The sequence below is a fragment of the Eleutherodactylus coqui genome, chromosome 10, assembly GCF_035609145.1.
Source record: "Eleutherodactylus coqui strain aEleCoq1 chromosome 10, aEleCoq1.hap1, whole genome shotgun sequence".
Classification (NCBI taxonomy): Eukaryota; Metazoa; Chordata; class Amphibia; order Anura; family Eleutherodactylidae; genus Eleutherodactylus; species Eleutherodactylus coqui.
In genome coordinates this window covers 6,479,290-6,767,348 of record NC_089846.1, presented here as the reverse complement: position 1 = coordinate 6,767,348, position 288,059 = coordinate 6,479,290, and the positions used below count along the sequence as shown (strand labels likewise).

Genomic DNA, 288,059 nt, shown 5'->3' with positions numbered 1-288,059 from the left:
CGGAACCATGGAGACGAGGATGCTAGCAACGGAGCAGGTAAGTGTATAACTTCTGTATGGCTCATATTTAATGCACGATGTACATTACAAAGTGCATTAATATGGCCATACGGAAGTGTATAACCCCACTTGGTTTCGCGAGACCACCCCTTTAAAGTTAACCTCTCAAGCACCACAGCTGTGCAACACACACACTGGAAAAGACAAGACAGGCCTGCACAGTGCATTTACATAAGACAAACATGTGAAATGGACGGCAAGCAGGAAGAGGCCTGCACTCTCTGAGCGGTCTCTAAGATGTGGCTGAGGAGCCGTGTCACGGTGGCGATGAGTGCAGCGCGCTCTGAGTAATCTTGTGCACCGTTTAAGGAATACAATAGGATCTGGATGGCTAATGGAATTAGGTGATCGTGACGCCAGTGCCTAGATTAAGAGCGTTTGGTAGCGAAATAAGACTAATGCACATATGTACATAAAGGACAGGCATACTATTTACTTTCAGGCTTGTGTGCATTATTCTTACGCTCCAGAAATTGCATATATACTCTTTTAGCTAGAAAGGACATCAGGTTTGGAAAAACAAACACTCACTCTTGGCATCAGGGTAATTTTTTGGCTGCTGCACACAGGATTTGTTGAATGTTTACATAGCAGATCTCTAATTACCGCAGGACAGAAGAGAAGGAGGAAGCTGGGTTTTGACATGGCTGTCAGCTTCCTCTTTGTTCATCTTGGCTCTTCTCTCTCCTAGTGACGTCTACACTGCCCTACTCCATACTGTCTACTGCTAGTGACTTCTACACTGCCCTACTCCATACTGTCTACTGCTAGTGACTTCTACACTGCCCTACTCCATACTGTCTCTACTGCCCTTCACTTCCATCTTCTAACACTGTTACCAATTTCTAAGTGCGCAATACAAAATAAACCGGAACCACCACCTTTGCTCCTCACTCAGGGACTCTGTCACAGCTTAACTGGTTTACAACGATGCTTAAAACCTTAACTCTTTAGTTTCCTGACTCCCTCTTCTTAAATGAATTCGAGCCTAGCTACACTTTGTTAAATGAGCTGGTAGTTAGAACAGTTGCTCTTAACTTGCAGGTAAAGTACTTTTATCCTGTAGTGCCAGTCCACGTCACTACACATGTATTACATTTAAGAAGGGGACCTGGATGATGTGCTGGGCCATTACAGAAGACCCTGCCTATAAAGCAGGGCTGGCATCCTGATAAGAACAATCCTGCGGTTTTCCTCTAGGCGCTGACTGACTGACAGGACAATACCGGGGAATAAGGAGACAAAGTAAGAACAAACTGACAAGGATAAACAGAGAAGCAGACTAAGGAGGATGACAGACAGCAGGATACATAAACGGAGGAACAATAAAATACAGAACACAGAAAATAGCAAATAACTGCAGGAGCAGCAGCTAAACATGAAGCTATGGAGCAGAGCTCACAACAACACTGAAGCACTGCATAGAAGGCCCAGGTAAGCTATATAGGGCGGTGATTGGAAACGGTGCATCAGCTGAGCAGGAGACCCAGAAGCAATTAACCATAGCAGTGCTGGAAGAGAATAAGCATAAGCTCAGGGAACAGGGATAGCAGGACGATGCTCGCACCTGCCAGACGCAGAGGACTTAGTCTGAACAGTGCACCTCAATGGCGGTAAAACGCTGCATGAAACATGCAGTGTTTTACACATAAGACCGTGTGAATGAGGGCTGACTGCAGTACCAGGCACAGACATGGACAGGAGTTTCACTGTTTCAGAGTAAAAACATACCCTTTTTTCAAATCACCGAAACCCCCACAGGGACCTTTCACATGGGATAGAATAGACCGCACGACGCACAAAAAGCAATGGCAAACTCTACACCAGAATCTGAAGGCTACCTGTGGATTTTGATGTGCAATGTAAAAAGGCTTAAAACCTGCCTGCAATTCGCATCACAATCCGCGGTTAGACCTGCAGATTTTGGTGTGGGATTACGCAGCTGTGGATTTGGCTGCGTCCTGCGGTGTAATTCCATCCAGTGTGAAAGGTCCCGTAAGGGTCTGTTCACACAGAGCCGAATTGGCCATGTAAAACCTGCAGCATTTCACAGGATCCGCAGTTTGGACGTGAGTTCAGGAAATCTCATCCACAAACTGCGGTAGAAATCCAGAGCGCGAAACGTGTGAACTGGGATGCAAATTTGCACCCAAATGTACAGCGGATTTATCGTTAGTAGAGGCTCCGCAATGTGTGGGCGTACCTTAAAGGAGATGTCTCGAGGAAGCAGTGATTTTTTTTTTTTGCCCAGTCCCCCTAATTAAACATACATTACTAATTACCCCTGTAAATTACTTTCCTAGCTGGTTTCTACTTACCGTTCCAGCGTTTCAGCAACTTATAAAAGTTTCCCCAAGATGGCCGCCGGCTCTTTCCCCGTCGCTCGCTGCAGCCCGACGTGCGCGCTCCCGAGACGCTGCCAGCTGTGTCTCCATGGCAACCGGACGCCAAGCAGCCGCCGACCGGACGCCCCGCAGCCGCCGACCAGTCACCCACCGCCAGGCAGAAGGTAACCGGCGCAGCCCCCCCCCCCAGCGACAGCCCCCCCGGCCTAGCGCTAGTTCCCCCATCACAGCGGCAGCCCCCCCCGGCGCAGCGACAGCCCCCCCCCCGGCGCAGCGCTAGTTCCCCCGGCGCAGCGCTAGTTCCCCCGGCGCCAGCCCGGCGCAGCGGCAGCCCCCCCCCCCGACCCATCACTTACCTGGGACGCTTCTCGGGGCTGCTGGGCTGGGCTGGGCTTCTCCGCTGGGCAGCTCCAGTTTCTGCACCTTCCTCTAACAGAGGAAGGTACAGAATGGCCGCTCCAGCGCGCTCCCGAGCAGTGACAGCTCGTCTGCGCATGCGCAGAAGAGCTGTAGCGGGGAGCACACTGAAGCGGCTTGTGCTGAATGGAGAAGACCGGACTGCGCAAGCGTGTCTAAAAAAGCAAGCTGCCGGCGAATTTAGACGGAACCATGGAGACGAGGACGCCAGCAACGGAGCAGGTAAGTGAATAACTTCTGTATGGCTCATATTTAATGCACGATGTACATTACAAAGTGCATTAATATGGCCATACGGAAGTGTATAACCCCACTTTGTTTCGCGAGACCACCCCTTTAATGTGTCCACAGTATGGCAGTCTCGGGTGATCATTGTCTCCCCCATAGAAAGACTAGCGGGCCCATTCAGTGGTCTGTAAACTGTTGTACTACAACTCCCCACAGTGTCACAACACAGAACAACTACCTTAGCCTAAACTCTCCTTTCATGGGTTGGCGGCATTTACAACTGATGCATTATGGGTAGAGTGGGCATGTTTACAGGTGGGCACCAGACTGTCAGGTAAATCAGGTACTCACTGTGGATCGCAGAAAATGGCCATATGAGAACGCAACACAGTATCTCTCACACTGTACCTGAAAGAACAGCAAGAATTAAAACAAGAAATGGAAGAACACCCCTCCCCCAGCCTAACAGGGCTGATAACATAGAGCAGTAGCTCACACTCATCTGTCTTAGGGCATGTTCATACAACAGATTCCGCTGTGGAATTTTCTGCATGAAATCCTGGAATGTTAGAGTTGGAAGGGACCTCCAGGGTCATCGGGTCCGACCCCCTGCTCAGTGCAGGATCCCTAAATCATCCCAGATAGAAGTCTGTCCAACCTTTGTTTGAACACTTCCATTGAAAGAGAACTCCCCACCTCCCGTGACAACCTGTTCCACTCATTGATCCCCCTCACTGTCTAATATCTAATCTGTGTCTCCTCCCTTTCAGTTTCATCCCATTGCTTCTGGTCTTTCCTTGTGAAGATGAGAATAGGGCTGATCCCTCTGCACTGTGACAGCCCTTCAGATATCTGTAGACTGCTATTAAGTCTCCTCTCAGCCTTTGTTTTTGCAAGCTAAACATTCCCAGATCCTTTAACCGTTCCTCATGGGAAATGATTTGCAAATTGCAACCCATGCTTGTGGCGCTTCTCTGAACTTGCTCCAGTTTGTCAATGTCTTTTTGGACTTGTGGTGCCCAGAAGTAGACACAATATTCTAGATGAGGTCTGAGTAAGGAAGAGTAGAGGGGGATAATAACCTCATGTGATCTAGACTCTATGCTTCACTTAATACATCCCAGAATTGTGTTTGCCTTTTTGGATGCTGCATCACACTGTTGACTCATGTTCAGCCTGTCATCTATTAGTATAGCCAAGTCTTTTTCACATGTGCTGCTGCTTAGCCCAATTCCTCCCATTCTGTATGTGCTCTTTTCTTTTTCTTGCCCAGATGTAGGACTTTGCAGTTCCCCTTGTTAAAAACCATTTTGTTAGTCACTGCCCGCTGTGCAAGCTTTTCTAGATCTTTTTGAATACTCAATACTCTCTCTTTCTTCTCTAGTGTTAGCTATACCTCCTAGCTTTGTGTTGTCTGCAAATAGGATCAGTTTCCCCTCAATTCCCTCCTTTAGATCATTTATATAAATGTTGAACAACACTGGGCCTAGGACAGAGCTTTGTGGTTTCCCACTTGATACATTCTTCCAATTGGATGTGCAGCCATTTATGACCACTCTTTGAATACTATCACTTAGTCAGTTGTGAATCCAGCTAAGTTTCCTTGTTAATACCATATTGCAGTTTTTTTCCCCAATAAGGATGGTGTGAGATATGTTGTCAAATGCTTTACTAAAGTCAAGATATACTAGATCTACTGCATTTGCCTGATCAGCCTAGTCAGTTATTTTGTCAAGAAGGTAATTAGATTAATCTGGCATAATGTGTTTGTTACGAACCCATGCTGGCGCTTGTTAATTACTCTATTCCAATCCAAGTACTTGCATATATGCTGTTTAATAATTTGTTTAAAGATTTTCCCTGGTATAAAAGTCAGGCTCACAGGCCTGTAGTTCCCTGGATCCACCTTCTTCCCTTTTTTGAATATGGGGACAACATTTGCCCTTGTCTAATCTTCTGGGACTTCTCCTGTTCTCCAGGAATTTTCAAAGATTCCGGCGAGTGGTCAAGCAGTTACCTCTGCTGCTTCCTTTAGTATTCTAGGATGTTATTCATCTGAACCTGGAGACTTGAATTCATTTAAGTTAGCTATGTGAGGGAAACTATATCTTGGATAATTTAGTTTTTTATTTCAGTCTCATTCCAGCTATGTCAGCAAGCAGAATGTTCTGCAGAGTAAATTCCTCCCACAACGTTAATTTAAATTTTGTTTGCCATCAGCTGAGAAAGACAGAGCGTCTCCAAAGAAAAGCAACGGGAGATTACCATCAATACAATGGAACTAGCAGAGTGGGGAGTCTACAGAATGTGATCATTTTTTACACTTTAAAGGAAAACTGGTTTGAACCAAATGAATGATGTAATTGTTTTTGGCTTTGTAACACCTCTTTCTGTTTCTACTTGAAAGCTACCTATTTGGTCTATAAAATCTGTGTGAAGATACAATAAATCAGAGGATCTCTTGGGTTAAACATCCCATTGTGTTGTGCAAGATGATTTTCTCAGAGCTTGTACCAACCATACCTACTATGGCACCCACAGTATATATAGGAGAGTGATTGCGAACAGCCATGTGTTCCCTCAGTCCACCTGTACATCCTCGGCAAACAATCGTGTTGATGCTGCACATTTCTGCAATGGGAACCGCTAACAAATCTAGCACTGAAATAGGGAAAATCCACATGTGGAATTCCGACACAATTCCTCGTGAAGTAGTGACATTTCCCTTCTCGACTATGATCCACTGTGGAAACACATCAGAATTCCACACGTCGATTTTTGCCTATTTAAGGACTAAATTTACTTGCAGATCTGCGACAAAACCACAGCAGAAATGTATGGCATAGGTACAGATTTGTGCCAAGGTTTTCAGACAGATTCTACATGGGAAATTCCACAGCAGAACCCGTCATGTGAACGGCCTTCCAGTTTGGCCTGAAGTCCCTGATAATAGAGCAATAATTTGTGTCTTTACCTGTCCTACAGTGGTGTCCCAGGCTACTATGGTTGATAACAGGGAGTGATAGACTGTGTTCACTTGTCTTACAGTTTGGCTCTCTCTGGCCTGAAGTGGCTAGTAACAGGGAGAAATAGTTTATGTATTCACCTGTCTAACAGTCAGCCATGGGCCAGTCTGAGATGGTTGATAACATAGAGCAATAGACTGTATAGTAGAATTAAAGCAACACTCCAAGCAGGACAGATCCTGTGTTATGCCTAATGTTGATCTTAGGGGGCGGAGCATGGCAAGGGCATTTATCATCTTTTGTATCCCTGGATCATGCTCCGCCCCCTCAGTGTGTCCATTTTGCCTGGAGTGTGACTTTAAGTAAATAACGCTACAGTCCCGCTATCGCCCCGTAAACTCACCCGCAGAGGAACAGCAGAAGCAGCACCACCACAAAGAGGAGGGGATAGAAGCACTTCTTCCGGCAGCATCTTAAATCTGGAAGGAAACAAAAATACCGATGTGGATGATGGGAGTTGTGGGTGAGAAGTGCTGCTCATCACGGAGTCCCATTATTGTCAGTGCTGCCATCTGTCATGGGATTCGGTCGACTTACCAAACAACTGCTAACTTCTTTTTGAAAGGTCAGTTTTACTGTCTAATGTGACAATTATACTGCAGTGTAAAGCATGGAGGAGAGACAGAGCCACCTGAGACTCTGCTGAGAGAGAAGGCGGAGTTCACTGTTCCAGATTCCCATGGACAATAAAGTTAAGATGAAGCACCAAAAGAGGGACCCACACTTGTCTTGAGTTGTGGCCCCAACAGGCCCCCAGCCCAGCTATATACAGCAACCGTGCAATCTCCACTGTGTTGCTTCCAGACCTGCCATAGAAGTGGATGTGACTTATGGAAACTGTGTAACCCCGCAGCGCTCTGCTGTTTCTGTCCGCCCAGCTACCTGGTAGACAGCGGTGTACCAATCACAGTTATGTTTAGCCAAAGTGGGAAAACCTTTTTAACCCCTTCCCACACCAGGACATAGATGTGCATCCTGGCAGGGAAGGTCCAAAGGTTCAAGTCCCCTGGCCTACAGGGACATAAAAAAAATCTAAAAGAAATAGAAAAAAAATTGTAAAAAAGAAAATAAACTTTTTTTTAATGCACTTTCCCATCTTTTGTTTAAAAAAAATTATTAAAAAAAAGGATAAAAACCATGTTTGGTATTACTGCATCTGTAATGACCTGTACAATAAATTGATCGCACTTTTTCTCCTGCATGGCATATGCTATAAAAAAATGTAAAAGGAGCCAAAATGCTTTTTATGTTCATTTCGCCTCCCCCCAAAAAATTCAATAAAAGTGGTTAAAAAGCCACATGAGAAAACAAATTAAAGGGACAGCGCTTAGGAATAGTGGTGAAAAAAGACATATTTGTGACAAGTAGAATTCGGGAGGACTCAATGGGCATTTTGAACCTAGCGTACCCAAACATTGTCTCCATTTTAACAATAACGCTGTTTTAAAGGCTACCCCTCTGGAGAAGGTAACATCCGGCCACTTCTCTCAACTCAGGCTAACTTCAGACGGGTGAGTGCGATCTCACGGTCCGATATTGCGCTCACCAACATGCGATTTCCCCGCGGATGTGAGGAGGTGTTTTATCTCAAAACCGACTGGCATCACTTCAGGGAAGCAGCGATCCTCCGCCGTGGCTGATGATCACCGAGTGGCTCCAATTGTTTTCACAGGGGAAGCCTTGTATCGCATCGCGTGCTCCTAGCAGGGAGTGCACTGCCGCCGCCGGCCCCATTGGGCGATGCGAAGGCGGTAAAACATCACTCATGTGTATGACGGCATTAGAAAGAATGGGGTTCATTTTCATGTGAGATTTGTGCAACTCGCAATCCACAAATCTCACACAATTTTCTCGCTCGTTTGAAGATGGCCTTAAAGGGGTTGTCTCATGAAACCAAGTGGGTCTATACACTTCTGTATGGCCATATTAATGCACTTTGTAATATACATTGTGCATTAATTATGAGCCATACAGAAGTTATTCACTTACCTGCTCCTCGTAGCTCCGCCCCGTCACGTGTGCCGATTCCAGCCAATCAGGAGGCTGGAATCGGCAATGGACCGCACAGAGCCCACGGTGCACCATGGGAGAAGACCCGCGGTGCATCGTGGGTGAAGATCCCGGTGGCCATCTTGGTAAGGTAAGTAAGAAGTCGCCGCAGAGCGGGGATTCGGGTAAGTACTAAACCTTTTTTTTTTTCTTTTAACCCATCCCTTGGGTTTGTCTCGCGCCGAACGGGGGGGGGGGGGGGGGGGCAGGGTGGTATTGAATAAAAAAAAAACCCGTTTCGGTGTGAGACAACCCCTTTAAAGAGAAATAGATGTGTGGGGTTTTCTGTTAAATTCCCGAATGGTCTTAATGAGGAAAATGTGAAGCTTTTATTTGTAGTTGTATTGTATCATATTTTTAGATTCTATTTATAAACACCCCCCACCATATTTTATAGTATATCTACCATTTTTTGGGTTTATATACACACATTCTGTATATTTTCATCACTTTTCCTTGTGTCTTATTGTTTCTATGCTTTGATTTTAAAACATTCAGTATATCCATAGGGTTAATATGCGTCTACGACACTGAGGAGGTTTACCTCCCCTCCCCTTTTATCTTTTCTATTTGATATAAGTTCACCTTTATTACCCCATTTTCAGAGACAAGGGGGTTCCTCGCCTGCAGATCGACGACCTCTCTTGGACCGGAATGGACTTGACATGTTCAAAAATGGCTCCAGACTCAAGGATTTCTTTAAATCTAGTGCCTGCCAGCATTTATTTTCACAGCACCACAGCAAACTTGTACGGCATACACAAAATACAAAGTTCGTAAATGTCCAGGGTTCACAAACCCCCAGGGTCCCAAACTGGTCCACACCGGACCTCAGGCTCTAAGTCCCTGACGTGGCTTCACACTGTATCCACTGGTCCAAACTGGACCCCAGCTTAGTAGGTCTTCCAGCTCCACTGAGCTCTAATTTCCTCCCCTGAGTCTGGCAGGAACTGCCTTTTACTTAGTTTCTGCCACACCCCTTAGGTGATTTTTCCAATCTCTAGTACCAGAATGCCTATCGCCCTCTGCTGGCCATTCTATATATTGCACTCATGCAACATATGTTGCAGTTTTTCTTTTTTGCCATAATTGATGTACTCAAGCAGTTACCCCTGACTATTGCGCCTCCTATTTTAGATTTTATTTTTTTATCTTTCTAGCAAACACTTAATAATTAAAGGTCTACTTTACCATTCTCATTCTGTCATTTGTTCGCTCACTGTTCAATAAAGTTTGCTATATGTGGCTCTCCTGCTCCCCTCGGGATGGATTGCGAGCTCCCCCTCCTGTCTATTACCACTGCAGGTGATGCGCCTCCCACGGGGAATGGAACACACACATCATACATATCCGTGAAATGCAGAGCTCGTAGCCGAGTCGGCTCAGTATTTAAACCCATCATTTGGTAGGTATATTTATGCCTGCGAAAGGCGTGATATTGCCCCAAAATGTGTTGCAACCTCCTCCACATTCCACCTTGTATGCTGCATATTGTGTCTCCTTTGAAATACATTTCCTATTGGTACACCTTCCTCTGGATCAACCAGGTGGGGTGGAAATAGGCTGAACTAGGTGGACATGGTCTTCTTTCAGCCTAATGTACTATGTTGCTATGTTACCTCTTTTCCAAGGCTGGGTGGTCCATTTAAGTGGGCCATGAGGACACGAGACCCCCTCTGAAGTAAGTGTCTGACCCTTTCAATTTCTCGCTGCTCTCTTGTGAGCCTGGGAGTTTTTACTTTCATTTGTTTCAAAATAGCCATTATGTACCCAAAATGGTAGCAATAAAAACAACAGCTTGTCATGTAAAAAACAAGTCCTCACAGAGCTCCACCCATGGAAAAATACTAAAGTTATGGGACTTTGAATGCAGCGATGCAAAAATATATATGGAAGAAAAATGGTAATTGTAAAAACCTAAAAAAAAGGATAATTTTAAAATTGTGTTAATCATGCCAACCTGCAGAAAAATGTCATTTATGTTGCATGATTAAGGCCACACTATATCCACAGTGAACGCCCTGTGTATGATCGTGGAAGCGAATTGAGTATGGTTGTGTATGTGTTTGGTTTTCTAAGCGGATGTATATTTAAGGACAATGTATCATCTGCATGGATGAACATAGGCAGGGAATGACATCAGGAAGCTGCCCTTCTACCACCCAGGCAACATTCTCTTGTGCTGTGGTGGTGAGAGTGTAGCAGCCCAGAGTTAAAGGGGTTGTCTCGCGAAATCAAGTGGGGTTATACACTTCTGTATGGCCATATTAATGCACTTTGTAATGTACATTGTGCATTAATTATGAGCCATACAGAAGTTATTCACTTACCTGCTCCGTTGCTAGCGCCCTCGTCTCCATGGTTCCGTCTAAATTCGCTGGCAGCTTGCTTTTTTAGACGCGCTTGCGCAGTCCGGTCTTCTCCTTTCAGCACGAGCCGCTTCAGTGTGTTCGCCGCTACAGCTCTTCTGCGCATGCGCAGACAAGCTGTCACTGCTCGGGAGCGCGCTGGAGCGGCCATTCTGTACCATCCTCTGTTAGAGGAAGGTGCAGAGCTGCCGAGCTGTCCGGAGAAGCCGCCCAGCTGTCCCGCCGTCCAGCTGTCCCGCCGTCCTGGTAAGTGATGGGCCGGGGGGGCTGCCGCTGCGATGGGGGGGCTGTCGCTGTGCCAGGGGGGGACTGTCGCTGCGATGGGGGGGCTGCCGCTGTGCCGGGGGGACTGTCGCTGTGCCGGGGGGGACTGTCGCTGCGATGGGGGGGGCCGCCGCTGTGTCGGGGGGGGGGGGGCTGTCGCTGCGCCGGGGGGGGGGGGGGGGGGACGGACGGTGGCGCTGCGATGGGGGGGCTGTCGCTGCGATGGGGGCTGTCACTGCGATGGGGGGGCTGTCGCTGTGCCGGGGGGGACTGTCGCTGTGATGGGGGGGCTGCCGCTGTGCCCGGGGGGGGGGGGGGGCTGCGCCGGTTACCTGCTGCCTGGCGGTGGGTGACTGGTCGGCCGTGTTCACTCCAGGGGTCCGGTTGGCGGCTGCAGGGCGTCTGGTTGTCATGGAGACACAGCTGGTAGCGTCTCGGGAGCGCCCACGTCGGGCTGCAGCAAGCGAAGGGAAAAGAGCCGATGGCCATCTTGGGAAAATTTTTATAAGTTGCTGAAACGCTGGAACGGTAAGTACAGACCAGCTAGAAACGTCATTTACAGGGGGGCTTAGTAATGTGTGCTTAATTAGGGGGACTGGGCAAAAAAAAAAAATCCACTCCTGCATTGAGACATCTCCTTTAACACGGCCCCTTCATAAGTATCAATGTTGCATGAATTTGATGTGTAGTGAGCCTCGTGTGGGGCAGAGTGTAAGCTCTCGCCTACAACCTGAAGGTTGCAAGTTCGATCCCCGCTTGAGTCAGGTAGCTGGCTCAAGGTTGACTCAGCCTTTCATCCTTCCGAGGTCGGTAAAATGAGAACCCAGCTTGGTGGGGGGTAATAAGTAATAATTACCTGAAAGCGCTGCGGAATAAGTTGGCGCTATACAAATACCAAGATTTATTATTTATTTATGTGTATTGCACCTCTGCAGCACCGAATGAGTTAACATCTGGGTTATGTATCTTGTTGTATGTCACGTGACCATGTTTCATATGTGTGTTTGCAAGGTGAATGCAAGACAGCCTGTTAGTGGATCTTCTTGCAAAAGCAGTTGGCAAGTTGAGTCTGTCTAGAGACCTTGTCCTACGAGGAGCCCCAGGATGGAAGATGCTGAGCGATCGCCTTGCATGCCCTGGGCCCAATTTACCCAGGCCTCCCTGCTACTATTATGGAAGACAGAGAGTGAGAGGAGCCACCATGCAGCACTGAGTGCCCTTTTCCAAATGTGAGTGTTGCCAATAGAGAGTTGGAGAGAGAGATAGAGAGAATGCGGCCGGGAACAGAACCCCACAGATAACTAGGACTGTGGACTTGTCTGTCATCCTGTGAATCCTCCCTGTCTCACCACCTTTGTATTTTCACTGTTACCTTGATGGGGTCTGTAAAATTTGGACTGTTAACTGTTATTGCAAGCAAACGAGCACTACCGACTGTTCCCGGTTTTGCTCTGAAACTTTATCCCTGCGTGTGGACTCTTTATCAACAACTTCTGGGTTCACAGCAGAGGATGGAGTGGTGGTGCCACGAGTGACAAGAACTTTAGGTAAACCGTGCACTGGTTTTCATATGTGAAACTCTCCCAGCAGTAACTTGGTTGGGTCCCGTGCTAACCCCAGGGGAGGAGATGGTAGAGCTCCATGACAGGCCTCAATCTACCCCCTATCTCCTTGGCTGTGAGCCCGCTCCTTGGATGCTGCAAGAGCTGTTCTGAGAGCCTTAAGATGTGATACTGTTCTCTTGGCTCGGCTGGTTTATACTACTTATTCTTGTGGAGGAAGAGCCCGGAAGAACAAGCGGAGGTTGCATCCCAGACTTCGTCCTGCAATGTCTGCCAACAAATTCCTGCTTTATTTATACCATTTGTTATCTGGTCACCTAGTAACTTGCGAATATAATAGCAGCAACTAAGGAGCGGGCCCCAGCCTAGGAGACAGTGGGGATTAGATAGAAGCCTTGTCATGGTGGCGCTACTGTCTTCCACCTGGAGGTTAGCCAGGGACACGTCTTGTGTTGTAGCCCATGCAGACCAAGAGCATAGTCAGAAGAGAGCCAGGAATCAGTAACAGGTGGTCTCAGTTCGCAGTACAAGGGTAATGTTGTGAGGAGGAAGCCAGGAGTGGATAACAGGTGGTCTCAGTTCACAGTTAAAGAGAATCAGGTTAGGAAGAGGAGCTAGACTATTGGCAGGGAGCTCAATCATTCACTGCAGCAGTGGCTGGGCCAGACTTTTATAGTTTGTCTAATCTGAGGTCAGGGTCAGGACAGGGAATTAGATCAGGAGTACAAGATCATGGCTAAGCTCATGGCTAGCTGTCCAAACAGCTGGATAGCTCAGCAGGGAGAGCTGACTTGGTGACAGGTTCCTCGTAAAGGATTTGGGTACCGGTAGCATGAACCTCATGACAGGTTTCATGAGTTTTGAAAAATTCATTTTTGGGACAAACAGCATTCGAATGGCTTAACATTTTATGGTTTTGTGCTGGATTTTATCTTATTTTAATAAAGGAACAACATTTTTATTCTAATATGTGCACATTTTTCTAAAAAGGTTGCCCCACTATCAGTTTTATGCCCTTTTTCCTTTACCCATCACTTTGCTGGCCAACCATTATCGGTTGAAGGTACTGATTTGGCGGCATCTGGAATTTTGTTGCACCGCCTTCTATCATAGCAGATAGAACCACCCCTTGAAAGAACTGAAAAGGAAAAGCAAAAACACCCTGCTGTTTTTTTCCTTCATTGGATCCTCACTGGAGTAGCTCCACTTCCCTTTCTTTTTAGCACTTTCGTTCCCACGGTTGTGGCCACGCCAATGTAGAAGGAATGCATCCCAAATTAGATAGTCGGCAACTCCACTATTTTTGAGGCATGCTTAAAAACGGTGGAAAATTGGAAGCAGCAAGAAATTGATACCTCTAAGTGCGCTGCCAAAGAAATTCAGAGACTGCCATCACAAGGCAAGCCAATCTACCCAGGGAGTGAAAAGCAACTCAACTGCCTTTTCCAAAAATATATGCCTTGGTATGCCGCAGCCCAAAGTGAATGCCAGACCTCGCAATGACAACTTCCTCAACCAGTCAACAACGCTGTGCCACCAATCCTGAAACACCCTGTATGCACAAACTACTCAAGTAGTCCAACATCATGGCATGTAAGAATCATTCGATAATGGCCAAAAATGCACCTCTTCAGGGAGGCATACCATATCTACTAAACCAAACCCCTCGGTACCCTGCCTGATAACATGCTCCCTGACCTACTGACTGCAGTTCCTGCTAGCTGTAGTCAACCACCCCCTGCAGTCATGGCAATTCAGCCACTATACAGCCTGACCATTGTCTGTGTGTATAGCATCCCTTCCTCTCCACCCCGCCATACCGCGCTCATCTCCAGCCCCTTTATCTTCTGTATCACCCCACTATTTGTAGTATGTACGCTCGTTGGAGCCGGACCCTCACCCCTACCGTCTCCATCAATTGATTATTTCATGTAACCGTGGTTTTGTTTTCATTTCCTTTGTATTGTAAGTGCTGCAGAATAAGTTGGCGCCGTAGAAATAAAGATTATTAGTAAAATGTTATGTCTTTGTTGGAATTTTTCACATGACAAAAACATAGAGGTTTTAACAGGGGGGGGGGGGGGGGGGGGAGTGTAGACTTTTTATATCCACTCTACACTCTTTGTCAAAAAACAATCCAGCCCTTAGAAGAAGTTGTCATTTTTCTGCAAAACCCGGCACGCGGTTCCATCTCAGTAAGATCTGTAGATGATGAGAGTTGGTGTGATTAGATGGACGGTCTTGTCACCGGAGACCCTAAAAGTGGTTCTTCCCCCCCCCCCCCCCTGGCCTATAAAAGGCTCTCGGAATCTCCTTGTGTGTAGTGACTTCTTCTGCTTGTTGACCACTAGACACCTCTACGACGCAGAGAAGAGATTCCAACCCGTTACCAGAAGAATCTGCCGTTTGTGCACCCGTTCAGATGTCCCGGATCCTTCGCATATATGTCAAGTCTGGAATGCCGTCGGGCGGAGGGAGACAGTTTAGCTCTGCTAAACTGCCTCCCTCTTTCCGCCCCCTTACCTGCTCTTAGCAAGGGAAGAGGGCGGGAGCTAGTGTGTTAAGCTCTTGTCGGCTGCAAGCAATGGCAACAAGCTCCTACCCTGTCCTTCCCCCTCCCATTGCAAACAGCTGGCAAGGGGCGGAGAGGAAAAGGGAAGGGGGTAGGAGTTTATCAGACGCGCGGCTAAACTCCCTCCCACCTCTCTTCTCCAGCAGCTACTATTCAATAGGAGCTGGCGGTGGTGTAAAAGCGCCCGGACGAAATGTGCACTGCATGCGCTACCTTGGCCGGCCGGGCGCTTTTATGCTGTGGGAATACGCCCATCTAAGCTGATGCATTGTAAACCAATGCATCAGATGGGCAGCGTGTATTGTCCGGCTGTGAAAGCGCGGCCGATAAACTCTCGTGTGAATAAAGCCTTAACTATAGTAAATTTTGTGAGCCATTTGGGGTCCCTCCAGCTAAGGCACCCCTTTTTTCTTACAACTTCAAAAGTGCTGAGAAGATAACATTTTACATTTATGCGCAAACATGGGGGGCTGAAAAATGGTACAGTTTTATTAGAGATGAGCGAGCACCAAAATGCTCGGGTGCTCGTTCCTCGAGTCGAGCTTTCCGCTATGCTCGAGGGTTCGTTTCTAGTAATGAACCCCATTGAAGTCAATGGCTGACTCGAGCATTTTTGTATATGACCCATGCTCCGCTAAGGTTTTCATTTGTGAAAATCTAGAAAACCCAAGAAAGTGATGGAAACGACACAGAAACGGATAGGGCAAGCGAGGGGCAACATGCTGGGCTGCATCTCAGGTTCCCAGATCCCACTATTAAGCCACAATAGCGGCAAGAGTGCCCCCCCCTAACAATTTTTACTTCGGACAAACCCTCATTAGTAAGGCACACCTTAGCTAAGCACCACACTACCTCCAACTAAGCACGAGCACTGCCTGCGGGACACACTGCTGCCTCTTCTCCTGGGTAACATGCTGCCTAACCCCCCCGCATGACCCTGCGTCCGCAGCGCACACCAAAGTGTCCCTGCGCAGCCTTCAGCTGCCCTCATGCCACACGCTGGCTGCATAGCCACACCACCCTCATGTCTATTTAGAAGTGCGTCTGCCATGAGGAGGAACCGGAGGCACACACTGCAGAGGGTTGGGAGGGCCAGGCAGCTACCCTCTTGAAAAGGGGCGGGGCGATAGCCCATAATGGGGTAGAGATGAGAAATTGACGTTCGATCTTCATTCCAATAAAGTGCCAACCTCCGTCAGGAGCTGCAAACGTGGGCATGAGTTACATAGCTATGGGGAATCCATGTGCCCACACAGTATTCATTCTGTCTAGGTGTCGGATAGCTCAATCGACACCGCAAGGGGAAAGCCATCTGCACTCTGCCCCCTACCCAAGTCAGTCAGTGTCTTTGTGCCAGACAGGTCAAACACCGCGATGGGAAACATGGCAGACTTACACTGCACTGACGATATAGGCCTCAGGCCACAGCTTCAGCAATCGCAGGCATGAAGCGGACTTCGATGCTAGTACACCTCTGAAGGTCTCATTAAATCACTTACGTTTTCTTTCACCGCTCCAAAGACTGGATTAGCCAGGAAAAAGTTCCACAGGCCCAACCTGGCGCCGTTGTAGTTCCCTCAGGACATAGGCCTTGGCCAACAGCTTCAGCAATCGTAGGCAGGAAGCGGACTTCGATGCTAGTACACCTGTGAAGGTCTCATTAATGCAGTTACGCTCCTCTCCTTTGGCCTAAACGAGTTTCTCAGATAACTGTGGTAACACGAGAGAAAATACATGATGCGCAATGCTGACCCCCTGACCCTAAGCAGGAGGAGGAGGTGGCCTCACAAGGCCAAGAAACCATGACCAGGACCCGCTGTAGCCTGTGCTGAAAGGATGTGAGGCGGCCCTTGGCCAGGCTTGGTCCCAGCACACACCTTGCGTGGCCCAAGGTGCTGCGAGTGACATAGCAATGGGGAATCTATGTGTCCACAGACTACTTATTCTGTTTGGGTGTCGGATAACTCATCGACAACGCAAGGGATAAACCATCTGCACTCTGCACCCTACCCGAGTCTGTCAGTCTTTTGAGGACAGACAGGTAAAACACCTCTATGGGAAGTCTGTGTGCATCCACAGCATGGGTGGGCCCAAGGAACTTAAAGACAGTACACATAAAGAAATCAGAGTGCCCAAACATGGCAGACTTTCACTGTACCCAGGACATAGGCCTCTGCACAAACCCTCAGCAATCGCGGGCCTAGAGCAGACTCCAATGCTAGCGTAGCTGTGAACAGCTCATTAGCGCTGTATCGCTCCTCTTGTTTGTCCCAATGCAGTGCCCCGGATAGCTGTGGTAACGTGAGAGAAAATACATGTTGGCTTCGGCCCACACTCCATGCCCTAGTCAGTCTGCTTTTTTTTTTTAAAAAAAGTGCCAGGCAGGTACAACTCCGCTATGGGAAGTCTATGTGCACCCACAGCATTGGTGGGTCCCAGGAATCCAGAGAAGGTACATAAAGAAATCCCATTGCAGTGCCCTGGATAGCTGTGGTAACGTGAGAGAAAATACATGTTGGCCTTGGCCCACAATCCATGCCCTAGTCTGTCAGTGTTTTTTTGGGGGCCAGATAGGTAGAACACAGCGATGGGAAGACTTAGTGCACCCATAGTATGCACAGACCCCTGTAATATTCCTGTAGCAAAGGTATAAGCTGACCCCAGTAACAGTTATGTTGCAGAAGTCTAGGGAGACCCCAGTAACATTTCTGTAGTAACAGTATAGGCAGACCCCAGTAACATTTGTGTAGCAGCAGTATAGGCAGACCCCTATAACATTTGTGTAGCAGCAGTATAGGCAGACCCCAGTACCATTTGTGTAGCAGTATAGGCAGACCCCTATAACATTTGTGTAGCAGCAGTATAGGCATGTGAGGGTATATATATATAGCCATATGTTTTTTATGCTTTATACCTATATGCAAGTTCTATTCAATTCCAAATGAGAAAAAAAACTTATATGTCGCCTTACATCAGATATGCCAAGAGGCCTTGCCAGGCGAAGACAAAATGTATCTTTAAACACAGCAAAGAATAATCGGACGAAGGACACGTACTTGGCTGTTTTCCCAGAAGCGCAATATCAAGATGTTCAAATGTACATAACTTTCACTGTCCCAGGCCGGAAATCCGGACTTCCCATATATGGAGAATGCATGCTTGGCCGCTTTCTTAGAATTGAGTGGGTGATTCTTTGCACTGGAGTTAATTGAATATGTGATTTTCTGTACATAAGCCAGAGGCGCCATATCAAGATAACGGCTGTTTTCACTGTCTCAGGCCGGAAATCCGGACTTCCCATATATGGTTATGAGCCCATCACCCCTTGCTGGTGATGGGACAAAGGGTATAAGATCTCATGTAATCTGTAATAAAGCACGGCAGCAGAGCCATGTCCCGTGTGAGAAACTATACCAGACCTCCGTGTGTGTGGTGTCTCTTCTTACCACCGGCAGCGGGGTGGGCCTGATTGGTGCTGTACTTAGAATTACCCTGACAGGCAGACCCCTGTAACATTTGTGTAGCAGCAGTATAGGCAGACCCCTGTAACATTTGTGTAGCAGCAGTGTAGACAGACCCCTGTAACATTTCTGCAGCTGAAGTATAGGCAGACCCCGGTAACATTTCTGCAGCTGAAGTATAGACAGACCCTTGTAACATTAATGCAGTTACTCTCCTCTCCTTTGGCCCAAACAAGTTTCTCAGATAACTGTGGTAACACAAGAGAAAAATGCATGATGCGCAATGCTGATCACCTGACCCCAAGCAGGAGGAGGAGGTGGCCTTACAAGGCCCAGAAACCATGACCAGGACCCGCTGTAGCCTGTGTTGAAAGAGACCTAAGGTGCCGTGACTGACATAGCAATGGGAAGTCCATGTGTCCACACAGTATTCATTCTGTCTAGGTGTCGGATAGCTTTATCCACACCGCAAGGGGAAAGCCATCTGCACTATGCACCCTACCCAAGTCAGTCAGTGACTTTGTGCCGGACAGGTAATGCACCGCTATGGGAAGTCTTTGTGCACCCACAGCGTAGGCGAGCCGAAGGAACCCAAAGACAGTAACAAACATGAAGAAATAACAGTGCCCAAACATGCCAGACTTTCACTGTGCCGATTACATAGGCCTCTGCACACACCCTCAGCAATCGTGGGCATAGAGCAGACTCCGATGCTAGTACACCTGTGAAGGTCTCATTAATGCAGTTACTCTCCTCTTCTTTGGCCCCAACCAGTGTCTCAGATAACTGTGGTAACACGGGAGAAAATACATGATGCCCAGTGCTGATCCCCAAGCCCAAGACACCATGACCAGGACCCGCTATAGTCTGTGTGGGAAGCACATTAGCGGGCCCAGGGTCAGGCTCGGTTCCAAGCCTCCACCTTTGTGACCCAAGGTGCCTTGAGTTACATAGCAACGGGAAATCCATGTGTCGCAACATAGATAGCTCAACACTGGAAGGGGCAGTCTTTGAGTTCCTTGGCCTAGCCTATGCTGTAAGTGCACAAAGATGGTATTACACAGGAAGAAATCGGAGTGCCCAACCATGGGAGAGTTTCGCCCCGCCAAGCAACTTGGCCTTGGCCAGCAATTCTGGCCTAGTCAGTCACTGTATTATTTGTGCCACATAGGTAAAACACAGCAATGGGAAGACTTAGTGCACCCATAGTATAGGCAGACCGCTGTAACATTCCTGTAGCAAAGGTATAAACAGACCCCAGGAACATTTCTGTAGCAGCAGTATAGGCAGACCCCTGTAATATTTTTGTGGCTGCAGTATGGGCAGACCCCAGTACCATTTCTGTAGTGGAAGTATAGGCAAACCCCAGGAACATTCCTCTAGCAGCAGTATACACAGATCCCTGTAACATTTCTCTAGCAGCAGTATACGCAGACCCCTGTAACATTTCTGTAGCAGCATCAGCAAACCCCTGTAACATTTATGTAGCAGAAGCATATGCAGACCCCAGTACCATTTTTGTAGCAGCAGTATAGGCTGTGAGGAAGGAGGAGCTGCAGCCAGAGGATTCAGTTTCAGCAGTGGACGGCGCAGAATTCTGGGTGGTCGATACATTGCTGGATGCATTTTCTGCCATCCACAACAGGACCTGCTCACACTGCTCTGTTTGCAATAAAGTGGACCCATAAATTGTGATATGAAGCTGGGGACCCCAGAAACTTGCCTCTCTCCTAATCCCGCAGCAGCCGGCTAGGATACACCTGGACCAGGAACTCGGCCTGTGCCCACACGCTCACTTGGAACTCCGCATCCTCGCCCGCGTCCACATCCTCGACCCCTACCCCTCAGCATGGTGGGTTACGAATAGAGCAGACACAGACCACTGTAAATAATTATGCAATTATATGCGTACACTTTCACACAGAGAGCGGAATCGTAACGCTAACTCCAGGCAGAAAAAAATGGAAGGAAGGCCGCAAACAGGCCTAGCAATGCAATAGTGATGCACCAAAACTCCCACCAGGCACCCAGTAAAATGCAGACGGTCAGAGGTAGCCCAACGAAGGCGCTTTTTGGTTTTTTTTTTAAAAAGAAGACAGGCTATATACTGTGTATATCACTTTCCCTCTATAAGTACCTGTGTTGGCCGTACGCTGAGCGTCAAATTCACTGCAGACACAGGCTGGTGTAAATAATCTTGGAATTATGTGCGTAGACTTTCTTGCTGAGAGCAGTCTAGTAAGGCAAACTCCAGGCAGAAAAAATTGTCAGGAAGGCCGCAAACAGGCCTAAGTGCGATAGTGATGGACTACAACTCCCATCAGACAACCTGTAAAATGCACACGGTCACAGGTAGCCCTAAGACGGACCGTTGGGGTTCTTGTACACAGGATCCTACACTACCACTTTCCCTATCTCAGCAACGCTGTCCCTATACTATGTAGTACAGCCTGAGAACGCTATAGCTGTAATGGGGCTGCACGCCCAATATAAAAAAAAAAAAATTTGCAAAACTGCTCCCAGCAGCCACAACAGTAATGCACACGGTCAGATGTGGCCCTAAGAAGGACCGTTGAGGCTCTTGTACACAAGATCCTACACTAACACTTTCCCTATAGCAGCACCTGATCTCTCCCAGTGTGTGTCTGTGGTGAGCCGCGGGCGGCCCCACTTTAAATACTCGGGGGTCACTTGATCTCGCCAGCCACTCACAGCAGGGGGGTGGTATAGGGCTGGAACGTCACAGGAGGAAGTTGTAATGCCTTCCCTGCATTTCTATTGGCCAGAAAATGGCGCAAAACTTTCAGGGAAGGAAAAGGAATTGACTTGAACACCGCGTGGTGCTCGCCTCTAGTAACGAGCATCTCGAGTACCCTAATACTCGAACGAGCATCTAGTTCGGACGAGTACGCTCGCTCATCTCTAATTTATATGCCAGTTTTTGGTGTAAAACGTTTGATAAATCTGCTTATTATTTATTTACACGGCAATTTCTGTCACATCGGTCTGAAATTTTTCTGATGTGACGGATCAGTTTTTTAAATTAGAAAACAGTAATAAAAAAAATAAAAAGCGATCAAAAAGTCATATGAACTTCAAAATACCAACATCAATAGAAAACTGCAGGATGTCCGATAAAAACAATCCCTCACATAACTTTGTTGAGGAAAGATAAAAAAAAGTTATGGTGGTCAGAAGACGGCGGCAGAAAAGAATTTTATTTTTTCCCAAAGATATGTAATTTTTTTGAAGTAGCACAACAACAAAAAAAAAAAAAACACTATACATCTGGTACTGTCACAATCGTACCAACCCACAGGATACAGTTAGCATGTTATTTTTACCGCAGTTTGTATTAACGATGGTGGAATTATGTGTCATGGACGGGGGTCTGGGTACGGGAAGTCCCTGGGAAACTGCCTGCAACCCCTGACCCTACCTACTTGCCCCCCTGGGCTATACCCCAGGGCGACAACTGGGCGACGGTCCCTATGCTCACTAGGGAAGCAGGGCAAGGGTGTCAGACTACAAACAGATGCAGAGACAAGCAAACAGAGGCAAGTCAGGCAATCCGGGTCGGCAACCGGAACGTTCGCGGTACAAGGGGGTCAGGCGAAGGCAGGATCAAGCAATTAGTCAAACAGGGTGGTCAGGCAAATCCCAAACCGCAAGTGCAGCAGAAGACCTAACTAACACTGGCAAATGCTGGAAGGAAACAGAGGCATTTAAATGCTGTCAGAGCCCCCGCCCAGCAGCGGATTGGGGCAGGAAGCCTGACAGCAGCAGAATACAGTCACCGAGGCGCTGGTGAACCCGCCCCAGCCTTGCAGGACAGGTGGAGATCAAGGATGTGCACCTGGTTGCCATGGCGACAGGAGTGCGGCGCATTGCGGCACCCGCCACGTCCTTAGCAACCCAACGGTGAGCAGGATTACGGCGGCCAGGGGAGGTTACCAGAACCTGGGCTCCCCTGCTCCGCACAGCTGCAGCCTGGGTGATAGTGCCAGCGGTGTGGGCACGGACGCCCTGCGAGCCGCTGCTCCTGACATTAGGTTTATTTCCATTTCAGTCTACTTTTTAAATGTAACTTTTTATGGTTCATTTAAAAAAAATACAAATTGTCCCACAAAGAGCCCTCAGCCATTACGTCAATGGGTACATAAAATGAGATTGTGAAAGTGGTAAGGGAAAAAAATGGTCGTGTCCCTCTGGGGTCAAACGGACAGCTTGTTGGGAACCCTGGGCGGGCGTAAGACAAAACCTGAATGAAGTCTTAGAAGGATGAGAAAGAAAGGTGCAGATAGAAAAACTCTAAGGGCTCGTCTACACGGCGTGGAATTCATGCAGCTGTTAGCTGCGCTAAAAAAAAAAATCACAACTATGGCTACTGAAAATCATATGAATGGATGATTCCACACCAAACAGGAGAGACTGAAAATATGGGCCACTGGAGAGAGATGTGAAGGGAAGCCCCGTGGATTCTCTTCATCTCCACAGGGCTTCCCTTCATCGCGGAGATGAAGGGAACTCTGGGGAGATGATGGGGAGGCCAAGGGGAGATGAAGGGAACCCCTTGGGGAGATGAAGGGAACCCCTTGGGGAGATGAGGGGAATCCCGGGGCTTCCCTTCACCTCTCTCTGCAGCAGCCCATATTTTCAGTCTCTCCTGTTTGGGTGGAATCTGTGCTTAGCGGCACGGCAGAACTCCCTCCCTCTCCCTTTTTTTCCAGCAGCCATAGGAATCTATAGAAACTCCCACGTTTTGCGCACCAAAGATAGGTCAACACCTATGTTATTGCGCCGCAGGGCATTTCAGTCGCTCATCTCCTATCTTTTTTGGTTCAATTTTTTTTTCTAAAATTCCTTCATCTGAACGTTTCCATTGGTTCTAGTCGCATTTGTTTTGCACGTGTAAGTCAACTGCACAAATTCCTTTGTGTGAATGAGCCCTAAGGGCTTAACCACACGGGCATACGCAGGAGTACGTTCACTTCTATGGAACGCAGTTGCGCATGAAGCAGGGTTTCTTTTTTTAACTATTCAAACTCCACATTATTATGCAGGAATATAACATAATCTCTGAGCGCCTGCAGACGGGCGGGTCGGATCCGGCTACGAGGATTCTCACCGCGGGACCCGAGCGCCTGCAGAGAGCGGCACGTACTCACCCGCGCCTCCGGCTGTTTGATGTGCCAGCTTGCCGGGCAGCCGGCGCATGCATAGACCGGAGCCAGTGGCCGGGCAGTGACGGTGATAGAGCATGCCGCGATTTGTTTGCCGCGTGAGATTTCGCGCGGCTGTCTGCATAGGATTGCGTTTGTTAACGCAATCCTATGGCAGCTTTCAGTGGCGGAAATTCCACGGGAAATCCCGCCACGGAATTTTCGCTCGTGTGCAGGAGGTCTCTCTCGGTCTCTCTCTCTCGTATCTCCAGTGCCAGATACGACGCGTTACACTGGGGGCGGCGTCTCCGGTGCCGGATACGACGCGTTACACTGGGGGCGGCGTCTCCGGTGCCGGATACGACGCGTTACACTGGGGGCGGCGTCTCCGGTGCCGGATACGACGCGTTACACTGGGGGCGGCGTCTCCGGTGCCGGATACGACGCGTTACACTGGGGGCGGCGTCTCCGGTGCCAGATACGACGCGTTACACTGGGGGCGGCGTCTCCAGTGCCAGATACGACGCGTTACACTGGGGGCGGCGTCTCCAGTGCCAGATACGACGCGTTACACTGGGGGCGGCGTCTCCAGTGCCAGATACGACGCGTTACACTGGGGGCGGCATCTCCAGTGCCAGATACGACGCGTTACACTGGGGGCGGCATCTCCAGTGCCAGATACGACGCGTTACACCGGGGGCGGCGTCTCCAGTGCCAGATACGACGCGTTACACTGGGGGCGGCATCTCCAGTGCCAGATACGACGCGTTACACTGGGGGCGGCATCTCCAGTGCCAGATACGACGCGTTACACTGGGGGCGGCATCTCCAGTGCCAGATACGACGCGTTACACTGGGGGCGGCGTCTCCAGTGCCAGATACGACGCGTTACACTGGGGGCGGTATCTCCAGTCAGCAAGCTCCGGATTCTGATCTACGGGAATTGGACGCTGCCTTGTTTGCCTGTAACTACAATAAAAGTGAGTTTCCCTGTTTTCCCCTCCCCCGACTTCTGGAGCTCCTCCCATTAGGAATCACCTGTACTATATAGCATACTGCACCACCCTTCAGGAGCAGGAACCACAACCCCCATCATCCATAAACCTTGTTTGTAGCATGACCGGGTGGGAGCACAACTACAAGGCTGCCCCTCACAGACAGGCATCACAAACTACTATTACCATCATGCACCATTTCATACTTACAGCTCTAGCATAGCGGATGGAAGTCAGAGTACATTAGTCACCGTGAACGCAACTGACCCCCCCCCCCCCCCCCCCGAATCCCACCGGCTACAATTAATACTAACTTTGTCTCCTAAAACATACCGTAATCGCTTCCTAAAATACCGGCCTGATAAAGGAGTCGATCCGACATGAAAACACGTCGCTAATAATTAATAAAGCTTCTATCTCTCCATTGTTATCTCTGTGTCAGGACTGAATTAACCCCCTGACAGTGGAGGTCAAGGAGCACAGAGCAGAGGGGCCACCATTATTTGGGAGGGTGTCAGGTACACAGTCTACCATTATTTAGGAGAGGCGCAGAGTTCACAGTGTTAGGGCTTCTACGCACTAGCGGTTTTTTTAACGCTACGATATTGCTGCATTTTTTTCCGATGGGACTTTCTAAAGTTAAAAATCGCATCACACAAAAATCGCAAGTTTGTGCTTTTGCGATTTTAAAATTAGAAAGTCCCATTAAAAAAACGCAGCAATATCGCAGCATTAAAAAAAAACGCTAGTGGGTAGATCCCTTAGGCCTCATATGCACGGCTATATTATTATTTAAAATCCGCAGCGTTTCTCCCGCACGCGGATCCGCGCCCCATAGGGATGCATTGGACACCTTCAGGTAGTTAAATACCTGCGGATGTCATTTTTCCCTTCAGGCGCGGATCCGCGTGCGGGAAAAAAACGGACATGCTCCATTTTAGTGCGGGTCTCCTGCAGGCTTCTATTAAAGCCTATGGAAGCCGTCCGGATCCGCGGAACACCCACGGAATTAAAACTCACCTGTCCGGATCTTCCCTCCGTCGCGGCTGGATGTTCTTTCTTCGGCCTGGTGGATGTGTCCGGCGCATGCGCGCGGCACGCTGCCGGCGTGCCGAGCACATCCGCCCGCCCGAAGAAAGAAGATCCAGCCGCCACGGAGGGGAGACCCGCAGCGTCCGGACAGGTGAGTTTATTCTTATTTGTAGCCTCATGTCCGCGGGGCAGGAGGGACCCACTATGGATTCTCCATGAAGAACCTGCAGCGGGCCTGATGTTCCCCGTGGACATGAGGCCTTAGGGTGAATTTACACAGGCGACAGCGAGTCACACCCAACATTCTTGGATGAGAGTCACATCGCACACGGACTCCCAGGAGACATCTGCATGTTGTACGGTCTTGTGAGACTCGCACAGTTCTCGCGCCGCTGTGAATGCCCCCCTCGCAGTCACGGTACGGGGGTATCCAGTCCCAGCCTACAATAGGGCGTATTCAGGCAGTGTCTAGGGCAGCGGGGCTGTGAATACGGCGCTGGTCCTTGTCTCGCGGCGGCGCCGATCACCTCTTTCTGCTCGGGGCTATAGTCACTGGGTCAGACTTTTGGCATACAGAAATCTGCCATCACGAAGGTCGTTTACTTTAACCCCTTCCTGCCCAAGGATGTGCATATAAGTGCTGGGAGGGAAGGGGTTACTGCAAAATGACGCCTATTTACATGATATGGCTGGTGCCGACTGTAATAACTGAAGGCTTTTTGGGCACTTTTTTCTCCTTCTTGTTTATAATAAAGTGTAACCCCCACGGTTGGGATCGCCGCAGCCACAACAACCCGGACAATAAAGTGAACACACACGGCAAACACTATGAAAAACAGCAAAGACGGAGCCGAAGTGCCTTTTTTTTTCCATTTCGCTCCCAAAAAGTGGAATAAAAGTGCAAAAGAAAAAAGCAGTAAGTGACGCAAAATATATCGAGAAACTCCAGCTCGTCGCACAAACAACAACCCACCCCGAGCGCCGTCCGTGGAGAAGAACAACCGGCCCGGGGCTTCTGAAAAGTAGTCATGAAAATCCAAAAAAAAATCTGTCAAAATAGTTTACGTCATTAATGGATTAATTTTCATCACAATCGGCCATTTTGGGCGACTTTCCGCCCTGCTGTGCGATCACCTGAATGATTGTTTGGATTTCCATGGACTTTGGTTGCACCCAGGAAGCTGAAGCTGCCCGTACGCGTCAGAGCGGCGGCGAGACGAAGAAATGAAAGTAAACGCAGAGCGCCGCAGACTTTCTAAGCAAAACAACAATTTAGAGGGATTTGGTTCTTTGTGTCATACAATTTGGCAAATGCTTTAAAAAGCTCTAGAGATGAGCGAACGCACTCGGTTAGGGTGATTTCGCAATCGAGCATCACTTTTTTCAAGTAACTGACTACTCGGGCGAAAAGATTCGGGGGGCGCCGGGGGTGAGCGGGGGGTAGCAGTGGGGAACAGGGGGGGAGCTCTCTCTCTTCAGTTACTTGAAAAAAAGCGGTGCTCGATTGCGAAATCGCCCTAAACGAGTACGTTCGCTCATCTCTAAACTCTTTCCACTGCATGTGGCGCACACTGAATATATGCCGTGTGAGGGAGCCATAGGAGCAAAAGTATCCAGCGAGGAGATCTATATCTCCAGACAATGGGGTTAGCAGAGCTGAGTCCGAAGGATGTAGCAGAGCTGAGTCCGCGTTGGCCGCACACGCTGATAACTCTCTGCTATGTAGTGGTTTCCCCCGCAGTCCCAGCTAACATCATAGATCCCGATATCACCATGCGGTGCGCTCAGTGACAAACCCAGCTCTGCTACATCTGGAAAGCGGTTACAATTGTAGAGGGTTCTAGATGGACTTACATGTCTCCTTCTGCATGTCGCAGCGCTGCGAGGCTCTGGGATCTGCGGGCGGAGGTGAATGAACCGGTTTGAGAAGATGATCCCAGAGGCATCAGGTGTGGCCTTGGCTCCTTCTCCTATTTCACATGAAGTGTAACACTCCACCCGCTGAGTGTTGAGGAAGGCTGCGTTCATACGGACGAGATGCGCAAAACTCGCACTGAGGGCTCCTTCACCGTGCGATCGCGATGTCTGAGCGTCGGCGCTGCTTTTTCTTTCCCAGCGTCCGCAGAATCCTGCCTATTGTTTCCAATGAGTGAGAATATAGTTACAGGTACAGGTGAGTGCAAGGCCATTTTTTATTTTGTCTACTGAACATACATGCAGTTTTCACGTGTGCATGGCACACGTTTCCTGCACTGATATCATGCCCGCCAGTGTGAATGTACCTTAAGGCCTCATGTCCACGGGGAAAATCAGGCCCACCACAGATTCTCCATGGAGAATCCATAGCAGGTCCCTCCTGCCCCGCGGACATGAGGGCTGAAAATAAGAATTACTCACCTGCTCCGGACGACGCGGATCTTCCCTTCTTCGCAGCCGGATCTTCTCTCCGTCGCGGCCGGATCTTCTTTCTTCGGCCCGGCGGAAGTGCTCTGCACGCTGCGCGCATGCGCCGGGCACATCCACCAGGCCGAAGAAAGAAGATCCGGCCGCGACGGAGAGAAGGTCCGGCTGCGAAGAAGGGAGGACCCGTACCGTCCGGAGCAGGTGAGTTTAATTCAGGTGCAGGTCTCCCGCGGATCCGGACGGCTTCAATAGAAGCCTGCGGGAGCCATCCCCGTGGGAGACCCGCACGAAAATGGAGCATGTCTGTTTTTTTCCTGCACGCGGGACCCGCGCCTGACGGGAAAAATGACATCCGCAGGTATTTAACTACGTGCGGGTGTCTAATGCATCCCTATGGGGCGCGGATCTGCGTGCTGGAAAAACGCTCCGGATTTTAATTCCTAATTTGCCCGTGGACATGAGGCTTTACTTACATCTGAGACTACAATGGCCCCAGTAGTAAGAGTGAACCCCATAGTGATACCCAAAAGTAATAGTGAACCCCAGTAGTATTAGTGACCCCAGTATTAGCCCCAGTTGTAATAGTGACCCCGTTAGTGTAATAGTGAGCATGCTGGGGTTCCCAGTTCCAATAGTCAGCCTGTTCATCCCTCAGTCCCAATAGTGAGCCCCTTCGTAGCCCTAGTAGTAATAGTGAAGCCAATAATTTTTTACCCCCCCCCCCCATAGTGACCTCAGTTGTAATAGTGACCGCCTTAATGACCTCAGTAGAAACAATGATGCCCATTGTGGCCCCAGTAGTAATAGTGACCCCATCAGTGGCCCTAATAGTAATTGTGTTCCCCATAGTGGACCCAGTAGTAACAGCAACCCCGTTAGTAGCCCCAGTAGTAATAGTTACTTTTAAAGTGGACTTCTAGCCGCCCAGCAAGCCTTTACCTTACTTTAATTCCGGTGTAATAGGCCAACTTTTTCCCCTGTCCGGAATATACGGGGTTAAAAGGGCCTAGGTTAGATTGAACCTCAAGTATATTACGGCCTAGACCAGTGATGGCGAACCTTTTAGAGACCGAGCGCCCAAACTGCAACCCAAAACCCACATATTTATGGCAAAGTGCCAACACGTCAGGGGGTGGGGCTTATCGCAATGTATGATTTTACCCCCGTCGTTGTAAAAAGGACAGGGCCGCTTCAAAATGGACAGGGTGCAGATTTTGACTGCTTTTGGGATGCAGAAATACTGTAGAATGTCCTCAGCGGAAACTACTGCAGCATTTCCGCATCCAAAAGCAGTCAAAATCTGCACGCTGTCTTTTTTGAAAAAGCCCCGCCCATTTCTGCCACATGTAAACATACCCCCGTGATAATAGTGACCCCTCCAGCGGCCCCAGCGATAATAATGACCCCCACAGCAGCCCCCAGTATGACCGTGACCCCCCACAGCTCGCTCACAGAACGGCCAGCAGGGCAATTGTGGCGGCTGCAGGAGATTTCTCTCCTCACTCTCCCCCGCCCCTCTCCATTACTTAACATAGCGGCCCTTCAGTACTGAACGTCTGCTATTTACACTGAGCGATCAGAATTTTATGCAGCCTAAATGGTGAGCGATGAGCTGATCGCTGATCGCTCGGTGAGAACGGCCGCTGTGTTAAGTGAATGCAGAGCGGCGGGGAGAGCGAGGAGTGAGATCTCCTGCAGGCGCCCTGCTGTGAGCCAGCGATACTACCCCCTGTGCGACGCGAGCGAGTATGTGCGCGGATGAGTGTCGGGCATCGTTTGTCCAGCATTCTTCCTGTCTAAACGGACCTCTAGAAGACTCCACAGAAGACTGAATTCACAATGAGCGCAGCTTCAGACGGACGTATCTGCGTGCACAATACAGGAGGATAGATTGATGTCAATTTGCGTGCATTTCGGTCGCGAGCAAAAAAATAAGTCCTGTTCTATTTTTCTGCGTATTTACGTACCAAAAACGTCTACTGTTGGTGGGCAAATGCAGGCGCAATATAATGTGCTGCGCAAAACTGCAGTAAAAAGAACATATCATTAGGCTAAATAGGCTTTTACATCTGAGGAGTGTCGCACGCGCATGTGAACAGGCCCTGCGCAACAAGTCGTCCCAATGTAAAAGGGCCCTTAAAGGGATTGTCCAAACGGTGAGCAGACAGGGCCCTCTCTCCCTTTTTACCAGTTTGTAACTTATCTAGTTAAAGTGTATTGTCCTCCATATGTAATAGGGCTGGCTGGCGTTACATCGCCCCTAGGTTCCGCTATTATGCCTAGTAGGGCTGGAGGAAGTCCATGTCCCACTGTTTGAGACATGAAAAGCCAGGAGGGCAATGTAATCTCTGGCAAGTAGTTGCTGGAGATGGGTTCTTTAAAAGTTTTTGGGCCTGGATTTTCGGAATGGATGGCAGGTTGGTAGTGGGGCCATCCATTCCACTTCCTCCACTCCGGGTTATGGGCAAGGTTAAGCAGCACAGGTGCTGAAGGTGGGCCAGGAAGTATGGTATATAAATAGCAGTGTGCACTGACACAGGGGGAGTCTGGATAGCTGCTGGACCTAGGCAGCCTGATCTACCTGCTGGAGGTAAAAGCTCCGCTGTGTGATGCACCTGCTGAACGTGACCTGTACAGGCAGGGACTGCCTATTATCCTAATGCTGGACTATTGTTGTCTTGCCTGAAGCCAAGGCTGGATTTGCCATTGATTTGTTGGACTGAAATAAACGCAGGTCACGCCTGTACTTGGAATTTAAATACGTGTCTCCATCTCTGACTGCCGAACACCCCGCACTCTGCTGAGCTGTCTTCCCACTACATATATATATATATATATATATTATACTACACGCACGATTCCTTTTGCTTTCATTTTTCGCTTTGCTGACAAAAAAATGTTCGCCGCAGCACAACACATTAGCGCTGTAAACGAGGTTGTTTGAGGTTATATTTGCGCACGTCGGCGCATGGTACCGTACTTTTGCGCATGCAGGGCTAGTTCTCATGCACGTTCAACACAGCCTCTCCATGGATTAGAAGGCTATTAGCCTAGTGAGGTCCAGATGGGTTCTTTTTCCTGCGGTTTTGCGGTTTCACGCATCCTTTTGTGTATTTGCGCACATCCTATAGACGTCTATGGGGCCTTTGGTGTGCAAATGTGAACAAAAATCGAGCATGCTGCAGTCCAATGGGTTCTATTCTTCGTGAATTGGGTGTGCAGATCTTGTGCCTGCAAATACACGCACAAACACACAAGTGTAACTGGAACAAACAATATTCTTAATTTTCCTGACAAAGCTGAACCCCCAATAAAATGTTGAAACCTTAATGTATATCACTCCACACCACTGTCCTCATGGGGGTATAATCTGGCCTGAGGGGGTATGAATTGGCCTAGGCCATAATATACCTGGGGGTATATAGCCTAGGCCCTTTTAACCCCGGGTATATTCCGGACTGGGGTATACTCTGGCCTGTTACACCGATCCAGCGGCTGTAATCAGTGTGAGCTCTGATCTCTCCCCTTGCGTCTGTTCAGGAATGCAGAAGGCGGGGAGAGGTCAGGGGTCGCACTGATTACAGCTGTGGAGCTGCTGCCTGCTTGGGAGGCACGTTAATGTGTAATTCACACATCCGTTTTTGCACACAAAGACACGATCCATGTAAAGCAAATAGCAGAAAGCGTTATTCTCGTCTGATTTTCAGGTGAGACCCGCCCATTCAAGTCAATGGGGGCGCATAAACCCCTGCAAAAAAACAGGACAGCATGTGTATGTCGCTGATATTTCACGAATCAGTTGCTAAGAGCTTAAGGATAAAATGAATTGGACCTGTTTCAGTGGAGACGTGAAAAATATACAACATCCAGAAATAAAATGGACATAAGGAACTAAAAAAAAAGATCTGACAGCAGAGGTTGAAATATATAAACCCATCTCAAATAGATTGGCCAGCCTCGGAAAACGCAAACCACCCAGGGGGATTTCAGCAAAGGACTCCCAATGACCCTTTATGAATGATGGGGGAACCCAAGGGGAAAACAAACGTACAACCACAAAAGTGTCTTAACGTGGCTTGGACTGACTTTGTATCAGCAGTCCGTTTCCTCATCGTGGCCTGTATACTACGGCCCTGATGTGCCCGTCGAGCCGTGACAATACCTCCCCTCTGAGGAGGGTTCTCGGGACCTTCAGAACGTAGCTTAGTAGGATTCAGCCTGTGGAAACTCTTAATAAGACGGCCAGCATTAACATTCCCGTCTGGAACCCAAATCTTCTCTGCAGGACCGTACCCGCGCCAATGTGCGAAATATTGTAATAAATTCCTAACACAATGTGAATCAATTATCTGGCTAACCTCCAACTGAAGAGGAGAAGATCCCCCACTCACAGGATTAACATGCTTCTTAAAGGGGTTGTCCCGTGCCGAAACGGGTTTTTTTTTTTTTCAATAGGCCCCCTGTTCGGCGCGAGACAAACCCAATGCATGTGTTAAAAAAAACAAACGTTTAGTACTTACCCGAATCCCCGCGCTGCGGCGACTTCTTCCTTACCTTAGCAAGATGGCCGCCGGGATCTTCACCCACGATGCACCGCGGGTCTTCTCCCATGGTGCACCGTGGGCTCTGTGCGGTCCATTGCCGATTCCAGCCTCCTGATTGGCTGGAATCGGCACACGTGACGGGGCGGAGCTACGAGGACCAGCTCTCCGGCACGAGCGGCCCCATTCACCAGGGAGAAGACCGGACTGCACAAGTGCGTCTAATCGGGCGATTAGATGCTGAAATTAGACGGCACCATGGAGACGGGGACGCCAGCAACGGAACAGGTAAGTGAATAACTTCTGTATGGCTCATAATTAATGCACGATGTATATTACAAAGTGCATTAATATGGCCATACAGAAGTGTATAACCCCACTTGCTGCCGGGGGACAACCCCTTTAAGTAAAGATTCGTGAAAGACATCAGCAATCTTACAAGGAACCGGGGATTGTTTTGCAAAGTTGAAAGGCAACAAGTTCGGATCCGGCTTTAAAGAAGGACAGATGGGTTGATGCAACTCAACTTTATTAATAAGATAATATTTGAAGAAAACTATAAAATAAGTGTAGGTTAAACTAAGTTACATAAAATCGGTGATATGGCATACACTTTTACAATATTTCTTAGGCAAAGGTTAGGTACTAGAGATGAGCGAGCACCAAAATGCTCGGGTGCTCGTTGCTCGAGTCGAACTTTCCACGATGCTCGAGAGCTCATTTCGAGTAACGAACCCCATTGAAGTCAATGGGCGACTCGAGCATTTTTGTATGGGACTGATGCTCCGCATAGGTCATGACTTGTGAAACTCTGGAAAACCTCAGAAAGTCATGGAAACACCACAAAACTGGATAGGGAAGGGCAGGGGCAGCATGCAGGGCTGCATCTGAGGCTCCCAGGTCCGACTATTAAGCCGAAATGGGGGCAAGAGTCTGGCGTCACCCCCCTAACAATTTTTACTTCGGACAAACCCTCATATGCAAGGCACACACGCTGGCACACCTTAGCTAAGCACCACACTACCTGCAACCAAGGAGAATCACTGCCTGCGGGTGACACCGCTGCCTCTTCTCCTGGGTTACATGCTGGCATTGCTGATCAACCCCCCCGCACGATCCTACGTCCACAGCGCACACAAACGTTTCCCTGCACAGCGTTCAGCTGCCCTCATGCCACACGCTCGCTTCATAACCACACCACCCTCATGTCTATTTATAAGCGCGTACTGGATGAGGAGGAACCAGAGGCACACACGTCAGATGGTTGGCAGGGCAAGGCAGCAACCCTCTTTGAAAGTGTGGGCGATAGCCTATAATACTGTTGAGAATTGATGATAAATTGACATTTGATCATCATTCCAATCCCGTGCCACATCCATTACAAACTTGTCAGGAGCCGCAAACGTGGGCATAAAGGGGACTCAGGTGCCAGCACTTCTACACATCTCCACAATGCAGCAATATTCTGTGTGGGAAGCACATGAGCGGGTCCAGGGTCAGGCTCGGTCCCAGCCTCCACCTTGTGTGACCCAAGGTGCCGTGAGTTACATAGCAATGGGAAATCCATGTGTAGCCACACAATTCATTCTGTGTAGGTGTCAGATAGCTCAACACTGCAATGGGAAGTCTTTGAGTTCCTTGGGCTTGCCTATGCTGTTGGTGCACAAAGATTGTATTACGCATGAAGAAATCAGAGCGCCCAAACATGGCAGAGTTTCCCCCCGACAAGGACCTCGGCCCACACTTCTATCCTAGTCAGTTAGTGTATTTGTGTCAGACAGGTAAAACATCGCAATGGGAAGTCTTTGTGCACTCACAGCATAGGCGAGCCAAAGGAACCCAAGGAAAGTATTAAACATGTAGCAATTACAGTGCCCAAACATGGCAGACTTTCACTCCGCCGAGGACCTCGGCCTCTGCCCACACCCTTAGCAATTGTGGGCATAAAGCGGACTCCGATGCTAGTACAGCTGTGAACCTCTCATTTAATTAGTTGCGATTGCTTTCACCGCTTCAAAGACTGGATTAACCAGGAAGAAGTTCCACAGGCCCAACCTGGCGCAGTTGCATTTCCCCCAGGACATAGGCCTCTGCCCACACCCTCAGCAATCGTGGGCATAAAGCGGACTCCGATGCTAGTACAGCTGTGAACGTCTCATTAATGCAGTAACGCTCCTCTTGTTTGGCCCAAACCAGTGTCTCAGATAACTGTGGTAACAACGAGAGAAAATACTGAAATCTCTGAAAGCTGCGTGGTTAGCCCTGATCCCAGCTTCATCAGCACTGCACCCAGCACCTACTCACTATCTACGTTAGAACCAACGACAGAGGAAGAAGTCTCCAGGCTCCTTTCCACTGCCCGCCCTACCACCTGCGCCAGCGACCCTCTCCCCTCTCACCTCCTCCGCTCCCTTTCCCCAGCTCTCATTACTCACCTTACCACAATCTGCAACCTCTCCCTAACCTCTGGCACTTTTCCCTCCTCATTCAAACACTCCATTATATCCCCTCTGCTTAAAAAACCAACCCTGGACCCGACTAATGCTGCTAACTACCGACCCGTCTCAAACCTCCCCTTTATCTCCAAATTACTGGAACGCCTGGTCTACTCCCGGCTTACTCGCTTTCTCTCTGACAACTCACTCCTCGACCCCCTCCAGTCTGGTTTCCGCTCTCTACACTCGACCGAAACTGCCCTTACAAAAGTAACAAATGACCTGATGACTGCAAAGTCGAGAGGATATTACTCTCTACTAATCTTCCTTGACCTGTCTGCTGCATTTGACACGGTCGACCATAATCTCCTTCTCACTATGCTCCACTCTATTGGTCTAAAGGATACTGCTCTCTCCTGGTTCTCCTCCTACCTCTCTGACCGCTCTTTCAGTGTTTCCTTTGCTGGTTCTATCTCTGCTCCACTTCCTCTCGCTGTCGGGGTACCCCAGGGCTCGGTCCTTGGTCCCCTTCTTTTCTCTATCTATACAGCCCCAATTGGACAAACCATCCACAGATTTGGCCTCCAATACCATCTCTATGCTGACGACACCCAACTATACACCTCCTCTCGTGAAATCTCTGGACCATTCCGCCAAAATATCACCGACTGTCTGTCTGCTGTCTCTAACACTATGTCCTCCCTTTTTCTCAAACTAAACCTCTCTAAAACTGACCTCCTTGTCTTTCCACCTTCTAACCGACCTCCCCTCAACATCTCCATTCCAGTGTCTGGCACCATCATAACCCCCCGACGGCATGCCCGATGCCTTGGCGTCACACTGGACTCTGACCTCTCCTTTGCCCCCCATATCCAATCTCTGGCCCAAACATGCCACATGCACCTCAGAAATATTGCTAAAATACGTCCGTTCCTAACCACGGACACGCTAAAGACGCTCGTGGTTGCGCTCATCCACTCCCGGCTTGACTACTGCAACTCGCTACTCATTGGCCTCCCCCGCACTAGACTCGCTCCGCTCCAATCCATACTAAATGCAGCAGCTAGACTCATTTTTCTATCCAGTCGTTATTCAGACGCCTCTGCATTATGCCAGTCGCTGCATTGGCTGCCCATCCACTGCAGAACTAAATTTAAACTCCTCTACCTCACTCACAAAGCTCTGCATGGCGCTGCGCCACCATACATCGCCTCCCTCCTGTCCGTACACCACCCAGCCCGCTCACTCCGATCGGCTAACACCCTCAGACTAAACACCCCTGTAATACGAACCTCTCATGCTCGCCTACAGGACTTCACTAGAGCAGCACCCATCCTCTGGAATGCTCTACCCCAAGGCATCCGGACAATTCCCGATGCACGAAATTTCAGACGTGCCTTAAAAACGCACCTCTTCAGGGAAGCATACCAAATCTCCTGACCTAGTCCCCTGCCCCTCACTATGGTGCTCCACCCTGTTTGCCTTCTGATAAATGATCTGTACATAATATTTCCTATTGCCTGTGTTCCCCACCCCCTGCACCTCCTGTACCACCCTCAACCCATTTGTGTCTAACCCAATGTACCTTATATTGTAATTGTTGTATTGTTTTGCATTTATCCATGCCTGAAAGCGCTGCGGAATAAGTTGGCGCTATACAAATAAAGATTATTATTATTATTATTATTAAAATACATGTTGCCCAGTGCTGATCCCCTGACCCCAAGCAGGAGGAGGAGGTGGCATTACAAAGCCAATAAACCATGACCAGGACTCACTGTAGCCTGTGTGGGAAGTATGCGAGCGGCCCCTTGGTAAGGCTCGGTCCCAGCCTCCACCTTGTGTGACCCAAGGTGTCACGAGTTACATAGCAATGGGCAATCCATGTGTCTACACACTATTCATTCTGTATAGGTGTCGGATACTTCAATCAACACAGCAAGGGGAAAGCCATCTGCACTATGCACCCTACCCAAGTCAGTCAGTGTATTTGTGCCAGACAGGTAAAACACCGCTATGGGAAGTCTTTGTGCACCCACAGCGTAGGCTAGCCAAAGGAACCCAAGGAAAGTAGCAAACCTGAAAAACTTACAGTGGCCGAACATGGCAGACTTTCACTCCACCGAGGACCTCGGCCTCTGCACAAACCCTCAGCAATTGTGGGCATAGAGCATACGTCGATGCTAGTACAGCTGTGAACGTCTCATTAATGAAGTAACGCTCCTCTTGTTTGGCCCAAACCAGTGTCTCAGATAACTGTGGTAACACGAGAGAAAATACATGTTACCAGTGCTGATCCCCTGACCCCAAGCAGGAGGAGGAGGTGGCATTACAAGGCCAAGAAACCATGACCAGGACCCGCTTTAGTCTGTGTGGGAGTATGTGAGTGGGCCCTGGGTCAGACTCGGTCCCAGCCTCCACCTTGTGTGACCCAAGGTGCCCTGAGTTACATAGCACAGATAGCTCAACACTGCAAGGGGGAAGTCTTTGAGTTCCTTGGGCTCGTCTATGCTGTCAGTGCACAAAGATGGTATTACACAGTAAGAAATCAGAGTGCCCAACCATGGGAGAGTTTCACCCCGCCAAGGACCTTGGCCTCGGCGCACATTTCTGCACTAGTCAGTCAGTGTATTTGTGCCAGATAGGTAAATCACCGCGATGGGAAGTCTTAGTGCACCCATAATATAGACAGATCCCTTTAACATTCCTGTAGCAAAGGTATAAACAGACCCCAGTAACATTTCTGCAGCAGAAGTATAGGCAGACCCCTGTGACATTTCTGTAGTAAAAGTACAGGCAGACCCCTATAACATTCCTGTAGCCTGCGCTGGACATGCTGCCTGATCTCCGCACATCCCCTGTTACTTGGCCCTCGGAACTGCGTCTTCTGCTACTAGCGCTATAACAGCGGAACTTTAGCATCACTTTTTCCCCCCAGGGCCCTGTGGTATTGCATCTCTCTAGTACCCCTTTCCTCTTCGGGAATGAGAGTGGAAAGGTTCTCCTTATACCGTGGGTCGAGTAGGGTGTACACCCAGTAATCCGTAGTGGCCAGAATGAGTCTAACGCGAGGGTCACGAAAAAGACAGCCTAACATGAAGTCAGCCATGTGTGCCCGGGTACCAGTACGCAACACATCGCTGTCCTCACAAGGAAGATGACTTTCAGGATCCTCCTCCTCTTCAGCCCATACACGCTGAACAGATGAGAGGCAAGCAGCATGGGTAGCCTCTACAGTGTGCCCAGCTGTCTCTTCCTCCTCCTCCTCCTCCTCCAAAACGCGTTGAGATATAGACATGAGGGTGGTCTGGCTATCAAGCGACATACTGGCATCCCCCGTCTCCTGTTCCAACCGCAAAGCGTCAGCCTTTATGCTTTGCAGCGAACTTCTCAGCAGGCAAAGTAGCGAGATGGTAACGCTAATGATTGCAGCATCGCCGCTCACCATCTGTGCAGACTCCTCAAAGTTTCCGAGGACCTGGCTGATATCTTCCATCCATGCTCATTCCTCAGTAAAGAATTGGGGAGGCTGACTACCACTACGCCGCCCATGTTGCAGCTGGTATCCCACTATTGCTCTACGCTGCTTGTACAGCCTGGCCAACATGTGCAGCGTAGACTTCCAGCGTGTGGGCACATCGCACAGCAGTCGGTGCTCTGGCAGCTGAAACCGATGTTGCAGGGTCCTCAGGGTGGCAGCGTCTGTGGTGGACTTGCAGAAATGTGTGCAGACGCGGTGCACCTTGCCGAGCAGGTCAGACAAGTGTGGGGTAGTTCCTCAGATACATGGTACACCAATGTTTCAGGGGTTCGCCTCTACTTTTACTACAGAAATGTTACAGAGGTCTGCCTATACCTCTGCTACAGAAATGTTACTGGGGTCTGCCTATACCTCTGCTACAGAAATGTTACAGGGTTCTGCCTCTACTTTTACTACAGAAATGTTACAGGGGTCTTCCTACACTTCTGCTACAGGAATGTTACTGGGGTCTGCCTATACTTCTGCTACAGGAATGTTACAGGGGTTTACTTATACTGTGGATGCACAAAGACTTCCCATCGCAATGTTTTACCTGTCTGGCACAAATACACTGACTGACTTGGGTAGGGTGCAGAGTGCAGGTGGCTTTCCTCTTGCGGTGTCGATTAAGGTATCCAACACCTACACAGAATGAATAGTGTGTGGACACATGGATTTCCCATTGCTATGTAACTTGTGGCACCTTGGGTCACACAAGGTGGAGGCTGGGACCGAGCCTGACCCAGGGCCCACTCACATACTTCCCACACAGACTATAGCGGGTCCTGGTCATGGTTTCTTGGCATTGTAATGCCACCTCCTCCTCCTGCTTGGGGTCATGGGATCAGCACTGGGCAACATGTATTTTCTCTCGTGTTACCACAGTTATCCGCGGCACTAGTTTGGGCCAAACAAAAGGAGCGTTACTGCATTAATGAGACGTTCACAGCTGTACTAGCATCGGAGTCCGCTTTATGCCCACTATTGCTGAGGGTTTGGGCAGAGGCCGAGCTCCTGGGGGAAATGCAACTGCGCCAGCTTGGGCCCGTGGAACTTGTTCCTGGTTAATCCAGTCTTTGTAGTGGTGAAAGCAACCGCAACTAATTAAATGAGATGTTCACAGCTGTACTAGCATCGAAGTCCGCTTTATGCCCACCATTGCTGAGGGTGTGGGCCGAGGTCCTTAGCGGGGTGAAACTTTGCCATGTTTGGGCGCTGTGATTTCTTTATGCGTAATACCATCTTTAAGTTCCAGGGGCTAGCCTATGCTGTGGGTGCACAAAGACTTCCCATTGCGGTGTTTTTCCTGTCTGACACAAACGCACTGGCTGACTTGGGGAGAAATATAGGCCGAGACGCTTAGCAGGGTGAAAGTCTGCTATGTTTGGGCACTGTAATTGCTTCATGTTTAATACTTTCCTTGGGTTACTTTGGCTCGCCTATGCTGTGAGTGCACAAAGACTTCCCATAGTGGTGTTTTACCTATCTGACACAAATACACTGACTGACTAGGGTAGAAATGTGGACCGAGGTCCTTAGCAGGGTGAAACTGCCATGTTTGGGTGCTGTGATTTCTTTATGCGTAATACCATCTTTGTGTACCGACAGCATAGGCAAGCCCAAGGAACTCAAAGACTTCCCATTGTGGTGTTGAGCTATCTGACACCTACACAGAATGAATTGTGTGGGGACACATGGATTTCCCATAGCTATGCAACTTGCGGCACCTTGGGTCACACAAGATGGAGGCTGGGACCGAGCCTGACCCTGGGCCCGCTCACGTGCTTCCCACACAGAGTATTGTTGCATTGTGGAGATGTGTAGAAGTGCTGGCACCTGAGTCCCCTTTATGCCCACGTTTGCAGCTCCTAACAATTTTGCGACGGAGGTGGCACGGGATTGGAATGATGATCGAACGTCAATTTATCATCAATTCTCTACAGCATTGTGGGCTATCGCCCACACTTTCAAAGAGGGTCGCTGCCTGGCCCTGCCAACCCTCTGCAGTGTGTGTCTACGGTTCTTCCTCATCCAGTACGCGCTTATAAATAGACATGAGGGTGGTGTGGCTATGAAGCAAGCGTGTGGCATGAAGGCAGCTGAACGCTGCGCTGGGAAACTTTTGTGTGCGCTGTGGCACGCAGGATCGTGCGGGGGGTTGGACAGCAATGCCAGCATGTAACCCAGAAGAAGAGGCAGCTGTGTGACCCGCAGGCAGTGCTTGTGCTTAGTTGCAGGTAGTGTGGTGCTTAGCTAAGGTGTGCCTTGCTAATGAGGGTTTGTCCGAAGTAAAAATTGTTAGGGGGGGGGGGAAGGGAAGACTCTTGCCCCCATTTTGGCTTATTGTGGGACCTGGGAGCCTCAGATGCAGCCATGCATGCTGCCCCTGCCCTTCCCTATCCAGTTTTGTGGTGTTTCCATGACTTTCTGAGGTTTTCCAGAGTTTCACAAGTCATGACCTATGCGGAGCATTGGTCCCATACAAAAATGCTCGAGTCGCCCATTGACTTCAATGGGGTTCGTTACTCGAAACGAGCTCTTGAGCATCGTGGAAAGTTCGACTCGAGCAACGAGCACCCGAGCATTTTGGTGCTCGCTCATCTCTAATAATGAGACAAACAGCATGTTAAACAAAAGATTATAACAATCATTATTAATCTTTCCACATTGAAGGATATGGAGTTCAATCAAATACTTTTTTCCTGATTTTTTTTTTTCCCCAGGGTCATATTGCAGCATCCTAGGAGTTGGCCCCAGCCTAGGAGACAGCGGGGTATAGATGTAGGCCTCGTTACGGTGGCGCTGCTGTCTCCCACCTGGAGGGTAACCGGAGACATGTCCAAGGGGCTGAGAGCAGGCTATTAAAGGGGGTTAACCTTGTGCGGTTTACCTTGGTTATTCGTCACGGGTGACACCACCGTTCCATCCTCCTTGGTGACTTCTCAATGTCAGAATAAAAAGTCAACACGCAGGGTTAAAGGCAGAACCGGGACTGGCCAGTAAAGCCGTTTACTTGAACACAACTTGAAATACAATCCAACACAGTCCACAATTGACATCCGCTGTCAATACGCTTAGTGCAGAGGAACACGTGGTGTGACGGGGAGGAAAAATGGGAGGACAGAGGGACTTGCACAGGCCAAGTTATCTGTGGATCTCTGTTCCCGGACACCGGCTCACGGACACTCACCGACTCTCTACTGGTACACACTAACGGAGTAGAGGAACGCACCCAGCACTGCACAGTGGGCACTCGCACTTCTTGCAGACTTCTGCTCTCGCTTAATCTTCCAGGAGTCAAAGAATAAGGGTTCCAAACCCCTCGTTCTCTATTCTTTCACTCTCTTCCATGTTCACCCCACACAGACTGAAGGTGTCTGTGTGCAGACCGACTCTTCTCAGGACCGTCCCAAAGACCATCAGACAAGAAAAAGACCCACTCATGCACCTTGCATCCACACATATAAAACAAGGTCACATGACATACAAAGAGATACTTTTCCAGACATAACCCAGACAGTAACCCATTCAGTGCTGCAGCTATGCAATACACATCATATTCACTCACATGAAACACATTGACAATACACAAAAGCACAAGACTTCATAGACCAACCAGAAACATCCAGAAGCTTCTACCCATTAACGTCTGTACACTACAATATAACCTCCTTTTCTTATACATTCCCCACATCTACTCTGTACGGGTCCCATCTATTTTCTCCCGTAGGACTCCATCTTTCAATAAAACTAGGAACATCTCTTTCCTGCTTACTCTGTCTTGATTCGCCCGAGTTCTTCTATTAGGATTGGAGTTTTGATCTTCTTATGACTCCCCATTTTTCTGTTTCTCTGGTAGAAGATTGCTTGGGACCCCATCCTCCTAAGGGCGCCTCACACTGGCGATAAATCGCATGATGCAAGAATTCTGAAATGATTCTCAATGGTTTCCTTCACATTTTTTTATGTTTTCCCTCATGCGATTGTTGGAATACCGTTATACATATATAGATCAGATGCAGTACTACAATCTGAGATCATTGTTTAGTTTTCCTGATGTGTATTTAGTCTGTAAGCCACTGACCTTCTTCAATAAAGCTTTTTTTGATGAGGAGATGGTTCGTGGCAAGGTTAGTGTGTCTGGAGAAACAACCTTTAGACCCCTTATCTTATCCCATTGTAGGGCTAACTTCAGCATGTGGATGATGGGTTGGATTGGCCGCTCAGCACTTTGTACTTGATGGGAGGGGGAGGACTCTTTAATTGTATATAAGCAGGAATGACCATAAAGCAGTAGACAATTCCCTTTTTGCATATCTGGCATTCGTTAGCTGTGTATATGTGTATTGTCTCTGTATATATATATATCTATATATATATGCACGAAATAAAAGGCCTTACGCTTCAACTTGTGTCTGATCAAGACTCTAATTGGTAACTGCAAATAGCGATGTTGCAATAAAAAAACATCATGGCATGTTCTATCTTTCTGCGTCTTTTATTCTTTATCTCCCATGTTTACACATGGAGCCTCCTCTTATCGCATTGCAAAGCAGGAATTTGCGATTTTAATGTGATGTGATGCGTTTTTAACATTAGAAAGTCCGATTGACTTTCGTGCAAAAAAATCGTAGCAAAATCGCGCAAAAAAATAGAGGAAATTGCAAGTGGCAGCGATGTTTTTTGCAAGAAAAAGCAGCTCTGACGCTCAAATCGCGGAAAAAAATTGCGCTTTTTTTCCCTACAATTTTCATGCGGCGATATCGCGGTCGCCAGTGAAAGAGCCCTAAGTCTCCCAATTGTCTGACGGCCTCCCTGATGGCTCCCGTTTCCTGCACAGTCTGATTTACTGATAAAGCCATAATAACAGACTTGTACGCTGGCACGGCACATTTAATGATTCTTTTCCTCACTCCCAATGGAAAGGACAAATGTATCATTTCATCTGCATGTCTCACAAAGTGATTGCAGAAGGGCCGCGGACTTCAATGGGAGCCGTCAGTGCGGAACCCGCGCAAAAATTAAGCATGAGGGGATTTTTCCTCCGCTTGTGGAAACCGCGATTGGTCTCTGCAAGTGTGCAGGAAGAATTGATTTCCCACAGCATGCTATTTGCTGCATGCTGTGGATTCCGCAGCAAATATCCGACTGTGGGCAGAAGCACTAAGGGTGATAAACCTTTTCGCGTCCTGTGCATCAAAGTTAACCCCTGACGCTCCCTGATCATACAGGCGTGCCATCCAAGCTAATAAACTTTCAATCTACTGATAAGAACAGTTATTTCTTGTTGAGGAAACCTTCTATTATTTCCCTGCTCACCGGCCCTTGTGGACTTCTCACTGTTTTGCTCCTCATGACTGGATCTGCTGGATCCATTTCTCTATGCTCATTAAACTGTCCATCTTCCTCAGTGGAGTCCAAGAAATGCTCAGATTCATCCGAGGAAGAGTCCAAAATATCTCCATCCCACTTATCTGGATCCCAATTTACTCTCACCAGAGGCGTAACTTGAAGCTCCTGGGCCCCAACTATACATACCGTAGTACTGGGCTCCTTATATGGAGAAGAGGGGCCTTATGGGCCCCCTAAGGCTCTTGGGCCCGGGTGCAACCGCATCCCCTGCATCCTCTATAGTTACGCCCCTGACTCCCGCCTTGGCCGCTAAAGTATGAATCTTTTCTTCTTTCTCTATTTACTCTCCCTCTCTGGTTATGGTACTTATATTATGCGGCCCTAACGACTGCCTTTTCTGCTACTGTGCTGTATGGATCTGCTTAAAGGGGTTGTCACTAAAAAAGAAAAATGCTATTCTTATCTATTCCTCCCCATCAGTCTACTTACCAGATCTTCACCCCCCTTATCTTCTCCTCTCTCCTGCAGTCCGGGGGCTCACTTCACCTCCACTTGCCTGATTCTGCTCCTTCCTGTGAGGTTCCGTACATTAGGTTGGCAGTCTGCCAATGTACTTTACATCACAGCTCACAGGCCAGCAGGGGGACTGCCTATCTTCTTCAGAGATTGCTCATGCGAGCTGTCTCTGAAATAGATTACAATTCCTTCCTAGGCAGTGAAGCTACAGCACAGGGATGTGACCTTCACTGACCCAGCCGGAAGGAGTTTGTGATAAAGCAGCCTTCATAACAAGCTGGGCCCAGCCTGCAGTGAGCTGGGGCACTGGAAAAGCTCAACCAGGAGAAGATGCGATAAGGAGACAGACAGGAAAGGAATAGGTACGTTTAGATAGCTTTTTTTTTAATGACAAAACCCCTTTAACCTATAATTAACCTGTTGTGACATTGTGCGATATTCAGTGCACTCCTCGCCTTACACAACTGCTTTTCTAATTCTTGCAGTAACATGACCCGGGGTATGTTAGAGCCACATTCGAGTCACCCCTCCCAACCCTTATGGAGACCTCCTCAATAACACACGGAGACCTTTATATCTTTGGATATTTTGGCCACAGCAGCCAGTATCTCTCTCTGTAATATATATATATAATTTGTGGGAGAGTCAGCTCAGGTAGAGTACAGGATTGTTATGTGAGCGGCAGTCAGAGACCCAGACACCAGGTATAGCCCGAACACCGGCTTGGCCTGCGTTTATTAAGAAGTTCAAAAGTAAAGAAAACGCAGCCTTAGCTTTAGACACAAACACAATCCGGCTTCTCCAGCACTGACTAAACAGTCTATCCCTGACTGAACGGCTATGGTTAGCTGCAGCCGCACCAACAGAGGACCATTGCCCAAAGTCCAGTTATTTCCTTTTGTCCGGAATAAAACCTCCCCTGAGGCCGCAGCCCCCGGTGTACTTAGCTGCAGGCGGCCCTGAACACGTTTTACCAAAACATCTCCAACTACTACCTTTGCTGGAGATCACATTATAATCCCTGGTTTTCCCCTCACGTAGTGAGACACGAACTCCCTTCACCTAATGGGCGTAATATCTGAAGCCAGGTGAAATATAGCAACCGTCCAGAAGTAACCCCTTCAGTGTCTCACAATATATATCTCTTTATCTATATGGAAAGGAGGTCCTTGAGGCCACCAAAAAACAAGGTCTGGTGCTTGCAACATAAAAACCGAACCTTGCCTCCAACTGTAACCTGGGTGGAAGGCTAGAAAGTCAAAATTGATCCAGGCCACCCGGGAACCCTTCCCTGGCCTTACCACAGCACCAGACCCAACAATCAAGAAATAAAAAGGGGGGTAAGGGGAAGTCTTAAAGGTGAGGCCGTACTCCCTAAAACTCCCTCCCCTTAACTACAATACCCCCGCCTCCAAAGACCCCCCCACCCAACACAGTCAGCACGACTTGCTCCCTAAGTCTGCACAGCCCCCCACACCAAAAGCGCTCTTTGTATGGCTTCCTGCAGCGTCAATGTCCAAATATCAGTACCAACCACATTTGAATGAAACCCATCCGCTAACCAATTACCCCCAACGTCCCCCTCCAAATCACGATGCATGCTCTGCCGCCCAAAAAACAAAAGAATTTCCCAGGATCCGCACCAATGCTGGAACATTATCTGTTTTAGGAAACAAACAAAAATCCCCCCAGCGACTCCACTATTCTTAAACTCCCCCAATTTATATAATTTTATTGACTCAATTCCAACCCCTGAACCACCCCTCCAGCCTATTATATATATATAACCTAAAACGGCTAGATTCCCATTTCCCAATCCTCTGAACTACAGCCGGGCTTACACCCCATGCAGCAGCCTCCGTTACCGCTCCAATTCTAAATGAATGCGAAGAGTAGCCTGCATTCTGCAATCCCCCTAATTCCAAAACTATCCCAAGGACCACCAAAAATTGAAATTTTGATTAAAAAAAGGTCCATCTAAATGCTGTAATTATGGGCCATCACTGATCATGATCCCGGCCCTGTATACCTCAAAACAATGCACCGGACACATCGTTGACCCCTTTACTCTTCCTAAAATGATGCGCTTCCCTCTTCCACACTGCTCCGTTTTTGACCGCCTCACCCAGATTTCCAGATGATTATTGTCAACCATCAACACATCCAATCCCCATCAGCCACCCCTCAATTTTTTATGTGAGGATACCAACTCACTAACACGGAATGCCCCAAAAAATGCCAAAGAGAATGCCAGTCTAAACAACCTCACCTCATAACTCGAAGTACACGCATTTACCAATTCATTACCCAATTGACATCATGTAACCCCCGCATTTTGAAAGCAAAAGCTAAAGCCGACATTACCCTGTTAACTTAAGCATCAGACCCCCCCCAATGGACTCTTTCCCAAGTAACCACAACACCGCCCCGGTCCTGTCATCCTCGGACTGTACATCACCAATGTTTTCTACTAACTGCTCCCATTCCCGTGGCGCTGCCTCATAAGCCTTCCAAGTGCCTTCTGGCCGCGACGCCTGAATCAACTGCCCTGCCACACGTTTACCGAACGCCAAAGCTGAGATGGGGCATTGTGTAATGGAAATATTTTATGGCTATTTTGTAGCTATTAATACTTGATTATATATATATGTATGTGTGTGTGTGTGTATATATATGAACAGGCTTTAATATATCAACCAGGCCCCGCATTCTAAGGAACTAACTAACCCCAGACCTGTTCTACAGGTTTATCATGTGTGAGTAAGAGAATGTTTGTTGTAACCACAAGTGATCCCAATCAGTCTTTGTAGGAGACCGCTACATACATATCTATTGTCTAGGAGGTAGGCCTGGTCTGACTAGATCTTATCACTCTATAGCAGTCCTTTCTGCCACACGCCTGCTGTTCGCTAGTATCACCCGCTCCTCTGCACTGCAGCTCAATGGGAGAGCTTCCTCCCGTGTCAGAAGTATAGGCGGGCAGTTCAAATCCAGCGCTCCCCCTCCCCCGCAGCATGTTCTATTTTGGCCGAACGCACACAGTGGATTTGCATTGCGGAGTCCACAATTGGCGTCCACCTCCGGACTCCACAGCACATACCGCCCCATAGCATGCTGGGAAATACGTGGTCTCACTTCCATGAGCAGAAATTGATTGCGATTTTCTGCTCGCAGAAGATAAATGGCAGCATGCAGCAATTCTGTGCGGGCCACGCACGGACGGCTTCCGGTGAAGTCAATGGAAGCAGTTTGTCCTGCACCCATTTTGCAGTCATGATTGCAGAATGGCCGCAGGACCCGTGTCAGCGCGGCATAATCTGTACTGCGCATGCGTGCTGAGTGACACATCCGCAGTACAGATTATGAAGAATCCAGACAGGTACGCGGGGGTCACTGGCCAGGCTCAGGGTTGGATTCCGCTGCGGGATCTGACCCAGCTGTGTGCAGGCGTCTCAAAGGTCACATTTAACCCCTTAATGACGCAGCCCCTTTTTTTCTCATTTTCGTTTTTTCCTCCCCCCTTTAAAAAAATCGTAACTCCTTCATTTATCCATCGCCGTCGCTGTAGGAGGGCTTGTTGGTTTTTGTGGGCCGAGTTGTATTTTTTAATGGTGCTATTTATTGTATCATATAATGCACTGAAAAACTTTAAAAAAATTCTAAGTGGAGTAAAATGAAAAAAAAAATCTATATTCCGCCATCTTTCGGTGTGTTTTGATTCTACGGCGCACAAATGACCTGCTAACTTTATGGATCAGTACAATTACTACAATACCAAACTTATAGTTTATTTTTTCTGTACTACTTTTATTTTTTTTCAAAGACATCTAATTTTTTTAAATTATTTTCTGCCGCCATCTTCTGTGCGCAATAACTTTGTAATTTTTCCATCAACATAGTTGTACGCGGCTCATTTTTTGCGGGATGTCGTTTCTTATTGCATTTTTTCTGGGAGACAGGGTGACTGAAAAAGTGCATTTCTGGCGTTCTTTATTTTTTTTTCGGACGACCTTCACCGTGCGGGGTAAATATTGTGCTACTTTAATAGATCAGACTTTTACGGACGCAGCGATACCAAATATGTATTTTTGTTTTATGATTTAGATTTTTTTTTTATTGTAGATATGGCAAAAGGCGGGTGATTTAAACTTTTCTGATTATTTTTTTTTACAATTAATAAAACTTTATTGATCTTATTTGAACTTTTTTTTTAGTCCCCCTGGGGGACCACAACTAGCGATGCTTTGATCGCTCCTGCAGTATGATGTAATGCCGTAGCATTACATCATACTGCGATCTGACAGGCAGCCTATCAAGCCATCTCACACGGGAGGTGGGCGTACGGGACCCCCAAACATCGTTTGCGGGATTTTAAAAGTTGCTGCCGATTGCAGCTATTGCCCGTGGGTGTCAGCTGTAGTAAACAGCTTTCACCCACGCTGTATGAAGAGAGGTCGCCCCGCGATCTCTCTTCATGCATACCCCGCACCTGCATGACCTAAATGTGCGTTATATAACGGGAAGGGGTTAATAAGCAAACTGTAAACATATCGGTGGGGTTCACACGGAGGGGTATTCTGCAACATTTACAGTATTGGCAAAGCGGACAAGATAAATCTCGTCCACAAGCTGCGGCAATAACCCGGACGAAAACATGTGCGAAACCGACTTGTGGTGCGGAATGTAATCCGCGAGCTGTCAATGTTATCGCTGTCTTTGTTGCAAAGTTCACCCCTCTCAATGACGGCTCACACCCACTTGGGTTTTTTTTAAACGCAATTGTCAGTGGGACTTTCTAATCCAGAGTAGGCCATTTAGGGTGAAAACAGATGGCCGTATGCGCACCTCCTCTCACCAGCACGGGGCGCAGTTGCGCCTGAATGAGGGCAATTCTTCCCCTTTGCTGGTCATTCACACTCCGCACCAGAGCGCAGGAGTTGGAAAAAAACTGTGCGAAAATAGGCATTGCCCGATCTTCCCCGCACGATCTATTTACTACAGAGCAGGGCTAATCTTTTCTCAGCCATAGTATTAAAGGGCAAGTAAAGAACTAGTTAAAACAAAACCACTGAAATCCATTGACTTCAGTGCTTTTTTTTTTTGTCCCGTTATACGGCCGTGATTATTACAGCAGCATAAGGGGGGGAAACCACGATCGCCTAAAAACTACCCCTAAGGGTTAAAACAGACGGCCATATGTGCAATTATGCCCGCCACTACAGAGCATAGTTGCGCATGAACCGTTTTTTTTAATCAGGCCATTCAAACTCCTCTGAACCCGCCCTTCGGGTTACATTGCCGTGTTGGCACTTTGCAATAAATAAGTCGGTGTTGGGTTGCAAATTGGGCACTCGGTCTCTAAAAGGTTCGCCAGCACTGCTCTATAGAAACGGGTCAATTTTAGAGTTTGATAACATCGTTATAGCAAGTTATAGGGTATAAAATAGGACACAAATCATAGTAGATCAGAAGCATCTTGTACCTGTAAGGTGAAGACGATCTCTTACAGTGCTGGTCCATGAAACCTGTCTGCTTTTCACTGCGGCTTCTCCAGTGAAAAGATGAACTCCAGGCAGAAGTGTTTAAGGCAGGCTCCTACTAACGGATGCAGTTTGTATGTTGAGGGGGAGAGCGGGGAGGAACGGAGGGGAGATCTCTCTCTCCCTCTCTCCCCCCTGCTTCCCCCTGCTGACTGCCGCAACTCACCACTCCCCCGCGCCGGCACCCGAACCTTTTCTCTCGAGCGGGCAGGTACTCGCTAAGGGCAATGCTCACTCATCTCTATAGCCTGTATCATGCCGAAATTATAACAATGAAACTTCACCTTTTTGTTTTGAAACCGCCCCCCCCCCAAACCGTCACCGCCACCACTATTGGAAACAGCTCCAAATACGCTACATTTTTTAATTAAACCGGCATCCTTCCACTTGTCCTGCCATGCAGCAGCGCACCACTGTCCCTGGCAAAAAGCACCAAATCTCGCACTACCCGCCGCATCTGTTAACCATTTGCAATCAAAATTATCCACCCCTTCAGGTATGAACACTGACTTCCCCTAACCATCCAAAAACGCCAGCCACACATCTAAATCAGCCTTCAATTCTTTAGTGAACCTTATAAAATGATGTGCAGCTCTCATCCCGGCCGTAGCCCGCGCTAGCTTATGACAAAAAAAATCCGACCCACAGGCATAATCCGACATGCAAAGTTCAGTTTGCCTAGCAAAGACTAAAGGTTCTGTAGGGAAATTTTATTTTCCGGACAGTATCAATCATGATACTAAAAAGCTCAAACAAGTAACTGGCCCCTCTGTTTTTTCAGGAGCCAATGGCACACCAAAACGATTGGCCACCCATTGCACCTTAGTTAACAGCGCACAGCAAATGTCTGAAGAAGCCGGGCCCAAGCACAAAAATCATGCAAGTAGTGAATAACTGATTGCACTCCCGCTACATCACAGATCACCCATTCAAGGAATGAACTAAATGCCTCAAAATAAGCTCACAAAATTGAACAAGCTATTGGTAAACAACAATCAACAAAAAACGCCCCATCCCAAAAACAACCCAACAATCGAATAATTGTCAGGATGTGCTGATGGGATCTGTAGTTCTAAGCTTCCTAGCAGCACAGCTACAGGTGGTGGAGGGTTAATTGAGCGGGCTGGGTGTCGTACTTCCTGCTAGCCAATCTCCTGGATCTGTGCTCACATATAAACCCAGCTCCTGGTCAGTGTGGCTGGGTCCCAAGGTGAGCAGTCATGTTACTTCTGTGTTCTGTAACTTGTTATCAGTCATGTTCAGCTTGTCCCCATTCTGATCTGTGTTTGCAAGTTGGTCTATTGTGTCTCTCTGCTTCCAGTGTGTCAGTTGGTGGATCCCTAAGAGTCCGTTCTGGTAGAGTCCGTGCCCTGGTTGTCTGTTCTGTTGCAAGCTTGCTGTGTCATCTGTGACCTGCTGGTTCATGTCCGTTTGTACGTTTATTTCCTGTCAGTTTTCTGTCAGCTTTCTGTGTGACCTGTGCTCTGTCCTGTTCCTTATGCAAGCTTGCTGTGCGATCTGTGGCTTGCTGGTTCATGTCCGTTTGTATGTTTAAATTCTGTCAGCTTGCTGTATGACCTGCGATCTGTGTCCTGTCGCAGTGTTCTGTGTGAACTCTGTCCGGTTCTGCTGGACTCCTGGTTAGTGTAGGGACTAGCGGTATAGCCAGGAGCCGTGAAGTGACCTGCTAGCTTCCACGTCTTGTACAAAATGTCAACTAATACCTGGTATTTATATTCAGCTTATCTGTTACTAGTCGTTGCATTTTGCATGCGGTGTATTCTGACTCTGTGTATCCTGTTGTTCTGTCTTTGTCATGTGTCATGTGAATGCGTCCTGTTCTGGTGCGTGGCTCCTAGGATCAGCTAGGGCCCAGATCCGAAGACCGCTGGGCCGCCCTTTATTGGGGAGAATTCCCCGCTTAGGTAGGGCCATGCCATCCTCCCGTGTAGCACAGGGTCAGTTGCCTGAAATCCGTGTGAAACCCTGTGTATTTCGTCCCTTTTTGGTCACGATCATGTGGGCTCTGTGCTAGTTTGCCCACATGATCATATCAATAATGTTGGGATGAACCAGAAATAAATGAAAACCCGATTCAATATCGGTTTTCGCCAACAATCCCCCAACACCATATTTTCGTACTCACTGCACCGTGTTGGTGAACGATGTATAAACCACAGAACAAAGTTCTGGATCTATCCCATCGTTTACCGATGCCCCTTTTCGGTATGACAAATGGTGAATTAGCCAAAATTTATTTTGCTTCTTTTGGGCACTACTCTCAACGGGGAAACCACTAAATAATCCCAAGGCAGGACATCAAAAGGTAGTGCCATGCGACCCAACCTAACCTCCTCATGCAATTTCTCCCTAACTATCTCCTCTTGTTGAACTGCTTATTTCAAATTCCAAGTAGAAAAAGGAACCTCATCTGCCGGGGCTGGAATCTTTAAAACCTCCTTAAAACCCCTAAACAATAATTGCGCCTTCACCCTATGATGGTACCTATTTAGATAAGGGACCATCTCTAGATGTTTCACAGGCGTCAACCCTTTTTCCACTACTTCCGCCCCCTTTTCCTTTTTCTATTTTAAAACAGCGGGAAGACCCATGCGATGTACCATCGCACGCCGCGCAGGCGTGTTTAAACCTGCATGTAGTTCTAAATTTTCACTTTCCTTGGTTAAACAACCAGCAGACCTCCGGCTTTTTAACTGTAGTCTGTCTGGACTGCTGTTTCCTGCTACTGCTATTCGAGCCGGCTGAGATGGCAACCCCTTGCAAGGAATGCCTGTACCGAGCCAGGGCCATCACCTTCAACCATAGGCTAATGTCCTTATGGTCACACCTAATATTAGGCCTAACTGCTTTCCGTTGCCTAAATTGTTCGTCATACTGGAGCCACGTCTGACCCCATATGTTTGATACTCTTCCTCAATCGCATCAAAGTAGCCGAACAAATCTGAACAATTTTCAAGCACCCGTTCCCCAATAACACTAGCCAATATCGCAAAAGCCTGCAACCAGTTATTAACATTTTAAGGAATTAAGCACCACCGCTTCTTCTCTTCCTCCTCTTTATTGTAATCTGTCCTTTTTTCCTTATCTAGGTTGAATTTTTCCAACGGAAGCAGGGAAAAAATCTCCACGTATTCATCTTTCCATATCTTCTCTTTCACTTCTTTTTATAAATGAGCCCCCAGCGGCCCTTTAAAGCACACGTAGACCTCCCCTTTCACCTTGTCATCTAACCTAATTGCGTCTCCATCTTTTTCGGCTTGCATCGCCACTCCAACAATACTTGTCCCCTGCTGACCGCCCAATACACATGCCCTGTCTTGTACATTCTCTGACCTACCAGGTGTCACCCAAGCATCCACTGGTGACGACTACACTACCCCCATTCCGCATTCGCAGCGAGGTAACAAATTGTGCACATTCCCTAACAATGCATATAAATCCCTTTCATCCTGTCTGACCATATCCTGCCCCAGGAGACCTACTCCTGTAGAATTACTATCTGCCCCCCAGAACTATTAACAAAATTATTACTGGACACATGAAACATGGAGTTATACTCACTGGACTGCATGGGAGCTGTGAGTCCATCAGCTGAGACTACCGGATCCAGATGACACCCGCTGTTCATAGTTGTTGTCTCTGTCCCTGATCCTGGGCGCTTGAATGTAGATCCTACTCTCCCTCACGGGCCAAGGCCAACTTGCCGCTCGTCCCACTGCGGCACAACTGGCACCGATCACAGGCGACCCTCCTCATAGGTATTCACTGCCTCCAATCCAACATCCCTTCGCATACAGGTGCACCCAGCCGGGCTCACCGTTGCCGCAAATGGATCAGGTAGACCGGTCACCTCCCTGATGGGAACATCATCAGAAGAGCTGTCCATTGCTCTGCAATATCTCGACCTCCTGTAGGTGGCACTGTTTCCCTCCTCCATGTGCTGACAGGCCCATTCTCTGGCGAGCACATCACCAGAGAACACGGTCATGATGTCATCAGCATCAGCATTGTTAGGTGTGGCAGGCCCCGCCCCCGAGGAGAACGTGTCCTTCTAACCACTGTGCAACCCGGCTGACATGATGGATTACTCCTGGGTGGCCTAGCTCCGCGTCTTCTAATGTTTAGAACAAGGTGGCTGCTCAGAGGGACTCCTAATCAGGCGCTGGGTCTTGGGCACCTCCAAGCGAGCGGGAGGCAAGCAACGCACTTGCTCTCCACTGCCTGCAGCCGTGACCGGAGTACTTCACAGCGCTCCAGCCACCCAGGGGGATGAGTCTCCACAGCAGCACAGAGCTTCCTGAAGATCTCATCTATGGAGACCATAGTAAGCAAAACTCTTTTCCTATTCACACCTCCAACCTGAGACACTGTTCCTGCTCCAGAAGCTGTCTCTTTCACGAATTGCTTACTCCTATACTTTCTCCTGACTCTTCTCTGACTGTACTCATCAAATTATTTTTCTAAGATGGTACTCCCGCCTAAAACCCCCCTCATTTATAGCTTTTTATCCCACCTAATTACCATATCCCTAGTCCTCCAATCCCTAACTATCCCCCTCCAGACACCCCCCCTCCTTTCAGCAACCTCTGGATCACCGTTCTGATCCTATACTTTCGCTCTTTCTCTTTTCGTTGTTTACGAAAAACTGCTAACAAAACCCAACCACGTCTGCACACATTCATAAAATCTTTTTCTTTCCTCAATTTCACTTTTTGCAAATATGCCACCACATTCACCGCTTCAGCATCTTTCAAACACTTTCCCCATGATTCACTTAAACCCACGCATTGTTACCTCTCAGTGGCCAAAGTATTATAGGCAGCCTGATCCCAACCTGGAATCTCAACAGATGCGTTCCAAACCTCCTTTTTCTTAAAAAAAAAAAATAGACATGCTTTATGCAATATCACACTATTTTCTGGATTATTGGATGAAGTTCTTATCTTATTCCAGATTATTGGAATCTCGCTAAACATCAACCTCTGAACCCTCTGCGTATCCAATTCACAGCACCAAATTATGTTTTGTCAAGTTGAAAGGCAAAAAGTTCGGGTATGGCTTTAAAGATAGACAAAGGGGTTGATGCAACCCAAGTTTATTAATAAGATGATAATTGAACAAAATTATAAAATAGGTGTAAATTAAACTAAGTTAAATGAAATAGGTGATAGGGCATACACTTTTACAATATTTTAGGCAAAGGTTAAGTATGGATATAACCAAGGGATATACATGAACACTCACATAACACATGAATATACTTACATCACATAAACATCATTTGTGTTACGTCCGCTCTGCACACTAAAGCGCACTTTGGTCACGTCACTAGGAATGTGTCTTATTGGCTCAAATCCACTGCATAACCATATATGTGATGTCTGCAGTTCCGCCTGAGGCAGTGTTAGTCATATACGTAGTTAAACAGTTTTTATCTAGATACTGGGAAAATAGCCAAGCACGCGGCCTTCGTATCCGGTTCTGTATCATCTCTGAATTTCTGGACACATCTCTCACAGCCTTGCAAAGCCTTGGCATCTCTGATATTATTTTTAAGGCTACATATTAAGTTTTTGTACTATAGCATGGAATTAGTATGTATAGAAAAATAGAATTAGTATACATATAAAAAGAAAGACACATAACGATATATATATATGTATTTTCTACCTACAAATGTATATATTTCCCTTTCACAAGTCTCCTCAATCCAGGAGAATAGAGGGTCAACCACTGTGCTGACATAGGGAACAGTGTCAGGCATCACCCATCTGACACACACATAGCACATCAGATGACTGGAGGCCGCACCTGCCAGGGGTGGGGAGAAACCTGTGGGCCGCCTGCACCTGTGTGGTCACCGTACCACACACTACACAATGCATGTACCCCAGAACACAAGGAGGGGAGGGATAGCAGGTGTCCAGACCATCTTCAGGGAAGGAGAGAGGGACATTACAGACAAGCAAGCACCACACCAGCTTTGAGTGGGATTAACAGTTAAGAACTAAACTGACCAGCAATCTCTCCCAAGAGTTTGCTGGTTTTTATCTGCAGCAGACAAGGGGGATTGGCTGGTGGAGAATACCACACCCAGCCAGCTCAATTACCCCCTACCTGTGAAGGTGTGCACATAACCTTAACGATTTGTCTGGGAGCATCAACTGCAGGAAGAAGCAGCAAAAGACAGAGAACCAATCTCGTCTGTAGGAGCCTTCTGTAACATCATCTGTCTGGACAACAGCTGGAGAAGGGGACAGCGGAAGACAGAGAAAAACACTGTGAGAGAGCATCCTCTACTCATGGGTCCACGGCTTCTGTCCTCCATGCATTGTCTCCAATCTTTTATACACTATAAAACAGCCCAGTCTACTATGCTCTAAGCTTGCATATTTGCAAAGAATAAAAGTTTGTTTACCTGAAGTTATGACACATTCAAAGTGGCGACATTTAGAGTGTAATAAAGTCTGGTCAAACAAGACCTTACTTCAGACAATGGTTATGTTAGCACAGGACTAGGCAGGCTCAACAGGTCTTTTACTGAGAGGTTTATAGTCCATACAATGATACACTCATGGAATATCAAATGATACAATCATCATAGCTTATATTAATGGCTACTAAGACACAAGATGTGGGACTGCAAATAGCCACTTTTATACATTTTTACCACATGGTTCTCTAACCTGAAAGTGGCACATTTAATTATCTCTTTGATTTTGTATGGAACAAAGAAGCGCGGACCCAGTTTAAAAGATGGCAGTTTAAGCTTAAAGGGGTTGTCCCGCGCCGAAACGGGTTTTTTAAAAATTTTTTTGCATAGGCCCCCCGTTCAGCGCAGGACAAACCCAAGGGATGTGTTGAAATTTAAAAAAAAAAGTTTTACTTACCCGAATCCCCTCTCTGCAACTTCTTCCTTCTTTTCCTCCAAGATGGCCATCGGGATCTTCACCCACGATGCACCGCGGGTCTTCTCTCATGGTGCATCGTGGGCTCTGTGCGGTCCATTGCCGATTCCAGCCTCCTGATTGGCTGGAATCGGCACACGTGACGGGGGGAGCTACGCGATGACGCGTAGAAGGGGGCGGAGCCAGAACGCTGCTCGTGCCCGGACCGACCAGAAGGGAGAAGACCCTTCTCCACAAGCGCGTCTAATCGGGCGATTAGACGCTGAAATTAGACGGCACCATGGAGACGGGGACGCCAGCGCAGGGAAGGTGAGTATATAACTTCTGTATGGCTCATATTTAATGCACGATGTATATTACAAAGTGCATTAATATGGCCATACAGAAGTGTATAACTTAACTTGTCATCGCGGGACAACCCCTTTAATGTTCCTAGTAGACAACCAAATCAAATCTCCAACTCAGAAATTAATACCCTCCAAATGATTTCTGTCTGCCACCCTCTTGTAATCTCTCACTGACTTCCTAAGATTTTTCTGAACCTCCTCCCAAACCGTCTCAATATGGGATGAAATTCATTGTCAACAGGTATGTCAGAGAGATATTTGGAAAATGATATCAATTAATGCAGAAAAAAAGAGAGGTGCCAAATGACTCCAGAGACCTGTTGTTCAGTGCAAACTCCACGAAAGGCCAATACCATGACCAGTCTGCCTGAAAGTTATGGCTTTTGATAAACGGAGAAGAAAATCCGCCAAAAATTGTTGCGTCCTTAAGCCCAAAATAGGCCATGTCATGAAGGGGTTAAATATACAAAACAATTTCTCTGCTCCTGAGCAGTGAAAGGACTTCTTTCACAGTGGTGACTTGAATTAAAAAATATAATTTTTATTTTGAACTTTTTTAAAAATGCACATATAGGGGCACAACACATAAAACAACAAAAACAAAAAAGTAAGTAAGGGGCATGGTAAATACCATCCAACCACACCGTCACTAAAGATGGGCATCCAATTGTGCTGTGTGTGTGGGTGTTTGTGTGATCTGGTCACCGGCGACCACGAAGTTTTTTTGTCCTGCTTAAAGCCGGTAATGTATGAGGCAGGGGTATATTGGTACTTGGGGTTTGTAAGATTATCCCCAGTTGTTTTGGTCTTTTTTATTTATAAAGCCCACACACCGTAGATGGATGCAATTTTTAGTGATTTGAACGTTCGTTTCTTCACAACTGCGACGGAGAATACTGGGTCATATTGGCAATATAGGGAGGAAAGAGATCACCTCCGTAGCAACCCATGTGTGGTAACACCATAATGGAAATGCTGAATGCTTGGCTTTCCAAGGGATTGAAGCAATTAGATCGGATGGTAGAGGCGGCAACCCTGACAGCCTGCTACTTCGTAAAGAGGCCAATTGGATTTTCCGGTGCGGAACCACACAACCAGTTGGCCTAAATGAAATTCTGTCATTTAATTGCTTCATTTAACAGATAACCTTCTAGCACCTTTTCTGTTTTTGGGCCTAAAAACTATAATTCTGAATCAACCTCCATCCATGGTCGTCATGCGACACTATAAATAAGACCACAAGTGATGGTCCATCATTCACCCTTACCAAATCTTACGGTTTTACCATATTATCCGCCGCTATCTTTATGTTTTGGATCAAGATCGTATTATACTTACCTTAAATTTCTGGGTCACAAATATAAAACTAACTAAATGAATCCTGTAATATCTATTACTGTATTATCAAAGAGGACCTATTAAATACAAACAACACCCAACACGGGGTCTTTTCCCATGGAGCATCTGCAATAAAAAGAAAAAACCTTGTTGACAAACATCTTTATTTACACACTTCAAACTCTGGATAATATAGTGAATATTGTGAAGTCCATCACTCGCCCTGAACATACTGATCCTATTATCCCTCACGGACCCATCCGACTATTCTTGGTCTTTTCGGGGTATCCATCACGGATCAGATGCATTCTTTGCATCTCACCGTGAGCGCCCGTAGGTGGCCACACCCCCCCATCGATAACGCTATGACAGCACGCCAATTAGAGTCCTGAGAAACGGCCCCACACTAGGCCGCTTGTCCCGATGATGCGGCACGCGTGGTGACGTCACTACGCGTTACATCGTGACGTCACATCACCAGGACATGAGGTCTCGCTGCTATGAGACGCAGATGCGTCCCACGAGACGCCGCGCGTCATGACGTCCCCCCACGTCTCTGCAGCGCTGTGCGTCGGGGGGCGGTATGTAGGACGCGATCCACGGCCCACCTGAGTGCACGGACCTATACGAGCGCCGTGACTGATAACAGACCCAGTCCGGCCCTGTGTCCGCTACACTGCGCAATACACATGCCTGATGTTACGGAGGGAGGTTGGATCCAGCGTCGCTCAGGTTGTCATGGCACCACGACACACGTCACGGGAGTACACACCCCCTGACGTTAAGCCGGACTCGGATTGGCCAGCAAATACCGAGGAGGCGGGGACAAAATAACGGGCCCCCTCTGATCTTTCCTATAGACCACATCAGTAGAGGCATAGCCCGCGCCGATCGTCACACTGGGGGCTCCTTTCCACTGGCGAGATAGTTGTGCGTTTTCAGTGCGATGCGAGAGTGCGGGCTCTCGGGGGAAGGTCCTGCACGTGTGGTTCTGTGACAGCCTTTCCATTGGCGATGTTTGGGGGCAGGCTGCGATGCGAGGATTTAAAATCGCAGCAGGGGGATTGTTTCAGCGTTTTGCGTTTTTCTCTCGCACACACAGCGTAATGGCAGGGCGGATGTCGCGTCGCATCGCAGCGCAATCGCAAACTTGCGGTTTTGCGGCGATGCGATCTTGGCATTGCGATTTTCTCGCAGCGATTATCGCCGTCGCCAGTGGAGAGGAGCCCTGAGGGACGATCGTTTCCACAACATCAGAGGACCCACACTCCAGTAACCATTGAGGACTCCCGATCCAGTGCTGGGTTTACATGGAGTCTAATAATAACAAATGAGCCCTTCCCATCCACATGATGTGTACACAAGGGGGCGTAGTCTATCTTGATAGGTGGACAAATTGATCACACCCTCTTGAAGGAGGGCACTGCACTATATAAGGCAAGCACCTTGCATCCAGAGCTCATTCCCTAGCCTACCATCTGGGCTATGGACACCAACTTTTGTTATTTTCATCTTGTATCCATCCTTTTCTTCTGTCAATTCTGACACTCTGGGAAAAGAAACTCGGGTGGGTTCTGTTAGATAAGCTCCTACACGTAACAGGCTAGTAAACCACTAGTCTGTTTATGTGATAGCTAAAGAAGCAGCAGATTGGTGAACGGGGTGTTCTCTATAGAGAAGCAGGGGGCTAGTGCTTCTCTCCTTTTCCTCACCTGGGGATATGTGTCCTGAATAAGCACAGGCACAAAAACCCTTGCGATACCGGCTTAGCGTCCCAGTATGCATATTGCATAGGACGAACCGGCTATCCAATCTCTGGACAGAGACGGATTGCTCCAATACTACTTTACTCACAGCATAATACTGCATCCCTATGGTATGTTTCTGTGAGTAGTAGCAGCTTGAACATTCCCGTATCAGTCCTGAACACCCCACGCCAGACATTCGCATTCAAGGCTGATTTGGGTCATTAGGATACGCTATCTCTGGCAAATCTCAAATTATTGCTTTTGTCAATAAGAGAAATTTGAGTATCGAACTTTCTACCCAGGCTAGACCCGATCCTTTGAGAAACCTGCTGCATGAACAGGCCCTCCAAAAATTAAGATATTCGTTTCTTTATCAATTGGTCTATTGGTGACCTCATGATATCATCTATACTGTCTCTACTCAATCCCGATTTATAATGCTCCTGATGATCCACGAGAATTGAAGTGGTGAAACGCGTCGAGCAATTAAATACGAGAATCAGCATACTAAAAAGGGAAATTCGAATACGCTTGGGTCAAGTATTTACACTATGACCCTTATCTATAGAGGCGAGGCCGTCCTATACTAACCGGGAGACTCTCTCTGGAGGTTGGCATCATACATATCTAGCAACCTCGGGAGATGATCCCTACGGCCAAGGCCAATTCCGACTATCCATTTAGGAATTGGTCAGGTACCTCTACCCTCCTTTGAAAAAAAAAAAAAGGGGGGGGAGCAAAAAAGAATTGTGAAGAAACGAACGTTCAAATCACTAAAAATTGCATCCATCTACGGTGTGTGGGCTTTATAAATAAAAAAGACCAAAACAACTGGGGATAATCTTACAAACCCCAAGTACCAATATACCCCTGCCTCATACATTACCGGCTTTAAGCAGGACAAAAAAACTTCGTGGTCGCCGGTGACCAGATCACACAAACACCCACACACACAGCACAATTGGATGCCCATCTTTAGTGACGGTGTGGTTGGATGGTATTTACCATGCCCCTTACTTACTTTTTTTGTTTTTGTTGTTTTATGTGTTGTGCCCCTATATGTGCATTTTTTAAAAAGTTCAAAATAAAAATTATATTTTTTAATTCAAGTCACCACTGTGAAAGGGCTACTCAAGTTAAATTTGGAGACTTTTTGCTCTGCCTACTCTGTGAAATATTGTGAGCAGTGAAAGGAGGCCCAGCAAGCTTTTCCAATGGGGTCGCCTTCAAACTTGTAAAGTCCTTATTGTGTGCATTCACAAAGTGATGGGAAGCCCTGTCTCATGAGGCCTTTGGCTATGTTGGTGCAGTGTTTGTTAGGGTGTGTGCGTAACGTATTAGTAGTGCGACTTATATACTCAGGCCTGCAGTCTAACAAATAAATGACCTAACTGGTACTGCAATTAAGTAAAGAGCTGATCTTAGGACACCTTTTGCTGGAGGGTATTTGGATTTCTTTTCTACCATGTGCAATCCTAGCACAGCACTTACACCTGGGCAGGCCGCATGTAAAAGCTTCTTGCATTGAAGTGCTGTTCTTGTTGTTACTGGCGACATTTTTAGTGCTTCTACGTTTATGGGGACAAGACGGGGCTATGAGATACAGTTATGATTCTGCGGAAGGAGATAGGCGGCTTATCACGCACGACCTTCCGTAGGAAAGCGTCCTCTCTGAGCATACTCCAATGTTTACTGAGGGTTTTGCGAATTTCTGGGTGCTGCACATTACATTTCGTAATGAATCTTGATTGGCCTTTCATCTCATCTTTTTTCTTTTTGCTTCATAGTACCTATATCTTCTCTCCTTAGGGCCTTATTGTAGGCGGATTCTATTCGGCAGGCCAGATACCAAAATTCTTTAAATCTGCTCTTGAGCGTTGATGATTGGGAGACAAAATCCTCTATTTTGGTACAATTTCTCCGTATTCGGACAAACTGTCCATAAGGAACGTTATTCTTCCACATTTTTGCATGACAGCTTGTATATTTTAAATAACTGTTCGTGTCGGTCCGTTTAAAAAAGGTTTTTGTATTTATTATGTTATTTTCAATAAAGACTTCAATATCTAAAAAAACTGCACTGGTTTAACTTCCTGTAAATTCCAGCCCCCAGCTATTGGAGTTTAGCCCCTTCATAAATACCATAAGACCTCTGTCCTCCTCTTCCCATATAAAAAAAAGTCATCAATAAAACGGCGGTAAAATTTGATATGTTTCCTTAATTTCTTCCTCAAAGGCCCCCATGAATAGATTAGCATAAATGGGCACAAATTGAGTGCCCATGGCAGTACCCTTCTTTTGTAAAAAATATATTGGTTTTATAAGTAAAATAATTATTATTTAAAATGAATCTAATTGCTTGCAGAATAAATTCTTTTTGGTGTTTCGGCATCAATGGGTTATGGGTCAGGAAAAGGTCCACGGCTGCTATCCCTTTTTCATGCGGTATGTTTGAGTACAACACTGTCACATCCAAGGTGCATAAAATATAATTCTGTTGCCAGTTGACCATTTTCAGGGCTTCCAAAGAATCCCCCGTATCCTTGGTATAGGCTGGTAGAGTGGTTACAATCCTCTGTAGTTGGTGGTCCACATATTCCAATAGCGCACATGTGATGGAATTAACGCCAGCTATAATCAGGCGGCCTGGGGGGTTGGTCTTGTTTTTGTGGATTTTGGGTAAAAAATAAAAGAACGGTGTATCGGCTTGTTTAATAAATATAGAATTCTTCTCGTCTTTTGTGAGGAATTCTTCTCAAGGGCATCATCGATTAAACTTTGTAATTCTGATGTAATTTTCTCTAAAGGGTTGCACTCTAGTTTAGTATAGTATTCCGTGTCACTGAGGATTCCGTTCGCGTCAGCCCCATAGTAGCTCATATCCATTTTTGCATCTGGTGGATTTTTGGATGTAGAATCCAAATTCACCTTTAGAACTGTTGCCCTCAGCTAATGCTTCTAGCTCTTTCCTTTTCAAGATATAATTAGAAATACTGAAGACTACTTTTGATTCTTCCTCCTCTGTATTTCCTTCCTGTATTTCCTTCCTGGTTGAGAAGTTTCCTTTCATTTTTTTAAAGCAATTTTTTCCCCTCCCTCTTCTCCCACTTCTCCTACTTCTCCTTTTGACAACCTCCTCAGATTGTTCTGCGGGGTTTTGGATAGATTGTAGAATTTAGTGATCTTCGTCCTCGGAACCGGAATGGGTCTGGTGACTTTAGGCTGGGTTCACACGGGGCGGATTCCCGGCGGAAATCTCGCCGTTTGGTCGTGCTGCTTCAAAACCCGCGGCATTTGAACATGCTGCGGCTGGCGAATCCGCGTCACAGTGCCGGCTTTGGCACGGCAGATTTACTGTCCCGTGTGGACGAGATTTCTGAGAAATCTCGTCCACAGGGCTGGCTAATCCCGGGATTAGCGGCTGCAAGCGGATTTGCCGAGGTGAGATTCTGGACGGAATTTCCACGGCTAATCCGCCCTGTGTGAACCCAGCCTAAGAGGTAAAGCTCCGTGTTGCTCTTGGACTCGCTTGTAATTGGAATCATTGACGTGATCTTGTTGGAAGGCTTGACAACTTTTTTTGTGCTTCTTGCGTTATTGCTATTCCTTCTATGAGCGTGTCTGAACTCAATCTTCTTTGTAGTGCATCTGATGAATGTCCTGGAGTCTGTAACTCTTGGATTGTCTTTGATTAGGGTGTGCTTAAGGAGCGTTGTTCTTCCATTTCTACAGGAACCACTGGGTCTTTGGCCAGTATACTTTCCGTCAATAGATCCAGGTCCCTGATGTTCTCTATTGATGCACTGATATGGTCTGTTAATGGGTTTCGAGGAGAGGCTGGTCCTTAAACTCCAAAAGGAGGGGGGGGGGGTGGATCTTGTTGAGGCCCAAGTAGGTTTTCTTCCAGTGTTCGAGGAGAACTAAAATTAGGATCTAATTTCCTAGAGGGAATAGATTGGGGGGGGGGGGGCACAGTTTGTGTCCTTATTACTCGATAATAAGCTAGAGCTAATGTGAGAATTTGTGTTTGGAAGATCAACCCTGATCCTTGTGGGAGGGGGAGTTGTCGTGGCTATACTGTCCACGTCTCTAATCTGCTTATGAGAGGTCACATGTGTCATGTCATCATTACCCCTTCTAGTGTACTGAAAGTAAGGTGGTCTCTTGAATGGAGGTGCATAGAATTCTCTTTGATTATTTCTATGTGGAGGTACATAAATATCTCTTAGATTTTTTCTTAGTGTACCTTGGTCTGAAATTCCTATTTCAGAAAAAAACTATCTCTCGCCATCTGGTCGGTGCAACACAGAAGCGTAGGAGAAGGCTGACTTAAGGGCCTGAAAGGTGGATTCTGCTTCCTGAGGCCATTGTTTGGCATCTGCTCCCTTTCGTGTGAGAACGGAAATAGGAGCCGCCAGGAAGGAAAAATGTGGAATAAATTGTCTGTAATAATCTGCGAAACCTAAGAATCGTTGGAACGCGCAGAGCCCTGAAGGGTGGGGCCAATTCAACATGGCCGAGACCTCAAGGTCAATCTCCAAACCCTGTTTGGAGACAAAATATCCCAAAAAGGGAAGCTGCAGAGCCATGGGCACCTGCCTCTGATGCGATTGTGTATCTGTGGAGAATATCAATACGTCATCCAAATACACCATGACGCATACATGGTCGCAGAAAATGTTGTTGACAAAGTCCTGGAAGACAGCTGGGGCATTGACTAGCCCAAATGGTATTACCAAATATTTATAGTGGCAGTCTCGAGTATTGAAGGCCGTCTTCCACTCGTCCTCTGGTGAATGCGAATCAGATTGTATGCACCCCTCAAGTCGATTTTAGTGAAAATCCGAGCGAACCACAGATAATTGAACAGCTCAGAAATAAATGGCAGTGGGTATTTGTTTTTCACCGTGATAGAATTGAGCCCTTGGTAGTCAATGCAGGGACACAACGAACCATCCTTCTTTACAAAGAAAAACCCAACCCCAGCCGGGGAGGAGGACTTTCGAATGAACCCTTTGGCCAATATATCTTTCACATACTCGGCCATGGCCTGCGTCTCTGGAAGAAACCAAAGTACTAGGAAGATTTAATTGAGGAGAGGAATGATCCTCACCTAGACCAGCCTCTCCCACTGATCCTAGGTGGAGGAGTTTCACAATTTGTGGGGGCATTCACACACTAACTGGCTGGAAGACCCGCAATATAAACATAGCCACCTCTCTAGTCTCCGCTCACGCTCCCTCCTAGACAACCTTAGCCAATCCACTTGTATGGATTCCGAATCACTAGGCTGAAAGACCGGAGGTGATGCTAAGAGGGCCCCTTGGGATCAGGGAGCAGGACACATAGAACTCTTTTGCTGCTTAACCTCCCTATCTCTCTCCTGAAAACGTAGATCTATCCTCGTGGCTAATGAGATAAGAGCATCTAGAGAAGTGGGAACCTTGCATCCTGCCAACTCATCCTTGATCCGCCCATTCAGTCCCTCCCAGAATGTGGTGGCTAAAGCCTCGTTATTCCACCTGAACTCAGGTGAAACCCATAAACATTTCTTAAAGATACAGCTCGCTGTTGCTTAATTTGTGACAGAGCTTGGAGGCAGCCCTGTGAAAAAAATTGGTGTCTGTTAAAGGGGTTGTCCCGCGCCGAAACGGGTTTTTTTTTTTTTCAACCCACCCCCCCGTTCGGCGCGAGACAACCCCGATGCAGGGGTTAAAAAAGAACACCGCACAGCGCTTACCTGAATCCCCGCGCTCCGGTGACTTCTTACTTACCGATTGAAGATGGCCGCCGGCATCTTCTCCCTCCGTGGACCGCAGCTCTTCTGTGCGGTCCATTGCCGATTCCAGCCTCCTGATTGGCTGGAATCGGCACGTGACGGGGCGGAGCTACACGGAGCTACACGGAGCCCCATTGAGAAGAGAAGAAGACCCGGACTGCGCAAGCGCGTCTAATTTGGCCATTAGACGGCGAAAATTAGACGGCAACCATGGAGACGAGGACGCCAGCAACGGAACAGGTAAGTGAATAACTTTTGATAACTTCTGTATGGCTCATAATTAATGCACAATGTACATTACAAAGTGCATTAATATGGCCATACAGAAGTGTATAGACCCACTTGCTGCCGCGGGACAACCCCTTTAATTTATCAATACTTTTGAAACGTTGAAAAATTGTAAAAAACTTTTAAACAGAGCCTTTTGGGCCGCAGAAAAATTGGCAGTTCAGCGAGATGACATGCTGTCTTAGGAGGAGGAGGAGGAGTAATATGCGAGAGTGATTGACAAAGCTAATTCCCCCTTTTTTCTGGTGATAGAGGATGTATTTTTCTCCTGTTGCAGCGAAAAGAATCATTAGGTCCTGCAGCTTCCGGGTGTGTATCGAGGAAGATCGCGGGGCAATCCCGCTCCACACAACTCAGGTGTCGGCTGTTTCTTACAGCTAGCACCCACCCACTACAGCTCAGATAAGCAGCGCCACGCATCGGAACTGTTAACCCTTTAAATGCCACTGACCGATGTTTGGAGGTCCCGTACGACCCCCCTCCATGATGAGATCGTGGGTTTCTGTGCGGTTGTCATGGCAGCGGGGGGGCCTGTCAGATCGCTGTATTATGTAATGCTATGGCATTACATCATTCTGCAGGAGTGATCACAGCACAGCAAGTTACTGTCCCCTATAGGGACTAGAAAAAAAGTAAAAATAATTTTAAAAAGTTTTACTATTAATTAAAACAAAAAAAAAAAAGAGTAATACAAGTCTGGACTGACAGGGAGGCTCCCCCACACTGCTCCCCGCCGCTGAGCGTGCTCTGCAGACACCAAGACCGACGGACCCCAAGCGCTCCTCCTACATACCACCCTGCTCTAAGTGCCACTCCTACTCCTCTCCGCCGGGGTGGGGGGTTCCCTAGTGTTACCGGAAGCCTCTGCTACATCTGAGGGTCCTACCAGTGGAACCGCTGATTGCCGGAGCTGAGAAAGAGGCCCCTCCACACTGCTCCCTGCCGTTGAACGTGTCCTTGAGGACATCGGGGACCGCGGTGAGTAAAAAAATCGCCCCTTCCCCGCCAGAGACAGTGACACTGACGCCCAGGAATTACCACTGTGGGGCTGCTGTCCGGGGTGAAGAAGCTACCTGCACACAAGGCGCCCGCCATCTTAAGTGGGAGCACTATTAAGCGGGCTCTCCCCTGCAGCTGCAGTGAAGAGCAGTGAGAGTAGAGGGTGAAGTACAGCTGAAGAGGCAAGGGGTTCTTGTCACCCCAGCAAGTCTAAATCCACAGCTCTTCTCTCCAAGCACAGGCAGTCCTATCTACTTTACTGTGGATTAACCTCTTAACGACCAGCCCATAGTGTTTTTACGTCCTCCCGAAGTGGGCTTTATTCTCTGAGGACGTAAAAACATGCTTCCTGCAGAGAATAATGCCCCTCGGGCTGTGGACGTGACAGCTCCATGCTGTCGGTGTCCGCAGGTAGCTGACAGCATGGAGCTGTCATCCCGGGCTGTGCGGACACCCCCCCCTGGCATTGCGATCGGCGCTATGCAATGGATAGCGCCGATCGCAAAAAAAGTAAATAAAAGTACACAAAAGTTAAAGATTCAGCTGCTCTGATGGATCGGATCCATCGGAGCAGCTGAAATTACTCACCCAGGTCCGGCACGCTGCTCCCCGCTCTCCTGCCGCTCCGGGGCCCGAAGCCGGTCTTCTGCGCATGCGCGCCAGGCGGCATTACGTCAGCCGCATGTGCAAAAGGCCCGGCGGCGCGGGAGATTTAAAATCTCCTTGCTCCTGTAGGTAGCCGGGAGGCAGGAGATGTCAGCGGGGACTGCGGTGAGCGGTCCCCGATACCGCGATCGTCGTTATCCAATGGATAGCGCGATCGCGAAAAAGTTAAAAAAAAGTTTTAAAAAAGTCAGTTTCACCTCCCCTCATGGATCGGATCCATGAGGGGAGGTGAAAATACTCACCCCCAGTCCTCAGCGGTGTCCCGGGACCCGAATCCCCGTCTGCGCATGCGCGCCCGATGTGCACAGACGGGCTCGAGCACTGGGAAATTTAAAATCTCTCTGCTCCTAGCTGCCATGTGTAGCTAGGAGCAGAGAGATTATACCAGGGACATGATCACTGTCATCCAATGGATGACAGTGATCATGTAAAGTGAAAAAAAAGTGTAAAAAAGTAAAAAAAAAAAAAAAAGTAAAAAAAAGTTTTTAAAAGTTTAAAAAGCGTAAGTTTCATCTCCCCTGATGGATCATATCCGTGAGGGAGGATGAAAGTACGTACCTAAGGCTCCCAGATTTATCCGTGGACCTTACCACAGCTTCTGCACACGCGCGCGTCGCCAAAATGGCGGGCGCATGCGCAAAAGCTGTGGATTGCCAGGATAATTTAAATTCTCCCTGCTCCTGGCTACAAAACGTAGCCAAGAGCATGGAGATTTAATGGGGGTCCGCGGTGAGCGGTTCCTGGTCACGTGTTCGCCATTATCCAATAATGGCGATCACGTAAAAGTAAAAAAAAAAATTTGAAGTTTCATCTCCCCTCACTGATGCGATCAGTGAGAGGAGATGAAACTTTTTACCGGAGGCCTGCGTATTTGAACCCCGACGCGATCTTCCTCCGTGGACCTTCCCGAATTCTGCACATGCGATTGCCGGCAAAAAGCCGGACACATGCGCAGCAGTCGGGGAGCCCAGGAAATTTAAAATCTCCTTGCTCCCAGTGACCAACGGTCACAGAGAGCCCGGAGCAGTGACGGGTGGCCTCGTTGAACGGTCCCCGGTCACGTGATAAAAAGGTAGCGATCTACCTTAGGCCAGTCTCACATGACCGGATAGGAATTACGGATTCTGCATGCGTCTGATCCACGGTATTACGCAGATCAATCGCATTGGATTACACAATTCCGCTCACATTAGCGGGTCGGAATTGCGTAATCCACTCGCAGAAAAGAGAACGCAGCAGGTTCTATTTTACTGCGGATATTTGCAACGTAGAGCCCATTGTGCTCCATGGTCGTGGATATACCCGCAGCCCATACGCAACTACCTTGTATACGGGCTGCAGGTACCCGTGTCATCGCTGAGCGACGGTGCGGGAAATACAAACAAAAAAAAAGGTGTACTGTGCATGACCGCCTGTGTGAGTAGGCAGTTATGCGCAGTACATTACGCAGCCGTACGCAGGGTCACAGCCGGGCTCACAGATGGGATCCGCTGTGGGCCTCCGCAAGCGGATTCCGCCTGCACCCGCGTGAGCCCGGCGTTATTCAGACCGCTACCTGTGATACGTATTTTACAAGAAGCCCCAGGAACGCTCGCCTTCCTGCAGTTCCAGGAGCACCTTGTTGAGCGCCTTCTGTGTGAGACCGCCGCACCTCATCAAGCTTACGGAGACTCACGGAACGCCACTTTTTACACCCCATACCCACCACTGAGGTCACGAAATACCCCCAAAAAGCATGAGAGGAGGGGGGGGGGATACCCGGTTTTATTGCCCCATGGGCCCATTCCAACCAGCCTCCGTAATTACCCCTGTCTTCGGAAATACTACACAGTTCACATTTTTACTTTTATCTAAGATTTGCGAACGCCAAAAAGGGCGTGGAGGGGGGGGGGGAATTTTTAGGGAGTCACTCTTTATTCTGTACAAATAAGCAATGGGGCCTGGAATTTATTCAGTTGTGCCCTAAAATCCAACAGGTGTTCCGTCCTTTATAGGCCTTGCCATGCGTCCTGTAAGTAGATTAGGGCCACAATGGGTATGTTTCTGAACTCGGGACAAACGGGGGTATCCATTTTGGGGTGAACGTCTTCATTCCTATGTACAATGTAAAAAAAAAATGTTTTTAAATTGAAAAAATTGCCAAAAAATTTGAAAATCTTAACTTTTTCCTTCTGCTTTGCTTAGATTCATTCAAATACTGTGGGGTCAAAATACGCAGTACACCCCTAGATGAATTCGTTAAGGGGTCTAGTTTTCAAAATGGGGTTCTTTATAGTTTTGGCCGCTCAATGGCTCTATAAGTGGGCAATGGACCCTGAAATTTATTCAGTGGTACCCTGAAATCCAACGGGTATTCCTTTCATTGTAGGCCTAGCCATGGGTCTATTAGGGCCACAATGGGTATGTTTCTGAACACGGGACAAACAGGGGTATCCATTTTGGGGTGAAAGCCTTCATTTATATGTGTGCTGTACAAGAAAAACTGTTTTTAAATTGACACAATAGCCCAAAAAATGAAAATCCTATTTTTTTCCTTTTGCTTTGCTTGAATTTATTCAAAAACTGTGGGGTCAAAATATGCAGTACATCCCTAGATAAATTCGTTAAGGGGTCTAGTTTTCAAAATGTGGTCATTTGTGGGGGTTTTCTATGGTTTTGGGTGCTCAAGAACTCGACAAGTGGGCAATGGGGCCTAAAAGACACTGACTACTCCTTTCATTTTGGGCCCCGTTGTGGACTCAGATATAACAATAGGGCCACAATGGGTATATTTCTGAACACGGGAGAAATAGGGGTATCCATTTTGGGGTGTAAATCCTGATTTTCATGTAAACTATAGGAAAAAAATATGTCTTTAAAATGACAGATTTGCAAAAATATGAAATTTTACTTTTTCTCCTCTAAATTGAATTAATTCCTGAAAAAAAACTGTGGGGTCAAAATACTCATGACACCCCTCAGTGAATACACTAAGGGGTGTAGTTTTTAAAATGAGGTCATTTGGGGGGGGGGGGTATCTATTATTCTGACACTCATGAGCCTTTCCAATCTTGGCTTGGTATAGGAAAACAAAGTGTTCCTCAAAATGCTAAAAAGTAATGTTAAATTTGTACGTCTCCTAAATGGTTAAAAAAACCCGAAAGTTTTTCCAATGTGCGCCCAAAATAAAGTAAACGGGTGGAAATATAAATCTTAGCAAAAATTTCTATATTATGTTTGCACATATTTAAGATATTGCAGTTGGAAATGTGAAAAAATGACGATTTTTTCAAAATTTTCCCAATTTTGGCGCTTTTAATAAATAAACACAATTTCTATCGGTCTATTTTTTCCGCCTAAATGAAGCACAACATGTGGCGAAAAAACAATTTCAAAATCGCTTGGATATGCAAAACCTTTCTGGTGTTTTTCCATGTTAAAGTGACATGTCAGATTTGCAAAATTTGGCCTGGTCATTAAGGCGCAAACAGGCTTGGTCACTAAGGGGTTAAACAACCTAGAGCCTACATTTTGTTGATTACATAACAGGGCTGCTTCCCTGGAATTACATAACATTTCAGTTCCCTGATTCTAATTGACTCTGCCGCCACCTAATGGCTACATTTACAATTCAGCAGTAAAGCTTCAACTGTAGCTCATAATTTCAGTAATTACAGTTAACAAATTGTCCTGTTCGAGACATGGTCAACAATCGCCAGTCCACCACCTGTTAGACCGCTATCTCCTTTTGTCCTACTGTGATCTATTAATCAATTTGCTGAGAAGTAAAGTTAAGAGCCCACTACTATCAAGTGAATAAGTCTATGATGTACCCTCTTGACTCACTTTAACTGACCATCCACTATAGGACACCAACTATAGATTCATATCCACCACATACACCGGTGGCCTGGGCTCTGCTGCCCTCCGAAACTGCTACAGACAACATTTGTCCGCATGGGTGACCACATGGCCCCAATGTAGCTAATCTTGCATCAGGTCCCTGGTAGAGAATAATAACCTTAGGAGACCCCTACTTCTCCCCCACCTCTCCTATCTACTTGCTTCCTCTGACGTTTCACCGAAATTATGCGTCCCACTCATACGAAACAAGGTGAAGAGCAATCAATCCCAGACAATGGCCAAATAATCTTCAAGACTGATGTCATCCCTGGCTGCTTTAGATGAGTCCTCTCGTTCATCAAGAGAAGGCACCTCAACCACACAGATTTCCACACCTACGGGCCCCACCAACCTAGATGCTATCACAACCTCTAGATCCGATTCTCTTCTGCCCCAAATACAACTTATACTAAAAAAGAGCTCTCACAAGTCTCACATGACATCTAAGCTTACTAAAGAGATTTGAGACCGCATGGCAGCATTGGAAGACTGCATGGACAGTGCAACAACGGTCCTCGAGTCCCATGAAAAGGAAGTAAAGCAGCTGCACGAGGAAATTTTGATTCTCCATGACAAACTGGAAGACACTGAAAACAGAGTCCGTAGGGATAACCTATGAATTTGTGGCCTCCCCAAATCCATCCAAGACCTCCAGTCTACCACAATGGTCCTGTTCCGGAACTTTGCCCCAACATCCCTATAGAGAGGCTGGAGATGGACAGAGTCCACAGGGCACTGTGGGCCCGCAAGCCAGGAGGCCCCCCAAGGGATATAGTTCTTAAAATGCACTTTTATCGCACCAAAGAACAACTTCTGCGAGCAGCTCGTTGTACTTCAAAATTAATTTTTCAAGGACATGAATACCAAATTTTTTCCCGATCTAGCCCCTTCAATACTTGCATAAAGAAGAGCCCTCAAGCCTTATTTGGAGATTCTACAGCAGAAGAGAATACAATATAGGTGGGGGTTTCCATTCCGACTGACATTCACCTTCCATGACAGATCTCACGCTATATTATCCACTGAAGTAGCGCGAAGTTGCTTCGAAAATCTGCAATATCAGCAATCTGCCCAGGTGACAGACTGTCCAACTAATTCACAGCCCTAAGATCGCCCAGGAGAATCAACGGGAACGACAAAGCCATGAATTTAACCACAAAACGGCCCTTACTCAGGATGCACTATTCATTATCCCTAACAACTCCCCTCCTGAAACTTTTTTGTGAAAATTAAAGCTGTCTCGGGCTTCCTGACAAGCTTTCTTGAAAACACAAGAAATACCTAATCTTCCTTTTTCTACAGAGACTTTTAGCAGGACTTGGACATTAAACATGTATGAAGTCCTTCCACTAGTCCCATTTAACGCCACACTAGTTATGGTAAATGCCATCCTTTCTTTAGTACGGGACGGTCGCCTCTACTTGGGACACATTGACTTCTGTGAAAATAATCCAATATCACAAGTCTCTGCTACAGTTGTCTCCCTTTATTCTCTGGATCCGGCCTGTCAAGTGTTCGACATCAAGAAGATGAACGTTCCCTATTTTCGGTGGCAAGCCCACCAATCGGTTGATGCAGAACGTTGGATGTTGTCTGAGCGATGACTAACACATGTTAATTACTTGTTTCTCCCCTTCCCCCATTCTTTTTTTTCCTCTCTTTTTCTTCTTTCCTTTCTTTCTCTCTTCCCATTTTGACCTTCCCCTACTAGTCTCCCCTTTCCCTTTTCCCATGCCCCACCCCCCACCCCCAAGAGGCAGGGTGTCCTCATTTCAATTCTCGTTTCTTCGCAGTGTGCCGTTACTGTTGGCAGTTGCTGCTATGGCTACTACTGCAGCTTCTATTCTATGCTATTTCATTATGGTGGCCATTCTCTCCACTCCCCTCCAATCCTCCATCTCCATCCCTTCCTCCCTCTCTCTCGAGGCTGTGGCCTCAGAATATTCTCCATTTTTTATAATTCCTTAACCCCTTAATGATGCGGCCCCTTTTTCTTATTCCATTTTCGTTTTTTCCTCCCCCCTTCAAAAAAAATTTGTAACTCTTTTATTTATCCACCAACATCGCTGTATGAGGGCTTGTTTTTTGCGGGATGAGTTGTATTTTTCAATGGTGCTATTTATCGAACCATATAATTTACTGAAAAGTTTTAAAAAATTCTAAGTGGAGTAAAATGAAAAAAAAACCCATTTCGCCATTTTTCAGTGAGTCTTGTTTCTATGGCGCACAAACGGCGACAAAAGCAACATGATAACTTTATTCTATGCGTCAGTACGATTACTGCGATACCAAACTTGTATAGGTTTTTTTTTTACTGTACTACTCTTTTTTTTTCAGACATTTAATTTTTTAAAATTATTTTCTGCGGTCATTTTGTGCGCGCAATAACTTTTTTATTTTTCCGTCGACATAGTAGAACAAGGGCTCATTTTTTGCGGGATGTCCTGTAGTTTCTGATAGTACCAATTTGGAGTACATATGACTTTTTGATCGCTTTTTATTGCGTTTTTTCTGGGAGACAGGGTAACTAAAAAAGTGCATTTCTGGCGTTCTTTATTTTCTTTTTCGGACAACGTTTACTGTGCAGAAAAAATAATGCATTACTTTGATAGATCAGACTTTTATGGACGCGGCGATACCAAATACATATTTTTATTCCATGATTTAGATTTTTTAATAATAGATATGGCAAAAGGGGGGTGATTTAAACTTTTATACGTTTTTTTTTTTTACAATTAAAAAAACTTTATTAATTTTTTTTAAACTTTACTTTAAAGTTCCCCTGGGGGACCACAACAAGCGATGCTTTCATCGCTCCTGCAGTATGATGTAATGCAGAGATTGATACTAAGCCTTATGTTATTGTGTGCATATACAGTTCACCACACCAGAATGCTCACATATTACAAGCAGCTATTACCTTTGCGCACCAATATTCCCTGGCGGAGGTTATATGCATGGGAGACTTTAAACAGGTCATGGACCCCGACATGGATAGGTTCCATATAAATTTACGTCACATTGGGACAAGTCACTCCTCTTTACGACAATTCATTGATGGAGTGGGATGGATTGGTTTATGGCGTTCTTACCATCCCGATATTCGTGAATACACGCGTCACTTTCCAGGACAAGGGTCCCTGTCCCGTATTGATTATATCTTCAGCACCTCTAAGCTTGCTATCTATATATCCTCAATTACCCACTGCCTCCGTGGTATCTCCGACCACACCCCTATATTACTGCTTATACAATTCCCAGGGAGGGCAATACTTCCAACCTGGAAGCCTCACCCCTTCTGGCTTAGATTAATTGACTCCAATGATTGTATACCTGTTCAGATATCTCACTTTAAGCTTATCTTAGAGGATGTCTCAGATCCACTATTTCCTTTATTAAAAGGCTTACCTCCCAAGCAGACCTCCTATTAGAATCCCAGGGGACAGAGACAGAGTAGCTCTATATTTCCAACCCCACTGAGGCTAACAAAATAAATTGGTTGGGCCTGGCTTGCCTCCACAAACACCAAACTCTGTTCTCAAAATCAAAGATTCACATGGCCTAGATATTACGGAAGCATAAGCTATTACCACCCATTTTAGGGAGTACTACGCCAATCTGTATAGCTCCTCAAGTGGAAAAACGCTCTCTGATACTCTCGCTTATCTAGAGGATATTACATTTCCAACCCCGTCTATAGATGAAGTAGCTTTCTTAGATGCACCCATTAAACTGGAAGAGATCCAACAGGCCATCTCGGATATGGCATTAAATGAGTCCCCCGGGCCAGGCGGACTTCCGAAAGAAGTCCATCAAAAATACAGGGAGCAACTCTCTCCTTTGCTACATGACACATTGCAACGGGCTCTCCAGGAAGGCTCTTACCTCTTCCTTATGCAATTCTGCTATAATTGTCCTCCTAAAACCTTTCCTTATAAGAATCCCAGCACTTCTATTAAAAATTAACTTTTATTCATCTTATATGTAAAACCTAAATCTGTTTGTATTGTATATAAATCCACATTTCTGGTCCAATTTGAGTGAAATTTTGCATGAGCGTTCTTCAGCACCGGGCAACGAATACTGGTGGAATTAAGAATAGAAAACTCTGAGTGTGGCCTAGCCATCAGCGGGAAATGTCACGGCTGCAGGAACCCCAATATGGGAAGAGCTTTACGACGATTCCCTGCTAGCCTGGGTACCCTACGGGACCCGAAAATCCCAGCGCAAGCTTCACCCAACCAAGAGAAGCAGTTGGAGACCATCCGCGACCGAATCAGGGTCAGAGAGCGTTTGTGGCCTGCCTGTTCTGGAGTATCCCCGGGCTGGAGTTCAGGACGTGGAGGAGGAGGTCCCACTGCCGTTGGCTCCAGAGGATGCCTGTGGGGAGAAGGGAGTGCAGGGGATGCCGCTGCTGAGAGAGGCGCTGAAGCCATGGAAGGAGCGGTGAGAGGGTCTCAGAAGCGCCAGCCGGCACCGGAAGCCTGGAGGCAGCGAAACGTGGCGGCATTAGTGTCTGGAGACAGAGGCACCTCTTCTCCCCACCAGAAGGGGCAATAATAGAAAGGCCTGGGGAGCCCCTGGATAAGGGAAAGGTGCCAGGTAGAGGCAGGACGTGGGCAGGCCTGGAAGTCCCCAGCAAAGAGAGACCTATGGAAGTGGGGGAGACAAAGTCTGCTGCTGGCCAGCAGTGAGTGTGACAGACTGCAGTGGGGGGGGGGGGTGTATGTGAAAGCACATGGCTGAAAAACCTCTACATACGTGACCGGCATCACAGGTCTGCTGGAAATGGAGAAGTCTGCTGAAGTTTATACTGTTGCAGGACTTCTATTGTCTTCCCTGGGACTCTACTGCTACCTACTGTCAAGACAGAGAATGGCAGCTGTTCGGCTCTACTGCTAACAAGCTACGCACTTCTAAGGAGCTTGAGCAGATCAGAATGCATTGGAGAATGTATCCCTAAAGTCTACTCCATCCGGATGACTGTGATCGGATATGCTATAATATTCAATTCATCACATACTAGCACCCTTTGACGTACTCTCAGATTGTAACGTAACTATGGCTAAGAACAAAGACAAAACACTGAAGATCTCTCAGACTCCTTCTAGGGCTACTCTGCTGGAAACTTTTGCTTCTTAATCTCAGACAGACCCTCCCATCCCAACCTGAGGTCCCTACCTCGGGCTCTCAAAAGGAAATGGCCTTGGAAGCCGATCACATGATAAATGACCATTCCGCTCTGCTCGATTAGATGAAGGAAATCCGAATTATCAGCAGTAGTGAAAGAATTTTCAGAGTTGATCTGGGACTTGGGTCAGAGAAAAGACGAGTTGTTGACACTATGGAGGCGGACCGAAGCCATGCGGCAGAGTTGGAAGCTAAAATCAAGCTTTCAGAGACCAAATACGAGGACTTGGAGAACAGGTTTTGGCCCTCCAAAATTTTTATAAGAAGCCTATCGGAGTCAATTAAAGCTCTTAAAGTAACAGCAATTAATCTATTTTCAGCCCTATCGTAGCATATTGGCCAAACATCTCTGCGGACAGACCAGATCCATAGAGCACTGGCCCGCCCGCCAAACCCGGACCTTCCAAGAGACATAGTCTTAAAATTGCATTATAACGAGGTCTGACACCAGCTTCTGTCAGCTGATAGGAATCTTTCGACGCTACCAGGACTATCTCCCTTGGTCCAGCTGTTTGCGGATATAGTCCTGACTACTTTGGCTAAACGGAGAGCCTTCCGGCTTATTATGCAGGCTCTGGGTTCAGCCAATATTAGGTATAAGTGGGGCTTCCCCTCTACCCTACATTTCCAACATCTCGGAAGGTCACACTCAGTTAGATCACTGGACGAGGCCTATGGAGCTGTCAAGAGGGCTCACATCTTATTGGAGAGGCCCCAGGTTGCAGGGCCTGCACGCCCTTGTCCTAGACGCAATCAGAACCTGCCATGTTCTCCGTGGAATCCGACTAGATCCTTGACTCAGGACTCTAGAGTAGAACAATCCAGTCCATCATAAAGGACGGTAAGTTATGGCTATTTTCTTGATCGGTCAAAGAATCTTGAGCAAATGGGGGGATGGGGTGAGGGATTGTCGGTCCACACTATTCTCAGTTAACATTTTGAGGTTGAATTATAAGGGTTATAAAGGTGGTGTGAGTCCTGTAGACGAATCTATGGGGACGTGCCACAATAATGTTTGTGAGTGTTGGTATGTGATAGCCTATCTGATAAAGGTGCTAGTCTGGTTGTAGTTAGATAGCTGCTTGAAGGTGAAGGATAGTCGGCTTTCTAATAAAGAAGACCGCTACCAATCTTGACCACAAAAGTCTTAGGACCTTTTCTGTATTGGTTTCTGTTTTGGGTGCGATGTCTCCCTGCTTTAAACCTCCTGTCCACGGGCGATTGTTCGTTGCGTTATCCGCAGTGATAATCCGCACCCCGGTAATGCATGAAACGCTTTCCATAGGATAACAATGGAAAACGCAGCCTGATGTACATGAGCGGAAATCCATTGCGATTTTCCGCTTGCATAATAAAAATCACAGCATGTCGCAATTTGGTGCGAATTTCCACGATCAACCTTCCATTCAAAGTCAAAAGCTGCAATAAACCGCAGTGACTTTAAATGTTCTCCCGCGGCGGAAATCTGCTTGCGTTAAAACACACCGCCGGTGAACAGGCGGCCTTACGTGGAGGGGAGCTGCAGCATTTATTAATTATCTCTTTTCTATGGTTACAGGTCATCCGTCTCACAACAGGTCTGGAAAGGCAACTACAGGGAAGACGGGAGGTTTGGGCTGGAAGGGCTAAAGTGCGCTTGAGTCTAGACATCCCATGGTGTGCTTAATTTCCCATAATGTAAGGGGGTTCAACTCCACAAGCAAATGGAAAAGGGCTTTCCTGACGTACTTAAAACATAAGCTGGATGTGGTTTGCATTCAGGAGACCCATTTTTCTCACAATTCTGTCCCCAGATATTTCCATCAGCATTACTTTAGATACTTTATGGCTACAGCCCCCCAAAAACATAGAGGTGTCCTCACTCTGTTACATAATTCATTCCCCTTCCAGGTCGAGCCGACAGAAAGCGATGAAGAAGGGAGATTCTGTATTCTTTTGGGTAAATTACACAATCAATCATTGGCCATAATTAATATGCATGCTCCCTCTGTTAGAAGGAAACTTACCAGCAGCACTGTCGGGTCTCGGCAGCATGTCAGTCCAGCTGCAGGGGTCCAGGCACGACGTTCTTCCTTCCGGGTCCGGCGCCGGTTCCCTTAGGGCGGCAGCGCGGCTCTCTGAGCCTTTTCTGTTGTGAGTGGGTGGGTCTTCTTCCTCCACCCACCAGCTTGTCATTGGCTCCGCCCCCTTGCTAGGGATAAAAGGCAGCAGCTGGCTAGGTTCATTGCCAGTGTTTGTTTGTACCTAGTGAGGTTATCTAGGTCTCTCTGGTCCTCTTACCCTTGCTTCAAACCCTGCTTTTATCCTTGCTCCATCCCTTGCTGTAGGTTTTTTCCAGCCTCAAGTTTCTCTCTGTTTTTGTGCTGCTTCCCCCTTTAGGATCTGGGTTCCCTAGACAGTATAGGGACCGTTGCCCAGTTGTCCCCCTGGGTTTAGCCAGGGCGAGGCAAGTAGGTAGGGTCAGAGGGGTGGGTGGTTTTTAGGGACTCCCAGCCTTCTTCTGTACCCACCTAACACCCTCGGAGAATCCCTTGTCCACTATACAGTTGATTGCTAAAAAACTCCTCGCATATGCACAGTATAAAGTGTTATGGGCAACAGATTTTAATTTCCTCTTAACCCCAACCCTGGATAGGTCAAGCAATAAGCCAGATAGATTCTTGGCTTCACAATGCAAAGATTGGGAGAATTGTCCCTATTGACATTAGCAGGTAGCTGGGGAGAGATTCATGGAAATTAGAGGGAATGCACCATTTTTTCACCAGTAAGCCAAACTTACTCCAGATTACATTACATATTGATGTCCTCCTCCCTCCTACCCCACCTAACAACTACAAGACATTACCCATGTGTCTGGTTGGACCACAACCATGTCCTTTCGGGGATTCAATGTGACGAGGCTCCCAGACCTGTAGTTACATGGCGGCTCAACCAAACCCTTATCCGGGACCCTAACATTTCAGGGCAGGTTTCTGATCTCTTTGGTCTTAATACTAACCCAGAGACACAGCCTCAATGGGTATGGCTATCTCATATGGGACATCCAGGGCAGCTTACACGCTTCTCAAAAGAAAAGTCTCAAGCCTTTCAGGCTTCGAAAAGAAGGTTGTTCCTGTTAGAAACCTATAATCAAAGCCTTCCCTTGAGGGCGACAAACAAGGAAATCAGAGATATTAAGCTGAAGCTCAATGCTCTATTGTCTGAAAAGTTTGTTTTTTGCCACATATTGTACTTCATTCAGTTGCTAAAAATAGACTGATAGAATTTGTGTATATTTATTATTATTTAAATGCCAAAATTGGGAAAATTTAGAAAAAAATTATTTTTCACATTTTCAACTGTAATATCTCAAATATGTGCAAACATACTGTAGATATTTTTGATAAGATAACCATGTGCCGTTGTACACTTAGTAGTATCTTCTAGGTTAGGTATCTTCACTATAATTCTTGACTTTTAGAAGTTTGGAAGTGGACCTCAACTGACAACATGGAGGGGTGACCTGCAACGTATGCTATAGGTTTACAGACCAACCAGAGGAAAAGCCAAATTTCACCTGCAAGCTTATATTTCTACTGGAGGAAAAAAAGTGCAAAGTCTTCAGGAGAGAATCGCTACATTGAAATGTATTAGGAAGGTGACAGAGTAGAAGAAAATCTTCAAAATGTTGAAGGAAAAGAAATGTCCAGTGTACCTGCAGAAGCCGAGGAATGGAAGCATGTGGGCCAAAGAAGAAGGAGGATCAGGAGTCAGCCAGCACCCATACTGCTTGGGAACCGGTACCAGGTTCTCACGCAGGGGGGCTGGTACTGGTACCTGAGCAGAAGGAGAAAGAGTTACAGCAAGAAATGACTCTAACCACAAAGAACAGAGCAGAGGAGAAAGAAACATGTCCCCTCCCCTCCTCTGTTTTGTTCTAAGATGATCTGGAGGACATGGTTTAGGGCATTTTGTATGGGGGGGGGGAGGCGCTCATAGCCTGGCGCTGTTTTAGGGGGTCACTCTGGTGCTATTTATTGGGGGCGGCTTCTGTCTGGTGCTGTGTATGGGAGTGCAGGCTGTCTGACATGGTCTGTACGGTCACGGGTGCCATTTATTGGGGCGTTCTCTGTCTGACACTGTGTATGCTCTCGGTCTGGCATGTTGCATGCGGGAGAAGCACTATCTGTGTATGGTGGAACGCACTCTTTATGGGGCCGCTCTTTGTCTGATGCTGTTTATAAGGCCACTTTGCCTAGTACTGTGTATGATTCGGGTCACTCTATCTGGTGCCTTTGGCGGGTGCTCTCTGTCTAGCACCATGTATGGGGTCACTCATTCTAGTACCGTTTATGTAGTGGGTGCTTTGTATAGAGACCACTCCTTGGCACTGCGCTCTGTCTAGCAATGTGTATGGGGGGCGATCTCTGGTGCTGTGTGGGCACTTTTTATCTGGTACTATGTATTGGTCCACAATGTCTGGCACTGAACTCAAAACTCTGGACACTCTAGTTTAACTGATGTAATAATGCAAACATTGACTTCCACTGCATGAAAGTATTAATTGTGAAGGGGGTAGAATTTTTTGATGGAGACATTTCTGATGGTCACTTTGAACTCCACCACATTGTATTCAGCTTAGGTCTTTCAAATGGAAAGGGGTCATGTGATATATCAATCTTGGCTAGAATTTGTTTAGAAACATACTGAAAGTGTCAGTTTTGACCTATCATTTCTTGTTTAGGAGTTAAGTGAGCGCAAATTTGGTAAATTGTGTCTGACATCCAGGGCCTTTTTTCCTTGATGGATCACTTAGCGGTGAGAAGTCCCTCGATATGTTCCAGCATACCATATTCCCATTTGTGCTCAATGAGAAGAGTGAGTTCCCACACTACTTTCCACACAATGGCGCACCTCCGCACTTTGCAGGGGTTGTACACAGATGGCTGGATGTTCAATTCCCTAGGCACTGGATTGGACATACAGGTCCAGTAGAATGGCCATTAAGGTCACTGGACCTAACACCTTTGTTTTTTTTTCTTTGGGGCCATTTAAAGTCCCTTGTGTATACGGAAAAAAATGTGCATTATGATTCACCTGAAATAGCAAATCCTACAGTGCTGTGAAGAAATATCACCGGCACAAAGACTGGATAAAATGTTCAACCACATGCATCCAGCAAAATGGTGGACACATCCAACACGTCGTGTAATACACTTGGTGAAATTTTGCCCTCCCTTATCACCTAAACAAGTAAAGATTGGGTACAATTCTACCCAAGATTGATATCACATGACTCTCTTCCCATTTGAAAAACCTGAGCTTAATTCAATATGACGGAGTTCAAAATGGTCACCGAAAATGCCTCCTCCACCAAAAAATGCAGCCTCTTTCCCAATTAACACTTTCACACTTTGGAAGTTAACTTTCTTATTATTACACAAGCTAAATGGGTGTGTCCAGACATTTGCCTCACCCTATATATATCTATATTTTGTTTGTACAAATATTGTGAAGTTTTGGCTTCCTTCACCTGGTCGTACACACCTGCCGCCATTTTACCTTCTGTCCCTCCTACTGGAGCATATGACTGGTATCCTACCTTCCCTGGTTTTATTCGTAGGCTTAGTCCCAAGAAAGGAGCATTCTGAGTGGTAGGAACCCAACTTTCCCAGGTTGAGATTTACCACCTGGTATTAGTGTTAGGACCCATCTGAGCTGGACGCTGGTCACCTGGACGTTGGTAGATGGGCCAATGTAATTTGATCGAATTATATACCAAGAGCCTTGCATTATTTAATGTGGTTAGAGTATTGATTATAGGTATGTATATCTCTGATAGTAAATTTATTTTGCATGCTGTTGCCATTTTTGGTTTCTACTCTGTATACCTACATGATTAGAAATCTAAAACCTAGCATCTTTGTGACATTTGTCCATTATAATTTCTCAGTTTTTTTTGTGTATGGATAACCCTATTGGTGATTTTGCTCTTTTATTGTCTATATGGGGAGTGCAGCAGGGTGTTTGTGCATTTTAAGGCAGCTTAAAAAAATGGGAGACAGTTGACATAAATAAAGATTATTATGAAAAACCTAAATATAATCATCCTTTTACCCCCAAGCAGCATTTTTAAAAATCTCTACTTTCAGAGTTTTAGAGACCATCCCAAATACCCATCAGCTATGACACTTCTGTCTTGTTTTTGTAAAGTCGTACAAAGCTCATCTGTTCCGAACGGCATTGTAATTTTTTGGAACGATAACAGATCTTCTTCTCTTAAGGACTTCTGGAACCCCCATATTATTGTCCCAAAGATACTCAGGAGACAAAACTTTAGTTGGCTTGTGATAAAGGAAATATTTGTTTAAGTAGCTCTTGTCATGCCAGATGGCCTCAATATTGTTCCCCTTATCAGTCATCATCTCACTGTGGCAAAAACTAGTCAACATGTAGACTTCTTCTACAGTGCCACCAAAATATCCCCCCGCGTAATAAAAGTCGCCTTCGTCAGGAGGAATGTAGGCGGCAGATGCTTTCCTGCGTTCATATGTGAAGCGCTCACGGGGGGCTCTAAAGTAACGAGGATGTAAGGTACCAAAAACATCACTAAGGATCTCCACCCCGACCTCATCAGTGAATTTTATGTCCACATCAACGCACACCAAGTAGTCCACTTCGTTGATAAATCTTTTTGAGGAATGATCTCGGATCATCTCCATGCGTCTCATAGACACTTCCTGCCATCTTTTGTAGCTGGGGACCTCTAAGACCACCAGTTGTCTGCCATCCGCAAGGCTGATATTTGGCATTTCCTTGACGCGGTCTGTGAACACATAGTAGTTGACCTTATGTCCCACCATAAAGAACTTTTCAGCAGTTTCGATAAATGTCTTCATAAAGACTGTGTACCTGAAATAGTAAATGATGGCAGTCAGTACTTTTTTATAAGTAGTTTTTTCACAATTGACATTAATATCCTAACCATGTCTCCGGACACCTTCTATCAGGGATAAATCGGGAAGGCTCTCATATACATTTGATGGTCTGCTGGTCTGGCCGTTGGTGTGTTCATCTACCTTTAATCTAATGCAGGGGAACCCTAACCATGAGGCAACCTGAGCCTGTCACCTCAGATGGCATTAGAGGAGCGGCGTTAGAGTAGCCACTTGGCTGATAAGGCACCGGCCCAGCAGTAAGCTAAGTCTAAGCCCAGTGCTGGTATTTTTTTATAACAATAATTTTTATTGAGTTTTCAATTATACATACAAAGGCACAGCAGTATGGAAAGATTTCCAGTCCTAATACAAAAATGTAGCTACGAGCCTTGTATCTTCTCAAAAGGAGTATATAACAAAATAATAGCAATCAATTGTTATCTTAGTTCACACCGGTGTCTATTTTTTAATGGTCATATCAATCTGGCCAGTAAAAAATAATTGTCAGCGCCAACCAGCCAGGTAGAAACTTGACATCAAACATTTAACTCGCGCCATCTGCAGCTGTAGTGCAGTGCCCACCGCTGCTGTAATCAATCTCCAACCCCTGACTTGCTCACAGTGCAGATGGTGTAAAGTTGCTGCTGGCTGGAGGTCCACTAAGGGCTATATTACTACAGAAGGAGAGGGGGGGGGGGACTATTGGGGTCACTATTACAACTGGAGGAACTATCAGGAACACTATTACTACTGGAGCCACTATGGGGGTCACTATTAATACTGGGACCACTATTACTAATAGGGCCATTATGAGAGTCACGAATACTACTTTGGGAGCTATGGGTGTCCCTACTATTACTACTGGGGCAACTTTTTTTTTTTTGTTGAGGGAGGGATGTGTGTTTACCATTTCACACTTTGCCTCAGGCAGCAGAAAAGCTTGCAACACCCCTGATGTAACATGTGCTGACAACTTTGTTCTCTTGCCTTATCAAGGCCTACACCCTCCAATAATAATGAGATGACTCTGCAGATTATGTCTATACAGCAAAGCTGGCAATTGAGCTACAGGAAACAAAGTGCTAGCCTATTGTTACAGCTTTAATGTGAAAACCATTTTTCAAGATTTTTTGTCATTTCTGATTATGCATACCTAGAGATGAGCGAACGTACTCGGATAAGCACTACTCGTCCGAGTAATGTGCTTTATCCGAGTACCTCTCTGCTCGTCCTGAAAGATTCGGGACGCGCTGCGGAGCGGGGAGCTGCAGGGGAGAGCGGGGAGGAACGGAGGGGAGATCTTTCTCTCCTTCTTTCCCGGCCGCTCTGCCCCGCTCCCCGCTGCGACTCACCTGTCAGCAGCGGAGCGCCCCAAATCTTTCAGGACGAGCGGAGAGATACTCAGATAAAGCACATTACTCGGACGAGTAGTGCTTATCCGAGTACGTTCGCTCATCTCTATTCATACCCCTCCTAGCTCTCAGATTACCAGTCAGAAATCTTTGCTATCTCTTCTGATATAGCAATGGTATAAAACATGGCTGAGGTTGAAACCCATGGATGGCTTGAATTAGGGCTTTCTCGTGCCAGCAATGAACATGTGCATATGTAGGCGAGTTGTGTCGTCCATTTTTTATAAGCAATGGGAAGAGTAACCAAGTTCCCCATCTCTGAAAGGTATGAGGTGACATGAACCAACTCTAGGAGGTGAGGTCTCACTTAGCTTTTTCCTGTGTTACAATATGCCATGCAATGTTGGACTGGGGTGTCTAGGGTCCACCAGCAGGGTTATCCTCATCTCAGACAATTCAAGCTAAGATGTCTATATGGGGTGGCCAGAGATATGGAAACAACAAAGCTGGCCGCCGCATTCAGTTGGATATTTCGATCTCTGACAGAATTGTATGAGATGAGAATAACCTCTTAATTAACTAGAAGTAATCTCATTGCATATCTAAGGCACTAGAACCAAGCTTGTTACACACATACAGCACCAGAACCAAGATAGTTGCATATCTAAAGCACCAGAACCAATCTCCAGAGGGGCCCCTCTCATTACCATCTATCAGAGAAGTTTCACTGTGAAGTTCACAGCAGCCTGGTCTCTTTCTCCTCCTCCCCTGTTCTGCTGTCCAGGACCTCCTGTCATGTGACTATGATGTCTCAGAAGGTCCTAAACCAAGTTTACTAGTTGTCGTTTTACCAAAATTGGCACAAAATGCAGCAAAACTACAATATGCAAGAGTATCCCAAAGCCCACCAGGAGATTCACCGACTCCCCGCTGGGACAGTTTGAGCCTGATGCTATGTCATTTTTTTTTTACTTACTTTTTGATAGCAAACACAGTGAGGCCGATGCGAACGTGTCTCTGGTGAAATTGTGCATTCAATATGTCGATATTGTAGCTGCCATTCCACACAATTGGTGCAAGCCAAGGCGTCATCATCAGGACATCAGTTCTCCTAGGAAAAAGAAAAGTAACTGGGCATTTTGTGGCTTACACGTAAAAAAGGGCTGATGTGGAAACTGTCAGCAAGAAAGCTGATGGATGCAGTTTCTTAAAGGGACTTTGGCAGCTCTTATGAGTCCCAAAAAATAAAATTATGGGTCTAATAGGAACTGGAATGCTAAGTCTGTGGTTGTTATTGTTATACTCACCATCTCCCCGCTGTCTGCCTGCAAAAACACTGCTTGTTATATACAGTGGACTATTTCTGCATGCACTCACAATGACGAAGACTAGATAGTTAATATGATCATTTGTAATCATGGCCGGCCTTAGGTTAGATGGCACCCTATGCAAAAGATTTTTGACACCCCCACCTGTCATAAGAAAAATGTTGTGTGTATATAATTGCACCAATGAGCAATCTGCTTGTGTTATTCTGCTTATGTAAACAACAATTCAGTATCATAGCCAAACCGGAACAGCTCAGTAGATGAATACAGTCCCAGTACCAAGCTCAGTGAATAAGTACAGTATCAGAACTAAGCGCAGTTAATATAACCAAGCTCATAAGAAATACAGTGCCAGAACTGATGGCATGCTCTGCCCCACACCAATTCCTAACCCACTGGCACCGCTTGTCATGTCTCATCTACCTGACTCTATTCTTTGACATGTATAAGATGTACTGTATCTGCAAGTGTTTGCCTTCTTTAGTTTGACCCTTCTGGTTCTCTGTACCCCCTTTGTTGTATAACCCCTACCTTTCCTCCTGCTAGGGAGTTTCTTGTCTATAGCCCACGTGTTAGTCTCTACTCTGTGCTTTGGCTCATCATCATTCTTTTTACCTACTGCTGAATGTGCATTCTACAAGATACCTGAATAAACCCAGCGATTTATCAATTTTAATCCTTTGTAACGGCTCTGCACTTCCTCCTGTGTTAGGTATGCAATATTTAGTGGAGCTTTCATTTTATTCCCCTGCATCTCATGTGGCATTTCTTTATCATTTATGAATACACTTGAAAAGAAACTATTTAGTACGTTTGCCTTCCACCCATCGTCTTCTATGACTTCTCCTACATTATTCGTTAAAGGGACAGTGCTCTCAGTGTAAATCCTTTTGCTGTTAATATAATTGAAGAAGAATAGTCTACGGTTATTTTTGCTCTCTTTGGCAATCAGTCTTTCTACCTCCTCCTTAGCAATTTTGATCTTTTCTTTACATATTTTGTTTTTTCCCCTGTATGATTTTAGCCCTTCTTCGCTGCCTTCTTGTTTTAGTAGTTTAAACGCTTTCTTTTTTTCGTTCATTGCCCCCCTTACCGTGTTGTCGAGCCACATTGGTTTCCTTCTACTTGTAGTTTTTTTAATTTTTAAAGACTATGAACTGCTCACATGAGGTAATTAGAATGTTTTTAAACTTTTCCCATATGTCCCCTGTGCTGATATTTTTGAGGATGTTGTCCCATTTGATGTTACCGATAGTTCTGAGCTGATCAAATTTTGCTTTACTAAAGTTTAGTTTGTTTGTCGCTCCCTGATAAGGCTTTCTATTGAATGACAGCTGGAAGTTGATTATATTGTGGTCACTGTTCCCCCAGTGTCCCTCAACCTGCACCCCCATTATTCAGTCCGGTTTGTTAGTTAAAAATAAGTCCAGAATGGCCCTCTCTCTAGTTGGCTCCTGCACAAGTTGGGTAGGGTAATTATTTTTAATTGTTCTCAAGAACCTAACACCCCTGTGAGATTTTCAGGTTTCATTTTCCCATATTATATCCAGATAATTAAAGTCCCCCATGATAATTACTTCATTGCAGTTTGACACCTCTTCTAACTCCTTTAAAAATAAGATTTCAGTTTCTTCTGTTGCTTTTAATTGCCTACAGAAAACCCCTATCAGTATTTTGTTATTTTTTTTCTCCCTGTATTTCCACACACAGAGATTCCACATGTTCATCTCCTATTCCTATATCCTCACGTTGCCTCGGCATTAAGTAGGATTTAACGTTCAGACATACCCCTCCCCCTTTCTGTTTCCCATGGTCTCTTCTGAAGAGGTTGTAATCTTGTAAATTCGCCGCCCAATCGCACTTATCATCAAGCCATGTTTCCGTTATTCCAACTATGTTGTAATTTTCATCAGTCATTCTCACTTCAAGCTCACCCACTTTACTGATCAGACTTCTTGCATTCGTTACCATACATTTTACACGGTTGTTTTTGTTCTTTATATTCATTTTGCTACTAATGGTGCTATTGGCTGTTCTGTCAGTTCTAACTGTACTAACCCTTGACCCCCATTCCCATTACGTGGCCCAAGGTCACTGTCTACACTGTCTACCCCCCTGTTTCTCTTTTTGCCCTGCCCCCCAGTTTTGCTACTAGTAGTACTATTGGCTGTTCTGTCAGTTCTAACTGTACTAACCCTACACCCTGCTCGACCCCCATTCCCATTACATGGCCCCAGGTCACTATCTACACTGTCTACCCCCCTGTTTCTCTTTTTGCCCTCCCTCTAGTCCTTAGTTTAAGCACTCCTCCAGCCTTCTGCCCCCAGCGCAGCTGCACCCTCCCCATTAAGATGCAGCCTATCCCTATGGTAGAGCCTGTAGCCGACAGCAAAGTCAGCCAGTTCTCCAGGAATCTGAACCTCTCCTTCTTACACCAACTCTAGAGCCACTTGTTTACCTCCCTAAGATCCTGCTGCCTTTCTTATGTGGCTCGTGGTACAGGTAGTATTTCTGAGAAAACTACCCTGGAGGTAGCTTGGATCCTCTGTCCCTGAAATCATTTTCAGGGGCCCTCTATTGACCACTAATTTGTTTATTGGTGCCAATCTGCACCATGACCACTGGATCCTCACCAGCCCCTCCCATGGTGATGCTCAGCCGCAAACACAAGAGGGTCACAGGAGCCTCCACAACACTGTCACACTTCCGTGGGGTGCCTGTATAACATCTCATATCCAAGCTAGAGTTGGTACAACAGGATACTAGAGCCTCCATGCCCCCCGTATCACATCTTGTATCCTAGCTAGAGGCAGTACAACAAGGTACTAGAGCCTCCTTGCCCGCCATATAACATCTTGTATCCAAGCTAGAGGAGGTACAACAGGGTACTAAAACCTTCTCTGAATTTTAGTTTTCCCCAATAAACTTTCACTTTGATATTGCAACTACTTATATATCATCATTACATTTACACAAATAAAGTTTCATCCGATTCCAACAACTCCTTGTTTAGGGTTGCCATTTGTCATAAAAAATACCAGCTACGGTAAAACGGATTGTGGTTAGGGGTGTGGCTTATCAAAGTGTATGTTTTTACCTCAGTTATTCCAGTGGCTGCAATAGTAAAAATGCCCCCAGCAGTGGCCCCAACAGTAACAGCTCTCAGAATCACAGACTCTCAAGTGCTCTCAATTGTGGCCCCAATAATATCAGCATCCTCAGTAGTGGCCCTAATAGTAATAGTGCCTTCAAAAGTGTCCTCAGTAGTAATAGTGGCCCCAGTAGTAATAGTACCAACAGTAGTGACCCCTGTAGTAATAGTATCTCAGTAGTAGCACCAATAATAATAAGGTTCCCAGTAGTGGCCCCAGTAGTAATAATGCCCCTCGTAGAAGTCCCAGTAGTAATAGTGCTCTCAGTAGAGGAACCAGTAGTAATAGTGCCCCTCAGAGGTCCTGGTGTGAGGGTATATATATATTGCCATATGTGTTTTTCATGCTTTTATACCTGTATGCAAGTTTTATTCAATTCCAAATGAGAAAAAACTTTAATACTTCGCCTTACATCAGATATCCCAAGGCTGAGAGAGATGTTCTAAGAAATTCAGAGAAGATACGGAACCAGACACAAGGCCGCATGTACTTGGCCGATTTCCCAGAAGCGCTGGAACAAGATATCAAGATGTTCAAATGTACATGACTGTTATATGATTTTCACTGTCTCAGTCCGCAAATCCGGACTGCCCATATATGGTTATGAGCCCATCACCCCCTAGTGGTGAGAGGGCAGAGGGTATAAGATCTCATGTAATCTGTAATAAAGTGCGCAGTTTTTTCTCCCGTGTGAGGAGCTAGACCAGACTCCTGTGTGTGGTGTCTCTTCTTACGGCCGGCAACGGGGCAAGTGGGGTGGGCCCGATTGGTGTTGCACTTAGAATTTTTAACCCTCATACTGGTAGTAACCATGCCCTCAGTAGTGGCCCCAGTTGTAATAGTGCCCAGAGTAGAGGAACCTGTAGTAACAGTTCCCCCAGTAGAGGCCCCAGTAGTAATAAGGCACCCAGTAGTAATAGTGCCCCTAGTAGAGGTACCAGTAGTAATAGTGTTCCTCGTAGAGGTCCCGATAATAGTAAGGCCCCCAGTAGTGACCCCAGTATTAATAGTGCCTCCAATATATAGGGCCCCCTCTTTGTATAGTAACCTGCAGTTGTCACCACATAAACTGTATAATATAGTTATGTTCACTTTAATAATATAGCCAAAATATATTTGATAATTGGTGAACTAACAAGCCCCCCAGAACCAGAGTGTACACTATGACTCTGTACCTGTCTAACCACTGCGCTATATGCTCCTGGGAAGACCCAGAGTCAATATATATACCACCCACCCAGTTCTGGAGAGTTAGTTGGTGGAGGAGAGGTGCAGCTGGGATTGCAGCCAGCTGGTTGAGGGACAACTATGTGAAAGAAAATTAGTTTGGTCCATAGATCTTGGTTCATCCTGATGATGCCTTTAAGGCTGGGGTCACACTAGGCGGATTCCCGTGGGAAATCCCGCGGTTTGACCGCAGCAAAAACTGCAAGATTTCCGCCGGGAGAACCGCCCAGAAAAACCCGCTGCAGCTTTGAAGCGGCCCGGCCGCTCGCTCTTCCGCTGCGGCCGGCGCTCCCATAGAGGAGAGCGTGGCCACAGCGGAAAGGAAAAAAAAATAGACATGCTGCATTCGGCAAAGCCGCGGCTGCGGTCGCCGCAGCCGCGTTTTTTTGCCTGGTTTACCGCAGCGGATTGGCCGTCTCGTGTAGACGAGATTTCTGGGAAATCTCATCCACATGGCTGGCTAATCCCGGGATTAGCGGTGGAATTTCCGCGGCAAATCCGCCCTGTGTGAACCCAGCCTAAGGCCTTCAGAAAGAACATGATGCCCTGGTCATGAACCATGTACGGACTTCAGAAGTCACGTACTATCCCAACCTGTGGAAACAATCATTTGCCAAATTATCTTAGAAATGTTATCAGGATGTTGCAAGAATTGCTGAGTGTGTAGGGGTTATCCTGTAATTGTGCTTGTTACACGACATCTGCAAATTCCAATGTGTTTACGCCAAATAGGATATTTTGAGCCTGAGAAAATCATATTTCAGCCAACAATGCATATAATCTTATATCTTGCATATATGTCATTTGTATAATCCTTCCCACATCTATATGATGGTTACACCTTTCCTTCCTCTTAATAAAACTACGGTGTTGGGTGGCTGGATCTCAGAACCCCATTACCATTAACTGGATTCAGATCTCTTGACTGGTTTTGGTTAACGGCTAAGTCACTTGTGACTCTTACTTACTGATTTTACCTGATTTAGGTGTACTTCTTTAAAAAAAAAAATCTTTAACAGTTTGGAGGCACCAGCGAGATGCTATTCCTTTACACTTTTTACTGAACAGAGAGCAGCGGCCTTCTTCTCTCGGACAATGCACTACCCCGGGGCAAGAGATTTCTCTTGACTTCTCCCTAGAGGTGGTTGCCTGCGGTGTCAGTGTAAGGTGTACAGCGTCAGCATTTCTAAACTTGCTCCCTATCAGGTAAAATTATTTTTCTGTTTGTTTGTCTTACTATAAGCAGCGCAGCAATGGCTCTGCTACATATCATTTCCTGCCTTGTATTCATGCTTTAACTTTTCCCTTCCCTACTGCTTCCTCGCCTTCCTGTGTCGTTATTCAGCTCTGCTACATCGTGTATTGCAACTTTATTGTTTTATATTAATGTTGTGCAGTATTACAGTATGATTAATGATACCCAACATCCCTGTGAGACATCTCAAAAGTGGGTGGATGCTTATTCCCCAGAAGACTGCTTTCTTCTTTTCTGCACAATTGATGAGCTTGAATGTAAAAATAATTTTGATGCTTCAGAGGGAGATACTGGTATTGAAGCGTAAATTTTCACTTGTTGTTGTGTTATTACGCTGTACACACTTCCCTTACCCAGTGTTTCACTATGACTCTATGGTTTTTGGCTACCGATAGGGTGTAGATATACGTAACTGGGCTGTGGGATAGCCACTCACTGACAATTGCGGGACACAAGGTTTTTTTCATAGCTAGATACCTGAAGACGGGACTGGCTCTCCCTGCCGGATTGCTATGGGGGTGATTCTTACCAAACTCAATGCAATGTCAAAGTATAAACAAATAACTGTTCATTTGGTGAGAACCACATTTGGGGAAGGCTGCTGTGAAGAATACTGATACCATACTGCGGAAGGCCAAATTGCCAAAAGCTGGCAGTTTTGACCTTAATGCCTGGCACCATTTTTTAGCGATTACAGGATAATTTCATCCAGCTTCCTAAAAGTAGGACCTAAGAATATGTCCTAGTGTGTGTCAGTATGGAGTGCCAGAGGTGATTGAGAATGACAGAGGTATACACTTTATTTACTTCTGAAGTATGTCAAGAGGTGATAAAGGTCTTGGGAATAGAGCAGGCATTCCATACTCCATGCCACTCAGAGAATAGTGGTAAGGTGGATGGGTTAAATGGATGTACGTAGTGATATTAACAAGGGGGGTAGAGAATGCTATGTGACACGCCCATGGGAGTTTTGTTGTTAACACTAGTAGAATATTAGTATGTTACACTGCGGAAAGGTAAAGTAAAACCAGATGTTTTAATAATGTGCAATGAAGTACGTTATGTAAAAGCAGAATGTAAGAGCGCTGTCTGATGGATCTTTTACCTTTAGGTATATGAGTATGAAATATGATGGATTATGACTAGATTTAATTTTCTGCTGTGAATGATTTGTTATTTGTGTGTCTGTACTGCGATTGTGGGTACATAGCTGATAGTCTGTTGGCTCTGTGCCAAGTACGTAGCAAATATTTCATCATGCAAGCTCCTCCTTAACTGTCTTTAGTTATGTATTGTAATATGTTTTAATTTGATAATATATGGTGGTTATTCACTGTATAACCTTTTATGTTCATAAATGTATGTTTTCATTCTCTTACTACTCTAAAAGGAATTTTACTTGTGTGCTGATTGTACTCATATAGGCGAAAGTAACATCCAAACATCAGTGTTGCAATGTGAGCTTTAGGTGAATGCTTTGTGGTTCGCGTCTATATAAATCAGTAATGTGGGGTTTTTCACTGGTCATGTAATTTTAACATTTTCATGAGAACGGTTTGTTACAGACTGGAGTGTTTATACTGTAACTTTAACTGAATAGAACCGAAGCTCCTTTAATTGCTTGGCATACGTGGAACCATTTTATCATGACTATGTTCTTATGTTTTCAGTGGGTGTACAGTATTGCTAGAAATACTATATAATTACTTGTGTGAGTTTATGTTTAAGGGTTACAAGTGCAAGTTCCTCTCCAAAATCTGCTGGTCTATATTTGGTTGCCTGGATTAAACTGGCTACTGTAATGTGTGGAACACTAGCCAGGGGTAATGACAGAGTGCCAAAGGATCGCGACCTGCGGCCAGGTGTCATTTTGATAAACAGATTTTACATAGCAAATACTGAAGACAAAGTTCGCTACTTTTTACAGTTGCTATGGGACCCATGACCGATCAGAGAATATCCATGATGTGATGGGATCAGGAAAAACTGATCAGGGAAAGTTTATGATGGGATCTGGTATGGGTGGTATATGAGGCAAAAATACATGAGAGCAGGTATGGAGATGAAGGGAATTTGCACCTGGACAGGAATGTCAAATAGAAATTCATAGCTATATGATGTGTACTTAAGTGAGTAAGTATGCAGCTGTTTAACATTTTGGAATACTCAGAAAACTAACCTCTGCTCCTCCATAGCCTGCAGATGCAGACATCGTGGACAGGATGAAGGGGTCTATTAAAACGGAAAAACTAGTAATATAAAAGATACATATATAATGTATAAATGCAATTTAAGATCAGTGAAAAATCCTACTGAGCTGAATCACAAGGGTTGTTATACATTCACATCCGTCCACAGCCAAAGAGGGGCATTATGGCTGTAGGGGGGGGGGGTTGCATGAAGGGAAATTGCCCATCATGCAGAATCCAGACATAGGAGCAGATGTTTGGCTATAGTACTCCCTCCCTAGCCAGCCGATCTATAATATGTAAACAGGACATATGTTCTAGTTTAATTGAGCCTAATAAGGAGTGGGAGTTAACAGATTTTGCTTGCTATAACATACAAAACCTTTACAAAATCAATTAGTGGAGATTCCGCTGATGATACTTGTATCCAGCTGTTGGTTTCTAAGAACTGTCCTGTAAATCCAATGAGTACGAATGTGTGAAGTCCTATTAATGCAAGTATAATGAGGTATTGAGGTATGCTCTGATCATCCTTATTTTTGCATTTGAGGTTTAACGGTCTAAACAACTTGCTAAACTCAAAGGGGTGGAGCTGGATGATGTGGAGAGAGGGAGTGTGCATTGGGTCCCTCCCCCAAAAAGGAGGGTGTGAGGGAAGAACTCTGAAAAGGCTAGACTGACAAAGTATGAAAGTTGCTAATTATAAATGTACAGACGATAATGATAAATCTTAAGATTGTGTTGTAAACTTATTTAACTTAATTTGTAATGTTTGAATAATTTTAAGGAATTATTACTGTTTGTTCAAAAGACTGATTCATGAGTTGTATGTATAAAGTATATGGACGTTGTTCAGGCTGTCATAGAAATAGATATTTATTAAAAAGATTTGTTTGCTGCAGCAGAAAGCTAATCGGGTCACTCTGGGCAGAGATTGATAAAGCTGACATATAGAAACTTGTTTCATCCATTTTTATGGACGGATGAAGAAGAGTACCACAAGACCCAGGACTGCGATTTTGTTTTGTTTTAATTTCTTATGGACTGAACTATTTGCGATCAAGGTTATTTTGGACTGAATGAATTCATGAACTGAGTTATATCTGGCAGGAGATTGGAACTTTGCAAGTGTGATTTTAATTTTTATCTTCTCTAAGTGCAAGCTGTGTCTCTCCATAGCTGTGACTATTCAACGGAGCCTGAAGAACTGACAAGTGTTCATAACAGTGCCCAACTGCCAGCTGGTGACAAGTCAAAGGAGGGCTAAGCATTATAGCTCCTCCCTGGAGAACTGAGGCGACCAATGGTGTGCAAAGGGCATCTGGAAGAGTGGAATCTACAAGGAACAAGGGGCTCTATAGTCACCTGTGAATACCTTACATCCATGGATATGAAGAATAGAGGACATTGACTGACACCAGACAAACCAGTGAAAGTAGTAAGGACACTAGAATTGCTCTGCTTCCCTGCATCAGAGACCCTGTATATTTGGGATGTAAAGAAAAACAACAGAAGGAAGACCTCCACCTATGACTGTTTTGTTGTTTATTTTTATTTATATATTTTTTTTTCTCGAGCCCAGATTTGACAGGATTGGTTTTGTGTTGCTAGCAAATGAAATGCTAGGGCAGTTATGGCGAACCATTCAGAGCCCGAGTGCCCAAACTGCAACCCAAAACCCACTTATTTATCGCTATGTGCCAACACGTCAGGGGGCGGGGCTTATCACGATTTATGATTTTACCCCCGTCGTTCTAAAAAGGACAGGGCCGCTTCAAAATAGACAGTGTGCAGATTCTGACTGCTTTTTGGATTCTGAAATATTGCAGAACGTCCTCAGCGGGAATTTATGTGGAAATTTCTGCAGCATTTCCGCATCCAAAAAGTAGTCAAAATCTGCACCCGGTCTATTTTGAAACAGCTCTGCCCATTTCCACCACATGTAAACATACACCAGCGGTAATAGTGACCCCCACCCCACAGCAGCCCCAGCGATAATAGTGACCCCCACCCCACAGCGGCCCCAGAGATAATAGTGACCCCACCCTACAGCGGCCCCAGCGGTAATAGTGACCCCCACACCACAGCGGCCCCAGCGATAATAGTGACCCCCACCCCACAGCGGCCCCAGCGATAATAGTGACCCCACCCTACAGCGGCCCCAGAGATAATAGTGACCCACCCCACAGTGGCCCACAGTGCATTAGGGACACCCCACAGCGGCCCCAGCGGTAATTGTGTCCCCCACCCCACAGTGGCCCCAGCGGTAATAGTAACCCCCACACCCCACAGTGGCCCCCAGTGCATTAGGGACACCCCCAGCGGCCCCCAATGCAGTAGTGACACCCCCCAGCGGCCCTCCAGTGCAGTAGTGACACCCCCAGCAGCCCCCTAGTGCAGAAGTGACACCCCCAGCAGCCCCCTAGTGCAGTAGTGACACCACACAGCAGCCCCCTAGTGCAGTAGTGACACCACACAGCGGCCCCCCAGTGCAGAAGTGACACCCCCCAGCAGCCCCCTAGTGCAGTAGTGACACCACACAGCGGCCCCCCAGTGCAGTAGTGACACCCCACAGCGGCCCCCTAGTGCAGTAGTGACACCCCACAGTGCCCCTCCCAAGACCCACATACTTACCCCCTCCTCCTCCTCCTCCTCCTCCTCCTCCTGGAAGCTCAGCTCCTCTTCTGCTCAGCGATGCTCCTGGCATGCATATTAACTTTTTCTTACCCACTTCTGCCTCAATAGGTAATTCCCAGCAACCTGACTGGTTGTTTGGTGAATCAGCCAACCCAAGCAACCAATCAGGTTGCTGGGAATTGCTGATTGCGGCAGAAGTGGGGAAGAAAGAGTTAATATGCTCCCGGCACACACTCTGACTTAAGTCTGCTGCTGGACGCCTCCCCCCTCCCGGCGGAACCAAGTAGTAGGAGACGTCGGGGCAGGGGGGAGAGGGATTCCAGCTGCATGCTGAAGTCAGTGTGTGCCGGGATCAGCGCGGCTAGCAGTGCTGTTTATGAATGCCGGCAGGGGAGCGCGGCCCCTGCTGGTATTCACAAGTGGTGAGCGGCCGATGGGGCGCGTGCCAGTAGGGAGGGCTCTGCGTGCCATCTCTGGCACGTGTGCCATAGGTTCGCCACCACTGTGCTAGGGTGTAATAAATGTGATATTAAATTATCTGATTGTTTATGCAATGTATCGTTGTTATGAAAAACATGCAACATTTGAGAGAAACATTTAGGCCGCCTGCAGACGGGCGGGTCGGATCCGGCGTCGAGAATTCTCGCCGCGGGACCCGACCCGAGTGCCTGCAGGGAGGAGCGCGTACTCACCCGCGCCCGGCGGCCCCTGCTCTTTCATGTGCCGGCTGCCGGGCAGCCGGCGCATGCGCAGACCGCAGCCAGCGGCCGGGTCAGTGACGTTTCTGTGTGAGGCTCTGCGAGCCCCGCACAGAAATAGGACATGCCGCGGTTTGTTTGCCGCACGATATTTCGCGCGGCCAAACCGCGGCCGTCTGCATAGGAGTGCGTATTGTAATGCACTCCTATGCAGGCTTTCAGTGGCGGAAATCCCGCGGATAATCCCGCCGCGGGATTTCCGCCTGTGTGCAGGCGGCCTTAGACGTTATTAATCATTTAATAACAAAACTATAAAATGTCAAAAGGTATATTCAAACTTTTAGTTGGAAGATGATTTTATGTTTTATAATCACATTCTTGATCCCATTATGTCAGGGATTGGGTTCAGACACCTTGTTACCTGTGTCATCTCACAAGGACCTACATATCAGTTCGAAAAGGCAATGGTAAGTTTGGTAAACAGCATTGGGTAACATCAGTATGTCATCACGCTATTGTTAGTTTGTGCAAGGATTGTGCCATTTACACCTGGTCGTCCTGATGCAGAATGAGAATCCTAAAAAGGTGAGCTATTTGACCTCTGATTATGTGTGTTTCACTGGCTTAACTAGAAATAGCTGTTGCAAATGTTAGTTGTCAAAGTGTGCACTTATGCGCGATTGTGGCCTAATCTCTTATTGCCAATTTCCTCTTGTAGACTGAACGTGCATCCTGCCGCCGCTACTGGGTCCATCCCCTGCTGTCGGAGAGGGGGACAAAGGGGCACATTGCCAGTCTTTTCCAGGATTTGAAAAAGTAAGCCTACTATTGCACGTAAGGACGTTTGACGCTGCACAGAGAATTGTTATTTTCTCTCTCTCTCTCGCTGTCCTGGAGCTGGTGCGCTGGGACATCACATATCAAGGCACCAAGATGCGGAAAGCGATCACTGCAGAAGAAAGGTTGCTAATCACCCTTCGGTATGTAACTTTTTTTTTTTTATCACTTTTCGCTGATTTAGATTAAGCCCACCTGCAGACTGGCGGAAATTCCGTGGCGGTATTTGCTGCAGGATTTCCACCACTGTAAGCTGCCATAGGATAGCGCCACCAAATGCAATTCAATGCAGATGGCCGTGATTTGGCCACGCTAAATTTAGCTTGCGAAAGTAATTTCGGCATGCTATTTTTGTGTGCGTGGCCCGCGCTGCTCTCTGCAAGGCCTCGGGTCAGGTGCCGCTGCCAGGATTCTCGCACCCTGATCCGACCAGGCCGTCTGCAGGTGGCCTGACGACCTGCTCGGATGCGGGTGCGAGAATTCTCGCAGTGGGACAGAATCCGAGCCCCTGCAGAGTGCTCCGCAGACTCACCAACTTTGGCAGTTCCGGCTTGTTCATGTGCATCGGGTGAGTCCGTGGAGCACTCTGCAGGTGCTTGGGTCAGCTCCCGCTGCGAGAAATGGCTGTCGAATTAGAACATCCCGTTGCTTGTTAGCTAAGCGTCATTTTGCGCTGACAAAGCGCGGACGTCTGCATAGGACTGCGTATTGTACTGCAATCCTATGCAAGCTCCCATGGGTGGAAATTCAGCGGGGAATCCCATCGCGGAATTTCCACACATCTAAGAGGAGGTGCAAAGTTGCTTATTATCCGCATGTATGTGGGTGTGAGTATTCTCGTTGCATCCATGGATAAAGAAGCACAGGTTAACCCTTTCCAATCCAATGTCGGGTCTGCCCCAACATCATCATTTCCCTCCACAGCTCCGATGTCGGGACAGACCCGACACTTCCGTGCAGGAGTGCATCTGCACCCGATCATCTGACACATCGGGTGCATATGCACTCCTGCACTGATCCTCATCAAGGACCCCCGAGGAGAAGGCAGAAATGGTTTTTAACCCTTCCTGCCTTCTCCTTTACACATTACGAAGCGCTCAATTTGCGCTATGTAATGCATGATGATTCCGGCTGGTTGCTCATGGATTGTCAAGGGGTTTTTGGAAATAGCTGAAATCTTCCAAATCTTCCAAATCCCTGATGGAACGGGCAAGTTTACAGTAAAGATCACTGGCAGCTGCCACTAGGGGGAGCTCGCTGCAGAGGTATTTATGGGACTTCCAGTAGGAGCTGTATACATATGTAGGGAGCTCCCCCTAGTGGTGACCACAGGCAGATGTTTTTCATAATTGAATGCTATGATAGCGTGATGGAAGTCACCCTTCTTTATGGGGGCGCTCTGCTGCTACTGTTAATGTTCTTAGGTTTAGACTTTTTACCTTTCGAGCGAAACATCCTTCATGAGGTCCAGCTGGAAGGCATCTTCAGAGGATCTTGTACTAGTCCTGTGCGTGGAAAAGAGAGCATTAACCCCTCAGTGACATGGTCTATTTTGGACCTAAGGATATGCTTATTTTTTGGGGGGGATTTTCATCTGTAGTTTAACCTTTTTACTTTTACGTTGAGATGCCTCCCTAGAAGCTGAGAGCCAGCGCCCTGTGTGACCGCATGGGTTGTACGTAGCTAAGGCCGGCTAAGCCTAGTCTTACCTTTAAAGACAGAGTACTCAAAACTTCACATGCCTCCTGAGTTACAGTTTTTTGAGCATTTTGAGCTCATAGCTGCTTCACCTGGTACCATGTTTTCCCAAAACTAGGACCTACCCTGAAAATAAGCATTAGCTACATATCATTTAAAAAAATGCAATACTTACCTAGCAGGTGTCGTCCGGGTCCCTCAGCCTGGCCCTAGGAGCTCCGGCGCTCTTGCTTCAGTCCTCAGCAACCAACAGAACATTGCTTCCTGGTAATGGAGTTTGTAAACCCCGCCTCCAGGAAGTAAAAAATAATAATATGTAGAGTGTATTGAGAAGAATTCATAGGTTAATGGTGAAGTGTACCGCATGCAAATAAATTTGACTGTGAATGAAAGGTGAACTGGTAATTGTGAATAAGGGTATGGGCATCAGTTCGGATGTCAGTGTCTGCTTATGTCTGCTGCTATCTCAGGGGCAAATCCCCATTTATGTCTACAAGAGTAGCACTTTAGAGGTCATCTGGAAGCGTTAGTAATGTTCCCATTGTCCAGTGTGCACCAGGTGAAGGTCATACCACTTCCACCCATATTTTCCTTAATCAGACACCTTTTTCTATTTGGATGTTAGCCACAGTGTTTCTATTTTGTACAGACTTTGGGGAGAAGGATAATGTATGGGCCCCATAGTGAATGCTAATGTATCCTGGGTTCCGCTTGGCTCAGCAGTAATAAAAAGAAAAAGTACTGACCAGTCCTTTTTTTGCAATGCACTGCTGTTCTTATTAGTGGCTGTCATAGGTCGGGAGATCCTGTAAGATGGGTTATATGCTCTGTTATAATCAAAAGTGAAGAAGCGTTTTAGTTCTGCTGTAACCTTTTCAGTCCAGATAAGTGATTTATTTTGTGGAATTCGATGATCGCTTTATTCAAATGAGTAAAAGCTTTCTTTATTGGTACGTCAGAAGCCAATAATGGGTTAGTACGCTAAAGAATTCCTGTCCCAAACATTTTCCCCTCTGTTTTCGGAGGATGCCGGGGATGGCTTTCTTTATATAGGGGTAGCGGTAGTGGGTAGCGGTAGTGGCCCAGAGTTAGAGTGTCTTTCTGTATGTGTTTGTTCTTCTGTAAGTGTTATAGTCATGTCTTTACATATATACTGATGTCTCTGCTGTGTGTCAAGTGTGCCTATGTGTACTGTCTCTTTAAGGCTGTCTGTCCATGGGCGCCGTCGCCCAGGAGCAGGCGAATTGTCGGCCGCGAGCAGAGAATCGCAACGATTCTCCTCTCGTGGACAGGGGGGCGGTGCTTTCCATAGCAACGCTATGGAAAGCGTGCATTGCATTCCACCCAGTCAAATTATCGCCGCGGGGAATGCAATTCAATAACGCCCGTGGACAGGCAGCCTAATTGAATGTGAATAACGTGAGGAGTGAGCCATACTTAGGGGAGGAGTAAGAAGAGTGGTTGTAGTCGGGAGAAGAGAGAGAAAGGGTGCATGTCGTGGAGAAGAGAGGTGTGAATGTCTCGAGAGGGAGAATGTGGAGGTGTTCAGGAGAAAGGAGGAGGCAGAGAAACTCTGAAGTTCACCTGAGCAGTGTCTCGGACCCATCCCTGTGGCTATGGGATGCCTCTCCTCCGAGGAGAATGGGGATCAGACTCTGTTCTTTTGGAGTAGGCAGTGGTGAGTGCACGGAACCACCATTCATCTACCTCAATTTGGAGCACTAACAAAGACTGTGTAGGGAGGAGAGTGGGAGTGATTGACATGAAGAGAAATGCAATGGAGAAAGAGTGGTTGCGGTATGTACCTGTCAAGTACCGGGAGTACCCCCATAGTCGTCTGACAGATAACTGGGACTGCAGATGCTCAAAGGTTAAATACGGGTACAGTGACTTTCGGATACAAACTGAGGGAAAAATCCTTGGAGAAAGTTTATTTTCTTTTGCATTGTAATTGCCTAAGACTGTTTAATTGAAACCAAAGTAAAAGAAAACCGAGTGCCTCCGGTTAAAGTTAACTTTTGTTATTTACTCTGACTATTACAAAGGAGGTACTGGCGTCACGAAGACAAAACTAAGTAATAACATTCTCCCACGCTGTTGCTATTTCCCGGGGCCTGCGTGAGGCTGGGCCAACTATGCTTTGGAGCTGTTGGGAGAGGATGGTAGAGCCACCAGTGACATATCTTGTAAGTTTACCCTGCCATCTTCCCCGGCCAAAGGGCTGACCCTGCCCGCTACAGTTGTAAATGTACGCCCATTCTTGGGAACTGCTTCCCAGCCAAGGACTACCTCTACACCCTGGGGCAGGAAGGGGTTAAAGTTGAGGCTGGACAAGTAAATAGGGCTGATTGTAGTACCAGGCAGAAAATCTAAAAACTGCGAAAAAAATCCAGAGCGTAAAATGTGTGAATTATGATGCAAATTTGCACCCAGATTTTCCATTAGTAGAGGCTCCGCAGCGCGTGGGAGAACCTTAATGTGTCCACAATATGGCAGTCTCGGGTGATCATTGTCTCCCCCATAGAAAGACTGCCGGACCCCACTCAGTGGTCTGTAAACTGTGGCTGTCTGGCTCATGTGATACAACAACTCCCAGCATGCCCGGACAACAGCCTCACAACCCAGAACTGCTACCTTAGCTTAACCCTCCCTTACATGGGGTGACGGCATTTACAACTGATGTATGATGGGTAGAGTGGGCATGTTTACAGGTGGGCGCCAGACTGTCAGGTAAATCAAGTACTCACTGCGAACTGCAGAAAATGGCCATATGAGAACACAACGCAGTTCTTCTCACACCGTACCTGAAAGAACAGCAAGAATTAGGAATTGGAAGAACACACCTCCCCCAGCCTAATAGGGCTGATAACAGAGAGCAATAGAACATATTCATCTGTTTTAGAGTATGTTCACACAGAGGATTCGGCTGCGGTATTTCTGCATGGAGTCCACCTGTACATCCTCGGCACAAAGCCGTAATGATGTCACACATTTCTGCTGAAATGTTTTACATATTCCGCAGCAGAACCCGCCATGTGAACGTACCTTTCTAGTTTGCCTCTCTTTGACCTGAAGTGGTTGATAACAGGGAGCAATAGTTTTTATAATTACCCGTCCTACAGTCTAGTGTCTCAGGCTGATATGATGGATAACAGAGAGCAGTAGACTGTATTCCTAGTTAATATGGCTGATAAGAGAGAGCAATAGACTATATAGTAGAACTAAAGGAACACTCCAAGCAGGACAGATCCTGTGTTATACCTAATGTTGGTCTGAGGGGGCGGAGCATGGCACAGGCGTTTGTGGTCTTTTGTATCCCTGGATCATGCTCCGCCCCCTCAGTGTGTCCATTTTGCCTGGAGTGTCCCTTTAAGGATATAACGCTACAGTTCCGCTATCGGTGATCCGTCGCCCCGTAAACTCACCAGCAGAAGGACAGCAGAAACAGCGCCACCACACAGAGGAGGAGGTAGAAGCACTTCCTCCGGCTGCATCTTTCATCTGGAAGGAAACAAAAAGACCAATGTGGATGATGGGAGTTGTGGGTGAGAAGTGCTGCTCATCACGGAGTCCCATTGACATCAGTGCCGCCATCTGTCATGGGATTCGGTCATCTTACAGAACAACCGCTAACTTCTATATGGAAGGTCACAGTTTTACTGTCTAATATGACAATTACGCTGCAGTGTAAAGCATGGAGGAGACACAGAGCCACCTGTAACTCTGCTGAGAAGGTGGAGTTCAGACTGTCCGAGACTCCCATGGACAATAAAGCTAAGAAGGAGCCCCAGAGGAGGAACCCATACGCTCCATTGCCATATACAGCTGGGCTGGGGGCCAGTGGGGGCCACAACTCAAGACAAGTGTGGGTCCTTAAATGGAGAAAATTGGCTTCTGCCTCACTGTTTTTTCTTTTTTGCCTTCCTCTGGATCAACATTAGGGGGCAACAGACTGAACGGAATAGTCATATATCTTTTTTGGGCCTAACATACTGTAGTGTCCAGACCAACATCCCGGTCCCCTCCATAATTGTCATACATGTATTGTCTCATGTTGATGCACTGTGCAAAGCTGTCATGTCTATTTTCTGTATGTGTGTTGCACAGCTGCAGCGTCTGAAGGGTTAACTCCCATAAAATCATTGCCTGTCAGCTCTGCTGCTGAATGTATCTATCCTACCATGCAGGGGCGTACCTACAGGCTTGTGGGCACGGGTGCAAGAGTTCAGTTTGGGCCCCCCCCCCCCCCCCCCTCCACAGCTGCACACCCATCACAGTAAGGCCTAGTGCCCACGGCCGTGATGGGCTCCGCAAGCGGAATACCGCAGCGGAGCCCGTCACGGCGCCCCCCCCCCCCCCCAGAGACCCCATACTTACCTCCAGATCCGCTGCCTGACGTCCCGCATGATGCTCCGAAATGCATGCGCAGTAGGCGATAGGCGTAATACGCGGTGGAAATCCACCTGTGGGAATTAGCTTTAATAATAGGGGAAAAGCTTAGAGATATAAAACTTATTTTATTTTCATTAAGAGTGACATGATGCTGGAGAGGTCCGTTTACTTGCAACAACGGGGGTGCTGTTAACCCCTTCCCTGCCGCGATCTATGTAGAGTAGCCCTGCAATGCCTTATCACAGCGATCATCAGTGGCATGGTGTAAGTCCCCCAGAGGGACACAAATAGTGTGAAAAAAGATAATAAAAATTAACAAAAAAGAAAAATGTAAAAAAAAGTTTTAAAAACCCCCCACTTTTTTGTGCTTTTTCTCATATAAGCATAAGGCCTCCTTCCCACGAGCGTGACGGGCTCCGCAGCGTAATATTCCGCTGCGAAGCCCGTCACGGCGCCCCCCAGAGCCCCTATACTTACCTGCGGGAGATAGCGTGAAATCGCTTCCCCGCCCACCGCCGCGCGTCACCGCCCACCGCCCTCGCGTCACCAGCCGTGTCACGTGCACGGCCGGCCGTGTCACGTGACGCGGCCGGACCGCGTCATTTGGCGTCATATGACGCTCGGCGGTGGGCGGGAAAGCGTTTTTTCACGCTATCTCCCGCTGGTTACAGCGGGAGATAGCGTGAATGGACGGCTTCCATTGACTGCAATGGAAGCCGTCAGTGCGTACAGCCCGTCCTCACCCGCAGAAAATAGAGCATGCTGCGGGTGAGGACGGGAGAAATCGCGGTGCGTAATTCCGCGGTGGAATTACGCATCGTGAGCATTGTGCTATTAGGTTCAATAGAACCTAATAGCTGCGGGCAACGCAGCGGATTTTCGCCGCGAATTACGCGGCGGAAATCCGTTCGTGGGAAGGAGGCCTAAGAAAGGTAAAAAAAAATTTGAAATCCCACATATTTGGTATTGTCACGTCCGTAACGACATGTACATAAAGTGGCACATGCTTTTGACTCTGCATGGAAAAAAGCGTTAAAAAAAATAACCGCTAAAAAACTAAGGCAAAATGCCAATTTTTTTAGCGTTTTGCCTCCCTAAAAACCCAATAAAAGTGATCAAAAAAGCCGTATGTACCCCAAGATGGTATCAATAAAAGCTACAGCCCTTACAGAGCTCTGTCCATGTAAAAATAAAAAAGTTACAGGACTTTGAATGCAGCGATTTAGAAAAAGAAAGATTAAAAAAAGGGGTTTTATTGCAGAAAAGAGAAAAGAAACTAAAAAAAAAATGTAAGCATTTTGATCTCGTTGTAATCGTACCGACCCGCAGAAAAAATGGATCGTGTCATTTATGCTGCATGATTAACGCTGTAAAAAAAACAAACTAAATCTATGGCAGAATTGATGCGCTTTCTCTCCCTGTTATCATAAAAAAAAATAATAAAGGTTTTACAATGTACCCAAAAATGGCACCATCAAAAAAAACAGTTCGCCACACAAAAAACAAGCCCTCATACGGCCGCGACGACAGAAAAGTAAAAAAGTTATGACTTTTGAAAAATGGAGATGAAAATCCGCCAAAAACGGTTGTGTCCTTAAGTCCAAAATAGGCAAATAGGCCGTGTTCTTAAGGGGTTAAGGGACCTTATTTTGATGCATGCACCATTTTATAGCTCTACATCAGAAGCGTATGCACCCCAAAACTATACCATTAAAAAATACAACTTGTCCTGCAAAAAACAAGCCCTCAAACGGCCGACAACGGAAAAATGTAAGAGTCATGGTTTTTGGATTACGACGATGAAAAAAAAAACTGAAAAATGAGTTGGTCAGTAAGATGCAAAGAGGCATTGGTACTAAGGGGTTAAATTGACTGGCTGCAGCTTCCCCTGACTATAAATGTTGATAGTGGTGGGTTTCTGAAGGTGGAACAGAAATGTTCAGCTGATCAGTGGGTCCGTTTCAATTTAAAGAGGGGTTCAGGACAAATGGGATACTTCAAATTGGTTTTGTAAACTAGACGTCCCACTTAGTGAATGCATGGACTTGATATGAACCTCCATGGATGTCCCAGACAAGCAGATCATTTGGTTCAAAAAAGAAGCAGTGAACCAAGTGGAAAATTTTATGTTACTGGAGGGAAGGCTGATGAGAAAACAAACACACGCCCATCAATTAAAATGACACCCTTCCCCAATATTTCCACTTCCTTCCGGCACAACCCAACCCTGAAACCAACACACGAAAAATGGATTCTTTCGCTGGGAGGGTAAGCCTTGGTTCACACACAGCAGAGTCCTCGCGAAAATCTCGCGGTTTGGCCGCAGCGAAAAACTGTGAGATTTCTGCCTGGGAGAAGCGCTGCTTTAAAACCCGCGGCACTTAGCCGCGGGTTTTGAAGCGGCCTGGTTGCTCGCTCTTCCGCTGCGGACAGCGCTCCCATAGTGGAGAGCGTGGCAGCAGCAGAAGAAGAAAAGAAACAAACATGCTGCAGCTAGCGAATTCACGCCGCAGCGCCGGCTTCTGGCAGATTCGCCGCCCCATGTGGACGAGATTTCTCAGAAATCTTGTCCACATGGCTGGCCAATCCCAGGATTAGCGGCCGCAGGTGGATTTGCTGCAGGGAAACTCTGGACGGAATTTCTGCGGCAAATACGCCCCGTGTGAACCCAGCCTAATGGTTGCAGCATTTATTCAAGCATAATAAACTGTGTCCACCTTCTCCAGTCCCAAATTCATATATAATTGTATGACTTTGTGTATTTTATATACAAATATATTTTATAATATAAAAAAAAGAGAATTGTACAAAGTTGGCCCCCTTTCCTTCCCCACTAGCCCACTCTGTCTAATAGCAGCATTCAGAACTTTAACCCATGCTGCCCCTCAGTCAAAGAGCACTCTCCACTAAGCAGATGATCCACCTAACCATTACATAGCTCTAGTATTTAGGTATTAGAAGCTCTCGGGACCTGCTGACTCTGCAGGGTAGATTGCACATCTACACTGTGGCCTAATAGCAGCACATTATGCACACGGTAAGGCTGCTCTTCTGGGACGGCACACATACCTGAATCAATTGCAGTTCCTGACCTCTGTCACTTCTCAGCAGCAGGGCACATAAGCAGCCGGAGACGGACGTGCACTGTGTCAGCAGGGGGATGACAACATCATCCTGCTACACAGTGCTGTACCATGCATCCCCCAGGGCCCCCCCCTTGCCCCTCCCCGGCTTCCTCTCTGGCTCATGCTGTCGGCTGGAGCGCACGGCTGACAGCGCGACATGATTGCACATTGGTAATGGTGGAGGGCGGCCTCTGGGCCCCCTTAAGCTCAAGAGGCCGGGTTGCCATTGCGACCCCAGCATCCCCAGATGCTCCGCCTATGCTACCATGTCATGTGGTACAAGTGAGGTGATAAATGTGAGTGCCTGAGAGTGGGAGTGGTGGTTAATGATCTTCCATCTGCCCATGCTGTTGAGGACCACAGTGATGCAGGGAGGCACCTTTAGCTTCTCTGCATTGAAAATGGAGAAGAAGGAGAGGCTCCCTATAGGGGAGCTGATAATCTTCCCCGATCTGCTGGAGAAACCGCAGGGGCGCAGGGAGACACCTCTGGTTTCCTTGTGTCTAATATGGAGAAGGAGAGACCCCCCTACTGCATGTGAAGTGCATGAGAGAACAAGTGAATCACTAAAAATCCCCCAGAGAGCGCACACCCCCAACATCCTAGTTTCACTAAACCAGATACTTGTTCACACTACAGTGATCATTTTTCCTGTGTGGCCGTCCGCCATTAGGATCACCACACAGAGGTACGTGATTGTGACCCCCACTTGGATGTTGTGCAGGGTGCATCTAGGCTAAGCCTTTTCTTGCCTTTCAGAAAGTATGTGTATAGACCTCTACTTTTGCCTCCTCCGGAGTATATATAATGTCCAGGACCGGTGACATATGGATAACATGGACTATAGGGCCATATTGTTCCTGAGTATTTTTGCCTCCCAACCTCTGAGCTTCTGTCTGTAACTGCTGCTGTGAATCTACCTGTAATTACCTGTATATTAAAGTTCATCTAAGTAAAGTTTATCGGGTCTCAACCGCTCCTGAGGTCCCGAGGTGCGATACACAAGTCTGAGTGATTATTACTCCGTTGTATAGAATAACAGTGTGGGAACGGTGGCGTCACGACGTGATGTATGTAAATACTTCTACAAGCATTTCCCCTCGTGTTACCATTCGGCTACACCGTGACAAGGACTATTCCTCCAGCCATACCCAAGACCAGTGGTTCATTTCCCCCGTGACAGTGTTATAACTTCTGGTGTCCCATATATATTTATACTATCTGTGTTTCTGCATCCTCCCCCTCCCCCTGCACGTTGCAATACTAGGATACTATATACAGGGTTCGATTCATCTGTCACTTTAGGGCCCTTTTACACAGAAAGGGAGGCTGGAACCGAAGCCCGCAGGGCGATAGGAGAAGGCGGACATGACAGGGTTAACGGGGAGGGAAGGGGTTAAATTTTTTAAAAAAATAACAAAGCATGATGGGAAAAGGGGTGGGGAGGAATTCTGGGGGAAAGAGCGCGAAATTAGGGGGGGGGGGGGAGCCAGTCCGGGAGCTAAAGAAGAGGAAGAAGGACCTGGAGACGAGCGCTGAAGAGTGAAGACGGAAGAAATCGGGAAAAAAGCATACGAGCGCTAGTAGGAGTAAGAAGAACAGTGGGAGAAGAGCAGAGGAAGAAGACCGGAGGGAGCAGGCGTGAAGGAGAAGACCAGAAGAGATCCGGAGGAAGAGCCCGAAGAGGACGATACCTGCAGAAGATGGAGGCGCTGATGGAAAGGATCCGGGCGGCGGCCGAGGAGCGAGGCATCGGGTGGCTGGAGAGGCTGGCGAGGAATGGAGAGGAGACAGCAGCGGTTGGTCCGGGGAGGGAGCAGAGGCCGCGTCGGGCGCGTGCACCAGAGAGGCTTAGCCCCAAGCACGCACCGGTGTGCAGGCGCCGCACAGGGAGCCCAGCAATGGCACCTCCAGTCAGGTCTTCCCCTGCTACAACAAGCGAGGGGGGGCGGGCTGGGAGGAATCCTGTCCGGTGGCGCGGCGTGGCATGCAGCTCCAGGTCCGGTGCCGAGAGGGGGGCGGGGCCTTCAGCGGCACTGACAACATCGGGAGCAGAGAGAGGGGGGGGCTGCTCCAGCACAGAAGGGGACCAAGAGGAGCGCCCCTACCGCAGTATGTCCAGTGGAGCGTCGGCTGGTGTGAACAGCAGGCCCGGAGCTGCAGGTGGGGAGCAGTGTGGGCAGTGAAGGGGAGCTGGGCGAGAAGCCAGGGAGGAGAATGAGGAACGGCAGGAGGAGTGGAGGGGGGGACAGCGAGAGGCTGGTCGAGGAGGCGTCACTAACGAAGTTTTCTTGAGTTCCAGCGTGGCGGCTGTGCGCACAGCAGAGAAGCGGCAGTCCGTGGACGATTCGGCGGCATCAAGAGGAGCATGGACGGATCCAAGGACGGGTCGACGGGAAGTTGGATTGGCGGCTGGTGGGCCCACAGCACCTATGCAGCCCGGTGAGTCACCAATAACACCACATGCTTTTAATATTGTTAGCCGGTCTGTGCCCGCTGGGGGAAATGTAGGGGTAGGAGGTTTTAGCGGCGGTCTGTCGGGGGCGCGAAGGGGTGAGAGTGATGTGAGGGCACTAGTAGGTTGTATGTTGGAATTTTTGAGGAGGCAGGAAATGGGTCCTGCTTCGATGCCTGTTTCGGCGTATAACACGCCGGTGAGTGCGTCGTCCGGCCGCAAGGACTCAGTGTCTAGAGGCTCCGCCGGGGGAACTGGGGGAGAACAGGCAAGGGGATTAGTGGGTGTTGGGACAGGTCCGTCGCCAATAGCGGCGTGGACCAGCTCGCTGCCAGCTTCATCCAGCAGGGTTAGTACTCTGTGTGGTAGCTCGGCAGGGTTAGAGGACGTAGCACCGGGGGTGACAGTAGCGGTGCAAACGGAAAAGGAGGGGGATGCGGTAAGGTTGGACGACAGGGCAAAAGCCGAAGTATACGTTTGCTTTGAGGGGCCCCTGGGTGCCCACCTTAAAAAGGAGGTTAGGGAGAAAATATGGAGGGATGAATATGTTAAGATATTCTCCCTTCTGCCTTTGGAAAAGTTTAACTTAGATAAAGGCAAGAAATCGGAGTTTAAGAAAGAGGAGGAGGAAAAGCGCAGGTGGCGTCTGATTCCTCAGACGTTTACCAACTGGCTACAGGCGTTTGCCATATTAGCAAGTGTAATTGGGGAGAGGGCGCCGGAAAATTGCTCCGGTCTGTTTTGTTACCTAGATTCGATAGGCGAGGCGTATCGCGTATACGGGGGCCAAACCTGGCACCGGTATGACCAGCAATTTAGGCAGCGGAAAGCGATAAGGCCTTCGATCAGATGGGATCAGAAGGACATAGGCTTATGGTTAAGGGTTATGGCGCCAGTGCGTTTTGGCAGTCTTTTCATGGGGGAGCCGGGCCATTGGGCCCGGCCTCTACCACTCATGGAGGAAGCCAAAGTGGACAGTCAGGGAGCAATAAGTTGTGTTTGTGTTGGCAATTCAATGAGGGCCAATGCAAATTTGGGCTGGGATGCAGATTAAAGCACATCTGCTCTCATTGCAGTGCAGGATCTCATGGAGCATCCAAATGCTTCAAAAAAGGGAAAGAAAAAGCCCAAGGTGGGGTTGGAAAAAGCGATGACACCAGTGAGTCTGGCAGGGATGGTCCCGTTCCTAAATAGGTACCATGACCGGGAGAAAGCCAAGCTGTGAATGGAAGGATTTCGGGATGGTTTTCACATACCGCTCCGTTGCATAGGGTTCCTTTCTCGACTAAGAATTTGCTTTCGGCAGTAAGGAATCCAAAAGTTGTATCAGAAAAGCTGGCAAAAGAAATTAGTTTGGGCAGAATGGCAGGCCCTTTTCAGGAGCCTCCATTACCAGAATTTGTGGTGTCTCCGTTGGAGTTAGTCCCAAAAAGAGAACCGAACAAGTTTCGGTTAATTCTCATCTTTCTTACCCAAAAGGGTTGTCAATAAACGACGGGATAGACCCTGAACTTTGTTCGGTGGTCTATACCTCGTTTGACGCGGCTGTACGTTGGGTTGAAGGTATGGAAAGGGGGCATTGCTAGCGAAAGCTGACATTAAGTCAGCATTTCGCCTATTGCCAGTGGCGCCAGATAGCGTTCGACTCTTAGGTTGCTTTTGGGAGGGGAAATATTTCGCTGATAGGTGTCTGCCTATGGGATGTTCTATCTCATGCGCATATTTTGAAGCCTTCAGCACATTTTTGGAATGGGTAGTGAGGGACACTGCAGGCGTGCAGTCAGTCATTCACTACCTTGATGATTTTCTGTGTATTGGACCAGGGGAGTCGCCGTTGTGCGCGACTTTGCTGGGAACTCTACAGTGGGTCATACATCAGTTAGGGGTGCCGTTGGCCCCTGATAAGACAGAGGGACCCACGACTCGTCTTCAATTTTTGGGGATCACCATTGACACTGAGGCAATGGTGTGTCAGCTACCAGAAGACAAGTTGCAGGAGCCCGGGGTTTGCAAAAATAACCTTGAAGGGGCTCCAGTCATTATTGGGCAAGCTAAACTTTGCTTGCAGGATAATGCCTATGGGGCGAATTTTTTGTCGTAGAATGGCGTCCGCTACAGCGGGGTTGCAAGCCCCACATCACTTCATAAGGCTGGGGAAAAACATCAAAGGGGACTTGGCAGTTTGGTCCACATTTTTGGAAAAATATAATGGAAGGTCCATTATTATGTCAGAGGTGAGTGAGAACGCCGACTGTGAGCTCTTCACTGATGCGGCGGGGAGCGTGGGTTTCGGTGCATATTGCCAAGGGCAATGGTGCACTGGGGTATGGCCTGAGAGCTGGAAGGTGGAGGGTTTGACAAAAAATTTGGTGCTCCTAGAATTATTCCCAATAGTAGTGGCCATTACGCTTTGGGGATCTCCGCTTCAAAATAGGATGGTGAGATTCCATTGCGACAATATGGGGGTGCACGTACCGGGGGTAAATAACTCAATTGCAGATGCTCTCTCTCGGTTTCAGTGGGAGCAATTCAGGACGTTGGCCCCGGAAGCAGAAGAGCAGGGGAGGACGTGCCCGCCTCAACTTTGGAATGTGGTAAGAGAGCAGTGGGGCACCTGATTGAGAGGTCACTGGCTCAGGGTACTAGGGCCGCGTATATGGCGGCATGGCAGGAATGGGACGTGTGGTTGGGTCAGTTTAGGTCAGTGGAGTCAAAGGAGGATAAGGTGGGGGCATTACTTAGTTGGTTGGGGAAGGCTGAGCAGGAAGACGTTTCGATGTCACGTTTCAGCCGTTTTATGGCAGGAATAGCATTTAGTTGCAAACTAAGGGGGTTGGGGGACATAACAAAAAATTTTCTAGTTAAGCAAGCGGTCAAGGGATTTAAGAGGGGGAGGGTAAAGGTTGGTTCTCATAGACCGATATCATTCGAGTTATTAGAAGAAATGGGTAGGGTGCTTGAGCAAATTTGCAGGAAGGATTTTGAGAAGTTATTATTCAGGTTGGCTTTCTCGTTAGCCTTTTTGGGGGCGTTAAGGGTGGGGGAGTTAGTCTCGTCTAGTAAGCAAGTTGGGGAGGTCTACAGGTAGAAGATGTTAGGGGGTTAGGGGACAGTTAGAGATGATTATTCGCCGATCAAAAACGGATCAGGCAGGTCGGGGACAAATTGTCAAGTTGGGTCGGGTGCAAGGGGCAGTGATGTGCCTGGTGTCTGCGTGGGAAAACTATAGCAGGGCAGCGAGGGGGAGAGTAGGCCCACTACTCCAGCACGAGAACGGTCAGTTCTTGTCTCGCTTTCAGTTTGCAGCGGTCTTTAAGAAGGTGCTGTCAAAGCTGGGATTGGATTGCTCGCAATTTGGCACGCACTCGTTTAGAGTGGGGGCTGCTATGAAGGCGACGGTTCGAGGGTTACCGGGTGAGTCAGTTAGAAAAATAGGCAGGTGGCAGTCAGGGCGGTACAAATTGTATGTGCGCCCGCAGTTACTTTAGGGTTACATGAGAGGGTAAAAGGAGTTGTTCATTATTGTTTTATTTTATTGCAGGTCAATAGAGATGAGCGAGCATACTCGTCCGAGCTTGATGCTCTTTCGAGTATTAGGGTGCTCGAGATGCTCGTTATTCGAGACGAGCACCATGCGGTACTCGTCTCGATTAAACGAGCACTGACCATTGAATTCAATGGAGCCGACAATACAGCCGGCTCCATTGAAAGCAATGGGCTGCCGGCGAGTGCGGGATGAATTTTCGGGAAGGGCTTAAAAATATAAGCCCTTCCCTGAAATTCATCCAGAAATGTGTAAAAAGTAAAAAATATACTCACCTTGTCCCGGCAGACGGAGTTCAGCCGCGGCTGGCCGGCAGTTCTCCTGAACTGCTGTGAGTAGTATTCAGCAGCCGGGGATTTAAAATCCCCGCCTGCTGAATGAGCTTCCTCTGATTGGTCACAGCCTCACCAATCAGAGGCAGCTCTCACTCACCCATTCATGAATTCAATCGGCTAACATCGTTCTTCTCTGCCACAGCTGTTACAGCTGTGGCAGAGGAGAACGATCGTTATACTGACAGTGCGGGGGGGGGGGGGGGGAGGTCTCACTCTTGCCACTATTGTGGCTTAATAGTGAGACCTCGGAGCCCAAAATGCAGCCCTGCATGTTGCTCCTCTCCTGCCCCATCCATTTCTGTGTTTTTTACATGACTTTGGTGATTTGCTAAGATTTTCACAAATGAAAACCTTAGCGGAGCACCAGTCATATACAAAAATGCTCGAGTCGTCCATTGACTTCAATGGGGTTTGTTACTCGAAACGAACTCTCGAGCATCGCGGAAAGTTTGACTCGAGTAACGAGCACTCGAGCATTTTGGTGCTCGCTCATCTCTACAGGTCAACAATCGGCGTTAGTTTGGATTATGGAGCACTCTTACGTTTATTGGAGTGCAGAAAGAGCTAGTATTAGGCGGGATGGGAGGCAGTTGAGGTTCCCAAGGGACGAGGCAGTTTTAAGATGGATGGGTGTTAGGGGGTTGCCGTGGTGTAAAATTCTGCAAGAATTTGAGAGGATGGTTAGTTTGTAGAGATGAGCGAACGTACTCGTCCGAGCTTGATATTCGTGCGAATATTAGAGTGTTCGGGATGCTCGTTACACGTAACGAGTACAGAAAGGGAAAAAGGGGGTCAGCACTAACCATGGGAAATATATCCCAATAGAAATGTATAGGTGCACGTTAAACCATGGCTGCAACACACAGTAGAAGCAGAATCCAAGATTGGCAACAGCACGCAAAATAAATTTACTATCAGAGGTATATATACCTATAATCTAACCACATTAAATAATGCAAGGTTCTTAGTATGTAATTTGATCAAACTACATTGGCCCATCCACCAACGTCCAGGTGACCAAGCTCTCAGATGGGTCCTAACTCTAATACCAGGTGGTTTATCTCAACCTGGGAAAGCTGAGTTCCTACCTCTCAGAATGCTCCTCTCTTGGAACTAAGCCTACAAATAGTGCACACCTGCCGCCCATTCACCTCCTGCCCCTCCTATTGAAACATCTATAAGGTATCCTACCCTCCCTGGTTTTATTTGTAGGCTTAGTTCCAAGAGAGGAGCATTCTGAGAGGTAGGAACTCACGTAACGAGTACCACGCGGTGTTCTGGTTACTTTCAGTTTCCTCTCTGAGACGTTAGCGCGCTTTTCTGGCCAATTGAAAGACAGGGAAGGCATTACAACTTCCCCCTGTGACGTTCAAGCCCTATACCACCCCCCTGCTGTGAGTGGCTGGGGCGATCAGATATCACCCGAGTATAAAAGTCGGCCCCTCCTGCGGCTCGCCTCAGATGCCGTGTGAGTTAGTGAGGGAAAGTGCTGTTCTATTGGAGTTGCTGTAGGGAGAGTGTTTGTAGTGAGTGTAGGCTTCAAGAACCCCAACGGTCCTTCTTAGGGCCACATCTACGTGTGTGCAGGCTGCTGTTAGCAGTGGAAAATTTTTTATTTTTTTTCTCAAAATCGGCAGTGCAGAGCATTGCACCCGGTATTAGGGACAGAAGTGGTGCTTAGGCAGGGAGAGTGTTAGGAGTGAGTGTAGCCTTCAAGAACCTCAACGGTCCTTTCTAGGGCCAAATTTAAGCGTGTGCAGTACTGTGCTGGCTGCTGTTAGCAGTGTTGCATATTTTTTTTTCTTCTAAAAATCGTCTGTGCAGAGCATTGCACCCTCCATTGATACTACAGGGACAGAATTGTGTAGGCAGGGCCACAACACAGTTATTGTTCATTGAATATCCGCAGTGGGGCCTTCCCTTTGCAAAAAAGCGAAAAAATTATATTTGGCCAGCCTGTGTGAGTCCTAAGGTCTCCGTGTACGTGTGTGCTGCGTGGAGAACGTACAAAAATCAGACGCAACCAGCTACGGTTTACTGCAGGCTTGCGCCATTGTCTTTCCTGACTGGCAAATACCTGCTCTGCCAGAGTTAATAACTCTGCTACACTAAAGTTGTGTGACACTTTTTCAGGGCCACACCACAGTTATTAAACGTATTGTTCATTGAATATACGCAGTGGGGCCTTCCCTTTGCAAAAAAGCGAAAAAATTATATTTGGCCTGCCTGTGTCAGTCCTAAGGTCTCCGTGTACGTGTGTGCTGCGTGGAGAACGTACAAAAATCAAACGCAACCAGCTACGATTTACTGCAGGCTTGCGCCATTGTCTTTCCTGACTGGCAAATACCTGCTCTGCCAGAGTTAATAACTCTGCTACACTAAAGTTGTGTGACACTTTTTCAGGGCCACACCACAGTTATTAAACGTATTGTTCATTGAATATACGCAGTGGGGCCTTCCCTTTGCAAAAAAGTGAAAAAATTATATTTGGCCTGCAGGCTTGCGCCAATTTATTTCCTGCCTGGGAAATCAAATCACTGGTAATACAGCATGCTGAGGGGTAGGGGTAGGCCTAGAGGACGTGGACGCGGCCGAGGACACGGAGGGCCAAGTGAGGGTGTGGGCACAGGCCGAGCTCCTGATCCAGGTGTGTCGCAGCCGACTGCTGCGCGATTAGGAGAGAGGCACATTTCTGGCGTCCCCACATTCATCGCCCAATTAATGGGTCCACGCGGGAGACGGTTATTAGAAAATGAGCAGTGTGAGCAGGTCCTGTCCTGGATGGCAGAAAGTGCTTCGAGCAAGCTATCATCCACCCAGAGTTCTGCGCCGTCCAGTGCTGCAAATCCGAATCCTCTGTCTACTGCTCCTCCTTCCTCCCAGCCTCCTCACTCCACTACAATGACACATGCTCAGGAGCGGGAACACTTCCAGGAACTTTTCTCGGGCCCCTGCTCAGATTGGGCAGCAGTGGTTCCTCTACCACCAGAGGAGTTTATCGTCACTGATGCCCAACTATTGGAAAGTTCCCGGGGTCCGGGGGATGAGGCTGGGGACTTCAGGCAACTGTCTCAAGACCTTTCAGTGGGTGACGAGGACGATGACGATGAGACACAGTTGTCTATCGGTGAGGTAGTAGTAAGGGCAGTAAGTCCGAGGGAGCAGCGCACAGAGGATTCGGAGGAAGAGCAGCAGGACGATGAGGTGACTGACCCCACCTGGTGTGCAACGCCTACACAGGACAGGTCTACAGAGGGGGAGGCATGGGCAGCAGCAGGGCAGGTTGCAAGAGGCAGTGCGGTGGCCAGGGGTAGAGGCAGGGCCAGACCGAATAATCCACCAAGTGTTTCCCAAAGCGCCCCCTCGCGCCATGCCACCCTGCAGAGGCCGAGGTGCTCTAAGGTCTGGCAGTTTTTCACAGAGACGCCTGACGACCGACGAACAGTGGTGTGCAACCTTTGTCGCGCCAAGATCAGCCGGGGAGCCACCACCAACAGCCTGACCACCACCAGCATGCGCAGACATATGATGGCCAAGCACCCCACAAGCCACTGAGATACAACCCCCCTCTCAGGACACAGGCACGACCGTCTCATGGCCTGCACCCACACCCTCACCTCCGCTGTCCTCGGCCCAATCCAGCAATGTCTCGCACCGCACCGTCCAGCCGTCGCTAGCGCAAGTCTTTGAGCGGAAGCGCAAGTACGCCGCCACGCACCCGCACGCTCAATCGTTAACCGTCCACATAGCCAAATTTATCAGCCTTGAGATGCCGCCGTATAGGGTTGTGGAAACGGAGTCCTTCAAAGCTATGATGGCGGCGGCGGCCCCGCGCTACTCAGTTCCCAGTCGCCACTACTTTTCCCGATGTGCCGTCCCAGCCCTGCACGACCACGTCTCCCGCAACATTGTACGCGCCCTCACCAATGCGGTTAGTGGCAAGGTCCACTTAACTACGGACACGTGGACAAGCACAGGCGGGCAGGGCCACTACATCTCCCTGACGGCACATTGGGTGAATTTAGTGGAGGCTGGGACAGAGTCAGAGCCTGGGACCGCTCACGTCCTACCCACCCCCAGAATTGCGGGCCCCAGCTCGGTGGTGGTATGTTCGGCGGTGTATGCTTCTTCCACTAAAGCACCCTCCTCCTCCTCCTCCTCCTCAACCTCTGTCTCGCAATCTAGATGTGTCAGCAGCAGCAGGACGTCGCCAGCAGTCGGTGTCGCGCGGCGTGGCAGCACAGCGGTGGGCAAGCGTCAGCAGGCCGTGCTGAAACTACTCAGCTTAGGAGATAGGAGGCACACGGCCCACGAACTGCTGCAGGGTCTGACAGAGCAGACCGACCGTTGGCTTGCGCCGCTGAGCCTCCAACCGGGCATGGTCGTGTGTGACAACGGCCGTAACCTGGTGGCGGCTCTGCAGCTCGGCAGCCTCACGCACGTGCCATGCCTGGCCCACGTCTTTAATTTGGTGGTTCAGCGCTTTCTGAAAAGCTACCCACGCTTGTCAGACCTGCTCGGAAAGGTGCGCCGGCTCTGCGCACATTTCCGCAAGTCCCACACGAACACTGCCACCCTGCGCACCCTGCAACATCGGTTTAATCTGCCAGTGCACCAACTGCTGTGCAACGTGCCCACACGGTGGAACTCTACGCTCCACATGTTGGCTAGGCTCTATGAGCAGCGTAGAGCTATAGTGGAATACCAACTCCAACTTGGGCGGCGCAGTGGGAGTCAGCCTCCTCAATTCTTTTCAGAAGAGTGGGCCTGGTTGGCAGACATCTGCCAGGTCCTTCGAAACTTTGAGCAGTCTACCCAGGTGGTGAGCGGCGATGCTGCAATCATTAGCGTCACCATTCCTCTGCTATGCATCTTGAGAACTTCCCTGCAAACCATAAAGGCAGCCGCTTTGCGCTCGGAAACAGAGCCGGGGGAAGACAGTATGTCGCTGGATAGTCAGAGCACCCTCATGTCTATATCTCAGCGCGTTCAGGAGGAGGAGGAGGAGCATGAGGAGGATGAGGAGGAGGGGGGGGAAGAGACAGCTTGGCCCACTGCTGACAGTACCCATGCTGCTTGCCTGTCATCATTTCAGCGTGTATGGCCTGAGGAGGAGGAGGAGGAGGATCCTGAAAGTGATCTTTCTAGTGCGGACAGCCATGTGTTGCGTACAGGTACCCTGGCACACATGGCTGACTTCATGTTAGGATGCCTTTCTCGTGACCCTCGCATTCAACGCATTCTGGCCACTACGGATTACTGGGTGTACACACTGCTCGACCCACGCTATAAGGAGAACCTTCCCACTCTCATTCCCGAAGAGGAAAGGGGTTAGAGAGTGTTGCTATACCACAGGACCCTGGCGGACAAGCTGATGGTAAAATTCCCATCCGACAGCGGTAGTGGCAGAAGGCGCAGTTCCGAGGGCCAGGTAGCAGGGGAGGTGCGTAGATCGAGCAGCATGTACAGCCCAGGCAGTTCAACAGTCTTTAAGGGCCTGGCCAGCTTTATGGCTCCCCAGCAAGACTGTGTCACCGCTCCCCAGTCAAGGCTGAGTCGGCGGGAGCACTGTAAAAGGATGGTGAGGGAGTACGTAGCCGATCGCACGACCATCCTCGGTGACGCCTCTGCCCCCTACAACTACTGGGTGTCGAAGCTGGACACGTGGCCTGAACTCGCGCTGTATGCCCTGGAGGTGCTTGCTTGTCCTGCGGCTAGCGTCTTGTCGGAGAGGGTGTTTAGTGCGGCTGGGGGAATCATCACAGATAAGCGTACCCGCCTGTCAACCGACAGTGCCGACAGGCTAACACTCATCAAGATGAACAAAGCCTGGATTTCCCCAGACTTCTCTTCTCCACCAGCGGACAGCAGCGATACGTAAGCCATACGTAGGCTGCACCCGCGGATGGAAGCATCGTTCTCTCTCACCATCCAAAACGGGGACATTTCTGCTTCATCAATCTGTGTCTAATATTCCTCCTCCTCCTCCTGCTCCTCCTCCTGAAACCTCACGTAATCACGCTGAACGGGCAATTTTTCTTAGGGCCATAAGGCTCACTCATAATTTTTCTAAACAATTTTTATATGTTTCAATGCTCTTAAAAGCGTTGGAACTTTAACTTGAACCAATTTTTCGTTAAACTGGGCTGCCTCCAGGCCTAGTTACCACTTAAGCCACATTAACCAAAGCGATTAATGGGTTTCACCTGCCCTCTTGGTTGGCCATGGCCAATTTTTTTGATGTACATTAGTACTGTTGATTCAGCAATTTTTGTGGGCCCTTGCCTACAGTGTAATCAAATGAATTTTTAGCCCACCTGCATTACAGCTGACGTTACATCCGCTGTGTTGGGCAATGCAATGGGATATTTTTGTGTACCGCCGGTGGGTTCCAGGGAGCCACCCATGCTGTAGGTGCACACGGAGTTTAACCTACATGTGTCCACTTGTAAAGAACCCGTCTGACTGGGGCATGCAGTGTGGGCCGAAGCCCACCTGCATTAAGCACGACATTACTACCTCAGCTGTGTTGGGCAATGCAATGGGATATTTTTGTGTATCGCCGGTGGGTTCCAGGGAGCCACCCATGCTGTCGGTCGACAGGGACTTCTAAATAGGGAGTTGTACCTGCCTGTGTCTATGAATTAAAAAGCCCGGTCTGACTGGGGCATGCAGACACCTTGACAGAATGAATAGTGTGTGGCACATAGGTTCCCCATTGCTATGCCCACGTGTGCAGCTCCTGATGGCGGTGGCACAGGATTCTATTTCTCATTGCTTCTGTACAGCATTGTGGGCTATCGCCCCGCCCCTTTTAAAGAGGGTCGCTGCCTAGCCGTGCCAACCTCTGCAGTGTGTGCCTGCGGTTCCTCCTCATGGCAGACGCACTTCTAAATAGACATGAGGGTGGTGTGGCATGAGGGCAGCTGAAGGCTGCGCAGGGACACTTTGGTGTGCGCTGTGGAGGGGAGGGGGGGCGGTTGGGCAGCATGTAACCCAGGAGAAGTGTCAGTGGAGTGTCATGCAGGCAGTGATTGTGCTTTGTTGGAGGTAGTGTGGTGCTTAGCAAAGGTATGCCATGCTAATGAGGGCTTTTCAGAAGTAAAAGTTTTTGGGAGGGGGGGGGGCCCACTCTTGCCGGTATTGTGGCTTAATAGTGGGACCTGTGAACTTGAGATGCAGCCCAACACGTAGCCCCTCGCCTGCCCTATCCGTCACTGTGTCATTCCCATCACTTTCCTGAATTGCCCAGATTTTCACACATGAAAACCTTAGCGAGCATCGGCGAAATACAAAAATGCTCGGGTCGCCCATTGACTTCAATGGGGTTCGTTGTTCGAAACGAACCCTCGAGCATCGCGAAAAGTTCGTTCCGAGTAACGAGCACCCGAGCATTTTGGTGCTCGCTCATCTCTATTAGTTTGGACAGGGTCCCGGATATTTTTGTGGTACATGCTGGGGGAAATGATTTGGGTAAGAGGCCTTTTAGGGACTTGTCCAGAGATATCAGGTATGATATCTTAAGACTTTTAGCATCACACTGTAGAATGATTGTTGTCTGGTCTGAAATAGTGCCGAGGAAAGTTTGGAAGTTCGTGCGTTCAGCGAAGGGCCTCGATAAGGCGAGAATAAAGCTCAATAGAGAAGTCTCGCGCTTTGTTAGCAGAAATGGTGGAGTGGCAGTGCGGCACATTGACCTGAAGGCTGGCACGGGGAATTATTGGAGGGAGGATGGAGTCCATCTGAATGATATCAGTCTGGACTTATGGTCAGAAGCAGTACAGGAAGGCATAGTTTGTGGAGGGCGGCGCAGGCTTAAGGTTTCAAGCCGTGCTGGCTCTGACGTGTAGGGAGGGGTCCTTGGAGTCAACGTAAAAGGGGGGTGGGGGTGGGGGGAAGCAGGGGCGGGATAGTTACTTCCCCCCCCTCCCTCTGGTTCAGTTTAAGTAGTAGGGGGTCTGTCGCCTCTTGTTTTGACAGGGGGGTTCCCTGCAAAGTTGGTTACTGTGGCTAGCCGGTGTGCGGCTAGATAGCTCGGGTCGGGAGATAGGCGACTCGAGGCGAAGTGGTGAGCCTCCCGAGTCAGGTGATTAGAGACGGGAGGCATGGTTGTGGAAAAATAGGGTCTCCCGAGTCGGGTCTTAGGAGACGGGAGACAGTTACACCTATTTGTTCCTTGTTTGGTGAGGCGATGGATAGTTTCTCTTGGGGCTCCAAGGATCTCTTCAAAATAGTTCAGATTAGGGTTTAAAAAGTGTATTTATGTTTTATTGTTTTGTTTCAATAAATTGGCTGCTGTGGCCAAAATTTATCCAAAATTAAAGGGGTCAGTGGTTATTATAGTTAAGTTGGTGGGTTCAGAAAGGGCTGCAGCGGACGACTCCGTTGTACCAGGTCAAGATTATCAATCAATTAACCTTTTTAGATCGTGCAAATCTGGACAATATTGGTTCAGTGTAAACACGGACGACAGCTGAACGAGGGGCAATAATTGGTTTGCTTATCGTTCGTCGCTCATTTTATGGAGCCATACCAATCCCCGTTCCCTCTTGTTACATGCCAGCAGCGATCGCTCGTCTGGTAGTGAATGTGAGCCACAATGTTACCTGCCGGTACAGACTGGATGAAGGAGCGAACTCTGTCATCGTATTCCGTGCGAACGACGCCTCGCTCCGTGTGAAAGAAGCCTTGCCTGTCAGTATTGTTGCACCCGTCAGGTTTGTGACACGAGTAATAGAACAGTCACTGCCTTTCCAGGCCCTCAATCATTGTACACACTAATTATTGTTGTGGGACTCAGGCTTACTGTTTTCATTTCTTGTGTCCTTTCATGATCGGTCTGCACGTACAGTGGATACATAAAGTCTATACGCCCGGGAACATGACAGGTTTTTGTCATGGGAAACAATGCAACAAAGATGAATCCTATCAGATGTATTCCCCCTCAGTATTCCCCGTTATCGGTACAATTCCACTGAAAAACAATCATTAAGGGTGCAAAAACACAAATAACAAAACTAAAATAATGTGGTTGCACAAGTGTTCACACCCTCTTATATTTGGGGGGGGGAGGTTGTGTTTAGAATTGGTCAATCACATGTAGCCTCCTGATAAGTAGTAGTCAGCACTCCGCCCCCAGTATTTACAGGGATTCGGGGTCCTCATATAAAGTTCTTCTAGGAGGATTTTCCTGACATTTACTTAGTTGGTCAGTAGAGATCTTACAGAACATCAAAGGGGTCTGATTGTTGGAAGGTGTCATCAGGAGGAGGGGCCAAAAATGTCCAAGGAGTTACATGTATGGAGCACAGTGGAGACGTCATTAAGAAGGACCAACCGTGACATCACCAAGAACCAGACGTCCCTCAAACATTAAAGACCAGAAGAACATTGGTTCAGGATTATAGAAATCATGCGCAGACCGCATACAATAAGACTGCAGCTAAAAGGGGTGTGTGTGTGTGTGTGTGTATATATATATATGTGTGTGCGTGTGTATATATGTGGGGGGGGGGGTACTTTTGATATTAAAAATCATTTTAAAAATAATAAATATAGCTTAGAAAGCCGTGTCAGCTGTTTTGTTCAAAGCAAAGTGCAAACAAAGAGCCTCATTTATCAAAACTGTCTAACACTTATCAACCATTCTGAAACAGCTCTGGTAAAAGAAAAGCAAGCTGATTGGTTGCTGTGGGCAACAGGGAAGGTCTTTTGCCTCTTTCACACGGGCGCCGCGATATCGGTGGTCTGTGCGATATCGGTGCGTTTTCTAGCAGTTTTGTGTCGCTACAAAGTCTCATCACTTTGTAGCACTCTTGAAATATAAACTCTACCCTAAAAATAAACCCAGCTGAATAAAAAAAATGAATACACCTCAGCTGCCCGCGTGTCGCCCCCTGATGCTCCGGCAGTACCACCACTATTTGAGGAGGGGCTAGGGGCACAGAGGGGCTACCATTATTTGGGGAGGGGTCAGAGGCACAGAGGGACCCCCATTATTTGGGAAGGGGGTCAGGATCACAGTGGGACCCCCATTTGGTGAGGGGTCAAGGGCACAGAGGGTTGACCATTATTTGAGGAGGTGGGAGGGGCACAAAGGGGCTACCATTATTTGGAGAGTGATAAGGGGCACAAAAGGACTACTACTCATTGGGGCAGTGTCACGGGCACAGAGGGACCAGCATTAGTTTGGGAGGGGCCAGGGGCACAGAGGGATGACTATTATTTGGGGAGGAGCCACGGGCATAGAGGGACTATCATTTGGGGAGGTATAAGGGGCACAGATGGACTAGCACTCATTGGGGAAGTGGCAAGGCAACACCATTATTTAAAAAAGGGTCATCGACACAAAGGTACCACCATTATTTAGGGAGGCATCAGGGGCACAGTGGACTACTATAATTTGTTGAAGGGCAAGGGGCATAGAGGGACCACCATTATTTGGGGAGGGGCTAGGGGCACAGAGGGGCTACCATTATTTGGGGGGGAGCCAGGGGCACAGAGGGACCACCATTATTTAGGGATGGATTAGGGGCACAGTGGGACTACCATTATTTGGTGAGAGGTCGGTGGCGCAGAGGGACCACCACTATTTGAGGAGGGGCTAGGGGCACATAGGGACCACCATCATTTGGGAAGGGATCAGGAGCACAGTGGGACCACCATTATTTGGGGAGGGACCAGTATCACAGAAGGGCTACCATTATTTGGGAAAGGGCCACGGGCATAGAGGGACCATCATTATTTGGGGAGGTATAAGGGGCACAGAGGGACTACCACTCATTGGGGAAGTGGCAAGGGCACCACCATTATTTAAAAAGGGGTCATCGACACAAAGGTACCACTATTATTTAGGGAGGCATCAGGGGCACAGTGGACTACTATAATTTGGTGAGGGGCAAGGGGCATAGAGGAACCACCATTATTTGGGGAGGGGATAGGGGCACAGAGGGGCTACCATTATTTGGGGAGGAGCCAGGGGCACAGAGGGACCACCATTATTTAGGGAGGGATTAGGGGCACAGTGGGACTACCATTATTTGGTGAGAGGTCTGAGGCACAGAGGGACCACCATTATTTGAGGAGGGGCTAGGGGCACAGAGGGACCACCATTATTTGGGTTGGGGCTAGGGGCACAGAGGGACCACCATGATTTGGGAAGGGATCAGGAGCACAGTGTTACCACCATTATTTGGGGAGGGGCCAGTAGCACAGAAGGGCTACCATTATTTGGGGAGGGGCCACAGGCATAGAGGGACCATCATTATTTGGGGAGGGATAAGGGGCACATAGGGACTACCACTCTTTGGGGAAGTGGCAAGGGCACAGAAGGACCACCATAATTTGAAGAGGGGTCATCGCCACAAAGGAACCACCATTATTTTGGGAGGCATCAGGGGCACAGTGGGATCACCATAATTTGGTAAGGGATCAGGGGCACAGAGAGACCACCATTATTTAAGGAGGGGCTAGAGGCACAGGGGGACCACCATTATTTTGGGAAGAGCCGGGGCAACAGAGGGACCACCATTATTTTGGAAGGGGTCAGTAGCACAGAGGGGCTACCATTATTTGTGGAGGGGCCACAGGCATAGAGAGACCATCATTATTTAGGAAGGGATAAGGGGCACATAGGGACTACCACTCTTTGGGGAAGTGGCAAGGGCACAGTAGGACCACCATTATTTGAAGAGGGTTCATCGCCACAAAGGAACAACAATTATTTGGGGAGGCATCAGGGGCACAGTGGAACTACCGTAATTTGGTGAGAGGTCAATGACACAGAGCGACCACCATTATTTGTGGAGGGGCTAGGGGCATAGAGGGACCACCTTTATTTAGGGAGGGGCTAGGGGAAGAGAGGGACCACCATTATTTGGGAAGGGATCAAGGGCACAGTGTGACCACCCTTATTTGCTGAGGGGTCAGGGGCACATAGGGACCACCATTATTTGAGGAGGGGTTAGGGGCACAGAAGGACCACCATTATTTGGGGAGAGATCAGGGGCACAGTGGGATCACCATAATTTGGTAAGGGGTAAGGGGCACAGACGGACCCCCATTATTTGAGGAGGGACTAGCACTCTTTGGGGAAGTGCAAGGGGTACAGAGGGACCACCATTAGTTAGGGAGGGGTCATCGGCGCAAAAGGACCACAATTATTTGGGGAGGGGTCATCGGCGCAAAGGGATCACAATTATTTGGGGAGCCATCAGGGGCACAGTGGCATTACCATAATTTTGTGAGGGGCCAGGAACACAGAAGAACCACCATTATTTAGGGAGGGGCCAGGGGCACAGAGTGACAATATTTTGGGGGGAAGGGTCAGGAGCAAAGAGGGGCTACCATTATTTAGGGAGAGATTAGGGGAACAGAGGGACAACTATTATTTGGGGAGGGTCTAGGGGCACAGATGGACCACCATTGTTTGAGGAGGAGCTAGGGGCACAGAGGGACCACCATTATTTGGTAAGTGGTTAGGATCACAGAGGTCTACCATGATTTGGGGAGGGATTAGGGGAACAGAGAGACCACCATTGTTTGAGAAGTGGTCAGTGGCACAGAGGGACCACCATTATTTGGGAAGCGGTTAGGATCACAGAGGGACCACCATTATTTGAAGAGGGGCTAGTGGCACATATGAACCACCATTTTTTGGTGAGGGGTCAAGGGCTCTGGGGGCCCACCATTACTTGAGGAGAAACTATGGGCACAGAGGGTCCATCATTATTTGGGGAGGGACTAGCACTATTTGGGGAGGGGTCATTGGCACAAAGGGACCACCATTATTTGGGGAGACATCAGGGGCACAGTGGCACTACCATAATTTTTTGAGGGGCCAGGAGCACAGAAGGACCACCATTATTTAGGGAGGGGCCTGGGGCACAGAGTGACAACCATTGTTTGAGGAGGGGTCAGTGGCACAGAGGGACAACCATTATTTGAAAAGGGGCTAGGGGCACAGAGGGACCAACATTATGTGGAGAGAGGTTAGTGGCACAGCGGGACCAACATTATTTGGGGAGGCATTAGAGGCACAGTGAGATCACCATAATTTGGTAAGGGGTCAGGGGCACAGAGGGACCAACATTATTTGAGGATGGGCTAGGGGCACAGAGGGACCTCCATTATTTTGGGAGGGGAAGGGGAAACAGAGGGACCACCATTATTTGGTGAGGGGTCAGTGGCACAGAGGGACCACAATTATTTGAGGAGGGGCTAGGGGCACAGAGAGACTACAATTATTTGGGGAGTGGCCAGGAGTACCTTGGGATCACCATAATTTTGTGAGGGGTCAGGGGCACAGAGGGACCACCATTATTTGAGGAGGGGCTAGGGGCACATAGGGACCACCATTTTTGTGAGGGGTCAAGGGCACTGAGGGACCACCATTATTTGAGAAGCTAGGGGGACGGAGGGACCATCATTATTTGGGCAAGGACTAGCACTCTTTGGGGATGTGCCAGGGGTACAGAGAGACCACCATTATTTGGGGAGGGGTCATCGGCACAAAGGGACAACCATTATTTGGGGAGGCAACAGGGGCACAAAGGGACAACCATCATTTGGGGAGGCAACAGGGGCACAATGGCACTACAATAATTTTGTGAGGGGCCAGGAGCACAGAAGGACCATTATTTGTGGAGGGGCCAGGGGCACAGAGCAACAACCATTTTTGGGGGAGGGGTCAGGAGCAAAGAGGGGCCACTATTATTTAGGGAGGGATTAGGGGAACAGAAAGACCATAATTATTTGGGGAGGGGCTAGGGGCACAGAAGGACCACCATTGTTTGGGGAGGGGCTAGGGGCCCAGAGAGACCACCATTATTTGTGAAGGGATCGGGGTCATAGTGGGACCACCATTATTTGGTGAGGGGCCAGGAGCACAGAGGGACCACCATTATTTGGGGATGTGCTAGGGACACAGTGGGATCATCATTATTTAATAAGATGCTACGGGCATATAGGGATCAGTATTATTTGGAGAGGGGTCAGGAACACGGGGTACACCATTATTTGGGGAGGAGATATGGCATACAGGGACCAACATTATTTGGGGAGGGGTCAGGAGTAGAGATGAGCGAGCCTACTCTGCCACGCCCCTTTTTTGCCCTAGCACCGCGATTTTCGAGTACTTCCATACTCGGGCGAAAAGATTCGGGGTGCGCCGTGGGTGAGTGAGGGGTTGCAGCAGGGAGTGGGGGGGGGGGGGGGAGAGGGAGAGAGAGAGGGCTCCCCCCTGTTCCCTGCTGCTACCCCCCACGCTGCCACGCCTCCCCCACCCCCCGGTGCCCCCTGAATCTTTGCACCCGAGTACTGAAGTACTCGAAAATCGCGGTGCTCGATCGAGTAAATACTCGAAACGAGTAGATTCGCTCATCTCTAGTCAGGAGCACAGAGAGACCACCATTAGTTGGGGAGGAGTGAGGAGCACAGAGGGAATATTATTTTTTGGCGAGAGGTAAGAGGCACAAAGGAACCACAATTATTTGGAGTGGGGTCAGGGGCACCATGTGAACATCATTATTTGGGGAGGGGTCAGGGAAACATAGGGACCTCTGTTATTTGGGGAGGGGTCAGGGAAACATAGGGACCAGCATTAATTGGGAAAGAATCAGGAGCACAGAAGGCCCACCATTATTTCGGAGGGTGTCAGGTACACAGATGGTCTACCATTATTTAGGTAAGGCACTAAATTCAGTGTGTTAGAGTGCATTTACACAGGTGACGGCGAGTCACATGTGACATTCACGTACGAGATTCACATCGCACCCGGACACCCGGGAGACATCTGCATGTTGTATTGTCTTGTGAGACTCGCACATAAACAGAACATGCGGGGATTTTTTCTCCTTGCAGCGTCGCATGAAGATACAACATCACAGAAAATGGCATGTATCTTCATGTTAGTTTTCTGCGTCTCACAATGCGTATAACTCGTATGATTTTCTCGCAGGTGGGAATGCCCCCCTCGCAGTCACGGTATGGGGGTATCCAGTCCCAGTCTATAATAGGCTTATAATCCTTATTTGTGCACTTTTTTTCTTTTCTCGTTCTTGCTTATAATAAAGTGTAAACCCCACGGTTGGTTATCACCGCATCCCCAACAACCCAAATAATAAAGTGAACACACTTTTTATCCTGCACGGCAAGCACTATGAAAAAAACAGCAAAAAGACAGAAAACGGAGCCGAAGTGCTTTTTTTGTTTATTTTGCCTCCCTAAAAACACAACAAAAGTGCTTAAAAAAAGCAGTAAGTGCCGCGCAATGTACTGAGATAAACTACAGCTCGTCGCACAAACAAGCCCTCCCAGAGCGCCGTCCGTGGAGAAGAACAAACGTTCTCAGGCTTTAATGCAGCAATGAAGAAAAAAAATTATATACACTACCGTTCAAAAGTTTGGGGTCACCCAAACAATTTTGTGTTTTCCATGAAAAGTCCCACTTATTCACCACCATGCGTTGTGAAATGAATAGAAAATAGAGTCAAGACATTGACAAGGTTAGAAATAATGATTTGTATCTGAAATAACATTGTTTTTACATCAAACTTTGCTTTTGTCAAAGAATCCTCCTTTTGCAGCAATTCCAGCATTGCACACCTTTGACATTCTAGCTGGTAATTTGTTGAGGTAAGCTTGTGAAATTGCACCCCACGCTTCTAGAAGCATCTCCCACAAGTTGGATTGGTTGGATGGGCACTTCTGGCGTACCATACGGTCAAGCTGCTCCCACAACAGCTCAATGGGGTTCAGATCTGGTGACTGCGCTGGCCACTCCATTACCGATAGAATACCAGCTGCCTGCTTCTGCTGTAAGTAGTTCTTGCACAATTTGGAGGTGTGTTTAGGGTCATTGTCCTGTTGTAGGATGAAATTGGTTCCAATCAAGCGCTGTCCACTGGGTATGGCATGGCGTTGCAAAATGGAGTGATAGCCTTCCTTATTCAGAATCCCTTTTACCCTGTACAAATCTCCCACCTTACCAGCACCAAAGCAACCCCAGACCATCACATTACCTCCACCATGCTTAACAGATGGCGTCAGGCAGTCTTCCAGCATCTTTTCATTTGTTCTGCGTCTCACAAACGTTCTTCTTTGTGATCCAAACACCTCAAACTTGGATTCATCCGTCCACAACACTTTTTTCCAGTCTTCCTCTGTCCAATGTCTGTGTTCTTTTGCCCATCTTAATCTTTTTCTTTTATTGGCCAGTCTCAGATATGGCTTTTTCTTTGCCACTCTGCCCTGAAGCCCAAAATCCCGCAGCCGTCTCTTCACTGTAGATGTTGACACTGGTGTTTTGCGGGTACTATTTAATGAAGATGCCAGTTGGGTACCTGTGAGGCGTCTGTTTCTCAAACTAGAGACTCTAATGTGCTTATCTTCTTGCTTAGTTGTGCAACGCGGCCTCCCACTTCTTTTTCTACTCTGGTTAGAGCCTGTTTGTGCTGTCCTCTGAAGGGAGTAGTACACACCGTTGTAGGAAATCTTCAATTTCTTAGCAATTTCTCGCATGGAATAGCCTTCATTTCTAAGAACAAGAATAGACTGTCGAGTTTCAGATGAAAGTTCTCTTTTTCTGGCCATTTTGAGCGTTTAATTGACCCCACAAATGTGATGCTCCAGAAACTCAATCTGCTCACAGGAAGGTCAGTTTTGTAGCTTCTGTAACGAGCTAGACTGTTTTCAGATGTGTGAACATGATTGCACAAGGGTTTTCTAATCATCAATTAGCCTTCTGAGCCAATGAGCAAACACATTGTATCATTAAAACACTGGAGTGATAGTTGCTGGAAATGGGCCTCTATTCACCTTTGTAGATTTTGCACAAAAAAACAGGCATTTGCAGCTAGAATAGTCATTTACCACATTAGCAATGTATAGAGTGCATTTGTTTAAAGTTAGGACTAGTTTAAAGTTATCTTCATTGAAAAGTACAGTACTTTTCCTTCAAAAATAAGGAATGAAAAGAAATGAGGACAGCGCCCTTCTTACGAATATCCAAGACAACCAACCATTGTTGCAAAATGTAGATTAGAAAAGATGACTTACCCGGTGTATGTGGAGGATGCTTCCCATACGGGGAGGACCCATCCACTCTACACCTCCAAGTCCAGGTCTGCACGTAGTAACAAAGGACAATTGTCCGCAGGATCCACAGGAAACGAACAAACGTGTGTTTCTTCTATAACCCCCCGTGGGTACAGGGAGGAGCTTGCCCAAAAATTGTTGTATCCCCCAAAAACAAGGGGATGCAACTCCTCAGAAGGAACACAGGTATCCAGTATACAAAAAACTATTTTAGGCGCTCTGAAGGAACATGCACATTTAAATATAAATGCAGGGTATTCCTGCTGAATTTATTGCAAAGTAAACTAAAATAATGGCAAAATAGCAAAATGCCAAAAACAAATTATGCACATATGCAACGCGTTTCGTCGCTCTTATGGCGACTTTCTCAAGCATCAAAAATAAGGACATTTCAATGTGACCCCAAACTTTTGAACGGTAGTGTATATATTTTCCAAAATGGAAAAAAAAACTAAAACATTATATAATTTTGGTATTGTCATAATCGTACCGACCTGCAGCAAAAAACACTTCTTCGCAATCGGCCATATTGGGTAACTTTTTCCCAGATTTACAGCCACCTGAATGGTTGCTTTGATTTCCATCGACTTCGGTTGTGCACAGAAAGCTGAAGCTGCCCGTACGCGTCAGAGCGGCGGCGAGACGAGGAAACTGAAGTAAACGCAGAGCCCCGCAGCTTTTCTAAGCAGAACTAGATAGACTTACATGTCACTTTCCGCATGTCGCAGCGCTGCGAGGCTCTGGGATCTGTGGACGGAGGTGAATAAACTGGTTTGAGAAGATGACCCCGAAGGCATCAGGTGTGGCATCGGCTGCGTCTCCTATTTTACATGAAGTGTACCACCCTCTGTGTGATGAGGAAGGCTTCCCATTACCTGATTCCTATTGTGGGATCTGCAGGAAATCGCACGCATTGAAAGCTATGTACTTTCGTTTTTTTCTTCACTCGTGGATACGAATTGCAGAGTCACAGCATGCAATATTTTGCTGCGGACTCTGCGTGGAACTCAATTAAAGTCAATAAAGACCATCCAAACCGCAGCCCATCCACAATTAACATTACAGACGGGCCGCGTTTACCCGCCCAGCAACGGTGCAGGAAATACAAATACTTTTAAAAAAAAATCTGTAATGCGCCTGACCAGTTGCGAGCGTCCGCGGTCATCCGGAGTACAGAAGAAACAGGTATGCAGGGTCGCCGGCCGGGGTCACAGCCAGATTCCACTGCAGCTTTGAGTAGTAATACAGACCCCAGTAATAATAATAACCCCATTCGTGGCACCAGTAGTTAGTGGTCCCCACAGTGTTCCCAGCATTAGTGACCCCATTTCTAGTAATAATGGTTTCCAAAGTGGCCCCAGTAGTAATAATGGCACCTACAGTATCCAAGCAGTAATAGTGATGCCCCTAGTGCCCCAGTAGTAACAGTGATCCCCATAGTGGCCCCAGTAGTAACCGTGATCTTCATAGGGGCCCCAATAGTAATCATGGCTTCTAGAGTATCCAAGCAGTAATGTTGACCCTATTAGAGACCCTAGTAGTGATAGTAACCTCTGTAATGGCCTAATTAGTAATAGTAACCCCTTAATGGCCACAGTAGTAATAGTTGTCCCCCTAGTGGTCCCAGTCATAGTGACCCCAGTATTAATAGTGTCCCTTATAGTAGCCTCATTAGTAAAGGTCCCTTTACACGGGACTGTCGGGCAAACAATGCCCGACACTCGTCCCTGTATCTCCACTCTCTTATGCTCTTGCTCGGGAGCTAGCAGAGCTGGCTAGTTCATGGAGTGGCCAGCAGGGGGCGGGGCAGTGCAGGAGATTTCTCTCCTCTCACTCCCCCACCCCTCTCTATTGAGATAACACAGCGGCCGTTCACTACTGAACGGCCGCTGTTTAAACTGAACGATGAGCTGATCGTCCATCGTTTATGCAGTATGAAAGATTAGCAATGAAGCTCATCGCTCAGTTTAAACAGCGGCCATTCAGTAGTGAATGGTGGATATGTTATATGAATAGAGGGGGGCGGGGGAGAGAGAGGAGAGAAATCTGCCCTGCCCCCCTGCTGGCCGCTCCGTGAACCAGCCTGCTCTGCTAGCTCCCATGCAGGAGCATGGGAGCGCATAGACATAGGAACGAGTGTCGGGCATCGTTTGCCCGACATTTGTCCCATGTAAATAGACCTTTAATAGTGTCCACCATAGTGACCTGATTAGGAATAGAAAGCCCCGTTAGTAGCCCTAATAGTAGTAGTGACTCCCCACAGTGGCCCTCAAGCCACCTGACAAGCATTTAACTTACCAGTACCACCGATCCAGCTGTGAAATTCTCTCTCCTCCCTTAGGAAAAATTTAATTTGGACAAAGGGAAAAGAACAATCACAGAAAACGGCCGTTACTTACTGACTGAGGAGTGCATATAGATGCATCCTCCTCTCACCATGCAGGTAGCTGACTACCAAATGGAGGAGCCAATAACACCTGTGCAGGACACCGATAAGACAGCCACTCACACTGCCTCCTGATAATGAGGGGGGGTCGATGCTTGGTGTACACTCCCACACATAGTGGATACAAAGTGGCAGACCATTCTGATATATGTAGTTCACCATGCAGACCAGCAACCTATTAATGACGCCATGATAATTCGGCGGGTTGCCCTGCATATCCATCAGTGAAGCACATTGGTACTGCCACCCTGGGCTCCCCCTGGAGTCTTAAAGCCACGCTGCATGTGAATGACAGATAATAAATGCAAGCCATTGGTTGGATGTTGGCCAAGATACATGAGCCCACTAACCACTTCACGGTTCCTTGCGTTGTAGTGGGTCCCTACACTAATATAAATATTCCACTGCCTCTGCATCAAATTCCTTGTTTCTATAAAAATCTTTGGTCTGCCCTTCTGCATCCGGGCGTAATAAGGGACAAGCTAAACAAGGAGGTGCTCCTGGGTCGCATATCTGGGCCTTTTAAAGAACCTCCTTTTCCGGATTTAGTTGTTTCCCCATTGGGTGTAGTCCCCAAAAAGAAGCAGAATACGTTTAGGCTAATTCATCATTTATCACATCCAAAAGGTGCATTGGTCAATGACGGTATGGACCCAGAGCTTTGCTTTGTGATGTATACTTCATTTGATGCAGCAGTTACTTGGATGCAGAAGTATGGTGGGGGGGGGGGGGGCTCTACTGGCAAAGACCAATATTGAATCGGCATTTAGGCTTCTCCCGGTTCATCCTGAGAGCAGACATTTGTTGGGGTCTTATTTTGCTGATCGGTGTTTGCCTATTGGTTGCTAGATTTCCTGCATACTTTGAGGCCTTCAGTTTGTTTTTGGAGTGGGTGGTGAGAGATGTGGGCGGCATTGGGTCACTTATACACGATTTGCATGATTTTTTATGTTTAAGCCCGGCAAGTGCACAAGTATGTTCTACTCTCTTATTGAGTATGCAATGGGGGGCACAGCGTTTTGGGGTTCCATTATCTCCAGAGAAAACAGAAGGTCCCTCCACTTGCATTAGTTTCCTAGGCATCACTATTGATACGGAGAGATTGGAATATAAATTGGCGGCAGACAGATTGGACTCCCTGCGCCAACAGGTTGGTTGGGCCTGCCGTGCTAATAAAATATGCTGAGGGAGCTACAATCCATCCTAGGTAAACGTAATTTTGCGTGTCGGATTATGCCCAAGGGTAGTTTTTTGCCATTGTTTGGCAGCGCCCACAGCGGGAGTAAAATCGGACAATCATTATATTCATTTGAGAAGAGAACACAAGACAGATTTGGAGGTTTGGACGTCTTTTTTTGAACAGTATAACGGGAAGTCCTTGTTGATCGTGAAGATGGCTGACAATTCTGACTGTGAATTGTTTACTGATGGGGCAGGCAGTTCTTGTTCTGCACATTTTGTCAAAGGCAATGGTGCATTGCTGGGGGTCCAGAGACTGGGGTTAAGTTGGGATCGGTCAAAAATCTAGTGCTTCTTAAAGCTTTTCCCTATAATTGTGGTGGTGATGCTATGGGGTGAATGGTTTCACAAGAAAAAAGTTAGGTTTCAGCTTGGTGTGAATGGGAAGATTGGATGGTCTTGGTGGGGGACATACGGATTGATAATGATAGAGTTGGGGCATTACTATATTGCCTGGGTGATGCATCCATGGCAGGCTGGTCGGCAGCCTAAGTTAATCGTTTCATAGCAGCTTTGCCTTTTGTTTTTAAAATTATGGGGCTGAAGGATGTGACAAAAATACTTTTTAGCTGGCCGGGCACTGAAGGGTTTCTGAAGGGGTAGGGTGCGAATAGACAAACAAAAAGCCAATTTCTTTTCAATTGTTGGAATGACTGGAAACTACATTAGAGGGTATGTGTCACAATGTTTATGGGAAGGTTTTATTTTGCTTTTTGGGGGCTCTACAAGTGGGGGAACTAGTTTCTCCCAGCACAAAGGCTGGGGGAGGTCTTGGGGAGAATGATTTAATCTCCTTTAGTGATCGCATTGAAACTTAGGTTTGACGACCCACAATAGACCCGTTGGACAGAGGGCGTAGGATTATTCTTGGTGAGTATCTGAGGCGGTAATGTGTCCCATCTGCTGTCTGTTGAGATATCGGAATCAAAGACTGTCGTTGGCCCATTATTACATCATGAGAATAGTTCATTCATAGCTCTCTATTTGCTTCTCATTCCCTCTGAATAGGGGCAGCAACAAAGGCAGCACGTTGGGGGCTGAATCCGGAGATGGTAACATGGATTGGTAGATGGGAGTCACGGCAATATAATCGAAGCACTTGCTATGAAGTTTAAGATGAAAAAGGCTTGGGAAATAGGCCGGTATTAGAAATGTTGTTATTTTTTATATGTTGTTTTCTTATCTTGCAGGTCAAGTTCCGGCCTTAGTTTGGATCTTTGGCCATTCCTTCATGCATTGGGTTGTGGAATGGGCAAAAAGGCATCCAAACGGTAGGCAGCTAGGTTTTTCCTGGGACGTTGCTATGGTTCGCTGGTTAGGATTTTGTGGCATGGTCTGGTGTCAGGTTTTATCTGAGGTATGAAGTTATGTTCATTTGCATAGGACCCCAGATATTTTATGTTTCAAAAGGTTTTATTAGGTTTTAATATTCAAGTTGCCAACACTCTGCCGCATAAACCCCACGCAGGGGAAATAATCAGGTCTTTGTTGGAGTGCAGAGATCTCATTTTTAGAATAACAAAAATAAATGAGAAAAACAATAAACAGGGTGAAATTTTTGAATATACACAGGAAAAATCAAAAACTCTCCATACATCCCACAAGAAGGGAATAGATGCAAATATCTCCGTTTTTTAAGGTGTTTTAAATCTCCTGAAACAAAGGCGCATGGAGCTGCTTAAATACCATCCTAATTCTCAGGATATAATACCGCCGACACCCGAACCTTCCGTCTCAAGCAATTGCCTTTAGCGAGTATACTCGCTCATCTCTAGTGCCAACGGTCTAATGACAAGGAGGAATGCAAATCCAACTCCCATTGTAGCATAAAGGGAAGCTTGGAATCCAGAAGTGTTCTATTCAGGATGTTGTAGAAATGGGATAGAGTGCCTGGGTGTGTGGGGGTAAATTTACATATGGCTTCCATGCCATTCATCTCAACCGATGGAGGTATGATTGAGGACCAATAATGGAAAACCTGCATTATTCTCCACCACTCCTCTGGTGGTTGTCTATATTGACTAACAAGTGAGGGTATTGAAATCAATCTACCATGTATGAGAAAGTCGTAGAGAGAAGTCAAACCCTTTGTTTGCCACCATATGAATTGTGTCTCATCCAAACCCAGGGGGGAAATCTGGGTTGTAGAGTAGGGGGATGAGTGGGGATGGGGTGGATTGGGGGTTCAATTTGAATCTGACCTGTCTCCATAATAACATGGAAAAAAATGAAAAAGGCGCGTTGTTTCTAAAGTTAGAGGGAAGGGGAACTTTTGTCCAAAGTAGGGAGGGCCAGTTATAGGGAGAAAACTGGCTCTCCTCAATGGAGGTCCAAAGTGGGGATTGGGAACCAGCATATATAGGTGGGATCTGTGCCAGGCGTGCTGCTTTAGAGTATCTTATAATAAATGGAACTGAGAGGCCTCCATATTTCTTATGCAAACACATTATAGACTTGGAAATTCTGGAGCATTTATGTGCCCAGATAAAGGCAAAGATTTTTTTTTGAAAGGCTCAGAGATCTAGGGCAGGAACAGGAATAGGGAGTGTTCTAAATAGATAAAGCAGTTTTGGGAGTAAAGTCATTTTTATACTGTGAATGCGTCCAATCCACGAGAGGTATGGGCAATCCCATCTGGCTAGATCTAGGCTTAATTGATGGAAGAGCGGTTCATAGTTCCATTTGTATAGGGTATCTAGTGTGTTTGTGAGTTAACTCCTAGATAAGGTAGATAGTGACGTTGAGTTTTGAAATGAAAATTAAGTTCCATTAGTTTTTGTGTATGTGGAGGAGTATTGCAGCATAGAACTTCTGGTTTTGACTGATTAATTTTGAGGCCAGAAGTAAGGCTAAATTTCTCTAGAAGCGCTAGCAAGTTGGGCAAGGAGGTTAGTGGCTTGGTTAAGGTTAAAAGTTATTAGTATTGCCCACCTGCAATCCGGTGATATTGGGATTTTCCTGAATAGCAATGGCCAATGGCTCCATTGCCAATGCAAATAGAGCAGGTGAGAGTGGACATCCTTGACGGGTACCTCTCAAAATTTGAATTGGAGATGGATGGGTTGATGGAATTTTAAGATAGGCGGAGGAATTGGAATAGAGGGCGGAAATTACATTTAAGAAAGGGCCAACAAATCCCAATTTACAAAGAACTCAATGGAGGTAGGGCCATGAGAGAGAATCGAAGGCCTTCTCTATGTCTAAAGCTAAGACTGTCATGGGGGTTTTGGTGATGTTCGCGATATGAATGAGATTTAATATTTTTCTTACATCATCGGGGGCTTGCCTATCTGGGATAAAACCCACCTGGTCTCGATGTATTAGTGAGGGTAATAGTCTATTGACCCTGTTATCTATTATAGAGGTGAAAAGTTTTAAATCAACATTAAGTAGGGAGATAGGCCTGTAATTGGAGGGAAGAGTCTGATCTTTTCCCGGTTTGGGGATAGCTGTAATCAAGGCTTGTAGAAAATCTGAATGGATGTGACCATTGTGAAGAATGTGATTAAAGAGTCTGACTAGATGGGGTTTTATTATTGGAGCGAATTTTTTATAATATTGCGATATAGATCCATCCGGCCCTGGGGCCTTGCCCTGCTTAAGGCGCTTGATTGCCCAGTCAACATCTTCCTCAGTTATATTGGAGTTGAGATCTGACAGACCTGACTCTGTTAAGTGGGGTAGTTTGAGTTGTGATAGAAAGTCAGTAGTATGGGTCTCCGAAAAGGCTTGCGGGTCTTTGTATAGTTTCTGATAATATTGCTGGAAGACCCTATATATCTTATCAGGGTTGGAAGTAAGATGGCCGTGCCTGAGTTGAATTTTAAGAATTGTATTAATAGATTGTTTTTCTCTTAGTTTCTTCGCTAACAGTTTGTCTGGTTTATTCGCGTACTGGAAGTATGTTGCTTGGGTCCAGGCAAACGTCTTTTCTGTTTTATGGGTCAGTATTGCATTTAGCTCCAGTCTGGTGTCTTGAGTGGCCTTTCTCAAATAGTGTGAGGGGTGTTAAGTGTATGCTATTTCTAATTTATGAATTCTGTGTTCTAAGTTGGTTTGGGCTCGGGTTTTCTGTTGTGATGCTAAGGAGATCAGAACACCCCGAATCACTGGTTTATGTGCTAGCCAGCCAATGTCTGCCTCCGTATCGTCAGGGCTGTTGTGGTGGAAGTATTCAAGTTTCTGTTGTACAGTGCTGACTAGCGTTGGATTGGTGAGGAGGGCTTCATTTAACCTCCATGTATATATGGGGGGTAAATAAGAACTCGGATAGGACTGCGTCGTGATCTGACCATACACTTACTAAATGACGAGAGAAGGACAATAAGGGGAGGGTCAGGGAGTTAGTGAGGATCCAATACGGTCTGTACTAGTGTTTGTGGGCTGGGGAAAAGTAGGTGTAGCCTCTCTTGTGTTGATTGAATTCTCTCCAGGTATCAGATAATGATAATAGTTGGAATGCTTCTTTGAATCTAGTCCTCAAATTTTTATCCCTCGGGGAAGAGACCGGAGAGGTGGAGTCGATGTTATGGTCGTAAGTAAAGTTGAAATCTCTGCACCATATTATTCTAGTGTACTCTAAAGGAGTGAGAATATCACAAGTTGCTAAGAAAAATTCTATTGGGTTATCATTTGGTTCATAAGTATTTACAATACAAAGTTTATCATTGTATAGCTCTCCCACTAGGATTAAATATCGCCCCTGATCATCGTGTAAAGAGTTCATCAGTGTGAAGGGGAGGGAGTTGCGTAGGAAGGTAGATACCCCCCTGCTTTTGTTGACGTATCTTGAGTGATAATTTGCTTGGTAACGAGGGTTGAAGTATTTTGGGGTAGACGCCCTTGAGAAGTGAGATTCTTGTAGACAAATGATATCGGGTTTGTGGCTTTCATAATCAATGAAACCCTTTCTGCATTTGCTTGGGGAGTTAAGACCTCGGACGTTATGACTCAATACTCTACACATAATGTTTTGAGGTAGTTTGTATGCGGATGTCAGGAGGTAATTGGTTGGGCCTATTCCTTTAAGGAGAAGCCCTAAGGTTTTTCTGGGGAGTGGGAAGTATTATTGGAGACAGAATGTAGTACCCTGCATCAGAAATAACAATCAAATAAACATTACTAATAACTTTCCTAGTAATCATAAACATGAGAACATCTAAGATGCGAGGGAAGTCCTTGTAGGGAACCATCCTAAGTGCATGAACCAGTCGGACAGAGTATTGTCCGTGGTGGTGGTGGTAGGGATCTTATGAAAATAAACAAACTTAAACTCTACTATTGTTGTAGGTTAAGGTGCAGAATCCGTGCATTCTCTGGAAGTGGGGAAATAATGCATTGAAAATGTCCTTTAAGTGTGAATCTGAAAAGGTTATACATTACAGTTCTGTTAGGTTGCCGAGGTGTTCCAGGTCATCTTTATGTAGCGACTTGAGAGGGCGGTGGACGGGACCTCTGGTGTCTGCTGTCCCAAAGCCTTGCAGGGTGTTGGGATAATGGAGGCTGTTGTCTTAAGGTTGGGAGGTCATCAAGTGGAATATTTGCAGCCCAAAGTATTTCTTGCCCCTCGGATAGCGAATGAATGATCTTCAATTTTAAAGGATAGCATAAACGGAAAGCCCCAGCGGTAGCGTAGCTGTGCCTTTTGTAATGCCAAAGTAATAGGTCATAGATGTCGCCTGAGTTCGAGAGCAGATGGGGCTAAGTCCGCGAAAATCTGTACTCCTTGCTCTGTCCCTGGAAGTGGGGAGACATTTCTGGCAGCAGCGAGGATCATGTCTTGAGCTTCTGGATAATGGAGTTTTAAAATGATGTCTCTGGGTTGGTTTGGGTTGCGGGGTTTATTTAGGGCTCTATGGATACGATCCATTCTAAAGAGGTTCAGGTCCGCTTGTGGTAGTAAGGCCTGGAAGATATTCAATGCTGCTTCTTTAAGTGATACAAAGTGCTCGGGTAGTCCTCTGATACGTAAGTTCGCTCTTCTTGACCTATTTTCAAGATCTTCGAGCTTTAGTTCTAATTGGTCAATTTTTTCTTAGTTCTCTTTAATATGGTTTCTATCGAGATCCATTGCCTCGATAATTTCATCAGTTTTATTTTCAGCTTCATCTAACCGTTGGCCAAGCTCTTGTATTTGTTTGGAAAATTCAGAGATAGCTCCTTGTAATTCTTTTTTCAATAGCTCTTGGATGCTCTCGTATAGGTCTTTACTATCAAGACTTGAGAGATTAGAGCTACCTTGAGAAGGATTTGAGGAAGTTGGGTCATTATTTTGAGAAGTGGGGGGATGGTTCGGGCCTTGATCTTCCATATCTGAAGATTGTTGGGAGCCAAAAATTTCTGGGATTGTTTGAGATGAATTATGGGATGGAGCTGCTTTGGAATGTTTCCCGTACTTTGGCATAGTAGATTGGATGTAATAGTAGAGAAGATCAGTTCATTTGTAAGATTGGGCGTTGCAGCTTAATGTTTTCACCTACCACCAGCCGGTCGGGGGTCAATATAGCAGCATATAACCTCCGAACATGCGTCCACTGGGTTTTTGCATTGGTAGTTTCACAGCATAAGCCGGCGAGAGTTTAAAGTCCACCTATGTTTGCAGAGGTAAGACACGCCGTGGAGAATAGTTGAGGTAGAGAGTTGCCTCTCACAAAAAATTAGGGCTCTATGTCCCTCAGTGAAAGCGGCTTTAAATTGTCTGGTGTTGCTGGCGAATATTAGCCGTTGTTTGCGTGGCCTGGTCTGTGGTGGCTGTGGCAGTATAATCAGGAAGGTGCTGTGATCAATAGAGGTGTGAGTTCTGCCTCTGGAGCGTATGTTGGGGGGAGGGGTGTTCCCCTTTCTCTCTGTCTGCTATTTATATTTTATTTATTTATTTGAGGGATTTCCTTCTTTCTTACTCTTTACCCCCTTATTTCTTTTGGCTTAAGCTTTCTGACAGTCTTCCTCTCCTGAGGTCTCTTCTCTCCTCCACAGCCTCAGCGGGGGGGGGGGGGGGGGGGGGGAGGGGGGCTGCCTGACTGTGTTCTCACACAGATTGGAGGCTATCTGGTGTACGGGGGGATGCCTCCACGCCCTGGGCCGGTAGTACCACTACAGCAGTAGTCCCCCGGCCACCACAGCCCTGTGCTGTATCCACTGGAGAGTGTGGGTGGAGGGGCAAGGCTACACTCACCGTGGCCCCCGGTGTCCTCTGGATGTTCCCTCCGGCAACGAGCCATGTGGGGGAGTCCCTCTCTTGTTGCCGACAGTAACCGGCGCTGCAGGTGAGAGTCTCAGGGGCAGCGGATGTCTCCGGCGGTGCAGGGGAGTCCTCTGTTCGTAGCCGTTGCCTAGGGCCTGCTTCCTCAACTCTCCACAGCATCCCGCCCCTGGTCTCCTGTTTCCCGCCAAGCGTTGTTCTTCCTCCGCTCCTCCGTGCTTGGCGATATTCTCCTCGCTGCAGTAGAGCTCTCTAGGCTCACCTCTCCTGCCGCTCCCAATTCCAGTCGCTTCCGGGTCTCTCCCTGGCCGACGGCGCTTGGCACTCCAGCCCGCGACTTCCCTAGATCAGGTGGGCCTCACCCCTCGCCGGCCCTGATCTGTCCTTGAAGCGGCTCAAAATGCTCTGCTAGTCCTGGTGAGACCCGTCCGCCACTTTCCGGATCTCTCCCGAAGGTTTTGGTCAAAGATTAGAGCCTGAAAGGGTAATCTAATAGCGGAGCTCTCCTTGCCACGGCTGCCAGGCCACGCCCCCGACCCCAGATATTTTAGTGTTGCACGTTGAAGGAAGCGATTTAGGAAGCTGACACCAGAGGAATTGATATGAGATATTCAATACGATATCGTGCGCCTTTGGTCCATGTTCCCGGGTTCAGTAATACTATGGTCAGAAATTATTCCACATAAAACCTGGCACAATGCTCGGTCAATCAAGAAGATTAACAGGACCTGAGGGGAGAAATAATCAAATGATTTCCGCTTTAACCCCTACCCCGGTGGGGTATGTATGAAGAGAGGTTGCGTGTTAATTCTGACAGCGGCATTTAAATCCCTTGAACGATGTTTGGCGGTCCTGCATGCCCCCCCCCCCCCCCGCACGCGGTGAGATCGGGGGAGCCGTGCAGGTGTCATGGCAGCCGGGGGCCTAATGAAAGGCCCCAGGGCTGGCTTACCAGACTGCCTATCAAGCCATATCTATTAATAAAAAATCTAAATCACAAAATAAAAATATGTATTTAGTATCGCCGCGTCCGTAAAAGTCCGATCTATCAAAGTAGTGGATTATTTTTCCCACACGGTGAACGTCGTCCGAAAAAAAAATAAAGACCGCCAGAAATGCACTTTTTCAGTCACCCTGCCTCCCAGAAAAAACGCAATAAAAAGCGATCAGAAAGTCGTATGTGTTCCCTCGCTCAACTACGTCGACGGAAAAATAAAAAAGTTATTGTGCGCACAAAATGACCGCAAAAAAATAATTGAAAAAAATTAAATGTCTTTGAAAAAAAAAGAGTAGTATAGTAAGAAAAAACCTATACAAGTTTGGTATCGTAGTAATCGTACCGACCCATAGAATAAAGTTATCATGTTGCTTTTGCTGCCGTTTGTGTGCCGTAGAAAGAAGACGCACTAAAAGATGGCGGAATGTCGTTTCTTTTTTCATTTTACTCCACTTGGAAGTTTTTTCAGTACATTTGTTACGGCAAAAACATATGGCCGTCTAGGGAATGCGGAGTGTACCTTGTGAATGACGTCATATGACCCATGCTATGGCGACAGCCTGATGAGGGACAGCAGAGTGTACCTTGTGAATGACGTCATATGACCCATGCTACGGCGACAGCCTGATGAGGGACAGCAGAGTGTACCTTGTGAGTGACGTCATAAGGTACATGCTACGGCGACAGCCTGATGAGGGACAGCAGAGTGTACCCTGTGACTGAAGTCCTGGTGACCCGTGCAGTAGGGCTGCCCAAACCAAGACTTCAGTATGTCATGATGGAGGAATTAAATGACAGAGCCCACACAGTTATGGGTTCATCAAAGAATTCCCAACAAATAGAAGTTGGGCATTTTATTTATAGCCTCCTTACATTGGGGTGTCGCAGCATCATTGGACAATTAACTATGCAGTTTATTGGTTAGTTTCCAATCCAACATTTCTCATAGGTCAACTTAACCCTTCTTCGTGTCCATTGGCTACATCTCATTAATTCAAGAAATATCATAGTTCTTTGCACAATTCTCAATCTGAACTCTGATTGGTTACTTCTCAGACATTTCTTGACATTCACTGGATACATTCTAATCCTTCATTTGCATACCTTCCAGAAACTTCCAAGTCAGCAGTGTGTAACCTCTTGACGGAGTTTTGAGACGCCCCAAGTAGCTCGAAGTTCTCATCTTATCTCAACATATGTCTTAGCTAGGAATATGGTTACGCGATCTGTGCAGGATGATTCTGTGGCGTAACATTTCAAATGTCACTTATATACACATATCTATACACATATAGGCATACACACATACATGTACATCTATATATATATATATATATGTACACTCACATATATCCAGTTCATGAACTACTTTTATAACTTTGTTACATTATTCTCTATCCTTAGTGTGAGGCGTCAACCCCCCCCCCCTCCCTTAGTATCTTGATATTCTTGGTAGGGCCCCTTGAGCCGACATGTGGAAGCTCCTTGATATTCTTATCTCATCTAGATATATGTCCCTCAGTATAGTTACACAACCTAGTTTGTGAAGTGGCTTCTCCTGGTATATTTCAATGGTGTTTGTCATTGCGCAGTTTTAAATCCATATAACAATTATAATACCTTACAATTAGAGATGAGCGAACGTGTTCTTACCGAGGACTTGCGCACCCGGACACCGGCTTTTCCGAGGACTTCAGTGTTCGCGCGTAAAGGTTCGGGGGGCGCCGGGGGGCGGGGAGAGGCGCGGCGGCGCGGGCGGCAGCAGCGGGGAACAGGGGGGAGCCCTCTCTCTCTCCCTCTCCCCCCCACTCCCCGCCGCACCCCCCCGCGCTGCCACGGCGACCCCCGAACTTTTTTCGCCCGAGCACAGAATTCCTCGCAGAGTTCGGTGTTCGGGCGAAAAGGGGCGGGGCCGAACACGTTCGCTCATCTCTACTTACAATCAAATATTTTCCATTACACATAATATGGAACTTTAAATGGCACCATTGAAAAATACAACTCGTCCCGCAAAAAACAAGCCCTCATACAGAGACGTTGATGGATAAATAGAGGAGTTATGATTTTTTTGAAGGGGGGAGGAAAAAACGAAAATGGAAAAAGAAAAAGGGGCCGTGTCATTAAGGGGTTAATGGCTCGTAATGGGGGAGTGGCAATTAGGCATCCAGATTTAGAGTCAGGACACGGGAACTACTGGCTCAAGGACGCTGTCAATGTAAATGCAGATAGCATTGTTATGCGGGTTCTGGCGATTAAGGAGGAGATTCAGAAAGCTTTATTGTTGTGAGGAGCTTCGCAGTCTTGAGGGCTTAAAGTCATATGCGCTGTGACAGGTGAGGGGTCTTTGGAGTCGGTTCTAAATTAGTTGGAGGGGAGTTAGGGTGAGGATAGCCCATCTCCAACCCCTCCCCCCTCTTCATTGGAATGAGTATGGTAGGGTCTGGCGCTTTGTGGCTCTGACAGGGGGTAGTCTCTCAGAGCTGGTGGTCTTTTATAAATTAGCCCTATAGGAGCCTGTGGAGGTACGCTGGAGGTAAAATAAGAGAATTACGTTTAGGTTGTGAAGCCAGATTTTGGGGCGCCATGGTCCTCCCCTCGTAGCATATAATGTTATTAATAGTCTGTTAAAATAAATAATTATTTATGTTTAATGTTGTTCGTAATAAAATGGCTGCTGTGGCCAAAATTATCCAAAATAAATAGTTGCCTAATAGTGTTTTCTATTTGTAAGAAAGGGGGGTAAGGGGTTGGTGGTGGGAGAGAATGAGTGGTTTTATTAGCAGAACACGACTCTGCCAAGCCCAGGTCAAATAAATTCCTGTAAAACCCGTTAAAAAGTTTGTACCAAAATTGGTAGGATACAAAATAACTGTTGCGTCCTCCAAACATGCAACCTCAAAAACACAAACAAAAGGCCCAACTGTGCAAAAGGAAACAAAAGCTAAGGGGAATTCTCTCCCTATCGTCCCCTAACCCGGGAGGGGGCCCTGCCTACTCGGCGGACTGACCGCGCTGACAAGTGCGAGCCCGCACGCGTGCCTGGGCCACTGACCAGTCCCTGTCAGGGAGCCCTAGCACAACAAAAGGAAAAAACAGAAAACCAAACAAAGCATAAAAGAACTTAGCTTGGAGCTTCAGCTAAGGTGTGTTCCTCTGTCGCTGTCCAAAGGAAACTGAAGGATTGACCAGCACAGGAGATCATGCTGGCACTGTTTAAGTAGGAGTCAGGCTACTCAGCACCAGGTGCTGACTGACATTACTCCTGCAACTACCACACCCCTCAGTTCCAGGAGAAGCAAGGGCACACCCAAAACCTGATCTGGCCTGCAAGCAAAGTACAGGCCTCAGAACGACTGCAACAGTACCTCCCCTTCTAGAACCAGGACCCTTAGAACCAGGACGACCAGGGTTTGATCTGTGAAAATTTTTTACCAGACGATCTGCATGGACATCCGCTGCAGGAACCCATGACCTCTCTTCTGGGCCATAACCGCGCCAGTGCACCAGGTACTGCAGGGAATTCCTGACTAGACGGGAGTCCCGAATGCGGCTGATTACAAACTGCTCCTCCCCATCCACTAGCACAGGAGCCGGGGGTGGTGAGTCATTCCCAGAATCGATGAATCTTTTGAGCAGAGATTTATGGAACACATTGTTAATTTTCATCGTGCTGGGAATTTCTAACCGGAAGGCCACCGCGTTAATCTTCTCAATTATTTTAAACGGACTGATAAATCGCGGGCCCAGTTTAGTGGATGGTTGTTTGAGTTTTATATTTCTGGTAGACAACCACACCAAGTCTCCAACACAGAATCCCGCCCCCTCAGAGTGGTGACTGTCTGCAACTCGCTTGCTGCGCCAAACGGATCGCTGTAAATTTTTCTGGACCTCTGCCCACCCGGCCTCAATATCGGAACAAAACTCATTTGCTCCTGGTACCTCCGAAACCCTCTTGGAAAGGGGGCCAAAACATGGGTGAAATCCGTAGTTACAAAAGAACGGTGAAGTCCCCGTAGCCTCCAGCGGTCTATTGTTTAGAGCAAACTCGGCTAGTGGTAAGAACTTCGACCAGTCCTCCTGATTTTCTGAGACATAACAACGTAAATACTGCTCCAGGTTCTGATTACACCTCTCAGTTTGCCCATTGGTCTCAGGATGGTATGCCGAGAAAACGAAAGCTGGACACCCAAACGAGAGCAGATTATTCGGCAAAAGCTAGACACAAATTGTACGCTGCGATCGGAGACTATATTCTCTGGCAAACCATGTAGTATAACGATGTGGCAAATGAACAAACTCGCCAACGTCTTGGCATTAGGTAAACCGGGGAGTGCCACAAAATGGCACATTTTACTAAACCAGTCCACTACCACCCACACAACAGTGTTGCCATCGGTAGGTGGTAAATCCGTAATGAAGTCCATGGACAAATGCGTCCATGGTCTCTTAGGAATTCTCGAGAGTAGCCTACAGGTATTATTAATCCCCGGATGCCCGGCTAACACCGAACTGTGAATCTCGGCCAGCACCTGTAACCTTAGATGAACAGGAACAAAAAGCTTCCCAGCCGGAAGCTTTGACGGGGCCAAATTTTGTGCTTTACGGACTTGTTCCTCTAACTCTAATGACACTGCTGACACCACCACCCCTTCAGACAGGATAGGGGCAGGAGGTTCCTCAGAAACTACTGGAAGAAAACTTCTAGAAAAGCATCGGCCTGCACATTCTTCCAGCCTGGGCGATATGTAACTAAAAAATTGAAACGGGAAAAGAAAAGCGACCAGCGTGCCTGTCTGGAATTAAGTCTCTTGGCAGATTCCAGATATATGAGGTTTTTGTGATCCCTGAAAACTGTTACTTTGTGACCCCTCTAAAAAATGACGCCACTCCTCGAATGCCCATTTAATCGCCAGCAATTCCCTGTCCCCAATGTCATAATTTCGCTCCGAAGACGTAAATTTACGGGAGAAGAATGCACACGGGCGGAGATCTTGCAATGTCTCCGTTCCCTGAGATAGACCTGCTCCAATCCCCACCTCTGAAGCATCGACCTCAACAATAAAGGGCCTGGAAGAATCTGGCTGCACTAGAACCGCAGCAGTAGCAAAACACCTCTTCAATCTCTGAAATGACGGCATGGCTTCCGTCGACCATTTAGTAGGAAAGCACCCCTTCTTAGTCATATCAGTAAGAGGTTTAACTATCACCGAAAAATTCCTAATGAATCTACGGTAATAGTTGGCGAACCCCAAGAACCTTTGTAAGGCTTTCACATTTTCTGGTAGGACCCAATCCTGTACAGCTCGGACCTTCTCAGGATCCATCATGAACCCTTCGTGGGTAATTATATGCCCCAAAAATGTGACCTCTTGTACAGCAAACACACACTTTTCTCTTTTGGCGAACAAACAATTCTCACCAAAGCTTGGAGGACCTGGCGAACATGAGAGACATGGGACTCCAAATCCGGAGAGAAGATCAAAATATCATCCAAGTATACTAGTACAAATCTGCCCACAAATTGAGAGAGAACCTCATTGATCAAGGACTGGAATACCGCAGAGGCATTAGTGAGACCAAAAGGCATCACCAGACTCTCAAAATGCCCCTCTGGGGTATTAAACGCAGTCTTCCACTCGTCCCCCTCCTTAATCTGGATTAATCAACACAGGGACGTAACCCGCCATCTTTTTTCTTAACAAAAAAGAACCCAGCTGCTAGTGGGGAATTAGATGGCCGTATATGACTCTTTCTCAAACTGTCCTGGATATAATCTTTGAGCGCCTGTCTCTCAGGGGCCGATATGTTGAACATGTGACTCTTGGGGAACTTGCAGTCTGGGAGAAGTTCAGTGGCACAATCCCCCTTTCTGTGTGGTGGTAATTTGTCTGCCCCCTCTTGGGAGAACACATCAGAGAAGTCTGCTATAAATTCAGGCAACTCCTCAGCCTGAATGGAGGCTATATCAGCAGAAATGCAACCGGACAGACCACCACGGCTCCATTTAACAATGTCCCCCTTTTCCCAGTCCACTACTGGGTTGTGTAAGCGCAGCCAGGGCAACCCCAAGACTACTTGCGTAGGGAGGGATTCCATGACATATAGTGTTATACATTCCCTGTGGAACAACCCAATCCTTAAATGGACATTAGGTACACAAAAACTCAGATTTCTCTGAAATAGTGGAGCAGCATCAATGGCGGACACAGGGATGGGAACATCCAAAGCACTCATCTCTAAGCCTAAACGTTTGACAGTCTCCTGATGTATTAAATTAATACTAGCTCCACAATCCAAAAAGACTCGTATGGGACTGTCAACACTGTCACAACAAATTTTAGCGGGAAGTACCAGCCTGGAAGAGGATACCCAAGCAATCTGATGGCCTAGAGGGACCAATCCATAACAGATGGCACCCCAGATGGGACACCAGGTTGTGGCTGTGAGAAAAGTCGCTAGAGACCAGAACCAACCAGACGGACGCAGTGGAGACTGATCACCTCCTAGAGTATGGTGGGACACTTTCTGTTACTTACCAGTATGCCTGCCTCCCTGGTTGGTTTTGGTTTCTGTGACTTATACGGCTAGTCGGCGGCCACCAAAGACAAGTGATATTCTTGCCTGGTGTCTGTTAACCCTAAGCCTGTCATACTGAATATCTGCTGCCCGGTTTTATGTTACATGTGTGTTAATGGTTGAAAAAAACTTCCAGGATTAAGTAAACCGGCGGTTAAGTCTGCAGGAAAATTAGCGTGGGTATTCTGCGTTAGTGACACTGCGGTGAAGCAAGTCACTGAAGCAGAGTGCTGGATACGCATCGCGGTCAAGCGAGAGTGGGAACATCCTTAATAACGAGTATCCTCCACAGCCTCCTATTACTGGTATTGTCTAATGTATGACATGTCCTACGTGTTTTACTGGGCTTATGTTGGTATAAATGAGGGTGGATGGCGTCTAGTTAAAACCTAGAGACCAGGATTTGAGGTTAAATTGCTAGATTGCCACCACATTACGCCATATTCGCCTGAGGTCCTGGTTTTCTGCCTTAACGTCTATTACCCAGTTGAAGAGAGGGTGGGATTGTCTCTGAGAGAGATAGAGGAGCAGGCAGTAGCAAGTGGGCACAGTATGGAGAGGTGTCTGTGCCACCAGGATCAGCCAGAGGGCTGTGAGAGAACGGAACAGGAAAGAGTTAAGCGGTTAGGGTTCCAGTTGGGTATACCACAGGAACACTAAGGAGAGATGGCAGGAGGCAGTCTAAGCCTCAGGAAGGCATTTTAGCATGTGATCTGGTGGCGACAAGGGACGATGATGTTACAAGAAAATGAGTAAGTTAGTGAAGGTGTGCGGATTCCCGTACACTGCGGGGGAAAGTTTATAAGCAGAGGAATGGCGGAAAACCATAAGGGACAGAAGTTAAAGTAAGATAGTTGCAGTTACAATATGGTGTTTGTTTCAGGTGCTTTTGAGTTACAGACAAAGGAAGGCCAGCCCTTCTTCACCATCTGAGGGCACCACCTTAGCCGTGTCACAGATGATGTATTTTGATACGTGTCTAGTATGTAGTATTCCTGGACCGGCCGGTCACCATCGTCCAGTCAGGCCACGATTTTGGTACCATTTCAGTGCCAGCCAGGGCCCAGCGGCCATTTTAGCATCTGCTGTAACAGTACCTTCGGCCCAGGGGTCATCTCTTAGCTCTGCAGCAGTAATGAGCTGGCTTCTCATCTCCCATCAATGTACCTTTTACCTGGCATCCCAATTTCTGCACTGCAATGATGAGTGTCTTTGCTAAATCTTGCATAGGAATATTCAAATCCCCTCCATCCCACCTGCAAACACCTTTCCCCCGATTATCTGACCTGCAGTCTGTGTTTAGCACCCCCCCCCCCCCAATAGTTTTTTTTAGCGTTGTGCTTAAATTTCCCACATATGTACTTGTTGGCTGGAAAAGACTTTTTCATTCCACAAGGGGGGAAATGGGGGAGAAAGGGAGACCCTTCCTAGTCTGTGTCCCCCTATGACATGCAGCAAGTTCATGCAGAATCTGTGGACAACTATGTGACAATTAACCACCGTACTGTTTGTCCTGTATGTTTTGATATCCTAACACTGATCATTGCTGTACATGATGATTAATATACATACAGTGCAAGAGTGTGATTGTGTCACCTATGGATATATAGGAATAGATAAATGGTTAAAGGGGTTGTCCCGCGATGACAAGTTAAGTTATACACTTCTGTATGGCCATATTAATGCACTTTGTAATATACATCGTGCATGAAATATGTGCCATACAGAAGTTATATACTCACCTTCCCTGCGCTGGCGTCCCCGTCTCCATGGTGCCGTCTAATTTCAGCGTCTAATCGCCCGATTAGACGCGCTTGCGCAGAAGGGTCTTCTCCCTTCTGGTCGGTCCGGGCACGAGCGGCGTTCTGGCTCCGCCCCCTTCTACGCAACATCGCGTAGCTCCGCCCCATCACGTGTGCCGATTCCAGCCAATCAGGAGGCTGGAATCGGCAATGGACCGCACAGAGCCCACGGTGCACCATGGGAGAAGACCCGCGGTGCATCGTGGGTGAAGATCCCGGCAGCCATCTTGGAAGAAAAGAAGGAAGAAGTTGCAGAGAGGGGATTCGGGTAAGTAAAAATTTTTTTTAAATTTCAACACATCCCTTGGGTTTGTCCTGCGCTGAACAAAAAAAAATGCAAAAAACAAAAAAACACGTTTTGGCGTGGGACAACCCCTTTAATGCAAGATGAGGAGAGTTGTAGAACTTCTGTAACTTTTTCTTTGTATGATGCTGTTGCAGCTGAACTAGCGTCCCTCTGCGTCCCCGGTCTGCTTCTGTCCAGCACTGAGAGGGTTACTCACCTTTCTTCTTCTGAGCTCACCTGACTGGTTCATTAGTCATTACCTCTATTTAAGCGGAACTGATGCACTTTAATTGATGTTTGTTTGTCACACTCTGTGCTGTGCCTGTTTTAGGCATATCTGTATGTCCCCTGCTGTGCATCCTACTGCCTGAACTGTCCTATGCTTCTGTGACTCTGGGGGTCTACTGTAGGCTTTCTGCTGCCCGTTCCTTCTGGTTCTGAGTTGCACCCATTTAAGGATAGTCAGACCTGAGGTTCCAGCGCAGGGCTGCTCTTGTGAGGATGGTCACTCTGCTTATAGGTAGGGACTAGAGATGAGCGAACGTGTTCGGCCCCGCCCCTTTTCGCCCGAACACCGAACTTTGCGAGGAATTCTGTGCTCGGGCGAAAAAAGTTCGGGGGTCGCCGTGGCAGCGCGGGGGGGTGCGGCGGGGAGTGGGGGGGGAGAGGGAGAGAGAGAGGGCTCCCCCCTGTTCCCCGCTGCTGCCGCCCGCGCCGCCGCGCCTCTCCCCGCCCCCCGGCGCCCCCCGAACCTTTACGCGCGAACACAAAGCCGGTGTCCGGGTGCGTAAGTACTCGTTAAGAACACGTTCGCTCATCTCTAGTAGGGACTGCTCAGAGTAGGATGTCAATTTCAGCCACATTTTTGTATTTTTTTTCTACGTCTTTGTATAATTTAGTGTCAGTCTTCACTGCAACTGTAATTTTTATTCATTCAGGATAAGCAGTGATAAGCAGTGCTGTCCCTGATATTCCACCGCAGACTGACTGGCTGGCTGGCAATATCCTCCTCCCCTTCAGCATATTAAGCAACACGCCATCATCCTGATGCTTGTGTTGTGCCCTCTTGTGTTAGAAATGCTAACTGCAGCTGAGAAAAAGAAAAAAAAAGGTTCTGAGATCGCTTTCAATTTACATTATAGTATTTAGAACACTGCAAAAGGTTTTCACTTAGACTTTGCTCCATAGAATGCCACTTTTGCCTACAGTGTGCCTGGCTCATGCCACTCAACCTGTCAGCATTGCATCGCCCTCAGTCCAGCTACCTTGCTACCTCTGGAGAATGGAGGGAAGTGGGAATAATAACCTGATTTTCCCTCTCAGCTTGATACACATGACTATGTACTAGCTAATGGCCTGGGAGACGGGGGATTCAGTCATGTTGATCAGTCATTAGAAAACCCTGATTTTGCACTTTTTGTGGATGGATCGAGGTACGGTCAAGAAGGCAGGTTCTACACAGGTTATGCTGTACTCCCCTTACATGATGTAGTCAAAGCCGTACCTCATGCTCATGAGAACATGGCTAACATCTACACAGACTCCCGCTATGCCTATGGCATTGCTCATGACTACGGACCCATCTGGAGAGCGAGGTCAATCTTGGGAAAAGAAAGCAATTAAAAACAGAAAAGGTGTACAAGCAGTGATGGAAGCCCTCTTACTGCCAGAGAGAGAGAGTGGCCTAATAATGGGACAAAAGGCCACTCCAAGGATGGCACAAAAGAGGCAACCGTAAATCACCCGGCTGATCAGGCTGTGAAGACAGCCACACAGAAGCCCAGACATGATCCTCCAGGGGTTGGGGCGGTACAGGTACCCCCTCAGACATCACACACACACCCCCGGTGGATTATGACCTGTTGATGCAGTTACAAAAGCAGGCAACCAAAGGGGGGAGAAAGGAACAATGGGAACCAGCAAGAGGGGCAGAGAGACACCTGGAGATAAATGGATGGTATCCAACAAGCCTTGTCTCCCACAGGCCCCTATCCCATCATGGCTCCGGCCTCTCATGGAAATACACACCTGTCCAAAACAGCTATGACAAATGTGGTTGCTAGTCACTGGTCTGCACCAGGATTTAGCATCACGGCAGATAAACACACACAGGGCTGCCTGATTTGTGCACAGAACATTGTGGGTAGGTCTGTATAGGCTCACATGTGGTGCACCTCTCATCCTTACTACCTGTTCCAGCATCTTCAAGTAGACTACTTCCAACTGCCAAGGGTGGGCAGGTACCACAAGTTCATTCTGGTCTGCCTAGACCAGTTCTCAGGGTAGCCAGTCTGGCATACCCACTCACAAACGCCACCACCGAAAACTGATCTCTGAGATGGTATACAAGTACAGAGTACCAGAGACGATTGAGAGTGGCCAAAGTACTCCCTACATGGGAGAAGTGATGCAGAAAGTAATGAAAGTGTTGGGGGTAGAACTGGCCTTTTATGCTCCGTACCATCCACAAAGTAGTGGTAGAGCAGAAAGTTTAAATAGTACCTTAGAAACCACGATCCAGAAGACCATGGCAGAGCTCAATAGACCATGGATCGAGTGCCTTCCCTTTGTAGTCTTCTCTGTAAGGTACACACCTGACAGAATAGGCCTCAGCCTATATCAGGTACTTTTTGGGTCGGCCCCTAGGTTAGGATTGTATTTACATGATAACTCCAGATGCAGCCTGGTAGCCTGACAAACTCTGTTATTGCTCTCACAAAACACTTAACTAATGTATATTCTCGAGTGTTTACTTCCCTTCCAGAACCAGAGACTGACAGGGGGACCCATGACCTGCTCCCTAGAGATTGGGTCTATGTGAAGAAATTTGTTAGAAAACACTCCCTTGAGCCCAAATACGACAGTCCCTACTAAGCGCTACCAACCACAGCCACGTCAGTGGAACTAGACTGGAGAAACTCCTGGATCCGCGTCTCCCATTGCAAGAAGGCCCCCATTCCGAAGGAGACAGCCTAGCAGACGTGATCAAGTTTTATATCCTTTTACTACTGGGGCTGTTTGGGGGAGGGGGCGGATCTCAGGTAGCGACAATAGCGGGAAGGAGGTACAGAATCAGGTCCAATCATTGGGGGACATTTATTGCAGCATTAAAAAAACGCTAGTGTTCAGGGCCCCTAAGAGAGCCATAAAACCCCTGGGTGGGTCACTAGCCAGTTGCTTAATAAATCTAATTGAACTAGACAATCCCAGCTGTTGGCTGTTGCTTGGTTTTAAAAGTAGTATCCATTCACTGACACGCATGTGGCTGTTTCCTGTGATGAACTGTGACCGGGATCAAGTGTAACGTCTATGCAGTTTAACATGGCAAGAGACAGGCATGCCGCATAAAGTGTCCTAAAACCCTGCACTCCCTGACCATCACTACTACTGTAGTCTCTATTCTTATGTTTACTGTTTTCTATAAAACCTACCACCAACGCCCACCTCTGGGGCATTCTATCCATATCAGCTTCTTTCTTCACCCGTGTACAGTTCGCACGCACTCTTTACTTTCCTAAAACATCTAAATCCCCCTGTAGCCTCAGTGAAACATAACTATCGCCTTCATGAATCCCCCAACCACCTGCTCACCCTCGCTATACGGCTGCTACCAGCAGCAGGGGACATCTTTCCCAATCCTGGCCCATTCTCTAGTGCCCCTAACTATTGCCAGTCAGCATGCAACCAACTCCCCACCATCTATGAATTCTTCACTGCTAAATCCTTAAACCTGCTAGCTCTAACAGAAACGCGGATACAGCATTCTGACATGGCCTCCCCTGCTTACCATGGTCCAGTCTTACCATGGCCTGCAGTTCTCCCATACCCTGAGACCAGAAGACAGGCAAGGGGGGGGAAGTAGATGCTCTTCTCTCCCCACAATGCACCTTCCAAGTCACCCCCCTGTACCTTCGCTCACTTTCCCATTATTCGAGGTACATGCCCTATGGCATTTCCGTTGGCTGTCCATGTGAGTAGCAGTTATCTACCGCCCCAAGGTGCTCCTCGCCTGTTTCTGGACCACTTTGCTGCCTGGCTCCCCCACTTCCTCTCCTGCGAAATCCCAACCCTCATCCTAGGAGACTTCAACATCCCCACTAACTACCGGATCTTCCGATATGCCCCTCAGCTTCTATTGCTATTATAGGTATACATACCTATAATCAATACTCTAACCACATTAAATAATGCAAGGTTCTTGGTATATAATTTGATCAAATTGCATTGGCCCATCTACCAATGTACAGGTGACCAAGCTTTTAGATGGGTCCTAATGCTAATACCAGGTGAATCTCAACCTGGTATTCCTCCTACCTGGTATTCCTCCTCAGTACGCTTTGCTCCATTGGACTAAAGGACCATGCCCTCTCCTGGTTCTCCTCCTACCTATCCAACTGCTTCTTCAGTGTCTACTTTGCTGGCTCTACCTCCCCTCCTCTTCCCCTTGCTGTTGGAGTACCCTATGGTTCGGTCCTTGGCCCCCTCCTCTTCTCCATCTACACAGCCCCCATTGGACAGACCGTTAGTAGATTTGGCTTTCAGTACCAAATCTACGCTGATGGCACCCAGTTATACACCTCCTCCCAGGACATCACAGCAACATTCCTCCAGAATGCCACTGACTGACTGTCCACTGTCTCTAACACTATGTCCTCTCTCTACCTAAAACTGAACCTCTCAAAAACTGACCTCCTGTTTCCGCCCTCTCCTAACCGACCTCATCCTGACATCTTCACCCCCCCCCCCCCCACACACACACGTACACACATTGCTTCCCTTATCTCACTCCACTACCTAGCCCGCACCCTCCCCTATGCTAACAAAATCAGACAAAATGCCCCTCTCATTCCCGCCTCCAAGACTTCTCCAGAGCAGCACCTGTCCTCTGGAACGCTCTACCAAAAAATATTCGGGCAATCACTGACACACTAAACTTTAGGCATGCTCTAAAAATGCACCTCTTCAGGGAGGCATACCATATCCCCTAAACCAAACCCACCTGTACTCCGCCTGCTAACATGATCGCTGTCCTAGTGACGGCAACCCTGCTAGCTATAATCAACCGCCCCCTGCAGTGATACCAATTCAGCCACTATACAGTCTGACCATTGTCTGTGTGTATAGCATCCCACACTCTCCACCCCGCCATACCGCGCACATCTCCAGCCCTTTACCTTCTGTATCACCCCATTACTTGTAGTATGTAAGCTCGTTGGAGCAGGACCCTCACCCCTACCGTCTTCATCAATTGATTACTTCATGTAACTGTGCTCCTGTTTTCATTTCCATGTCTTGTAAGCGCTGCGGAATATGTTGGTGCTACATAAATGCAGATTATTATTATTATGCCTAAATAAGTGGTGTGAATTGTCCAACTCAGTGGGGTGGGCAACGAAAACTCAATGGCCGCAGGATCCACTGCCGGCAGGTGAGTCTTGTACCAATTAACCTTGATGCCAGAGTGTATGCAAAATGCATTGAATATAGCCAACGCTGAGTCAAGAGAAGACTCCGGGTCCTGGAAAAAGAGGAGAGTGTCATCTGCATAAAGCGCTATGCGCTCTTCATAATTGCTCAGTTTAAACCCCTTTACTGTCGGTGATGTTCGGACCTGGATCCCGAGAGGCTCTATGGCAAGGGCAAACAAGGTGGGGGACAGAGGGCAGCCCTGTCTTGTACCCTGACCCAGGGTAAACTGGGCAGAAACATGGATATTGGTTTTAATATTGGCCACCGGGGAGTCATACAGGATCCCGACCCACTTGATAAAGGTTCGCTCAAACCGCCGCATCACTGCCCACAGGTCTTTTACTCTACTAAGTCAAAGGCCTTTTCTTGGTGTATAAACACCAAGGCACGCTTCCCACAGTTAGTTTGCCCATACGACAGATGGTTGAAAAGTCACCTCAGGTTCATGTCTGTGCTTTTGCCAGGCATGAAGCCAGACAGGTTAGCATATGTGACCTCCCCAAAAACTGACTCCAAGGGACCAAGAGTTCCACATTCTTTTTATATCACTCCCAATGGAGCCCGTCTATGTATGGTGATTTCCTGTTGGGGAACGACTTAATGGCTTCTGTTATGTCCTCTATGCTCAGGGCTCCATCCAGGTAGGTGGCACTATTGCGGCTCAACGTAGGGAAGGGGACATCATTGAGATAAGCCAGTAGCTGTGCATCAGAGCAGTTTAGTTTGGAGGTATATAGATTCCTATAGAATTGGGCAAACGCTTGGTTAATTAGTTTAGGGTCATTTATTAGGGCACTCGTGTTATCCTGTACCGCTGTAATTGGTGGTAGTGACTGATCCTCTGTGGCCAAGTAGGCCAGCAAGTGGCCATTTTTGTCTCCCTGATCGAAAACCTGGTGACTGGAATAAACAAGCTTCTTTTTTGTATACTCAATAAGCAGCAGTTTATATTCCTGTCGCAAGTCATTAAAAGCTAAGGTAGTTTCCGTGGAAGGATCTGCTCTATGTCTGGCCTCTGCTGAGTGAAGATGGCACTCCAGATCCAATCGGGCAGCCCGCAGGGACCTTCTATGTTCAGCTATGGTAGAGGCAAAGGACCCCCGGGTAAAAGCCTTAAACGAGTCCTATACCAACAACTCCGAGACCGTCCCCTCACTGACCCACCAGTACATCCCGGCCTCCTGCTCTACATATTCATGTACCTCCCCCTGCTCCAGCCACAGCGGACTTAGCCTCCACATAGGGTGACAAGCATCAACTACAAGGTCGAGGACCAATTGGAGTGGGAAATGATCTGATATGCCTCTGGGCAAGTAGGATATATAACGCACTATAGGGAGACAGTCCAGAGAGCCAAAACACAGATCAATACTAGAGAAGGCATTATACGTCGGGGTGTGACATGAGTAGGCGGTGTTGTGAGGATGCCGAACATGCCATATTTCCTGTAATCGGTAGGAATTGGCCAATGTAGACAACCAAGTCGATACTGAGGCAGCTGGAGTGAGACAGCCCCGCACCGAATCCTAGATCAGGTTAAAATCCCCCAGAATTACTCAAATGACTCAAGGAGAACCACCCGTGCAATACGCTCGTAAGAATCTCAATATTAGCAGGCGGTCGTAAATAAACATTAATTTTCATGAGGAGGCGGCAGCGGACGGTGCCCTGGAGAATCAAGAAACTGCCCCCAGGGTCAATATGTATTTGCCTGAAAACAAAGTGAGCCGACTTAGCCAATATGCTGACCCCTCGAGTGTAGTTAGAATAAGTCGCGTGGTATGCAAAACCTATAGTTTGCCACTTAAGCGCCAATGTCCTCGAGCCCTGGAGATGCGTGTCCTGGAGCAGTATTATATGGGGGAGTGAAATTTGAGGAAATTAACGACCAGTGCTCTTTTAAATTTAGAGTTCAGGCCCCTGACATTCTAAGAGACCAGTTTGAGATGCTTACTAACCATTACTGTAGAGCTGGACATTATTCCCATATATCACCCGCACAACATCCAAAAAAAATCATGCCAAGAACAAATAATAGTACAGCAAACAGGAGTCAGCTCACGCTTACCAACCCTAACCAAACCCCCCATCACCCCCTATGCATCCCCCTGAACTTAGGACAGGTTTAGATCCCATACCGCACAACTTTGTAAGGGGCATGGGGTCAACCCCAAGAGAGCCAACAAAAGAACGAAGATAGAAAGAACAACAGCAGTCATGGGCATAGATTCTCCCCGTGAGGGAACAGAGACAGAATCATGTGATTGCGGGCTACTCCACCGTAAGTTATACAAGCCCCATGTGACCTGTGTATGCTATGTAGACGAGTTCCTCAGAGGGATCCCCCAACCACAGGCCCAAGGGAGAAGACCATCCAAGGAGGATTACTGGTTCCAATCCAACCAGGCCCCCAGAAAATCAAGTACGAGCAGCAATATTACCCGCAGCCCACAACATCTCACATCAATGTTATTGCCAACGGCCGGCCTAAAAACCTAATGAAGAAGGATAGCAGGGGGAAAAGGAGAGGGGAAATGGTGCAGAGAATAGAGGAAGAAAAGAAAAAGGAAAGAGGAAGAAAGAGAAAAAAAATTGGGGGGGGGGGGGGGGGAGGAGTAGTTGAGAAACCACCCTCAGCAACTGCAATGCAAAAACATTGGCTGGCCAGCCGCAGCAAAAACTTTTTAGATGTCTCAAGACATAATTCAATTTTGTTCAAGACTAGAGATGAGCGAGCACCAAAATGCTCGGGTGCTCGTTACTCGGGACGAACTTTTCGCGATGCTTGAGGGTTCGTTTCAAGTAACGAACCCCATTGAAGTCAATGGGCGACCCGAGCATTTTTGTATTTCGCCGATGCTCGCTAAGGTTTCCTTGTGTGAAAATCTGGGCAATTCAAGAAAGTGATGGGAACGACACAGCAACGGATAGGGCAGGCGAGGGGCTACATGTTGGGCTGCATCTCAAGTTCACAGGTCCCACTATTAAGCCACAATAGCGGTAAGAGTGGCCCCCCCCCCTCCCAAAAACTTTTACTTCTGAAAAGCCCTCATTAGCATGGCATACCTTAGCTAAGCACCACACTACCTCCAACAAAGCACAATCACTGCCTGCATGACACTCCACTGCCACTTCTCCTGGGTTACATGCTGCCCAACCGCCCCCCCCTCCCCCCCACAGCGCACACCAAAGTATCCCTGCGCAGCCTTCAGCTGCCCTCATGCCACACCACCCTCATGTCTATTTAGAAGTGCGTCTGCCATGAGGAGGAACCGCAGGCACACACTGCAGAGGGTTGGCACGGCTAGGCAGCGACCCTCTTTAAAAGGGGCGGGGCGATAGCCCACAATGCTGTACAGAAGCAATGAGAAATAGAATCCTGTGCCACCGCCATCAGGAGCTGCACACGTGGGCATAGCAATGGGGAACCTATGTGCCACACACTATTCATTCTGTCAAGGTGTCTGCATGCCCCAGTCAGACCGGGCTTTTTAATTCATAGACACAGGCAGGTACAACTCCCTATTGTGAAGTCCCTGTCGACCGACAGCATGGGTGGCTCCCTGGAACCCACCGGCGGTACACAGAAATATCCCATTGCATTGCCCAACACAGCTGAGGTAGTAATGTCGTGCTTAAAGGAGATGTCCCGAGGCAGCAAGTGGGGTTATACACTTCTGTATGGCCATAATAATGCACTTTGTAATGTACATTGTGCATTAATTATGAGCCATACAGAAGTTATAAAAAGTTTTTTACTTACCTGCTCCGTTGCTAGCGTCTTGGTCTCCATGGTGCCGACTAATTTTTGGCCTCCGATGGCCAAATTAGCCGCGCTTGCGCAGTCCGGGTCTTCTGCTGTTCTCTATGGGGCTCCGTGTAGCTCCGTGTAGCTCCGCCCCGTCACGTGCCGATTCCAGCCAATCAGGAGGCTGGAATCGGCAGTGGACCGCACAGAAGAGCTGCGGTCCACGAAGATAGAGGATCCCGGCGGCCATCTTCAGCGGTAAGTATTGAAGTCACCGGACCGCCGGGATTCAGGTAAGCGCTGTGCGGGTGGTTTTTTAAACCCCTGCATCGGGGTTGTCTCGCGCCGAACGGGGGGGGGGGGGGTTTAAAAAAAAAAAAAACCCGTTTCGGCGCGGGACATCTCCTTTAATGCAGGTGGGCTTCGGCCCACACTGCATGCCCCAGTCAGACTGGGGTTCTTTACAAGTGGAAACAGATGCATTTATAATTCCCTGTGGACCCACAGCATGGGTGGGTGCCAGGAAGCTACGGGCGGTACATAGAAATATCCCATTGCATTGCCCAACACAGCTGAGGTAGTAATGTCATGCTTAATGCAGGTGGGCTCCGGCCAACACTGCATGCCCCAGTCAGACTGGTAATATGTACCTTAACAGTAACCGCGTTGGTGGTAATGTGGTGGTGACTGCGGACCTAGTAGCGCGGTTTTATTTTGTTGGTTTTCGGAATGTGGCCAGGATTAAGTGGGCCGTGGCGGGGGATGTTTTGGAGGCACTACGTGTCCTCTCCACGTGTCCGTGGTTATATGCACCTTAACAGTAACAGCGTTGGTGGGAAATGGCCTCGCCGCCATCATGTCTTTGGGAAGCCTCTGTTTCCACACCCCAGAGACATACCATTAGCAGCGGTATAGGCAGAGCCCAGAATTAGTAACATTTCAGCCGTAGCATTAGCGACAGGCCCCACTAACATATCAGTAGCAGCATTATAGGGGGAGCACAGTCTTAGTTCCATTTCAGTAATAGTAGCAGCCTACACAGGCCCCAGTAACAATTCCGAAGCAGCAGTATAGTGGGAGCGCAGTCTTCGTTCCATTTCAGTAATAGTAGCAGCCTACACAGGCCCCAGGAACAATTCCGAAGCAGCAGTATAGGAGGAGCACAGTCTTAGTTCCATTTCAGTAGCTGCAGTATAGCCAAGGCCCAAGTTACATTTATGTAGCTAAAGTGTAGGCCAACCCCACACACACTTCTGTACCATGAGTGCAGGCGAAGAACATACAAATTGCTATGATTACACTGTAGGTGAGGGCCCCAAAACATTGGTGTACCAACAGTACTAATGTACCTCAGTAAAAATTGGCCATGCCCAACCAAGATGGCAGGTGAAACCCATTAATCGCTTTGGTTAATGTGGCTTAAGTGGTAACTAGGCCTGGAGGCAGCCCAGTTTAACTAAAAATTGGTTCAAGTTAACGTTTCAACGCTTTTAAGAGCATTGAAACATATAAAAATTGTTTAGAAAAATTAGATGAGTGAGCCTTGTGGCCCTAAGAAAAATTGCCCGTTCGGCGTGATTACGTGAGGTTTCAGAAGGAGGAGCAGGAGGAGGAATATTAGACACAGATTGATGAAGCAGAAATGTCCCCGTTTTGGATGGTGAGAGAGAACGTAGCTTCCATCCGCGGGTGCAGCCTACGTATTGCTTACGTATCGCTGCTGTCCGCTGGTGGAGAAGAGAAGTCTGGGGAAATCCAGGCTTTGTTCATCTTGATGAGTGTTAGCCTGTCGGCACTGTCGGTTGACAGGCGGGTACGCTTATCTGTGATGATTCACCCAGCCGCACTAAACACCCTTTCCGACAAGACGCTAGCCGCAGGACAAGCAAGCACCTCCAGGGCATACAGCGCTAGTTCAGGCCACGTGTCCAGCTTCGACACCCAGTAGTTGTAGGTGGCAGAGGCGTCACGGAGGACGGTCGTGCGATCGGCTACGTACTCCCTCACCATCCTTTTACAGTGCTCCCGCCGACTCAGCCTTGACTGGGGAGCGGTGACACAGTCTTGCTGGGGAGCCATAAAGCTGTCCAGGCCCTTAAAGACTGTTGCACTGCCTGGGCTGTACATGCTGCTCGATCTCCGCACCTCCCCTGCTACCTGGCCCTCGGAACTGCGCCTTCTGCCACTAGCGCTGTCGGATGGGAATTTTACCATCAGCTTGTCCGCCAGGGTCCTGTGGTATAGCAACACTCTCGAACCCCTTTCCTCTTCGGGAATGAGAGTGGGAAGGTTCTCCTTATAGCGTGGGTCGAGCAGTGTGTACACCCAGTAATCCGTAGTGGCCAGAATGCGTGTAACGCGAGGGTCACGAGAAAGGCATCCTAACATGAAGTCAGCCATGTGTGCCAGGGTACCTGTACCACTAAGTGGCAAGTGGCTTGGAAATCACTGGTAATACAGCATGCTGAGGGGTAGGGGTAGGCCTAGAGGACGTGGACGCGGCCGAGGACGCGGAGGGCCAAGTCAGGGTGTGGGCACAGGCCGAGCTCCTGATCCAGGTGTGTCGCAGCCGACTGCTGCGCGATTAGGAGAGAGGCACGTTTCTGGCGTCCCCACATTCATTGCCCAATTAATGGGTCCACGCGGGAGACCTTTATTAGAAAATGAGCAGTGTGAGCAGGTCCTGTCGTGGATGGCAGAAAGTGCTTCGAGCAAGCTATCATCCACCCACAGTTCTGCGCCGTCCAGTGCTGCAAATCCGAATCCTCTGGCTGCTGCTCCTCCTTCCTCCCAGCCTCCTCACTCCACTACAATGACACATGCTCAGGAGCGGGAAGACTCCCAGGAACTGTTCTCGGGCCCCTGCTCAGATGGGGCAGCAGTGGTTCCTCTCCCACCAGAGGAGTTTATCGTCACTGATGCACAACCATTGGAAAGTTCCCGGGGTCCGGGGGGATGAGGCTGGGGACTTCCGGCAACTGTCTCAAGACCTTTCAGTGGGTGAGGAGGACGATGACGATGAGACACAGTTGTCTTGCAGTGAGGTAGTAGTAAGGGCAGTAAGTCCGAGGGAGGAGCGCACAGAGGATTCGGAGGAAGAGCAGCAGGACGATGAGGTGACTGACCCCACCTGGTGTGCAACGCCTACTCAGGACAGGTCTTCAGAGGGGCAGGCAAGGGCAGCAGCAGGGCAGGTTGCAAGAGGCAGTGCGGTGGCCAGGGGTGGAGGCAGGGCCAGACCGAATAATCCACCAACTGTTTCCCAAAGCGCACCCTCGCGCCATGCCACCCTGCAGAGGCCGAGGTGCTCTAAGGTCTGGCAGTTTTTCACAGAGACGCCTGACGACCGACGAACAGTGGTGTGCAACCTTTGTCGCGCCAAGATCAGCCGGGGAGCCACCACCAACAGCCTCACCACCACCAGCATGCGCAGACATATGATGGCCAAGCACCCCACAAGGTGGGACGAAGGCCGTTCACCGCCTCCGGTTTGCACCGCTGCCTCTCCCCCTGTGCCCCAACCTGCCACTGAGATCCAACCCCCCTCTGAGGACACAGGCACTACCGTCTCCTGGCCTGCACCCACACCCTCACCTCCGCTGTCCTCGGCCCCATTTACCAATGTCTCGCACCGCACAGTCCAGCCGTCGCTAGCGCAAGTATTGGAGCGCAAGCGCAAGTACGCCGCCATGCACCCGCACGCTCAATCGTTAACCGTCCACTTAGCCAAATTTATCAGCCTTGAGATGCTGCCGTATAGGGTTGTGGAAACCGAGGCTTTCAAAGCTATGATGGCGGCGGCGGCCCCGCGCTACTCAGTTCCCAGTCGCCACTACTTTTCCCGATGTGCCGTCCCAGCCCTGCACGACCACGTCTCCCGCAACATTGTACGCGCCCTCACCAATGCGGTTAGTGGCAAGGTAGCCTACAGGATAAACCCTGACAAGGCAGATTTTGGAGCATGACTTCCCTCCTGCGAGTCCTTTACAGATCTCTGTACAACTATTGCTGTGTCTATCTGCTCTCCATCTTGTTCCTCTGCTTGGGATGATACCTGAGAGGGTGGTCCAGGGTGAAGAGCCGTGTTGTGCTCTGTGCTACCGCACTCGGTGCATGTCAAACTGACCTTACAGTTCCTGGCGAAGTGCGATGTTGTAGTGCAGCACCTGAAGCAGATGTTGTTTTCTTTCAGGAATTCTTTGCGATCCTCTAAAGACTTCTCCCTGAAGGCTCTGCATTTTAGCAAGGAGTGTGGTTTCTTGTGCAAGGGGCATTGTTTGGTAGGATCCTCGTGTTTGTTTTCTTGATGAGGCTTAAACGACCTGTAAGGAGAACCTGTGGAGGCAACATTAGTTTTGTGGACCGCTACTGGTGTTTTAAGAGCTTTGACACCAGGGGTAGTAGGACAAGACAATGTAAAGTCAAAACTGGGATCGTTTCTGATCCTTGCCTGTTGAGCAACAAAGCCTACAAATACCTGAAAGGGGGGAAATGGTACATTATGAACCTGTTTGTAATGAGAACCATGCGTGATCCACTTCTCCTGTAAGTTATAAGGGAGTTTTTGGACAATCGGATTAACACCCCTGGCGGTGTCCAGGAATGCTAGCCCTGGCAGATCTCCTTCTGCCTGAGCAACCTGTACCTCTGTTAACAGGTCACTAAGTTCCCTGAGTTTCTGGTAACTCTTACCCACTATTTTGGGAAAATTATCAATTCTCTTAAATAAATCATTTTCTATAACTTCTATTGACCCATAACACTCATCAAGTCTTTCCCACACCATCTTTAGGCCTTCGCCTGGATAGTTTATGTTAATGTCTCTGATTCTTTTGGCGTGTTCAGCAGACTCGCTTCCAAGCCACTTTACCAAGAGATCTAACTCCTCACTGCAGGAGAGACCCAAGTCCCGTATGGCGTTCTGGAAGGAGGCTCGCCATGCTCTGTAGTTCTCTGGGTGATCGGTGAACTTTATAAGTCCCTTGGTAACCAGTTCTCATTTAGCAAAGAACCTAGCGAAGTCCACGACAGCCTGGTTAGCACCAATACTACCCGGTGTGCTGTTATGCTGCGTGTGCAGTGTATCGCCATACCTTTTAGGAGTTTCTGGCTTAGGGCAGTCAGTATCGTACCGTTCTGAAGCAAAAGTTGTCTCTTTAAGTCGGAGCGAGGGTTGTAGCTTCCTTTTTGTAGGGTGGTGGTCGTGGTCAGCATCGTTTTGCTGCATACCATACTGTGCTTCAAAGTCGGGTCTTTGACGCTCTATTTGCGCGGTTTGATATACTGGATCGTAGCCGTCTTCTGCCTTGGGATGCCGATGGACATATTCTGAGACGCGCTGTGCTGGATCTTCTTGGTCTAGGCCTAACCCGAGTACCTGGCTGTGTTTCTCTAATTCGGGGAACTCTGCGGCTTCTAGGAACTCTGCCTTGGCTAATGCGGCTGCTGCTTCTTTCTCTGCGGTGAGTTTCTCCAGTGACACCTGCAGGCAGACTTGCTTTAGCTTCAGTTGCGTCTCTTGTGCTGCAAAGGTGGACCTTACTTTTGCTGCCTCAGCTTCTGCGCGGGCGAGAGCAGCCATTTCTCTTATTGAAGACCTGCTAGAGCAGCTTGCTCGTGACCTGGTCTTATAGGAGGATGTCTGGCTAGCGGACATTGTGTGCCTGTTTGCTGGTTGCTTAACCCCTTAGTGACCAAGCCTGTTTGCGCCTTAATGACCAGGCCCAATTTTGCAAATCTGACATGTGTCACTTTAACATGGAAAAACACCAGAAAGGTTTTGCATATCCTAGCGATTCTGACATTGTTTTTTCGCCACATGTTGTGCTTCATTTAGGCGGAAAAAATAGACCGATAGAAATTGTGTTTATTTATTAAAAGCGCCAAAATTGGGAAAATTTTGAAAAAAATCGTCATTTTTTCACATTTCCAACTGCAATATCTTAAATATGTGCAAACATAATATAGAAATTTTTGCTAAGATTTATATTTCCACCCGTTTACTTTATTTTGGGCGCACATTGGAAAAACTTTCGTTTTTTTTAACCATTTAGGAGACGTACAAATTTAACATTACTTTTTAGCATTTTGAGGAACACTTTGTTTTCCTATACCAAGCCAAGATTGGAAAGGCTCATGAGTGTCAGAATAATAGATACCCCCCCAAATGACCTCATTTTAAAAACTACACCCCTTAGTGTATTCACTGAGGGGGGTCATGAGTATTTTGACCCCACAGTTTTTTTTCAGGAATTAATTCAATTTAGAGGAGAAAAAGTAAAATTTCATATTTTTGCAAATCTGTCATTTTAAAGACATATTTTTTTCCTATAGTTTACATGAAAATCAGGATTTACACCCCAAAATGGATACCCCTATTTCTCCCGTGTTCAGAAATATACCCATTGTGGCCCTATTGTTATATCTGAGTCCACAACGGGGCCCAAAATGAAAGGAGTAGTCAGTGTCTTTCAAAACAGAAATTTTGCTTGAAGTCCTTTTAGGCCCCATAGCACACATGTAGAGTTCTTGAGCGCCCAAAACCATAGAAAACCCCCACAAATGACCCCATTTTGAAAACTAGACCCCTTAAGGAATTTATCTAGGGGTGTACTGCATATTTTGACCCCACAGTTTTTGAATGAATTCAAACCAAGCAAAAGGAAAAAATTGTGATTTTCGTTTTTTCGGCAATTCTGTCATTTTAAAAACAGCTTTTTTTGTACAGCACACATATGAAGGAAGACTTGCACCCAAAAATGGATACCCCTGTTTGTCCCGTGTTCAGAGAAATACCCATTGTGGCCCTAATCTTATGTCTGGATACACAACGGAGCCCAAAATGAAAGTAGTAATCGGTGGCTTTCGGAACACAAATTTTGCTTGAAGTCCTTTTAGGCCCCATTGCCCACTTGTAGAGTTCTTGAGCGCCCAAAACCATAGAGAACCCCCACAAATGACCCCATTTTGAAAACTAGACTCCTTAACGAATTTATCTAGGGGTGTACTGTGTATTTTGACCCCACAGTTTTTGAATAAATTCAAGCAAAGCAAAAGGAAAAAATTTGGATTTTTGTTTTTTTGGCAATTCCGTCATTTTAAAAACAGCTTTTTTTGTACAGCACACATATGAAGGAAGACTTGCACCCAAAAATGGATACCCCTGTTTGTGCTGTTTTCAGAAATATACCCATTGTGGCCCTAATCTTATGTTCGCATGCACAACGGGGCCCAAAATAAAAGGAGTAATCGGTGGCTTTCAGAACATAGATTTTGCTTGAAGTCCTTTTAGGCCCCATTGCCTACTTGTAGAGTTCTTGAGCGCCCAAAACCATATAGAACCCCCACAAATGACCCCATTTTGAAAACTAGACCCCTTAACGAATTTATCTAGGGATGTACTGCATATTTTGTCCCCACAGTTTTTGAATAAATTCAAGCAAAGCAAAAGGAAAAAAATAGGATTTTCATTTTTTGGGCTATTGTGTCAATTTAAAAACTGTTTTTCTTGTACAGCACACATATAAATGAAGGCTTTCACCCCAAAATGGATACCCCTGTTTGTCCCGTGTTCAGAAACATACCCATTGTGGCCCTAATAGACTTACAGGACCCATGGCTAGGCCTACAATGAAAGGAATACCCGTTGGATTTCAGGGTACCACTGAATAAATTTCAGGCCCCATTGCCCACTTATAGAGCCATTGAGCGGCCAAAACTATAAAGAACCCCCTCAAATGACCCCATTTTGAAAACTAGACCCCTTAACGAATTCATCTAGGGGTGTACTGCGTATTTTGACCCCACAGTATTTGAATGAATCTAAGCAAAGCAGAAGGAAAAAGTTACGATTTTCAATTTTTTTGGCAATTTTTTCAATTTAAAAACATTTTTTCTGCACAGTGCACATAGGAATGAAGACGTTTACCCCAAAATGGATACCCCCGTTTGTCCCGAGTTCAGAAACATACCCATTGTGGCCCTAATCTACTTACAGGACGCATGGCAAGGCCTATAAAGGACGGAACACCTGTTGGATTTTAGGGCACAACTGAATAAATTCCAGGCCCCATTGCTTATTTGTACAGAATAAAGATTGACTCCCTAAAAATTCCCCCCCCTCCGCGCCCTTTTTGGTGTTCGCAAATCTTAGATAAAAGTAAAAATGTGAACTGTGTAGTATTTCCGAAGACAGGGGTAATTACGGAGGCTGGTCGGAATGGGCCCATGGGGCAATAAAACCGGGTATCCCCCCCCTCCTCTCATGCTTTTTGGGGGTCATTTCTTGACCTCAGTGGTAGGTATGGGGTGTAAAAAGTGGCGTTCCGTGAGTCTCCGTAAGCTTGATGAGGTGCGGCGGTCTCACACAGAAGGCGCTCAACAAGGTGCTCCTGGAACTGCAGGAAGGCGAGCGTTCCCGGGGCTTCTTGTAAAATACGTATCACAGGTAGCGGTCTGAATAACGCCGGGCTCACGCTGGTGCAGGCGGAATCCGCTTGCGGAGGCCCACAGCGGATCCCATCTGTGAGCCCGGCTGTGACCCTGCGTATGGCTGCGTAATGTACTGCGCATAACTGCCTACTCACACAGGCGGTCATGCACAGTACACCTTTTTTTGTATTTCCCGCACCGTCGCTTAGCGATGACGGGGGTATCCGCAGCCCGTATACAACGTAGTTGCGTATGGGCTGCGGGTATATCCACGACCATGGAGCACAATGGGCTCTACGTTGCAAATATCCGCAGTAAAATAGAACCTGCTGCGTTCTCTTTTCTGCGAGTGGATTACGCAATTCCGACCCGCTAATGTGAGCGGAATTGTGTAATCCAATGCGATTGATCTGCGTATTACTGCGGATCAGAAGCATGCGGAATCCGTAATTCCTATCCGGTCATGTGAGACCGGCCTAAGGTAGATCGCTACCTTTTTATCACGTGACCGAGGACCGTTCAACGAGGCCACCCGTCACTGCTCCAGACTCTCTGTGACCGTTGGTCACTGGGAGCAAGGAGATTTTAAATTTCCTGGGCTCCCCGACTGCTGCGCATGTGTCCGGCTTTTTGCCGGCAATCGCATGTGCAGAATTCGGGAAGGTCCACGAAGGAAGATCGCGTCGGGGTTCAAATACGCAGGCCTCCGGTAAAAAGTTTCATCTCCTCTCACCGATCGCATCGGTGAGGGGAGATGAAACTTCAAATTTTTTTTTTTACTTTTACGTGATCGCCATTATTGGATAATGGCGAACACGTGACCAGGAACCGCTCACCGCGGACCCCCATTAAATCTCCATGCTCTTGGCTACGTTTTGTAGCCAGGAGCAGGGAGAATTTAAATTATCCTGGCAATCCACAGCTTTTGCGCATGCGCCCGCCATTTTGGCGACGGGCGCGTGTGCAGAAGCTGTGGTAAGGTCCGCGGATAAATCTGGGAGCCTTAGGTACGTACTTTCATCCTCCCTCATGGATATGATCCATGAGGGGAGATGAAACGTACGCTTTTTAAACTTTTAAAAACTTTTTTTTTTTACTTTTTTACACTTTTTTTCCACTTTACATGATCACTGTCAGCCATTGGATGACAGTGATCATGTCCCCGGTATAATCTCTCTGCTCCTAGCTACACATGGCAGCCAGAAGCAGAGGGATTTTAAATTTCCCGGGGCTCGAGCCCGTCTGTGCACGCGCCCGATGTCAATCATCGGGCGCGCATGCGTAGACGGGGATTCGGGTCCCGGGACATCGGGAAACCGCTGAGGACTGGGGGTGAGTATTTTCACCTCCCCTCATGGATCTGATCCATGAGGGGAGGTGAAACTGACTTTTTTAAAACTTTTTTTAAACTTTTTCACGATCGCCGCTATCCATTGGATAACGACGATCGCGGTACCGGGGACCGCTCATCGCAGTCCCCGCTGACATCTCCTGCCTCCCGGCTACCTACAGGAGCCAGGAGATTTTAAATCTCCCGCGCCGCCGGGCCTTCTGCGCATGCGGCTGACGTAATGCCGCCTGGCGCGCATGCGCCGAAGACCGGCTTCGGGCCCCGGAGTGGCAGGAGAGCGGGGAGCAGCGTGCCGGACCTGGGTGAGTAATTTCAGCTGCTCCGATGGATCCGATCCATCAGAGAAGCTGAATCTTTAACTTTTGTGTACTTTTATTTCCTTTTTTTGCGATCGGCGCTATCCATTGCATAGCGCCGATCGCAATGCCGGGGGGGGGGGGGGTGTCCAAACAGCCCTGGATGACAGCTCCATGCTGTCAGCTACCTGCGGACACTGACAGCATGGAGCTGTCACGTCCACAGCCCGAGGGGCATTATTCTCTGCAGGAAGCATGTTTTTACGTCCTCAGAGAATAAAGCCCACTTTGGGAGGACGTAAAAACACTATGGGCTGGTCGTTAAGGGGTTAATGTCTCTGTGCAGATTCAGTCCAGGTAGGAACAGACTTCAGCTTGGCTTAGATCGTGCTGCGTTTACTTGGGGCTGCACTCGTGTTTCTTGTGACTAAATGGCGGCCGCTGCAATCTTGTACGTAAGACCGCGTGGCTGATGGCGGCTCCCTCTAGTCTGATCCACCATCGCTGGTGACTAGCATCTGTTTTACTGTTCCGTCTTCTTACACGGTCACACAGTGTGCAGTCCGACATTCAGCTTAACCATTTCTGTCTTCCAAATAAACAAACTGTTCTTCTTAATCTGGCAGGTTTATTGGTTAACAGATCGTTGCATACAAGCGTGCATTCAATGCGACTGAGGCTTGTGATAATGCGTGGATTGATTGTGGTAAAACTATAAGAATACAGATAGTTTGCATAAGTATGATGCATAGGAACATTACATAACATTAACATGAAGGCACATGGCAAAACGGCTGCTACACATAGTGCTGCATGGCTAACTAAACAGTTATAACTCCCTGAGTAACAACACAACTGACCACTGAACAGCTCTGCAGAACATACTGTCTCAGAAACAAAGGTAGCTTTCTTACCAGATATACTTTTACAAGGATGGTGGATTTTGAAGAGGAGAGAGCAAAGAGAAGTCTGTCTCTGACTGGAAGTTCTGGCTGAAAGTTCCTTCTTCCCACAATGCTTGCAAACTACCCATAATACATCACTCTTTATGGTAGAAAAACAAGTTGTAATACATTTGTAACACAGCTAGATGGTGCTGTAACCACTAAAACACCTAGAATGGAATGTTATGTAGCTTCGGTTTATGTGGGACAGAACACCTACGAAGAAGGCAATTTTGCCTGTATGGCATGTTCCTGCTGTGGCAATGTCGTGAAGGGCGATCATTTCAGACACCCACTTGCAGGGAAAAAATATTATCTCGAAGAGAGATTTACTTGTGCGAATTCTTTTGTGGTTGACCTTCTTACATGGCTGTGCAGCTTAGGCTATGTTGGGGAGACCAGCATGGAGGCAGTCAATCACAAAAGTATGTTACATACAAGTAAAGTAGACTTACCTGTTCCAAAACACTTCTGGGAATTTAAACATTCTGTTAGCCAATTGAAGTTTATAGATTGGGTGCCATACCCCCCCCCCCCCTCCCGCCTAGAGGGGGTGATAGATTGGGCTTATTGAAGCGTAAGGAGCTCAAGTGGATATATGAGCTCAATACCATGACTCCATTGTGCCTTAAAGGGGTTGTCCCGCGCCGAAACGTTTTTTTTTTTTTTTAACCCCCCCCCCCCGTTCGGCGCGAGACAACCCCGATGCAGGGGTTAAAAAAACAAACCGGGTAGTACTTACCCGAATCCCGGCGGTCCAGCGTCTTCATACTCACCTGCTGAAGATGGCCGCCGGGATCCTCTCTCTCTGTGGACCGCAGGGCTTTTGTGCGGTCCATTGCCGATTCCAGCCTCCTGATTGGCTGGAATCGGCACGTGACGGGGCGGAGCTACACGGAGCCGGCATTCTGCACGAGCGGCCCCATTGAAGACAGCAGAAGACCCGGACTGCGCAAGCGCGGCTAATTTGGCCATTAGAGGCCGAAAATTAGTCGGCACCATGGAGACTAGGACGCCAGCAACGGAGCAGGTAAGTATAAAACTTTTGATAACTTCTGTATGGCTCATAATTAATGCACGATGTACATTACAACCCCTTTACAACCCCTTTAACTTGGCATATCCGTATGCAGCACATTTATAGGGAGTTTTACTGCTTTGTGTAGGTGTATTAGGATTGTTTTTAGATGTGGTCATTTTGTATGTAGTATAAGTAATTTGTTTTGTAGATCTGTGGGATGCCTGGAGGTGTTCCTGGTCCACCATTCCTGATATATCAAAACATATGTGGATTTTATATGTCTGTTATGTGATTAATAAAGATATGACTTTTTTTTACATCAAAAAAACTTGATTTTTAAAGTTGTGATGTCATTGTTGTATTCTTTTTGTGATGTATTGATATTTTTTTCTTCTCCCTCCCCCCCCCCTCTTTTCTCCCTCCCCCCCCCCCCCTCTTTTCTTCCTTTTTCACTCCCCTGTTAGGTAATACTTTATATATATTTGGCCTGATATGGTTAAACATCTGCACCGCGTTGCTAGGTTGCCACTTATAATAATCATTAGCCACCTTGATAGTGGCCGGAGCGGTAGTGTTTGTGGCTCCAGAGGCATATAAATATATTTATTGTCCTACACAGTAATAGCGCTGATAGAGGAGTATTGGTTACTATGACAACACTTGCGTTTGTGGTACAGGACAATTGCTATCCGGGATGATACTCTCACGCGAGCTTGTATGTTCGCGCATGTGCAACTGGTGCATTGGCCTTGGAGCTGTTAGACGTCACTGGTAGGCCTCGCGTGATCTCTGAGCTCCCGTGCATGCGCCCAAGGGGCAGAGAGACCCCATCTATGCAGGCTATGGTGGACCATACCCATGTTAGGTAACAATGTATGTTAATAGTATGGTAATTTAGAGTAATTAAGATTTAATGTCTTGTCTTGGTGCACTGTGCAAAATGTCTCGTCATTCTGGTATGTGTATTGCACATATGCAGCAAATGAGAGGTTAATGTCTACAAAGTGTGAGCTGACTGTCTGTAAATGTAACAATTCTTTCCTGTCATGTGTTGTGAGTGAAGCTATAAAAGTGAGTGCTTAAAGGAGATGTCTCGAGGAAGCAGTGAATTTTTTTTTTTGCCCAGTCCCCCTAATTAAGCATACATTACTAAGCCCCCCTGTAAATGACTTTTCTAGCTGGTTTGTACTTACCGTTCCAGCGTTTCAGCAACTTATAAAAGTTTCCCCAAGATGGCCGCCGGCTCTTTTCCCGTCGCTTGCTATAGCCCGACGTGCGCGCTCCCGAGACGCTGCCAGCTGTGTCTCCATGACAACATGACGCCCCGCAGCCGCCGACCGGACCCCTGGAGTGAACACGGCCGACCAGTCACCCACCGCCAGGCAGCAGGTAACCGGCGCAGCCCCCGGCCCCCCCACGCTAGACCCGGCTCCCCCGCGCTACCGCCCCGGCTCCCCAGCGCTACCGCCCCGGCTCCCCAGCGCTACCGCCCCGGCTCCCCAGCGCTAGAACCTGACAGACGAAGGCCCCCTCGGCCCAGCGCTAGGCCCCGGAGCCCAGCGCTAGGCCCCGGAGCCCAGCGCTAGGCTCCGGAGCCCAGCGCTAGGCCCCGGAGCCCAGCGCTAGGCTCCGGAGCCCAGCGCTAGGCCCCGGAGCCCAGCGCTAGGCTCCGGAACCTAGCGCTGGGCTCCGGGGCCTACCGCTGTGGCCCGGGACCTTCACCTGTTAGTGAAGATCACCCCCCGACCCATCACTTACCTGGGCGGCTTCTCAGGACAGCTGGGCTGCTGGGCTGGGCTTCTCCGCTGGGCAGCTCCAGTTTCTGCACCTTCCTCTAACAGAGGATGGTACAGAATGGCCGCTCCAGCGCGCTCCCGAGCAGTGACAGCTCATCTGCGCATGCGCAGAAGAGCTGTAGCGGGGAGCACACTGAAGCGGCTCGTGCTGAAAGGAGAAGACCGGACTGCGCAAGCGCGTCTAAAAAAGCAAGCTGCCAGCGAATTTAGATGGAACCATGGAGACGAGGACGCTAGCAACGGAGCAGGTAAGTGAATAACTTCTGTATGGCTCATATTTAATGCACGATGTATATTACAAAGTGCATTAATATGGCCATACAGAAGTGTATAACCCCACTTGGTTTCGCGAGACAACCCCTTTAAGTTTACAGATAGTATTGATGCTAATAAGCTTATTTTTTAGATTTAGAATTAACACATGATAATAATAGGATTTTTACTACTACCCATTTTAAACAAGTAGATAGTAATAGCTATATTAATTTTTATAGTTGCCATGCACGCCCCTAGAAAACCAATATTCCTTATGGACAATTGAAAAGGATTAGTCGAAATTGTACTAGAACTGATGATTTTAAAATACAATCCCAAATTTAAAAAAAAAAAACGCTTTTTAGAGATTTTAGGTATTAAAAGACAGAGATAGTAAAGAGGTTAGTGCACATATTAAAATTAAAAATAAGCATGAAGATAAAAATAAAGAAAAAACAAGAAATTAAAATAGGAATAAATTGGGATCTGCCTTTATAACTAGATATAATAATCAAAATTGTGATATACGTAAAATTATACAGAAAAACTGGTGGATACTCATGAGTGGTCCTGTGTTGGGTCAATCCTTAGATAAATATCCCAGATTAATTTTTAGAAAAAATAGAACTATTAAAGACTCCATAGCCCCATCCAGAGCAGAAGTGAGAAAGAACAATAGAAACACAAGCATTCCATCATCATGTAAAACGGGGATATATAGATGTAATAAGGTTAAATGTAAGTGCTGCCCACATATCCAACAAGGGAGACAATCCGTACTAATTAAAGGGGTTGTCCCGCGCCGAAACGGGTTTTTTTTTTTTCAATAGCCCCCCCGTTCGGCGCGAGACAAACCCGATGCAGGGGTTTAAAAAAAAAACGATAGTACTTACCCGAATCCCCGCGCTCCAGTGACTTCTTACTTACCTTGTGAAGATGGACGCCGGGATCTTCACCCTCGGTGGACCGCAGGGCTTCTGTGCGGTCCATTGCCGATTCCAGCCTCCTGATTGGCTGGAATCGGCACACGTGACGGGGCGGAGCTACGAGGAGCCGCTCTCCGGCACGAGTGGCCCCATTCAGAAGGGAGAAGACCGGACTGCACAAGCGCGTCTAATCGGGCGATTAGACGCTGAAGATTAGACGGCACCATGGAGACGAGGACGCCAGCAACGGAGCAGGTAAGTGAATAACTTCTGTATGGCTCATAATTAATGCACGATGTACATTACAAAGTGCATTAATATGGCCATACAGAAGTGTATAGACCCACTTTGTTTCGCGGGACAACCCCTTTAAAGCTGAAGGAGAGACCATTAAAATAGACAATAGGGTTAAATTAGATTGTGGGAGTAAATTTGTTACATACTTACTGGAGTGTAGCTGTGGGAAAAGATATGTGGGGAGGACGAAAAATGCACTGAGAACACGCATAAATAATCACAAATTTAACATTCGTAAGGGATACTCCAAACATAGCGTATCCCGCCATTGTGCGGAGATACACAACTGTGACACCAAGGATTTGGTTGTTCCTCCGCTGGAGCACATTCATAACAGATCCATCAGTCATCTCCGTCACAAGGAGATGTACCGTATATACCGGCGTATAAGGCGACGGGGCGTATAAGACGACCCCCCAACTGTCACCTTATACGCCGGTATACAGTGGAGAAAAAAAAATAAATTCATTACTCACCTCCCACGGCGTTCTGTCGCGCTCCGGCAGGATGTCGCTCGCTCCGGCAGGCTGTCGCTCGCTCCTCGTCCCCGGCGCAGCATAGCTTTCTGAATGCGGGGCTTGAAATCCCCGCTTCCAGAAAGCTAATACACACGCCGGCAGCCATGACATCATTGAATGGCTGTGATTGGCTAAAGCACACGTGGCTTCAGCCAATCACACTATTCAATGACATCATTGAATGGGTGTGATTGCTAACACGTGCGCCTTCAGCCAATCACAGCCATTCAATGATGTCATTGAATAGTGTGATTGGCTGAAGCCACGTGTGCTTTAGCCAATCACAGCCATTCAATGCTGTCATGGCTGCCGGCGTGTGTATTAGCTTTCTGGAAGCGGGGATTTCAAGCCCCGCATTCAGAAAGCTATGCTGCGCCGGGGACGAGGAGCGAGCGACAGCCTGCCGGAGCGCGACAGCCTGCCGGAGCGCGACAGAACGCCGTGGGAGGTGAGTAATAATTTTTTTTTTTTTACACTTTTTTTTTTTTGTATTACCGGCGCATAAGACGACCCCCGACTGCAGAGCAGATTTTTCGGGGTTCAAAAGTCGTCTTATACGCCGGTATATACGGTACTGGATATATAGGTTAAAAACACTGGTACCTATGGGACTTAACGAAGTCCTAGAAAAAATCTAATTATACATTTATGTTTTATAATACTTTTTTTATAGTCATTTGTTTATGCCGGTTATACTATATATGCCCCTATGGGTTAATAGGATATATTATATATTTTACAAATATATTTATTAAATTTTTGATATAGAGTATATTTATTTAAAATATTATTTCATTATTTTATTCTACTTAGGGAGATCAATATTAATTAATAGTAAAGAAAATGAAAAGGGATTTTTAATATATATGAAATATAACAAACAATGAATGAACACATTGACATATGAATGATGCATTTTTTAATTAGATTACAATCTTTGCAAATTTGATATTTATATAAGTATAGATTATATTGTTTATAGACTCATGTTCATATAAGTATATATATATATTAATATGTATTTAGGATAGAAAGCTTTCCTTTGTAGGATTTGGGTTTCAATGAGGCAATAGGAGTGACATGTCCCTTTTAATGAGAGAACTAAGTATAGAAGACAGAAGACCTGAAGCAATAAAGAGCTTATCTACTGAGGAGAGATCCAGAAAATCATCTGACAGCGAGAAGGCTCATGTCCGAGGATCCCTCGCAGCACAGATACCACCGGAGCCGCTCGCTGATGTTCATAATCAGAGGAACGGGGACAAAGGTTGAAATAGAAGAGACAACTTTTACAGAAGGCAAAAAACTCCTTAAAAATTTTGCAGATTTAACTTGGGTTCAGCAATTGGGATCGGAACAGCAGCCCCCCGAGCTGGGGTCATCTCCATTTCACCCGGGCGTTCAGACCGATGCCCCTATCCTGCCAGACGTCCATGCGCCAAATCAGTAAGACCCTGTATTTTATCCACAATCTACTGTGCTACATCCATGTTACACTTACAGAGACCGGAGTAAGCTTGGCGCAGTCTAGGCTGGGTTGCAGAATCTATAGGACCCCAGGTCTTCACCCCTTTTACCCCTGTACAGGGATCTGGACTTCGGTGTTGGAGGTTCTTAGAATAGTGGCCAACTGCTGGAGGGGTAGAAGCACAGCTGGGTGGAGGATGGAGCAGTCCAGTCACTTGGCGTATTACACCCGGTATCAGCAAGGCTTCCTGGTAACAGTTTCAGGCTCAACACAGTCAGGAATCACGTCAGCGTGGGACTACAGGTTGTAGCTGAGAACACCGTGCAACATATTGTATATTGGTGTTTCTAGCATTTTCCTGCACAATACAAACAATGGTTTGGTTTTCACTAGCTCCCTTCTCATGTGTGAATACTACGTGCAGGTAAATATGGGACTCACCCTATCTTTCCCACACGTTCTTAATACTACGAGTAAGGTAAATGCTTATCGGGTGGCTGGAGGACCACTATGGGGGTCACTATTACTACTGGGGCTACTAACAGAGCTTATTAACATTGGGGCTACTATGGTTGCCACTATTACTACTGGGGACAATATGGGGGAACTATTACTTCTGGGGCCAATATAAAGGACACTTATTACTGGGACCACTGTAGGAGTCACTATTGCTACAGGGCCACTATAAGGGGCACTATTACTAGAGCCCACTATGGGGATCACTATTACTATTGAGGCTACTATTACTACTGGGGCCACTATGCAGGCACAATTTCTACTGGGATCACTATGAATAATGGGGCCACTATGGGGATCATTACTACTACTGGGATCACTATTACTGCTTGGGCCATTATGGGGATCACTATAACTATTGAGGCTACTATTACTACTGGAGCCATAAGGGGAATCACTATTACTAATTAGACCATTATGGGGATCACTATTACTGCTTGGGCCATTATGGGGATCACTGTTACTATTGAGGCTACTATTACTACTGGAGCCATTAGGGGAATCACTATTACTAATTAGACCATTATGGGGATCACTATTACTATTGAGGCTACTATTATTACTGGGGCTACTATGGTGGCCACTATTACTACTGGGGACGATATGGGAGAACTATTACTTCTGGGGCCAATATAAGGGACACTTATTACTTGGACCACTGTAGGGGTCACTATTTCTACTGGGCCACTCTAAGTGGCACTATTACTAGGGCCCACTATGGGGATCACTATTACTAATTAGACCATTATGGGGATCACTATTACTATTGAGGCTAGTATTATTACTGGGGCTACTATGGGGGACACTATTACTACTGGGGACAATATGGGAGAACTATTACTACTGGGGACAATATAAGGGACACTTACTACTGGGGCTATTATGGGGGACACTATTGCTACTGGGCCACTCTAAGGGGCACTATTACTGTTGGGGATACTATTACTACTGGGGCCACTATGGGAATCACTATTACTATTGAGGCTACTATGGGGGCACTATGGGGGCATTATTTCTACTGGGGTCACTATTACTACTAGGGCCACTATGGGGGCACTATTACTACTAGGGCCACTATGGGGGCACTATTACTACTGGGGTGTAGCCTGTTACACTTGTCCTTCCTTTCATTTGGGAAGGTGCGTCCTTTGGGGTCTCATCCATTGTAGTCTCAGGACTTAAACAGACAGGCGTGATTTTGTCCTGTTATGCGGCTGTGAAAATTACGGGATGAAATGAAACCATTGGTTTCATTTCCACTATGGGAATTCTCCACGTTAATCCTGCGCCCGGGAGAGGTGGGGCCGCAGCTATCCTATCGCTTTATTATTCAAACTTGCGCAGAGTTTAAATAGTCTGTAGAATGACCCCGGTTCATGCGCTGCTGCGCTCCGTAGTGGTGAGCGGATTAGTGCATGTCCCAAGGCTTATGGCCCTAAGAGGGCAAACGGAATGAGAATACGCTGGTGTGAATTAGCCCCCAGAGTATACAGCTGGATGTATTTACACTGGCGAGCGCAATACCGCTCCTAGAAATGTCTGCCGATATCCAGCTGGTAAAAATACGATGTTCACTAAGTCTGCCTTGTGATTGGTGTGACGTTCGCACGGCATCGCTGAACGTACGTGCGACAAGCTTTTTCTCTCACACATTAGAAACAATGGGCGACATATCTGCGGACTCGCAGAATAATAGAGCATGCTGCTAGTTTCGTATCTTACAGCCGCGCTGCAAGAGAAAATCGCGCATGTAAGCAATGCGGTCTATTTCAGTGTTAGTTTTGCGCGTCTCGCCCTGTGAACGCAGCCTTCCTCATCACACAGCAGGTGGAGTGCTCAGCTTCATATGTAATAGGAGACGGAGCCGATGCCACACCTGATGCCTCCGTGATCATCATCTCAGTTCACTCACCTCCGTCCACAGATCCCAGAGCCTCGCAGCGCTGCGACATGCAGAAGGAGACATGTAAGTCCATCTCGAACCTTCTACAACAGTGCTCCCCAACTCCAGTCCTCAGGGACCGCCAACAGGTCATGTTTTCAGGATCTCCTCAGTGTTGCACAGGTGATGTAATTATTGTTGGTCCTCAGACATTACCACAGGTGTTCTTACCAGAGAATATCCCGAAAACATGACCTGTTGGTGGTCCCTGAGGACTGGAGTTGGGGAGCCCTGCTCTACAATTGTGACGGCTTTCCAGATGTAGCAGAGCTGGGTTTGTCACTGAGCGCACCGCATGGTGATATCAGGATCTATGATGTTAGCTGGGACTGCGGGGGAAACCACTACATAGCAGAGAGTTATCAGCGTGTGCGGCCAACGCGGACTCAGCTCTGCTACATCCTTCTATTGCAAACCCCATTGTCTGGAGATATAGATAGTTGGGGGAGGGACTCAAGATGTGTCAGTTGTAGGTGAACCGAAAATGTCGCGCCACGCCGTATATAAGGACAGACCGCGCAGCGCAGAGCGATCCACCTACCAGAAAGGACGTGAAAGGAGCGTTTTTTAATTAAAACATTTACCAAATTGTGTGACGAGAAATCAAAAATCCTTAAGATGAGAAAATCTGCGGCGCGCTGCGTTTACTCCAGTTCCCTCCTCTCGCCGCACTCTGATGTATACGGGCAGCGTCCGCTTTCTGTGCGCAACCAATGGATATCAAAGCAATCACTGTGACAAGAAGGCTCTTGAAACAACTAAAGAGCTGGTCACGGACAAAGGCCCTAAAGGAAAACGTAACGTCTATTGTGTCAGATTCACAAACGAATCATCTGACTGCGAGGTAGCTTACCGTGGGCCATACATACGAAAACCAGAACTATCAAAGAGGGAGGAAGGAAAATGATGCAAAAAGGTACTTTAATGGGCATAAATGTTTGTCCGCCCAATTCACCAGATACGTTATTCCACTAGTGTGTTGTAGACCCCAAGGGGTGATGAATGATGGTAATATTTGTGGTAACTCCTGAAAAAGGCTGGCTTAACACTAACGTACCTGCAGAGGACGCCGAAAACGGTGTCAGATAAACAATATAACGAAAGCCAGACTGATCGATGTTTATCCTCACTTATCAATTGATGAGAGCGTCTGTCAGAAATAAATACATTCAGGCGAGCGTTAACGACCCGGGCGGTCCCAATGTCAGAATCACAACAAGTCCAGGTGCAGGAAGAAACAGGTTTTTTTTTATTTCATCCATAAAATTGCGAGGGCCGAAACGTTGCGTGTTTTACTGCTGAAATAAAGAAAACCTGTTTTTTACTGCCCCTGGACTTTGACATTGGGATGTATTCTATTGAAGATAAGAGTCCATCTTCCGCCTCTGGCTGTGCAGCGTTTGAGAACACCTCCCCTTTTTGAAGGGTTGTTTCCATTTTGTGCTGTTGGATATATATATATATATTGCTTGTAACGACCCGGATGGTTGGAGGATATACAACACGGGCAAAAACCCTCTGATGGATTCAGACTCCCAGCTTAGGACTTATTTGTAGTGTCACTGCTGTCAACCAGCTCCCCAGACCAGGTCAAAGCAATCATGGAGGCAGGAATTAACCCCTTAGTGATGCAACCTATCTTGGTTTCATCTCCGCCGCGGTAACCTTTGGATCTCTCCGTCCGCGCGGCGGTACGAGGGAGGAGCTTATAATGTAGCGTACAGCATTCATTCCTTTATTCTGGAGGGCGGGAGCAGTGACACCGATCCGCCATTCTTACCGCGTTCGTCATCTTGTATGTAAAACGCTAAGTCTGTTTCTTGTTTCTCATATAAGACCGCAGGTCTGTCCGGTCTGAGTGACATTCCGCAGAGCGTTCTTCAGCACCGGCGATGAATACTGGCGGATTAAGAACCAAAAACTCACCGACTTCCCCTGTAATTGTTGTTGCCAATAGCAGCCAATCGCAATGCAGCTTTCATTTCTTATACCGCTGAGGTAACATGAAAGCTGCCCTGTGATTGGTTGTTATATATTATACTGAGGTAACATGAAAGCTGCGCTGTGATTGGTTGGTATATATTATACTGCTGAGGTAACATTAAAGCTGCGCTGTGATTGGTTGTTATATATTATACTGAGGTAACATGAAAGCTGTGCTGTGATTGGTTGGTATATATTATACTGAGGTAACATGAAAGCTGCGCTCTGATTGGTTGTTATATATTATACTGCTGAGGTAACATGAAAGCTGCGCTGTGATTGGTTGTTACGGGCAACACAGATTTTCTTTTGGACGGCAGTTATAGGCGTGCGGTTGCCGGGCTCTAATGACATTAATGAACATTTCAGCTAAAAGAAATATTACTGATGATGATTGCACGTGGGGGCGATGTGCCGACTGCGCAGTGCCTCAAAATCAGATTTTTGGACGAACGAATGATTTGGAGCCACTGAAAAATGGCGCAATAACATCAGTTATTATGTAGTAGAGGAGATAACGCTGGAAGCCCAGTTACTCAAACTAATATCCCTTGAGGGTTCCGTCTACTGCATGAGCCATCGTTTTATGTAGAGTACCACCACCGTGACCAGATCAGAGTTTGAATATCCACTCGGGCTATCCTTGTCAAGTCCTGCTCGCTGCACTAGTACCCTGTTGTACCGCCTCTATCTTGGCTACAAGATGTGATACAGGCAGGCATGGAGGCTCTAGTACCTTGTTGTACTGCCTCTAGCTTGGATACAAGATGTGATACGGGGGGCATGGAGGCTCTAGTACCTTGTTAGGCCACCTCTAGCTTGGATACAAGATGTGATATGGGCAGGCATACAGTTTAAATGGTATCCTGATGCATATTGCTCCAAACCCGTAGACTGTCAAAGTCGGTGTCCCAGATGGTCCCATATATGTCCTATTGGCGATAAATCTGGTGACCTGGTAGCCACAGAAGTGTGACAATGTTGTGGGGGCTCCTGTGACCCCCTTGTGTGTGCGGCCGAGCATTATCCTGCTGCCTTTTGGAAGCCGCCATGAGAGGAACACATGTGGCTGCAGGATGTCCTAAAGATATCATTATGCTGTCATTTTCCCACTAAGGGTGATGGAGTGTCGTATGCGATGGCCCCCCAGACCATAACACCAGCAGGGGGCAGTGTGCCACTCCACAGCAAAGGCAGGATTGAGGCGCTCACCCCGAGGTCTCCAGACTCGAACACAGCCGTCGTCAGCGCCCAAACTAAACCTGGATTCATCTCTAAATACAACCCGGTTCCCCTCTGTAGTAGTTCAGTTTTATCAATTATGACAACACTGCAAACGGAGGCGACAGTGGGGGTCAAAGGCCGTACATGTAATGGGGGCAACGGTGGGGGTCAGAGGCCGTACATGTAATGGGGGCGACGGTGGGGGTCAAAGGCCGTACATGTAATGGGGGCAACGGTGGGGGTCAGAGGCCGTACATGTAATGGGGGCGACGGTGGGTGTCAGAGGCCGTACATGTAATGGGGGCAACGGTGGGGGTCAGAGGCCGTACATGTAATGGGGGCGACGGTGGGGGTCAGAGGCCGTACATGTAATGAGGGCTGTGAGACCAAACGTCCTTCAGCCAAGTGCCTGGAAATAGTTCTGACAGACACAGGGGTGTAACGATGGAGCCACCTGTCTTTGAATGCCAGACAACAAAACAGTTGCAGCTGCTCTTGCTTTTCAGATGATTAAACGCTCCTCTCTACTGTTGGTCTGTAGGGGGCGTCCTGAGCCCGGTCACCTTGTGTGCCCCCATCCACTGGTCCCAACACCTCCTAACAGTCTGTACAGAACGGCCGGTGGGGGACAATTCATCAATACGACCATCCAGCTTCTCACACCCCAATAATGCGCCCCCCTCTGGTGACAGGGTGAAATCTCTTATCTGCATTGTAGAGGCGTCTAGTGGCCAACAAGATCTACAAGCGGAGGAAGAGGTCACTGCACACAAGGAGTCTCCGAGAGCCTCTTATAGGCCAAGGGGGGAACCACTTATAGGGCCTCCGGTGAGAAGACCGTCCATCTAATCACACCACAAATATTATAATTTGTTTATCTGTCTGAAATGGAACCGCATGCCAAGTTATGCAGCAAACACATTCTTTAAGGGCCAGGATTGTTTTTGACAAAGAGTGTACAGTGGGTATAAAAAGTCTACACAAAAATCCAAAACTTTGATCTTCTTCTAGCTTTGGGTTGTTATCGTGGTGAAAGGTGAAATTCCTCTTGTAGTGGCCCGAAGTCTATATATCTGGCCCCTCCATAATACACGTCATGTCTTCGGTGTGGATACACTCTGCAAATGGTCTTGTATCTAGTTATGTGTATTGCACAGTGGCAGCACATAAGATAATAATAATCTGAATTTGTATGGCGCCCACTTATTCCGCAGCGATAAATGCATGGATAAATGCAAAACAATACAACAATTACAATAAGAGGTTAATGTCTGGAAAATGTATCAAATGGTCTTTTTACGTGATGTTATATGAAATAAATATGAGTGCAAGCCAAAAGGTGGGAGAGAGTCTGTAATTCAGCCTGTAGGCCCAGTTTCATCCTGTGTCCCAGAATGTGCGTGTCTGTCCAGGAGCGGAGTCTTACAGATAACTAGGACTGTAGGACCGGTGTCATCCTGTGTCCCGGAATGTGTGTGTCTGTCCAGGAGCGGAGTCTTATAGATAACTAGGACTGTAGGACCGGTGTCATCCTATATTCTCCTCCATGACTTTGCTGAAATTGTTCTTCCTGCACTGGTGTGTGAAAGTTACCTTAAAGAAGTAAAGTTCCAGTCACTGCCCGTTCCCAGTAATTGAGGTATTCATTATAACCGTGTGTGGACTCTATTATTTTTCGCCGCGTCAAGAGTGACAACTTCTTTGGTCCACTTCACATCTATACAGGTAACCACTGTCCCAGCTTTGCGTGGAAGAGGCCTAGCGGTGTCTGGGCTCAGGCTATATGTGTCCCTCTGGGGGAGGAGTTTGGTAGAGCCACCTTGACAAGATCCATCTCTACCCCCGCCATCTCCTCAGTGTGTGCCTCGGTTGCTGCGGGACACCACACTCTTCCTCATCAGCTGAGGCCTAAAGGTTTTGTGTCAAAATGGACTGATGTTTGGAACTGTTCATAATTGCCTCCACCTTGACTAAAGCCCCAGTCCCAGCAGCAGAACAGACCCTCACATAATGTTGCCCCCACCATCGTCACTGTGGGTCTTCTGGTGATGCACGGTGTTGGGCATTTTTAGTCTTTTTTTACTGTCAAATTTTATTTTAAATTACAAAGCTTCCAATAATGCAGTAAACATGAACTAGAATGTATCACAGTCTTATTAAAGCACTACAAAGGCTCGCAATTATACAGATTGGGGGGGGGGGGGAGAAAGAGGAGAAGGAAAAAAGGGCTAAAAAGCAAGTTCTAATATAATCTTCTCTTTTGAGTCACGGACAAATCTTGAAGTTGAACTGTGGTAGAAAACGACAAGAATACTAACATCCTGTCCAGGGCCTAACTTCTTTCACAGCTTAGAAACAGCTAGTAGATTAGATCAGAGATTGTTCTCACAGCCTGTTTCCAGCGCAGAATAAGGGCTTAGATATTTAGCTACTAGAAATAGAAGCTAGCACTTAGACTACCTCTAAAGATTTGGGTTATATTCAGCCTCGAGTCAGGGCCTTAACATCTGTCAGTGGATAAGGTGGCCACCCTGGTATTGTGTCCACCGATCCGTTTCTGACAATTATCTGGATCTGCTGCGATCCATATCCCTTCTGTCATTCTGGCCTTAAGGGACAGCCCTAGCCCAGTGTCTCATCGCAGAGACATAGGAGTGTTGGTCCGTTGGACCAGGTCCTGATAGATGGTGACTACTTATTTATACCTTACCTGGTAGCCATCCACTATCGGAACTATTCTATTGAACTAAAGCACCTTATTCATATTTCATCTGAATCTATCATCACCTCCGAGCCCCCACACGACAGTACCTGAATCTTCTTTATATGTTTGGTCTATTATGACAAAGAAAGTGCTGTACCATAGACTAATTGCTTTATTTAGGCTCCTGATGAACCACAATTCTTATTGTGGGGAAACGCGTTGAGCTTTTTATATATACAAATATCTCTATTGTGGGAAGAATCCCTCTTTTCCATCTGCTCAAAAGAGCTTGGGATACTGCTGTGTTTCATTGAACAATATTCCTAAGATAGCAGTAACTCTGGTAGATCTGCATGCAGCAATTTATTGCATTCTGAAGGAGTAATATACTATCATCATCTTTATACCACTACCAGGGCTGACATAACTAGGAACTTTATAAGTTCGCCATTGCATTATACACCCTTTGTATGGTGAACTGACTTATAAATCCTAGTATTGTTCCTGTAGCACTTTTCATGATCGAGTCTCCTTCATATACCTGATAATAGGGTAGAGGCCATTGTCGAGAAAGGGTATTCTGTGTATCCTTCGTCCTTTATGTTTTGTATGTGTGTCAGCCCGTTTACGTGGTTTTAAAATTATCTTCAATAAAGAATCTCTAAGTTTTAGTCTGTAACTGTGAAAGGGCTTAATTATAATACTATAGACTTTTCCGTCTCTGTGACTAGTTTCCAGGGCCTAACTTGAATTAAATGTAAATAAGGAAGGTGATCTGGATAATATTTTCCTCCAGCAGGTTTCAGGGTATTCTGTAGCTTCCTAATTGTATAGTGTGCACACATAATGAAAGAAACCAATCGGTCACAAGTCATCAGCCTTGGATCTCAACCAGCTCTCTGAGTTATAATCCTCAGAGCCCTAATTTTATTGAAACACATGATACCTGCCCTTTATGGGCGTGCAACAGATTACATCAGTAACATATACATATTCTTATTCGCTGGGTCATATAGAATTCCCTGCCTCCCTGCCCACCTTCTCTCAAGTCCAGTGTAGTGTGGACTTTGTCCCCTCAGCATGCGGTCAAGCTGAAGGAATTTCAGTGTGCGTGGCAGTCCCTGTTCAAGAAGTTTCAATGTTATTTAAGAAGTTTCTGTGTGAGGGCAGGGCTGGGGAAACATCCAAGATGAACACAAGCAATACATATAGCACTGTGATTTAACTCTTTCCTTATGCAGCAGAGCTCCACTTTAGGCTAAAGTCACAAAACACACATTTTTCACCATGCCATTGTAAAGCAACTACCATAATGAAACTATGCAGTCATTAGCCTCTATAGAGTCAAATCACTACAGCTGCATAATACTTCCAGTTCATTACAAATCAATAGACATTTTACGCTAACTAATCATCATGTCTATCAGAATCCCCCCTTAAAATGTCTATCCTCTAACCCTTCCCGTCAAATTTTCCCAGTTCTCTGCGCGTCAGCCTATAACTGGAGTGTGTTGAAGGTTTGATTTAGGGTCTTCAAGGGGGTGTAGGAGTTGTCCACTCCTTCTGGGGATGCATCCAGCAAACTCATTGTGGGAGCGGCTTTTCCAGCATCCGTTTCACAGGTCTCTCTGACACAGGGGATAACACAGCAGACTAGAACGGAAAAGATAATCAGTGCACATACAACAGCGACGCCCATCTGTGCCAGGATCCTTTACCACCCGCTCATCCAGTGTGGGCACAATAAAGATTTATTATTTTATTTAACCCCTGGAGTGCTGCTCTCATACATACTTTGCTGCTGAAATTGTGATCCAGGATCTTTGATGAGCGTGCACCAGCTGGTGAGGACTGTCTTCCCTGCATATTTGAAGGTGAAGTGTGTGCTGTGATCAGTGTTGTATACTGGATTACGCTCATCCATGGAAAGTACTGGTCCCAGAGGTTAGCTCTTTTTAGTTAGTGCGGTCAACTTCTTAATGGCAACTGCGTCTTTACCCGCGGGTCACGTGTCGTCTGGGATGTAGGTACAACAAGTCTCCCCTATCATCTTACAGACACTCCCCTTTTTAGCTAAAATCATATCTAAGGCCATTCTATTTTGAAAAGTCATAGTCGAGGTAGGTCCTATTGGTCGACTAGTCCCTATAAGGCATCTCTAGTGTAATTTATAAAACGCTGCTGATTATAATAAACATAATTAGTCCAGTCAACATTTTATTTACCATAATGATCAGGAAAATGGACTCGAATCTAGCTTTAACTTGGTCTCTAATTTTCAGAACTCGTCAGAGACCCCCCTTGGCTGTCCTATGATGTCAATGTACACGTGTAGATCAAAACTACTACCAGGAGTCTCTCTTCTCACTCTAGTGTAATGTTACAATACTAGTAGTGTGCACAGGTACGCACGGCGTGGGACTCCCTGATCTTCACCCACACCAATGTCCCTCCTGGAGATAGCCCTGAAGGTGGACAGGTCCAGGCCGCCAACACTGACCCTACACTGCCTAGTGACAAGACTGGAAGGAACCGCCGTACCTATGCAGAAAAGAAGGATAGACCAACATGACAGGATAACCACAGAACACAGACAGAGTTGGATCGAGAAAAAGTAACTATTGGGGGTAACCTCATTATCCTCAATGCTGTCTGACAGGATGTGGAGGAGCATAAGGACTTTGCTAAGGCACACTCCCCTGCCCAATTACCTTCCAGGCGGATCCTCCACTTCATGTCTCCACAAAGCCAGTAAACATCTCCTAAGGACTGGACCTGATTCTGCATCCATTCCCCTCCTATCGTACCGTAGGAGGCGCAATACCCGTTAGTGAGTTCCCCAAAAATCTCCCTCCACCCTGCCCATTTGCCTGGCAGGTGTAGTTTCCAGGGTAGTCAGTAACACTCTTTACGGTGCAAAACACTTAAGTAGTTATAGAGCATTCCTTTTTCCACTTCTCGCAAGCAGTCTAATTAGCGGAAATGTTCGTGAAGAGACTAAGAAACCAATCTTCAGCATCTACAGGGAGATTTAGGGGGACCATCCTCGAGTGTGGTCGGGCACTACCGCACACACAACAGTTAGACTTATTGCTCCTGTTAGCATTGTACCTCATCAACTCCAACCAGAGATCCTGGTCAGAGTAGCCAGTCTCTACTGTCAAGGGGTCCTCAAAGGTAGGGTCGGCTATGATTATCATGTTCGTCAAGGTCTATATCTTACGGTGGAGGAGGTTAATTATGGGCACGGGACTAAGTGAAGGCCTCCATTTGGGAGCATCTACCATATCCTCCCTTACCAGTATGTCCCCAAACTGTCAGTCCCCCGGGCTTGGATTTCCCATGGTTAGTGTAAAAACCGTATTAAAACCAAGCAACATACTAAGTTCCGCCTTCCAATACCTGCTGTCCTTATTATTCTCAAGGAGGGTTATACGACTAATTAGGCATTTCCCGCTCTTATCTTTCTTATTTAAGGCATTTTGTGGTTTATAGGACTAATCTGTTCCTGTGTTCCGTCCCACTGATCCCCAATAACGGCAGTCTTCTCCCCAGACATTATCAGTGGCGCAAACATATTGTATTCCCCGGGTATATAAGTCATATAACCAGCTGGACTGGGCTAAATCTGGTCCGCGGTGGGATCTTGCGCCTAGACACAGGACCATAGTACAATAGTTGAAGGAATATGCGGCTACTTAAGTGTTGGACGAGTTATACCAGAAGGTAACCATACCCTCATATTCTTCCGACTAAGCATTCCAGTTGCCACCCTCCTCTCTCACTAACCCTAACCAGAGTAATGTCCTCGGCACAACTAAGACTGGTCTCCCGGATCTGAGGCTTTCTTACAGTATGAAGCGTGGATCCATGTAAGCCTTTCGGCTAGTTTCACAGCTGTGGCAGTAATCAGAAGCACCTGGTAGGGACCATCAAATCGGGGCTCAAGAGGGTGCTTCCTGAGGAACTTCTTGACACACACCCAATCCCCAGGCTGCAAGATATGTGTCCCAGTGTCTGCCTCTGAGTCTGGAAGAGAACACCTGTACATAGGCTTTGGTTAGTGCTTTAACAACGGAAATCACATACTTAGTCAACACATCAGATTGTAATTGTAACTGCTGAGGATAGTAGCAACCTAACCTTGGGGCTAGCCCAAACAATCTCGGATCCCTCCTTGGTTCATATCTAACACTGAAAAGGGCTATTGGATAACAGTCTTTTCAAAGTAGCCCCATTTTCGGCGTCATTTTAAGTATCTTGCTTTTTAGCGTGCCACTAAGTCTCTCCACCTTTCCACTACTCTAAGGGTGGTAGAGTGTGTAAAAGGCCTGGCATACACCCAGAGCAGACATGACATGTTACATTCACCTGCGAAGTTTGTACCTCTGTCTGACTCTGAATCACTTCTGGTACCCCATATTCACAGTTTACCTCATTCATGAGCTTCTTTTCGGTTACCTACTTGTTTGCCTTGGTAACAGGATAGGCCTCCAACCTGCAAAAACATCATCATCAACAAGCACATATTCATACTTCCCAACAAGTGGGAGCTGAATGTAGTCAATTTGCAATCCCTGAAATGGGTAGAGTGATCCCGGCAAGTGTTATGTGGCAAATTTACTTCTGCCCTGTCTCACCTATGGCACAGATCATGCTAAACTGGACAAATGATTCAGCAGCTACAGAGAACCCAGGAGTCGCTCGTCCTCTTTCAAGCGTCGAGGTCATTGCTGCTTTACTAGGTGGGTCTTTCCGTGCGTCAGCTGGGCCATCATGGGATACAGGAACTGTGGTAGGCAAGTGCTGTTGACTGTTCACCATACACAGTCCTGCTTCTGCTGCTTCCATTTTAGTCCATTTATCCTTTCCTTCCTTGCTGGCTTGTAACTGTAAAGTCTTTTGTCAATGTCCAAAGTTTGTCTCTGACTCATGCTGTCAGTATCTTTTCTTCTTTCTTCCACGGCTTGAGAGCCGCTGCTTTTGCTGTGCTTTCGGCGAGGGTGTCGTCTCTCGCTTCTCCAGTGTAGGAATCGGTGTGAGCTCTCAACTTTGTCAGGTAGAAGTAGGGCCTCCATGAGACTCTGCACCGCTGCACCATTCTCAATTGGTTGTCCTGCTAAGGTAAAAAACTGTCTGGCCTTCCATATTGGGCCGTAATCATGAGCTATGCCAAATGCATACCAGGAGTCAGTGTAAAGTGTTGCCGTCTTACCTTTCACCACTCTATACGCCTCAGTGAGGGCCTTCAGTTCCGCTTCTTGTGCTGAGACATGCGGAGGCAGAGCCTCTGCTTCTAGGACATCTTGTTGTGTGACCACTGCATATCCGATGTGGAGTCATCAATCCTCACCCTGGCACCATCTGCAAAAAGCTCAACATATGCATTGTCAACAGAGGTTCCAGTAACTGTTTGCATACCTGCAGTTTCTTACTGTATCAGTACTAAATAATCATGTTGATGTTCTATTTCACATGGATCAGAATCTTGTAGCACAAAATCATTTATTTCCTTTTTATTTTATTTTTTTTATTTTTATTTTTTTTTAAAACCCAATACCTGATCTACAACACCTAGATCAACTATGACCCAGATCACCTATGCCTCCCCCCTTTTGAACCAGAATACTCAATGGAAAAAAGAGTAGTCGCGTTCAAAGTAGTACAACGTTGAAAAAGGAAACCAAGAGGCACAAAAACAAGCACTTTGTAGGTCAAGGTGACATTGTATGCAGCAAAGTCTGAGCGAAAATATCCTTTAGATTTTTTTTTCTTTTTTTTTTCAGGTCGCAGTTAGCATTTTTAACACAAGGGGGCACAACACAAGCAAAATTTACAGTCACCCAGTGAAATAGTATTCAGGGAATTTCAATGTTTAACTTTCACTCTCCTGTCGGAATATAATTATAGCTTCAGTGTAGACTGACACTAGAATATACAAAGACATAGGGAAAAAAACTAAGGAATACGGATGAATTAACATGCTACTCTGAGCAATTCAGTCCCTCTTTCTCACATAAAAACCAAAATTACTTCATCAAATTGCATGAAAAAGTTTGCTGGGTGACTATAGGGAAATTATTACATCTGTAGGAGCCTTCCTTAACATCATCTGTCTGAACATCCATTGGAGAAGCAGGCAGTGGAAAACAGAGCCCCTGGGAACACACCATGAGAGGGCGTCCCCTGCTCATGGGTCCCTGGCCTCAGTCCTCCATGCATCAACTCCAATCTTCTGTACACTATAAACCAGCTTAGTCATCTACTATGTCCTAGGCTGCATCTTCACAAAGAACAAAGGTTTGTTTCCCTGAACTTATCACACATCCAAGGTGGCCACATTTTGGAGTGTAACAAAGTCTGGTCAAACAAGACCTTACTTCAGACAATCATGATGTTAGCACTGGATACAGTGGCATTGGGGAATGTAGGCCTCCCAAGTGCAGCAAGATGGCTGCCAGAGGCAGAAAGGGGCGGGGCTACAAATCTCCCAGGTGAGGCAAGATGGCCGCTGGAGGAGGAAGGGGCGGGGCTTAGTCCTGTCCCGGATTGGAATGGCCGGAAGTAACATCACACAGCCTGAAAGTGAGCACATGGGGGGGGAAGTAATTTCAGGGTGGGGGCAGGGCTCACCACACTTGCTGCAGAGTCACACTATGTGGGGGTTTTAAAACATTGCAAGTGCGGCCGCCAATATAGGGATGGGCTATAGTCAACACAAAGGCATTACATTGTTCATGATACAGGCAATACACATTCCCCACTACACTCTCTCCTTGTGAATCCCTTTCCTACATTACACAACCTCCTAGCAATCTAAAACACCTTTTCTGTCTGCTGGGCCTCCTGCTTATCTTCTGAAAACTTTCTGCAGTCTGTCTACAATATTCCTTTCTTTCAACAACTTTCCTGATCCTTTTCTTTGTAAAATGCTTCTACCTGTTTTGCATATTCCAAAACATCCTGCACTGAACCCGTCCTAAGGGTAACCATGTACCTCATTATATAACCTTCTGTTTCCTTCTTGACTCCACTTACAAATGCATTCTTTAATGACTGATTATATGCAGCGTTAGGATCATCTTTCTCCCTGATTATCCTATAGAAGGTGTCTACCATCTCTTCTTATATCCCTCGCAAATCACAATGCACATATATAATTCTATAACACTGAACAGACGGGACAGACGGGATTACTGGAGAATACCCACAACGGCTCAAGGTATATATCTCACCTACCTTTGCAACAGCCCACCCTAGTAATCCCCAACAGACTCTCTGCACACAGTTTGGACAGGACATTTAGCTATACACAGAGACTGACGATTATATTCAGTGACCAAGACCTCAACAATATCCGGAGACTTCAGCCGTCACACCACGGCTGTAATTCCCGCGTATCCTTCCCTTTGTACAAGAGCATATACCGTGCTCGATCATACAAGTGAATATGCGTATTTTAAATCTACCTGACCTCACACTATTACCTAGGAGAGTGCTCCCCTCAGGCGTGCGCCCTCAAAGCGTATAGGAACACAGACTATGTCCTGCTATACACTCAAGTCCGCCTGTCTACGCACATTAACCCTCACAGAATTTGTCTCTTGGTCTTGTATACACAATCTTTAACCGTCTCAGACACAGCATACAGAATACCCCTAGACAGGTTACACGGTGTTTTTTTTCCAAATAGAAAGAACTATATTACTTGCCTTTCAGCGATTTATCACTCTGCATTAGATATGGGCAGATTAACAGTTAGAAGTCAGCTCACATCGGTAGATTAACATAAAGCAATCTTACCGTGTTCTGTAGATTTTCAGGCCCCTGAGTTCTGCGTGTTATCTGCCGATCTCTGTATTGTTCCAGAATGAAAAAAAAATCAAAAATCTCTACTCGGCCCACCCAGGCACGCCAACAGATCTGGATAATATTTTCCTCCAGCAGGTTTCAGGGTATTCTGTAGCTTCCTAATTGTATAGTGTGCACACATAATGAAAGAAACCAATCGGACGCAAGTCATCAGCCTTGGATCTCAACCAGCTCTTTGAGTTATAATCCTCAGAGCCCTAATTTTATTGAAACACATGATACCTGCCCTTTATGGGCGTGCAACAGATTACATCAGTAACATATACATATTCTTATTCGCTGGGTCATATAGAATTCCCTTCCTCCCTGCCCACCTTCTCTCAAGTCCAGTGTAGTGTGGACTTTGTCCCCTCAGCATGCGATCAAGCTGAAGGAATTTCAGTGTGCGTGGCAGTCCCTGTTCAAGAAGTTTCAATGTTATTTAAGAAGTTTCTGTGTGGGGGCAGAGCTGGGGAAACATCCAAGATGAACACAAGCAATACATATAGCACTGTGATTTAACTCTTTCCTTATGCAGCAGAGCTCCACTTTAGGCTAAAGTCACAAAACACACATCTTTCACCATGCCATTGTCCAGCAACTACCATAATGAAATTATGCAGCAATTAGCCTCTATAGAGTTAAATCACTACAGCTGCGTAATACTTCCAGTTCATTACAGATCAATAGACATTTTACGCTGACTAATCATCATGTCTACTACAAAGCTATGGGTAAGGGTACAGAGCGGGAAAAGGAGGGTAGGCGCAGTGTTAGTTTTGGAATTATGGCCAAACAGTCCAACCTCGGACACATCAGCCATAACATGTCTCCCACAGACTTCTGGCAGACTTGATGGGGGTTTTGGTAGAACATAGCCGGGCTTGGATGTTTGTTAGGAAAGGTTTCTGTCTTGACCCGGTCCCCAATAGCCCAGACATATGAAGAATACAGGAGACTACACAACCAGGACTTGCCAGAAACTCCTGAAGCTTCTTTAATGTTGCTGCTGGCCTCTTGACCGCCTCCTGGACCAATGTTCTTCTGGTATAGTCATTGATTTCTGAGGGACGTCCAGTGTGTGGTTACATGTGATATGCTAATTCTGAACAAAACCCCACCCCAAATATAGGAGGGTGTGAACACTTGTGCAACCACATTATTTTAGTTTTGGTATTTGTATTTTTGCACTCCTATGCTGGATTCACACGAACGTATATCCGCTCGGTTTTCACGCCCAGCCGATATACGTCATCTCTCTCTGTAGGGGGGAGGGGCTGGAAGAGCCAGGAGCAGTGCTCTGAGCTCTAGCCCCCTCTCTGCCTCCTCTCTTCCCCTCTGCACTATTTGCAATGAGAGGCGGGGCGGGGGCGGGGCTAATTCTCATAACTTATCCCCACCCCCACCCCGCCTCCTTTCATTGCAAATAGTGCAGAGGGGCGGAGACGGGGTGGAGAGGAGGCAGAGAGGGGGCGGGAGCTCAGTTCCTGCTCCTGGCTCCTCCACCCTCCCCCCCTGCAGATAAGGACACCGTATATCGGCTCGGCGTGAAAACCGAGCCAATATACATTCGTCTGAATCCAGCCTTAATGATTGTTTTTCAGTGGAATTGTACCGATAACGGGGAATACTGAGGGGGAATAAATCTGATATGATTCATCTTTGTTGCATTGTTTCACATGACAAAAACCTGTCATGTTCCCGGGCGTGAGGACTTTAAATATCCACTGTACGTGCAGACCGATCATGAAAGGACACAAGAAATGAAAACAGTAAGCCTGAGTCGCACAACAATAATTAGCGTGTACAATGATTGAGGGCCTGGAAGGGCAGCGACTGTCTTATCAGAACCTGTTGTGCTGGATTTACTGTTGTGTCACAAACCTAATGGGTGCAACAATACTGACAAGCAAGGCTGCTTTCACACGGAGCGAGAAGTCGTTCACACGGAATACGATGACAGAGTTCGCTCGTTCATCCAGTCTGTACCGGCAGGTAACATTGTGGCTCACATTCACTACCAGACAAGCGATCGCTGCCGGCATGTAACAAAAGGGAACGAGACATAACGATTGTTATGTCTCCATAAAATGAACGACGAACGATAAGCAAACCAATTACTGCCCCTCGTTCAGCTGTCGGCCGTGTTTACACTGAACCAATATTGTCCAGATTCTTATGGTTTGAATATGTATTAACCCCTTGAGTGGCACGCCAGGAAATTTTCCGGGACGAGCTCCACTGCCAATAGCGATATAGCCCGGAAGATTTCACTATGTTTCACTATGGGAGCTGCAGAGCACAATGCCATAAGCTGTGTCAGTGTACTCTGCCTGCACAGACCCACACAGAGCAGTGCAGGACTTTGAAAACAGAAGCAGGAAGATATTGCCAATCTGCCGGCAATCTCCCACTTCTATTTTCAAAGTTCTGCATCGCTTTGTTTACAGCTTGCCATAGAGACCATCGGCTTGTCAGAAGCCAGCCAATGGTCTCTGTGGTAGAGAGAGCTGGTGATTGGCTGTCAGAGGATAGCCAGGCACCAGCTCTACACAGCAGAGAATGGAGAAAACCTCCAATCTCTGTTGTGTTAACCCTTTACATGCCGTGGTCTATGCCACTTCTACAAGTCGGTACAATTTTTTTTTACATCATTGCAATTAAACTTTGTGTTTTTCCATGGTGAGATGTGGTTTTTATTGGTGCCATCTTGCACTATGTGTGGCTTTTCGATCACTTTTATTGTATTTTTTGGAAGGCAAAATAAACAAAAAAAAAATTTGCCTCCTTTTTCAATTTTTTTTATAGCATTTCCCGTGCAGGCTAAAAAGGGTGTTCAATTTATTGTATGGATTGTTACGGACACGACAATGCCAAACGTGTTTTTTTTACTTTTTTCAAGAGGGGGAAGTGCACAAAAAAGTTTTTCTATTATTGTTATTAACATGTATGTCCTTGTCCGATGATCCCTCTGATAATAAACTGCAGTACTTCTATAATGCAATTAATTATGGCTTATAATAGCGATTACAGGCTATAGCAGACCCGGACACCATAGACTGGCGTCTAGTTGGCATGGCAACCCATCATCTCTCCGCATTTACATGGCAGAGGGCTGATGACATCACCAAGAGAGCGCCCTCCTTCTGTGAACCCTTTATAAGCCACGATCAACATTGATTGGGCAATGTGAGGGGTTAACAGCAGGGATTGTGGCTGTCACCGATCCCTGCTGTTGCAGTGGAAGGCCATACAGTTGCCAGTTACAGCTGCAGATGGCACGGGCTCAGCTTCTGAGTATATGCCATCTTATATGTAAGTTTATGTCAATTCGCGGGAACACCTTCCCAGCCAGGATTTACATTTACGTCCTGGGATAGGAAGGGGTTAAAGAGGTGTTCCTATTTTGGCCAAACATGGCTGCCTGCCCCCCCCCCCCCCCAGCTATCTGTCAGCAAGATGGCTGGGGGGGGGGCAGAAACAGCAGAGCACGGCTTAGCCATGCAGTTTCCATAAGTCACATCCACTTCTACTGCAGGTAGAGAAGCAGAAAAGCAGAGAATGCACAGTTTCCATCAGAGGGAAGGATACAGCTGAGATGGGCGCCAATGGGGGCCACAACTCAAGACAAGTGTGGGTCCCACCTCTGGGGCTCCATCTTAGCTTTATTGTCTATGGGAGAGTGGGGTTGTCTGAATTCTACCCTCTCTCTCAGCAGACTCTCAGACTGCTCTGTCTTTCCTTCACACTTTACACTGCAGCGTAATTGGCACAATAGACAGTAAAACTGTCCCTACCTTCTGCAGGGAACAAGAGTTAAGAGGGCGAAGCTCAAGTGGGTGGTGGCACTCTCGCCTGGTCATGGTGGTGGCTACTCAGCCTATGAGGGTGGCTCGAGCTGCAGGTGAGATTGTAAAGTGTTTTCTAGCTCAATGAATTGGTGTTGGTTTGTCGTGACACCAGTGCCTTAATAATGTAGTCCCTTAGTAGAATCGGGAGACAAGTCGGATAATGGTAAGGTAAACTGAAGGCACACAGTTTACTTGGATTTGCAAGATGAGTACAATTCATACAACGCTTGGTAAAGCAACTGATATAATCCGCAATATATTCACACATGACAATGGAAGAGGACCATTAACTTCTCATCAATTACTGTATAATAAAATTATGTTGGGAGACTAAGTAGGACACTTGCGGGACTCTGGTGTTATTCTCCGAACTGAAACAAGCACTGTTAGGAATGGGTTAAATTTTGGTGTGAGATGTGAAGTATGGTGCAGGCTCTCTTGAAGGGAAACTACCTCCTCACTTCTTAAACTCACAGTTGTGATGTCCGGTATCTCTCCAGCTTACACAAGGGTCTTCCTCGGCTCAGGTGCCTCCCGCCAGGGTTGAAATAGACACCTCTCCTCCTCCGGGCTCTGTCCTCCTCCGGGCCTTGGCTTCTACTCTCTGCAGCACTTCCTTCTCTGATCACTTCTCCCCAACTCCCCACTTCCCTTCCCCTGCGTACTGCCTGCCCTCAGCTCTCTCCTTCTACTCTCTCTCACATGGCCAGTTTCCACCAGTCACATAAATTCTACCATAAGGAGGAGCCCAAAAGTTAGCTGGGGGCAGCCAATCACCAGGGGCTCTGTTGCTAGGCAGATTTTATTTAACCCTATTGAAAGGGAAAATAGAGTTTTTCCCCTAAAGTGTCCCTCCCATGTCTCCATAAGGGCTCATAGCGAGGTCCCTAGGACCCATTAAGTTCGGGACTGCCATGCAGGACCTTCTGGATCACTACACTTCCATATAGAAGTTAGCGGTTGTTCGGTAAGGCGACCGAATCCCATGACAGATGGCGGCACTGACGTCAATGGGACTCCATGATGAGCAGCACTTCTCACCCACAACTCCCACCAATCACATCGGTCTTTTTGTTTCCTTCCAGATGAAAGATGCAGCCGGAGGAAGTGCTTCTACCTCCTCTGTGTGGTGGCGCTGTTTCTGCTGCCCTTCTGCTGGTGAGTTTACGGGGCGATGGATCACCGATAGCGGAACTGGAGCATTATTTCCTTAAAGGGACACTCCAGGCAAAATGGACACACTGAGGGGGCGGAGCATGATCCAGGGATACAAAAGACCATAAATGCCCCTTGCCATGCTCCGCGCCCTAAGACCAACATTAGGTATAACACAGGATCTGTCCTGCTTGGAGTGTTCCTTTAATTCTACTATACAATCTATTGCTGTCTGTTATCAGCCACTTCAGGCCAGAGAGAGCCAAACTGTAAGATAGGTGAATATAATCTATTGTTCTCTGCAATCACCCATATTAGGCTGGGAAGAGGCTGATGGTAGGACAGACATACTCTATTGCTCCCTGTTATCAGTCATATTAAATTTAAAAAATCTACTGTTCTTTGTTATCCGTCATATTAGCCTAGGACACTTAACTGTAGGATGGGAGAATACACAAAGTATTGCTCTCTGTTATCAGGCACTTCAGGCCAGAGAGAGGCAAACTGGAAGGGTACGTTCACATCGCAGGTTCTGCTGCGGAACTTTCCATGTGGAATCTGTCTGTAAAACCTCGGCACAAATCCGCAACTATGGAAAACATTCCGCTGTGGTTATGGCGCAGATTTGCACTTGTTTTCAGCCCTTAAATTGGCAAAATCCAAGTGCGGAATTCCGATGGGTTTCTGCGATGGATCGCGGTTGAGAACTGACGTCTCTTCTTCACGAGGAATTACGTAGGATTTCCACATGTGGTTTTTGCTATTTCAGGGCTAAATTTGTGTGCAGTTCCGGCAGAAATATGTGACATCATTGCGGAATTGTGGTGAGGATGTACAGGTGGATTCCATGCAGGAAATGCCACAGCGAATCTGCTGTGTGAACAGACCCTTATGGCTCTTGCACACTTGCATTTTTCTTGCGCAGTTTTTTCACGCAATATCGCTGCAGTTTTTTAACGAGAATGTGGTGCCCGGCGGCTGCCCAGACACGAGGCCCATGCTGAGGAGCTGGGAGGGTAGAGATGGCACTTGTCACGGTGCCTCTTACCAGGTTACTCCCTGGAGGGACGCACGCAACCTTGGCCCAAGTACCGCTAGGCCTCTTCCAGGTAACGCTGGAACAGCGATTACCTGTATACGTTTGGTGGATTGTAGACTTGACACGCGTGACGCCACCATTCCTTCACACCAGAATGATCCTCGGTAAAAAAAAAATGAAGGACGTCCCCACACACAGTTTACTTAAATACCTCAGTCCCTGGAAACGGACGGAGACACCAGTGCAGGCAGGTCAGTAGACTGAAGGTCAGGGAGGAGACTCAGGATGACACCGGCCCTACAGTCCTCGTTATCTGTAAGGTACCGCTCCTTGAAGGGGTACACTCCGGAGGAGGACTGGGTAGGATCACTCCACAGACACTCACTTGGTTCAGAACTCGGATCACTGTACGGCGGACTCTCACTCTCAGATGAAGGTTCCTGGGATGGGGACATCCGACTACCTCTCCTCAGCCTCCATCCTCTTCACCATATGAAGGTTAAAGGCACTCCCATGTGGCTGGCACTCTCACACCCTCACTGCCATTGAAGATCATGGACCCCCGCACCACACCCCAATCACTGACATTTATAGGGTGCAGACATCATGTGACTAGACAGATAGTGATACTTTCCCAGACATATCCCAGCCACTTTCAGACATTAACCTCTCACATGCTGCAGCTGTGCAATACACATAACAGCAGACAGGACACTTTGCACAATGCATCCACATAAAAGGCATGACATGTCTGACATTAATGGATGGGCAGAAATACAGACTTCGGGCCACTACAAGAATGTCATTGGGGCTTTCTAATGTTAAAACTGCATTGCACAAAAACCGCAGTTTGTGCTTTGTGATTTTTGTGCGATGCATTTTTAACATTAGAAAGCCCCATTGACAATCGCGGGGAAAAAACGCGCAATAAAAACGCAAGTGTGCAAGAGCCCTAAGACAGATGAGTGTGAGCTATTGCTCTCTGTTATCAGCCCTATTAGGCTGGGGGAGGGGTGTTCTTCCATTTCTTGTCTTAATTCTTGCTGTTCTTTCAGGTACGGTGTGAGAGGGACTGCGTTGCGTTCTCATATGGCCATTTTCTGCGATCCGCAGTGAGTACTTGATTTACCTGCCAGTCTGGTGCCCACCTGTAAATGTGTTAACATCCAATACACATGCCCACTCTACCCAACCCATGTTTTTACTCTGAACAGTGCCACTCCCATCCATGGCTGTGCCTGGTACTGCAGTCAGCCCTATTTACTTGTCCAACCTCAACCTTAAGCCCTCCCCGCCCAGGATGTAAAGGTACACCGTGGCTGGAAAGCAGTTCCCACAAATGGGTGTACTTATTCACTTACGTCCCATAGGTGGCGCAGGCTCGGAAGCTGAGCCCACGACATCTGCAAAGTGAGACGGCTGTGACTGACAGTTGGGCTTCCACTGCAACAGCGAGGATTGGTGAGAACACTGATCCCTGCTGCTAACCCCATGAAGCCTCTGTAAGTGTGTTTATTACCTGCTCTGATCCTGCATTACATCCTGCATTTTTTAGAGCTGTGTTCACACTTCTTATAATTGTTATTGGAAACTGTCAGCAAGTTTGTTGTCAAACACTCCCCATATATCGGGGGGGGGGGGGGCAATTGCTTTTCTACATTAGATGACTATACAGTGCCCAGTCAAAAGCCTACATTATGGAGAATGCAAATCACCAGGTCAACCTCTGCAGAGACACTGAACTAGCAGGTGAGGCAGCTATGAGCTTACAGAACTTCAAAAACCATAACTCAGAAGGCACAAGAAGTTTCCAACACCCTGTCTTCTAAAATCAGACTATGCATGACCAGCCTTAACTACGTGCAACCCGTGCGGTCACACGGGGCACGACCTACCAATTTGTAAGGGGGCATCAGGTGGAAGTAGGCTGGGGGCAATCACCCCCACTTAGGTCTGCCTGTGTTTACTATCATAACTGATAATGGATTGCAGTACAGAAGTACTGCAGTGTATTATCAGTGCAATCATAGCTATGCAGGATGAAAAAACCTAAAAAAAAAAAAATTTGAGTTGTGGTATTGTTGTAATCGTATCAACCTGCAGAAAAAATGTATTAAGTCATTTATGCTGCATGATTAAAGCTGAAAAAAATAAAATGGAGGAATTGAAGTGTTTTTCTCGCTGCTCTTGGAAGAAAAAGAAAAAAAAACTTATACAACACATTATACATACCCAAATATGGTACAAATAAAATTTACAGCTCGCGACACAAAAAACATGACCTCACACGGCCATGTTGACTGAAAAGTAAAATAGAGTTTTTGAAAAGAGAAGATGAAAATCCCCCAAAAATCGCCGGGCCCTTAGGTCCAAAATAAGCAGCGTCACTAAGGGGTTAATGCTCTTTTCTCTACACACAGGACTAGAACAAGAACCTCTGAAGATGCCTTCCGGCTGGAGCTCTTGAGGGATGTTTCTCTCGAGAGGTAAAAAGTCTTAACCTAATAGCATGAAGCCTCTGTAAGGGTGTTTATTACCTGTCCTGATCCTGCATTACATCCTGCATTTTTTAGAGCTGTGTTCACACTTCTTAGAATTGTTATTGGAAACTGTCAACAAGTTTGTTGTCAAACACTCCCCAAAAGCTTAGCTGAGCTCTTATAATATATCGAAAGGCAATTGTTTTTCTACATTAGATGACTATACAGTGTCTAGTCTAAAGCCCACACTACCCAGAATGCAAATCACCAGGTCAAGCTGTGCAGAGACACTGAACTAGCAGGTGAGGCAGCTATGAGCTAACAGAACTTCAAAAACTGTAACTCAGGTCTGTAACATCACCCCCACTTAGGTCTGCCTGTGATCACTATGATAAGCAATAATGCATTGCAGTACAGAGATATTGCAGTGTATTATCAGTGCAATCATAGCAATGCAGGATCACGTCCCCTACAAGGATGTTATGGAAAAACCTAAAAAGAAAAATGTTTAGAGAGTTGTGGTATTGTTGTCATCGCATCAACCTGCAGAAAAATTTATGAAATCATTTATGCTGCATGATTAAAGCTGAAAAAATAAAATAGCAGAATTGAAGTGTTTTTCTCCCCGCCCTCGAGGAAAAAAATACTAAAACTTAATACAACACATTATACATACCCAAATATGGTACAAATAAAATTTACAGCTCATGACACAAAAAACAAGACCTCACACGGCCATGTTGACTGAAGAAGAAAATAAGTTAGAGTTTTTGAAAAGTGAAGATGAAAATCCCCCAAAAATCGTTGTGCCCTTACGTCCAAAATAAGCAGCATCACTAAGGGGTTAATGCTCTCTTTTCTACACACAGGACTAGAACAAGAGCCTCTGAAAATTCCTCTTGGCTGGAGCTCTTGAAGGATGTTTTTCTCGAAATGTAAAAACTCTTAACCTAATAACATTAACAGTAGCAGCAGAGCACCCCCATAAAGAGAAGGCTGACTTCCATCACACTATCATAGCATTCAACGATGAAAATTAATCAACCTGTGGTCACCACTAGTGGGAGCTCCCTACATATGTATACAGCTCCTACTGGAAGTCACATAAATATCTCTGCAGCGAGCTCCCCCTAGTGGCAGCAGTCAGCAACCTTTACTGAAAACCTGCCCATTCCATCAGGGGTTTGGAAGATTTCAGCTATTTCCATAAACCCCTTGACAATCCATAAGCAATCAGCTGTGTATTAGTCAAAATCCTCTATAATCGCTTTGTGCAGATTCTTAAAGGAGATGTCCCGCGCCGAAACGGGTTTTTTTTTTTTAAACCCCCCCCCCCGTTCGGCGCGAGACAACCCCGATGCAGGGGTTAAAAAAACCACCCGCACAGCGCTTACCTGAATCCCGGCGGTCCGGCGTCTTCATACTCACCTGCTGAAGATGGCCGCCGGGATCCTCTGTCTTCATGGACCGCAGGGCTTCTGTGCGGTCCATTGCCGATTCCAGCCTCCTGATTGGCTGGAATCGGCACGTGACGGGGCGGAGCTACACGGAGCTACACGGAGCCCCATAGAGAAGAGGAGAAGACCCGGACTGCGCAAGCGCGGCTAATTTGGCCATCGGAGGCCGAAAATTAGTCGGCACCATGGAGACGAGGACGCTAGCAACGGAGCAGGTAAGTATAAAACTTTTTATAACTTCTGTATGGCTCATAATTAATGCACAATGTACATTACAAAGTGCATTATTATGGCCATACAGAAGTGTATAGACCCACTTGCTGCCTCGGGACATCTCCTTTAACCATGTACTTAGATTTTTCTTATTTTTTCCCAGAATGCTGTATGAAAAGCCGGACACCTTGAAGCCTCCGTAAGTGTTCATCCATAACTTGTCCTGATCCTGCATTACATCCTGCATTCTATTGAGCTGCGCTCACACTTCTGATAAATGTTATTGGAAACTGTCAGCAAGTTTGTTGTCAAACACTCCCCAACAGCTCAGCTGAGCTCTTAAGCTCAGAAAACCTCAAAAACTATAACGCAGGAGGCGCAATAAGTTTCCAACACCCTTTCTTCTAAGATAAGACAAGACGTGCTGCCCGTGTGGTCACAGCTACAGCTTGTAGGGGGCACCAGGTGATGTAGGCTGGGGGCAATCACCCCACTTAGGTCTGCCTGGCTGGATGAATTTCTTCTCCATGCGACAGTATCTTGTGGAACTACATGAATCCTCCTCCTCCTCCTGGCTCTGTTTCCTCCCCTCTGATGTTCTGAGGCAATGCTGTCAGCCCATTGGCGCCCCCACAACACAATTGCTTGGTTCTGCTACTGTACATTATTAGTTGGTTCTCGTACAGTATTTATGTACTGCATTTGTTTCTGGGGCTGAATTTATGCACTGAGCTTGGTTCTGGGGCTGTATCTATGTTATGAGCTTGGTTTTGGGGCTGTATCTATGTTATGAGCTTGGCTCTGGGATTGTATTTATTCACTGAGCCTGGTTGTGATACTATATTTTTGCACTGAGCCGTTCTGGTGTGGGGATACTGTCATCTTGATCCTTTTTTACACAAGCAAATTGCAGGCAGACTGCCTATCTGCCTGCAATTTGTATTATGTATTTTCTTATGACGGAGGAGGGACCCCCCCCCCCAAAAATCCACAGAATGGGCCATCTGATCTTAGTCACTACTAAGGCTAGGATAGTGGAGCAATTTGTATTTTCAGCTTCTTGGACCAGTATTTGGGATCTGGAATCCAGTCCTATTTAATATCTAAGGGGTTGTCCACTTTGGACAATTCCGCTTTATTGGATGGAAAGGAGGACACCTCGCCACAAGTGTTGCATTTTCCTGCAGCACCTCCGCAGGGTTAATGAAGTATTACACAGTTCTCATTAACTTCAAAAGGTTCCCCATGTAATACCCGTGATATGCCGGGTCCTCCAGATAGAGAGAGATGTTCTTTATAGTTGCTATGGATAACACAGATCTGCGAGTAAAAAGCTGTTTGATTATTTTCAACTAATTTCCATGTATTTTGGTGTGATGCAAACTTCTCTTCAAATTTAGCAAATTTTTCTCAATTTTTGGTTTGTTTTTTTTATCTTAGGTTTTTTAACTAAATTTAAAGTCAAAATTACTATTAATTAATTCACATCAGTGCAATTAGGATATACTATGCCAAAAAAAGATAACTTTGAAAGAAAAGAACTTCCAGAGTGAGCTAATGGAAACCAGCATCAGCATGTTGCAGGCTAACCGTGCCGGCTCTGACATGCATGGGCTTGATTCAATTTTTTCCTTGGTTCTCGTCTGTGGTACTATTGTATCTTGACGCCACCGGAAGTATGGGTGGAGACAAGCTACAGGGTGGACTTATTTAAAGAGGTCGAAGAGAAATTTTTAGGCAATAAGAAAGATCCTGACTACAAAAAGATCGTCGGACGAATGCTGAAAGCATCTCAATCTTTAGGTTGCCTGATGAGTTTAAAATGCATTTCCTCCAATCCCACCTTGACTACTTACCTGAAAATGTGGGAGCTGTGAGTGAGGAACAAGGTGAACGATTCCACCAGGACATTAAAGAGATGGCAAGAAGATACCAGGGAAGATGGAGCATTCCATTGTCTGGAGTTGCTTGCATTGGCAATCTAATTTTGGTACCATTTATAGTGGACCTTCATTATACATGGAGTTTTCCACATAGCTGCTGCTGTGGCCCATATTAGCTGATACAGCTCGGTAGTATTATGGCCGGCCCTTGGACTTCTGACGCATGCGCACTGGGTCGTTGTGTACAGTTTCCTAGATGACGCACACGGCACAGCTACGGCATTGCGTAGTAGTGACGCTCCAGGGACGTCCGTGCGCCTGCACATTGAGACGGTGGGACGCTGAGGACTCCATTACACTTCGTGCTTCTTTATACTGGGATGCGGCCAAGGTCTCACCCAGCGGATCAGAGGGTAAGTCCATATGAACACCTATAGTGGGCATGTCTGTATTAGTGTTTTTTTACTCTGATTGATGAATTGTACTATACATTGTGGGATGGGTGTTGTTACATTTTAGCTTGATGAAGACCCCTGTGTAGGGTCGATACGTGGCTCTGTCTACCTTTAATATGGATTGAATGCTGCCTCCTTCATCTTTTTTGTTGGTTACAAATGTCCCCACTGCAGGCAATAGAAGTTCCAACAAGGAGGTCACTGATGGGGTCCCAGAAACCTGCGAGGGGCTTCTACATTAGAAGCCTGTGTGACCGGTTTACGGGACGTCACTGGGCCTTCTGGCTGGGTGATGTCCCCTGTCAGATGACACGGCGGTCCGATGCCGTGGTGAGCATATTTATTTGATATAGTTTTGGGCATGGGAGGACCAAAACTGTATAAAATACATAACTCTGAAAACCCCTTTAAATTTGGCTTTGCTGGCATGGATCCCACCGTGCCTACTTCTCTTCAACCAGTTCTTTTGTTGTCATAGGGCATAATCTTGGCATACCGCCACCACAACAAAGTCAGTATCTGTGTACACAACATCGTATTGTGTATCCAACATGCATTATACAGGAGGTGAATCCTCCGCTTATGTCACCCTAATCCCTGCTGTCTGGGGAGCGGCACAATTCCCTGCTCCGGTCTGTCAGTCCGAGTCCCTTGTTACACTCATTGATGAAAAAAATGGTGTACCAAGCAAAGGGTCACCATCCAGCCAGTAACTCACCGGCCGGCAATTAAGTTAATATTTTAATTAACTCTAATTATATTAATGGCCAGAAAAAAATAATTGACAGCAGCGCCGCACCATCAAATATGTTTCTCTCTCTCTAGTTCCGATCCGGCTGCCACCGCTACGATCAGAGGATGTGACCCCTTACCGCCCCCTGAGTCCTGCACATGCATCGCAGATGCTGGGGGGAGGTCAGGGGTCACAGCCTCTGACTACAGCAGCGGAGGTCAGAGCTGGAGAGTGAGTGACGCACTTGATGGAGCACAGTTGCTGCCCGGCAGGAAGCTTTGGATGGGGAAGACACAAATGTAGCAGTCAGAGGGGGACAACTTGTATCATGGTGGCTATTACTCTGACTCCCAGTGGTAAATGTGGTGGGGGGACTTGTTGTTTGGTCTGGCATCTGCCCCTGGAGGGCGCTGTAGCGTGGTGCAGGTCCTCCCACTAGTGAGAAGAAGCTCCAGGAGTCAGGAAAAAGGTTAAACACTAAAACTCACTTTTTAATGGAGGTCCATACAGTCCACGTCCGTAGATCCCAATACAGAGATGAAGCTGTAAGTAGTCATCCCTCAACCAGCTGCACCTCTCCTCCACCAACTAACTCTCCAGAGCTGGGTGGGTGGATATATGGACTCTGAGTCCTTCCAGGAGCATAGAGCGGAGGGGCTAGACAGATACAGCGTCATAGTATACACTCTGGTTCTGGGGGGCTTGTAGGTTCTCCAATTACCAAATATATTTTGGCTATATTAAAGTGACCAGACGTCCCGATTTAGGCAGGACGGGCCTACTTTGGGACCCTGTGTCCCGCTTTCCACGGGGACCCGAGGGGGACACCATTTGGGATGTCTGGTCACCATTAAAGTGATTTAAAGCTCCCGTCTGGTAATCACTCTGCAGCGCGGCGGCTGAATGCACAGACTGACAGCAGTGTGTGCATCCGGGATCTTCCTCCCCTCACCTCTCCTCTTTGGTTCTGCAAGGGACCCAGAACATGGGGAGCGCTGACAGTGGGAGGCCTTCGGAGGAGGTGGCGGGGAGCGCCGCATATGAAATCAGCTGCGGATTCACGGCTGATTTCCAGTCAAAATCTGCAGCACAGGTACAGATTCTGACTGTTTTTTGGATGCTGCAGAACTGCAGAACGTGCTCCTTGTCTTTTTTGAACCAGCCCTGTACTTTTTATAACAACAGAGATAAAATCATATGTCATGATAAGCCCCACCCCTGACCACACCCCTTTGTCCTGCTTTAACCCTAGGAAAATATAGTCCCCTTACTATATTATTAAAGGGAGCATAACTATATTATACAACATATGTGGTGACAACTGCACGTCACTAAACAACAAGGGGGCCCTATTACTACTGGGGACACTATTACTACACGGGACACTACTGGAGGCACTATTACTAGTGGGGACACTATTACTACACGGGACACTACTGGGGACACTATTACTACTGGGGACACTATTACTACATGGGACACTACTGGGGACACTATTACTAGTGGGGACACTACTACTACACGGGACACTACTGGGGGCCCTATTACTACTGGGGACACTATTACTACTGGGGACACTACTGGAGGCACTATTACTAGTGGGGACACTATTACTACACGGGCCAATACTGGGGGCACTATTACTACTGGAGGCACTATTACTACTGGGGACACTATTACTACACGGGACACTACTGGAGGCACTATTACTAGTGGGGACACTATTACTACACGGGCCAATACTGGGGGCACTATTACTACTGGAGGCACTATTACTACTGGGGACACTATTACTGCACGGGCCACTACTGGGGACACTATTACTACACAAGCCACTACTTGAGGCACTATTACTACTGGGGACACTATTACTGCACGGGCCACTACCGGGGACACTATTACTACACAAGCCACTACTTGAGGCACTATTACTACACGGGCCACTACTGGGGGCACTATTACTATTGGGGCCACTACTGGGGGCACTATTACTACTGGGGACACTATTACTACACAAGCCACTACTTGAGGCACTATTACTACTGGGGACACTATTACTACACGGGCCACTCCTGGGGGCACTATTACTATTGGAGCCACTACTAGGGGCACTATTACTACTGGGGACACTATTACTACTGGAGGCACTGTTACTACTGGGGACACTATTACTACACAAGCCACTACTTGAGGCACTATTACTACTGGGGACACTATTACTACACGGGCCACTACTGGGGACACTATTACTACACAAGCCACTACTTGAGGCACTATTACTACACGGGCCACTACTGGGGGCACTATTACTATTGGGGCCACTACTGGGGGCACTATTACTACTGGGGACACTATTACTACACAAGCCACTACTTGAGGCACTATTACTACTGGGGACACTATTACTACACGGGCCACTCCTGGGGGCACTATTACTATTGGAGCCACTACTGGGGGCACTATTACTACTGGAGGCACTATTACTACTGGGGACACTATTACTACACAAGCCACTACTTGAGGCACTATTACTACTGGGGACACTATTACTACACAAGCCACTACTTGAGGCACTATTACTACTGGGGACACTATTACTACACAAGCCACTACTTGAGGCCCTATTACTACTGGGGACACTATTACTACACGGGCCACTACTGGGGGCACTATTACTACTGGAGGCACTATTACTACTGGGGACACTATTACTACACGGGCCACTACTGGGGGCACTATTACTATTGGAGCCACTACTGGGGGCACTATTACTACTGGAGGCACTATTACTACTGGGGACACTATTACTACACGGGCCACTACTGGGGGCACTATTACTACTGGAGGCACTATTACTATTGGGGCCACTACTGAGGATGCTGTTACTATTAGGACTACTATTGGAAGCGTTATTATGATTTGGGCCACTGAGGGGGTCAGAATTACTATTTGAGCCCACTAGAATAATGGAGTTAAAAACCCCAAACCACAATCCCTTTTACCTGGACTGGTATTTTTTTATGACAAAGGTGGCGACCCTAAACAAGGAGTTGTTGGAATCGGATGAAACTTTATTTGTGTGAATGCAATGATGATATATGTAAACTAATTCACAGAAGCAGGTAAGTCTATAGTAATCTAAATTATGCCCTTCACAGTTATAGACTAAAATAATAATTTTTAATAAGATCCTTTTAAAAGAGACATATATGGGCTATACGGACTCACATAACATAAACACAAAGGGATGTCACAGTATCCCTTCCACACAACAACTTTTATTTTTTAATCGGGAGGTCCCGATGATAGTAAATAACAGGAACACTTCGTAGTATGACCAAGATCGATCAATTTGATAAGGTCTACGGAAGTGGGGATAGACTCATAAGGATGTCCTCAGATCATTCAATGTAGTCTGGGAGATATAAATGAGTTTATAGATACGAGCTCAAATTCGGGCTCAATTCGGGCTCGACGCGTTTCCCCACAGTTTATGTGGTTCATCAGGAGCAGAGCCTGTATTGGGCTAACTACTTGTGTTGTTATACACAATTTTGTGTTGCGTGATAGATAGATTTCTTGTGATATACCAATACTTTAACAACCACTGATATTAGATAAATTTCCCATATAGTGTGGGATCCTTTCAGTATTATATGTTATTTATCAGATAGACCATTAGAAATAAGGACGAGAAAAGACGTTTTCCTCCTTTATAGAAGTAACTCCTACATTAATCCTTTGTACAATGGTATCTTTGAGGACTGTAAGCACAAGACCAATTGCTCAAACAATGGTGGCAGTCACCTGTTAGATGGCAGAAGGTGCTGCAGATAGCAATTATATATATAGTGCTTATAGCAAGTCCAAAGGATAATTAGGAGTGTGACTTATTGATGTTAGTAACTAAGAGCAGTACAGACACCTATATAGGCAGGTTTGTTTCCTATAAAGCAAACGTCTGTAACAGATGCCTAACAACCTTAGTCAACTGTGTTGTATGTGAGACCAACAGCAGCATAGATAAAGATCAGCCTATTTGATGGAGCTGTCTTTAGCCAATTCAGATGTAATTAGGTTGTTTTTTGCTCAAGGTGCAAAATGCACCATTTATTGGCTCCTAAGATATCAGCTATGTTGCATGCAAGATCAACAGCAGCATAGATAAAGATCAGCCTATTTGATAAAGCTGTCTTTTAGCCAATCTTAAAGTAGTCAAATTATTTTTTGCTCAAAGTGCCGAGTGCACCATTGATTCTAATGTCTATCTAATAGATCCTCTGGCTCTGGCTCTGATGGTATCACCATGGCGCTGCATCTCTTTATTATTTGCTTTATTATTTGATTTATCTTTTATTATTCTTTTCAACCCTGATATATTTTTGGATCTATTAGATAGACATTAGAATCAATGGTGCACTCGGCACTTTGAGCAAAAAATAATTTGACTACTTTAAGATTGGCTAAAAGACAGCTTTATCAAATAGGCTGATCTTTATCTATGCTGCTGTTGATCTTGCATGCAACATAGCTGATATCTTAGGAGCCAATAAATGGTGCATTTTGCACCTTGAGCAAAAAACAACCTAATTACATCTGAATTGGCTAAAGACAGCTTTATCAAATAGGCTGATCTTTATCTATGCTGCTGTTGGTCTCACATACAACACAGTTGACTAAGGTTGTTAGGCATCTGTTACAGACGTTTACTTTATAGGAAACAAACCTGCCTATATAGGTGTCTGTACTGCTCTTAGTTACTAACATCAATAAGTCACACTCCTAATTATCCTTTGGACTTGCTATAAGCACTATATATATAATTGCTATCTGCAGCACCTTCTGCCATCTAACAGGTGACTGCCACCATTGTTTGAGCAATTGGTCTTGTGCTTACAGTCCTCAAAGATACCATTGTACAAAGGATTAATGTAGGAGTTACTTCTATAAAGGAGGAAAACGTCTTTTCTCGTCCTTATTTCTAATGGTCTATCTGATAAATAACATATAATACTGAAAGGATCCCACACTATATGGGAAATTGATCTAATATCAGTGGTTGTTAAAGTATTGGTATATCACAAGAAATCTATCTATCACGCAACACAAAATTGTGTATAACAACACAAGTAGTTAGCCCAATACAGGCTCTGCTCCTGATGAACCACATAAACTGTGGGGAAACGCGTCGAGCCCGAATTTGAGCTCGTATCTATAAACTCATTTATATCTCCCAGACTACATTGAATGATCTGAGGACATCCTTATGAGTCTATCCCCACTTCCGAAGACCTTATCAAATTGATCGATCTTGGTCATACTACGAAGTGTTCCTGTTATTTACTATCATCGGGACCTCCCGATTAAAAAATAAAAGTTGTTGTGTGGAAGGGATACTGTGACATCCCTTTGTGTTTATGTTATGTGAGTCCGTATAGCCCATATATGTCTCTTTTAAAAGGATCTTATTAAAAATTATTATTTTAGTCTATAACTGTGAAGGGGATGATATATGTAAGTGGTTACAATATCAGAGTGAAAGTATATTGGGGAAAACTGTACAATATGGGGGAGGCTCTAGTACCCTGTTGTACCGCCTCTAGCTTGGATACAAGATGTGATACGGGCGAGCAGGGAGACTCTAGTACCCTGTAGTACCGCCTCTAGCTTGGATACAAGATGTGATGCGGGCGGGAATGGAGGCTCTAGTACCCTGTTGTACCGCCTCTAGCTTGGATACAAGATGTGATACAGGTGGACATGGAGGCTCTATTCCAGTGTTGTACCTCCTCTAGCTTAGATACAAGATGTGATACAGGCGGGCATGGAGATTTTGCAGACTGGCAGGCTTCTGAAGGTAGCGACCCAGCGGGCCCTGTAAATGTTTGGCAACATATCTCCCAACTGGCCAGGCCAGGAAAGTGCAGCAGCATGCTGGAAGCATTTTTGGGAAACCCTTGCTGTGTGTGTGAGAATTATCCTGCTGTTGGAAGCCCCGCCATGAGATGCAACACAAGTGGCTACAGGATTTCTGGCACATATCGCTAAGTTATCAGTGCCCCTCGTACCACTACTAGTGGTGACCGATTGTCATATGTGATGACCCCCCCAGACCATCACACCAGCAGTGGGGGAAGTGTGCCACTCCACAACAGAGGCAGGATTGAGGTGTGGAGACCTTAGGGTGAGCGTCCAAACCAATCCTAACTAGGTCTCAGTGCCCAAACTAAACCTGAATTTGTTGCTAGAGATGATATGGTTCCATTTCGTAGCAGTCCTGTTTTCTCATTCATGACTCTACTGCAAATAAAGGCGAAGGTGTTAATGGCAGGACATTTAATGGGTGCTGTGAGACCAAATGTCATTTTGCTAAGCACCTGGAAATATTTGCGGCAGACACGGGGCCTGCAACAATGGCGCCACCTGTCTCTGGATGGCGGACAATGAAATAGTTGGAAGTGGAACTGCTCGTGCTTGTTGTACGCTCCTCTCTACTGGTGGTCTGTCAGGAGTCCTGAGCCCGGTCACCTTGTGTGCCCTCACACATCCACTGGTCCAACACCCCCTACCAGTCTAGTCAGACGGTCCTCTCTACTGGTGGTCTGTAGGGGGCGTCCTGAGCCCGATCACCTTGTGTGCCCTCACACATCCACTGGTCCAACACCCCCTACCAGTCTAGTCAGACAGTCCTCTCTACTGGTGGTCTGTAGGGGGCGTCCTGAGCCCGGTCACCTTGTGTGCCCTCACACATCCACTGGTCCCAACACCCCCTAACAGTCTGGTCAGACGCTGCTCTCTACTGGTGGTCTGTAGGAGGTGTCCTGAGCCCAGCCACCTTGTGTGCCCCCATCCACTGGTCCCAACACCTCCTAACAGTCTGGGGATAATTTGTTGATCCGACCATCAAGCTTCGCACATTTTAATAATGCCCCCTCCTCTTAAACTCTGTTAATTGGACGAATTCACTTCATTTGTGTCTAGTGGTCAACAAACTCTACATAAGCGAAAAAAGAGGTCCACTACACACAAGGAGCTTTTGAGAGTCTTTTTATAGACCAGGAGTGGAAGTACTAGTAATAATAATTAGGTGTATTGCAACATATAATGGGTATTCTATTCAAGTATGTAACATCTTGAGAAAATACTGGCTCATTCTCCTTGCTAATCCACATTTATAACATGTTATTACAGAACATCCCAGGGTCACCTACAGAAGAGGTCCCAATTTACGGGATACGCTAGTAGAGTCACTTCTCATCACATGTAATGGGGTCTGATCATAGTGTGAACCCACACACCGCCTCTTACCCCTGCAGTAACTGAAGCTTTCCCCCTCATTTTATGAAATCTACTACATTTATCAATCTGGTGGATAATAAGATACCATCAGACAGTACTGTAGGGGTAAAGGGGTTGTATATGTGGTAAAATGCCCTTGTCCGAAGATTAACGTGGGGAAAACCGTACAAGAACTAAGACGACTCATGTAAACATCTTAGCTCGGTAACAACGAGAGCCGACACTCCAGTAACCAGACATATGGACGACATGCATGGTGGCAATACTGACGTCTTAACGTTTTGGGGACTGTCTTGTGAAACTTGAGCCACGAGGTGGGAACTTAAGACTCCAAATTGATGAGAGAAGAGGCTAAATGGATATTCTGACTAAACCTCAAGAGCCCTCGTGGACTGAATGGGGTTCTTCATACCTGGGTGTTGTATCTGGTTTTATGCCAGCAATAGCCTGAGAATATATACATTTCCCCGGTTTGGTTGCAGGTGTCTATTATTGTATCTGTCTGGCTTGTAGGAGCTAGTATTTATTAAGACATTCTAGTCGCAATGTTTCTGGTGGCGAATCACACACACAGCAGCTTGATTACCACACAAGACAAACACAGCTTGACTCCTCCAGCAGTGACATCACCACAGGTCCTTCAGCCCACCGGATCTCTGTGGTGGCGGTAGGTCGGTCCTGGATTAGGCATGAGGGAATGATTACAATTGGTGGATTGTGCTGTCCATTATGAATGGCAAGCATGGATCATAGAATCATAGAATGGTAGAGTTGGAAGGGACCTCCGGGGTCATCGGGTCCGACCCCCTGCTCAGTGCAGGATCACTAAATCATCCCAGACAGATGTCTGTCCAGCCTTTGTTTGAACACTTCCATTGAAGGAGAACTTCCCACCTCCCATGGCAAACTGTTCCCCTCATTGATCGCCCTCACTGTCTAATATCTGCATAAATCAATCATTCAGTGCCTCATATTGAACGAGCAATATTAATCAATAAAAATAAGTGAGTGACAACTTACCTGGTGCTCAGTGTCCAGTATCCACGATGACTTTGTATGACAATCCAAGCTCCTGATCCAATCCTCTGGAGAGTCGTCCCGGGGTTGCAGCCTTTGTAAGGGCTGTATATTCCAATCCAATGCACTCCAGGTATAAAATATCCCCGCGCTCCGGAGCCCAGAAAAATCAATATTACGTTCTAATTTCCATATATTTATTGCGACGCGTTTCGGCAGTAAATCCCGCTTTTCTCAAGCAATTATAAAAACCAAGTGAAATACATCTATAAATAGGTAAAGTTAAAAGATCCACTCACATATCCTGCTCTCGGAGAACGCCGGTATGGGCGCCATCTTGGTGTCACGGGGTCGGGCAGGTCGATCCACGTGACTCACTACGTCACACTAATCACGTGGCGTACCACATCATTCGACATATCCATTCACAATAGGAATTTAAAAGTTCTCAACAGGGAGAGAGAGCTTGGGAGAACCTTTCAGGACGACTTGTGGAAAAACGCCTTTACACTAACTCATTCAATGGCAATCGCCTCTAAATTTCAGGAAACCAACTGGAAGATATTATCTAGATAGTATAGAACTCCGGCACAGTTAGCCAAAATGTACCCCCAAGCCCCGGAAGCCTGCTGGAGATGCCAGGGTGGGAAAGGCGACCTCACCCACATCTGGTGGTCCTGCCCCCTGGTTCTGCCCCTGTGGCGGGAAATCACCAATCTCTACAATGCAATCCACAAAGACAATGTAGCTTTGACGCCAGAGGCGGCCCTGCTGCCCATGGTCCGGGGACCCCTTTCCAAATCAAAGAAAAGCATTTTCAGATTCTTTCTTATGGCCATGAGACAGAACATACCAAGACTCTGGAGGTCAACATCGCCTCCCACGAGGATTTCTTCGGCTGGAAATCATGGATAACATATGCCACACGGAAGACCTTGGTGCCGCAGACAAAGGAAACTCCCCAAAGTACTTCGCCGCTTGGACAGCCTGGATCCTGTTCAGGAACTCCCCGGACCTAAAGGTCTGGCTCCAAACAGGTACACTACCCTCTTAGCTTAAAGTGGTATTACCATTGTCACGCAACTTCTGGAACCCAGCACCGAGCGCAGGCCGCTGACAACCGCTCCCTTCTCGTCGCATCCCCCCATTGCCTCTACCTTCCCCCCTCATACCCTCACACCTCCCCCTTATATACTTGCTACTAGACTTGCTATTACAATGTTCGCAGTACCAACCATTACTTAACTACAGCCTCATCTCAACATAGTCCCTGGACCAAAGGCACCGGCTACTGGGGGGATAGGCACGGAGAGATGGTCTGGCCTGTTTTCCGGTCACCACACCATGGCCAACAGGCTACTCAATTTTCCTTACTGCAACATTAATGCCATTACGTTGATAATGTTAATGTGTTCTTTATTGAAAAATCAATAAATACATTTAGAACCATAAAAGTTCTCAACATCATTTTAACCAATTCACCATTTTCATCTTGTAAGCATCCAACAGCATCTTTGTCTTTTCTTTTGCTTTTGACCCCAAAATCCTTTTGTATTACTTTTGGCCTCTGTTACAAGCCTCAATTCATTATCAGCTTTAGTGTTTCTGACCCTTGTCGTACAGTTTCTGCAGACCCCATTATATTCTTCTTTAGCTATCCCCCCCTCTTTCCATTTCATAAACATATTTTCTTCCTCTTTAACATGTGTACAAGTTCTGTGTTCATCCATCCTGGTCTCTATAAATGCTTCCCATTCTCTCTTCTTTTAGGGATTGTTAACGATTGTGCTGTGAGAATCTCATTTTGCAATATTTCCCAACATTTCTGTCCTTAAAGGGGTTTTTCATTAGAAAAAGGAAATTCTATACTTGACTATTCATCCCCAGGAGTCTTCTTACTACATCTTCACACTGATCTTCTCCTGGCTCTTCCAGTTCCCCGGGTCACCTCACCTCCAGCCGGCCGATTCTTCTATTTCCTGTTATGTAGCGACTGTTCTCGGCATTGTGCTTCCTGTAGGTCAGTGTACAGGGTCACTAGTGACGTAGCGTTCACTGCCTAGCAGGGAATGCCGAATCATCTGCAGCCTACTTTAGCGCGAAGCCACAGGCTATTATCACGACTGTGCTAGCACGGTGTCTTGCCGTGAGTGTTCATATATCCCGTGCCTGCACGCTAAAGCAGGCTGCCATGGATTCAGCATTCCCTGCTAGGCAGTAAACGCTACGTCTCTAGTGACATTGCGTTCACTGTCCTGCAGGAAGTGACATTTAGCGAATGGACGCTACATTACAGGAAGAAGAGGATCCGGCCGGCTGGAGGTGAGGTGACCCGGGGACTGGAGGAGGCAGGAGAAGATGGGTGAGAAGAAGATGCGGTAAGAAGACTGATGGGGAGGAATAGGTAAGGATTGAATTTTTTTTTTTCTAATGACAAAATTCCTTTAGGAACATCCATTGAGCTGAACTTTCGCACGGCGCCAGTAAACCTTCCCCCCCCCCCCCCCCCCCCTTCCTGCCTCAGCGCTTTTGGAAATGAAAGATTAGAAAACCAGTGCGGGGGTGATGTTCTGCGCGGCGTCCTCGGCAGGAAGTCATCCTTCATCTCAACAACAGGCTGGACAGAAATAATGTTTAATTATGGATTATGGTTAATTGTCTGCTGAGGCTTCACACAAGAGACATCCGGCAATCACAGGGAATATACAGAGTTATCACTAACGATCCCCCTGATGTGACGCCCCAGAACTCCAATTAACAACACTCAGATACTGACTTTTTTATAAATACAGACAAACTCAAAAAGTTTCAAGTAAAAAACGGACTAACGGGAAGACAGTCTTTGGTGCCCCTAGCAACCAATCACAGTGCAGCTTTCATTTCTCAAGCTGCTGCGGTAAGATGAATGCTGCATTGTGATTGGTTGCTATGGGCAACAAGGACATCTTATGGTTTGATGGTTTTGCTAAATGACGTCCAAAATCCTTTATTCTGCCATCGTTGTCGCTAGGGGAATACAATGCAAAATGGCTGCCGGTGAAGACAGGAGAGCGCTTTGTGTCATGATTTTCACGTCTCCCAGTCTGTTATCAGTGGGCAACATCACTTTTGAACAGTTTGGTGAAGCTCCGCCCAGCGGCGCACAATTCATAAGTAGTAATGTGACTTTAAAGAAAAGGTTTTATGTGTAAATGAAAATCATCCAGCCGTCCACCGGTAAGCGCGGAAATAGCGGAGCGCGTCCGTGTGAGGTTCACACAAAGTCCAAAGAAATCCACTGTAGAGCGAGCAGAGAATTAGTCGTCCTGCAGCCGACCGCGAGGAAGATTCTGCGCAGATGTTTGCGATGTTATCCCTGCCGATTGTAATTATTACCGGACCTGAAACCGGATGACAAACCGCGGCGACGTTCCTTCTGCGAAAATATGTAAACTGTAACGGACGGCGACGGTTTAATGGAGTCTTCGGTGTTTAGTGATGAAGTCGTCTTCCACTTTCCCAACAACAAATGTCAAAATGTGGAGGAGAGGAACCCACCTGTATACGCGGAGCGTACGGGCGACTCCCCCGCCGTGAATGCATTTTGCAATATAGCCTGCAGGAAAGTGTCCGACCCCTTCTTCCTCCATGAGGAAACCATCCCGGGAATTTCATACCTGGACGCTACAGATATGGTGTCTGCTGCAGCTGAACAGAAAATCCCACCAGGACCCCTTCCCACCCCCTCCATTATCACAATGATGTCAGAAGTGAGCGGCGACCACCAAACAGACAGATTGGCCGTGCAGAGGGGGGGGGGGGTAGTGATGATAACAACCTTCCTCCTCATCCTCCACGTTCCCCGGACCTTACGCCTTATGATTAGAGTCTACATGCCCCCCACCGCACACCATGATCTGCGGCATCCCAGAAGGCATTGCATTCGTCCATCGTGATCCGCTGCAACGTTTACGGCAGGAATGTGACTCCAGGCTACATATGTGTCCGGTGACAAAGGGGGCCGCACCGACACCTCCAAGGGGGGAAACTTTTTTGATGTTGTGCAATAACACTTTTTGAGTTTGTTTCCATTGATATTAAAATTCTCTCTCTGAGTGTCGGAGTTCTGGGGTCTCACATCGGGGGGCTCATCTGTAACAACCCTGCACAGCATAAATGAAGCAGTGCAGAAGATGCTCTACACGGGTGCGCACTTCATCCACAGCTTTGCCAATATTGGGCAACCAAATAGAGGGAGGTTCCTAATAACGAGTCCGCTTTATATCAGCTTTGTGACGCTTCAGTTCAAAAGATTTCAATGAAGCGCTTGAGGAAGGCTCTTTTCATCTGAACCGCTGCGAAGCCGAGTTACTGAAAACCTGCGTCTCTGCCGCTCTCCTCTTGGTTGGCAGTCGCACGGACGCGCCCACCTGACTGTTGTCTGGCTATAAATGCGTTATTTGCTTATTTTTTTTTATATACTATGAAAGGGTTAAGTTTGTCTGTGAGTGCTTCATATTTAACCTGCCACCTCGCTTTCCCATGGTGAACCGTCCCCTCTGCGCTTCGTAATCCTTTCTGCTTCTTTTTCCACCATTTATGCAAATGACTGGAAAAGAGTCCCTTTTCCAGCGTCATCTGCCCAATCCGCGCCCCTGGGCATTAGAATGACAGGCAAATGGATACAGGAAGGAAACTGCGTATAAAATAATCCAGCGCTCCAGGCATACGGGCGAAGCATATAAGGAAAAGTGCCCTTCAATGAGGAGTTCACAGGCGCCAGCGAGCCTCCTCAATTATCCAAGATGGCCTATAAAGTATCCCACGTTGGATCACGTATCTTGGGGGAGTAGGAACATCTTCAGACCTTTATTCCATAATACAGGCCAAGGAAGCAGGACAGGAGACACAGGGAATACAAGGCGTTTCGGAGGGCTTACATACAAAGTCGCCTCTTGAATGGCTGCCATATAATCCTATGCATCTCCTGCTGTGAAGAAGATGACCGCACGTGGCTTCCTCTGGTGATAAAGCTCATCCGCTCCTCTTCTCTGGGACTGGCAGACATTAAAAGGCGACTTTGTATGTACACCCTCCGAAACACATTGCATTCCCTGTGACTCTTGTCCCGTTACGAATACGACGATACCAATTATGTGGGGTTTAATTTGTTTTTTACATTTTATACTGAGGCTGGGTTCACACAGGGTGGATTTGCCGCGGTTTTGCCGCGCGGAATTTCGCCGCGGCAAATCCGCCCGCGGCTGCTAATCTTGGGATTAGCCAACCATGTGTATGAGATTTCTGAGAAATCTCATCCACACGGGACGGCCAATCCGCTGCCGTAAGTCCGGCTGAAACCGCGGCAGCGGCCGCCGCAGCCATGGCTTCAGAATATGCAGCATGTCTATTTACTTTTCTTCTTTGTTTATTTTCGTCGCGGCCGGTTCTCTCGGTGGAGATCTCGCGGTTTTTGCTGCGGCCAAACCGCGAGATTTCCGACGGGAATACGCCCTGTGTGAACCCAGCCTAATAGGGGAAAGGCCCAAAAAAGGTTTTGTGTTACTTTTTTTGACTTTTTTTTTATTTTGACACAATTTTGATTTTTTTTTTTTACACTTTTTATGTCCCTGTAAGGGACTTGTACAATAACACCTATAATCACTATGATAAAGCATTGGAGGACTGTCGTGCAATGCCTTATCGCTAGTAATAGTGATCATAGGCAATGGCAAAGCAGGACACTTGTATTTGGCATCCTGTTGCCATGGTGCAACAGCCGAGCCAAGTGCACCAAAGTGAAGGAGACTATGGGGTTTACAGAAGGGTTGACATGGGTAGCTCTGTGGTCCCTCCAGACAGTGGCGCTAAGGGGTGCTCTGCTCGGGGGTTGTGCAGTGTCCCAAAGAACGTACCATGGTACACTTAACAGGATGGCCTGTTTTGTCACGGGTGACTCCAGTACTCCAACCGGGACCCTCGGGATGGAATGCCGATGAAATAATTGAGATGAGTCGGGTAGCTTGTGGTAGTAATCTGGGAGTATGCAGATTTACTAAGCTAAAGTTTGTAACAGTTGAAAATACAGAATTCCAGAGACAGTACTTGGTAATGGTACAAGTAGATATAGCAGTATACAGTGGCTTAAACACGATGCAGATAATAGCAATATTGACTTGAATAACAATTTACTTCAACACTCTCTCCTGTACTCTAGCTGAACCTGATTTTGTAAGACAATACCCCACTAGTTGCTTTAGCTGCAGGAATGAGTAGATTTAACAAGATGTAGATGAAGCAGAGTGTAAGGTGGTCACTGGACTAGTCCTGGCTGTGAGTTCACCGGGTAACTTTAGACTCACTGTTTTGTAGAAGACCAACCTTGGAATAAATTCTCCTCCTCTCTGCTGTGGAACACCAAGGGAGCGGAATGAGACCTTGCTCAACCTTGGGAAGACTAGGTAGATACTGCTTTCTCTCTTGCACGAGCACCTCCTTCTTCTCCGACACGACCTGTCTCCTCTACTACTGAACACCCTCCTCTAACTGCTCACTGCCTTCTTTCACCTCTTCTCATTCCCGCACTTTCTCTACTCCTTCCACTCTGCATAGGGACTTTTGTTGCTGTTTTCCCGCCTTTGTACTCTGCACCAGCACTCTGCACTCTGACAGTCAGCTTCAAATTCAGCCAATAGGGCAGCAGCTGACATCAGGGCTAAGCTCTAGGCTTCATGGGGAAAAAAGGGGGGAGGGACAGGGTCTCTCCTAAGGACGGCACCTTCTATGTCCATGGACGGCACATAGAAGGGGGGACAGGACAGGTGCTGCTGTGAGTGTTCTGTAGGACCCGCTGGGCCACTACAATGGTAACCCGATGGCACTCCGCGATTACATCTTGGAAGTCCGATGAAGTCACAGAGGGAGCATGCTCCCTCTGTGAACCCTTTACATGCCGCAATCTACATAGATTATGCTGTGTAAGGGGTTAACAGCGGGTGTCGCTGTCCGAATGCACCCTCGCTGTTGCAGTGGGAGGCTGGCTATCGGTGACAGCCTGCTCCCGCTGCCATAGTGATCTCTTCTGATCTTGTGCTATCCACAGGGCGTAACTGTACATCCTGTTGCGTTAAGGGGTTAAAGGGATTCTGCTTTATTTGATAATATATTTATTAATCAGGTCCTGTTATTTCCACGCCTTTTATCTCTATTTATTGTAGGTTCTTATGACGGGTGTTTTCTATTGATATATAAAGGATGATTTTCTTGCTATTTGGGGTGTTTTCTATTGGTCATGCTCAGTATGCAATGAACAAATGGCGTTTCTGACCCTAAACACAGATGTGTGGGCTTTGTGTTTCCGCTGACCCTTTTATGTAACCTTTTTATATATTAAGAAATTTTGCATTTTGATGATAATTATGGCTGACTTTAGGTACGTACAACCCATGCAGTCACATAGGGTACCAGCCACCAGCTTGTAGGATAGATGGTTGACAGTGGATTAGAAAGTGGTGTGGGACAGAGTATGCCATTGGTTCCGGTACTGTATTTATGCACTGAGCTTGGTTCAGGTACTGTATTTGTTATGAGCTTGGTTTTTAGGTGCTGTATTTGTTATGGACATGGTTCCGGTGCTGTATTAATGTTTTGAGATTGGTTATGGTTCTGTAATTATTCACTGAGCTTGGTTCAGGTGCTGTATTTATGTTATGAGCTTAAATCTGGTTTTATGTTAACTGAGCTTAGTTCTGATACTGTACTTATTCAGTTAGCTTGGTACTGGGACTGTATTTATTTACTGAGCTGTTCCGGTTTGGATATGATACTATATTATTGTTTTCATAGGCAGAATAAAACATGCAGATTGCTCATCAGTGCAATTATATACATATGTAGTGACCCAGAGTGGGTACTACAGCCATTTGCTAGTCATTTTATGCAATCAAGAGTGTATAGACTTTAATAGATGGAAAGTGTGTGCATGTGCGTTTAGATGGTCAATAATTATTATAATTCGTTAATTGAAGGTGCTTTTACAACCAAGCATCTAATTAGTCATGTAAATTCACCCTAACATGCTCTCACACCTGTTAATCACCCCTAGCTAGTACAGGAATTGGATAGTCGGGTTTCCTCTAGCTCGTGATTGGTATAAAACATGGTGAGTGGGTGGGTTTAGTCAGTCTATTCTAGTAGTCTAGCCAGCTCAGAAGAGTCTGAAGGAGACCAGGGAGTAAAGGAGAAAAGTCAGTGCCGTGGGAAGGAGAACATCTAAAGTCTGAATACCAAGCCAAGTTATTTGGGAGTGTTAGTAGAGGAGAGAGGGAAGAAAAGAAGAGTTCAGTGGGAAGAAACAGAAGCCAGAGTCAGTGTAAAGGAGCAAACCAGTAACAAGTTAACACTTACTAGTCCAAGCCAGCTAACTAAATCTATAGTGAATGATGCATGTGGACAGGGACAAAGGAACCTTGACTCTAAATTCTCAAAGCTAAGGAAAATGTGTTCTAAATAATGCCTGTCATGATCTACTTTAATCTGACATAATTCAAATGGTGTAGCTGCTACAAAGAAAGGAACTTTCTCTCTCTCAAGTGTTCAATTGTTTTCACCATCCAAGTCCGCTTCCTGGAGTCCTTCCCACCATCTGCACTGAGGTACCACACAATAGTACAGGAGAGCAAGGACTACTGCCCCCATTTTTGTTTATTTCTCCAATTTTTTATATTTTTTTATTTTACTCAGAACGGGTCCCTACCTGTACATGGGCTGGCATCATGACAAATAACATCTTACCCTGGCTGAACCCAGGGACAGCATACAATAAGAACTGATAGTATATTTGCAACTGCAGTATTACCAGCCCTGGACCCTATCTACCACCTTCCCAGAAGAAGCAGCAAAGCAACCGTGACTGCCATCTTAAATTACCCTCGCTGCTTAACCCTTTCCAATCCAATTTGTATCCTGGTTTTCCTGGGGGGCTTACTCTTTTTCTGCCGTTAAACAAAGGCGCTATCTGCTGGCTAAAGCAAATACTGCATGAGGTGACACATTGGATAGGCTCCCACAGCAAAGTGGCTGGCAATATACAGTAAGAGAACCCAGATGGACGTCTTCCAACATCAGAGCTGTACAGCCTTGAATCATAATGTCTTAAGATATCAGAAAGTGGATTGGAAAGTGTTAAATCTCCCCTAGATCTGGGGCGCTTCACACACACACTTTTTTATCTTATGATAGGTAGGGGTGCCAAAAGATTTTTGCATAGGGTGCCATCTAAGCTAAGGTTGGCCCTGATGACAAAAATATCATATTAATCATCTAGTCTTCTTCATTGTGAGTGCATGCAGAAAGAGTCCACGGTATATAACAAGCAGTGTGTTTGCAGGCAGACAGCGGGGAGACGGCGAGTATAAGAATGAAAACCCCAGATTTAGCATTCCAGTTCCTATCATTTTATTTTCTGGGGCTCAGAAGAGCTGCCAAAGTCCCTCCAAGAAAGCTACATTCATCATCAACAACTTGCTGACAGTTTCCACATTTGCCCTTTTTTACGTGTAAGCCACAAAATGCCCAGTTACTTTTCTTTTTCCTAGGAGAACTGATGTCCTGATGATGACGCCTTGGTTTGCACCAATTGTGTGGGATGGCAGCTACAATATCGACATATTGAATGCACAATTTCACCAGAGACACGTTCGCATCGGCCTCACTGTGTTTGCTATCAAAAAGTAAGTAAAAAAAAAATGACATAGCACCAGGCTCAAACTATCCCAGCGGGGAGTCGGTGAATCTCCTGGTTGGCTCTGGAATGCTCTTGAATATTGTAGTTTTGCTGCATGTCAATTTCTGTAAAACTCCAACTAGTAAAGTTGTTTCAGGACCTTCTGAGACATCATAGTCACATGACTGGTGGTCCTGGAGAGCAGAACAGGGGAGGAGGAGAAAGAGACCAGGCTGCTGTGAACTGCACAGTGAAACTTCTCTGATAGATGCTAATGAGAGGGGCCCCAGGGAACAGTCTTTGAGACAGGGGCCTTACAGAGCTTGGTTCTGCTGTTATAGTTATGCAATGAGCTTGGTTATGGTGCTGTATATGTGTAACAAGCTTGGTTCTAGTGCTGTGGACATGTAAAGAGTGTTGGCTAAATCTATGCTTCAGGTATATATAGGTGTTTCAAATCTAATGAAACAAGCCTACAGGCTTTTTCTTGCACAACACTTTGACTCCTTTTGCATGACCTTTTGTGGATGATGTTGGTGTCATTAGATTTGTGACATCTGGCTTATGAAAGATAGGGACAACACAGCTCACTCACATATGCGCATGTGCATTGCTGGCATGAGAAAGCCTTGATGTAAACCACCCGTGGGGTTCAACCTCAGACATGTTTTATACCCTTGTTACATCCAAGGAGATAGCAAACATTTCCAACTGTTAAACTGACATCTTGGCTGCATCTTGTAAGGGTATGAATAATCAGAAATGTCAAAAAAACGTTAAATCTTGTTTTCACACTAGCGACTACAGCTGTGACAATAAATTGATGCTCTGTTTTCTGTCAGCTTTGCTGTATAGACATGGACAGAGTCTGCAAAGTCACCTCATTATTATTGGAGGGTGGAGGCCTAGATAAGGCAAGATAGCAAGGTTACCCCAAACCTTTCTGCTGCCTGAGGCAAAGTGTGAAATGACAACATCCATGCAAAATAAATAGATACCCCAGTAGCAATGTTGCCCCCCATAGTGTCCACCTTAGAGGTTCCAGTATTAAAAGTGACCCTCATAGTAGCCCCAGAGGTAATAGTGACCCTGTTAGTGTCCCCAATAGTAATAATTAGCCTGTTAGTGGCTCCTGTAGTAATAGTAATCCCAATAGTGGCCCCAGTAATATTAGTGTCCTGTTAGTGGCCCCTCGTAGTAATAGTGCCTTCCATAGTAATCTCAGTAGTAGCAGTGCCCCTCGATAGTGGCTCCAGTAGTAGTAGTGTCCCTGTTAGTGGACCTCCAGCCGGCAGCAACCTGACACCATCTGCACTGTGCACAGGACAGTGTCTGCATGCTGTAACGCAGACATGGGGGAGAGAGCTCAAGGGTCACAGACGAATTAGAGCAACAGCAGGCAATGGACCGGGGCCACAGATGGAGTGAGTTAAATGTTTCATGGTGTCGGTTTGCCGGCTGGTCGTTAGTTTTTACCTGGTTGTTTACACTGGCCTTAGACTTAAATTCCTGCTGGGCTGGTGACTTACCAGCTGAGTGGCAACTCTAATGCTCCTCTAAAGCCACCTGAGGTGACAGGCTCAGGTTGCCTCATGGTAGGGGCACCCCTGCATTAGATTAATGGTGGATGAACACACCAATGGCCTGACCAGTTGACCATTCCCGACTCATTCCTGAAAGAAGGTGTCAAGGAACATGGTTATTAATGTCGATTGTGAAAAAGTTACTTATCTAAAGTACTGACTGCCATCATTTACTATTTCAGGTACACAGTCTTTGTGAAGACATTTATCGAAACTGCTGAAAAGTTCTTTATGGCGGGACATAAGGTCAACTACTATGTGTTCACAGACCGCGTCAAGGAAATGCCAAATATCACCCTCGCGGATGGCAGACAACTGGTGGTCTTAGAGGTCCCCAGCTACAAAAGATGGCAGGAAGTGTCTATGAGACGCATGGAGATGATCCGAGATCATTCCCGGAAAAGATTTATGAATGAAGTAGACTACTTGGTGTGCGTTGATGTGGACATGAGATTCACTGATGAGGTCGGGGTGGAGATTCTTAGTGATGTTTTTGGTACCTTACATCCTGGTTACTTTAGAGCACCCCGTGAGCGCTTCACATATGAACGCAGGAAAGCATCTGCCGCCTACATTCCTCCTGATGAAGGAGACTTTTATTACGCGGGGGGATATTTTGGTGGCACTGTAGAAGAAGTCTACAAGTTGACTAGTTTTTGCCACAGTGAGATGATGACTGATAAGGGGAACAATATTGAGGCCATCTGGCATGACGAGAGCTACTTAAACAAATATTTCCTCTATCACAAGCCAACTAAAGTTTTGTCTCCTGAGTATCTTTGGGTCAATCATATGGGGGTTCCAGAATTCCTTAAGAGAAGAAGATTTGTTGCCCTTCCAAAAAATAACAATGCCATTCGGAACACATGAGCTTTGTACGACTTTACAAGAACGAGACAAAGGTTTCATACCTGATGGGTATTTGGGATGTTCTCAAAAACTCTGAAAATAAAGTTTCTAAAAAATGCTGCTCAGGGTTAACAAAGACGGTGATTTAGATCTTTCATAACAATCTTTATTTAAGCTGCCTTAACTGCACAAACACCCTGCTGCACTCCCTAGATGGACAATAAAAGAGCAAATCCTCCAATAGGGTTGTCCATACACAAGAAAAACTGAATGTGATTGTTCCCAGCAAGAGAAACCACATATTCTTGTAGATATGATACCTTTTTATGGCTAACAAAAATACATGATGTTACAGCGAGCTTGCGAACCTCTCGGCTTCTTCAAGAAAAGCTGAGAAATTATAATGGACAAATGTCACAAAGATGCTAGGTTTCAGGATACTTACACACGGCCGAGCACTTGACAACCAGCATTTTACCCACATATGCGAGGTGCTTTTCAGGGAAAATGCCTTGTATCTCTGAAATTTAGCACTGACATAAGTATTCACACCCGTACTCAGTATTTAGTTGGAGCCCCTTAGGCAGCGATTTCAGCCTACAGCCTTCTTGGGTATGATGCCACAATGCTTGCACACCTGGATTTGGGGATTTTCTGTCAGGACAGCCATTTTGGGGTCTCTCCAGAGATATTACATTGGGTTCACAGAGTTGTCTCTAAGCCACTCTTGGGTGGTCTTGGATGGGGTGTTGGGGTCATTGTCTTGTTGGAAGGTGACACTTCTGCCCAGTCTGAGGTCCTTCGCTCTCTGGATCAGGTTGTCATTATCTCTGTACTTTGACCCATTCAGCTTTCCATCCACCCTGACTGGCCTCCCCTCCCCCAGCATGATGCTCCACCACCAGGCTTCACTGTGAGGGTATTGGCTGGTGATGAGCGGCGCCTAGTTTCCATCCACCCTGACTGGTCTCCCCTCCTCCAGTATGATGCTCCACAACCAGGCTTCACTGTAGGGATGGTACTGGGCAGGTGATGAGCGGCGCCTGGTTTCCTTTCACCCTGACTGGTGTCCCCTGCCCCAGCATGATGCCCCACCACCAGGCTTCACACTAGGGATGGTATTGGGCAGGTGATGATTGGCGCCTGGTTTCCTTCCCACAGAACACTTACAGGCCAAAAAGTTCCATCTTTGTGTCATCAGAGCTGAGAATCTTGATGCTTGCAGTCTGAGGGTCCTTTAAGGTCTTTTTGGTAACTGCAGGTGGCTTTCGTGTCTCTTACTGAGGAGGCTTCTTTCTGGCCCCCTCCACCATTAAGCCCAGATTGGTGGAGGCTGCAGGGATGGTTGACCTTCAGGAAGTTTCTCCCATCTGTACGCAGGATCTTTGGCACTCAGCCAGAGTGACCATTGGGTTATTGGTCTCCTCTCTTAGAGGAGACCACATCACATAGAGGAAGTTCCATCCATCTGACAACTTCTAGGGGAGGCATGTTACTGACAATGAGTGTAGATATAAGATATAAAAACCTTGTACAAAAACAGACACAATGTACATACCGGATTGTATTTATATGGGAGACGACTCTATAACTCCCCTGGTTAATTAAGACTTATTTTGATTATTTTATATTTTACTTGCGTGACCTAATAATTAAGGCTCCGGGGATTGTACGGAAGAGGGAGACACAGAATCACATATGTGTTTTTATGTTGCAGGTCATCTCTTAGGCTAGTTTCAAACGTGCAAGTGCGATTTTGCCGCAAGAACATCACGTCTTTGTTCACTGCGATTTTTGTGCATCAGCTATGCTTTTTTAGAGAATAATCTCGCATCGCAGTGAGATGCAACTTTGACAGTAGGAAATCATACTGTCAAAGCTGTAAACTAAGCCCTAGCTGTAGGGAAAAAAGAATACATCACCTACAATCGGTGTCCGGCTCTGCTGCATCTGAACTGGATCCTATTTTCCTCCAGCAGGTTTCGGGGTATTCTGTAGCTTCCAAATTGTATAGTGTGCACACATCATCGACCAGATCAGACACAAATGCCGGTCTAAGCTGGGAGAGTCTCTCTTTTAGTAGAGCCTCAGGCTTTTTATTGTAATACATGATAACTGCCCTTTAATTGGCGTGCAACAGATTACATCAGTAACATATAGGATTCTCATTTGTCGGATCATATAGAATCCCCCACCCCTCTCCAAAGTCCACTGTGTATAAGCCAGTCCTTTGTTCTATTGCATGTGCTCAGAAGCTGGAGAGTGGGTGAGGGGGCTTCTTCAGTATTGGAATGTGACTTAACTCTTTAAGAGCCTGCTTGTGGAACTGTGTGCAAAGTCAACATTATACCACACACACACACACACATCTTTTCACCATGCCATAGTCCAGCAATTACTATAATGAAATTATGCAGTCATTAGACTCTATAGAGTCAAATCACTACAGCTGTGTAATACTTCCAGTTCATTACAGATCGATAGACATTTTACACTGACTAATTATCATGTCTATCACAATCCCCCCTTAAAATGTCTATCCTCTAACTCTTCCCGTCAAATTTTCACAGTTCTCTGCGTGTGAGCCTATAATCGGAGCGCGTTGAAGGTTCGATTTAGGGTCTTCAAGGGGGTGTAGGACTTGTCCACTCCTTCTGGGGATGCATCCAGCAAACTCATTGTGGGAGCGGCTTTTCCAGCATCTGTTTCACATTTCTCTCTGACACAGGGGATAACACAGCAGACTAGAACGGAAAAGATAATCAGTTCACATACAACAGCGACGTCCGTCTGTGCCAGGATCCTTTACCACCCACTCATCTATGGAAAGTACAGGTCCCAAAGATTAGCTCTTTTTAATTAATGTGGTCAGCTTCTTTAATGGCAACTGCGTCTTTACCCGCGGGTCACGTGTCGTCTGGGATGTAGGTACAACAAGTCTCCCCTATCATCTTACAGACACTCCCCTTTTTAGCTAAATCATATCTAAGGCCATTCTATTTTGAAAAGTCATAGTCGAGGTAGGTCCTATTGGTCGACTAGTCCCTATAAGGCATTTTTAGTATAATTTATAAACCGCTGCTAATTATAATAAACATAATTAATCCAGTCAACATTTTATTTACCATAATGATCAGGAAAATGGACACGAATCTAGTTTTAACTTGGTCTCTAATTTTTTTAAACTCGTCAGGTACCCCCCTTGGCTGTCCTATGACGTCAATGTATACGTGTAGATCAAAACTACCACCAGGAGTCTCTCTTCTCGCTCTAGTATAATGTTACAATACTAGTAGTGTGCACAGGTACGCACGGCATGGGACTCCCTAATCTTCACCCACACCAATGTCCCTCCTGGAGATAGCCCCGAAGGTGGACACGTCCAGGCCACCGACACTGACCCTACACTACCTAGTGACAAGACTGGAAGGAACTGCCGTACCTATGCGGAAAACAAGGATAGACTAACATGACAGGATAACCACAGAACACAGACAGAGTTGGATCGAGACAAAGTAACTATTGGGGGTAACCTCATTATCCTCAATGTTGTCTGACAGGATGTGGAGGAGCATAAGGGCTTTACTAAGGCACACTCCCCTGCGCAATTACCTTCCAGGTGGGTTCTCCACCTCATGTCTCCACAAAGCCAGTAAACGTCACCTAAGGACTGGACCTGATTCTGTGTCCATTCCCCTCCTATCGTACCGTAGGAGGAGCAATACCCGTTAGTGAGTTCCCCAAAAATCTCCCTCTACCCTGCCTATTTGCCTGGCAGGTGTAGTTTCCAGGGTAGTCAGTAATACTCTCTCCGGTGCAAAACACTTAAGTAGTTATAGAATATTCCTTTTTCCACTTCTCACAAGCAGTGTAATTGGTGGAAGTGCTAACGACTAAACTAAGGAAACACTCTTCAGCATCTACAGGGAGATTTAGGGGGACCATCCCCGAGTGTGGTCGGGCACTACCGCACACGCAGCAGTTAGACTTGTTGCTCCTGTTAGCATTGTACCTCATCAACTCCAACCAGAGATTCTGGTCAGAGTAGCCAGTCGCTACTGTCAAGGGGTCCTCAAAGGTAGGGTCGGTTATGATCATCATGTTCGTCAAGGTCTTTATCTTATGGCGGAGGGGGTTAATTATGGGCACAAGACTAAGTGAAGGCTTCCATTCGGGTGCATCTACCATATCCCTTATTTTAAACTTCCCTAAGGGATCTGTCCTCCCGTACCAGTATGTCCCCAAACTGTAAGTCCCCCCCCCCCCCCCCCATGTCCCAGGCTTGGATCTCCCATGGTTAGTCTAAAAACCGCATTAAAACCAAGCAACATACTAAGTTCCGCCTTCCAATACCTGCTGTCCTTATTATTCTCAAGGAGGGTTATACGACTAATTAGGGATTTCCCGCTCTTATCTTTCTTATTTAAGGCACTTCGCGGTTTATAGGACCAGTCTGTTCCTGCGTTACATCCCACTAATCCCCAATAACGGCAGTCTTCTCCCCAGACGTTATCAGTGGCGCAAACATATTGTATTCCCCGGGTATATAAGTCATATAACCAGCTGGACTGGGCTAAATCTGGTCCGCGGTGAGATCTTGCGCCTAGACACGGGACCACAGTACAATAGTCGAAGGAATATGCGGCTACTTGAGTGTTGGACAAGTTATACCAGAAGGTAACCATACCCTCATATTCTTCCGACTAAGAATTCCAGTTGCCACCCTCCTCTCTCACTAGCCCTAACCAGAGTAATGTCCTTGGCACAACTAAGAGTGGTCTCCCGGATCTGAGGCTTTCTTACAGTATGAAGCATGGATCCATGTAAGTCTTTCAGCTAGTTTCACAGCTGTGGCAGTAGTCAGAAGCACCTGGTAGGGACCATCAAATCGGGGCTCAAGAGGATGCTTCCTGGGGAACTTCTTGACACACACCCAATCCCCTGTAGTGGAAACCCAATATTTCTATATTTTGGACTGTGGGCCTTTGGTAGTGGACATTTGTGAATTTAACATTCTGTATAACCAAATGTCATGTTTGCCTTCTGTTCTTACATTTACGCAATATGTAATACTTCCTTTAATGAAACTTCTGTTCTCAAAACGCTGACAAGATAATATATAGTGTAAACATGTTACATTTTCCATCTGTTTTGTAAATTTAGAAGTATAACTCAGACATAGAAAACCGCAGTCTGAAACAGCTACCGCAATAATTACCCAAGCTATTTTACTGGAAACGTATGCAAATAACATGGGAGCTTTGTGCAATTTATAGTTCATAATGTAACATCCAATCATATCGAAGGAACCACACGTGGGCCAAGACAACCCACTCATCTAATCCACCACCTGATGGCCAATCACAGATGACCGGAGGATGGAAGAATTGCAAGATGCTTATCCAATAATTAAACAATACGTTGTATCTATGTAATCTTTTGACCTGCCCATATGTTAAACTCTTTAAAAGAGGCTACGGGCCCAACATTATAGGAGAATTGAGGAAGCTATACATGCTGAACCTGAGTCAGTGTGGAAACTTCTTATGCGCATATAATCAATTCAGATTTAATATGGAAGGGTGTAAACATTCCAAATTGAGTAAGCCGTGGTTCCACAAAGGAAAGCCACGACACCCCAGGCCGCAAGATATGTGTCCCAGTGTCTGCCTCTGAGTCTGGAAGAGAACACCTGTGCATAGGCTTTGGTTAGTGCTTTAACAACGGAAATCACATACTTAGTCAACACATCAGATTGTAATTGTATCTACTGAGGATAGTAGCAACCTAGCCTTGGGGCTAGCCCAAACAATCTCGTAGGGAGATAATGTATGATCCCCCCTGGGTTCATATCTAACACTGAATAGGGCTATCGGATGACAGTCTTTTCAAAGTGGCATCATTTTTAAGTATCTTACTTTTTAACGTGCCACTAAGTCTCTCCACCTTTCCACTACTCTAAAGGTGGTAGAGTATGTAAAAGGCCTGGGATACACCCAGAGCAGACATGACATGTTACATTCACCTGCGAAGTTTGTACCTCTGTTTGACCCTGAACCACTTCTGGTACCCCATATTCACAGTTTACCTTGTTCATGAGCGTCTTTGCGGTTACCTACTTGTTTGCCTTGGTAACAGGGTTGGCCTCCAACCTGCAAAGACATCAACAACAACAAGCACATATTCATACTTCCCAACAAGTGGGAGCTGAACGTAGTCAATTTGCAATCCCTGAAATGGGTAGAGTGGTCCCGGCAAGTGTGATGTGGCAAATTTACTTCCGCCCTGTCTCATAGATCATGCTAAACTGGACAAATGGTGCAGCAGCTACAGAGAACCCAGGAGTCGCCCATCTTCTTTCAAGCGTCGTCGTCATTGCTGCTTTACTAGGTGGGTCTTTCCGTCCATCAGCTGGGCCATCATGGGATACAGGAACTGTGGTGGGCAAGTGCTGTTGACTGTTCACCACACGCTGTCCTGTTTCTGCTGCTCCCATATTAGTCCATTTATTCTTTCCTTCCTTGCTGGCTTGTAACTGTAAAATCTTTAGCATACCAAAGTCCAAATTTTGTCAATGTCCAAAGTTTTTACAATTGACTCATGCTGTCAGTATCTTTCTTCTGTCTTTCACGGCTTGAGGGCCGCTGCCTTTGCTGTGCTGTTGGCGAGGGTGTCGTCTCTCGCTTCTCCAGTGTAGGAATCGGTGCGAACTCTCAACTTTGTCAGGTAGAAGTAGGGCCTCCATGAGACTCTGCACCGCTGCACTATTCTCAATTGGTTGTCCTGCTAAAGTAAAAACTATCTGGCCTTCCATATTGGGCCGTAATCATGAGCTATGCCAAATGCATACCAGGAGTCAGTGTAAAGGGTTGCCGTCTTACCTCTCGCCACTCTACTCGCCTCAGTGAGGGCCTTCAATTCCGCTTCTTGTGCTGAGACATGCGGAGGCAGAGCTTCTGCTTCTAGGACATCTTGTTGTGTGACCACTGCATATCCGATGTGGAGTCATCAATCCTCACCCTGGTACCATCTGCAAAAAGCTCAACATATACATTGTTAACAGAGGTTCCGGTAACTATTTGCATACCTGCAGTTTCTTGCTGTATCAATACTAAATAATCATGTTGATGTTCTATTTCACATGGCTCAGAATCTTGTAGCACAAAATCATTTATTTCCTTTTTATCTTATTTCATTTATTTATTTTTTTTTAAAACCCAATAGCTGATCTACAACACCTAGATCATCTATGACCCAGATCACCTATGCCTCCCCCCCTTTTGAACCGGAATACTCAATGGAAAAAGAGTAATCGCGTTCAAACTAGTACAACGTTGAAAAAGGAAACCAAGAGGCACAAAAACAAGCACTTTGTAGGTCAAGGTAACATTGTATGCAGCAAAGTCTGAGCGAAAATGTCCTTTAGATTTTTTTTTCCCAGGTCGCAGTTAGCATTTTTTAACACAAGGGGGCGCAACACAAGCAAAATTTACAATCACCCAGTGTAATAGTATTTCAAGGAACGTCAATGTTTAACTTTCACTCTCCTGTCGGAATATAATTATAGCGTCAGTGTAGATTGACACTAGAATATACAAAAGACTTAAGGAAAAAACTAAAGAATACGGATGAATTGACATCCCACTCTGAGCAATTTAGTCCCTCTTTCTCACATAACAAGTAAAATTACTTCATCAAATTGCGTGAAAAAGTTTGCTGGGTGACTATAGGGAAATTATTCCATCTGTAGGAGCCTTCCTTAACATCATCTGTCTGAGCATCCATTGGAGAAGCAGGCAGTGGAAAACAGAGCCCCTGGGAACACACCATGAGAGAGCGTCCCCTGTCATGTATTCCTGGCCTCTGTCCCCCATGCATCAACTCCAATCTTCCATACACTATAAACCAGCTTAGTCATCTACTATGTCCCAAGCTGCATCTTCACAAAGGTTTGTTTCCCTGAACTTATCACACATCCAAGGTGGCCACATTTTGGAGCGTAACAAAGTCTGGTCAAACAAAACCTTACATCAGACAATCATGATGTTAGCGCTGGATACAGTGGCATTGGGGAATGTAGGCCTCCCGAGTGCAGCAAAATGGCCACCAGAGGCAGAAAGGGGCGGGGCTACAAGTTTCCCAGGTGAGGCAAGATGGCTGCTGGAGGAGGAAGGGGCGGGCTTAGTCCTATCCCGGATTGGAATGGCTGGAAGTAACACCACACACCCTGAAAGTAAGCACATGGGGGGGGGAGTAATTTCAGGGTGGGGGCAGAGCTTACCACACTCGCTGCAGAGGCACACTATGTGGGGTTTTGAACATTGCAAGTGCGGCCGCCATTATAGGGAGGGGCTGTAGTCAACACAAAGGCACGATACAGGCAATACACATCCCCCACTACACTTTCTCATCTTGAATCTCTTTCCTACATTATACCTTCTCCTAGCAATCTAATACACCTTTCTTTCTGCTTATCTGTCCATAACCCGACATTTCTTTCTGCAACTTTTCCTGATCCTTTTCTTGTAAAACATTTCTACATGTTTTGCATATTCCAAAACATCCTGCACTGATCCCATATTCTATTCTGCCTGCTTATTCTATCCTATTTGAAATTTCTGAACACAGTAAAACTCCTTTACCAAATTCCACCCATCACTTCTTATATCCCTCGTAAATCACAATGCACATTAACACTATAGGCAAAGGGAACAAACGGGTTAACTGGGAAATGCTTTCAGTGGCTTATCTTCAGCCCACTCTACCCTCCCCCAATAATAAACACTGCACATTCTACCTCTGACTACACACAAAGACTAATGATTATATTCAATGACCCAAGAGCTCTGGAAGCTAAAATTTCAGCGTATACCTTTTCACATATGAGAACATAACACGCTCAATCATACAGGTAAATACACCTTTTTTAAACCCTGCGTATCCTTTCACATATGAGAGCACATAACACGCTCAATCATAAAAGTGCATACGCGTATCAGAAATTTTCCTGACCTCACTAGTTACCTAGGAGTATATGTGTCCCTCTCTGGCGCGCGCCCTCAGGCTTAAACAGCCAAGTCCGCCCTTCTGACACATTAACCCTCACAGAATTTATCTCTTGGTCTTGCATACACAATCTTTAACCATCTCAGACATAACATACCCAGCATACAGAATACCCCTAGGCAGGATAAAACGGTGGGGGGGTTTTCTGAGTAGAAAGGACTATATTACCTGCCTTTCATTGATTTATCACTCTGGATTAGACATAGGCAGATCAACAGTTAGAAATCAGCTTGACACAGGTAGATAAAGCAATCTTACCGTGTTCTGTAGATTTTCGGGCCCCTGAGTTCTACGTGTTATCTGCCACCTCTGTATTTTTCCAGAATGAAAGAAATCAAAAATCTCTCCTCGGCCCACCCAGGAGACGCCAAATTGAACTGGATCATATTTTCCTCCAGCAGGTTTCAGGGTATTCTGTAGCTTCCAAATTGTATAGTATGCACACATCATCGACCAGATCAGACACAAGTGCCGGTCTAAGCTGGGAGAGTCTCTCTTTTAGTAGAGCCTCAGGCTTTTTATTGTAATACATGATAACTGCCCTTTAATGGGCGTGCAACAGATTACATCAGTAACATATAGGATTCTCATTTGTCGGATCATATAGAATCCCCCACCCCTCTCCAAAGTCCACTGTGTATAAGCCAGTCCTTTGTTCTATTGCATGTGCTCAGAAGCTGGAGAGTGGGTGAGGGGGCTTCTTCAGTATTGGAATGTGACTTAACTCTTTAAGAGCCTGCTTGTGGAACTGTGTGCAAAGTCAACATTATACCACACACACACACATCTTTTCACCATGCCATTGTCCAGCAATTACTATAATGAAATTATGCAGTCATTAGCCTCTATAGAGTCAAATCACTACAGCTGTGTAATACTTCCAGTTCATTACAGATCGATAGACATTTTACACTGACTAATTATCATGTCTATCACACATCTTCTTCCCGGTCCCCGATACTGGTCTTCATCTTCTCTTCTGGCCGGAGATTGAAAAATCCCTGCCTCCTGGAAGCACTGCCTCTGATTGGCTGAGCACTGTAATGCTTAATCAATCAGAGCCAGGACTCGATGAACCAATCACAGCCATTCAATGAATCATTGAACCAATCACTGCCAGCCCTTCCTGGAGATAAGGATTTTGATCCTCCAATCCAGAAAGGGCTGGCAGAAGACTTCAAGCAAGTTCCGGAGAGTTTCAGGGAAGGCCCGCGCCAAAGATGACAGCGCTGGAGAGGTCATATATCATTTTTTTTTCTGCAGCTAGGGCTTAGTTTAGGGCTTTTACAGTAGGATTTCCTACTGTATAAGTTGTGTCACATTGACGAAAACCACATAAAAAAAAAAATAGTACATCACCTAAGAGGCGCTGCCATCTCCAGCGCAGGTCTCCCCTGAAGCTCTCTGGCACTTGCTTGAAGTCTTCTACCAACCCTTCCCCGTGGTTCAGCCAATCAGAGCCAGTGCTCGATGAAACAATCACAGCCATTCAATGAACGAAATGGCTGTGATTGATTCATCGAGGCCAACAATGATTGGCTGGCAGAAGACTTCAAGCAAGTGCCAGGGAGCTTCAGGGGAGACCCGTGCCAGAGATGATAGCGCCTCTTAGGTGATGTTTTGTTTTTTTTTATGTTCTTTTACTGCAGTTATGGCTTATATTTTAACACCCCCCCCCCCCTCCACCCCCAAAAAATCCTCGCAGGTGGTACTATAAAGTTGCACGACTTTGTAGCGCCACAAAATAGTGGTATCACTGTGAGAAAACGCTGCGATATCGCACAGACGACCGATATGATATTGCTGCAATTTTCTTGCGGTGATATCGTGTCGCCCGTGTGAAGGAGGCGTAAAGAGGATACGATAAATAAACAAAGCGCACTTTTTCTGAATGAGGAAGGAATTGAAACTAAAGTCAGATGATGTGGAAGTTTGACTTGTCTCCTTGCTCTGGTGCAGGATTTAACTGGAATCACGGCCCAATAGATTATTTTTACTGTAAATAAATGCTGCGCTATTTCTTGCGCCTCTTACCTTGTATACACGTATGTTTGTGGTGTGTTTGCAGTTCTTCGCTCTCTAATACACCTAGAGCTGCTGAAAAACGGAGACAATTCTTTACTTCTAATCTTGGTAAGTATTTTTCGGTCAGCTGGTGATAACGGGTTTTATCCCACCGCGATATAATATCATAGCTGGCCCAGCTGCCTGAAAGACACTGGTAGAAATCCGCGTGCTTGATGCAAAACCCGCCTCAACCGCATGAATGGAGCAGACGGTCACCGGAATATCTGCAATAAATCTCCCGCATAGGGACGAGCGAGGAGATATTCGGCTAAGGCACATTACTCGAGCGAGTAGTGCCTTAGCGAGTATACTCACTCATCTCTAGTGCCGTATAATGTGCTGAAGTGGAGTGAACTGAAAAAAAACAACACAATTCTGCCATTTGGGGGGGGCGGGGTTCTATTTATGGTGTGCACACTACTACAAATATCATATGATAACTTTATTTTGTGGGTCGGAACGATTACGATACTTCCTTTATATAGTTGGTTTTTACAGTACGTGTAAGGGGACCAAAGGCCGGGACTGCTCACAAAACGTGGGTCCCCCCAGGTAGGATGTTCTCTGGTACCGCTCACATTGACTGCGGATGTTCCATAGCGGAAAATTTTGCATCATTTCATGCGGATTGTTAAGCGATACTGCGAGGTAAACAATCGCTGAATGTACTATTATTTTTTTGCATTCCTCGTAACGCATCTATTTTACCGGACCTTAAAGACATTGGATGCCGTACGATGTGCTTGCGGGTGCGATGTGATGTTTCCCATTATGGTCAACGGGAAACGCTTGCCGATCCTCCGACACGCATGAAACAAGCGCCAGAGGATCACAATTTCCCAAAAATGATGCAAGGCATTTGCAAGAATGCTTTGCATCTGCGGGTAAAACACGCGTTGACAAGTGTGATATCGGGCCGGGATTCTCAGTCCAACATCACGCTCGCCCGTGTGAATGTAGCCTTAGGGCTTATTCACACAGACATGTCTTCTGTCCATGTGTTTCACTGACTGAGGGCTTAGATACATGGGCGCATATGCCTCCCGTCAGGCAGATGTGATAATCACAACTGCATAACCATGGATTTCAATTGATTTCAGTGCGTTTGTTTCATTATTGGGATTCTCTGCTGTTATTTGTACGGGCGAGAAAAGATAGAACCCGCTATGGGGGTTTTTTCCACTGCAGAGAGTCCACAGCAAAACCACAACATACGTGAAAATACCCTTTTGTTCAAAGGTAGTGGAATTGGTGTGGATGTTCTGCAGCAGTACATGTATCAGGAACTCTGTGGTCTCTGAATTTATCTAATAAGAATGGGTCAATGGGTGTCGGAGTGCTGGTTGGATGACTCTCAGAATGGTGGGAGGAAGGTGTTGGAGTTCTGGTTTGATAACTATTGCAATAGTGGGATGAAGCTGTCGGAGGGCTGGTGTGATGACTCTCACAATGGTGTGAAGAAGGTGTCGGAGTGCTGGTTTGATGACTACCTTAAAGGGGTTGTCCCGCGGCAGCAAGTGGGTCTATACACTTCTGTATGGCCATATTAATGCACTTTGTAATATACATTGTGCATTAATTATGAGCCATACAGAAGTTATAAAAAGTTTTATACTTACCTGCTCCGTTGCTGGCGTCCTCGTCTCCATGGTTTCGGACTAATTTTCGGCCTCTGATGGCCAAATTAGCCGCGCTTGCGCAGTCCGGGTCATCTGCTTTCTTCAATGGAGCCTCTCGTGCAGGATGCCGGCTCCGTGTAGCTCCGCCCCGTCACGTGCCGATTCCAGCCAATCAGGAGGCTGGAATCGGCAATGGACCGCACAGAAGAGCTGCGGTCCACGGAGGAAGAGGATCCCGGCGGCCATCTTCACCGGTAAGTATAGAAGTCACCGGAGCGCGGGGATTCAGGTAAGCGCTCCCGTAAGCTTTCTTTAGGTCCCTGGATCGGGGGTTGTCTCGCGCCGAACGGGGGGGGGGTTGAAAAAAAAAAAAACCTGTTTCGGCGCAAGACAACCTCTTTAATGGTTGGAGGAAGGTGTCGGAGTGCTGGTTTGATGACTCTCACAATAGTGGGATGAAGGTGTCGGAGTGCTGGTTTGATGACTACCTTAATGGTTGGAGGAAGGTGTCGGAGTGCTGGTTTGATGACTCCAGAGGTCTGCAGCTGCAAAACACTCCATAATTGCTGGCTGTTTAATGAACGGAGGAGTCGGGAAATGATAGATATGATACCTTGTAATGGCTAACAAAAATACATGATGTTAGTGCAAGCTTCCAAACAAACGCACAGTTTTTCTTCAGGCTTAAATGAAATTGATCCAAAGTGGCATCCATATTTATACACAGATACTTATGACAAGGCACAGACATGGATGGGATTGGTTTGCACTTGAATACTACAACAGAAACACAAACATTTTTAACTAGACACTGATAAGGGAGTGAAAGTTTATGGTCCCTGAAATACTGTTATATATAGTAATATACGATGTTTATAGACAGTGTTATACAGTGTGTATATGGGAAGTATATGGTACATACACTACCGTTCAAAAGTTTGGGGTCACCCAAACAATTTTGTGTTTTCCATGAAAAGTCCCACTTACTCACCACCATGCGTTGTGAAATGAATAGAAAATAGAGTCAAGACATTGACAAGGTTAGAAATAATGATTTGTATGTGAAATAACATTGTTTTTACATCAAACTTTGCTTTCGTCAAAGAATCCTCCTTTTGCAGCAATTCCAGCATTGCACACCTTTGACATTCTAGCTGTTAATTTGTTGAGGTAAGCTTGTGAAATTGCACCCCACGCTTCTAGAAGCATCTCCCACAAGTTGGATTGGTTGGATGGGCACTTCTGGCGTACCATACGGTCAAGCTGCTCCCACAACAGCTCAATGGGGTTCAGATCTGGTGACTGCGCTGGCCACTCCATTACCCATAGAATACCAGCTGCCTGCTTCTGCTGTAAATAGTTCTTGCACAATTTGGAGGTGTGTTTAGGGTCATTGTCCTGTTGTAGGATGAAATTGGTTCCAATCAAGCGCTGTCCACTGGGTATGGCATGGCGTTGCAAAATGGAGTGATAGCCTTCCTTATTCAGAATCCCTTTTACCCTGTACAAATCTCCCACCTTACCAGCACCAAAGCAACCCCAGACCATCACATTACCTCCACCATGCTTAACAGATGGCGGCAGGCATTCTTCCAGCATCTTTTCATTTGTTCTGCGTCTCACAAACGTTCTTCTTTGTGATCCAAACACCTCAAACTTGGATTCATCCGTCCACAATTTTCCAGTCTTCCTCTGTCCAATGTCTGTGTTCTTTTGCCCATCTTAATCTTTTTCTTTTATTGGCCAGTCTCAGATATGGCTTTTTCTTTGCCACTCTGCCCTGAAGCCCAAAATCCCGCAGCCGCCTCTTCACTGTAGATGTTGACACTGGTGTTTTGCGGGTACTATTTAATGAAGATGCCAGTTGGGTACCTGTGAGGCGTCTGTTTCTCAAACTAGAGACTCTAATGTGCTTATCTTCTTGCTTAGTTGTGCAACGCGGCCTCCCACTTCTTTTTCTACTCTGGTTAGAGCCTGTTTGTGCTGTCCTCTGAAGGGAGTAGTACACACCGTTGTAGGAAATCTTCAATTTCTTAGCAATTTCTCGCATGGAATAGCCTTCATTTCTAAGAACAAGAATAGACTGTCGAGTTTCAGATGAAAGTTCTCTTTTTCTGGCCATTTTGAGCGTTTAATTGACCCCACAAATGTGATGCTCCAGAAACTCAATCTGCTCACAGGAAGGTCAGTTTTGTAGCTTCTGTAACAAGCTAGACTGTTTTCAGATGTGTGAACATGATTGCACAAAGGTTTTCTAATCATCAATTAGCCTTCTGAGCCAATGAGCAAACACATTGTACCATTAGAACACTGGAGTGATAGTTGCTGGAAATGGGCCTCTATTCACCTTTGTAGATATTGCACAAAAAACCAGACATTTGCAGCTAGAATAGTCATTTACCACATCAGCAATGTATAGAGTGCATTTGTTTAAAGTTAGGACTAGTTTTAAGTTATCTTCATTGAAAAGTACAGTGCTTTTCCTTCAAAAATAAGGACATTTCAATGTGACCCCAAACTTTTGAACGGTAGTGTATGAGTATTGTATTAGACAGTACATGGACAGTAGGGGATTCAGTGTTTATAGGTAACATTAGACTGTGTATAGCCATTATATGGTGGGGTCGTTCTCACGAGTGTGTTTCCCACAAACAATTCCTGTGTGTGAGAAAAGATAGAACCTGCCCCATCTCTCTGCGTTTTAGGCAGCAAGCTGCCATAGAAGTCTATGTCCGGTTCAAAAAATCAAGGAGGAGGGTGTGACGCTGCGGACAACGAGGGGGCAAGAAGATAGCCGGCCCTTATAAGGATTTAATAGCCATTCTATTCCACGGAAAGGGAGTATCACGCGTGAAAGGGCAAAAATCACAGTACAACGCACAGACACGGGCACACAGCCGGATTATTGCATCTCAAAACCTTGTTCATGCGCAATTATGCTGCACTGCGGCGAGTGTAATTGTGCATCCGTTCATCTGTTGAGCCCCATATATACAGGTATTATATGGTCTGTGTATATAGGTAGTATTACATGGTGTGCATAGGTGATATTAGATGTGTATATTACAGCAATTAGACTGTGTATACAGGTAGTATACAGTGTGTATATAGGTAGTACTAGATGATGTATATAGGTGGCATTAAGCGGTGTATATAGATAGTACTAGAACACAGCCTATCTAATACCAGCGGATAAATGTGTTTAGGAACTACACCGCCCCTTCCTCAGTATTTGCTGGGGACTTAGTAATTACCAATATACTTTGTATATCGTTGGCCTTAGAAAATGTATATCGGTGGCCAGGGGCATAACTAAAGGCTCAGGGGCCCAGATGTAAAAGTTCAGCTCGGGCCTCCCCCCCATACCCATACCTAAATCGTGCTGCATGCAGCTGCAAAACGAATTTCCATACATGATCTGCCCCTTAGCGTAATCTTTCCAAACATGATGCTTTTCCTGCACTAAATGAAAACTTGTTTGTACCCCTTAGGCCACTCTCTCACACACATCGCTTTTTACCACTACTAGCGCGGCGTCCCAAGCACCATGCTAACCGTGGTACAAGGCTCCCATTGATTTTAATGGGGTTACTCAGACCTGTGTTTGAACACGATGTTTCTAATGCCGCAATTTTCGAGAGCTGTCTGTTTTTGCATTTTCAGGGTTTTTAACGCACCTCCTCACCTATCACAATGATGGGGTGCATTAAAAAGCGCTGTCAAATGCTGTACCATGTGTTCAAAAACACTGCACAAAATTACAGTAAAAATGCCACGAATTCGAGCTGCGTTTTCTGAACACATGTGTGAGAGCGGCCTTAGGGTGTGCTCATGTTTTTGTTGTACTTTTGAACCACAATTAAGAAAAATACATTTAAAAAGTTTCATGTGGTATTTAAAGACCACATACATTATTAGGAAACTGCATGTGTTTTTGATGTGTTTTTAATTGTATGAAAAGTGTGCAATTATATATAGTATATACAGGGAGATGTATAACTTATACCAGTGGTAGATAGATAGATAGATAGATAGATAGATAGATAGATAGATAGATAGATAGATAGATAGATAGATAGATAGATAGATAGATAGATAGATAGATAGATAGATAGGAGACAGAGATAGATGGAGATAGATGGAGATAGATAGGAGACAGATAGATAGATAGATAGATAGATAGATAGATAGATAGATAGATAGATAGATAGATAGATAGATAGATAGATAGATAGATGGAGATAGATAGATAGATAGATAGATAGATAGATAGATAGATACCTCAGGGCCCGGACAACTTCTTGGCATGAGCAGAGCAGCAGGGCAGGCAGATGCGGCCACCATACAGTATGTCAGCAGGAGTAGCAAGCGATTACATCATCATCCTGCTCTGCTCACTCTGTGCCGTGCCATGTATCTGACTTCCTCCTTTTCCTCGCTGCTTCGGGTTCCCCTCCAGCCAGTTGCACTGCCAGCCGCGTGATTGGCATGGTGTGACCCACAGTGCGACCAGCCGGTAATGCACTGAATGTGAATACACACCATATAATACCTCAATACACCGTATAATACACCTGTATACATTATATAATACACCTATATGCACCCTATAATACTACCTGTATATGCTGTATATATAGTGGATCTCACGTCCAATTAAAACCATCCTGAACCTGGTGCCTACTCCTCTCCAGCCTCTCCTTCCGTATAGACTAACAGTTACAAACCGCGGGGGACCAGCGCTGAAGAGTGTTTAATAGAAGACGTGACGGCATTCAAAGTGCAAAATTCAAAGACTCTAGTCCTGCAAAGACATAAGAAAACGAACCAACACACTTACATCATGGATCAGCCTTCATCACATCGTGCAGAACCGTCATGGCGGCATCCAAATCATTCAGCACCAAGGCAATTTAACTGCGCAGCCGCGGGAACGTGGTCTCAAAATCCCGTAAGATAACGATCTATGGGTGTCAAATATTGTAGAAAATCCATGACTATATATTCGTCCAAGCTACAAATCGAGTCAAGTAGAACCATCAGTGACCCCACACAACACGAGGCTCCAAAGACAAGCCATCCACATGGGAAGAAAGGTATATTTGGAAAGGGAAGATATCAATATCAACATATGGGACCGCGGGTGTATCCACCACTATACAGCAGATTCCACATAGACCCGCACCAGCGGGGGAATCCCAACCGAACATCATGATAAATATGTATGTATCAAGTTTACCTTCCATATCCAAGAATATCAGAGGTGGACACCCCAACAGCAATGGGATCAATCGTAAAGTGAAAAATCAACCGCACATAGGAACGCCCAAGAAAGGTGTAAAACACCCAAATGTGCTTTTGTACCGAGCGATCATCACAAAGAAACACATATCCAAGATGGACAGTGTATATAAGCTTTCAATCAAGGATCGCACTACACAGCTATCAGCCAATCCATAGGTGTACCAGATATACTTCGCTAATGAGAACCCCTCTATAATAATGGACGACACCCAAATGCGCATCCGTAGCAGCGCAAGAATTCTCATACAACCCTGCGGAGAAACGCACACAATAACGAAGGGTGTGAATGGTCACCAATAGCTGCCATCCTCATTGATAAAGTATATATATTCTGAACATCACTAGTAGCACTAAAGTATAAGTAGATGATATACCCTAAATACTGGCCCCCTACCGTAAGAAGCTCCGATCAGATTAATAGGAATCATATGATAGGAATTTCTAAGTAACACAGAGACCTCCAATACAGAACCTACAGAACCGACAGAACAAAGTGACATCTAGTGGGAGTACATGGGAGTGGAAGACAGCTTTCAATACCCGAAACGGACACTCTGAATACTTGGTGATGCCACTTGGTCTGGTTAACGCTCCAGGCGTCTTTCAGGAATTTGTTAACCACATTTTCAGAGATCTCCTTCAGCAATGTATTGTCATGTATTTTGACGATATCCTGATTTTTTCCCAGATATGCTCTCGCACCGGCGGTAGGTTCGCATGGTGCTCCAGCGATTAAGGGAGAATCGTCTGTTTGCTAAATTGGAGAAGTGTGTCCAATTTGAATGTGAGTCGCTTCTCTTTTTGGGATGTATTGTCTCCAAGCAGGGTTTGGAGATGGACCCTGAAAAAAGTCTCTGCTGTCTTGAATTGGGCTCGTCCCTCCGGCTTTGCAAACTATTATTGACCATTTATTCCGCACTTCCCCTCCCTGACTTCTCCCATCTCTGCTCTCACACGAAATGGAGCTGATGCCAAGCAATGGCCAACGGCGGCAGAATCCGTTTCTCAAGCTCTATAAGTTAGTCTTCTCGTCTGTGTTGCACCGACCAGAGGGTACGAAGCAGTTCTTTCTGGAGGTCGATGCTTCTTCCTCGGGTGAAGGGGCAGTTCTACTGCAAAAAAAAGTGCATCTGGCAAGATGGTGACATGCATTTTTTTCTCAAACTCATTTTCCACGATAGAGCAGAATTGCTCTATAGGGGACCGCAAGGTACTGGCTATCAAGATGGCTCTGGAGGGAGGAAGCTTCTCATCCCATCGTAGTTTACACGGACCACAAAAATCTGACATGTCTTTAGACCGCACCGCAGCTTTTTTTTTGCATGGTCCGATTTTATATTGTATTTTCAGCCTGCCGACCAGAATATTACAGCTGATGCGCTATCCAGAGCATTTGACTGTACTGGTACTGAGGAGGTTCCGCAATTTATCGTCGAACCTACCAAATTGATAACCGTAGCTCCTGTTCAGGTTAAGGATATCCCGCCGGGGAAGACATTTGTGCCTGGGGCCAAGAGAAAAGGTGCCCTGACCTGGGGTCACTGTTCCAAATTAGCTGGTCAATCTGGGCAATGCAAGACTAACAAGTTAATTCACCGTTGGTACTGGTGGCCATCCATGATGAAGGATATCCGTGATTTCGTGTCTTCCTGCACCCAGCAAAAACTACGGAAACTGAGACCCGCAGTTCTGTTGTGTCTATTGCCTATACATGAGGCCCCATGGCAGCATATTGCCAAGGACTTTATTACAGATTTTCCTCTGTCCAGTGCCTGTACTGTTATATAGGTAAAAGTGGACCAATTTTCTAAAATGGTCCATTTTGTGCCTCTGCCCGGTTTGGAGATCTCTTTGTAAATCCATGGATATATCATTAGACTTCTCTTCGGCCTATCATCCACAGTCCAACAGGCAGGTGGAGTGTACCAATCATATCCTGACCGCATATCTCCATTATTTTACCAATGCCCACCAGGACGATTGGGTCAATATTCTTTCCTGCGTGGAGTTTTCTTATAACCAGCATGTCAGCTACTCCATGAAGGTGTTAGGTGCACTGTTCAGACACAATCCTCTGCTTCTGTGTCTGGCAGGCGTCGTCCTGCTCTCCCTGTTCCCTGAGCTTGTACTTATTCTCTTCCAGCACTGCTATGGTTAATTGCTTCTGGGTCTCCTGCTCAGCTGATGCACCTTTTCTAATCATCTCCATATATAGCTGTCCTGGGCCTTCTATACAGTGCTGTAGTGTTGTTGTGATATTTGTTTCCATAACTCCATGTTTACCTGCTGCTCCAGCAGTTATCTTATTATCTTGCTTTCTGCGTTTTTATCGTTCCTCCGCTCATGTATCCTGCTGTCTGTCATCTTTTTTAGTCTGCTTCTCTGTTCATCCTCGTCAGCCTGTTCATCCTTTGTTTCCGTACTCCCCGGTATTGTTCGGTCTTTTGTCATATAGGTGTTCTGTCCTGTCAGGGTCAGTCAGCGCCTAGAGGAAGACCGTGGGGTCATTCTTATCAGGACACCAGCGCTGCTTATAGGCAGGGGTTTCGCTCTCCTTGTTATCAGCTCAGGGAAAGACACTTTCCCTAGTTTCTATCTGTATACGGGGTTTGTGCATCTGGTATCTTACCTTCCACGCTGGGGTTGGCCGTTAGCCGTGCTGGACTGGATTATCACCTACCTGGTAGATTGACACAGTGGTTCCACATCCACAGTCGTTACAGGTGTCAGTCTGGGGGTGTCCTTCCCTGTCAGACTATATCACAGCCTGGTCTCCCACAGACCTCAGGCTTTCAGCCTCCACTTAGCCTCCCTCTCAGGGAGTAGTTCCAGCTCTCTCAGAACCTGATTCAGCATGACTTTCAACAGCTGCAGCTCTTCCCTGGCTTTCAGCAATGGACTGAATGTGTCTGGAGTTTTTAGCTCTTCCAGACACACCCACACAGCTGTCCCTGCTGATTAGCACACAAGGCCAGTTTACAGCCCCCTGCAGACCATTCTGTGGATAAAGTCTGTAGACCTAATCACAGCTTTTGCCCCTCTAGAGTCAAAACTCCAGACTCAAGGAGTGCTATGTGTCAGGCTATCACTGCACTTTTCTTCCTATTGTATACCTGGCACTTTCCTAGCTGCCACCTCTGGACCCTGTATCGCTTGCTGCAACTCATCTTTCCAATTCCTGAACTGCCATTCATTCTTTAGTTGCTTCTATACAGGTTCTTGTGTGGAGTCTGCCTCTACTGACTCTGTTTTGCCACTCTCGGCAACTTTTTTTTATAAGATTTTCTTCACCTGCAACTTTTGAGGCCTCTTTTCCAGTCTCTGTGTAATGACCTGAAGTGTAGTCAGGATGAAGCCAGGGGTCAGTAATGGCTTAGTATCTGTTGCAGTACCATGGAGCAGACAGGAAGTATATATACAGTGTAGCCAGCAATAGTATAGTGAGGAGCAGTAGTACCAGAGCTAGACTAAAGATCTGGGGTACCACAAGGCTCTGTCCTGGGCCCAGGATGGATGAACACAGAACTTGCACAAATACCAAAAAGGAAGAAAAATATGTTTATCAAATGAAAAGAGGGGGAAATATCTAAAGGAGAATACAATGCGGTCTGCAAAAACTGTAGGGCAAGGGTCAGAAAAGCTAAAGCTAATAATGAATTGAGGCTTGCAATAGAGGCCAAAAGCAATAAAAAAGGATTTGGGGGGTCAAAAGCAAAAGAAAAGTCACAGATCCTATTGGATGCTTACACGATGAAAATGGTGAATTGGTTAAGAATCATGTTGAGAAGGATGAACTTTTAAATTCCTATTTTGTATCTGTTTTCTCTCAGAAAGTAAATGTAACATCAACTGATCTTCCCTGTGCTATTGGGGGAATAAAAGACTGCAGGCTATCTATAAGCAGAGAGATGGTGAGGGAACAAGTTATGCCAGACGAATCTAATTTCCTTCTATGACAGAATCACCGACTGGGTTGATCAAGGAAATGCGGTAGATCTAGTATATCTTAACTTTAGTAAAGCATTTGACAAAGTATCTCATACCATACTTATTGAAAAAATGACCAAATCTGGGATTGGCAAGACAACTGTTAGGTGGATTCACAGCAGTGGTCATAAATGGCTTCACATTCAAGTGGAAGAATGTATCAAGTGGGGACCACAAGACTTTGCCCTAGGCCCAGTGTTGTTTAATATTTTTATAAATGATCTGGAGAAGGGAATTGATGGGAAACTGATCAAATTTGCCGACGACACAAAGCTAGGAGGGATAGCTAACACTAGAGAAGAGAGAGGGGGTTCAAAGAGATCTAGAAAAGCTTGCACAGTGGGGGGGCGACTAACAGAATGGTATTTAACAAGGAGAAATGCAAAATCTAAAAAGGCAAACACAATTCTGGGATGTATAAGAGAAGCATAGAGTCTAGGTCACATGAGGTCATTACCCCCTCTACTCTTCCTTAGTCAGACCTCATCTGGAATACTGGGTCCAGTTCTGGGCACCCCACTTTAACAAAGACATAGACAAAGTGGAGCAAGTTCAGAGAAGAGTTACCAAGATGGTGAGCGGTCTTCAAATCATGTCCTATGAGGAACGGTTAAAGGATCGGGGAATGTTTAGCAGAAGAGAAGGCTGAGAGGAGACTTAATAGCTGTCTACAAATATCTGAAGGGCTGTCACAGTGCAGAGGGATCAGCCCTATTCTCATCTGTACAAGGAAAGACTAGAAGCAATGGGATGAAACTGAAAGGGAGGAGACACAGATTAGATATTAGATAGTGAGGGGGATCAATGAGTGGAACAGGTTGCCACGGGAGGCGGGGAATTCTCCTTCAATGAAAGTGTTTAAACAAAGGCTGGACAGACATCTGTCTGGGATGATTTAGTGAAGCCTGCATTGAGCAGGGGGTTGGAACAGATGAACCTGCATGTCCCTTCCAGCTTTACCATTCTAGGATTCTATGATCAATTGGCCTTACTCCTACTGTAGCAAGTACTTTTTGTGCTGGGCAGCTGATCCTGCCATTTGGGGATATGTGTGAGAGCCTTTAATGTCAGTGCTTTGCACTTTTGCAATGCTCCTCCAGATTTGTGCTTTGGCTGATTGCATGTTTGTTTTTAACAATAGCTTGACAGCCATTCTATGATGTCATTCAATGAATTGCTGTGATTGTTTAATCGAGTGCTGGCTCTCATTGGCTGACATGGCCAATTAACCAATCAGAGCATTAGCTTGCTGGAGGCAGGGTATTCAAGCCCCGATACCAGGAAGAACTCCTCTGTTGGCATGCAGGAGAACACGGAAGCCTGCAGCAGCGAGATGACCAACGTAAGAGACCCAAACATGGGCTGCAGGTAAGTACTATAAGACACCCCTGAAAAAAAGACACTGTGCCTCTTTTGAGGCAAAAATCAATATAAGACAGTGTCTTATTTTAGGGGAAACAATGTAAATATGGCCATAATGTTCTGCAATTTTGTGGTCAGTAAGGACTATTAAAGGATGATTTGAACATTCCAAAAGAGGTCTCCATTTGGAGAAGGCAACTTTAATGGCTAGCAGTTCTTTATTTTAGATATCATAGTTTCTTTCAGCAGGTGACATTATATGAAACAGAAAAGCATATCGGTGCAGTTGCATCTTATCTCCAATTCGTTGAGACAAGACAGCTCCCACAGTTGAATCAGAGGCATCCACCTCTACAGTAAAGGGTAGTTCCAGATTTGGGTGAGCCAATACTGGTGCAGAAGCGAAAAGAGTTTTAAGTTTTTCAAAAGTATCCTTTGCCCCCGAAGACCATGAAAATGCTTTGGCTTTCTTTGTGAGCGAAGTGATTGGTAAGATGATTTTTGAGAAGTCTTTTAGGAATCTTCTATAAAAATTTGCAAACCCTATAAAGCGTTGAACATCCTTTAAATTTCCCAGAGTAGGCCACTCAACCACAGCTTTAATTATACTAGGATCCATAGGCCGGCTGCACACGGCCGTGACGGGCTCCGCCGCGGAATTCCGCAGCGGAGCCCATCATGGCGCCCCCCGGAGACCCCCAAACTTACCTGCGGATCCGGCGTCCTCGCTCCCGCATGACACTTCGGCATGACACGCCGCAGCGTCATGTGACACGCCGGCCACGTCACATGACATGCCCACCGCATCCCATGACGCGGCCGGCCATATCATATGACGCGCCAGCCGCTTCATATGACGGGGCGGCGGTAGGCGGCGAAGTGGTTTCACGCTATCTTCCGCTGTGCTAGATATAGGCGGACCCCAGTAACCCCAAGCAGGAGGAGGAGGTGGCATAATAAGCCCGAGAAACCATGACTGAGGTCAGACCCGCAGTACTCTGTGGTGGGAAGCACATCAGCGGGCCCAGGGTCAGGCTCGGTCCCAGCCTCCACCTTGTGTGACCCAAGGTGCCGTGAGTTACATAGCTATGGGAAATCCATGTGTCCCCAAACACTTCATTCTGTGTAGGTGTCAGATAGCAGAACACCGCAATGGGGGAAGCCTTCTGTGCCCAACCCAATCATTCAGTGTATTTGTACCAGATAGCTAAAACACCGCAATGGGAAATCTTTGTGCACCCACAGCATAGGCCAGCCCCTGCAACCCAGGGACAGTATTAAACAGGAAGAAAAGAGAGTGCCCAAACATGGCAGAGTTTCATCCCGCCCAGGACCTCTAACCACACTTCTGCCCTAGTCATTCAGTGTATTTGTGCCAGATAGGTAAAACACCGAAATGGGAAGTCTTTGTGCACCCACAGCATAGGCGAGCCCATGAAACTCTAAGACAGCATTACACATAAAGAAATCAGAGTGCCCAAACATGGCAGAGTTTCACCCCGCCAAGGACCTTGGCCTCGGCCCACACCCTCAGTAATCATGGGCATAAGGCGGACTCAAATGTTAGTACAGCTGTGAACGTCTCATTAAATCAGTTACGGTTGCTTTCATCGCTCTAAAGACTGGATGAACCACCAAGAAGTTCCACAGGCTAAACCTGGCGCAGTTGATTCTTCCCACCTAGGACATCGGCCTCTGCCTACACCCTCTTTAATCGTGGGCCTAAAGTGGACTCGGATGCTAATACAGCTGTGAATGTCTCATTAATTCAGTAACGCTCCTTTTGTTTGGCCCAAACCAGTGACTCAGATAACTGTGGTAACACGAGAGCAAATACAAGCTGAGCAGCGCTGATCCCAAGACCCCAAGCAGGAGGAGGAGGTGGCATAATAAGCCTGAGAAACCATGACCGAGGTCAGACCCGCAATACTCTGTGTGGGAAGCAGGTCAGCAGGCCCAGGGTCAGGCTCGGTCCCAGCCTCCACCTTCTGTGACCCAAGGTGCTGTGAGTTACACAGCTATGGGAAATCCATGTGTAAGAGTATAGGCGAACCCGTCAAACCTTTCAGTAGGAAGTGTAAAGGCGAGCCCATGAAACTTTTCTGTTGTAAGAGTATAGGCGAACCCCTCGAACCTTTTAGTAGCAGGTATATAGGCGGAGCCCTGCAACCTTTTAGTAGCAAGTGTATAGTTGAACCCCTGAAACCTTTCAGTAGCAAGTGTATAGGCAGACTCCAGTAGCATTTTTGTAGCAAAAGTATAGGCGGACCCCTCAAACATTTCAGTAGCAATTGTATAGGTGGACCCCAGTAACATTTATGTAGCAAGAGTATAAGCGAACCCCTTAAACCTTTCAGTAGCAAGTGTATAGTCGGACCCCAGCAACATTTCTGTAGAAAGAGTATAGGCGAACCCCTCAAACCTTTCAGTAGCAAGTGTATAGGTGGACCCCAGTAACATTTCTGTAGCAGAAGTATAGGCGGACCCCAGTAACATTTATGTAGCAAGATTATAGGCGAACCCCTCAAACATTTCAGTAGCAAGTGTATAGGCGAACCTCTCAAACCTTTCAGTAGCAAGTGTATAGGCGGACCCCTGTAACATTTTTGTAGCAAGAGTATAGGCGGACCCCAGCAACATTTCTGTAGCAAGAGTATAGGCGGACCCCAGCAACATTTATGTAGCAGTATAGGCAGACCCCTGTAACATTTCTGTAGCAAGAGTATAGGCGGACCCCAGCAACATTTCTGTAGCAGAAGTATAGGCGAACCCCTCAACCCTTTCAGTAGCAAGTGTATAGGCGGACCCCAGTAACATTTATGTAGCAAGAGTATAGGCGAACCCCAGTAACATTTCAGTAGCAAGTGTATAGGCGAACCCCTCAAACCTTTCAGTAGCAAGTGTATAGTCGGACCCCTGTAACATTTATGTAGCAAGAGTATAGGAGGACCCCTGTAACATTTCTGTAGCAAGACTGTAGGTGAACTACTGAAACATTGGTGTACCAAGAGTATAGGCGAACACCTGAAAAAATTTGGTTACCAAGAGAGTAGGTAAAGGCCGGAAACATTAGTTAGATAACAGTATAGGCGAGGGTCTGAAAAATTGGTGTACCAAGAGTACAAGTGCACCCCTGAAAAATTGCTCAAACGCGAGAGCAGGTGAAACCCATAAACATTTTTTAAAGATACAGTTCTCTGTTGCTTAATTTGTAACAGAGCCTGGAGGCAGCCCTGTGAAAAAAATTGGTTTCAGTTAAAGTATACAAACATTTGAAACTTATAAAAATTGTAAAAAACTTTTAAACAGAGCCTTTTGGGCCACAGAAAAATTGGCAGTTCAGCGTGATGACGTGCTGTTTTAGGAGGAGAAGTAGGACGAGGAGTAATCATATCCGAGAGTGATTGACAAAGCTAATTCCCCCTTTTTTTGTGGTGATAGAGGATGCATTTTTCTGCTGTTGCAGCGAAAAGAATTATTAGGTTCCACTGCTTTCCGTCGCTGGAGAAGATAAGTCTGGGGAAATCAAGCCTTTGTTCATCTTTATGAGTGTAAGCATGTCGGCGCTGGCAGTTGACAGGCGGGTACGTTTATCCATGATGATTACCCCAGCTGCACTAAACACCCTCTCTTATCCAGAATTGATTGTCTGATAGATTCACCAGATGCGGTAATGCTCTATTGTCCCATAAAGGGGTCTCCAGAGGGGTGCCTTCCTGTTTGGTCAGTAACTTGCATGCCTGCCATACATTAGTCGCGAGTCTGTGGATTGGTAACATCTGTTTCGTCAACAATCCTGGTTTCTCCAAGAGGATCCAAAGGGATGCCTCCGACAGGAAAAACATCAGGTGGTGCTCGGAGTTGGGAAGAGAAGAGCCCGATAGCCAGTGGCGGATATATTTGACTTGTCCCGCTAAATAATAGAGCTTGAAGTCTGGTAGTGCCATTCCTGCCATTTCTTTGGGTCGCTGTAGGGTGTCCATTCGAAGTTTGGCTCTAGTATTCCCCCAGATGAATGATACTATTAGGGAGTTGGTTTTTTTGAAGAATTTCTGTGGTATTGTTGTTTCTGCGTGTTCTAGGCAGTATAGGTATTTGGGGAGTATTATCATTTTTATGAGGTTTATTCGGCCTGCTACCGACAGTGGCAGAGAGCTCCAGGCTTTTAGTTTTAGTTGTAGGGTTGTCAGTAAGGGGGTGATGTTTAGGTCAAGGCTCAGGGTATGGTCTCTGGTAATATGGATCCCGAGGTATTTAAATTGGGGGGTGACCTGTAGATTACAGAACACCTCCCCTGTCTGCCAGCCCTCTGGTTTTAAGGGCATGTATGCGGATTTCTGCCAGTTTATACGGAGTCCTGAGAAGTTTCCAAATTGGTCTATTAGGGTAATAGCTAGTTGTAGGGTGCTCTTGGGGTCCGACATATACAGTATTATGTCATCTGCGTCTAGCCCTATCCTGTCTTCTCTGGGTCCCACTTGGACGCCTCTATATGAGGCGTGTTGTCGAATCCTCAAGGCCAGGGGTTCTATGGCAATTGCAAATAGGAGAGGGGAAAGCGGGCAGCCCTGTCTGGTCCCTCTGTGAAGCAGGAAGGAGGTGGAGGTCAGGCCGTTTACCACCACCCTAGCTGTCGGTGCCTTGTATAGAATAGAGATCCATCTAATAAATGCATCCCCGAATCCAAACTTCCGTAAAGTCCTCATCAGGTATGGCCATTCAACCGAGTTGAATGCCTTAGCTGCATCCAACGAGGCCAGGGCCCAGTCCAACCTCCACCTCCACCCCACCTGCGTAATTACCTGCGTCCTTCTAATGTTATCTGACGTGGACATTCCAGGGATGAAGCCTGTTTGGTCTGGGTGTATAATATTTTTTATGACTTGGTTTAGGCGTGAAGCCAGTATTTTAGTGAGGATTTTATAGACTGTGTTCAGTAATGAGATAGGCCTATATGAACTACAGTCTTCTGGGCTTTTTCCCGGCTTTAAGATGAGGACTATGGTGGCCTCTAGCATTGATTCTGGGAGCTGTTTTTTATCGAATATGTGTTCGTATAGGGAGAGTAGGTGTAGTATTATTTCTTTTTTGTATTGTTGATAGACCTCTATCGGTAAGCCATCCGGCCCCGGGGTTTTGTTCTTTGCCATGTCGTTTATTGCTTCCTCAATCTCCTTGTTTGTTATGAGGGAGTCTAATAGGGACTTATACGCGTCTTGTAGCTCTGGAAATGTTATGTCTGTTAAGTAGGTTTCCAAGTCCTCAGGTGAATAGTCCGTCTGTGTTTGATATAGGTCATTATTAGAGATGAGCGAACGTACTCGTCCGAGCTTGATACTCGGGCGAATATTAGCGTGTTCGGGATGCTCGGTACTCGTAACGAGCACCACGCGATGTTCTGGTTACTTTCAGTTTCCTCTCTGAGACGTTAGCGCGCTTTTCTGGCCAATTGAAAGACAGGGAAGGCATTACAACTTCCCCCTGTGACGTTCAAGCCCTATACCACCCCCCTGCAGTGAGTGGCTGGGGAGATCTGATGTCACCCGAGTATAAAAATCGGCCCCTCCCGCGGCTCGGCTCAGATGTCTTGTGAGTTAGCTGAGGGAAAGTGCTATCGTGCTGGAGCTGCTGTAGGGAGAGCGTTAGGAGTCAGTGTAGGCTTCAAGAACCCCAACGGTCCTTCTCAGGGCCACATCTAATAGTGTGCAGTACTGTGTTAGCACTGTATTTTTTATTTTTTTTTCAAAATTGGATCTGCAGAGCATTGCGCCCTGCAATAGGGACAGAAGTGGTGGTTAGGCAGGGAGAGTGTTAGCAGTGAGTGTAGGCTTCAAGAAACCCAACGGTCCTTTCTAGGGCCACATCTATCCGTGTGCAGTACTGTCCAGGCTGCTGTTAGCAGTGTTGCATTTTTTTTTTTTTCTCAAAACCGGCTGTGCAGACCATTGCACCCGGCATTAATACTACAGGGATAGAATTGTGTAGGCAGGGCCAGAAGACATACATTATTCATTGAATAGACGCAGTGTGGCTTTTCCTTTGAAAAACAAGGGAAAAAATTCTATTTCGCCTGCCTCTGACAGTCCTCAGGGCTCTGGGTACATGTGTGCTGCGTGCAGAACGTTAAAAAAAATCAGACGCAGCCAGCTACGTTTTACTGCAGGCTTGAGCCAAATTTTTTCCTGCATGGGAAATCCCTGATCTGCTGGAGCCAATAACTTTGCATCACTGCAGTTCTGTGACACATTTGCAGGGCCACAACACAGTTATTAAACTTAGTAGTATTCATTGAATACACGCAGTGTGGCTTTTCCTTTGAAAAACAAGGGAAAAAATTCTATTTCGCCTGCCTCTGACAGTCCTCAGGGCTCTGGGTACGTGTGTGCTGCGTGCAGAACGTTAAAAAAAATCGGACGCAGCCAGCTACGTTTTACTGCAGGCTTGCGCCAATTTTTTTCCTGCATGGAAAATCCCTGATCTGCTGTAGCGAATAACTTTGCATCACTGCAGTTCTGTGACACATTTGCAGGGCCACAACACAGTTATTAAACTTAGTAGTATTCATTGAATACACGCAGTGTGGCTTGTCCTTTGAAAAACAAGGGAAAAAATTCTATTTTGGCTGCAGGCTTGCGCCAATTTCTTTCACTGGTAATACAGCATGCTGAGGGGTAGGGGTAGGCCTAGAGGACGTGGACGCGGCCGAGGACGCGTAGGCCCAAGTGAGGGTGTGGGCACAGGCCGAGCCCCTGATCCAGGTGTGTCGCAGCCGACTGCTGCGCGATTAGGAGAGAGGCACGTTTCTGGCGTCCCCACATTCATCGCCCAATTAATGGGTCCACGCGGGAGACCTTTATTAGAAAATGAGCAGTGTGAGCAGGTCCTGTCGTGGATGGCAGAAAGTGCTTCGAGCAAGCTATCATCCACCCTGAGTTCTGCTCCGTCCAGTGCTGCAAATCCGAATCCTCTGTCTGCTGCTCCTCCTTCCTCCCAGCCTCCTCACTCCACTACAATGACACATGCTCAGGAGCGGGAAGACTCCCAGGAACAGTTCTCGGGCCCCTGCTCAGATTGGGCAGCAGTGGTTCCTCTCCCACCAGAGGAGTTTATCGTCACTGATGCACAACCATTGGAAAGTTCCCGGGGTCCGGGGGATGAGGCTGGGGACTTCCGCCAACTGTCTCAAGACCTTTCAGTGGGTGAGGAGGACGATGACGATGAGACACAGTTGTCTTGCAGTGAGGTAGTAGTAAGGGCAGTAAGTCCGAGGGAGGAGCGCACAGAGGATTCGGAGGAAGAGCAGCAGGACGATGAGGTGACTGACCCCACCTGGTGTGCAACGCCTACTCAGGACAGGTCTTCAGAGGGGAGGCAAGGGCAGCAGCAGGGCAGGTTGCAAGAGGCAGTGCGGTGGCCAGGGGTGGGGGCAGGGCCAGACCGAATAATCCACCAACTGTTTCCCAAAGCGCACCCTCGCGCCATGCCACCCTGCAGAGGCCGAGTTGCTCTAAGGTCTGGCAGTTTTTCACAGAGACGCCTGACGACCGACGAACAGTGGTGTGCAACCTTTGTCGCGCCAAGATCAGCCGGGGAGCCACCACCAACAGCCTCACCACCACCAGCATGTGCAGACATATGATGGCCAAGCACCCCTCAAGGTGGGACGAAGGCCGTTCACCGCCTCCGGTTTGCACCGCTGCCTCTCCCCCTGTGCCCCAACCTGCCACTGAGATCCAACCCCCCTCTCAGGACACAGGCACTACCGTCTCCTGGCCTGCACCCACACCCTCACCTCCGCTGTCCTCGGCCCCATCCACCAATGTCTCGCACCGCACAGTCCAGCCGTCGCTAGCGCAAGTGTTGGAGCGCAAGCGCAAGTACGCTGCCACGTACCCGCACGCTCAATCGTTAACCGTCCACATAGCCAAATTTATCAGCCTTGAGATGCTGCCGTATAGGGTTGTGGAAACGGAGGCTTTCAAAGCTATGATGGCGGCGGCGGCCCCGCGCTACTCAGTTCCCAGTCGCCACTACTTTTCCCGATGTGCCGTCCCAGGCCTGCACGACCACGTCTCCCACAACATTGTACGCGCCCTCACCAATGCGGTTAGTGGCAAGGTCCACTTAACTACGGACACGTGGACAAGCACAGGCGGGCAGGGCCACTACATCTCCCTGACGGCACATTGGGTGAATTTAGTGGAGGCTGGGACAGAGTCAGAGCCTGGGACCGCTCACGTCCTACCCACCCCCAGAATTGCGGGCCCCAGCTCGGTGGTGGTATGTTCGGCGGTGTATGCTTCCTCCACTAAAGCACCCTCCTCCTCCTCCTCCTCCTCCTCAACCTCTGTCTCGCAATCTAGATGTGTCAGCAGCAGCAGGACGTCGCCAGCAGTCGGTGTCGCGCGGCGTGGCAGCACAGCGGTGGGCAAGCGTCAGCAGGCCGTGCTGAAACTACTCAGCTTAGGAGATAGGAGGCACACGGCCCACGAACTGCTGCAGGGTCTGACAGAGCAGACCGACCGTTGGCTTGCGCCGCTGAGCCTCCAACCGGGCATGGTCGTGTGTGACAACGGCCGTAACCTGGTGGCGGCTCTGCAGCTCGGCAGCCTCACGCACGTGCCATGCCTGGCCCACGTCTTTAATTTGGTGGTTCAGCGCTTTCTGAAAAGCTACCCACGCTTGTCAGACCTGCTCGTAAAGGTGCGCCGGCTCTGCGCACATTTCCGCAAGTCCCACACGGACGCTGCCACCCTACGCACCCTGCAACATCGGTTTAATCTGCCAGTGCACCGACTGCTGTGCGACGCTCCCACACGGTGGAACTCTACGCTCCACATGTTGGCTAGGCTCTATGAGCAGCGTAGAGCTATAGTGGAATACCAACTCCAACATGGGCGGCGCAGTGGGAGTCAGCCTCCTCAATTCTTTTCAGAAGAGTGGGCCTGGTTGGCAGACATCTGCCAGGTCCTTTGAAACTTTGAGCAGTCTACCCAGGTGATGAGCGGCGATGCTGCAATCATTAGCGTCACCATTCCTCTGCTATGCATCTTGAGAAGTTCCCTGCAAACCATAAAGGCAGCCGCTTTGCGCTCGGAAACAGAGCCGGGGGAAGACAGTATGTCGCTGGATAGTCAGAGCACCCTCATGTCTATATCTCAGCGCGTTCAGGAGGAGGAGGAGGAGCATGTGGAGGATGAGGAGGAGGGGGAAGAGACAGCTTGGCCCACTGCTGACGGTACCCATGCTGCTTGCCTGTCATCATTTCAGCGTGTATGGCCTGAGGAGGAGGAGGAGGAGGATCCTGAAAGTGATCTTCCTAGTGCGGACAGCCATGTGTTGCGTACAGGTACCCTGGCACACATGGCTGACTTCATGTTAGGATGCCTTTCTCGTGACCCTCGCGTTACACGCATTCTGGCCACTACGGATTACTGGGTGTACACACTGCTCGACCCACACTATAAGGAGAACCTTCCCACTCTCATTCCCGAAGAGGAAAGGGGTTCGAGAGTGTTGCTATACCACAGGACCCTGGCGGACAAGCTGATGGTAAAATTCCCATCCGACAGCGCTAGTGGCAGAAGGCGCAGTTCCGAGGGCCAGGTAGCAGGGGAGGTGCGGAGATCGAGCAGCATGTACAGCCCAGGCAGTGCAACAGTCTTTAAGGGCCTGGACAGCTTTATGGCTCCCCAGCAAGACTGTGTCACCGCTCCCCAGTCAAGGCTGAGTCGGCGGGAGCACTGCAAAAGGATGGTGAGGGAGTACGTAGCCGATTGCACGACCGTCCTTGGTGACGCCTCTGCCACCTACAACTACTGGGTGTCGAAGCTGGACACGTGGCCTGAACTAGCGCTGTATGCCCTGGAGGTGCTTGCTTGTCCTGCGGCTAGCGTCTTGTCGGAGAGTGTGTTTAGTGCGGCTGGGGGAATCATCACAGATAAGCGTACCCGCCTGTCAACCGACAGTTCCGACAGGCTAAAACTCATCAAGATGAACAAAGCCTGGATTTCCCCAGACTTCTCTTCTCCACCAGCGGACAGCAGCGATACCTAAGCAATACGTAGGCTGCACCCGCGGATGGAAGCATAGTTCTCTCTCACCATCCAAAACGGGGACATTTCTGCTTCATCAATCTGTGTATAATATTCATCATCCTCCTCCTCCTGCTCCTCCTCCTGAAACCTCACGTAATCACGCCGAACGGGCAATTTTTCTTAGGGCCACAAGGCTCACTCATATAATTTTTCTAAACAATTTTTATACGTTTCAATGCTCTTAAAAGCGTTGAAACTTTAACTTGAACCAATTTTTCGTTAAACTGGGCTGCCTCCAGGCCTAGTTACCACTTAAGCCACATTAACCAAAGCGATTAATGGGTTTCACCTGCCCTCTTGGTTGGCCATGGCCAATTTTTTGGATGTACATTAGTACTGTTGATACAGCAATTTTTGTGGGCCCTCGCCTACAGTGTAATCAAATGAATTTTTAGCCCACCTGCATTACAGCTGACGTTACATCCGCTGTGTTGGGCAATGCAATGGGATATATTTATGTACCGCCGATGGCTTCCTGGCACCCACCCATGCTGTGGGTCCACAGGGAATTATAAATGCATCTGTTTCCACATCTAAAGAACCCCAGTCAGACTGGGGCATGCAGTGTGGGCCGAAGCCCACCTGCATTAAGCACGACATTACTACCTCAGCTGTGTTGGGCAATGCAATGGGATATTTTTATGTACCGCCGGTGGGTTCCAGGGAGCCACCCATGCTGTCAGTCCACAGGGACTTCACAATAGGGAGTTGTACCTGCCTGTGTCTATGAATTAAAAACCGCGGTCTGACTGGGGCATGCAGACACCTTGACAGAATGAATAGTGTGTGGCACATAGGTTCCCCATTGCTATGCCCACGTGTGCAGCTCCTGATGGCGGTGGCACAGGATTATATTTCTCATTGCTTCTGTACAGCATTGTGGGCTATCGCCCCGCCCCTTTTTAAGAGGGTCGCTACCTAGCCGTGCCAACCCTCTGCAGTGTGTGCCTGCTTTTCCTCTGGCAGACGCACTTATAAATAGACATGAGTGTGGCGTGGCATGAGGGCAGCTGAAGGCTGGGCAGGGACAGTTTGGTGTGCGCTGTGGACACTGGGTCGTGGGGGGGGGGGGGTTGGTCAGCATGTAACCCAGGAGAACTGGCAGCGGAGTGTCATGCAGGCAGTGATTGTGCTTTGTTGGAGGTAGTGTGGTGCTTAGCTAAGGTATGCATTGCTAATGAGGGCTTTTCAGAAGTAAAAGTTGTTGGGAGGGGCACTCTTGCCGCTATTGTGGCTTAATAGTGGGACCTGGGAACTTGAGATGCAGCCCAACATGTAGCCCCTCGCCTGCCCTATCCGTTGCTGTGTCGTTCCCATCACTTTCTTGAATTGCCCAGATTTTCACACATGAAAACCTTAGCGAGCATCGGCAAAATACAAAAATGCTCGGGTCGCCCATTGACTTCAATGGGGTTCGTTACTCGAAACGAACCCTCGAGCATCGCGAAAATTTTGTCCCGAGTAACGAGCACCCGAGCATTTTGGTGCTCGCTCATCTCTAGTCATTATAATATTGTTGAAATCTATTTAGGATCTCTTTTGGGTCTGTGAGTGTTACTCCCTGGGCTGATTTGACTCTCAGTACGGTCGGGGGCGCAGTTTCCTGCCAGGCCATCCAGGCTAATAGTTTGCTAGATTGGTTTCCCAGTACAAAAAAGGATTGTCGAGTGTAGAAAAGGTTCCTCTGGGCTTTTTCTCTTAGGTATAGTAAGTAATTCCTGCCCGTCTGGAGCCATCTGTCTTTTTTAGTGTCTGTTGGGTCTGCGATAAATTCTCTCTCTAGCAGTTGGCATTCCTCTGCTAATTTTTCTCCTTCTCGTGTGGTGGCTTTTTTATGAAGGAGATTGAGGATCTGAAGCATCCTCTGAGGTAAGACTTGAATGCCTCCCACACTAGTGTCTTGTCTGGGTGTGCTTCATGTGCTTCATAGTAAATTTGAATCTGGTCCGGTATGCGATCGTTAGGGCCGAACAGCGAGAGCCAGAATGGGTGTATTTTAAGTCTTTTGTGTGTAGTCAGACCTGGCTTTTTAAGGGCCATGCAGATTGGTGTGTGATCCAAGATTCCGCGGGGAAGGAATTCCATGGAGCTGATTTTGGGAAATAATGAAGGGGACCCAAATATGTAGTCAATTCGACTAAGTGCGTTGTTGTGGGCTGCGTGGCAGGTGAATTCCTGTGATTGTGGATGGAATATGCGCCACAGATCCAGCCACCCTGTCACTAATATGATAGAAGTCAATCGGGTCACACCGGGGTCTCCCTCCCTCCAAGCACGGTAGGTCAGGCAGGGGTGGGGGAGGCGCAGGCTGTTATTACTTGGGGAGAGGCCATCTTGCCGTTGTTATCTGAGGGGTGTGGGTTGAGTATTTATCTTAGGCAGTAGGGGTTTCTGTTCTGCGTCTCAGGTTCGAACAATGACACGTTATTTCTGGGGCGCTGTTGCTGGCATACATTAAGAGTTTTAGGTATACATTTGCATATTTATACTAGAGTCCCGTCACCTAGAAGAGGGAAGGAAAATGGTTATGTGTACATTACAGTCCTTCTGGTGGACGTCTGGTAGCCAGCCAGTCTTCTGCTTCGGATGGTGAAGTAAAGAAGCGGGTGCGTTCTCCATCCACTACTCGTGGATCCGGGAATATGGATATTGTAGCATTGTCGTATCTCAGGGGGCCTCCTTTTCTTGCAGCTTGCAGGATTATGTCCCTATCGCGGGAATTAAGTAGTTTCGCCAGGAGGGGTCTAGGTGGTGCCCCGGGTATGGGTGGTTTCATGGGCACCCGGTGCGCTCGTTCAATTACAAAGACTTGTGAGAGTCCTGCATTAGGGAGAAGTTCTGGGAGCCATTTCTTCATAAATTCTTCCGGTCTCTGCCCTTCAGCTCGTTCTGGTAGACCCACTATTCGTAAATTATTCCATCGGGAGAGGTTTTCGAGGTCGTCCGCTTTTTGTCTCCAATAGTCGGCTTTTTGCGTGAGGTCTCGTATCGCGGCCGACATTGGGGAAACAGTGTCATCTAGTGTAGAGATTCTGTCTTCTGTATTTGTGACTTGTTCTCTCTGTTTTGAAGGTCTTGCCTTAATAGGCTTACGTCCATTTTTACTTCGTCGATTTTGCCAGTGAGAGTGGCTGTAGACGTCTGTATTGCGGATAGAAGTTGTTCAGACAGCTGTTGTAGAGTTTGGACTGTACCCTCAGGTGATCTTGGGTTAGCATCTTTTGCCGCTGATGTTCCTGCTGTGACGGGTGTAGTGGGCTCGGGGCCAGGGTCTTTACGTGTATCTCCCCTGGCGAACGCTTTTAGTTTGTCAGCTGCAGGGTTCTGCCTGGTAGGGCCCATTGTGATATCTTTGGGTATTTCTCTTTTGGGAGGGGTAGTTCTGCAGAGTGTTGAGGTCCCGGCAGGGGGCCTATAAATGTCTCTGCTCTGTAACACAGCTTCTTTGGGGTATATGCTGTTTGTGCTAGTTGGTGAGTGCACTGCTGTTTAGGGGTTGCTTTGGCCGCCCTTTGGTGGTTATTGTGGCACAGTTAGTGCCCTTTAGTCAGGCATATATTGTTTACTGTATTGTGTGCGTTGCTCTTTTCTCTCCCCTGTCCCCTTTTGGGGTGGTTACTGGCTGTGCTGGTTCTTCTATTTCCGAAGGAGCTTGTATTTATGCACTCCTGGAGGTGGCTTCGGTATAGTGGTGTCAATGAGTATTTCCCTCACAGGTCTGTATGTGTTACTCTGTGTGCTGCTTTCTCTGCTGCTCACTCTCTGCAGCTGCAGGATGGGTTCAGGATTGTGGTTTTAGGCGGCTTGGGTAGGAGCCTCTCCTACATGCGGCCGGTCTGCTCGGCTGCTTGGCCATGCCCCCCCCCCCCCCCACACACACCTGGCAATTTTAATATGATTAAATAAAGGAAGATTACAAATTTTACTCTTCAAGCAAGCGTGGTTTATATTCTTTCCTTGCGTGGAATTTCTCATAAGCCAATCATGAGTTGTCATGATATTGGGGGCGTACATTGGGCATTGATGCATCATGTTCAATTATATCTGTACCGTTATGATATGAATAAACCAGAGGTGTATTAGAGAATGACCAACATGGGCTCAAACTCAAATACATCTGCATGCAACTTCTCATTATAACCAATTTGGAGCAGACCAGAGAACTCAAATTCATGTGGTAATTGCTCGCTTTGCTCTGCACTTTTCAAAACAACATCCTTTCAAAATCCCATAGACGGAAAAATCTATATAATCAAAGCAATGATCAATTGTAGGAGCAGGCAGTAGTCTATGTCACAATCTGTCCCTCTCCAAAATTTATGTTGGTAAAACTATCCAAGAGGTTATTGGATGCCTAAAATTTTGTGGTATCTCACAGATTGGTTGGGGGCCACGAAAAGGAAATTTGGATACTAAATTATTAAAAGAGGAAGCCAGATGGATTTTCCATCTTAAAAGTAAAACCTCAGATAGAAAAAGAGAGTAACAGCAGCACTCCAAGTTGAAAGACACCACTGGTGCAAGGCATCTCTATGCAAAGCCTGGATCCGGGACCTGACTCCAAAGGTCCACCATAAAGTACAGATGAGGAAATAGAAGTCATCACAGGTGAGGCAAGCAGCAGCTACGTATCGACCCTATGCATGGGTCTTACTCAAGCTGCTTGCTTCACCTGTGATGTTATGCACTGAATAAAGAAGCAATCTTTTAACGGATGCTGCCTGGATGACTTCTATTTCCTCATCTGTACTTAAAAGTAAAACCTCTCTGGGATTGAATGAGGGTTTTTCTGGTGTCTTTATCTAGCGCAGGAGATAAATGTAGGAAAAATGTGGTACCGTGTTTCCCCGATAGTAAGACCTACCTCGATTTTCAATGTCATTGAATGGCTGTGATTGATTAATCCAGTGCCAGCTCTTATTGGCTATCAAAGATAAAATATATATAAAAACTATATATATATCTATATATATAAAGACGAAAGCCCTCACTGACTCATTCACTGACTGACTGACTGACTGACTCGCCAAAAGGTCTCGAACTTCCCGATGTCATAGAAACATGAATTTTGGCACAAGCATACATTATCTCCAAAATAGGAAAAGCTAATGGGTCCCAACTCGATTATTCAATTCTATGCGCAAAAGAATTAGCGTCCAAATTTTACGTACGGGATGTATTTTTCTCACTTTCCGGTGTCATAGAAACGGGAAATTTGGCACGAGCATTGATTATGTCATAAATAGGAAAAGCTAATGGGTCCCAATTCGATTATTCAATTCTATGCGCAAAAGAATTAGCATCCAAATTTTACGTACATAATCTAAATCTCTCACTTCCCAAAGTCATCGAAACTTGAAATTTGCCGTAAGCATTGAATATGTCATAAATAGGAAAAGTTAATGGGTCCCAACTCGATTATTCAATTCTAGCGCAAAAGAACTAGCATCCAAATTTTACGTACGGAATCTAATTCTCTTACTTCCCGGTGTCATAGAAACATGAAATTTGGAACTGGCATCGATTATATCATAAATAGGAAAAGTTCATAGGTCCCAACTCCATTATTCAATTCTAGCGCAAAAGAATTAGCGTCCACATTTTACGTACGAAATCTAATTCTCTCACTTCCCGATGTCATAGAAACATGAAATTTGGCACGAGCATTGATTATGTCATAAGTAGGAAAAGTTAATGGGTCCCAACTCGATTATTCAATTCTAAGTGCAAAAGAATTAGCGTCCAAATTTTACGTATGGAATCTAATTCTCTCACTTCCTGATGTCATTTTATATAAAGGAAACGTCGCATGGTTACCTCCACATGGTGTTTCCTGGGTAACGCAGAGAACTATGCAAAATGGTGAACATATGTTTTTCCGGTATCTCTAAAGCAACCACGACTTCATAAGATTTTCTGTGTGAACACCAGATAAACACCAGTAGCAAATTAACTCGGGCGAAGCCGGGTATATCAGCTAGTTTATATATATGACATTAATTTATTCTGAGCTCCTTCTCCTCAATGCTGGGATTTAAGTTAATAAAATGCGGGAGCCGGACTCCGGAGCATGCGTCCTGCGGTCCTGCTCCCCCCTTCACAAGGAGAAGAGCGGAGAGCCCACCAGGCTTTGCGCAGGAGCTGTAAGAGACCCGTCAGAGCTTCATACTCTGAGCCAGTGGAGATCGTTCTGTATGAGCTGCTGCAGGGGAGGACTCCTCCGGTGCTTGTAATGTAGGGGAAGGAAGGACTTTTCCTCCTCTACTTTGGAATGTAGTTGGTGCCAGAGCTAAGTGTTCAGGAGCCTCTGAATTTGTTTATTTGGTGCTACTGCATGGTGAAAACACTCCTTATCCATCGCTAGTGACGATCCTTTGATAAGGATTGCGTTTGTACATCAAGCAGGGGATAAAATTAAAGTTTGATGTGTATAAGGGCCTCATGCCCACGGCCGGGTCGGATTTCAACTGCGAAATCTCACAGCGGAATCAGGCTCGGTGCCCTGGCGGTGACTCCCATTCTCACCTGTCTAGATCTGCCGCGAGTGTCTTGGCCCGTGCCCTTGCACACTGCAGGGCATGTCGCACTGGCGATGACACTGCTGCACGGGAGCTAGTATCGCTGGCTCACCGTGGGATGGCAGGAGGAGACACATGCCTGGTTGCCATAATACTGAGGACGCGATGCGGGGAAACACCCACCGCGTCCCTAGCAACCCAGCGTCGAGGACCGGGGCTCCCCTGCGCCGCACAGCAGCAGCCCGTGTGACAGGACCGTCGGTGAGGGCACGAGGGACCCGCGAACTGCCGATCCTTACACTTTCTTCGTGAAAACTAAAGCTGTCACAGCAGATATTTATCATAGGGTACACGTCGTACCAATCTATAACAGATGGCACCCCAGATGGGACACCAGGTTGTGGCCGTGAGAAAAGTCGCTAGAGACCAGAACCACCCAGACGGACGCAGTGGAGACTGATCACCTCCTAGAGTATGGTGGGACACTTTCTGTTACTTACCAGTATACCTGCCTCCCCGGTTGGTTTTGGTTTCTGTGACTTATACGGCTAGTCGGCGGCCACCAAAGACAGGTTATATTCTTGCCTGGTGTCTGTTAACCCTAAGCCTGTCATACTGAATATCTGCTGCCCGGTTTTATGTTACATGTGTGTTAATGGTTGAAAAAAACTTCCAGGATTAATTAAACCGGCGGTTAAGTCTGCAGGAAAATTAGCGCGGGTATTCTGTGTTAGTGACACTGCGGTGAAGCAAGTCACTGAAGCAGAGTGCTGGATACGCATTGCGGTCAAGCGAGAGTGGGAACATCCTTAATAACGAGTATCCTCCACAGCCTCCTATTACTGGTATTGTCTAATGTATGACATGTCATACGTGTTTTACTGGGCTTATGTTGGTATAAATGAGGGTGGCTGGCGTCTAGTTAAAACTTAGAGACCAGGATTTGAGGTTAAATTGCTAGATTGCCACCCCATTACGCCATATTCGCCTGAGGTCCTGGTTTTCTGCCTTAACGTCTATTACCCAGTTGAAGAGAGGGTGGGATTGTCTCTGAGAGAGATAGAGGAGCAGGCAGTAGCAAGTGGGCACAGTATGGAGAGGTGTCTGTGCCACCAGGATCAGCCAGAGGGCTGTGAGAGAACGGAACAGGAAAGGGTTAAGTGGTTGGGGTTCCAGTTGGGTATACCACAGGAACACTAAGGAGAGATGGCACGAGGCAGTCTAAGCCTCAGGAAGGCATTTTAGCATGTGATCTGGTGGCGACAAGGGACGATGATGTTACAAGAAAATGAGTAAGTTATTGAAGGTGTGCGGATTCCCGTACACTGCGGGGGAAAGTTTATAAGCAGAGGAATGGCGGAAAACCATAAGGGACAGAAGTTAAAGTAAGATAGTTGGAGTTACAATATGGTGTTTGTTTCAGGTGCTTTTGAGTTAAAGACAAAGGAAGGCCAGCCCTTCTTCACCATCTGAGGGCACCACCTTGGCCGTGTCACAGATGATGTATTTTGATACGTGTCAAGTATGTAGTATTCCTGGACCGGCCGGTCACCATCGTCCAGTCAGGCCACGATTTTGGTGCCCATTTCAGTGCCAGCCATGGTCCAGCGGCCATTTTAGCATCTGCTGTAACAGTACCTTCGGCCCAGGGGTCATCTCTTAGCTCCGCAGCAGAAATGAGCTGGCTTCTCATCTCCCATCAATGTACCTTTTACCTGGCATCCCAATTTCTGCACTGCAATGATGGGTGCCTTTTCTGAATTTTGCATAGGAATATTCAAATTCCCTCCATCCCACCTGCAAACACCTTTCCCCTGATTATCTGACCTGCAGTCTGTGTTTAGCACCCCCCCCCCTCCCAATAGTTTTTTTTAGCGTTGTGCTTAAATTTCCCACATATGTAGTTGTTGCTGGAAAAGACTTTTTCACTCCACAAGGGGGGAAATGGGGGAGAAAGGGAGACCCTTCCTAGTCTGTGCCCCCCTATGACATGCAGCAAGTTCATGCAGAATCTGTGGACAACTATGTGGCAATTAACCACCGTACTGTTTGTCCTGTATGTTTTGATATCCTAACACTGATCATTGCTGTACATGATGATTAATATACATACAGTGCAAGAGTGTGATTGTGTCACCTATGGATATATAGGAATAGATAAATGGTTAATGCAAGATGAGGAGAGTTGTAGAACTTCTGTAACCTTTTCTTTGTAGGATGCAGTTGCAGCTGAACTAGCGACCCTCTGCGTCCCCTGTCTGCTTCTGTCCAGCACTGAGAGAGTTACTCAGCTTTCTTCTTCTGAGCTCACCTGACTGGTTCATTAGTCATTACCTCTATTTAAGCTGAACTGATGCACTTTAATTGATGTGTGTTTATCACACTCTGTGCTGTGCCTGTTTCAGGCATATCTGTATGTCCCCTGCTGTGCATCCTACTGCCTGAACTGTCCTATGCTTCTGTGACTCTGGGGGTCTACTGTAGGCTTTCTGCTGCCCGTTCCTTCTGGTCCTGGGTTGCACCCCTTTAGGCCGCCTGCACACGGGCAGAAATCCCGCGGCGGGATTTCCAGCGGGATTTCCGCCACTGAAAGCCTGCATAGGAGTGCATTACAATACGCACTCCTATGCAGACGGCCGCGCGAAATCTCACGCGGCAAACAAACCGCGGCATGTCCTATTTTTGTGCGGGGCTCACTGTGGAGACGCTATATATATAATAGGCCTCCCCTGCTCCAGACTCTACCCCCTCCAATCCATCCTGAATGTAGCAGCCGCTTCCTGTCCAGCCGCTACTCGGACGCCTCTGCCCTGTGCCACTGCACTGGCTGCCTGTCAAATACAGAATTCAATTTAAACTCACTGCCTTCATCCACAAAGCCCTCCACAGCACCCCCCCCCCCTACCCCCCCAACACACACACATTGCTTCCCTTATCTCAATCCACTACCTAGCCCGCGCCCTCCGCTCTGCTAACAAAATCAGACAAAGTGCCCCGCTCATTCCCGCCTCCAAGACTTCTCCAGAGCAGCACCTGTCCTCTGGAACGCGCTGCCAAAAAATATTCGGACAATCACTGACACACTAAGCTTTAGGCGTGCTCTAAAAACGCACCTCTTCAGGAAAGCATACCATATCTACTAAACCAAACCCCTCTGTACTCCGCCTGATAACATGATCGCTGTCCTAGTGACGGCAACCCTGCTAGCTGTAATCAACCGCCCCCTGCAGTGATAGCAATTCAGCCACTATACAGTCTGACCATTGTCTGTGTGTTTAGCACCCCACACTCTCCACCCCACCATACCGTGCCCATCTCCAGCCCCTTTACCTTCTGTATCACCCCACTATTTGCAGTATGTACGCTCGTTGGAGCAGGACCCTCACCCCTACCGTCTTCATCAATTGATTACTTCATGTAACTGTGCTCCTGTTTTCATTTCCCCTGTCTTGTAAGCGCTGCGAAATATGTTGGCGTTCTATAAATGCAGATTATTATTATTATGCCTAAATAAGTTGTCTGAATTGTCCAACTCAGTGGGGTGAGCAACGAAAACTCAACGGCCACAGGATCCACTGCCGGCAGGTGGGTCTTGTCCCAATTAACCTTGATGCCATAGTGCATGCCAAATGCGTTGAATATAGCCAACGCTGAGTCAAGAGAAGACTCCGGGTCCTGGAAAAAGAGGAGAGTGTCATCTGCATAAAGTGCTATGCGCTCTTCATAATTGCTCAGTTTAAACCCCTTTAACCCCTGTATCATGAGAGGCTCTATGGCAAGGGCAAACAAGGTGGGGGACAGAGGGCAGCCCTGTCTTTTACCCTGATCCAGGGTAAACTGGGCAGAAACATGGATATTGGTTTTAAAATTGGCCACCGGGGAGTCATACAGGATCCCAACCCACTTGATAAAGGTTCGCTCAAACCGCCGCATCACTGCCCACAGGTCTTTTACTCTACTAAGTCAAAGGCCTTTTCTTGGTGTATAAACACCAAGGCACGCTTCCCACAGTTAGTGTGCCCATACGACAGATGGTTGAAAAGTCACCTCAGGTTCATGTCTGTGCTTTTGCCAGGCATGAAGCCAGACAGGTTAGCATATGTGACCTCCCCAAAAACTGACTCCAAGGGACCAAGAGTTCCGCATTCTTTTTATATCACTCCCCAGGGAGCCCGTCTATGTATGGTGATTTCCTGTTGGGGAACGACTTAATGGCTTCTGTTATGTCCTCTATGCTCAGGGCTCCATCCAGGTAGGTGGCACTATTGCGGCTCAACGTAGGGAAGGGGACATCATTGAGATAAGCCAGTAGCTGTGCATCAGAGCAGTTTAGTTTGGAGGTATATAGATTCCTATAGAATTGGGCAAATGCTTGGTTAATTAGTTTAGGGTCATTTATTAGGGCACTCGTGTTATCCTGCACCGCTGTAATTGGTGGTAGTGACTGATCCTCTGTGGCCAAGCAGGCCAGCAAGTGGTCATTTTTGTCTCCCTGATCGAAAACCTGGTGACTGGAATAAACAAGCTTCTTTTTTGTATACTCAATAAGCAGCAGTTTATATTTCTGTCGCAAGTCATTAAAAGCTAAGGTAGTTTCCGGGGAAGGATCTTCTCTGTGTCTGGCCTCTGCTGAGTGAAGATGGCACTCCAGATCCAATCGGGCAGCCTGCAGGGACCTTCTATGTTCAGCTATGGTAGAGGCAAAGGACCCCCGGGTAAAAGCCTTAAATGAGTCCCATACCAACAACTCAGAGACCGTCCCCTCACTGACCCACCAGTACATCCCGGCCTCCTGCTCTACATATTCATGTACCTCACCCTGCTCCAGCCACAGCAAGCTTAGCCTCCACATAGGGTGAAAACCATCAACTACAAGGTCGAGGACCAATTGGAGTGGGAAATGATCTGATATGCCTCTGGGCAAGTAGGATATATAACGCACTATAGGGAGACAGTCCAGAGAGCCAAAACACAGATCAATACTGGAGAAGGCATTATACGTCGGGGTGTGACATGAGTAGGCAGTGTCGTGAGGATGCCGCACATGCCATATTTCCTGTAATAGGTAGGAATTGGCCAATGTAGACAACCAAGTCGGTACTGAGGCAGCTGGAGTGAGACAGCCCCGCACCGAATCCTAGATCAGGTTAAAATCCCCCATAATTACTCAAATGACTCAAAGAGAACCACCTGTGCAATAACCTCGTAAGAATCTCAATATTAGCAGGCGGTCGTAAATAAACATTAATTTTCATGAGGAGGCGGCAGCGGACGGTGCCCTGGAGAATCAAGAAACTGCCCCCAGGGTCAATATGTATTTGCCTGAAAACAAAGTGAGCCGACTTAGCCACCAATATGCTGACCCCTCGAGTGTAGTTAGAATAAGTCGCGTGGTATGCAAAACCTATAGTTTGCCACTTAAGCGCCAATGTCCTCGAGCCCTGGAGATGCGTGTCCTGGAGCAGTATTATATGGGGGAGTGAAATTTGAGGAAATTAACGACTAGTGCTCTTTTAAATTTAGAGTTCAGGCCCCTGACATTCCAAGAGACCAGTTTGAGATGCATACTAACCATTACTGTAGAGCTGGACATTATTCCCAGAGATCACCCGCACAACATCCAAAAAAAATCATGTCAAGAACAAATAATAGTACAGCAAACAGGAATCAGCTCATGCTTACCAACCCTAACCAACCCCCCCCCCCCCATCACCCCCTATGCATCCCCCCGAACTCAGGACAGGTTTAGATCCCATACCTCACAACTTTGTAAGGGGCATGGGGTCAACCCCAAGAGAGCCAACAAAAGAACGAAGATAGAAAGAACAACAGCAGTCATGGGCATAGATTCTCCCCGTGAGGGAACAGAGACAGAATCATGTGATTGCGGGCTACTCCACCGTAAGTTATACAAGCCCCATGTGACCTGTGTATGCTATGTAGAAGGGTTCCTCAGAGGGATCCCCCAACCACAGGCCCAAGGGAGAAGACCATCCAAGGAGGATTACTGGTTCCAATCCAACCAGGCCTCCAGAAAATTAAGTACGAGCAGCAATATTACCCGCAGCCCACAACATCTCACAGCAATGTTATTGTCAGCGGCCGGCCTAAAAACCTAATGAAGAAGGATAGCAGGGGGAAAAGGAAACGGGAATGGTGCAGAGAATAGAGGAAGAAAAGAAAAAGGAAAGAGGAAGAAAGAGAATAAAAGGGGCGGGGGGAGTAGTTGAGAAACCACCCTCAGCAACTGCAATGCAAAAACATTGGCTGGCCAGCCACAGCAAAAACTTTTTTAGATGTCTCAAGACATAATTCAATTTTGTTCAAGACAGTTTAGGACATCCCCTGGAGTCTTGAAGAAATAGGAGTGATTATCCCTGATCCCCTTCAGCCTAGCGGGGTATAACATGGCGTAAACAATCTGTTTTGAATGCAGCATTTTCTTTGCTTCTGTGAATTTTTGCCGCCTCTGCTGCACCTCTAAGGAAAAATCCGGAAAAATACAAATTGTTTGCCCTCCAACCTTCAGTGGATCTCTCTCACAATTCAGTGCCAGGATTTTGTCCCTGTCCCTGTAATTAAGCAGCTTGGCTATGAAAGGGGGGGCCTCCAGGTGGCGGACCTCTAGATGGGATGCGGTGAGCTCTTCCAACGGCTATAGAGAGTTTGGACCATGCGTCTGCTTGAGGAGTGATTCCAGGAAGTCCCGGGGATCTCTACCCTCGGCACCCTTCGGCAGTCCCATGAATGTGAGGTTGCATTGGTACAGGCGATTCTCCATTTCATCTACTTTCCTCTGCTGCGCTGTGAAGCTGGAGTTGAGGGTCTGCCCCAGGTCCAAAAGTGGGGTAACGGTGTCTTTTAGGTTAGAGACTCGCGTCCCGACCTCTGTCGTGCCTTCCCTCAGCATTTGGACATCTGCAGGCAGCAGACTGAAGTCTGACTGCAAGGCATCAATTTTCTCTCTGAGGGCAGAGCGGGATTCTGTAATTGCTTTTAGCACGTCGGCGATGGTCGGGCCGAATGCAGGAGGTGAAACTTGTGCGGTCCCCTCAGAGGATGCGCCTTGCAGGCTGCAGGGCTCGTTAGATCGGGAGTCTATCGAGGTGCTGGGTCGGGCGTACTGCTGCAGCTTGCTAGTTATTTTAGCTTGTTTATTAGGCACCATCTCGCTGGAAGGTAACAGTAGGAGATATCCGCAGGCTCGAGATATCCGCAGTGTCACAGGGGGGATTAATATGCAGTTTAAGCGTTAATGCATAGCTGTTGGGGTGCAGTCATAGTGTAGTAATGTCCATGCACCGCTGCCGCACCACCACCAGGTGGCAGCCCAAGAGACAGTTTATGTGAAACGGTCCTTGTGATTTATGAGCTTGGAAAGCCACTAGTACAGATGGAGCCGTGTGCCTGTGTCCTTCAACACTCCACAGTCCCTGGATCAGCAGACAAGGAGTGAGATACACAGGGGGACAAGTAGCTGCACCTCTCTGCTCTGGGGTATTGGGCTTCTCTTGGGGGAACTCTATGGAGGGTGTTCCTCCTCTCCCTCGCTGCTCCTCCACTGCCTCTCTTCTCCAGTGTGCCCCCTCTTCTCCCCCTCAACTCCTCCTGGGGATACTGACTAGGGATTATCACTCCCTGTCTCCCCTCTCCAAGATTGCCTCCGTTGGGGGGTTGGGTGACTCCTAAATATGCCTGCTAGCCTGGGATGGTGTCTGCCTGGCAGGGAGTTCTACACTGCCCCCCCACACAGTCCAGCGATCTTCAGTCCCGTTACACTAGCAGGGTCAGGTAACAGGGACCTGCAGGCTAGGCAATGTCAAGCCAGTAGTCCACCAGAAGCTGCCGCCGATGGCGGCAGTGTCACTCGCCCAGCCCGCAGTAGTGGAGGGCAGGCAGGCTCTGCAACCCCGCAGATGCCTTCAATACAGCCCCCACTCCGATCCGCCAAGTGGGAGAGGTCCCAGACGGGTACTTCCATCCGTCGGCGCCTGGCACTCAAGCACAAGGTTCTTCAGGCCTTCGAAGCCCCACAGGATATCCTCTGTGGAGGAGACCTTAAAAGGTCTCTAGATGTTCTCCCAGGGCCCAGGGCCAGCCTCCAGGAGACTACTAGATTAACCAGCAGCACTCACTCTCAACCTAAATCCGGAGGGATTCTGCAGTTATTTGTGGATGCTAATAGGATCCTTGCTGGAGCGGCTACAGGCAGTACGTTCCTTAGTTTACCATCTATTGATGTTTTACAAAGAAAATGGGAATTAGAGTAGATAAAGGAGATTTCTTTGTCTTTACACATGGTCACCCTCAGTGAGTAATGTGTCCATTTAAAACCTACAAACACTCTCATCAAACAATAAATGGGAAGGCTTTCCCTAAATATGTAACAAACGAGGGAGAGGCCCTACCTACTACGGCAGACTAGTCGCGTCGATAGATAGGAGCTGAAGAGATGAACTAAACGGGCACACAGGATGTGACACTGTATTGACACACCAAACACAGAACAGGACTAGAGAAATGGAAAATGTCTGGCAACCAGCACAGACATATCAAACACGTCGCTATTCACACCAAACATACAACAAACACATAACACAGGAAACCCCACCCAGAGCTCACATGCAAGCAGCTGAAATACCACAGCAAGTCTCAGTGTCCTCATACCAGGGACACAGACAGTCAGCCACTGTGCCGAGATAGGGAACTGTGTCAGTGATCCACAACTGACACCCAGATGAGACATCAGACGTTTGGAGGCCACACCTGTCAGGGGAAGGGAAGAGGGGTACTGCATATGATACAGACAAGGACTACACGTGTCCAAACCATCTTTAGGGAAGTAGAGAGACACAGACAGACAAGCAGGCAAACACAGCTCAGAGTGGGCACAAGACAGTGAAGTCCAAGCAGTAAAATGACCAGCATCCACTACTGAGAGATGCTGGTCTTTGTATGCTGCAGAGTAAAGGGGCTTGGCTGCTGGGGAATACAACACCCAGCCAGCTCAATTAACCCTCACCACCTGTGGACTGTGCTGCTAGAAACCCTAGTACTACAGGTCCAAGCAGCACAACATAACAGAGGCCTTTTGCAATAAATTTGAGATGATTATAAATAAATTCTCATTTGACATCATTCCTTTAAATGGGGAATTTCTCCAAATTGAAATACAGGCATGCAAAGATCGGATTGGTGTTATAGAGAGGCAGCTGATTGAAACATCTAAACAACAAGTATGAGATGTTTTTCAGAAATAAGTCATCATCCCTACCCCAATATAAAGAGGACCTTGAAACCTGAAAAACTTGAAAAACCAAGAGATCTAAATGGTTTTGGGACATGGAGGACTATAGAAACAACCGTGCCTTCAGCTGGCAGAATACAGGTACAAGTGTTATGGGAGCTCAGAACATAAGCTCTAATAGACGTCGACAAAGAAGGAGAGCACCTAGACAACGAATGAGATTTGGTGTTACATCCTCAAGATCTAACTGCCTCGATGAGTGTTTGAGAACTGGTGAATCAAGTGGCTCTTTTTTGGGACAAAGATTCACATCCAGGGCAAAGAGGGACAAGGCCCCAGATATGGAAAGAGAAGAGGTGGCAAGAAGCATGGGCGATCCAGGAAGAAGCCAACTCCAGATGGCAACGAGGTCCATGAGCAGGTTTCTGCCACCAATACACAAGATGTAGACTTGGTGGTAAATATTTCATCTATTTCATCGAGAGACTTAACTGATGCAGAGATTTCCATTCTTGCTAAGGGACTCTCTTTCTGCCCACTTAAACAATTGAATAGGTTTGAATTAGATCTAGACCTGAAGCAATTTTTCAGGCATCTGAGGCTTAAATATTTTGTTTCAGGGAACGCTGATGGGCGTGTGGCTCTTGGTGCGCAGTCCGACACACGTGAGCGCTTTTCCTTGGTTGGAGTCGGACTGCGCAGCAGGCGTCAGTTTGTGTCCCCTACTGCCAATCATGTGATTGAAGCATATATAGATCTTGTGCTGAAGGATGTAGAGGTGTGCACTAAGACTAAGCCTCTGCTGCATCTCTTCTTGCACCAGCCTCTGAAATTCTTCAGTCTGAGCTTCCAGCCCCACCAGGAGTCTCTTCACCTGCTCAGAGTTGCTTGCACTCTGTCACCATCAGTGACTTTTACTTGTAGCTCTTGAAGCTGCATCTCTATTGTATTTTTCTTGCATTCAAATTCATGTTTGTCTTCCAACAACACCTTCACCTTTTCGGTCAACTCAATACACTTTTCAATGTTTCTTCCACTTTTTCAGTTTGCTCCAACTGCTTGGACAGTTCTCCCATAACTAGAGGATGACTCCATTCCAGCTCCTGGATCTGGGTTGCATGTAGTTCAGCTTTCTTATCCAAGCTCATCTGTAGCTGGGACACCAGTCTCTCATGCAGTGCTTCCTGGTTTTCCTTGTAACCCAGTCTGTCTTTCAAGATCTCTGCTTGCTTCTCTGCCTGACTGCAAGCAGCTTTTTCTATTTCCAGCTTTTCCTTAAGCTGACTTATTTGGGACTCCAATTCACCATTTTCTTTGCTAACTGCATTTTCAATCCTGCAACTTGATTCTGCAAACCTGTAGCTTGATTCCCGCCCCATTCAAAGCAATGGGAGAGCAGTGCAATCTCCCGCTACTGCTGTAACAGCTCTGACAGGAGATTCCTTTACCTCCACAGCATGTCCCCTCATCACTGAACACTGTGACATCAGTGTCCAGTAATGAGGGGGACATGCTGGGGAGATGAAGTAATTTCCTGCTACAGCTGTCACAGCAGTAACAGGAGATTGCAATCTCCATTTTTACTTTCAATGGGAGAGGATCACGATCCTCTGCCATTGAAAGTAATTAAATGTGAAAATAACACAAAACATGCTCTCAAAGTGGTCCGCCACAGTGCCCCCACCCCACAGTGCCCACACACAGTGTCCCCCCACACTGTTTCCCCCCCATAATGCCCCCCCCTCCACAGTGCCCACACATGGTGCCCCACCCACAGTGCTCCCCCCATAGAGCCCCTCCATAGTGCCCCCCCAAAGTGCCCCCCTCCATAGTGCCCCTGCACAGTGCCCCCCTCCATAGAGCCCCCCACAAGTATACTGACAGCAGCCCCCACCCCTCCTACACACAAGTACAGTGACACCTATATATAGATAACACAGGACCCACCATTCACAATAGACACAGCTCACCTCCTCCCCTCTCTGCACAAGAAGGAATTTACCGTGTGTGATACATTACTGTGACAGCCCCCCCACCCACCTCTTGGTGTGACAAATTACTGTCACAGCCCCCCTCCGCCCCACGTGACACACAACTGTGACAACACCCCCTGTTCCCCCAGATACAAGTCTATGTGACAGAACCCCCACCCCAGCGACAAGTCTATGTGACAGCACCCCATGGTGACAAGTCTATGTGGCAGCACCCCATGGCAACAAGTCTATGTGACAGCATACCCATCCCCGGTGACAAGTCTATGTGAAAGCACCCCACAATGACAAGTCTATGTGACAGCACCCCCACCCCAGCGACAAATCTATGTGACAGCACCCCACAGTGACAAGTCTATGTGACAGCACCCCCACTCCCAGTGACAAGTCAATGTGACAGCACCCCCACCCCCAGTGACAAGTCTATGTAACAGCACCCCCACCCCCAGTGACAATTCTATATGACAGCACCCCACAGTGACAAGTCTATGACAGCACCCCCACCCCCAGTGACAAGTCTATGTAACAGAACCCCCCTCCCACCAAGTGTCATGTGACAACACTAACACCCAACCCTTCCTCAGCAAGTGTTATGTGACAGCGGATCCCCCTACCACCGTGGGACCAGTGACAGCCTGGCATCCCCTCCTACAGGACAAGTGACAGCTGGGCGCCCGCACCCAACCCCCCTCCCCAAAAATCAGTGACAGCTCGGCGCCCGCGCCCCTCTCCCCCAAGAACCAGTGATAGCCCGTTACCTGCAACCCCCTGCAAGACCAGTGACAGTACAGCACACGCACCCCCCCCCCCCCCCCGCAAGACAAGTGACAGCCCAATGCCTGCACCCCACTCTAAGAACCAGTGACAGCCCGGCGCCCGCTCCCCCCCAAGACCAGTTACAGCACGGTGCCCACACCCCCGCCTTCCAGGAGGACAAGTGACATTGACTATTGTGGCAGGATGCGAGTCACTGTTTATTAACAGTGCTCACTTTCTAGACAGAATCATGAGAAGCTTTTCAGAGGGGTCACAATCGTATCTTAAAGATACAAGTGACTTTCTCAGAAAACTAAATGAGTGCATTGCCTCTGAGTCTATGTGCCTTGTAACATGTGATGCAGTGAGTTTATACACATCTATTACTCACACAAGGGGTCTGTCAGCGGTATCACGGTATCTTGAGAGGTCCAGTTTTTCGGTGGGGTGCCCTGTCGCTGTTGGAGTACATCCTTGTGAACAATTATTTTGTGTTTGCGGGGGTGTACTACCGACAGCAGCAGGGCACTGCTATGGGATCTAATATGGCGCCCACCTACGCCAATACCTACATGCGTGCCTGTGAGGAGGATTACGTCTATTGGTCTGTCCACTGGAAACACGTTGCTTGCTGGCACCGGTACATAGACGATGTGTTTGTCTTGTGGAAAGGCACCGATCTTGAATTATCTGAATTTAACACCTTTCTGAATGGGACATACCTGGAATTAGGTTCACCATGGCGTCATCTGGGAGTCCATCCAGTTTTCAGATGTACCAGTGTCGATCGTCAACTCTTTGTTTAAAATGGATTAATGTACGAAAGCTACTGATCGTAATTCTTTATTGGTCTATAGTAGCAGCCATCCAAGGAAAATGTTGGATTCTCTTCCATGGTCACAAATGTTGCAGGTTCGCCGTATTACAAATATAGTCGATGGTCGATACTCATCTTGAGATGTGCACAAAATGTATGAATAGAGGAGATCCCTTCAGTTGCTAAAAGACACCTGTACAAAGGTGAAGGGGATAACAGAAGCAGAATTATTGACTATTAAAACTCAAACCCCCAGAGAAGCAGGAATTCCTTTTATTTCAATTTTCGGCCCAGAGAGTGGTAGGGTCAGGAAAATCATTCGAAAACATTGGCCGATTATTGGTAAGTGTTGTGATGTGGTTCTGGAATTTACTAGACCCCCCATGATGGCTTATAGGAGGAGTCAAAATCTAAGGCACAGATTGGTATGTCCCCTGGTGCAGCATACATTATTGCCTACGAAGAAGGCAATTTTGCCTGTATGGCATGTTCCTGCTGTGGCAATGTCGTGAAGGGCGATCATTTCAGACACCCACTTGCAGGGAAAAAATATTATCTCAAAGAGAGATTTACTTGTGCGACTTCTTTTGTGGTTCACCTTCTTACATTCCTGTGCAGCTTAGGCTATGTTGGGGAGACCAGCATGGAGGCAGTCAATCACAAAAGTATGTTACATACAAGTAAAGTAGAATTACCTGTTCCAAAACACTTCTGGGAATTTAAACATTCTGTTAGCCAATTAAAGTTTAGAATTACAGATTGCACCTTACATAATACGTACCTTGTCTCCTGTTGTTGTTGACATCGGGGGGGTCATCTCCCGGCAGGCGCTGTTCTTCTGCTTCTTCCTCCACGAGCCGCGCCGCTCCAGGATCGCGCGCATGCGCAGTGGAGAGGTGCCCTCTGACAGGAGTCAGGACGGGCCGCGTCTCCACTGCGCACGCACAGAATCTCGGAGTTCAGTCAGGACGGACGGGCCGCCCACAGCAAGCACTGCTTGTGACGTGCTTGCTGTGGGCGGCCCATCCGTTCAACTCGGAAGTGGCTGACGGACGGAGAAGAGCAGGAAGCGGTCATTTTGACCGCTCCTGCTCTGCTTCTACAAGCCACAGAAGAAGATGCCAGACGGAGGGGACATGTCTGGTGATCGGTCCTGGCCAGGCAAGGTGGGTACAATTTTTTTTTTAGTGTCAGAACCCCTTTAAGATCAGTGTATTCAGCTGTATTATAAATGTGACTATTGGCTGATTCTGTATTTGAATATCATACATACCATGTATTGAGGTGATGGCGCTATGCTTGACAAAGACCTGGTAACAACAGAGGTCGAAACGTTGCAGCCATGAATTGGAGGGAGCAATAAAATATTTTTTGCATCACTGTGCTGCCGCGGACTTTTCATTCTTTAATGAAGAGAGCAGAGAGAGCAAGTACAGTCTTTCAAGGTCTAGTGCAGAGGTACTCAATTATTTGTCTGTCATGCCCGCATGTCCTGAAGTCTGGGACCACCAGTGGAGGTACTCTACAGTCATTGTTCTTACTCAAGCATCCTGAAGTCTGGGTCCCGCTGAGTAGAGGTAAGAGTCTTTATTTAGTCAAGCACAGGTGGCCTGAAACATGGGTCTGCCGTGTAGAGGTACTCTAGTTTCTTTAATTCCTGCACTATTCAAACCTGTCATTTGTGCTTTGTATTGCTGAAGTTAAAGTTTTCAAGTAAAAGTTATTCCAGGGTCCTGACCGTTCCCAGGGACCTGAGGTACTATACTACTGTCTGTGGCTTTTTTATTTCCCCGACGATGTTTATGCCGGGGATTACCGGAGTGGTGGCGTCACCCGTGACAACCCCTGTTCCTCAGTTTATTGGCCATTCTCATGTCGGGGGTGTCTGGAAAAGGCCCAGCGCTGCCCTGGCCTTGGCTGTGTGCATCCCTCCGGGAGGGAGCGTGGTAAGTGCTGCCATGACAAGCCAGCATCTTGCCCCCCCAGTTCCTCAGCACATGCCATGTCAAGGCCTTAAACAATGCAGAAGGATATGACAAGGTATAGTTGTCCACACCTCCCCCACATTAACCAATTATAGGCACTGACACTGGTCTCCAGACTAAACCAATGAATATCAGCTGGTGCACAGATTCCACAAAGTGAGGGAGCTCACACCCTGGGAAAAGCCCACACTAATGAAGACATTTTCATTTACCATAAAACATGATAATGGTGATACGACATATGTTATATCCTGGTGCATTATTTAAGGCCTTGATTTGCAATGTGATGCCATGCTATGGGTAAGGCTGCGTGACAGCTTGTTTTTTATTCCTCTGCACGTAGGAATTCTTAATATATTTTCAATAAATGAGTAAATAAATGTGAAGTCTCAGCAGCACACCAAGTCACTACACAAGTAGGGGAGACGTATGCAGCAGTCAAAAAGCTTGAAGCTAAGGAGTGCACGCTTACCAATAGAACCGGACTTTCAGGGTCCCGTCAAATGCCAGGTAAGTTGAAAGATGTAAGCAGCGCTCTATGGAACTTTTTCAAGAAATCCTTAAATAGTCTTCATATGGTAAAAAATCCAAATGACATCTTTATTGTTAAAAGGACTCCATGCATTTGGTGGAGCTTGCAACGTTTCGTCCTTCACAGAGGACTTTTTCAAGCAGCTTCCAGCTATCTACAGTGGCCTATGAGGCTCAGATGAACAGGGAGTGGAGAGAGGTGAGTAACGACTGATTTGTTATTTCAACGCATGGGGAAACCAGGTGAAAGGAATTTCCTTAACTTGGACAGCCTCTTTAATGCTATGCACACACCTTTGGAACATCAGTCAGTTTACAGTTTATCCTGGCCAGGGGTAAGTAGCTCCACAAATGCTATTTGTAGAGAGCGCCCCCTCCTAAACAACTCAGTCCTTCATAATCTTTGTTCAAGCAAATAATTACCTTTAGGGAGGCTGTAAAGTGAGGATCCAGTCTATCAGAGACAACATGGGGCAGTGGGACTCTAGATCGGGCACAATTATGATTCTTAGCTGTTCAGTTAGTTGTAGCTGATCTCTAAGTTACTGCTATTCTTTATCCCATTGAAATCTCAGAGTGTGCTGTCGATGACCAGAATTGGACCACTTGCACCGTGCAACAAGCAAGAAGAGGCCTGCACTCTCTGAGCAGTTTCTAAGATGTGGCTTAGGAGCTGTGTCACGGTAGCAATGAGTGCAACACGCTCTTTGTAATCTCACACACCGTTGAAGGTATACAACAGAATCTGGATGACTAATGGAATTAGGTGATCGTGATGCCAGTGCCTGGATTAAAAGCGCTTGGTAGCGAATTAAGACTAACTCGCGTATGTAGGTAAATGACAGGCACACCATTTACTTTCAGGCCCGTGGTTGTCTGTATTAATATTAAGCACCAGAAATTGCATATACAACTTGCATATATACAGTTTAACACATAATACACAGATAAATAAACTTTGAGGAGGCAGCATCTGAGCTAAGGAAGAGCTATAGAGAGAGATCTGACGAGAAAATATCCCTTTCTTCTGACTAACAGTAAATTGCCCACCATGAAAACTGTGCTCAAGTTTTCTTGTGTACTCACAAAATTTATACGAAGATTCTCTACTGCTTGTCTGAAGTTGCTGTCGGTAGAAAGCACAGCTGGGTTGAATGGACAGATGGACGTCAGGTTTAGAAAAACAAACAGTTTCTCCCAGCATCGGGGTAATTTATGAGCTGCTCTACTCAGAATTTCTTGAAAGTTTACAAAATGCATCTCATATGAGCCGTGTGTGGCACAGAGTGTTAAGGCTTCAGAATGAAGTCCTAAGCTCTTGCTCATGACCTAAAGGTTGTGAGTTCAATCCCCCCATGGCTCAAGGTTGACTCAGCCTTTCATTCTTCCGAGGTCAGTAAAATGTGTACCCAGCTTGCTGGGGGTTTACCTTTACCTAAGCTGCGTGCTAGAGCTCTACATGGCTGTCAGCATCCTCCCCTCCAACTGATCTGTTCACTGTCTCACTCCCCTGACTTCCATCTTCCAAGACTTATAATTTCTAACTGCACACCACAAAACAAGCCAAAAGAAGCCACCTCCTTTTTTCCTCACTCCGGGGGTTGTCATAGCTCAGTTCCTACATTTACGATGGTGCCTAAAGAACTTCTATTTTGTAGTGCCAGTCCAGGTCACGACAGATTCCCCCTTGCTAAAACAACAGCTGTCCTTGGTGTTTACTCTACGAATTCGAAGGTTGGTTTGAATTGACAGCTTGATCTGGCAGCTTGATATTAAAGAACTTATTTGTTTGGTTTTCTTAGGACAATAGATTGAACGAAGGTGAAACCCTAGGCCTCAAACTTCTATGAAGTCTATACATTCTACTTCTCTCCAAAGGCTATGTTATGCATTTATATTTTTAGCAAAAAATACAGTACATATATTAAACAATTAAACTGTCCGCTGTACAACCTGGAAGGAAGGGAAAATTAGTCAAGTCAAGAATCACAACTGAAATTACTGAGTGTCCATTAGCCTGAAAGAGAGGATTAGTTAAGGCAGCAAGCAAGCAAAAAGGATAATCAGCAATTTAATGGAAAAAATTCTCCAAGTAGTCTCTTGGGGTGGAAACTTTATGACATTTTCCGAATATATGTAAACGGGCCACGGAGGAGACAATCATGAACACAATGAAACAAGATCAAGTATTTCTACATATAAGCCCTACCATGAGAGGAACACGTGGCTGCAGGGTGTCCTGAACATACCGCTGAGCGGTCATTGTCCCTCATACCACTACTAGGGGGGACAAACTGTCGAATGTGATGGGTCGCCAGACCATCACACCAGCAGGGGCCAATGTGCTGTTCCACAGCAAAGGCAGCATTGAGGAGCTCACCCCTAGGTCACCAGTACATGTAATGGGTGCTATGAGGCCAAATGTCCTTCAGCCAAACAGTTCTGACAGACACAGGAGTGTAACAATGATGCCATCTGTCTGCGGATGGTGGACAATGAAACAGTTGGAGCTGCCCGTACTTGTTGGACAATCTTCTCTACTAGTGGTCTGTCGGGGGCATCCTGAGCCTGGTCTCGCCTTGTGACCTCATGCATCCACTGGTCCTAACACCTCCTAACAGTATGGTCAGAACCGCCCAGTGGGGGACAATTCATCAACATGACAATCCAGATTCTCACAGTCCAATAATGCGCCCCCTCTGAGACTCTGGTAATGGGGTGAAATCTCTTCTCTGGAGCGTAAAGACGTCTAGTGGTCAACATGCTCCACACAAGCGGAAGAAGAGGTCACTACACACAAGGAGCTTCTTTTTATAGACCAAAGGTGGAACCACTTTTAGCGTCTCAGGAGACAAGACCCTTCATCTAATCATGACATAAATCTAATCATTTGGAGCCTTGGGACTGGGGTGGCTCACGTGTACGTGTATCAAGAACTCTGTTGCCTCTGAATTTATATAATTAGAGTGGGTCAAAGGGTGTCCGGATTCTGGTTTGATGGCTCTCACAATGGTGGGATGAGAAGTTCAGTCCCAAGGGCCCTCAAAAAACATAGATACATAAATATTTAAGTCAATGGCGGGTAAGCCATTCTCTCCATCCTGGTTTGCTCATTCCAAAAAGAGGGGTCCAGAATCCTCAAGGAGAACCCATAACGAAAGGAGATATAAAAGAATTAGGACAGCACTCCAGACCCAGAGACTCTGTAGGTATGAATGTATTATTTCAACAGGATGTGTTACAAACTCACCTGGGGCCTATTATGTGAACATCCCCTCCTGACTAACAACATTCCAGATACCTCTCAGGTGTCTTCAGGAGAAACAAAACCCTTAAAAAGTATTACAAACTCACCTGTTGTGGGCAGCTTTTTCTGAAGGACAGGGACTCACACCCAATAATCTTAATTTGTTTCACAAATAATTCAATAGGTCCCAAATGAGTAACACATCCTCTTCTAATAATACATTCATAGAGTCTACTGAGCGTTGCCCTAATTTTTTCATATCTCATCAGCATGAAGGGAGTGTTGGCCGAACATGCACGGTCAGCACTCCATTCAGTTCAATATGGCTGACGGAAATACCCAAGCAGGTGCCACCCAGTTATCTCGGCAGTCCCATTGACGGTGAATGGAGCCTTAGTGCCCTTACATGGCCAGCGCTCCATTCAGTCTGCTCAGTGTAGGGGTGCAGTAACCCCACAGTGAGGAGGACATGGGACACAGGGTCCCCGATCTTAAGGTTGGTAGGGGTCTCAGCAGTGAGACCCTACCTACCAACAAATTGCTTCCAATCCTATCCTACCAATCTTGGTACAAACTCTATAAAAGGAGCTTTACAGGAATTTACTATTGATGACCCGTCCTCAGGGTAGGACATTAATAGTTGATCAGTGGGAGTCTGCCACTCCGGATCCCTGCCGATCAGCTGATTCTCCGGGCCGCTGTTGGTGCTCAGAGCCGTAAGTGTTGAAATCAATGGGAGCACTGTCTTCTATAGCATTTCCTGCTCTGAGCACCAACGTGGATGTCCAACCCGCTGCACTGACTGTAGGCTGGATGATCCGATGACTCCCAGCAATCAGCTATTGATGACCTATACTGAGGAAAGTAAATACCTGGAATACCCCTTTAATATAAAATCCCTAAAATAATTTCAGACCCCTTATATTAATATCAGACCCCAGAACACACCCACTAGATATGTTCAAACCCTTTTTATTTATATTAGACCCCTAGGTTAATTCAAACCCAAGATCAGACCGTATACTCGTCCTCTGGGAACATAGAGGGGTCATATACAGCACACTAGTTATTAGGCTGGGTTCACACAGGACGGAATTGCTGCAGAGTTTCCGTGCAGAATTTCCATGCGGTAATTCCGCCCACGGCTCCTGATCCCGGGATAAGCCAGCCATGTGGCTGAGATCTTACAAAAATCTCGTCCACATGGGGTGG

The 288,059-nt window shown here is 47.0% G+C and overlaps 2 protein-coding genes, 1 long non-coding RNA gene and 1 pseudogene across 4 annotated transcripts in view; 1 reads left to right on the top strand and 3 right to left on the bottom strand.

The window, feature by feature from the left end:
- Positions 1–27,524, bottom strand: part of LOC136579982 (histo-blood group ABO system transferase-like) — a 61,986-nt gene extending 34,462 nt beyond the window's left edge. The window contains exons 1-3 of the mRNA XM_066580118.1: positions 27,397–27,524; positions 6,420–6,495; positions 3,402–3,458 (exon numbers count right to left, since the gene is read on the bottom strand). Of these exons, the coding sequence (XP_066436215.1) occupies positions 3,402–3,458; positions 6,420–6,495; positions 27,397–27,412 (149 nt within the window). The 5' untranslated portion in view covers positions 27,413–27,524. The remainder of the gene's footprint in view (positions 1–3,401; positions 3,459–6,419; positions 6,496–27,396) is intronic.
- Positions 27,525–82,393: 54,869 nt separating this feature from the next.
- LOC136579981 (histo-blood group ABO system transferase-like) lies at positions 82,394–131,859 on the bottom strand. The gene is made up of 6 exons (XM_066580117.1): positions 131,745–131,859; positions 103,731–103,806; positions 103,053–103,109; positions 100,047–100,112; positions 86,261–86,395; positions 82,394–83,906 (listed from the first exon to the last, which is right to left on the bottom strand). Exons 1-6 carry the CDS (start codon positions 131,776–131,778, stop codon positions 83,219–83,221), a joined length of 1,056 nt encoding a protein of 351 aa, XP_066436214.1. The 5' UTR covers positions 131,779–131,859; the 3' UTR covers positions 82,394–83,218.
- Positions 131,860–152,709: 20,850 nt separating this feature from the next.
- Positions 152,710–283,784, bottom strand: LOC136579980 (uncharacterized). 2 transcript variants are annotated; one of them, XR_010786937.1, is made up of 4 exons: positions 283,542–283,784; positions 282,358–282,487; positions 280,990–281,277; positions 152,710–152,887 (listed from the first exon to the last, which is right to left on the bottom strand). It is a non-coding gene; the product is annotated as an uncharacterized lncRNA (long non-coding RNA). The 2 variants fall into 2 exon arrangements; XR_010786938.1 differs by lacking the exon at positions 282,358–282,487.
- On the top strand, positions 180,692–228,319 carry LOC136579973 (histo-blood group ABO system transferase-like; annotated as a pseudogene).
- Positions 283,785–288,059: the final 4,275 nt, after the last annotated feature.

Coding starts and splice junctions, on each gene's coding strand:
- LOC136579981 (XM_066580117.1), bottom strand. CDS start 131,778: ATGGCCGATTGCGAAGAAGTGTTTTTTGCTGCAG. Junction 103,110..103,730: donor TTTCTGCTGTCCTTCTGCTG/GTGAGTTTACGG, acceptor CTGTTCTTTCAG/GTACGGTGTGAGAAGAACTG. Junction 100,113..103,052: donor GCCATTTTCTGCAGTTCGCA/GTGAGTACTTGA, acceptor TTCCACGCACAG/GACTAGTACAAGATCCTCTG.